At 45.0% G+C, this 288,358-nt stretch overlaps 1 protein-coding gene and 1 pseudogene across 1 annotated transcript; one reads left to right on the forward strand and one right to left on the reverse strand.

Moving 5' to 3' along the window:
• Nucleotides 1-4,330: 4,330 nt before the first annotated feature.
• TNKS (tankyrase) lies at nucleotides 4,331-220,970 on the reverse strand. The gene is made up of 30 exons (XM_043972387.1): nucleotides 220,959-220,970; nucleotides 220,391-220,872; nucleotides 219,743-220,281; nucleotides 177,357-177,581; nucleotides 136,505-136,600; nucleotides 91,661-91,697; nucleotides 90,796-90,871; nucleotides 57,906-58,000; nucleotides 57,261-57,327; nucleotides 56,482-56,668; nucleotides 55,687-55,808; nucleotides 54,275-54,366; nucleotides 54,094-54,172; nucleotides 49,949-50,120; nucleotides 48,132-48,211; nucleotides 43,226-43,371; nucleotides 39,681-39,846; nucleotides 37,861-38,080; nucleotides 35,142-35,251; nucleotides 31,898-32,086; nucleotides 29,894-30,131; nucleotides 29,189-29,271; nucleotides 23,514-23,634; nucleotides 21,762-21,956; nucleotides 20,869-20,966; nucleotides 17,415-17,489; nucleotides 16,141-16,246; nucleotides 11,585-11,771; nucleotides 10,656-10,812; nucleotides 4,331-7,806 (listed from the first exon to the last, which is right to left on the reverse strand). Exons 1-30 carry the CDS (start codon nucleotides 220,968-220,970, stop codon nucleotides 7,720-7,722), a joined length of 4,539 nt encoding a protein of 1,512 aa, XP_043828322.1. The 3' UTR covers nucleotides 4,331-7,719.
• A 65,536-nt stretch (nucleotides 220,971-286,506) lies between these two features.
• LOC122732320 overlaps nucleotides 286,507-288,358 on the forward strand; it is an 11,437-nt pseudogene continuing 9,585 nt past the window's right edge.

Here is a 288,358-nt window from a genome sequence, read left to right on the forward strand (position 1 = left end):
GACATTTTAAGATGCTATACCTAGGATTGAGAACTGGGAGGCCCCTTTGAAGCCCACGGAAGCCAAGCCCTTATTTTATAAAGAAGGGGAAGTACTTCCTCCAGCGGACGCAGCTGACAGAGCTGGCTCCTGGATACCGGCCTCTGACCCTAAACCCAGCTTGCTAAAGGTCACGTCCTTCTAGGGCGTCTTACCCCCCAGAGTGTCCGTGCTAAAGGCCGGGCCTTTTTCTATGTCCTGGAAAGTGAGTCCTGTAAAGGAGAGGAAAGAGCCCCGGGACTCTGAGGCTCTGACCAATTCTCAGATCACTACAAAGTCGGACCAACTCATGGGGCTAAGTTCGTAATCGCATCCATAGGCTGAGGAGAAAACCGTTTGCTCTGTATGGTGTGGGGCTTCTGCCTCATGAGGAATGTGGTCACAAGCCACCCCTCTGCCCCCAACCTGACCCCCATAGCTCATGCTTGGTGGCCACCATTCGAGCCCTTGGGGAAGCCCTTTGCCATCTTTGGCATCCACTCTAAAACTAAACAGACCTTTCTAGCCTTGACACTCTTTGGTCTGAGAGCCCTCCTAGCCCCGAAGTTTGGATTCTTAGGAAATGACAGAACCCTCGGGCAATCCTGTCCCCAGATCCTACAAAGGCAGCCCAGAAGCACACAGCAATCCCTGCTTCACACTTCATATTTCATTTGTGTGTTACACTCCCATGGGCAGCCCTGCCATCTGCAAATCTTTTTTTGGTGAGGCAATTGGGGTAAAGTGACTTGCCCAGGGTCACACAGCTAGTAAGTGTTAAGTGAGGCCGGATTTGAACTCAGGTACTCCTGACTCCAGGGCTGGTTGGTGCTCTATCCACTGTACCACCCAGCTGTCCTGAAGCAAATCTTTTTAAGGGGATAATAGCACCTACCTCACTTAATGAATGCCTGTTTCCTTCCTTCCCTGTGCCTCTTGTGAGAATTGGCTAACCATGAAGAAGCCCCTTTTTACCAAAGCCCCAAATTTGCTCCTCTTTTACTGGGATTTCAATAAAGGCCAGGCAGCCAGGAGGACTATGTCTGTCCAACAGTGGTATTGCCTGGTGGCCTGTGGGGTTCCCTGTATTGGCTCTGACCTGAGCTTGGGTGTCTCAGCTCCCAGAACCCTATAGGGACTAGCTGTCTTCACAAATACCTGGGCACTCTGCCAGCCTCACCACAAGCACTCATCTCTTCCCCTTCATAGGGCTGATTCGCGCCCCCCGCCCCCCAAGCAGGCTGTTATTTTGTGATTCTTGAAGGAAATAAGCCAGTTCCGGTAGGTGAGAATGGCCTTTTCAAAGCCCCTGCCCAAGAACGCTGTGGATTCAGGCTCTGAAAACAACGCTGTTAAAGGTGGCTAGTGGCCCCTGTACCGTCACCCCTGGATTCAATGGTGTACAAAGAGAAGCGGGCTTGCAGGCAGGATAGCTGGATGCAAAGCCTCATGGTGCTGCTGGCCATCAGCCCACATGACCTCTGGCAAAGGATTCATTCACCTCCCTGGGTCTCCTCTCATCTGTCAAAATAAGACTTGGCTGACCCACAAGGGCTTTCTGGCTTGTAGAATATGGTTGTGAAATTTTCTAAAGAATTTAAATAAAAAAAACACACACAGACACACACACAGACACACACACACACAGACACACAGAATTCAATCGATATATAGAAATCGGATCCAGTTCAAATAACATCTAAAAAGATTTACTTGGGCACTGTGACGAGTTTAAAAAATGACAGCTCTTGCCCTCAGGGTCCTTATGGCCTACCAGGGGTGGGTACAACTCGGACAGAAACCAATACTCAAACGAAAGTGTGTAAGACACCAAGAAGAGACCCAGTCAAAGGGTGCGAGGGAAGAGGGAGGTGGGAAGGAAGGGAACGCAAGAGAAGGGAGCATGGAGGAAAAGCGGTTACCGATGTGAATTGTCCAGAGAGAGCCGCATCGCAGGCACAAGGCACATTCCTTCTCAAGGATTTGGGGGGCTTAGTGTGTGTGAGAGAGCCAGGTGCGACAAGGCTAGGAAAACGGAAGAGAGCCATGCTGCAGAGGGCCAGGATTCAGCTAAGTCTCAGTGCTAGCACCCCAGGGCATGAGGGCACGCCTGGGCTCTTCCTGCGGGCCACAGGCCACAAAGGCAGGTACACCTTAGCCTAAAGAACTTTCCTAGAGGGGAGCCCCTCTGTCCTTCATCCTTGGTTCAGCACATCACCCAAGACAAAGATGAACCATCAGCTGCTGTGAAAAGCACGTCCGATACATGCCTCCGCCCCACCATCTCAGCTATGTTTTCCTGCACCTTAGTTCACTGGGTCATCACTGGCCAGGGGAAGAAGGCCCAGCAGGGTCCAGTGAAAATGGGGAGTGAGCCCCCTGAACTTCTGTGGGTGTCTGCTTTGCACCCCCACCCACGAGTGCCCCAAGCAACCAGCATTGACTGCACGCACCGAAGAGCTGCTTCCAAAATGTCTTTATTGGTTATTAACTGATAACAAGTACCGCAGGTTAGACATAAAGCCAAAGCAGTTACAAGTGAAAATCAACACGACCATGTCTAAAATAGAAACCTGCCAGGCAGGAGGTTGCCTTGGTAGAGGCCCTCTTTTAGCAAGAGGGAAGGGGTTGGAGAGGAAAAAAAGGTGGTTGTTGCAGCAGCAGCTCCAAGTGACAAAAGACTCTGCATGCCTGTGAAGTATTCCTCCATGGCACCAGTGGACGAGGGAGTCACAGTCACGCACAGGCTGAATACGGACAACAGAAAACCCCGGGCCATGAGCCGGGGCACACCTAGACACACACACACACCACCACTGGAGAACACAACTCAGATCAACACTCCAGCCACAGCGGCTGCCGATCTCCGTCCAAGCGCCGTCTTCTTTCTAAGAGCACACCATTTAGCTACAAGGTAAACAAGTATAAATATGGCCACCCGGAAGAGAGGAAAAGAGAAGGAGACGCAAACAGAAGAGATGAACGCATTCAGGCAATCACTGCCGACACCCGGCTTCTGACATTGAGTCTCCCGAGCTGTTTCATGGCTGTGAATCACTCGCCACCACGGTCTTGGAAGAATCCAAATGACAAGTAACCCAACGTCAGGATGGGTGGCAGGCAGCCTGCAGCATTTTACCAAGGACGACTGGTGCATGAGTGAGAAATGGCATGAAAGACATGACAGAGGACAGGCATGGGGGAAGGTGGGCCGGTCACAGGGCAAGCATTTGTGACAACAGGGGTGGGCCTCATGGAAAGATGTGGACAAGAGCCACTCCTGGTGGCATGGGGGGGCTATCACTTGTGTCCATCCACACTGATGCGAGCATGGGCCCGGTCATGTAGCAGAGTAGAGAGATTCAGTGTGTATGCATCAAGTTAGCTTCCAGAGACTGGCCACCAAAACAGGAGAGAGGGGTCTTTGCTGCAGGTTGGCCCTAAGCAATGGTGCCATCTCACTGTCTGGGGGCATGAGGGGAGACCCTTGCCCTTGTTGGCTCCTGGCACGACTGTTGGTCTTGGTGTAATGACCCCCAAACCCAAACTATGTGGAGCCCAACCAAAGTATGTTTTGTGAATGTTTCCTGAATGCATCCTGCCTTCTAAATGCTTTCCACTCTGGCCCCAGCACATCTAGATTCTGTTGAGCTGTCTTCTGACTTTCACTTAGACTTCACTCTGGTACCTATTTCAAGTCAGGAAACATGGTCCCGTGTAAGACTCCCATCCTATTGGGCTTTCTTCTGGGGTCGTCTTTTGTGCCCTACAGGAGACTGTACAGGAAGTTTGGGTCATTTCCCTAGCATTTTCTCAAACCCTTAAATCTGGTGCCTGGGAGACTTTAGGGTATGGCCAGACTGAGAGGTCTATGAAAAGTAGGCTGCCCCCATGCCCCACCCCTCAGCCCCAGAAGGAAACGTGCTCCCACAAAATACCCAACTGACTGGCATCTATCAGAAATCATCTCACTGGAATTAGAATCTTTAATCTGGATAAGACCAGAGAGGTCGCTTGGTTCAACCCCCTGTCCAAGGGATGAATCCTTTCCATTGCACTCCCAAGTTATCCCTCAACATGATAAGGAAACGCTTCTAAGGCTGGGCTGAAAATGACCTCCCTGGAAGACCCACCAACTGGTACCAATTCTTCTTTTTTTAAAGGCAATTGGGGTTAAGTGACTTGCCCAGGGTCACACAGCCAGTAAGCGTTAAGTGTCTGAGGCCGGATTTGAACTCAGGTCCTCCCGACTCCAGGGCTGGTGCTCTATGCACTGCGCCACCGAGCTGCTCCACCCACCCCCCCTCCCCGCCCCAATTCTTCTTACTAGAGGATACAGCATTAGGTGATGGGTATCGGCAGAGGGAATACTCCTGTGGATGGACTTTCATCTCAATGGAGCAGAGTGACTAAGTTCTTGTCATAATTAGAGCTTTCTACGTCTTTCAGAAATGAGCAAGAAACTTAAGACTCCTTCATTTGATGGTTCTCTTTTGAGAGACCGATTATTTGAAAAGGCTGGGGACACCACATATTCATTTTGCCCAAAATATTGTTCCCTTTCCCTATACTGGTACCATTGTGACATATGAAAACTACAATTTCAGAAAGCAAATTGGAGGTGAAATCCAGTGTCAAGCTCAGACAACACAGGTGGCTCAGAAGGCCAAAAAGATTCTATGTTTACCCAGTCTCTTCAGCCTAACAGAGCAAAGAAGGCAGGCATTATAGCTGGATGGAGAGGACAGGGATCCGGCTAGACTAGAACAAATGCTTAGGAGAAGTCACTCTTGCTTTCACGGTCAGTTCACAGGAATCCTGACACTGGGGACTGTGGAGATTTCACAGTGTGCCCACAGTCTTCATAGGAGTGGGGAGATGAAATGGAATAGAAGACAATGTTCAATACACTTTTCTACAGCAATGTAGCGGTGATGACAGAGCCTCAGCATTTGCTTTTTCCCTCTTTTAGGCACTTTCTTCTATGTTCCAATGCACACAGCCATTCTGATGGGGACATCCTGAGGTCAGAGTTGCAGATACTATGCCATTTATTTGTGGCTCCCACACAAGCTCTCTAGATCCAAGAAAACGCCCTTCTAGGGCCGCTTATTCCATTCTGCTTGCTGGAAAGGGGAAATATCTGGGAATGTTTAATTTGAAGTAAGGGAAGGTGAAGAGCTGGGATCGGCTTGCTGTGACGTCTGTTGATCCTTGGGCTAAGATGGCAGTTGCCCAATTCTGGCTACAGGGTGTCGAGGGTGGAGCAATGAGAGCAACGCCCTCTCACTGGGCCCAGGGGAAGGAGAGTAGGAAGGTGAAGCACAAGGAGGGGTTGGGGGGAAGGAGAAGTTTCCATGCCAGGAAGGCCCTGTCTCTCAGATCCAATGGTGCCAGGCCAAATAGCACAACATTTTTGCATTTTCTGTCCATCTTTTCTACTTGGCTTAGGAGACAAATTGATGTCAGTTTTAGAAAGATCATAGCAATGACCTCCAGATGATTCGTTTTTCTTCAAAGAAGAGAAGGGAAATTCACCCTTATGTAAGTGTATATTCCAAATGCATTAGACCTTTCTTAACCATTGAGTACAATGGTGAACATGACTTTAGATCTGAACCCAAGGGGGATCTACTGCAGAAAAATCCCAGGGATCCTGGAGGCTTTGGCTAACTTGGCCCAACAGAGGAGGCCTGTCTACTCCATCTCCCAAAGGTGCTTTCTCAGACTCTACCCACCACCACACAAGAGCTAGTCCAAGGGTCTTCCTTGCACACTCCTCCACTCTTCTCACCACTTCGGACGCTAAGGTGCTAGTCTGAACCCAGCATCCTCAATCATTCCATTAGCACAGGGGTATAGCACCAACACTAACAGACTCAGAGGCTGGCTCCCTTCTGAACCCTTTCGTATCGATACTGCTAATGAACCATCTCTTCACTGAGCTCTATGGCTGTTTATCATGGAGAACTACACCTACACAGGGAACGTAGGTGATGGGCACTTCTCACAGGAAGGGAAATCAACTATGAAAGAGAGCAAGTCCCTCTCATTTCATATCACAAAGTGGAAAACGAAGGTCAAACTTGTACTTAGGTGGCCACTGGGACTTTCAAGCTATAGGCCCAGAGTATCCAAGATCTGACCACTGACTCTTCAGCGGAAGCTGTCCAGGGGCTCCCTCGTGATGCCACACCTGGAGGCCCCAAATGCCCAGGCTGGCTGGCAGTGGGCTCCAACCAAGAGTCTGAACAAGAAATGCAGGGATATTGTCTCCGACCTTCTGGACAGGACTGCGAGATACCTTAACTGTAGGCTGCCTCAGGTGACAATGGGGGAAATCAGCTAGCAGGGTCTTTTAAAGAATGTTCCAAGTTGGCTTTAGACAGCTTTGCTAGACTTCTCATCCAAGGCTGGCCACTCCTGCTTCAAGGTCGATGACCTTCAAGGTCACAGACCCCAAGGTATAATAAGTCACGGGCAAACACAAGACAAGGAAGGGACAACTTACTCTAGAGCAGGTGAAGGCGAAGGGTCTCCTGTCTTCTCACCTCAAGACCCTGACCCATGGACCGAAAAGCTGAGCTGAGCCATCTCCACCGAGTGTACCTCTGACACACATCAGCAAGGGTTGGGGTGTCCACACTTGATTAGGAAGAGGTTGGGCACATTCTGAACCAACCCAACAAATGAATTGAGACAAAGCTCAAACTTTAGAGCGAGAAATGGGGAGGGAAACCTGCCTTGCCTCATGTGCTCACACTCACCTGGTCTTCCTAAAAAGGACCTTTCACAACAGAGAGGCTTGTCCTCCACTTGCCATTTCATCGCTTTTCTGTCCCTCAGTCACACCCTCAGCACCCACTAGTGCAGGTGACCGCTTTCACGGACTGAGTTTGGGCAAGGAGGGCTCTGCCTCTCAGAACCCTGGTACATCATGGACCCTGTCACCTCAGGAGCATTTCCATCTATTGACAGAAAGCTCCCGCCTGGATCAAACTCAGTGGAGACACCCCGGCACTTTGACCATGGGGGGCAGTCACCTGCTCTGCGCCCCCCACCCTTTGGGTGGCTGTAAACTCATGTCAGGCTCACGAAGCCCTTCCCTTGGAAAACAGGCCAGATTGAAAAGAAAACGCTCATTCTGTTCTGTACAGCAAAGCATTCTATGCTGAGCGCAAACATAAAAACAACAACCAGAGAAGAATTGGACCCAAACCCTTCTTGGTGAGGATGCAAGTTTGCCTTGCATCGCTGAGGATTTTAGTTGGTTGGACTGTGCAAAATATTCTCAAGAAGGTCCTGGCTCATTTTCAAATATTGTTCCCCCCACACACCCCAAAAAAAATATAAATAGCTGATTACGCATCTCTAAAAATGTGTGGTCCATGGGCATGGGCTTTGTGTAGTTTGTATGTAAATGAACCAGCCCGAGCACGCTGAGAACACCACTGCTCACAGCGTCCCCCAGTCTAGACCCAAGCAATCTTGTTCTCGATCGACCCGGCTACATGAGCCATGGGCAAAGGCAACAGGAGCAGCAGAGCATGGACCAGAGTCATCACTAGAGCAATGCTTTAGAAAAGACAAACGGCTGGTTTCTAGGCTGTCAGGATTTTTATAGGGCGTCTTGGTTTGGGAAACAATCACATGTAATCCAGTCTCAGGTCTAAGTCCCATCTGGCTGCAGCCCAGGCTATCCTAGGTCTTCTGTTCCGCTGTTGTTGCTGTCTGGGCGGGGGCGTCGGGCTTCATGATCTGGTACGTGATGAGATATTCCGGGTATGCCTGAGGAGAAGCACACATGCATCAAGGTTGTGGTGGCTCCTCAGTGAGTGCTGCACTCTCAGAGGAGCCACGCTCACGTTCCCTCTGGGGTTTTCTGAGGGTCACACGTCTTGTGGACACGTTTGTACAAACCGGTACAGATAGGGCAATGCACGCTCAGCCAGGCTTTCTACTGTGATCATCATGATTCTTACTCCTCACCCTCCCCTGGTGAGTTTGTACTCACCTGTTAGCACTAGCCGGAGGAGCTGGAGGAGGCTCTGAGGTTTCCCCAGAACAAACCGCCCAAGGATGATGGTTCGCTCTAAATCACGGGGCATTTTTGCTGTCTCCTCTAGGAAGAGGGCCACTCACATTTTTGTTTCCTTCCCCAACAGCCTTCCTATAAGCCTTTCAAGCACAGAGGCTTTTAAAATCTTTTCTGCTCCAGTTCCAAATTCTCTCCCTCCCCCACCCAATAAGGCAAAACCCCCAAACCTATTACAAACATGAACAGTCATAGAAAACAAATCTCCTCCTAAGTCAAAAAAAAAAAAAAAGAGAGAGAGAGAGCAATGCTTCAATCTGCACTCAGAGTCCTTCAATTCTGTCTAGAGGTGAAGAGCATTTTCCATCACGGAGTCCTCTGAAATTGTCATGGATTTGGGGCAGCTAGTGAATAAAGCAGAAGGACCTGAGTTCAAATCTGGCCTCAGACACTTGACACTTACTAGCTGTGTGACCCTGGGCAAGTCATTTCACCCTCATTGCCCCATTTAAAAAAAAAGAAAAAAATTGTCACGGATCATTGTATTGATCAAAGTAGCCCAAGTCTTTCACAGTTGATCCTCATTAGAATCTTGCTGTTGCTATGCACAACAACCTTCTGGTTCTGCTCACTTCACTTTGTTTCAGTTCACGTAAGTCTTTCCAGGCTTTTCTGAAACTACACCCTGCATGGTTTCTTATAGCATAACAGTACTCCATCACATTCGTATGTCACAACTTGGCGCCATTCCCTGGTTGATGGCATCCTCTCAGTTTCCAGTTCTTTGGCACCACCGAAAGAGCTGCCTTCAATGTCTTTGTATGTGCGGTCCCTTTCCTCTTTCTCTGTCCTCAACCTTCTTTGGTCCCTGCTTTCCCCACTGCCGATGACCTCTTCATAGCTAACTCGTACAGGCTTTCATCCTATCCTCATCTTCTGAGGCTTCCTAGACCCTACCCACGGTGGACATTTTCCAAAAACAGGTTCTCTCTTTGTCTTCCTTGGAACGGGTTTGGTGTAGCCGTGCCGGCCTGAGCTTTCCACTGGGGTGAGTTGTGTAGGTCCTCTGGGAGGCTGAAGCTCTCTCATGGCTCTTCCCTTGTTCTCCCAAGATACCACCCGTGCCTCGGTCACTGCTCACCCTGTGACAGGCTGTCACTCGTCCCTCAAAGTCTAACCTTATTCATTCCTCTGGAAGCAATCTTTCCTTTAGCCACACTGCCCTTGCAGCCTTCTTGATACTTCTTCAGCACTCATCGCCTTCACAGGCCAATTGATGCCATTTTCAGAGGGACATACTTTTTTGGGGGTAGTAAGCTCGCAGAGGGCAGGGCCTTTGCCATTTTTCTTTTTGCCCCCCTCCTGGTGCCCACCAGAGCATCCTGAAGCAGGAGGGTTAAGGTAGGTGCACTTCATGAATCTTTCAAGACCAGAGGACATACACAACTCGCCCCAGTGAAAAGCTCAGGCTGGCACGGCTACACCAAACCCGTTTCAAGGAAGACAAAGAGAGAACCTGTTTTTGGAAAACGTCCACCAGAAGAAATTTTGTCACCCTTATCCCTTCAGTGGGCTCTTGAAGCTCCCCCAACTCCTATGTGTTGCAGCCAGGCTCAGTGCCCCAGTTCACCCTCAGCAGACGCTTCTTGAAGAAGAACTTGTCCGAACCTGCTGACTAGCCTCGTGTAGACCTTCACCCTGTGCTCTCGCCTGCTCTTCACCTGCTCAAGACTGCCGCCTGGTCTCTGGCCAGAATTCTGCAAGATCCAGTCTCTGTAGGGGCCCGGGACTGGTGCCCAGTGGATCAGCGTCTTCCTTCTCTCCTCTCTCCCCTTGGGAAACTTGGATCAGAAGCTTTGTGTACTGTGGGTTTTTGTTCTTCCAGACACACACAAGCTACAGTCAGACCCACTTTGCCTTCCCAACAGAGCCGGACGGATGGATGTTTGGCAAATCTCAGCTTCCGCTCCGGCCCATCCTTACAGCCCTGCCCCAGCCTCCTGGGAGAGCAGAAGCTTCCACTCCTCGACTCCAGCAGAGGTCGCTTGGCCTCCCTTTGGCTCACAAGCCAATACCCCAACGCTCTAGTGATCTACAAGTGCCCTTCAGCAGTCTTCTCCCCAAGGCTCTGTGACAGACAGCCTTGGGGAGTGGGAGTAAGTCCTGAGTTCCAGTGCTCCTCTGTGACCCTGGGCTGTCAACATGCCACCTTTTTCCAGGGAACTGACCGTTACTATGTCCTGGACCCCTTTCAGCAGTATGTGAAGCCCGGGAGCCCCTCCTCTGAAGAAGGCTTCTGAGTCCATAAAACTAAACAATGGGGGGCAGCTAGGTGGCGCAGTGGATAGAGCACCGGCCCTGGAGTCAGGAGAACCTGAGTTCAAATCCAGCCTCAGACACTTGACACTTACTAGCCGTGTGACCCGGGGCAAGTCACTTGGCCCCAATTGCCTCGATAAAAACAAAAAACCCAAAAAAACCAAAACTGAACAATGGGATTACACGGAAACCAAGGCCACAAATATGCCACCAGGGAGCTAGTTCCCCTCACCAATGCCTTCCTCAGACCAGGCAATCTGGGTCTACCCTGTGCCCAACATACCTGTTCCCCTCTGTAGATGACGTATTCTGCATACGCGAGACCATTGACACTAGGCCTGCCAATAACAGAGTGATGGCCAGGGGGCGCGTGGGCCATCTTCATGGTGCTGAACTGGAGAAAGGACTTCCCAAGGGTCACGCGGCAGAAAAGCATTTGCCTGTAAAGAAAAGGAAGCACATGGTTTTGGCGCAGAGGCGGATGGTGGCACAGTGGCTGGAATGCTGGCTTGGAGTCAGCAAGACCTAGTGCAAGTCTGGCACCGGGTGAGTCCCTTAAGCCTCTGCCTGCCTCAGTTTGCTCAAATGCCCGATGGGGATGACAACAGCACCGACCTCAACCGACTGTCGTGAGGACCCAACGAGATCCCGACTCTGAAGCACGCTCTCTGGCTGTCCTCCATGCCTACAAGTCTCTGCCCCCTTCCCTCTACACCTCCTGGTCTCTCTGGCTTCCTTCAAGTCTGAAGGAAGCCTTTCCTGGCCCTTACATGCTAGCGCCTTCCCCCTCTTGCTTATCTCCAACTGATCCTGTCTCTCTCTTGTCTGCACGCTGTCTCCTCCACTGGACTGGGAGCTCCTTTAGGGCCGGCCCGTCTTCTGCTTCTCTTGGCATCTTCAGTATCAGGTGCTTAATAACTGTTGGCTGAATGATTTTTATAGGCATCGTCTCATTTGTGTTTCAACAGCCCTATGAGGCGGGTACTAGAGGGATGAGGAAACGGAGGTTCCAGGACGTCGGCTGAGTCACCCGGGGTCACACGGTGTGAGAACTGGGATACGGCCTCCAGTGTCTGCTGACTCTCAGTCCCGTACTTTCCCCCACAGGCCACGACATCTTCTCTGAAGACCACCTCCCCACTTCCCCTTCCTCGTTCAGGACCTGTCTGGGTGGCTGCAGACTGTTAGGAAGCAACAAAAGCAGACACTCACCTGTGACAGATGTAACAGGACCTGTCTTTGTGTGTGGGGCAGCCAGTGCCACCTCCGATTCCATAAACATACTGGTTACTTTTAGAAGAATTCTCTGCAAAATAAATGCCAGCACCAAACATGCCCCCTATGTAGGCATGTCTCTCATCAAATCCTTTGTGAATAATGGCATTAATGAAAGGAGAGCCTAGGAGAGAAGGAGACCAAAAAAGCTTTTGTGAGCCTCGCTGCTCGGTGTTTGAGCTGTGCCATCTGGAAATGACAGGCCTCAGGGAGGCCTTACCTGGTGGAAGGTTCTATTCGGGGAGATTGTAATCATGAGAAAAGCCTATTCCCCATCCAGGACTTTTTGGGGCTCGACAAAGGTGGCCATCATAGAGACTGTGCAAAGCCTACCTTGGCATGATACAAATACTTTGACTGTTGATCCTACTTGGAGTCAAGTACAAGGCATCTCCCTAGAGTGATTTTCCTTTTCCCTAGCCTGATTTGTAACTGAAAGGTTGCAAAGCATCAGACTGATTGGATGCGGTCAAACATAATTCATCCTCCTCTCTCCCTTCTTCATCCAGAACCGCAGGGTGTCAGCATGCCTACCACCCTCCCAGTGCAGATACAGCCTGTCCTGGCTGGGTCTGGAAGGTTTTGCCTAATTCTCTGCAGACTATCTCTCATCAGCCATGGAAGGAAATGACTGTCATGGTGGCCTTTTTGGTTGGACTCCCAGAGGTGTACCATGGATGGAGCTGCCTCAACCAGCTCTTTCATTGACTTCCCAGAAATGCAGCTTCCTTCCAAGATACAACCACTGACAAAATTCTGCTTCACTATTAGTTGTTTAGTGATAGAAAGTCAGGTATACAAGGAGGAGACCTGAATTTGAGAAAGGTGTTTGCCATTCTCATGCAAGATGCCCTGTGCAGACTCTGCTTAAGAAGAAATACAGAGGGGCAGCAAGATGGCGCAGTGGATAGAGCACCGGCCCTGGATTCAGGAGTACCTGAGTTCAAATCCGGCCTCAGACACTTGACACTTACTAGCTGTGTGACCCTGGGCAAGTCACTTAACCCCCATTGCCCCACCAAAAACAAAAAACAAACAAACAAAAAAAAGAAGTAAGAAGAAATACAGAAAGCTCCCCTGACAAAACACCTTCAAACAGACCTAGAAAATATACCAGACCAAATCTTGATTGGGAAATCCAAGAAAAAAGAACCACAGTGAACCACTGTTCCAGTCCAGGTTAGAAAAGGAAGACAGACAGGGAGGTCTGTGGACGCTGGGGCCAAGTCCTAACCACAATGTGCCGTGCACACGACTCTACCACAGAAGATCCAAACTGGTACAAATATCAACTCCAACGGGCAACTCCCTTTGTCATTACCCAACTCCAAATCCTAGATCCAAAGGAGATGGAGGAGGGGCTCTTTTTGGCCTTAGGCTGTGTCCTGAGCAAGCCCAGAATGAAGAGCAGCTGACTGGCCCCAGGAATACGCAGGGATGCAGTTCCAACTTCTAGCCCAGTCTGAGCCTCCAGTTGAAATTGGAACCTGCAATTTTGTCACTCTGGCTGACAGAGCAAGTCCATGAACCTTTTGTGTAGACCCAAACCCAGCTTGGAAACTTGCTAAGCTCAAGACCACTGGAATAGTGATCAGATTATGCCTTGGATCCCGGAGTACTGAAAGCTCACAGGTGCCCAGTCTGAGTTGTCCTGAAAATCCTGGAACAACACAGCAGCCACAGGACTAGCCCAGCCATTCCCCCTCACAAGTATGTGGACCTAAGCCCTGATGTAAAGTCTGATGTCAGGAGGCAGGCTAGAAGAATGAGCACCAAAGAACAAGCAAAACAAAACACCACAAAAAGCTCTTATGGTGACAAGGACTCAAGCGCAGAGGAAAAGAATGACCTCAAAACAGCTATAAGAAGAGCCTTATTAAAAATACAGCTTGGGTACAATTTCAACTATATTTCCTAAAAGAGATGAAGTACGGACGCTGTTGTTTTTAAAGAGACAGAAATGTTTGTATAGAGGAAAAAAATGCTAAAGAAATGAGAATTAAGGAAGAAAGAATTAGAAAAGGCTGTAAAAGATGACACGACTTACAAGACCTTGCTCAAAAAATAAATTCCCTGAAAATTAGAATAGGCCAAACAGAAGCTAACGACTTTAAAAGAAAAGGTAAGGTATCTGACATAGCAAAAAACGACTGACGTGGAAAAGATTGACTAGAAATAATTTAAATGTCAATCCATCAATCAATATTTATTGAGTGACAACGATGGGCCAGGCCCTGTGCTAAGTGCTAGGGATACAAAAAGAGACAAAGATGGTCCCTGACCTTAAGGACTACCCAAAAGCCACGAGTGACACGTTGGTATACTACTGACGTCAGCAACAGACCACTCAACCAACCAGCTTGAAGGACCGCCCCTTTGGGGGAGGGAGGGAGGAACTAGAAGGTGGACGCTTGCTCATAGAAGAACTCTCTTTTTGGTGAGGAGAAAGCAGCATGGCAGGAGATGGACAAGGGAGGTTGGGGGGCGGGGGCGGCCGAGGGCCCTCTTAGTCATTCAGACACCGGCTTGGTGGTGAGAGATTTCACGTGGGCTGCTGGGAAAGGAAATGGTTTTCTTTCTCTCTGGCTATACTGAATTAGATCTGAGCTAGGATTTCCATGCTATAAGGAATCTGTTCTCAATCTCTCTCTCTCTCTCTCTTCACTAACTTATAATATATATTTTAATAAATCTTTTAGCCAGCTTCCCTCCAAGACTGGGGGGGGGGGCGGTGCAGATTAGAACCTATAATTTAGATTTTAAACACCACAAAAAATTAAGGTTGAGTTACATCATATTTCAAGAAATGATCAAAGAAAACTGCTTAGATTTCTTAGACCCAGAAAGAAAAAAGCAGAAACAGAAAGAATCCACTGGTTACCTGATGCAAGAATCCCTAAAATGAAAACTCCCAGGAATATTATAGCCTAAATCTAGAGTTTTCAGATCAAAGAAAAAATGCACCCAAAAAGAATTCAGATACTGAGAAGCCATAGTCAGGATCCAAATCAAGTAGCCGTTGTCTTTAAAGAGCGGAGAGCCTGGAATTTAATATCCCAGAAAGCAAGGGATCTAGGCTTGTGGCCAAGAATAATTTAACCAGCAAAACTGAGTAAGTCCCACAGGGAAAAAATATATGCTTAATGAAATAAATAACACTTCTAAGCATTCTTGATGAAAAGACCAGCGTTGCAAAGAAACTGTGTAGTGCACACACAGTTGGTCACAAGAAACATAAAAAAGTAAACAAGAGTGAATAAAAGATTTAACAAGGATAAACTGTTTACATTTTAATATGGGTAGAAGATACATGTGTCATCTCTAAACCCTGTCACCATCAAGGGGATAGAGGGAATGTAATCAGAAAGCCCAGGAGTGGTTTGGTTGTGTTGATGATCTTAAAGGAAAGGAAAGGGAGCAGAAAAGGAATATACTGAGGAGGGGTGGAAGGAGAAGTAAAGTGTTACAGAGGAAAGGTTGGGAAGAGAAGCTGGCCCTTGAACTTCACTCTCATGTAAACTGGTCAAAGGAGAGAAGAATGTAGAACAGGTTGTGTACAGAAACACATTTATTCAACACAGACATAGGAGGGAAAGGAGAGAAGGGAGACGTGGGAGGACAGATCAGAGGAGGATCCTAAGTAAAACAAACTAATTATGGACAAAAATATTTATGGCTCTTTTTACGGTGGCAAAGAATTGTATACATGCACGCAGACATGCATTTGTGACAGAATACTACTCCCAGTCACACTACAGTAGGGAAGAGTCTGAAAGGCCATGGGGCGGCACTAAGGTAGGTAGGAAAAGATCCTACAGAGAGAGACACTGTAGGAGCAGAGAAGTTGGCTGATGTTGTCACATCACGCATGATGACAGTGGCATACTCGGACCTGGGGGAAGGCCTGCAGTATGCTGACCAGGCTCTCTGTGGATTTTCAGAATCAGGCTGCAGGAGACAAGGATGATGAAGGAGGCGCTATCTATAGTGGTGGCCACAGGGCCTTGGTCTGAGGCCAGTGGGCTCAGGGGAAGTCACGACACTCAGACACTTACTAGCAAGGGGACCTTGGCAAATCACTCCATCTCTTAGCCTCAGTTTCCTCCTCAGCAAACAGATGGGAGTGGACTCAGGATCCTATCTGTGGGGCTCAGGAAGTCTCTATAAAGATGCCAAAGTCAAACCCCTCAAACAAACCACAAGAGAGTTTCTTCTGTGCAGAAGATGAATAGAGCTACAAGGTAAAAGGTCTGTTTGTTTAGCTCAGGGGTTCTTGGCCTGGGGTCTCTGAGCTTGTTCCCTAACCACAGATCTGCACTTTTTCTCTTTGGCCTTCTCCAGACAGCAAGCCCCAGGATCCCTGCGGCTCACAGAGGTGACGAGCCCCTGCCTTGTGCGGGTGGCACCGAGGTCTGGTTCCAGCCCCGCTTCCCATGCCCAACCTCTTGACCCTGGGGCTCTGTCTGGCAACACAGGATGGAGAGCATCCTCACCGTGGAATAGCATGCGCTCATTGTGATGGTTGTGGTTCTCTTCGGACACCTCCTTCTGTCTGTGACAGAATCGTTCTCGTAATTTCTTGTTCACGACCTTCTGAATCTGCAGCGGTGAGACAACATCAGGCATGCACAGTTGGTCAAATATGTTTGCAAACTGATATTGTGAGACTGAGAAGGAGAAAGCATCTGCCTGACATTTTACTACTTAGCGCAATCATTTTTGTTCCAATAAAGACATCTTTATGTCAATATGTAACACTGATTTTTGTTAGGAAGTGTGACCAGACGAGTCTTGGGTTCAAATCCTACCACAGACACTTATTAGTTGTATGACCAGTGGCAAGTCACCACTGCCCACTATGCCTCAAGGAACTCCCATGAAGCCTCGGCTTTGCAGGTGATGTGAGCCGGTGGAGGGAATGCCCACGCCTGGTCCTGCTCGTGGCAGCTGATCCATGCCCAGATCCCTCCCCAGGTCCTGCCCTCTGGCCCTCCCATGGGGCTTCTACAGCTCCAGGGAGGAGGGGGGAACCTGTCCAACGCCCTGCGGTCAGCAGTCCCTTGCTCTCTCACACCGCTGGGCCAGAAAGCTTTTCCTCCCTCTGCCTCTGCTGGGTCGTGGTCACAGCACACCCTCCTTGCTTCAAAGACCTGCTCAGACCGTTACTGTAAGCGGCAGCAGACAGACGCAGACAGACACAGACAGACAGACAGACAAGAGAGGTCCTCCCCATCCCAGCCCCCACCCCCTGCGGCAGCCAAGCTGACCGAGGCCACTGTCAGCAGACACCTCGGGCTTCTTGCCAGGCTCGCCCCGAAAGCCTTCCTGCTTGGAAGGACCCACCAGAAGCACAGCCACCCCCTCCACCCTCCCAGGCAGCTGAAGAGGGGCAGGAGGAGCTTTACAACAGTAAACGGGAGGAACCTGTTTTGTACCGTTCTTATTCTATCAGGTCATCCCTCTAGGAACAGAGGAAGAAACGTGGTCTCATCTCTAGGTGAGAGGAAGCCACAAGAGATGACCCTATATTGAGAGTCAGAATTCACCTGGGAGCCGTCCCTGCTAGAGTGCCTCAATCGGTCATACTCTTGGTACGAACCCAGGGGTGTGTCGGTGGGTGACCCCGTGCACCCCTACTGCTATCAGCCTGTGGGGGGCACGGGAGGAGGGGAGGAAGCCCTGTCTACTGTTAAATGGGGGTGCTTGGCTCTAGGTGGTCTCAGCCCACATGGAGCACAACATCGAGTGTGGATCTCACCAAACTCACCCTGATGACGTTGTATCGGTTGAAGATACCTCCGGCATTACCTCCATCCCTGTGTTCTCTGATTGTACTCTGCATCTGTATGGAAGAAGAAAACAGCCCAAGTGACGGCATCGCCCAAAGGCCCAAGAACTCTGGGAGGCATCACGTTGGGGTCATGGAGCCAGCCCAAGCTCCAAGTGTGAAGGTGTCTTCCTGGACCCCTTGGTCTCCTCTCATCCCTTCCAACATCTCACCTCCTTTCCCCTGGGTGTTAAACATGCCAAATCACATGAAGGCGCTTGGATCCATATGCTATTACAGATCCACAAACACTCCTCTGAGTCCAGGGGTGGGGAAGCGAGCAGGGAGCAAGCGGTCATGGCAAGATGCCGGGATTTTAAATCCTGCTACCCTTCTGCCGGTCCACGTTCGTAAAGGCTCTGAAGAGAACGGCCAAGCAGAGGAGTAAGAACCGTCATACCACAAGACTCTCCATGCCTGGAGAGAGGGGCTACTTTGTGCTGGGTTCTTATTTCAGAAAACACTTCCCTGGAAATCGGCATTCTCTATTGGTCTGCTGTCCCTCGTCTAAAAGTGAGTGCCAGAAATGCCAATCCTGTGGTCACTGCGTCCATCTTTGGCTAGGTCCCCTAGGTTTACTGCCTACCACCACCTGAGGGACAGATTATGGCCCGTCAGTCAGGTGACCCATTGTCTGTCCAGGGTCTCTACCTGTGAAAGACCAGCTGCAAGGCACCATTCCATCCCTCTGCGGAATTCCGCTTTTGTAGAATTTGTGTGGCCCCACAGAGTGACCGGACACCTGTTAATGGGCAAATAAGCCAATGGGCTGGGGGGAGGTGTTTGCCATTGATCGTGCGAGGGGGTGCCTGATTTTCAAAAACAGTTGAGAGCAGTTCGGGGCAGCGATGCTCTTGCTGGGCTCCTGTGTGAGGGCTGCTTCCACAAACAGTCTGAATCGGGGTTTGCATCTGGTGTCCCCGCTCTCAGGAGTGCTACCATATGGCACAATCACTGTGGGGACGACGCCCTCTTACTTCCCCCCTGAGTCACACGCTGCTATTTTGGAGTCTGTAAATACGCTGCCCGTGGGAAGGACTCAGTACAATTCATTCTGAACTTGCCAGACTGAACACATGGGGAGAAGCTGGCACAGGACACCGTCCACAATTCTTAAGAGGGCGGCTCCACTGACGCACTCAGTGTTGATCTGTCAGAGGGAAGCAAGGGGGCGGCACGTCCCCCCTGTTCCCAGGATGCATCTGGTTCAGAGATCTGGAGACTCAAGAGCTAAAACCTTCTACAACCCACCTCCCTCCACGGGTCTGGAGAGCTTCAGACATAGCTGTTGTTTCCTGGGGCCACGGAAGGTGTTCCTGGTGTCATAAATGGATGCCAGAAAGCACTGTGCAGTGCAAAGGGGGCTGCACCTGAGGTCAGAGCCCTGGGTTCAAATCCCAGTTCTATCCTTTACCAGCTGGTGTGGCCTTGGGCAAATCACTTATGTTCCTTGGGCCTCAGCTCCTTTCTCTATAAAGCGAGGAGTTTCAATGACCACTTAGGTCCCTGCCCAAGAGCTTCACGTTCTGCCGGCCTTCTCTGTTTCCATCAGTGCTCTAGTCTTCCTGTTCCGGCTGCTCCCTTCTCTCCTGCGGCTCTCCCCCCACCGCGTTCTTCTGGCCGTCCCCGGTGCGGGCAATGCCCTTTCACAAAACGATGCTGCCGGCAGCTGAGGTGCTCCTAGTTTCCCTCGTTGTTAACCAAAGCTAAGCCAGTGGGATTCGAGTGTACATGGCATTTCTCCGTGAGGGTCCTTTCGACTTTTTCTTTGCTCCAGTCTCAGCTTCTTTTCTGATGAGAGGCGGTGGGTCCGAGCGCCACTGCCAACAACAACCTGGCTGCTCCTCGCCTACAGATCCCCCAAAGGAAGGAAGAGGAGGTGCAGATCCTGGTCCTCAGCACCACAATGAGGCAGTCCCTTTGAAACCACTCGGTCTTGAGGGCCACCCGAGACTCACTCCGTCCGTCCATCCGTCACCTACGACCTCAAGGTCATTCTCTCTTCTTTATCCTAACCTGGCTCACAGAGTTCCTCTTCATCCCCAGCCTGCCCTAAGAGTCACGGTGTGCGTGTGCGTGTGCGTGTGCGTGTGCGTGTATGCGTGTGTGCCTCCCCCAGGGCCCCAGTCTTCCCAAGTTCCAAGAGCACTGACTCCCTTAATTCCTAGGGCCAGAGATCTCCACTGCCCGCCTTCTGCTGCCCCCTTCCTCTGAGCCCAGCTCCAGCCCTACTCTCCTCTTCCTTCACAGGCCAGCGTGAATTCTCTCTCTGTTCTCCTGCCCCCAGCCTGCTGCTTGGGCCCGACTCTCCTCTCTTCCCTAGGCCATCCTGACAGAGCCTGCCCCAGGGCAGCATCAGGAAACACAACATGTCTTGTTCCTGTCCCAGGTCACGACCGCTCTGAAATCTATGCAGAGATTCTGGGTCAAACCCTGGCCTTATAGGTTACACGGCCTCTCTGAAAGGGCCACCGTGCAGAAAAAGGCATGGACGTAGTTTGCTAGGCCCCAGAGAGGCAGATTTTGGCTCAACCTGAGGGGGACTGTGTAAAACTGGACTCCATGGCCTCAGAAAGTCCGGTCCTTGTCCTGGAGGTGTTCCAGAGGCTGCTGGAGAGAGGATCCTCAGGGTAGATGGAGGCGGAAGCAGAGGCTCTCTGGGGCCTGGCCACACACTCTACACCAAACCCACCTGTCCCTGCCAGGCCTTGCTCCATCTCCATTACATCTGCATTCAAGCCTCTTGGTGTTCGTGAGGACTCCCCGGATTGGCAGAACTCTAAGTGATATGCACTGGGCCACGGGAATTAGCACTGGGGGCAGCTAGGTGGTGCAGTGGATAAAACACTGGCCCTGGATTCAGGAGGACCTGAATTCAAATCCGGCCTCAGATACTTGACAACTACTAGCTGTGTGACCCTAGGCAAGTCACTTAACCCTCATTGTCCTGCCCCCCCCCAAAAAAAAAACAAAATAAGAATTAGCTCTAAGTAGGGATGCTTCCAAGGGTCCGTCCCCTCATCGATGTGGACAATCCACTAGGGCCTTGGCCTGCTTGTGGGGTCGCCCATCAGCTGGGAGCCGCTCCAGGGCACTGTAGGCACCCAATTTGCTGTCCTTTGGGTCAGCCACAATGAGGGTTTCTCATAAAAAACAGCAGCCGCCCAGAGTCAAAGCTAACTTCCCGACTCTAGTCCAACCCATTCCCTTCCTTCTCTTCCCTCTGGGGTCCATCGGCAGCACCTACAAAACATACCTAAACCAAGCCCCAACGCACAGCGGTTTAATCCACCAGAACCCAAGCCCCTTGCTGCAAGCTTGGCACTGTCCTGGTGCGGCACAGAAATGCTTGCTGATTGACTGACTGATTAGCACATTCTTGGAAATACATCACCTCTTCTTCTACTGACTGATACTCCTTGTCGTCCGGAGCAAGGTCTAACAGGATCGTTCCCTGATTAACACAGTGAAAAGTCAAGTAAGGATTGGTGCCTACAAAGGGAAAAGAAACAGAGCCCGTCACCCTTCTGACACCCCTGGAACTTGGGTTTTACAGGCGACACCCAACATATCAAGTAAACCCCTCCAAGTCCCCCAACCACAGAGAAAACGCTCAGGACCAGGCGCTCAGGCTAGGAATGGCCTGATGTGTGTGCCGGCAATGACCTAAGGCAAAGCAAGGGCCTTCCACTGCGGCTGGGGTAGGGGCCGATTTACTCATCTTGTCTGGTTTTAAAAAGGGGAGCCCGGAAATGAGACTGTCCCCACTGATCGCCAGTCTGTGGCACAGTCCCTGTGGTCCCCTGGCCCACCCAGTGCAGGATCTGACCCGACCTGCTGCTCTCTCCAGTGTGGCTCTCAGGGGATGTGGCCCCGGCTCTGCCAGCGCTCTCCGGAGCTCTGGGTGTGGGTCACTGCCCGTGGTCAGGTTTGTCGCATACCAGGGTGCCAGCTTTTGGCTATCCTAGTCCCCCTGGTGGAGTCTCTGGCCCAAGGGCACGCCTCTCTGCTCTTCTCCAGAACCCTGAAGCAGCAGGGAATGAGCATGCCCCATCTCCTAACTTTCTCCATCCCTGCTCACTGCAGGGCCGCTGTCTGCGGCAGCACTCTCCTGACTGTCGGGGATTCTGAGCCACGGCTCAGGCGGGCAGGGGTGGCTAGCGCTAGGATTTTACAGTCTGCTCATATCCTGGGACCGCCTGGCTAGCACAGGGACCAGGCTGGGCCGGTCATCCCTCCGGTATCGGATCGTGCTCTTAATTTCCTCTCCGTGTGGAGTGTACTCACTGAAAACGCTGCCAACTGTGCTGCTTCCTCCTTCGCTAGCTAGCTGGTTGGTACACTCACTCCTCTGATCAGGATGAGGTAATGGGAAGAGGGCTAGATTTGAAGTCAAAGGACCTGGGTGCGAATCCCAGCTCTGCCACTTCTTGGTAGACCTTGGGTAAGTCACTTTCACCCTCTGGGCCTCAGTTTCCTCATCTGTAAAATGAAGAGGCCTCTGAGGTCCCTTCTAGCTCCAGCTCGTGGAGGACACGGCCCTACGCTTACAACGAGACTCCGGAGAAGCCGGAGGAGGCAGACCCAGGGGCTGCGTGTGCCGATACGCGGCCCCCAGAGCGGGGCCCGCTCCTGCTTTGTTCAGGCTGGTGCCGTGTCAGCGGGAGAATCACAGGATTTTGCTTACGAGTCCTCTCAGAGGCCGGGGAGGGAGGCTGCTGAGGGGAGGGGCTGGTGTGCACAGGGAGTCACAGGGAACCCGTGGCTGAGCCAGAGTCCACACCGGGACCCTCTCCTGCCCCGCTGGGATTCCTTCCACTTGGACCCACCCTCTTTTTTCTACGACACCACGGGGTATCTCAGGGGTCTAGAGAACACCAGCTGGGACTAGAGAGGCAGCGTCTCAGAGGTCATGCAATCTGGTCCTTCCGTTTAGAGGTGAGGGGACTCGGGCCCGGAGCGGAGAAGGGATTTGCCCGAGGTCATACAAGTTGCAGATGGCAGAACCGGAACTCGGAGCCTGGCCCTCAGACTCCAAACCCAGGGGTCCTTTCGGTGCACCACACTGAGGTTAGTTTATGCATCGGAAAAGAGCCAAGTTTCCCCAGTGACTTATGGAGAAGAGGTTTTAGAGTCCTGCAAGGGGCCAATCGCCTCCGTTTCCAAAGCGGGAGGCAGCTGCTCAAGGCCACACGGGGAAGACGCAGAAAAAACCCAGCATTTGCACCCCTGGCCTGGTACCACCTGATCCCCAATGGCTACACAGAGGAGATGCTGGCAAAAAATGGAAGAAACCAGTGGGCTGGCCCCTAGAAATGAATGGTAACTCCCAACAGCAGCTGAGGGGTGCAGGGGACAGACCGTGAGCCTCAAGTCAGGGAGGAAGACTCGATGGACCCTGGCTAGCTGGGTGACCCTGTGAAAGTCACTGCTCCCCAAAGGGCTGTAAGGTCAGAACAGCATCGTCCACATGCTGAATCACAGCATTGTTCTCATAACAGAGCCCTGGTCGGCAGGGGCTACTGTTATCCACACTTTACAGATGAACAAAATGAGGCAGAGAGGTAAAGTGACACGGCCAGGGTCACACAGATAGTCTGTGTCTGAGGCAGGAGTGAAGCTCAGGTCTGCCTGACCCTAAATCCAACACTAAGTACAGGAGACTCAAACAGGAAAAATAACTTTCTTGTTTGCTCCCCCACCTCTACCCCCTTCTGTCTCCTCCTCTGGGAACCCTCATCAAAATCAGCCACTTCTTCCACAAAGAGGCAGTCAAGTCTCTCCTACGACTCCACCATCTCCGGGATTTCCCTGAACAAAACAGTCACTCGGGGCCAGCCGTCGGAACCCGAGGTCCTGGAGGGGAGGGGCTGCCTGGCTGGTGCATTTGCGTCCCCACGGTTCTGTGGCCTCCGTGGCCTCCGTAGCCCCGGGGCTGGGCACGCAGGAGGAGTTTCAGGAATGATTCCCAGTAACACAAACAGTCCGGGTGCCGGGGGGGGGGGGGGGGTTGGCATCCATCCGTCATTAATATCTTACCTTGCTGCCCTCCTAAAAGTCTTTCCACCCCCTTGATTAATTTGTGACGATGACCATATGCATTGATGCCTATTTCTTTCAGCTCTTCATGACCCATATCTGCCAATACATCTAGGGTTATCTGGGAAAATGAAACAAAAATTGGTATTACTCAGGATACACCGGAACGTCACTGTCTGTGTGTCTGGCAACTGTTCCCACAGTGTTCCCACTGTCCTCTATTGACCTTTTGGTTCTTCCATAGGAAGCACAGAGAACTCTTATTGAAAATTCGTGCCTCTTAAAAATGCACTGAATGATATCAAAGTTGTGTAATGATTTTAGTTTTCTTCAGCTGTTCCTGACTTCAGAAATGTATGTGCCCAGGTAGAGGCCAGAAAGCCAAGCTCATTTTGGGAGAAGGGTGGCAGAGGAGATCCGAAGCCAACACACCTTTGGTACACGTCACAGCAGACAAATCGACTGCCGAGACTTTAGGGTGCCTCTACAGAAGGAGCGTCCCAACAAGGGGGACAAGAGCCCCCAGGTTACCCTTCAGCAGACCACATCTAGGACGGGACACCAGCAAAGCCAGCAGAGAAGACAACCAGCAAGGCCCTTTATGCTCTGACCTCAAAGGAGGGGGTGCTGAAAGATGCCCCCTACCCAAAGTGGGGTGGGGTAGACCAGAGCCAGAGCATGCAAGCTGTTTTTGTGCTCAGGAGCTGGGCTGCCATGGGAGGGAAGTGAGTGACTGTTGGTCGCCTCAGAGGGAGCTGGGTCTGGAGCCAGAGGGTGAGGGGCTGCTGGATAAGGTGAAGAATGATCTATTTAAATTAATGTCTAAAAAAAGGGGGATGCCATGCAAAGGGTAAACTTCAAGTGCCCTCTGTCTCCAGGCAGGGCTGTGCTCTCACTCAAGAAGAGACCACCAGAGTCTCCAGCGCTGAAGGGCCAAGGCCAACTGAGGCCTGGCCTTGGGATGGACAGACATTTAGTGAGCGAGCGGGGCTCAGGGTAGGACCAGAATCCCCCTGCCGGCTGACGAACTCCCTCCACCACTGCCCTGGGATGAGGATCCTAAGAAGACTAGGGCGGAGTCTGAGAGACAAGAGGAAATCCACACAGACTAATGCAGACTGAAGAACGTCACAGCAGACACAGCGTGTCCCCGATGATCACAGTCATGTGAATGAGACAATGCCCAAAGACACGTGACCTCAGCTGGCAGCTGCCCCAGGAGAAGAGGTGGGAGGGGCGCTGTGGAAGCTGCGCGGTCAGTGGACTGACAGACGTGGGGCCTGGGGAGGAAACCTCTAGGAAACGAGCATTGCTCCAAGAACAGAAGTCGCCGGTAGGAGGGGATCATCTTCCTAAGGAACAGGTCTGATCGATGTGTTGGGATCCTGCTCCCAAGCCTTCTCTGCTGCCTTGGAGAGAGACCTTCTGTGATCTTCCCCGCTTTACTCCCCCTCCCTCTGTCCTTCCAGGGGGCTCTCACCTCAAACAGACTTTGTGGCTGCTAGCTGAACTCGCACCCGTGGGCTCCGGTATGCACCGGCCCCCACACCCAGAATGCATGGTGCTCTCCTAGGGGCCGTCCCCCAACATCTCTCATTGTCAGTGCTCATTCTTCTCTCAAATGCTCCCCCAGGATTCAGTCTGGTTTTTCCCCTGGATCCTTAGTTGCACCTCTCATCATACTCACAGGCCAGAGAATAATTCCTGGAGGGCTAGGACTGTTTTATTTCTGTCATTCTCCCCCACCCCAATAGACACTTAATGAGTCTTTGTTGAATTGAACCGACTGTGGACCCCCAAATTACCCACAACATCCTAGCTAGTCTTCTACAAACAATATATTGGACAGAAAAAAAGCAGCTTTCTCCAAGCTCTGTGGGGTGGGGGAGCGGTAGGAAGGGGCCAGAGGCCCTTTCTCCCACTAGGATCCCCAATGTCCCAGGAGGCTGGTGGCCTGGAGCACAGGAGCCAGGGAGGGGCAGTGTATACTTGGCAGCTCTACCTGCATGTCAGGGCCCAAACTGGAGGGCAGAGAGCTGTAAGCTAAGCACTGCCTAACCCGGCTTCATCCAGCTCTCTCGTGCCTCCAGGAGTCAGGTGTGCTTCCTGTGTGCTAGGCTCGGCAGGAAACAATGCTGAGAAATGCCAGGACGCGCCTTCCTGTCACTTACACTCTAGCTGATCACACCGTCTAACTGGTGTGACATCTAGTTGTTGGTGATGGGGAGGGCACACACTGAGAAGTGGCTACTCCAACAGGAACGAGATAGACGTGCTGAAAGCTATGCTTTGATGGCTAGGCAAGGACAGCCCGATATGATTCAATACAAAGAAAAGTATAACCATCTGCAATAGGCAAGATTATTAAATGCAATACTCTACTTATGGATCAGGAAAAGGAAATAGAAAAGAATCAGTGAGACTTGTAACTTCATATACCAGATGAAACAGGACAAAGATGGTGCCAGGACTCAGTGTCAAAACACCCTCAGAGGCCAAAAGGAACTCCACCTATGGACAACCAGATAGCTGTGCACTAGGAAGTAAATCATGGAGATGGAGAAGATCTGACATAGGGCCCGGAGAGTGGAAAAAGAAGCCATTTAGCCCAACAGCTTATGGGTGTGAGAGGAAGGGGGGATCGCCAACTCACTAAATCTTGAACAATAATGTAGAGATGCAGCCTCTGAGAAAAAAGCGAGATGGTTGATCTGAAAGTTATACAACGTGACACATTACTGTTGCAGCTAAAGGAGAAGCTAGGCACACTGTCCTAAGAATGGCTAGTAAATTACTTAGCATGGCATCTTTAACAATTATTATTATTAATTTTTTTTTTTTTTTTAGTGAGGCAATTGGGGTTAAGTGACTTGCCCAGGGTCACACAGCTAGTAAGTGTGTGTTAAGTGTCTGAGGCCGGATTTGAACTCAGGTACTCCTGAATCCAGGGCCGGTGCTCTATCCACTGCGCCACCTAGCTGCCCCTTTAACACAATTATTGACAGTATACATTTACTTGGACTGAGACACTTCTAGTCGATCAAATAAAAATGTGCCTGAATCTGAATGTGGCATGTGCTGATGGTGACTTCCCCAAAGGGGATCCACCCGTGGAATGTTTAGCCACAGATGATCACACCTTATTTAAAGGGATCAGACTGCTGGATGTATTCTTTTTTTTTTTTTTTTGGTAGGGCAATGAGGGTTAAGTGACTTGCCCAGGGTCACATAGCTAGCAAGTGTCAAGTGTCTGAGCCCGAATTTGAACTCGGGTCCTCCTGAATCCAGGGCCAGTGCTTTATCTACTTTACCACCTAGCTGCCCCGGATGTATTCTTTCATCACCATTTAGTCTGAAGTGCCTCATGCATCCAAGGGGTAAGAGAGTAACAGCACATCTTAAAGTCACACTTTTGTATGGGAAATGCGTTAAGCGGAAGGGAGAAGCATGGTGGCAGCATGCCTCTCAGAAAGAAAAGCCTTGGAAGAAGGAGTGAAAAGAAACAGGCCAGGAACAGGTTTCCTGCTGAGGTGGGTGCGGAAGCTCCCGCCTCCGACAGCCCCAGACATAGAGAAGCAGCTTTAACACAGATGAGGGAAGTGGCGCAGAGGCCTGCTGGAGGGGCAGCCTTGACAAGGCCTCTGCTAAAAAGCAAACAAAGAAAACTACTGATTTTTCTGTTAATTCTCTCTCTTAGAAATAAAGAAGGTGGGGGGAGGAAAGGGAGGGAGAAAAATTTGGAACTCTAAATCTTATGAAAATGAATGTTGAAAACTATCCTTACATGTAACTGGAAAATAAAATAAATGTTTGTTGCTAGGAAAAAAAAAATTAAAGAAGGCAACAAGGGGAATGGTCACTTTGAAGTTAAAGTCTGACTAGAAAGGGAAAGAAAAATCCTCAACGAAATGAGAGCAACAGGAAACTCAAGAGAAAGTGACTACCCTGTCCTCCCTTTTAATAAAAGAAGGAAATCCTGGGCACAGGCAGTCAGAAGTACAGGTGATAGAGGGATGGATGTGAAGTCAGAAAGACCCAGGTTCAAATCCTGCTTTGGACACTCAATAGCTGTGTGACCCTGGGCAAGTCACTGAACTTCTCTGGGCCTCAGTTTCCTCTCTCTATAAAGTGGGAGTCATAACAGCATTGACCTCCCAGGGTGGAGGTGAGAATCCAAAGAGAAAATGCATATGAATTCTTTTGTAAACTTTACAAGGATATCATGATGCTGGTTATTATAAATGTCAGCCATAGGAGACATGTACTTTTGAGTTTAAGAAAACAGATTTTTTAAAAGTCCAAATGAAAGACAAGTATGAGCCTGTAGCCAAGCACTAAAATGAAAGATTGCTTGAGAGTCATAGGGTGCTCTCCAACTGAAATTTTTTTGGGGGGGTGGGGGGGGGAGGGCAATGAGGGTTAAGTGACTTGCCAAGGGTCACACAGCTAGTATGTGCCAAGTGTCTGAGGCCGGATTTGAACTCAGGCCCTCCTGAATCCAGGGCTGGTGCTTTATCCACTGCGCCACCTAGCTGCCCCCCTCTCCAACTGAAATCTGACAATACAATCACAAATAACACTGCTAAAGATTAGCTGGCGTGGTCATGCAGGGAGCTGAGGACAAGTCGGAGACAGGGACAGAAGCAGAAGAGCACAGCCAGTAACAGCTGAGAAAGGAGTGATGGAGGCTCGGAGAATTTAGGAGCTGTGTGCTGACTGGGCCATGGTTTTCATCAGAACACTCACTGACTTTAGTCTTTGAGACTATGTGGAGGACTAAAATCCAGAGGACAATTTTCTGGACACAAGGAGAGAGCGCTTTACTCTCTCAGTAGCAAGATGCTTGGAGGGAGGAATGGAGAAACATCACCAGGTGAGGGGAAAGAAATCAGAATGATTTCATTCTCATTTCTAAGGCCTAACAAAACAGGAAAATGAATCCCCCAAGGGCACACTGGTTCCTTTAAGCATGTCTTTCCTAAGGTGTTGAAATCACTTGCAGATGTCATCATGAAAGCCCTCTCATCAACCTTGGATAAAGCACAAAGAGGAGACATGCAAAAAGGCCAGAGAAAGGCAACTCCCTTGATGTCCAAAAAAGGAAGGAAAGCTAAGCATCAAAGAGTCAGATGCCCGACACCCAGCAAAAATGCAGGAGCTGCTCTAAGAAGGGTTGATGTGTGACTGTGGCCTGGTAGGCCATGTGAGAGCTCCAAGACAATGCGAGGCAGCAAACAAGTCATTCAGTACATCCTTGTGGACAAGATGCCCACTAGGGTACAGTTAGAGGGACAGACGGCTGGTTAATTAGCGCCCTTACACCAGAGCTCGACTCCAGGCCTCCATCATGGCTGGGAGGTTACCCACAAGCTGGCATTCAGGTTCAGGGTCAGATGATAGCCAGCCTGTGCTGTGCTCAGTTCAGAAAGCCTCATGCCAGGAGCCATAGCAAGTGACACACCGCCACCCCCCTCCCCCTCGTCCTCCTGATCTGCCTGTCTGGTAACCATGGAGATGAGTTTAGAAAGGAAGCTGCCTGAGGCCCATGAACTTGCACTGACATTTGTGCTGGCTTGCTTGGGGAGAAGGACTGAGTGGAACCCCAAAAGGAAGGAAGAGCGCCCGGCAGTCCTGTAGCACGTCTCCCTGGTGTCGCTGAACAACACCCTTCTTACCTGTTCGGTCTCAAAGATATCCCGCAGGTGTTCAAGGCCCAGGCTTTTGAGGAACTGGCTGATATTCATGTCAAGCCCTGTCACTGCAACAACACAAACGAGGGAGGGTCTCTTAGCGAGGCCTCTGGCCATCCCACGGAGATGCCGCAGCTTCCTTCTAAGCTGGGGAGCTGGGCCCTCAGGGCTGTCACCCGCTTGGCCTGGCCAAGAAGCTGCCCGTGGATTCCAGCAGGACCCAAGGAACGAAACACAAACAAGGGTTTCCATGGAAACCTCATCTGGGGCCAATGGGGGGTGCACCTTCACCTTTACCTGTAACTGCGGGCTTTTACCTACACCACGCAGCCAGACCACGACAAACACACAATTTCTAACTGGCTTCGGCTCACGCTTTCCCTCGTCTGAACCCCCCTGCCCCCCAACATTGCAATCCACTCTGAGCTCAGCAGGTCAGTGACCCATCAGATAGATCTACTAAGAAGAGGGGAGGCCCCAGAGATTTGGCAAAGATGCTCATGAAGCAGATCATTATTATTTTCATTAGGTCAGTACCACATGCAGTTACTTCTCCATGGACAGGCCACCTTCAGGGGACATTTCCGCAATTTCCAATTTCCATCAGGAAAGGAGGGGCCTCTGGGGTGCTCCTATTATTTTTCACACTGTTTCCACAAGTGCCCCGCCCCCCCCCCCCAGTCAGCTTACCTTCCCCTTCTTTCCTCTGTGCCCCCGCTGCTCCATCCCCAGCATTGGAAGTCCCTCCTACTGCTAATTCTGCCAGAGGGCCGGCGAGGTTGTCGAGGCTGCTCGCAGCAGAAAGACAGGATGGGGTGGAGGCTGGAGAGATGAGGGAGGCACTCACAACAGTAGCCTGAGGCTTGAAACACGTGGGCAAAGCCTCTGGAGGCATGGCATCGATCAGCAAAGCTCGGATGTCATCGGCCTACAAAAGAACAGACACGGGGGCTTCAGAAACCTCTTCCTCTCCTCAGCAAGGTGCTCCTCCTGCGGGTCTTGGCCAGAGGCCACCCCCACCTGCCTCCCTTCTCTTTCTGTTTCTGGCTTTCGCCATCTCTTTTCCTTTAACAGCGTGTTTCAGGGGAAGAGCTGCCTCTGTGAAGCTCCCCAAGTGGTCATGATGACGGCCTCTATTTCAGATTTCAAGGAGAGTACCGTCACTTTTTTCACTGTTCAGTAAGACCATCTCTAACTGTCAAGTTGTGTTTGTTTTTTTCAACGGGTGCAACAATTTTGGAGTTTCAATTTCATTTTAGTAATGAAATGCACCATTAAGACCAGATTTTATAACTGGCCAGTTTCTTTGTTAAACTGAAGAGGACATATGGTTTCAAAGACCATTAGTTATTCTGACTCAGTCATTCAGGTCAACACCCATGAGCTTCTCCAAGGAGTGCAGGGGGAAATGGTCACTCAGAATGCATGGGGCACAGTATTCTTTGGATCAAGCCAGGATTCAGCAGGGAACTTTTAAAAATGGCTTGCTTGAAATGATGCTTTAATCCCTCAGTGAGCTTTCCTGCCTTCATAACAGGGCAGGTTAACTAATCTTGCCTTTTTTGGATGACTGCAGATTTTGGCAGCGGTCAACAACAGTGCTGTGACCATCCCAAATCGCCAAGGTAACACTGTGAACACAGCCTTGTAAGAAACGACCCTGAACGTTGTGGCAATTGTGTGAGCCAAATTGACTCCATCTGGACATATGGGTTTCATTTTCTGCTCCCCTTTCCAACTGGGGGAATTGAGCGACATCCTGTTTCACACCTGGGAAGGTCCCAAAACTTGCTCTCTCTTCCAAACTCAGAAAGTCCCATAATCTTTCCTAAAATAAGAAGCCAGATGACCTAATCTTATGTCCTGCCTTACCTCCTGTTTAATGTTTTCATACAACATGAAGCTTTTTGCTGGGGGAGGTTGACCTGTTTGTTGTGCAACCGCACACCCTGCCAATAAATTGATAAGCTCAGAAGCTCAAACTTTTGTTTCCTCCATTGTTGCAGATTTACTCTCCACAATGTGTACTGAACACACATTGTAGGCTATAAATTGGTGTTTTGAAGGGCAAATAACTGTTACTAGTCTCTTTTTATGATTTGCCCTATTTGTTACAGTTAAGTCCTATTATTCTAGTTAACTAAGGGTTCTAAATATGATTAATTAATCATAGGTTTGCCATTCTTTTTCTTTTTTTTGGGTGAGGAGTTGGGGTTAAGTGACTTGCCCAGGGTCACACAGCTAGTGTCAAGTGGCTGAGGCCAGATTTGAACTTGGGTCCTCCTGAATCCAGTGAATCCTATCCACTGCGCCACCTAGCTGCCCCAGGTTTGCCATTCTTACTGACAAATTTTAATGTTAACAAAAAAGATATGATCAAGGAAAGCTGGTCTCTGCTCTAAATCGCCACGGTTACAAAAGACACCCCCAATGTAATGATCCACAATGCTTGAACTGTGGACTTCCAGAAGCCCTGAAATGAAGAGTGATCATTTGAGGCTCCGAGGTGGGTAGAGCCCTGCATTTGGAATCCGTTTTAGGCACGGCTTTCAGCTGCGGCTGTGTGACTCTGGACAAGTCACTCTGCCTCTTGTGGGCCTCAGCTTTCTCCTCGGTAAGACAGAGGGACTTGGACATTGATCTCTGAGGCCCCTTCCAACTCTAACTCGATGACCCAGTAAAACACGAACTTGCCGTTGCAAGGTCCAAAGGCGTCTGCCCTTCTTGGTTCTTCATGGTTGGATCTGCCCCGTGGGCTAACAGCAGGGCACACAACTGTGTTCTTCCTTTCTGGGCCGCTTCATGTAAAGGAGTGAAGGCCCATTTATCGGTAGCATTCACACACGTGTTGTACTTGATCAGCAATGCTGCAATGTCCACGTGCTGCAGAGACAAAAGCAACAAAACCAGTGATGATCGAGGACACCGGCCTTGATCAGAGCCTTCACGTCTGTCATCTTCCCCTCCTGACTCCTCTTCTGGGCTCTAGCCCTCTCTCAGCACCCTCCTCTTTCTCCAGTGGCCTCTCGTCCTTCTGCTTTCTAACACACTCAGGCCTCCCTCCTCTTTACTCGCTTCCCCCCACCTGCCCTACAGACAGTGCCAGAACACTTTGAAGATCCTGCCTGTCACTGTGACTCACAAAATCATAGCATTTGGAAGTTGGAAGAACCTCAGGGGCCAGGAGTCTAACCCATCCACGAAAAGCATTTCTACTCTAGCACACGAGCAATTGGCTGCAGATCTCCAAGGAGGACTGACTCCCGCCTTCGGACGCGAGGAGTGAGGTGGGTTTTCCCGAGGTCCAGCTTCCACTGGCAAACTGACCACTTCACCCACCGCTCCCGGCTCTGCTCTCTGGGGTCAAACAGAACAAAGGGAACCTCCCTTCAAAGACTTGAAATGAGCCATGCTGGCTTCTTCTCCTGGGTCTTTCCTTCTCTGGCTTCAACCCTCCCCGAGTTTCTTCTCTACACTCCAGCCCCTGGAATGCCCCCCCAGAACAAGAAGCTCCCTCCCCTGACTACAGAGAATCTGCACGCAGCCCACCACACTTCTGGAGAACTGTTTGGCTCTTTGCCCTCCCATCGTCATCGGACTCTCAGGGGAGCAGGAGAAGGGAGGCTATAAATGTCTCACTGCCATTTTGCCCCCCGTCTGCCAGGCATGGCTTTTCTCCCTGAAGCTGACCAGGCCTGTGACTCTACAGAGTCTATGCCTGTCAGCTGTGGCCACGCCCCAGGCTGCCGCTTTTCCTGAAGATGAAAAGCCGCCTTTCAGGTCCAGAGAGTTCCTAACACTTCGGCCTTCCACGTTACTGATTTCCTCACATCACACGGCCATCGGGCTCAGGGTCACAGAACCTCAGTCCACAGTGGAGAGACTGGAACTCCACCCCATCATCTGTAACCACGGCACCTCGAGGATCCTGCTCAAAGGTCACCAGTAAGGAGGAACAACTCTCTATGCCCAGGAAACCTTTCTGGTTTTTGGGGGGGTGGTGGTGGACGGGGCTTTCTTCCTCAACTCAAGCCCAGATCTGCCTCCCTGCACTTCTGCCCCTGGAGCCAGTGAGCCCTAATCAGGTACCCTTTCCGTGCCAGGACAAAAGAGAGGAACTACAGCCAAAATGAAGCTGCTTCAGCTTTCTCCCCATCAATCTTCTTAAGTCCCTTTTCCACGCTGGTTTCTGTCCTTTCAACACCTATCATTCCTAACTCAATGCTTCAGCCAGGTTTGACCCAGAAGAATCACAAATGGAAGTGCCAAGTCGTTAACCCTGGCTACCATGCCCCTCTCCATGAGCTGGCCCGACAACCATGTCCTCGAATGCCAACGCCGTGTTTAGATGCCTCAGGTAACCACTCTTGGGAGCCCGGCCATCCCAAGGCACAAATCCACCTACACCATCACCAAGCTCCCATCTCTCCATCTTGTCGACAAGAAGAACGTGCCAGAGACTCGTCACAGGATGGTGACGTCATGTGCTGGGCACATGTGGTGTTCTGGCATGAGCTTTGCAGTGTCTCAGTGGTGTTTGAATGGAGGCTGCGAAGTTCACGTGTCTTGTTTTCCATGTGAACTTTGCAGCCTCCATTCAAACACCACTGAGACACTGCAAAGCTCATGATATCCTGCCCGGATGAGAGCCTGGCCTTGTCTCTGATTCTCTGGGCTTTGGCATCCTGTCCTGTGTCCTTCCCGGAGGCCCAGCCCCTGGGGCCTCCTTGTTTGTGAACAGTCCTGCTCATGGCAAGGGTCTGAGCCGGCCTGCCTTCATTCCTCTGTTGGCCTTGTCCAGCTGCTGGGGAGGGTTCTTTTTCCCTCCAAAGGCCAGCCGCTGGGAGAGTTGTGAGGGAAGACTCATTAGGAGGTGTGTACCTGTGCACCAGCTCCAGTCTCACGGAGCTGTCTGGGGCTCTGAGCTGAATGGCCCGTATGTATGTGGGAGCAAGGGGGGGGGGGCTTAGGCCGTGGTCTTCTTGCCAAGGTTGGGGCCAAGGGGGGGAAGTGCTGGCAATCAGCAGGGAGGCTGAGTACATGTCTTGCAGACATGGCCATGACTGGGAAGTTCCTGACTTACAAAAGGGACACAAACTTTGGGCTTTCACAGGATAATGTTAGCTGGGTCAGCCCTGCTGACTACAGGGGGGCGAGGTCACTGTGCATGTGAAAAGTACAGGGGAAAGCTGATGTCCTGATGCCTTCTGTGACCCACCTGAATTGATAAAAGGCATGAAGCAACCTCCCGATGGAGAGAAGATCAAATTGATTTTAGGCATGATCACTCTTTCAATCAAACCTTTCAACAGTTATTTGGTGAACATTTAAATCCATTCATTCCACACACATGCATGAGGTGCAGAAGACTTCCCCCCAGGGAAGGCATGGAGCCCTGCAACAGGCAAACTTGGGGTCCCTGCCCCTGATCAGGTCACAGCCTGAGGAGAAAGGGCTTACACAAAACCCTTCTTTGAACCTCCGGGGCTCAGAAAAGTTACTGGTACACAGAAAGCAAAGACGGACTGAACATTTTGTGTGAGTGATTAAATGCTGCCACATTCTAAATGGGAAAAAAACAGTCATGGAACATCCGAGCTGTAGGGGACTGCTTTCTGCCAAACAACTTCCGTGGCCACCACAGCCAGTCAGCCTGCGCCGGGAACCACAGCCATCTGGACAGGGAACGCCCTGCAATTCCCTCACGGCTCCACTTAACATCTTAGCGCTTTCTAACCAAAGCACTCCTCTCTCACACGGCATCTCCACCACCAAAATGCCAGCTCTGGAGGGAAGGGACCATCTTGCTTTTGTATGTGTAAGCCTAGTAGGTAGCCTGACCCCCAGCAAACCGGGACAAATGTCCGTCCATCCGTCCACCCACTCATGTACAGTAAAGACTCAAGTAATGAACAGCAGTGAGTGTTCACATGCTTACCCCATACGATGCGGCATTGTGTAAAGGAATAAGGCCTCCTTTGTCTTGAGCATTAACATCCGCTCCATGTTCCAAAAGATATTCGGCTACTTCCAGGTTATTGTAACCTGCTGTAGGGATAAAAAGGAAAAGACATCAGAAGGACACTGGGTGGGGGGGGGGGGATGGTCACAGTCTCCTCCCGCACCTTCTTTTTTTCGGGGAGTGACAATTTGCTGATGTCCCCTCGTTTCCACCATTCTCTCTTCTACACCAAAGTGTACATTGTCCTTCCTAGTGGTGTAGCTCAGGCCCCCATCTCCTCTCTTCTGGAGTCTGTCTACAAAAACTTACTTTCCAAGCACAGAACCCAGTGTGAGCCAGAGTGCTCAGGGCAGGAGATGACACGCACGAGACACACACGTGGTGGCTGGAGGGAAATCTTGGGGTCGAGGGGAGGCACAAGTAGCCGTGGGGGAAGAGAGAAAGGCCTCCAACAGAAGCTGGTGTTTTGGCCGAGGCTTGAAGGAAGCGGAGGAGGGCAGGAAGAGCATTCCGGGCATGGGGCATGGGGCACGGGCCGGGCACAGGCAGGGCACAGGCAAGGAGGTGGGAGAGGTAGGGTGTTCTGTGCAAGCAGCAACAAGAAGCCTGGAGCAGCTGGATTGCAGCGGGCAGGCAGCAGGGCCGAGTGCCGGATGTGCCAAAAGAAGAAAGGGCCGGGCTGCAAAGGTCTAAGTGCCAAACAGAGCTTTCTATCGATCCTAGAGGTCCGAGGAGACCTGAGCAGGGGAGGAGGGTGATGCAGGAAGACTCACAGACCTGTGCTTGAGCAAAATACCTTTGACAGCTCAGTGGGAGACCAATGTGGAGGCCACTGGGATTAGTCTGGGTCTGGCCAGATGGGGGCCTGAACTAGGGGGCTGGGACAGAGACGAGGGATGTGACAGGGGCAAAGATGACAAGACTCGGCAAAGGCCAAAGTATGTGGGATAAGTGTGAAGAGCTGAGCGTGATGCTGAAGTTGCCAGTCTGGGTGTCTGAGAGGACGAGGGCACCTTCAGAAGTAACCCAGAACCTCAAGAGGAGAGGATTTGAGGGAAGGACTTTGGTTTTCGATTGCTGATGGTGAGATAGGCGGTCAGCAGAGAGGTTAGGGCGGAATGTATATATCTAGGGACACCTGCACAGAGATATGCTAATCCAACCTCGGGCAGCTGACGAGATCACAGAATCAAACAGGAGAGAGGGAGAAGAGAAGAGGGCCTGGGACAGAGTCTAGGGAAACACTTGCAGTAGATGCGCACGACAAGCTGACTGAGAAGGAACAGTTACAGGGGTAAGAGGACAACAAGGAGAAGCCCCACAGAGGAAATGACGACCCAGGAGGAGAAGGGAGTCAGGAGTGCCACAGGCCGCAGAGGTCAGGAGGAATGAAGACAGAAAAAAGGTCCTTAGACGTGGCACCTAAACTTGGATAACTTTGCAGAGAGCCACTTCAGTGGGAGGGTGAGGCGGGACGCAGGGATGAGAAGGAGGAAGGAAGTGGGGACAAGTGGCAGAGGGGCTTGTGCACTGGGCTTAGGTAAGAAAGGGAGGATCGATCTAGGATAATAGCTGGGTGGGATCAAATGATTGTGTGTGTGGGGGGGGGGGGCAATGGGGGTTAAGTGACTAGCCCAGGGTCACACAGCTAGCAAGTGTCAAGGGTCTGAGGCCAGATTTGAACTCAGGTCCTCCTGACTCCAGGGCCCGTGCTCTATCTGCTGCACCACCCAGGTGCCCCTGAAATGATTTGTTTTTAAGAACTGGAGAAAGAAGAGGAACAAGAGGTCAAGGCTATGAAGGGAATCGATGGAAAAAGGTGGCATGCCAGATCTCGCGATCATCAAAGCAGCCTTGTACTGGCTAAGCAGTGGAATAGATTACGTACACAGTATACAGTGGTGTGACTGTGGTAACCTAGTGCTTGACCAATCCAGAGAGCCAAGCATGGGGGAAAGAACTCACTTTCTGACAAAAGCCGCTGGGAAAACTGGAAAGTATTCTAGCAGAAACTAGGCACAGACCGGCATCTCACCCCACACACCCAGATAAGCTCAAAGTGCACACGCAACTGAGACACAAAGGGTGATATAAGCAAATTAGGGGAGCATGAAAGCCACTATCTGTCAGATCTATGAATAGGGGAAGAGTTCTTAACCAAACAGAGGTAAAGAGAACCTCAGGAGGTAAAATAGATCATTTTGGTTACAAACAAAGTTTTAGCAAAAACAAAAGCAATGCCGCCAAAATTACAAGGAAAGCAAGAGACTAGGGGGAAAATTTGTACCAAGTTTCTCTGATAAAGGCATCATTTTTTCAAATAGACAGGGAACTGTGAACCAAATTCATAAAAATAAGGGCCATTTTCCACTTGATAAATGGTCAAAGGACAGGAACAGGTGGTTTTCAGAAGAAATCAGAGCTATCAATATTTATATAAAAATGCTCTAAATCACTGGTTGGGCAAGTCACTTGCCCTCACAAGACCCTCAGTGCTTCTCCAGGACCAGCCTGTCCTGGCACACAGTTTCCTCACAGGCCATTCTCTGTACCAACAACAAAACAAGGTAACTAGTAAGTCCACCCCAGGAAGTCTGGTCCAGGCAAGTCCACCATCTTTTGGTAGATCAGACTGGGCAAAGGCAGTTGGGTAAAGAGAAGGCACGGATGGGCTCAGTCCCCACAGGAGGCTCACCTGCCAGGTGCAGTGGGGTGGAGTTTCTGCCCTGCGTGTCTCTGCAGTTGATGTTCTCGGGTGTGCACAGCTTCTGCACTCGGGCCAGGCAGCCCTTTTTGGCAGCATCCAGCAAGGCAGCGTCTCCTCTGAGCAAGTCCTGGATGTCAGTGTCCCCTTCTTTCACCAAGTCTAATGGTGTGTTGCCGTCTCTGTTCTTCTTAGTTGGGTCTGCTCCGTGCTACCGAGGAAGAGAGGAACACAAACCACCAAATCTGGCCCCATCAAAGACTCAAATCCTTGTTGTTTTATTTGCTTTTGTCGCAAACTATAAAACCCCTTCCTCCCCCAAATCCATTCTGTTTGCATCTTACTGGGGAAATCACCCTTATGACCCCTGCTGCTTTCTCCGCATCTCCACACTGGACCACACTGGAAATGCCCTCAATATGACTGCTACTATCTTTGGCTCAAGCTTTAGGTCCAAACCTGTCTCTTAGCCCTTCCTTCCCAGCCGGATGACTGCCCATGGGCAAATCACTTCCCCGTTTTTCGGTTTTAGTTTTCTCATCTGTAGAATGGGGATCCTAACGGGACCTCCCAAGCCTGGTGTGAGGATCAAATGAGAGGACAGTGGCAATGCTTTGCCAGTTTTCCTGGAATGTGAATGGCAGCTATGAGGATTGTGGGCATCAGCCCAAAGAAGAGCTTCTTCCTCTGCTCCCAGGCACGGAGTACTGAGCTGGGACGTTTCCCTGAGGAGATGCTGCCCTATGGCTTTTGTCCTCCTAGGGACAGCTCTAACTGTTGAGCACAAGTGCTGAATGCCAAACGCTCAAGACGGTTCGTGACCTGATGTTAATGTGCCCTGGCCCAAGAGTTTCCTCAGTGGCCATTCCTTCCACTTGAGTTTATTACGTTTTGTTTTTGTTGAAATCCCTGTAACTGTGAAGGGAGTCGGGTACTCAGTGATAAGCAGGTACCTTAACTAATTCTTTTCCTCCTCCTCCCACCCATGGGGCTAAGGACTCAACAAAACCAAGATCATTGGTCACTATGAAAACAAGTGGCCCATCAGGAAGCTTTAGATGCACAAACAGTTCAGCAGCCGTTTCTTATGAGAGGCAAAATCCAAATGAATTTGTCCAGTAACAGCAAGAAAGGGCAGATGCTCCCTTGATGCCCACCCTGGTCTGGTTTAAGAATTGTAAACATTTCCCCGAAAACACAGAAGTAAGAGATATAGCACAGGAAAGTTTGCTTTAGATAACCACATGTAAAAAAGTCTGAAACAACAGGTAGGTTTCACACTCTTTATTTGAGAGGGGCCAGACTTTAAGAATAGTTTTACCTCAATTCAAGCTTCTCCGTAGATACCTGCCTATTATATCATTTATTCCTCGAGTAGCCCAGTTTTATCAAATTCTTGTTCTAAAACAAATTCATGTAAAATCCACAAGAATCTATGATTTGCAAATATCATGCTTCCTAATATGAAGCAATGAGAATAAACTCAATTAGAGTTTAGGCAACCAATAAAAAAAGCTAAATTTGATTTTGTTGGGCACTTTCTGGTTACTTTTTTCTTAATCTGTAAAAGTGATTTTCTGGTATTTCCATTAGAGAGACAGAAGATTATGGCTCTCTCTAACGTTTAGCCTAATGGGCTAAACATGTTCAAACTCTTCTTTGGAAAGACAACTCAGATATTACAAGTAGCCTGAAACCATGGGAAAATATTTACCTCTACAATTTTAAACGGAAGCACATTTTACAGAAAACACACTTCAAAAAGAGCCAAATGCACCCCATGTATCTGATTGACATCGGTGGCAGCATACCTTTAAGAGAAGCTTACAGATCTCGTACTTTCCTTTAGCGGCTGCTTCATGCAGAGGCGTAAACTTCCACAGGTCAGCGACATTGACAGATGCCCCGTGCCTCACTAGGAGCTCCGCCACTTCATAGTGACCATAGGAGCAGGCATTGTGGAGGGGCACCAAGCCACTGATCAGAAAAGAAAAAAAAAACACTTTTCAAATTCGCAGAACTAAAAGAAAGCTCCCAAAACACTACATACATACACATGTAATATACATACATGTTGATGAATCAGAAGGGATCTCAGCGATTATCACCATCATTTTACAGATGGGGAAACTGAGGCCCAGAAAGGTGAAGTGACCAAGGTCACACAGCTATTTCTAAAGTCCACAGGCAGGATTTGAATCCAGGTCCTTAGAATCTGCAGCCAAGGCTCCTTCCACTGTACTGGGTTACTTGTTTTTCCTGATCCTCTCTACTCCAAATAGCTACAAATGTAGAAATCCTTTTTGGTTCTCCCAGTTTTGAAGAAAAGGTTCTTACTCTTGCTAAAAACAATAAACTCCGTGATGGAACCCAAAGCGATCCATCTGCTAACCACCATAGCTGCTGTGAGACTGGCCAGCGTTGTCATGCCTGCCTTTTCTCCCCTTCACTTTGCAGCCTTCTTGGCTCTTCCTTCTGCCACTTCTCCTGGAGGACCCAATGGCCATTCTGACACCTGCTCCCACCCTCTGGGTGCCTCGTGACCTCTCGGCTCAGGTCAGCCACTGCTCACTTCTTTGGACTCGGGCACTTCTTGTCCTGGATCGCCAGATGAATAGGGCTGCCTGTTTTAATGAGAAACTTGAGGTTGGCTCTGAAATTTCCTACAGAGAAGCCAACCCACTCTCCTCTTTCCTGCTGGGTCTGGAGCAACAGGCGTGTAGACAGTCTGTCCCAGAGACACGCACTGATGGTTGAGCTCCAGACCTGCTTTTCCTGGTGGTTCTTCTCTGGCTCGGCCTCTGGCCCATTCCCCCTCTCCCAGTAAGTGTGAATTCTTATGAGTGTTTATGGACCACATCTAGAAGGATCAGAATGTGCCAGGACGGGATGCAATCAACACACTGTCTTATTAGCCACAATCAGGTGCGTGTGGAGGATTTCACAATTTACAGGGATTCTCTTTTTCATTTAGAATCTCCCTTAGAGCTACCACCAAATGAAAATGCTGCCTCAGGAGGAAGCAGCCCCATCCCTACAGGTCTTCAAGTGGAGGCTGAATGACTAGTCATCCAGTCAATTGTTAAACGTGAATCAGAAGACCTGAGTTCAAATCTGGCCTCCGACATGCACTAGCTGTGTGTATGCCTGTTTCCTCATGTATAAAATGGGAACGATAACAGCACCTACCTCCCAAGGTTGTTTTGAGGATCAAAGGAGATATTTGCAAAGTGTTTTGTACACCGCCTGGCACAATGTTAGCTGCGATCTATCTATCTCTCAATCTACTCACTTATTTATCTATTCATCTATTTATTCTGCTTCTTCCTGCTCCAATAAGCCAGGTACAGTGCCATGTACTAAATACAAGGAAAGGCAAAAGGATGGTTCCTGCCATCCAAAAGCTTGCATTCAGATGAAGGAAGCAACATGAGAGTAAGTGTGTACATACAAGCAATAAATATCTGATGACACGTTTCCGATGTGCCAGCTACTGCTAACCGCCAGGGATACAAGAGGCAAAAGACAGTCCCTGCCCTCAGAGTGCACAGGCCAATGGGGGAGACGCCACACATGTAAATAAACGCATACAAAGCCAGCTCTACGCAGGATAATTAAACAATAATGAACAGAGGGGGAGGCCCAGTGGAAGGAGAAGCCACCTCTGGCCGGCGGCGGTGGCCTCTAAGCATTCCCAGCACTTAGTAAATGTTGATAGCTCGCTGGCCGGGGCCTGGATCCGGTCAGAAAGACCCTGGACAAGTCACTTAAGCCATTTATGTCAGTTTCCTCAACTTCTCTTTTTCTCTCTCTCTCTGTGTCTTTCTCTGTTTCCCCCTTTCCCACAATCACTGAAGCACCATCAGGTTAACAGTCTCACATCGAACCATCGTAACCTCTTGGGCCAATGCAAAGTCAGAAGCCAAACGGAAGCAATCCAAGTGCCTGTGGTCAGAGGGCACAAAGTAGAGGTATGGCTAATATAATGAGCAGGGCGACCTCCTATCTGTATGCCCCGGGCTTCGTAGCCTGTACAATGGGGGTGTTCTCTCCCAGTTCTAAGAATCTCAGACCACTCTCTGTGGCCACATCCGTCGTCGCTGGAGATGGTTCTTTTTGGCACCAACTCCAACTCAACACTTTTCAGCAGTGGTGGAGAAAACAGGGAAGGGTTAAGCTTTGCACATTTATACAACAAAACTGTGTCAGTATCTCTGGAAGGTGTCCAAACTGAGCGAGTTAATAGCTTTTCATTAAGAGATGCTCACAAGCGGTAATCTTGTTTCCAAGTGAAGCTGACAAACTGGGCAGCTCCTATTCCAGGCACCAGCAAACAAAGGCTGTGTGCTCTCTATGGCTCAACAGCACCTGGGGCATCACACTGGCTAGGTGAAATAGGTTTGTTATACTTTAGTCTGAGGCAAGTGTGGGAAAAAAACCAAAATGGAAACCCCCACAAACCCTTTCCTCTCCTCCCTGTCCTCACAGGAGACAACTGGGGGACTGTGGGTAGGAAATAGTGTATCAAGATCTTGTCAGACCAAACCATGTACTCAAACATCTCCTTGGTAGTGGAGGTGAGGGTAATATTGGGAAGTTATTCTGATAAAGAAGACATTAATTAGAGAGAAAAAAGTGTCCGTTTATCTCAGAGTTAAAGAAATGAAAAGTCATTTCAGCTAAGATCACCCCCCAAATGTTCACTCAGGAAGGGAAGTTCTTTTCTGACTAGCTCAGAGACTTGTTCATGTTATAGGTGCTCAAATAGTTCTTCGTATTAACATTGGGGAAAAACTGAGAATACGTACCTAGGAAAGAGTCATATTGTGTCAATATGACTCCTAAGTTGAGAGGGAAGTCTCTGGGGCACAGGAAATAATATGCTCTTTGAACACCACCATGAAGAACACGAGTGCTTCTCACATGATAACAAATACAAGCACACAAGCTCCAGCTAAGACCCTCCCTTCCACCACAGCAGGTCCCTACCTAGGGAGCTCTGACATGTCAGAGACTTGGCCAGTCAGGAGGTGTCAGAGGCAGGGCAGGGCAGGGCAGGAACCCAGGTACCCCACGACACCAGAACACCCCAGTACTACTGCAGTCTAACAGAATCCATACAGACACTTTCCAACTTCCCTTCTATTACAAAGATGACAGTAATACTTGGGTCAATGAGGTTAAAAAAATGCATATACATTTTAAACTTTCTACCAGTGGCTGGTCTCTGGTAGATCAATTATGGGCATATGGTTTCTAAATAGAGGGAGAAATAGCACAATCAGGAAGTTGCTTGGGTGAGGCAGAGGGTGCAGAAGGAGTTGCTTGCTGGGCACATGTTGCACATGACACCTACCCCTTGTCTTTGGCGTGAACGTCTGCTCCGTGATGGAGGAGGAACTCAACCACAGACACCCGGTTGTAGCCGGCAGCAAAGTGAAGGGGGGTCGAGTGGCGGCCTTCTAAATCTCGGCAGTTCACATTCTGAGGGCTACAAAGTTGCTTGAGGAGAAAGAAAGGGAGATGGAGAAAGAGATGTGAAAAGAGGAGCACTGAAATTCAGTTTTAGATTTACCACTAGGACACTGCAGAGTTTTTGAATGGATTATATGATTTCCTAGGAAATGCTTCTCCCCACAAAAAAATGAGTTAATCAACTCATTAAAAATGGACCTCTCAAGGGGCAGCTAGGTGGCGCAGTGGACCTGAGTTCAAATCTGACCTCAGACAATTAACACTTACTAGCTGTGTGAACCTGGGCAAGTCACTTAACTCCAATTGCCTCACCAAAAAAAAAAAAAAAAAGGACCTCTCGAATCCCTTCCTATTTCCCTCCCTGGCCCATGTGCCCACCTCCAGCCCAGACACAACTGCCCACCCCATCACCCCAGCTCCTGGCTCTGACAGGCTAAGTTGACTCTAACTCTGTCCAAGGATGTATTTTTGTCGTGTATAATTTTGAGACATTAAGAAGTACATTTTGGGGGGGGGCAGCTAGGTGGTGCAGTGGATAAAGCACTGGCTTTGGATCTAGGAGGACCTGAGTTCAAATCCAGCCTCAGACACTTGACACTTAACTAGCTGTGTGACCCTGGGCAAGTCACTTAACCCTTACTGTCCTGGCCAAAAAACAAAAAAAAGAAGTACATTTTGTAACTTGGGCAAAGGGCTTAAGAAGCTAGGTATTGAGAGGAGTTTAGTTCTATTGGGGTCCTATAATTGACAAGAACAACAGGACCAAGCAAGATGACCTCCTCACCACCTAACACCATATTTGGTGCCTTCTTCAATTTTTGGGGAGATTTTCTGTACCTTCATTGGTCTTGATTGGTTTTACACATGACTCCCCTTTCCTCTCCTTCACATGTCCTCCAGTTCTATTCTGGATTTCTTTTCCTTCTTTTAACCTTTGTCAAATATAGGCCAAATGACCTTAATAAGAGCAGCAATACCTAAAGCCTATATGAACTCTAAAGTTTAAAATAAAATGCACATTGTTCAAAACCATGTCCATATAGTTAAAATGAAATGGTCTAAAGAACCCCTCTGGATCTCAAGTTATTTATTTACACACACGTATATATATATATATACGTATATATATATATATACACGTATATATATATATATCTATATCTAGAGAGAGAGAGAGAGAGAGAGAGAGAGAGCGCGCGAGCGTGCGTGGTGAGGGGAGGGAGGGAGAGAGGGAGGAGAGGTTCAAAAGTAGAGAGGTCAGTTAATGCAACAGATTAGATAAGGAACAATCAGAAATAACTGAATCCAATTAACTTGGTGATCAATAAACCTAAGGACATAAATTACTTGTGGAAAGAACTCTGCATCTGATGGGAATTACTGGGAAAACTAGAAATCAGCCTGGCAGAAATCAGAGGGAGACCAACCTCTTACAGCCTATGTCATAATAAATTCAAAATGGATACATGCCCTGAATATTAACAGTCATGCCACAGAAAATCATTGAGAAGAGAGTCTAAGCAGGGACCTTTAACCAAAGTGGACAGCAGGGGGCTTCTTAATCAAACAAGGGGCAGTGGCAATCACAAGTGATAAATGGCATGAGAGCTTTTTCCAGAACCAAATCAGTACAATGACAATAAAAATGGAAAACAATGTCTGCAGCCTATTTGCCTGATGGCCAAAGAAGACAGGGACAGCAGGTTAAGCTTCAAAAGAAGCATTTCAAACTAAGATGGCTCCAAAGCATTAATAAAAAGAGATGCAAATCGGAATGCCCCAAAGGTTTTACTTGAGACAAGCTGACACAAGGTGTGACGGCTGATGCCGAGTGGGCTGCACAAAGATAACCACACTGCAGGCTACACACCCTTTCACCCCAAGACCTGACTGCTGGGTGCGTATGTCAAAGAGGTCAAAGACGGAAAAGCTCCCAAATATGGAGAGCACAGAAAACCAAGCAGACATACATCAGCCAGGGAATGGATACACAAACAGCAGCACACGAATGGGGAAGCGTCATAGGAAATTCTAAGCACGAATCATTTGGAGAAGCATTAAAAGACCTATCAACTGATCAAAGAGGCCATAAGCCCAACCAAGAAAGTAATGGGTAAAAATATAAACACAAAGAACAAAGGGGGGAAAAGGAAACCTGAATGCCCATTCACTCTAGTGACTAAGCAGCATACTCTGTCATACACCAACATCCATCCATCCATCATTAGTTTGAATGAATCTTCCTTCCTTTTTATTCTTTGTTGTAAGGGACAACTCCCTGGGTAGAGGGAAGGGCCATACATACACCTGGAGACAACGACAACGTAGAAATAAAAGGTGTCCATACAAATGACAAAGTCCAAACAGGCCTCCTCAGTCTGCTGGCACAGATGCACGAGCCAGAACTAGGAAGGGACAGAGCACAGGCCAGGAAACTGGTGTTGGCTGGGGGAGAACAGGCATCATCACTTGCAACCACCCCATGTACCCTACTTACTAAACGGGGAAAGGGAGAGGACAAGTGAATGAAGAAAAGCTACACGACCACCTGTGTATTCAACTCCTCGAATACACATATACAAGGGAAGAGGAGAGAGAAGCAGCATTTCTTCAGTCCCTTCTACGTGCCAGGCTAAGTGCTGGACAATGTCACCTCTGTTGACCCAACAAGTACACACCAATGAAATACAAGTTACGTGGAGGAAGAGCACTGGCCTCTGAAGAATCCGTGACGCTTGGGCTGAGTGATGAAGGAAACTACAGTTTCCCCAAAGCGGTAGAGTGGAGTGCATTGCAGACAAGGGAGACAGGTGGCACAAAGGTACGGAGGTTGAGGTGGATAATTAATAATAACTGGGGAAACAATTCACGTTGTAGGGTTTATTAGCACAACAGGCACAATAAACGGGTCTTTGGATTTAGTTCAGATTCCATCCCCCACAGGGGAGGAACCGAGGAGACCGAATGACCTGTACTGACTCCACCTTGGGACTCCATTCTGGAGCTAGCTCAGCTCCTTTGCTATTCGGTTATGCGGTTAGTCCAACTTTGGTCCTGGAAGAAAGCTTGATTGCCTAGCGGGCTGCTTGGAGACCCTCAACTAAGGACCTCGGTCATGCTGAGCAGAAACTCAGGCAGACCCCAAGATCGATGGGAAGATGATGTATGTAACTCCTAAGAACGTTAGCATTATTAGGGCAGTGAGGAGGAGCGTGCACAGAGAACACAAGCGTTAGCTGATTATGTTGGGATGACCTCAAAAAAAAAAAAAAAAGAAAGGGGTATGAAAGAGGGACGCACTGGGAGAAATAGAAGGGAAAGAAACAGAAGAGGAAGGGGATAAGAGATATGGGCTAGAGGGGATGATAAAAGGAAAGCTGGATTAAGGGAATCAGCGGTCAGAAGCAAAACAGACTTTTGAGGAAAGAGAGGATAAAGAGAGAGAAGGATAAACAGAAGAAAATAGAATGGAGACAAAACATAGTAATTCTAAAACTAAGGGAATGGGGTGAACTCACCCATGAAATGGAAGGGGATAGGAGAATGAATCAGAAACCAGAATCCAACAATATACTGTTTATAAGAGACATCAAAAAGAAACATGTATGCATGATTTCACATGTATCATTAACATCGTTTTACTTGCCTTCAAAGTGGAGAGAGAATTTGGAACTCAAAATTTAAAAAGAAAAGCATATTAAAAGTAACTAACTTTTGGGGCAGCTAGGTGGCGCAGTGGATAGAGCACCGGCCCTGGATTCAGGAGGACCTGAGTTCAAATCCGGCCTCAGACACTTAACACTTACTAGCTGTATGACCCTGGGCAAGTCACTTAACCGCAATTGCCTCACCAAAAAAAAAAAAAAAGTGTAAGGAGAAGTGCTGGCCTTCACAAGGAGAAAGGCCATTTCTTCATCAGAGGCTGGCATAAACAAAGAGACTGGGGGAAGATGCCAGGGATCTGAGACCCAGAGAAGTGAAGAGGGGGAAGCTCACTGTAAATGATTTCTATTTTCTTAGTCAAGCAGGATGTGAGGTTGTCTGCTGAGAGGGCAGAAGAAAGTGGCAGCGTGGGAGGCTTCGGAAGAGGGTACAAGGTTTGGAGCAGTCACTGGGAATGATGATAACGAAGAATCACGGGAGAAGAGAAAGTATTCAGTAATGTCCAACTTGAAAGAAACATTTCAAAGAGGAATGATTTGTACAGAAGGATCCCCAACTCAGTTGTACAATGTAGCATTAACTATCTTTTAGAGGATTTTTATTACTTTTGTTAAATACTTCCCAATTACAGTTTAATCTAGTTCAGGGCACACTTGGGAGTGGTGCTGGCCATCTGTCCTTGATGGTGTAGCAGACAACAAATTTGTAGTGAACATCAGCCGAGTCTTATGACTTTCCAGAAATGAACAACAGGAAGACAAGGGGGTGAGGGATTCTGGACAATGGAACAGGGTGAAAACCTTGGAGAGTATGGGGGAGTGGAGGAGCTCGAGGCCCGAGCGGGATGACAGAGATGGTCAGCAGGACTGTGGGTGTGTGACTCCTCCTTCCCACCACCCCACAGAAACATCAAGTTCCCTGTGTTAAGAGCAGGGCTTGGAGTGAAGAGGACAGATACGAGCCCCGTAATGAACTCCTTGAAAAAGAAGAGACAACAACATGGGGGCTGGAAGCTCACAGTGCTGAGCAAGGTGAAATGACTGCAGAATGCTCTGTGGTACGGTATCACATCTCCAGCCCTGCAGGTAAAGATGGTGGGATAAGTGATCAGGGGCTCCCCTTACCTTCACAGTTTCCAAGTCTCCTGCTTTGGATGCTTCTAGGAGCCGGTAGTCAACATCTGAAGTGCGCACAGGTGTACTTTCTGCAAAAAGGATTGGGACAAGTTGGAGAATAAGAAAAAAGCCAAGGAGAACTGAGAGAAGGAAGGCCAGAGAGGGTACCAGAAACATCTCCATTCTAGCCCGGTATTTGAGAAGTGACAACAATATCTATGGTGACTCTGAGGGTGGTGCCCAAGGGCCTTCCCACCACATCCAACCATCAGCTACTAAGTCACATTTTTATATAAGCCCACAGACTGTGAAACACAAAAACCCTTGGTCCTTTCTCTACAATATCACCTCTGCTCTCAATTTTCTTGGCTGTGGCCTTGTGACTGTTCAAAATTATATATGTTCTGACTAATGTGTCCTCTAACCTTAAGGATGCCATTCACATTTCCTAATAACTCCTTACCCAGCTTTGCTGCTAATGAGAGCCAATGATGGGCCCAGCACATGTGTATGTGTGCATGTGTTTATATAAACCTGCTTAAAAATCTGGCATTCCCTAATAGTATGACTTGAAGGTTACACTGATCACACGGCTCTCATCTCTGAAGTGTGTGGTAGCTTTTGTATTGAGACACATTTAGCTGACAGCAAAGGCTATGTGTCTTATAAATCAAACAATTCTAGGTAGAACTAACAATGCTTCTGAAGCAGATGCCAAATCCTGATCCACTGGATTGAGAGGATGAACTTATAAAATGTTACTGATCAATCACTATAAAAAGCATGGGGCAATGGGTCAAGTCCAAAGACTGATGGATTCTGGAACAAACAAATCTGTTTTTAGTTACACCTAGGAAAAGGAAGAGACAGACTGATGGCTTAAAACGTCAACAGTGGGGACAGCTAGGTGACGCAGTGGATAAAGCACCGGCCTTGGATTCAGGAGGACCTGAGTTCAAATGCAGCCTCAGACACCTGACCCTTACTAGCTGTGTGACCCTGGGCAAGGTGCTTAACAACAACAAAAAAAGTCTACGGTTGCAAGATTGACTTTGCTCTGAGCCCATCTCAGGCAGAGAGGGGGCTACTCATGCACAAGCTCTCTGCCTGGTTCCAGTGGCAATACCGAGAGGGGAAAAGTACATGGATATCATGGTGCGTGTGCCTGTGTATCCATCAAACCAGATGCACAGCCCAGGTATGTTCCAAAGGCTCAGGAGTTTCTGGGTTTATGCAGGATCCTGGAGGCAGATTTCTTTAAGATGCACTGTATGTCAGCTCCACTGCCGGCCTCAAGGTCAGAAAGACCTCCACTACAGACGCACTTCTCTGGAATTCAGTACAGTCTTTGAGAGTTGTGGTGGCCCCCCCAATTAACTTGTTAGCTAAAAATCTGGTGATGAGCCTCCCTCCCCCCTCATAAAAGCTTTCTGCTAAGATTTCTACAGCTAGGATAAGTGGGAATGGGAAAGCAGACACTCCTGTTCTTGACTGGTTTTTCATGGGATACTTCAATTGTTTCTCCACTGCATATTAGCTTATGGTTGCAAATATATACTTTGTATGACATTGTAGGAAGATGCCACATTCCCATGTTAACTTCTTTTTATACCCAAAGTGGTCTTTTTATCCTTCGGCTTGCTGATGAGATCTATCATGCTGTTTGCTTCCCCGGTATTAAAGATCACAGTAAAGAGGAATGGAAAACCAAATGAAAGTCAGGAGACAGAGGGCACTCATCACCATCCCACTGCATGCATGTGGTGGACGTGCACAAATGGTACAAATGAGAGGGGGAAGAGTTAAAAATGTCTCCTGGGACTCACCACTTAGAATCTGCTGCACGGCTTCATTTCCCATCTGGGCAGCTGTAAAACCTTGTAGGGAGATGATGGAGGGATCAGAGCCACAACTCAGCAGGAGGCGGCAAGTCTGCAAGTGGCCTGCCAAGGCCGCTCTGTGCAAAGCTGTCTGACCAAGTGTGTCCAGTGCATTCATCTGAAAAAAGCACGAAAAGAAAGCATCTCTTATGTTCTCTCCTTTCTATTTTCTTTTCAAAGAGCCTTTTATTAAAAAGAAATAACGAAGCCTCTTTGAAAATCACCACAGAAATAATTTCACAAACAACTACAGTTCTAGTGTCCGGACCAAAGAAAATGGGATCAATTAATCTTTAACCACCTGGAAGCACTTGCTATTTCTAGGATGATTGTTCATTATGAGAGAGTCATAATGAACAATCACAATGCTTTCCAAAAGCCTTTGGAAAAAAATGAAAGTACAACCAAGTGAAGTGAAAATGACCAAGTATTCATGAGCTAGTTCATTATTCATTATCTGAACCATCCAGGAGAGAACGATTTAGCTGGTCTGAAGACAGTGCTGAGCGTGGGAGGCATTCTCATAATGACGTGCTCTGTGTAGAGCAGGCGCACAGGAGAGGCGGCCACTATCTCCACATTCGCCCTCCCGGACCCACAGCAGCCCTTCAGTTCTATTCCCAGAAGTCCCCATACAGCTTGGCCTGCCCGGTGCCACCAGATTCGTGGCTTTTCCCCACTCCCTTCCTCAATAAGACTCGTATTCTGAGGCGCCGGCTAAGACTCTCCTTCTCTCTCCTCCAGAAAGACTTCAGAGAAGCCGGGTGCCGACAGGAGATGCTTTGCCAATTGTAGTGGCCGGCACTGGACTATTCCTGTGCCAGTGAGTACAGCTGCTTTTCCTGCATCAATTCTGGAAGCTACTGAGGCGGTGGCTCACAGAAAGGGAAGCCGAGACCCCAGAAGTGGGGCGGGAAGGGCCGTGCTAGGCACCATTCTCATCACGATACGCCTGGGAAGGCTCCCGTGACAAAAGAACACCCCCTTCCAAGCGGCCCCACTGGTCAGGAAGCCTGTCCGGGCACTGTGGTGTCTGCACACTGGCCTCCCCTCCTGGGCCACACAAGCACTCAAACAGTAGGGGCTCTCTCTCTCTCTCTCTCCTCCAAGGACACAGCCACTTTAGGGGTTTCCCAGCCTGACTCAAGAAACTCCTGGAGCTGCCTGGTGCCTCCAGGATCCTGCAGAAACTCTTTCATCACCCAGCCTTTCTACCTTCCAGGGACATCATTCCCCATCACATGCTCTGTGGTCTTCTCCCTGAGCGTGTGTCTGTCTGTCTGTCTGTCTGTCTGTCTCTCTCACACACACACACACACACACACACACACACACACACACGTGTGTGTGTGTCTCAGTCTCTTTCTTTGCCTTTGTTACTAGCTGTCCCTGGTGCTTTGAGGGCCTTCCTTCTTTACTTGCACCTGAGAGAATATTTTCCCGCTTGAAAGACTCAGTCAGGGGCAGCTAGGTGGCGCAGTAGATAGAGCACCAGCCCTGGAGTCAGGAGTACCTGAGTTCAAATCCGGCCTCAGACACTTGACACTTACTAGCTGTGTGACCCTGGGCAAGTCACTTAACCCCAAATGCCTCACTAAAAAAAAAAAAAAAAAAAAAAGAGCTGACTCAGTCCAAGCAACAGCTACTATGGGAAGCCTTTCTGTATGCCAGTGGGCTTGCATTAATGTGCCAAATAGTCGGTGCCTAATCAATGCTTATCTCCCCTTGCCCTTCCCTCTATTTTATAGGACACCTCGTTAATGGAAGAGGGCAGGGAATCCAGGCAGGGGAAAGCCCACAATGTGATTCTACAGGGTGACGCTACCCACTAAGCTCCAAATAAACAGCCGCTGACTGACCTCTGAACCTCTTCTGACAGGGCTTAAACCACAGCTTTGGGACACTCAGCACTGGGTTTCCCACCATCCAATTTGCTGTGCTTTTCCCTGCGAGCTCTAACAGACCCAAGGTAGTGTTGCTTTGTCTTTTAAGCCAAGAAGGGATGCACGGGTTCCGGAGGTCTATACTCTGCCTGACTTAGCAGTTTCTGTGGTGGATGACTGACTACCTCAAGTCAGGAGACTCCAAAGGCCACCAAAGCACAGCAATTGACCTGTGCAATCCAACCACGGGGAGGAGCCACAGGGACTGGCCATGCCAATGTGACCCCTGGCATGTCCAGGGAAAGCCACCAACTTCGAGTCTCAGAGGGTTGTCTGGGGCGCTCCGAGGTCGAGTGCCTCTGCAGGTCGTACTGCCAGCACATGGCTGCGGTGGGACTTGAATGCAGGTCTTCCTAGCTTGCAGACCAGCTCACCAGTCACTCTGCCACACAGTTTCTCAAGAGAACCAAAGTTGAGATTAACCCTTCTGCCCAAGGAAAGCTAGCAAAAATGGCCTGGGAATATTAACTCAGTAAAAAGAAATTCATCGAAAAAGTTCTGGCCAGATCCCATGCGCTCTCATATGGGTACCATCATATGAGGACATGCACCCCGCCGCACACCGGAAGCACTTAATACATGTCTGACTGAGGACATCTGCCTCCCGGGTGCTCAGTAGACGTCCATCCTTGCTGACACGGATGGCTGTGGGAATTCATGAGGTGCCTGGCCCAGAAGCAGGGGGTGCTGGGCATGGGAGAACACAGACTGCCAAGAGTAGGGGCACATGGTTGCTGGTCAGGTGGATGGGTCACTGTCAGACTCTCCTGTGACTGCAAGACCCTGTTCCAGTATCTTATCCGGTGCCCCTAGTTTAGCCTGAACCCCATCTTAGCCCCAAAGAGACGGCAGGCACTGCTTGTGCCAAGCCACGGCAAGGTGAAGGGCAGCAGGTGCCCCATGGCCCAGCCTGGAAGCATCAGCTGGGGTGCAGCTGGCATTCCCTGGGCCTGGTGTGCATACTGGGCTCCCCCATTAGACTGCCTTCAGCTTCTTCCTGTGTCCTCAGTGCATAGCCCAGGGCTAGGCACACAGTAGGGACTCCCCCCCTCCCCATACACAGTAGGTACTTCAATCAGTGTTTAATGACTGCGTCCAAGCTCTCCAGTGTGGCTTCATGAAGCTCTTGCCTTGCACAGTGTTTCTGCCTCCTTATCATAGGGACTCCACTCGAGTCACTGAGTACTGGGCCCAGACTGAGAAGACGGGGAGACAGTCTGACTCTCTTTACAGGAAGGAGGGGTAGCCGTCATGACCTGGCTGGAGCTCAGGAAGGGCTTCTGCACACCTTACACCGGTCTCTCCTCTAGAGCCCTCGACGGCATCTGGGCGCAGTGAAGAAGCTACCTCCCCTCGGAGACAAGACCTCATTGTAAACCAACACCCCAAAGCGGGGTTGCTCACTAGGCTCCTAGATCCAGAGCCACAGAAGATGTCTGAGACCATCCACCCGACCCCGTCATTTTCTAAATGAGGGAGATGAAGCCCAGGGAGGGGAGGGGATCTGCCCTGGGTCACATGAGCTATAAAAACAGAGGCAGGATTGAACCCATAACTCTGTCAGGTCCCTGACACTCGGCCCCAGGAAAGAAGCAAGCAAGCGATGGCCACTGGTAATTTCAGGTCAGAAACCGTTGCCACAATGCCCCTCTGGAGGGCAGTGGACGCCATTCCCCTCCCCATCGTCCTTTGGCCCTGCCTGGATGACATCTCCTGCTAGCACCCCCAGTGCTTGGAGTACAAGCCTAGCGCCCGTCCACTATGGTGCTCCCTCTCTTGGATGGCCTCTTCAGGCCATTTTTATTTGTGGTTCTCACCCTTCACTTCTTTCTCCAAAGAACCTTGAGGGAACTCTGTCCCCCGCGTATGGTGGGAAGACAAATATCCCAGTCACTTAGCACGTGTTGGCAAGGACCATACTCCTGGATTCACAAGAGAACAGACCCATTGCAGATCACGCTCCAGCAGGTCCTACAAAGGACCCCGAGGGCAGGCCCAGAGGGAGAGGTGCCAGCAGGGTGCCTGCCTGGCAGGTCGGGCCTTTGCATGGGGATCTGCCAAGGGAATGGCCACCACCCAGATCATGCAAATGAAGCTTTCCCCGTGTCCGTTCTGAGCTCCTGACCATGTGCAGGTGGGGCACCTCACCTTGGCGCCGTGCTTGTGCAGAACTTCTATGACATCATTGTGAGCTCTTTCTGCTGCAACATGCAGGGGAGTCATGAAGCTGATGGGAAACGGAAGAGAGAAACGTCACCATAAGTAAAGGGGGGCCTGGCCCCTACAGATGTAAGAGCTCCAAGAACAGTTTGCAACGAAGAAAACGTACTCTTTATTCTTCTCATTTACACTTGCTCCTTTCCGCAGCAGGAGCTCTGTCACTTGCTTACGTTTGGGGTGCAGGGAGGCCACGGCGCAATGCTGGAAGACAAAAAACAAAGGGGGAATTGAGGCTAGCACCGATCTCTCCTCTGAATACTAGGACCTCGCCGTTCTCTGTCCTTAGCTATCCGTGGCCATATTCCAAATGTCACAGAAAGCATGTTACCTGAATGCCAACGGAGACCAATGAAATTTCAGGCTAATGTAAAACTGAGATAAAGAGATTTGGGGGCTCAAAGGGGATCTGGGCCAGTGGTGTAACTGGTAATCACAGGCTCAGAGGTTAATAGATTTAGAGCTGGGAGGAACGTAGGGGCTCCTATTCCAACCTGCTTGTTTTTCTTTATGAGGAAACTGATGAGCTGAGAGGCAGGAGCCCTTGGCCAAGGCCAGAGGGCAGTGGGTGTCAGTGGCGGCAGCAGAAATGAGAGCCAGACACACACTGTGATGCCAAGTCTACACATGATCTCCAGCATCTCATGCTGCCTCCTTCTTCCAGAGAAGCAATCCCGTGGACACTAAGGATGTGTTTATAGCAGGCCCAGCAATCCTTGGCTGTGAGAAAATAGCTGGCTAATGTCTATTCTGTCAAGGCCCTCTGGAGAGGCTGCAATCTTGCCTCTGCTCCCAAGCCAGAGAAAGCTAGAGCAAAAGGAATCCAGCAAGAAGCTTCTGTCACTCAAGCCCACAGGTGATGGGAATTCAAGTTTACCCAAGGTCTGGCTTTTTGGCCACCTTCTGGGTAGGTTTTGTCAAGAGCCTGCCTATTGGAAGGCTTCTGTCTATCAAGCTGTCTGTGCCATTGGGAACAAGAAGGCTGACTGGGGCTTGATATACCACATCAGCCTTTTCCTCCACGTATGGGACTGATATTAAAGGTATCACACGGGCTGCCGTGAAGCTCATGACGATGAGGTAAAAAACACATTCTGTGAGCGAATGGAAAGAAAACTACCATGAATAGTCACTTAAATTGCAATGGAACTAGTTTACATGGCTTAGCAGAAACAGCCTGACATCTAGTGTATAAGTAATCCAATTGGCTACTTCAAACATTCTGGTGGATCCTTTATACGGATCAAGTCTATTTTACATCTTCAGGAAAACACCTGATTATAAAACAAAGGCCAAAATGAGACTGGGTCCAGACCCAGGGGAAGTGTCGCAAAAGTAAAGCTTAACGACTGCTCTGTCCGTCACTCGTTTACTTCCTGGAAACAGGCCCAACAAAGTCAGTGGCTTTCAAACCCTTTTTCAAAGCTGCTGAGCGGAGCTCGAGGTGCTGAATGAGTGTGAACACTTCGGACTTAGCCCGCCTCGGTGACGCCTCGAAGGAACGCCGTGGCCAGACCCTCTTACCAGAGCTGTCTCGTGAGACTGGGGCTGCTTGAAATTGATGATCTCCAGAGCAAGCGTCTTTTTCACTTTGGCCAGGTCGGCTTCTCTGGCTGCTTGTAGTAAAGAGTGACCTTTAAATTCATCTGTTAACAAAATGGAGGTTTATATAAAGCAAGAGGAAAACGAAGAAAATAAGACTGCTGATCACTACGGAGTGGAAGAGGAGAAATTGAAACCCACCCACCTGCTTTGTGTCAGGCATCGTGCTGTGGGGGAAGGGGAAATGTGGGTGCAAAGAAGGGAACAGTCCTGATTCCTGAAAAGCTGCTCCCCTTCTAAGGGCGAATGGGATCAAGGTGTGGAAACAAAGGGGACAAGTGATGACTGTCGCTTCAATGGGAATAGCCTCATTTAAGAGGTATGGGGCAATCCTATAAAACTGATCATTTCCAGAGTAATTGGTGGGGTATTTATGTAGCAGAAGCAAAAACGATTGATTAGCTAACTGCTGCCTGTGAGGTGTCCCTGAAAAGTGGTCACCAGGCCTCAAGGGGACGCTTTCTGTCTCAGATTCGAATTCCTAGGAAGTTTCTCCTAAACCAGCCCCTTTAGGACTTGACAAAGTTTCACAGATTTGGCACTGGAGAGCTCATAAACAACAAGCAGGAATGGACTAAAAGCCCCTGATAAGAAGTACAAAACAGTGGGACAGGTGAGAATGGGGAGGACCTTGCAGCAGACAGATACCCAAGGAGAAGCGAGGTGGTGTGTGAGGGGAGGAGAGGCAGGACCGACTCAGAGGCCCGAGATACATACACGTCAGCCTCTCCCGCAGTTCTGGTGTGGGAGCCATGTCCACAGCGCTCTTGCCGTGGCAGTTGACTAAGGTGGGGTCAGCTCCGTGACTGAGCAGCAAAGAACAAACTTCTACACGGTTCTTGGAGGCAGCCTCGTGGAGAGGGGTGAACTGCCAGAGATCCATGGCGTTAACACAAGCTCCATGCTAGGAACAAGGGAGAAGCTACAGGTTAGTGAGCAGCTCAGGGACACATGTTCACTTCCCTGTCAATGAGAAGCCTGAAAATACAATTCCGGATGAGAACAGTTAATACAGGGAAGACAAACTGAAAGCTCTGATCAGTGCAATGATCAGGCACGCTTACAACAGTAAAGCATGCGACCGACCCTCCTGACAGAGGACAGGTTTTAGGTGTGGCCCATGTGGGAATGAATGCATGTTGCTGAATTCTGCAATCTGCTATGAGGATTTTGTTTTTCTTTTCCTTTTTTTTTTTTTGCCCCACAATGGAGGGGAAAATAAATAACTGAAAAAAAAAATGCTATCAAAAGGCTTGCGTCCCTTTACCCAGAGACCTAAAAAAGCACAAGAGAACTTGAGGCTCTGCTTTAAAATGGACCATGATGGTCAGAGCTTCAAAATGTCTAGTCAAAGTTTCCAGAGAAAATACATGGGCAGAGTATGTGCAATAGACTGTTGTTGTTTTTTTAAAAACAAAACTAAAAACACACCTTGTTCAGCTCTCAGTTAAAACTGCCCAGAACGAACGAGGAGCAATGTGTTCTCCTGCTCTTACCTTTAAAAGCAATTCAGTGACTTCATAATGTCCGTAGGAACACGCGTTATGAAGAGGCACCAGCCCACTGGGTGAAGAAAACAAATGATAAGGACAGTTAAGAGACCAGAAAGAATCAGTGGGAATCTAAAATCCAGAGAGGGACCAGACACAACCTGATTCCCGAACACCGAGAGCCAGTCCATGAAGGCAATGGCAGCTCACCTGAGGAGGCTCTCACGATTCTGTTCAGACCTGCTTGCCCAGTGAGGTGCCCTGACAAAAAAGGCCTTCCCTTTTGAAAACTCCTCTCTGTCTTTCTACTCTGATGCCCTGAGTACTCGGAGTGCTGCTCCACACAGTGCCAGGCACATGGTAAGAGCTTCCTCATGGCTCACTTGATGCTGGCCACAAGCCTGTGAATGACCACTCAATTCTTTGTTGGAGGGTGCTCCCTGTTCAGACATGTTAGGTGAAGCAGCCTTTGCAGTTATGCCAACCCACATGGGGGATGGGATAGGATAGAATGAGGAAGATCAGTCGGAGCCCAGTGAAGTAACATGGAGGTGGTGCCCAAACAAGGCAGTGTACCCCCGATTTCCAGGCCCCACAGAGCAAGCTGAGCCCACCCACAGCCTTCACGGTGTGAGCACTGGGTTCACATACCCTTTGTCTTTGGCGTGAACATCAGCGCCGTGCTGAAGGAGAAGCTGGACTATCCGGACACGATTGTAGCCTGCAGCCAGGTGTAAAGGGGTGGACTGGGGGAAGGAAACACAATCAGGGTCAGTTTCCCAGTAATTAAAGACTCAGGGCTCTCTCCTACAGCATCTACTTGCAGATCATCAAACAAACAACGAGCCTATTAACCTACTGAGACACAAGAGTGCTAAGCAAGGTACATAACAGGAAGATGCGAAGTCTTCAAAAAGCTTCCCAGGAGCTTTTCTTTGCCTTTTTTTCCCCCTTCTTCTTTTTCTTCTTTTTTTTTTGGTGAGGCAATTGGGGTTAAGTGACTTGCCTAGGGTCACACAGCTAGTAAGTGTTAAGTGTCTGAGGCTGGATTTGAACTCAGGTCCTCCTGACTCCAGGGCCAGTGCTCTATCCACTGCGCCACCTAGCTGCCCCTTCTTTGCTTTTTGATGGTGCTACCATCCCCTTCCCCAGCTGAGGCCATGTTTTGTTCATCCTCTTAAACAAATAGTCATATAGTCCACAGTGCTTGGTACACCATCCTAGGTCTAATGTTACATGATCCACAAAGCTGTCTCAAAAGCACAGCTCAGTTTTCTTTTGTGATTTAATATTTTATTCCCCCCCCCCATTACATGTAAAAACAATTTTTAGCATTCATTTTTAAAAAAATTGAGTTCCAGGGGGCAGCTAGGTGGTGCAGTAGATAAAACACCGGCCCTGGATTCAGAAGTACCTGAGTTCAAATCTGGCTTCAGACACTTTACACTTTCTAGCTGTGTGACCCTGGGCAAGTCATTTAATCTCCATTGCCGCTCGAAAAACAAACAAAGCAAAACAAAAATTGAGTTCCAAACTTTCTCCCTCACTCTGTCTTCATTGAGAAGGCAGGCAATTTGATACAGATTATACATGTGAAATATATTTCCATGTTGGTCATGCTGTGAGAGAAAACACAGATCCCCCCCCACACCCCGCCCAAAACAAAACCCTACAGAAAAAAAAGAAAAAGCACTTCATCAGTTCTTTAGAGGTGAATAGCATTTTCCATCATGAATCCTTTGGAATGGTCTTAGATCACTGTATTGCTAAGAAGAGCTAAGTCATTCACAGTTGATCATCACACAATGTTGCTGTTACTGTGTGCAGTCTTCTCCTGGTTCTGCTCTTTCACTTTGCATCAGTTCATTTAAGTCTTTCCAAGATTTTCTAAGGGTATCATGCTCATCATTTCTTACAGTACACTAGTATTCCCTCCTAATCATAAATAACAACTTGTTCAGCCATTCCCAAACGGATGGACATCCCCATAATTTTTAATTCTTTGCCACCACTAAAAGAACTCATAATACATTTGTCTCAGCTCTCTATATATCTGACAGTTGAGGTCTTTATCAGAGAAATGTGCACAGCTTTATTTCCAGTAATGTTCGACTGCTATGAAGAACATTTGGGGGCTTCATCTTCCAGGATTCAAACCCCACTTGATCCTAAAGACCTGTGAGCACAACACTTCGCCTCTTTGCCTCACTTTTGTCACCTATTAAATGAGGATGATCTGTGACCTATGGATTGTTTCACCTTAGAAACAAACTGGCCTACCACATCAGGTCTAAATTCCTCTCCTTGCCTTTCAAGATGAGGTGGCTAGGTGGAGCTGTGGATAGAGCACTGGGCCTGGAATCAGGAAGACCCGAGTTTGAATCTGGCCTAATACATTTAATGGCTGTGTGATCCTAGTTAAGTCACTTAACCTGTTTGCCTCAGTCTCCTCAATGTAAAATGGGGCTAACAATAGCACTCCCAGGGCTTTTGAGACATCAGATGAGGTATTTGTAAATTACTTTCTAAATCTTAAAGCTACTATCTTTTCATGACTCTTCTAGTTAGTAGGCTAGGCCTTCTTCCTGTTCCAAAAATACACTAAGTCTCTGAACATGTTTCCTCCTCACCTAAAAGCTCTTTTACCTCCAGCTGAAATTACATCCATTGCTCAATTCCCATTTCCTGCATGGAATCAAATTCTTTGACAACTGTATCCTAAAACCTCCACTCAACAAGAAAGTACAGAAAAGGTCACGCATAGTCTATAGCCACACCACCCTCAACATGACTGGGGAGTGCCTGGATAGGAACATCAGATGCTAAAAGACAGGGAAGGGGAAGGGGAAGGGGAGAGGGAGAGTAAGGTCCCTAAGAACTGTGTAGAATGACATCCAGTATTCACTCTGTCCAGGAGCTAATGGGCAAACCTTTCAAACCAATTCCCTATATGGTACAGAAATAGCTCACCATTATTCAGTGTACATGTATTTGTATGTCAACATATCCAACACCCATAAAACAGGAAAAGGGAGTTTCTCTCAAAGCTAATTTCTGCCCACAGTAAAATTGGAATGAGGTTATTAAAGGGTTCACTGTTTAAATTTAGCAAGATAATTAAAATGATCAAACCTCTCTTCAAGCCTTTTATAAAATCCATCAGAACATTTTTTTAATTAAAAAGCTTCTTTGCATCCACAGCAATCAGTCCACCTTGACTCATTTACTTACATAAAGTTTAATTACTATAATAGCACTTTATAGAAAGTCTATTTCTGCTCATTTCTCAAGGTTATTCCTTCCAGATTTCCCACCTCCCATTTTTGGGCCTTGATATGAGTATAAATTTTCAAATATATTTTCTTCAAACGTCCAAGGTCAAAACATAAAAAAAAAAAAAACCACCCTGCTACAACACTGTATGCAACAATTTAAAAAATAGCATTTCCTAGCCAGAATGTGAATCTCCTTTCCATTACTATAGTCTAAGTTTAAAACAATTTTGAACAGCTCATAACCACTAAACAGATAGCTTGGGGAGATAACTGAGTAGCAGCAAAATGGGAAATTTTGCATTTATTCCCAATCCTGTTAGTAACTTCCAGTGAAGCCTTATGAAATCTGCTTAATCTGGGACTCCATTTCTTCAAATGTAAAACAAAGATAAGGTCACCAACTCTGTCTACTTCCCAGGGAGGACTGTGAGGATAAAAGCACACTGAACATGTTAAAAGCATTCCATGCTAACAAGGTCTTACATGCTTTACCCCATGTATCCAACGAGTAATCTGCTGATCTCTGTGCTGAGTATGTATATTGGTCAAACTTATTCTCTTGGAGCATAAGCAGCAGCTAGATGCCCTTTGCACCCTGTGATACAGAGTGCTCCTCTTTTCAACTCTGAGCCAAATGGTAACAAGACCTGAGTTCAAATCCTATGTTGCTAACTTGCTGGCAAGTCATTTAATCCCTGTGTGTTTCTGTTTGGAGGGGCTGGCCGAAGGGACTCCAAGTCTGGAAAGCTCTGATCCAAATGCCTCCTCCACTCGCTAGCTCAGGAACTGATCGACTCATAGGGGGCTCTACAAAGCACCCAGAACCACTGCGGAGCCCCAAGTCAGTTATGTCATGAAGACGCCCGCCACTTCCCACCACAGGGAGAAAAGGGAATCAAGTTACTGCTTATCTTTTAAGAAAAGCAAGACAAATGCCCAAAGGGCTATGGGACCATGCATACCTTTTGACCCATTAATACCACTATTAGGTCTGTATCCTAAAGAGATCATAGGAAAGGGAAAAGGACCCACATGTACAAAAATACTTATAATAGTTCTCTTTGTGGTGGCAAAGAATTGGAAATCAAGGGAATGTCCATCAATTGGGGAATGGCTGAACAAGTTGTGGTATATGAATGGAATGGAATACTATTGTGCTGTAAGAAATGATAAGCAGATGGATTTCAGAAAAACCTTGACTTAAGTGGACTGATGCTGACTGAGAGGAGCAGAACCAGAAGAACACTGTACACAGTAACAGCAACATTGTGTGATGATTAACTGTGATAGACTTGCCTCTTCTCAGCAATGCAACGATCCAAGACAATTCCAAAGAACTCATGACAGAAAATGTTCTCCACATTCGGAAAAAAGAACTGTGGATTCTGAATGTAGATTGAACCATACTGTTTCTACTTTTTGGCTGTCTTTTTTTTCTTTATTGAGGCTTCCCCCTTGTGTTCTGATTCTTCTTTCACAACATGACTAAACACACAAATATGTTTAATGTGGTTGTATATACCTAACTACATCAGACTGCTTTCTGTCTGGGGCAGGGAAAAATTCGGAACTAAAAGTTTTATGGAAACAAATGTTGAAAACTATCTTTGCATGTAACTGGAAAATAAAATACTTTTACGATTAAAAAAAAAGAAAATCAAGACAAGGTACAACAACATGTGCACACTCAGCAACTCATTCAAAGGGAGGTACAGAATCATCTGTCAATGAGGAGACATTCATTTTCTGTTTCTTCTTTTACCCGATGCACTATGTTATTTAGGAAGAGGAACAGGTCATAATAAAATGAAGGGAAAACCAGGAGTTCTACACTGATTCTGTAAGCTTTCTAAGAAAGAACTCCTGGGGGCCTTCAGTTTTGGTGCCTTCCAACAGAAGGCACTGCTCATCTCTAGCCCTCCCACATTTGTCATCCTGGATTCCAATGACAAGCCCAGCAAGTCCCACGGTATCACATGACTACTAAGTCTCAGAGGAGGGAGATACTCAGGCTACAGGGAGCAGCACCAGGCTGAGAACCCAGGCAGAGACTCCCAGTTTGGAGCTTATTTCTCAGCCCAAGGAGCCTTCTTTTCATGAGAGTTTGGAGTGACTGCAGGCTCCCTGTGAAGAGCTATCTATACACATGGATCTTATTGATGAATGAAATCAACAGTCATAATTAAGTACTCTCTATGTGGCAAAGCACCATGTCATCCAGGGATGACAAGACAGGTGCACAATGGAAAGAATACAGAATTTGGAAGAAGATCAAGTTCAAATCCTGCCTGAGACACTACTTAGCTGTGTGACCCTGGGTATGTCACTCTCTCAGCCTCAATTTCCTTATCTGTAAGATGAGTATAATGATAGCACCTAAGGCTCAAATGAGATAACATATGTGTAGTGCTTTTTAAACCTCAAAGCACTATCTAAATGCTAGCTATTTTTAGTATTGTCCTGACTAGCATTTCTTTTCTTATTAGTGATCTTCATATGAGAACTGCCTATTTTTCTCCTTTATTTATCTCTTAAAGAATTGCTCTTCTTATATATTTGTATCCATTATATATTTTAGATATTAGACTTTTATTAGAGCAATTTGCTGTGAAGATCTTTTCAAATAATCTTTACTGGTTTTTTAAACCCTTCTAACTGCAGTTATTTTTCCTGTGCAGAAGTTTTTCAATTTTATGTCATTAACATTGTTAATTTTATGGTTTAATATCCTCTCAATCCTTTATTTGGGTAAGAATTTTCTCCCGAGCCACAGTTGTAAAAGCTATCTCTTTTCTCCCTTTGGCTTCTTGTATGATATAATTTTAATCTCTTAAGTCTTGAATAATGGATCTTTATCCCAGTGGATAATGAGCAACCCTTGAAGTCAGAATGATCTCAGTCCAGTTCTGGCTTCTGACACACATTGGGTGTGTAACCTTGAGAAAGTTAATTAACCTCTCAGTGCCCTATTCTAATGGCACTTTCTAAGGCTATAAATTGTAGAGAAGGTGCTGACCTGCATTGCTAAAGGGAGTTTAACCTCAATGGAGAATTTAACCCTATTATCAATGAAATCACAGATTCTGTGTCCCTTTCCCTATTGGAGAATATTGTGGCATGTGGCATAAGGTATTATTCCAAGCATAACTTTTTGCTAGGCTGTTTTCCCATTCTCCCAACAATTAAAAAAAACACAAAAGATTCCTTACCACAGGAGTTAGTGTCCTTATGTTTATCAAACATTATACTACTATATTCTACCACTTCTAGATCTTTTTTAATTGACCTGTTCCACTGATCAATCTTTTTTTAAGCAGTAGCAACTGCTTTGATGACTATTGGCTTGTAGTAGTTTGAGACCTTGCATAGCTAATCGCCCTTAATTTCTTCTCTTTCCCATTATTTCCTTTGAGATTCTTACCTTTTGTTTCTTCAGATAAACTGTGTTACTATTTTATATAGAGCTAGAAAATAACCTTTTGATAGTGGGATTAGCAAAGACCAAATCTGTGAATTTATTTAGGTGATATAACTATCTTTATTATATTGGAAAGGTCAACCATAAGCAACTACTTTATCTCCGATTACTGTTTTCCTTTATTTCTATAAAAGGTCTTTTACAGTTGCATTCATATATGTTGTATGTATTGGTAGGATCTCAGATATTTCATACATTCTATAATCAATCAATCAATCAATCAACATTCATTAACTCCCACTATATGCCAAGTATTATGCTAAGCATCAGGGTTATAAAAAGAAGCAGAAGACAGTCACTGCCCTCAAGGACTTTTCAATTTAATTAGATTACAACCATCATCATTCTCTCTCTCTCTCTCTCTCTCTCTCTCTCTCTCTCTCTCTCTCACACACACACACACACACACACACACACACACACACACACACACACACACTATCATTACATTGGATGAGATTTCTTTTTCTAGCTCTTCCTAATGGCTTTTGTTAAAAATATTCAGAAATACTAATGATTGATTGGATGAGATCATTTTATATTCTGATCCTTAAATGAAGTTATTATTTTAATTTAACTTTTAGTTTAGTCTTTGAGATTCTCAGGTAAACTACTGTAATCTGCAAATAGTAATAATTTGGTTTCTTTCCTGGCAATGTGTAGCCCTTGAAATTCTTTTTTGTAGTTTGTGCTAGAGTGAGCACAAAGAAAAGTATATTACATTTACTGAATAACAGGGGGCATTCTTAATTTCCTGCTGATCTGACTGGAAAGGCCTTTGGTCTTTCTTCATTACAGATCATTCTACTTGGTTTCTGATAGAAAAAGGTACACAAGTATTGAGGTGATTTTATTGTTGTTATTATTAATATGAACTATTATATTCAGTGTTATGAAAACTGAACCATTACCAATGTAATAATCTTTTGAATATGTTCCCATAGAACCAAATATTTTATTTAAAATTTTGAATTGATACTCATTGGAGTCATCAATGCATCGTTTTCTTCCTCTCTCCAGTTTAATTATTCAGATTGTACATAAGAATCTGATAGATTGGCTTTTCCATTGAATCTGTACAATATTAAAGTTAAGTATTCTCTAAATATTTGATAGAAGTTACTTATAAATCCATCTCTCAGTGTGGATTTTTTCAATGGGAGTTAATTTATGGCCTGTTCAGTTTCTTATTTTGAGACTGATGTTTCGTCAAGGAAACCGCGTGGCTTGCCCTCGGATGCCTTCTCCTCATGGCGGAGCTTTCCTACATTAACTTTCCAGCAGGTGGCGTCACTCCAATTGTTACACTGAGTTAATTTCTCTATTTCGAGAAATTTAAAGTTAGTGGTTTTGTTGGCATACATTGGGTTATAATAATTGTGAATAATTTATTGTTTCCTCTCCATTTCTTTTTAATTTTTTATCTGGTGATAGAGATTTCCTCTCTCCTTAAAAAATAAATTAGCTGGGGCAGCTAGGTGGTGCAGTGGATAGAGCACTGGCCCTGGTGTCAGGAGGACTGGAGTTCAAATACAGCTTTAGACACTTGACAGTTATTAGCTGTGTGACCCTGGGCAAGTCACTTAACCCCAACTGCCTCACAAAAAAAGGAAAGGAAAAAAAAAGACAGAGTATATAAGCTATGAGCCCTGCCACCATGATTATCTTTGGTCTGAGAGAGAGGGCCAACGATCATGCTTTTGGGGCAGCTAGGTGGCACAGTGGGTAGAGCACCGGCCCTGGAGTCAGGAGGACCTGAGTTCAAATCTGGCCTCAGACACTTGACACTTACTAGCTGTGTGACCCTGGGCAAGTCACTTCACTCTAATTGCTTCACCCTCCCCCCCCCCCCAAAGCTAATGTTTTCTCTTATTTTGTTGTTTTTCAAAAAATGAACTGAATAGTTTTATTTTTAAATTACAGTTTTTTGCTTTCAATTTGATCTTACTTTCAAAATTAATTATTTGGGACCTTTTGAATTATTGATTGCTTTGACAGCTGAAAGCACAGATCACTGATTTTTACTTTTCTCTTTTGCTGATGTGTGTAGAGATATAAATTTTCTTGTAAGCATTGCTTTATTTGAATCCTATTATGTTTAAGACGTTTGTCTCATTATAACATTCTCCGATAAAATTATTTGTCTGTTGTTTGTCCTTTTACCCATGTCTTAGAATTATAGTGCATAATCTCCATTTAAGTTGAAATCTATTACATTTACAATTCACATGATAGAGAATTATGACAGGAATGTGCAATAGACACAGTTCATCTGGATCTGAGCAAAGCTTCAGAGAGTATGTCCTACTGTTCATAAGAACAAAAGAGAAAGTGGAGAAATGCAGATTGGAGAATACAATCAGATGGCCATGATGACAGAATACGTCTTAATGTTTTGGTGTCAATGAGGCAAGGAGAGGTCTCCTGGAGAGTGTCCCTCTGGGATCTGTTCTTGGACCTGTATTGTGCAAGTGAAGACACGCTAAGCTCATCAAATGTGAAGATGATACAAATGTGATAAGGATAGAAAGCTAACACCTGATGAGAGAGTCTGGAGGCTAAAGAATCTTGACAGGTATGAGTCAGGGTTCTTTTTTTTTTTTTTTTAAAGTGAGGCAATTGGGGTTAAGTGACTTGCCTAGGGTCACACAGCTAGTAAGTGTTAAGTGTCTGAGGCCGGATTTGAACTCAGGTACTCCTGACTCCAGGGCCGGTGCTCTATCTCCTGTGCCACCTAGCTGCCCCTGAGTCAGGGTTCTTAACCTATTTATGTTTCATGGACCTCTTTGGCAGTGAGATGAAGCCTATAAAGGCCTCCACAGAAAAATGTTTTTGAAGAAGGCATGAGATAAAACACATAGAATCACAAAGGAAAACAAAAATATTGAAACAAAGTTATCAAAATGTAAAACAAATGAAAAACAAGTTCACAGCTCCCCAAGTCAAGAACCTCTGGGCTGGAATATGGAATTGAATCTGATAAGATGAAATTCAATAGAGTTAAGTGTAAAGTCTTAAACTTAAGCACAAAAGCTCCACTTTGCAAGTATAAAATGGGGAAGGAATAGTTGGACGGTAATCACTTAGAAAACCACTGGGGTTCTGAGGCTTGATGAAGTAGAAGCATGATGTCCCAGACAAAAAGCTATCAAATTCTGGGTTACAAATGACAAAAGAATCAAGAGGTGATAGCCCTCTGCCCTGGAATACCATATTACAAAATTTCCTTTCCTTCAAAGTACTTGCTGTTAAGTCTTATATGTTCCTGATTACTATTCCTTGATCCTTGATGTTTTTCTTTCTTCCTGGCTTCTTATATTTTGTCTTGACGTTTCTGAATGTGTTTAATTTCAGGCTTATGTCAGTAACACAGAGTGAATTCTTTTTACTTTCACTTTACAACTGGTTGGGGTAGCTAGGCCCAAGTCCTACCTACTTTTATAGTCCAGAGTGGGACACTGTTAAGCCAGGGCTATGTCTAGTGCACATACCCCCACCATAGTCTACAACTTGCTCCTCTGTGATGAGAGAAGGATGCCTTAGGGACAACTTCTTCTACAACCTTGGTTGACTATATGGTTTTTGTTGTTGTTGTTGTTGTTTTTCTTTAGCATCTGCTTTATTTTAGAGTCCCAAATTTTTCTCCTTCCCTCCCTTTCCTCCCCCTCCACAAGATTGTAATCAGGTTATATATGTACAATCCACAAGTGTTCTTTTTATCAGTTCTTTCTATGGGGGTGCATAGTAAGCTTCCTCATTAGTCCCTTGGGATTGTCTTGGATCATTGCACTGCTGAGAGTAGCTAAGTCATTCACAATTACTCATTGAACAATGCTGCTGTCACTACGCACAATGTCCTCTCGGCTCTGCTCACTTCACCATACATCGATGTTCATTAGTCTTTCCAGGTTTTTCAGGGATCATCCTGTTTGTCATTTCCTGTAGCACAAGACCATTCCACCACAATCATATAACACAGCTTTTCCCATCATTCCTCAATTGATGGACATTCCCTTGATTCTCAATTCTTAGCTTCCACCAAGAGTTGCTATATTTTTGTACAATTTTCCCCCCTTTCATGATTACTATTGTTAACTGTTTCCCTTCCATCCTAGTCCCTTCCCCATGATATTTATTCTATTATCCATCTTCTTTCATCCTATCACTCTTCAAAAGGGATTTGCTTCTGTCTGTCCCCTCCCCCACTCTTCCCTTCCTTCTTTTGCCCCTCTCTCTTTATCCCCTTCCCCTCCTATTTTCCTGCAGGGTTAGAGAGATTACTGTGTGTACATTATTCCCTCCTTGAGCCAATTCTGATGAGATTGAGGTCTTTGAGCCAATTCTGATGAGTGTTAGGCTCATTTACTGCCCAGATTAAATAGATTACTACACCCAGTTGGGGGGGTGTGTTAGTCCCTCCTTGAGGCAGCTCTGATGAGTTTAAGGTCTTTGAGCCTTTTCTGATGAGTGTAAAATTCATTTACTGCCCTGCTCCTCTCCCATCTCTTCCCCCACTCCATGAGCCTTTTCCTGTTTCTTTCATGTAGGATTTCACCTCTGCCCTTCCCTCTCCCCCCATGCATTCCCCATACCCCTCAATTTAACCCTAAAGATGTCATCATGGGGCAGCTACGTGACACAGTGGACAAAGCATCCATCCTGGACCTAGGAGGATCCCAGCCCAAACCCATCCTCCGACACGAGACAGTCACCCACTGTACAACCCCAGGTATGTCCCCCAACTCCAATTTTTTATGGTTCTCTAGGGTCTTGTATTTGAAAGTCAAATTTGCCATTCAGTTCAGGTCTTTTCATCACGAATACCTGAAAGTCCTCTTTTTCATTAAAGTCCCATTTTTTCCTCTGAAAGATTACGATCGGTTTTGCTGGGGACTATATAGTTATTTCTGGGAGTTAGGAGTTGAATCAGTTTTGCTGTCAAACTCCTCCCATTGCTATAATCTATAGCTTCCCTTAATGCTCTAGGTTTTCCAAAATGGATATTAGCTATAGCATATTCCTTATAACGTCGCCTTCTAGAAGATTTTGACTTCAAAGCTTAGAGCTGAGGGGGTGGCCGGACCACTGGCTTCATTTTGGTCTCTGGGGGTTTCTCCAGAGCCCCTCTGCTGTTGGTTGTTCTTGTTTCTTTCTACAGGCACCACCTGAAGGTCTATGGTTTCAAGCCTACTAGAACTGGCTCTTGCTTTATACTGATCTGGGATATCCCTGGATGCTGGGTACAATGGCATTGATCCAATTTCTTTGCCTTATCACCTGATGACAAAAGGTCTGGATCCCGGGGGCAGTCCTTGCTTCAGAGCTTATCTCCATGTGTCGTATCCTTTATGGGATGGAGGAGCTCAGTGTTGTTTCATTTTAATAATTCATTTGGAGCTTCTCTTAATTGTCCCTCAGGGGAGATGGGTTGACTTAGAACTCTTCACAGTGCTAACCTAATATTATTAGTTCTACTTTAAAAGAAATGTTTCTAATATTTTCATAATTATCAACAGATATTCACAAAAAAGAACTTGTTTTAATGATAAATGATGAGAATGTCATAGTTCAAAGCTTTCCCCCAAGGTTAAATATGAAAGAGAAGTTGTGAAGACAGAAAAGGCAAAAAATCTGGCAACTGATTAGCTATGTAGGGTGAATGAGAAAGAAGAGTCAAGGATACCATCAAGATTACAAAACTGGGTAGATCAGAAGGCTGGTGGTACCACAGGAGAAGGGCCAGTAAGAGATAAAGAAGAAGGCAGAAGGTATGGACAGCTCATGGGTTACAATGGTATCCCTGAAATACGAAGGAGTCAAATCAAAGTCTATAGACCTGTTTGCAGCTCAGCCTCTGAGTACCTCCCATAGCCATCATTCATTGTGGCAAAGGGGCCCACCTTCCTCATCACCACCAGCAATAACTGTTAACCAACTGTCACCAACAGACAGACAGACACCAGACCCCTGGGAGGGGAAGTACTGCCCAGCCCACCGGACCCCACTTCCAGCCATCATCTGGAGAGGCAACTTATGGGGAGAAGGGACTAGTCATCCTCACCAACTGCCACCCAGAGGGCAGACCACCCAGATACCCTGACCGGGGAGGCAGCACATACCAGGCAAGTCAGACCACAACCATGGCCACCATCTCCCCTCAGACCCACATGGAGATAGCCCAAGAGCCTTGGGAACAGCCAGGCATCTAGCCCAGTACTCTTAGGCCTCATCTTGGGAAACAGGGCCACACCTGTTAGAGCCACAGCTTCCAAAGACCGAGAAAAAGATGCTCTTACCACTAAGGTCCTTTGCCTTGTCATATAGTTCAGCAACAAAACCCAGTAACATTATAAAAGCAGGAATGGTGTGAAATGTGAGGCAAAATCAGCATTTGCTTTGCTGTTGTGCCCCAAGGACCAGGGGACCCCTCCCATCTGACATACAGCTGAAACTCTCCATCACTACTGTCCCTCCCCCATTAGAATGGGGGTTCCCAGGGCGCTTGGACTGACTTTTCAGTTTGTATCCCCTGTGATGAGCACACAATAAGCATTTAACAAATGCTTGCTTCATTCATTCACTCCATGCCTGACACAGTGAAAGGGTGCTGCTATGTACAATGCATCTATAATTTTTGAAGAAGCCAAAATAGTCTATAAATAGAAATGTCAACAGAAATTCTATTTATGCTGCAATTTAGACCCTGTATCGGGTTTCTGAGTTTCCCCGCCCCAATACCTCACTAAATTATAACTGTACACTCTAAGAAAACACTTCCCAGGCTTTCTGTTATGGACCTCAAATCCAAATAACTGCACGTTCTCAAAATCAAGCCAGCAATAGTAACTCAATTATGCTTCCATTTGAAATTGTTAGCCAATAAAAAATCCAATTTATAACACTATGTATCAAAGCAAATAATGGATAGAATTTTAGCTTTTCAGCGGGGAAAAAAACCGTGGACCTTTGGTTGAATCTGGGTTGTGCTTTTTACTGCCTGTATAACCTTAGGCAAGTCGCTGGGCTTGCTGGACTAGAAAATGTGTTAAGGCCCTGCCAGCTTTTCCTTTACGATCCTATCACAAGATAAGCAGTCAATGTAGTCAAAGAATGAATAAGTTACAACAATAATTCGATTAATTTAACTGGGATGCGGGCAGCTAGGTGGTGCAGTGGGTAGAGCACCGGTCCTGGATTCAGGAGGACCCGAGTTCAAATCCGGCCTCAGACACTTGACACTTACCAGCTGTGTGACCCTGGGCAAGTCACTTAACCCCCACTGCCTGCAAAACAAAATTAACTGGGATGAGAAAAGTTAATTTTGTTCTCAAATATTGGTTCAGTCAGGTCAGACTCTTCGTGACCCCATTTGGGGTTCCTGGTAAAGACACTGGAACAGTTTGCCATTTTCTTCTCCAGCTCATTTCACAGATGAGGAAAGTGAGGTCAACAGGTAGCTGGTAGATGTCTGAGGTCAGAATTGAATTCAGGAAGGTGAGTCTTCCTGATTCCAAGACCAGTGTTCTACCCACTGTGCCGCCTAGCTGCCTATTGGTTTAAGAGTAAAAGAAAATCCTTCTAAGGAGACTTGGTTCACCTCATAATGATGCCTGAAGCAATGTATTTCTTCCCATCTGACACTTAATTTATTTAACTGAAAATCAACTGACTTCAACTTAAAATAAAGCAGCAGAGAAAATAATGAAAGGGAGCAATGGTTTCCAATCTGTAAAACTTAAGAAGTACAGTACATCATCCTTCTCCAGTGGATTAAGGCAAACAGGGTTAAGTGACTTGTCCAGGGTCACACAGTTACTAAGTGTCTGAGGCCATATCTAAACTCAGGTCTTCGTGATTCTAGGACCAGAACTAGCCACTAAACCATCTAGCTGCCTCCAACGACAGACTACATAGCCAGCAGTATAGATGTGAGAGTGATTTGCATTGAGAACTTTTGGACCTGCTGAGCTCACCAAGAGAGACAGACCCAACTCAATAACAATGACAACAAGAACAACAAAGTCTCTCATTACCAAGTACCTACTGGACAAGTCAAACTAGATGTGCTATAAGCCACCTCAAATTCCAAATATTCAAAAGCAAACTCAGTCATTATCATTCCCCTCCACACATCCTTCCGGCTACCAAGATATGCAACCTCAGAGTCAGCCTCACTCTCCTTCATCAGCTGCCACGTCTTCTCAGTCCTGCCTGTACCACCATTCTCTCTGCTCACCAGACTACTTTAGGTTCTCATGATTTCTCTCCTGTATTGCTACCAGACTCTTCCCTAGTTTCTCTGCCTCAAGTGTCTCCCCTCTTCCAAGATATCTATCCTTCACTCCACTGCTGAAGTGAAAAGCACAATTCTGACCACAGGATCCCCAAATGGCTCCCTATTACCTCTATCAGCCCTTCCCAACACGTCTCCAGTCTCCTTTGTTCAACCAGGACACTACAGCTTCTTATGCATGTCAACGCCTCTCTCTTCTCTCTGCCTCTGCGTTCCCTCTTCACCTCTTCTTAGAGTCCCTACTTTTCTGCAAAGATCACCTTCTAAATGTACCCTTACTGTCTTTCTGCCTGTTACTGAATATAAATGTACTTAGGACGGACATGTTGCCTTCCTTGACAGAATGAAACTCCTTAAAGACAAAGCTTGTTTTTATGAAGGCAGTAACACTGGTACACAGTAGGCACTTAATAAATGCTGGTTGGTGGGGTGCCTGATCCCCTTGACCACAATGCCTATTAAAGAGTCTGTCAGGAAGCCTGCATCATTATGGTGAGTAAAGGGATAAAAAAAAGACACAAGGCAGTCCCACTAAGTCTCAAGGAGTTCCTGGTCTAATAGTGAAGCAAAAGGGGCAAACAACTGTGTACAAACAAGGACAAACTAGAGATAATGGAGAGAAGGCACCGGAGCTAGGAGGGACTTAATTAGAAGGAAGTCAGGACATGAGGAAGGGGACAGGCATAGACAGGGAAAGTGAAATGAAGAGAGTCTGATGGCAGCCACTAGGAGGCCAGTGTCCCTGAATGACAGTGTGTAGGGAAAAAGAAGGTGCAACAAGACTGGAAGGGGGAAGGCAGGTGACGAAGGAACAAAGTCATGTTCCATAAATGTATTTTGACTGAGTAAACAGTTTTCACTAGGGTGAACATGAATACATATACATATTACACCATACATATTTGTATTGACAATAAAACATCTCCATCCCTTCAACTGGGCCAATGAAATTTTCAAGTCACATGAATTATGAATTTCTCTCCTTTTGGGAGGGGGGGCTGGGGCAATGGGGGTTAAGTGACCTGCCCAGGGTCACCACAGTTAATAAGTGTTAAGTGTCTGAGGCTGGATTTGAACTCAGGTGCTCCTGAATCCAAGGCCGGTGCTTTATCCACTGAGCCACTTAGCTGCCCCCATGAATTATGAATTTCAACATCACTTTTCCAAGTCTTCCTACATCTGATTCAGTCTATTCCTGTGGCAACCTACAGTTAAGCTTTTAAAAAGCACTAACATTTTCCTTTTGTAGCTACAATAATATTTTAATCACTCACAAGTTCCCAAGGAAAATTCACATACAGAAAATAACTTACTAAATTCCTTTTAGGACTGGTCCAGTTTTTTTTTTTTAAGCACAAAGGAACGTTCCAATTTGTTAATTAATACAGTAGTCTTGTTTGTCAATTTAAGATACTTGTAGTTGAGTCTAGATGAATTAAAAAGAGAATCAATACTGGCCTTAGAGTTCATGGAAATAAATATGACTTGGCAAGAACCCTTGCTTTTAGACAATCTCCTGGGGCTATCTAAACTCTGAGCTATTATGAGAAAGTTAAAAAGAAAAAGGAAAGAAAGAAACTACTTAGAGAGCTATGATATAGTTAACATACACAAAGTAAATGCTACAAAAATGTTCCTTTAAGTATTTTATCCAGTTATCAGCCTAGGCCTTGGTCAATGATACAACTCTACAAAAGGCTTCCACTTGCTGCCAACACTCCAACTGCAATCACTGGCCGAGGCTTATCAGTCCCACTATAAAATAACTAGCTGATATGATCTGGAAGCTCTTGGAGAAAGAGATAAAAATATCTCCATCCTTTTCTCCCCCCTCAAATGCAGGTCCCCATTATCTCGTGTCTTAAGAGTTGTTTCCAGCTGGTCTTGTTTATGGTATTTTCTCTTCCCATCCTTTCTGCCCATAGATGCTAAAAGGCCAGCCACCTGCCTATGGGATAAAGTGCAAACTACTTAGCCTGGCAAGGAATGTCCTCCACTAGCCAGCTACCCTTTTCAGCCTTATGTCGCTCCCTCATGACTTTCCTTCCCATCTTGGACATTTCATCCCAAATGGACTGCTCCTAATTGCTGACCTCCTGCCCCATTCCTGGGATGCCCTTCATCTCCATCCTTACTTGGTAAAAACACTTCTCTTCCTTCAAAGCTTAGCTCAGGTGCAACCTGCTCTATTGAGCATCCCCTCAGTCCTCTTCATTTCCCCAGCTGAAAGTGACTTGCTTCCTTATCAAATTCTCTCTGAGCACTATGTGGGCTTTTGGTGAATACATAGTCACTTTCTATCTTGTAGCACACAAATTCATATAAATGCCTAATTCTCCAGGATGACCTTGTAAAAGTGCCTTGACTGGGGACGGGGTCATTTTTCTTTCTTTCTTTTTTTACACAAAGCAGCAAAGGACCTTGCAAAGAGGAATGTCTTCGTAAACGTCTCTCCAAGTGAACAACGTGGCAATGATAACAGTGACAGACAGGTGAGCAGAGGTTGAGATCTCTAAAATGAAGGTGAATACAGTAGTATGATGTCGAGAAGGCACCCTCAGTCTTTGGGCAGGACAGAGTTCAAGGCATTTGAAGAGGTGTGTGATTTATTCAGGCTCTTCCCAGGAAGCCTGATGGTGGCACCTTGTCCACACTGTCAAGGGGACAGCTTTATTGGGAGTGACTGGGCAGGAAGGGGAATACAAAGACAAAGAATGGGAGAGGAAGGTGATGAGAAGTCCACTGAACTGGGGGTTAAATTAACACGATCAATGCTGAAGCCCCAGCAATTCGCTCTGGCTAACCCCCAGACCAGCAGGATGGAAATGGAGATGGGGAAAACAGATTTCGATGCACCTCCCAAAGGACTAGTATGAGAAAGAAGAAGGCTCAGAATTTTCTACAGCTGCAGCATCACTTTTATATTTGTGAATGAGAAATTACCGAGTGCTTTTAGGGAGACTTCATTTCTGCAACTGAAGAAAACCCATCATTTCACCTTTCAGGAGAAAAGCTAGTGACTCCTATAGCCTAACTTCATGTGTGTCTCTTTCTCTAACTAGGATTCAGAATACCAAGACTTGTAGGCATGACTGTAAGAGCTTCATTGAAACATACAGACCCCTCACTCACAAGTAAATTAATAAATTTTAAGAACTGAGGCATTTACTCACTGTTTTTGAAGATGCTGATTTAATGTTTAAAAAGAGGCGGTCTGTATTACCTGGACCTCACATAGGGGTTTCTTAAACTCTATAAGCTGAGATCAGACACCGTTCCTTGCAGTGTGGTTCAAGGTGCAAGGTTCAAGAGCACTGAATGTGGGAGCCAATATACGCCCAGGTTCAAAACTATCTGTAACATTTTCCCCCAATGCATTACTATGGTATATCTATCACCTGGCTTCTCTCTTAGCCCTCAGTATGGCCAGCTAAAAAGTGGGGCTAACACTCTGCAATGAGCACTGCACTGTGGGCTGGAAGATGAAATGAAAACACTTTTAATGACTCAGAGCCCAACTGACACCTTCCTTCTGTAACAGTAATTCTTGGTCCCAAAGTGCAGGCTGACCCAGAGAAGAAGAGGAGAAAGGTATCCATCTCTATATTAGAGATTCTAACAAGACAGGGAAGAAAGGGGCACAAGTTGGGGAATAATATCCATTATTCTGGATCTGAAGTGTTATCAGTAACTACTTCTATAATAATCCAAATAATGTGTCCCTATATTACTCCTCTATCAAATTAAAGAAAGACCTTTTTAATTTTAGTAATTGGTTGCCAGAATAGGCCTATTTTTAAATAACCATGTGCTTTATTGGTGGTAAATTAATGCACTGCCTCTCATTCCAAGATTCATAGGAGTGCATACTCTACAATCAGCATCTTCAGCTGTCAGGTGACTGATTCACTGGGGTGCCACTGCCCCAGGTGCTAACCATGAGGATTCTAGTTATTTGAGCAATTTCTTCTTAAATTCCCAGTCAAAGTAGGGAAGCAGCATAGTAGTCAGTCAATAGACATTTATGAAGCACCTAATATGGGCCAGACACTAAGTGTTGGGGATACAAAGAGTCAAAAGACCGACCTTGTCTTCAAGAAGCTTACAATCTAGCAGGGTAGACAACCAACATGTACCAACAAGTTACAGAGAGGATAGATAGGATAACAGAAGGAAGGTATTGGAATTAAGGGGGGAATTCCTGTAGAAGGTGGGATTTTAGCTGGGACTTAAAGAAAACCAGAGAGATCAGTAGTCAGAGAGGAGGAAGAACATTCCAAGTAATGGGGGACAGCCAGAGAAAATACCCAAAGCCAGGAGATCGAATATCTTGTTGGTGGAACAGTTAGGAGGCCAGTGTCACTGGATTAAAGACTGTGTCAGGGAGTAAGGTGTAAGAAGCCTGAAAAGGGAGGAGGGGACAGGTTATGAAGGGCTTTGAAGATCAAACAGCATTTTGAATTTGCACATGGAGGTGACAGGGAAGCTGTGGAGGCGGCCTGACCCACCAGCAGCTATTGTAATCATCTAGGTAGGAGGTGACATCACCAGATGAGACAGAGGAATGTGGTGAGGGCAGTTGGAGGGCACTCAGAGGGAAGCAGATTCAGCCTGACCTCCTTGGACTCAACACGGCGCCCAGTTCAATGTCCAGCTAGAGTTTTGTTTTTGTTTTTAAGATATATGTGTGAGTATGTATATGAAGACATATTTATATAAATTCAATGAACTATTTGGCAACTGTACATCACAAGCAAGGTGATCTGCATTTTTTCACAAGTGTAGGTGGTTAAATGACGCCGGCCCCCCCCCCCAATCTTCCCCCTTTCTAGAGGGTGCCACCATTCTCCCCACCCATCAGGCCTGCAATCTAGGAGTCATCCTGGATTCCTCACTATCTCTCACCACCCCCACAGCCAAATGATGGCCAACGCCCATCCACTTGGCTTTAACAACATCTCTTGAATACACACCCTTCTCTCCTCTGACATGCCACCTACCCCCCACCCCCCTCCACCCCTCTTCACCTCATACCTGCACCACAGCAATAACTGTGGCTGGGTCTGTCTGCCTCAAGTCTCTTCCCACTACAACCCAACTTCTGCTCAGAGAGGGAAGGAGGAAGGAGGAAGGAGGAAGGAGGAAGGAGGGAGGAAGAACTTTCCAGAGCTTCAATCTACTCTTCTACATCACCTCAGCTACACACAGACGTAGTCATACCCTGCAATTAATCAGGAGAGTGTCACCTCCATGTTCATGGACACCAAACTTCCACCTTTCCCTGGGCCTTACAACCCTTAACCTTGTTCATCTTCACTTTGACCTTCAATCCCTTCACCCCTCACTTCCTTCTGAGGCTGACAAGCTTGACCTAGATGCATTCTTCTCCTTTACCTATTTCAGCCCTTTGGCAAATCAGTCCGTGCCATCTTCCTCTGGAGTCAAGAACTCCTCAACCCTTTCACTGATTACACCTGGCTAAGCCTTAAGTGTCCTACTCCCCCCTACTATATAACTTGGTGACCTTGTTAACTCCCATTGTTTCAATGACCTCTATGTAAGTGACTCTTAGATCTTGCTATCCAGCTTTAACCTCTCTCCTGACTACTGAATGCTTTGAGCTGGGTGACCTGCAGACAACTCAAATGGGACACACGCAAAACATTAACCTCCTTCCTCAAATCGCTCCTTTTCCCAAACTTCCTATCACTGTCCAGAGGATCACCACCCTCCCAGTCACCGAGGCTCGGAACCTAGGGATCGCCTGAATTTCTAATCTTACCATTTCTGCCCTTACAACACCTCTTGAGTATTTTCCCCTCACGGCCACCACACTCTAGTTTGGGCCCTGTTGACCTTACATCTGCACTTCTGCAATAGTTCAATGGGTATTTTGAATCAATCAACATTTATTAAGTACCTACTATATGCCAGGCACTGTGCTAAGTGCTAGGGACACAAAGCAAGTCCTTGCCATCAAGGAGCTTACAATCACGTTTCTTGAAAAGAACCACAAACCTGACCAATGTGGAAATGTTTTGCATGATTGCACAGGTATAACTCATGTTGAATTGCTTGAGTTCTTAAGGGGGATGGGGGGAGAGGGAGGAAGAGAATTTGGAACACAAAGTTTTAAAATCTGTTTATACCTGTAACTTGGGGAAAATTCTAAATAAATAAACAACTTCATCACTGAAAAGGACCACGACGTCAGGTGATGTCATGATGTGCAGTGAATCGGATTGAAGGGAGGGAGGGCTGTGCAAGGTCACCAGCCTCACTCTCTCCTCCACAGCCGTCTGGGCAAGATAGACACCAGAATAACTGGAGATGGCCCTGGATGCAGTGGGAGACTTTGGCCTTTTTTTTTTTTTTAAACTAAGTCCCTTCCCGGGTCTCAGTAATAAATAAATAAATAAATAAATAAATACGCAAATATATACAAAGTGACTTATATACAGGGGAAACAGTGAAATTAAGAGGATTAGGGAAGGCTTCCTGTAGAAGATGGGATTTTAGTTGGAACTTAAAGGAAGCTGGATGGGTAAGCAGTCACAGCCAAGGAGGGGTAAGCAGTCACAGTAGAGGAAGGAAGCATCTTCCAGGTGATGGGGGACAGCTAGAGTTAATACCCAGAGCCAAGAGATGGAACATTTTGTTGGTACAACAGCTAGGAAGCCGGTGTCACTGCATCGAAGAATACATGCTGGGGAGTAAGGTCCAAGAAGAATGAAATGCCACAGAGATCATTCTGTATTTGCACCTGGGGCTAAAATGGAGCCCCTGCAATTTACTGAGTAGAGGGGTAACATGATTGGAAATGAGCATTAGGAAAATCACTTTGGTGGATAAATGGAGGACAGAAAGGGGTAGGGAGAGACTGGAGGCACGATGATGACCAGCAACTATTCCAACAGTCCAGGAGTGAGGTGATAAGGGCAGTGTCAGGAGAGAAAGGGGCTATAGGAGAGATGCTGCAAAGGTAAAAATCAGCAGATCAGATCATGGCAACAGTTTGAATATAGGGAGAGTGAGGTTGCAAGCCTGAGGGACTGGCAGGATGGTCTTGTCCTCCAAAGTGATGTGTGATGTTTAAAATCTAAATGTGTGGTCGCCTTAAATTAGAAGCTTTAGCACCAGTCTTTGGGCATTAAGCATTTATTAAAGCATACCAGGTATTCACGTGGAGTTCAGAAAGTTAAGAAAAGGCCTCTATCTAGCCTAGAGTTCCAAACTGGTCTGGTTCTTCCTCCACTCTTCCGCCACAAACCTGCTTCAACCATGAACTCCCCCAAACTGAGTGTGGAAGCACTTTTTATAGGTCCAGAGCATAGGAGGTCCTTACACACTGCTTCAAGCTGATGGGTAGGGGCATCCAAATCCATTGGTTCACTGGACTTGAAGGTGGTCTCCAGTTAAGTTCAAAGTTTTTAGCTTCTGAGAACAATACCTCCTTAAGGGCTAGCTAGATGTGCTTACAATCTAGTTAACTTGAAGTAGGCTAATCAGCAGTCAGTCACTCTCAATTCAATCTGTTTAGATTAATCTCCAGGTGGGCCTTTGAGTATCTGCTAAATCCCCTTATCTACCATACTCCATTATCTTGACACACAAGGAAGACTGGGATTTTAGGGGAAAAGATAATGAGTTCTGTTGTGGACATACTGAATTGAAGAGGTCTGCTGGACAGCCAGTTCGAGATGCCTGATAGTTAGAGGTGTGAGACTGGAGCAGGACAGGTAGATCTGAGAGTCACCATCAGAAAAAAGGTCATTAAAGCCACGGAAGCTTATAAGATCACCAAGTAAATTAGTATAGAGAAGAGACCCAGGACAAACTCTGAAGGACATTTATAGCTAGAGGGCATGATCTGGATGAGAATCTAGCAAAGGAGATGCAATATTGGAATGATGCCACCTACTGGAGACTTACTATAGGAAAGCTCCACCATGAGGAGAAGGCCTTTGAGGGCCAGGCCAAGCGGCTTTTCCTTGGCATCAGGAAGTGATGTTTGCTCCTGGGTGCTGTCTATCAAGGCTACCAGCCAATCAACTTGAGGAGCCTCCCATTTCCGAGGGACACACGAAGTAGGAAGTGGGTGCTGGGGAAGGAGTTCTCTCTCTTTGGGTTCCTGACCTCACCGTGGTGGAGGGGAGAGACTCCAGAGGACTTCTCAGGAGAAATGAGGAAAGCCAGGATTGCCAGGTTGTAGGAATTCTGTTCTCAATCTTTCTCTTTCTTTTACTATCTTTCAATAAACCCTTAAAAACCTAAACTTGTTTTATCAGTGATTTTACTCAGTTTCCCCCCCAAATTGGGGGAACAGATTAGAACCTTCATTTAGAAATTTAAATTACACAGAGACAAAGGAGTGGTCAGGTAGGCTGGAGAACCAGGAGAGAGGGGTGTCCCGAAAACCTAGAGAAAGGAGACTATCAAGGGGAATCAAAAGTGTCACAGGCTGCAGAGAGACCAAGCAGAATGAGGGCTGAGAAAAGGTCATAGGATCTGGCAGCTAAGAGATTATTTGTAACTCTGGAGAGAGTACTTTCAGTGGACGGTACCCAGTCAGAATGATTGGGTAATTTAACTAAACATTAAGCAGGAAAAAAGAAAGGTGGCTAATGGGAACAAAGATGCCTGACTAGTAACAATCACAGCATCTGAGAGTTTGAAGCCAGACCACTGCAACATCCATGATAAGTCTTCATGAAGGGTTCGCTATGCTGTGGACCCCATGCTAAGAGCTTTCCAGATATGTTCTCATTGGATCACCCAGCCTCTGCTTGCAGACTTCCAAGGAGGGGAGCTCGAGAATCTCTAAGCGGGCCTATTCCTCCTGAGGACCCGTGACACCAAGCTTCAACGTCTCTTTGCACCTTCTCCCCACTACTCCTACTTATGCCTTCTGGGGCTAAACAGAACAAGTCAAACCTCTTCTCCATGCTTGAACAGGACCCACCATGTTTATCCTCTGTCTTCACTCTGTAGGAGAAACTTGTTCAATTTCTTCGTCTGAAGCTGTGTCCTTCCTCATCCCGGTCACGCTCCAGTCGATCAATGGCTTTCGTTAGAGTGGTGCCCAGAACTGAACACCGTATTTCAGATGGGGTCTGGCTAAGGGGAGAGTACGGTGGGATGATCAATGAAGGCATCACCCTTCCTAATGCAGCCAGCTGACTGCCATGGAGTTTGCAGGCCCCTGAAAGTCCCAGGTCGTTTTCAGAGCACTTGCTGACCATGCAGGCCTCCCCCATCTTATTGTTATGGGGTTACTATTTTGTCCCCAAGTCATCGCTAAAAAATACTTTATCATAAGAGATACAGTGCTTTAGCCTATGAAGACCCTTGGGAGACTGACTCATCCAGTATGTTAGCAATCCCCCTCAATCTGGGTCATCTGCAAATGTGATGAGCATAGTAAGTGACATTAAGTTAGCCAAGGAATTTCCTAGCCCATGGGACACTCCACTTAGTAGTGTCTCATGGAAAAGAACAGAGAGACTTCTGTTTGGTAGCAGCCCAACAGCACCATGGGCATCGCTTTGTACAAACAGCTTTTTCTTGTACCTAGACGTACAAAAAAACCCAAATTGCCAGTGACTGGGGGGAGGGGAGGGATCAGGGCAGGACGGGAACTCTAAGAAACAATCATACTCATTGTTTCTGTTTCTAACCCGGTGTTTCCTCTTCATTATAAGTAACTCACACATGCTCACAAAGGACATGTCTTTGGCTTTATCCCAATTACTCACTTCAAAATTTCTATGTGGTAGATTACTGAATTTGGAATCCACAGGACTTGAGTTCAAATGCCCACACAACCACTTTCTGCCTGTGTGACCACAGCCAAGTCATGTCCGCCCCCCCCTCCCTCTCCCACCCCTGGCTCTGGGTTTCCCCAAGTGTAAAACAAGAGGGTTGGACTAGAAGGCCTGCAACGTCCCCTCCAGCTCTCGATCAATAATCTGGGAGAAGAATGGAGAGAAGATATTCTTAGTTTCCTTTTGTCCCTAATAATTGAGCTTTAAAGGCTCTTTCCCTTTTTAAAACAGTCTGCCTATATATTTTCAGACCAAGATAGTTTGCCCAGACATAGGACATTAACTTATGGACCAGAAGCTAAGGGATAAGTAAAAAAAAAAAAAATCTAAGGACATAAGCAGGTTGCCAAGTCTCGGGTTTAGTTCCCACTTCATTATTTTCCTTCATTTTCTTTTCTTTTTTTTTTTGGGGGGGGGGAGGGTTGAGGGGCAGAGGATTAAGTGACTTGTTCAAGGTCACACAGCTAGAAAGTGTCAAGTGTCTGAGACCATATTTGAACTCAGGTCCTCCTGAATCCAGGGCTGGTGCTTTATCCACTGAGCCACCTAGCTGCCCCCTATTTTCCTTCATTTTCAATGACTATGTTAGTTCTTCCAAAATCACTTTTGCATTGTTTCAAGCACCATTTTAAAGGCTGTATACAAAAAGCACACCATACACAGGAGCAAATGAACATAGCAGCATGGTGCTCAATAAACCCAAAGACTCTATCTCCTATATTAAGGACTTTCAATTTGACGAAAACTGCTAGGGAAACTGGAGAGAAGTCTGGCAGCAATTAGGCACAGACCAAGATTTCACACCATACACCAAGATGAGGTTCAAATAGATTCAAGCTCAGATCTCAAAAGCCAGATCATTAACAAATTAAGAGCAGGGATGAAAAATACCTTTTGCAAATATCAATAAGGAAAGAGTTCATAATCAGACAAGGAACAGAGGATCAGAGAAGATAAAACGAACGACTCCGTTTATATAAACTGAAAAAGGATTTTTACAAACAAAACTGAAGCAGTTAAAATTAGAAGGCAAACAGTTAAGTGGGAAATTCTCTGCAGAAAGCTTCTTTGATAAAAGTCTGAAACCTATGAGATAATGACACAAACATACATAAATAAGAGACATTCCTTGGTGGGTAAACAGTCAAAGGATGTAAACAGGCAATTCTCAGAGGAAGAATCTTAGCTATCAACAACCAAAGCAGAAAAAGACCCCCCACCCCCCGCCATATCACCATTGATAAATACAAATTAAAACACTATTACGCAGGGCAGCCAGGTGGTGCAGTGGATAGAGCACTGATCCTGGATTCAGGAGGACCTGAGTTCAAATCCGGCCTCAGACACTTGACACTTACTAGCTGTGTGACCCTGGGCAAGTCACTTAACCCCCATTGCCCTGTAAAACAAAAACCAAAAAAAACACTATCACATCCATCAGATTGGCAAAGACGACACAAAAAAGAGAAAGCACCTGGAGGAGGGACTGTAGGAAGGCAGGTGTGCCAGAGCACTGTGGGAGCTTTGAATTGGTTGTCATTATGGAAAGCAACCATAGCTAAAAAGTCACTCAACTTTACATACCTTTAGATACCCCAAAGAGATCAAAGAAAGAACAAGTCCCGTGTATATAGAAACATTTACTAAACATTTAATACAAACAGAAGAGCAGAGACAGTCCCTATTCTTAAGGAAGACAACACATGAGAGGTTTTAGTCTTCCTTTAGCCTTCATTTCCATTCATAAAACCAAACTAGTTTCTGATACTGAGCCCTTTCAGAATCCCCAGGACTCAGGTGATGAAAACATTCTTTGCTAGGTCTTCAGGAGCTGTGGCTGCAGAGGAGACCGGGGAGGCAGCAGCCATAGTGGCAGGCACCAGGAGACATCTGCACAAGGACTGCTTCCCTAGATGACAGCTTTGGGGGCTGGGCTGGAGGCAGGGCAGGTGGTCTGGGGAGCACAGCTATTCCCATGGCTATGGGAGATTCACATTTAAAATAACTTTTTCAAACATCTAAATATAAATCCTCAAATTTCTCTCTCTTCTCCCAGTCTGGGTGGGTGTTAGGTTTTCTTTGAGTAGTGCATACAAATAATAATTGCCCAAGCAGAAATATTTTGAAATCCAGTTTGATGTTGTAAAATGTCAATGTAAACACCTTCATTTTAGCACTGTTATCATAAAGATACATAGCAGCTCCATAACTGGACAGGCAGAATATGAGTAGTCACTAATAACATAGATGCCTGGAGAAAGATGGTGGGGGGGAGGGAAGAAGGGAGGGAGAGGGGGGGGAAGAGGGAGAGAGGGAGAGAAGGAGAGAGGGAGGGAGAGACAGAGACAGAGAGACAGAGAAACAGAGAGGAGTGGGAGAGAGAACCCAAGTACTAGGTCAGGAGCCCTGAAATAACAAGCCTCTAGGGCTTGGGGGGAGGGGGTGGTCCTTGAAGGAAGATTCATAGAAAGATGTGCACAGCAGGAGCCCATGAGAGAAGTAGCTCCTGGGATTTCCAACTCCTGGAGGGCAGGGAATTAGGCCTTTGATGGGGCTACAAAGAGCACAGTAACAGCACCCAGTTGTCAGATACAGGAGTGAATGAAAAGGGTAGAGAGAAGTCGTGCACATAAGCAGTTGGCCTGAGTCAGAACAGTGCCAGATCCCTCTGAGCACCAGACATCTTGGGGACTTGGTGACAAATGGTTGTGGCTGTGGATGGAAAGGTCACACAAAGAACTTGTTCCCATCTTCTTGATTAGCTCCATAGATAGTAACCAACCCTTAAGCAGCAGGAGGGGTTTTGTTTGTTTGTTTTAAAAAACTGGCCAGACATTTGGCAGGTAGGAGTCTGAGGAATCCCAAACATTCAAGTCTAAGCCCTGAAGATAAGCAAGCTCTTTGCCAGGCTCTTCCTAAGCAGGCATCGAGTGCATCCTCGTCAGAACAAATGAGACCTCAGAGAGGAGGGACAGTCCTGGGTGAAGAGCAGAGCTGCTTCCAAAGGGGGTTGTGGCTAACCCCAAATGCCATCACTGGGGATGTCTTAACTGCCTAAATTGGGTCCAAACTCCTCGAATGAAGTCCTGACTCATTCTCCCCCGAGGACCCAGCAGAGAGCCTGGGAATCAGTAGATCCTCAGACAGAGATGACACAGCTACCAACTTACAAGAGTAAATGCAAACCCTTGTCAGCAGACACTGACACTGACAAAGCATCGCTCTGGGGCACAGGGACCCAGCGGTGGTTGGCACTTAAATGTGTAAACGGTTCAACAGCCAGAGACTCATGGCCCAAGTCCACAGTTTTTAGCTTCTGTTGCTTCTTTACTTTAAGTCAGAGCTTTTCCAGTGGGTGGGTGTGGTGGGGAAGGGGGCAGAATGGAGGAGAAGGGGCTTGGGAATGTGAGCCAGCACAGAGGCCCAACCCTGCCAGTAAGTTCTGGATGACCTTAGGCACAACATCATTTACCTTTCTGGGCCTCGGTTTCCCCATCTCTAAAATGGCTAGAGGACCAGATGACTTCAAACAGGAAGTCCTGCCCTTTTCCGTGTCATGGACCCTCTGGCTGGCCTTCTCACAATCATGCTTTTAATGCATCCAGTACAATACATAAGATTAGAAAGGAAACCAATAAGAGTTAGCAGATTATTAAAACAAGAAGAATTTCATTGATCCCCAGTTAAGAATTCTTGATTTTAACAGGTCCTTCCAAGTTCAAACCACCTGTAATGCTGACATTCCTGAGGCTTTATAAGGACCAGAAATGTGAAATTTCAGATGAGCCAAATGTATTGAGTGCTTACTACATGCAAGGCTCTGGGCCAGAAGGATCCATTTAGCTCTTGCAATGTGCCAGGCACCATGCTAAATGATGGGGGTGCAGGTACAAGGACTGAACAATGGAGGAGACATACAATAGACCTTTTAATGTCTCTTCTATCTTCTCTCCATGACTGGGGGAACCCCAGAAATTCACCTCGCTCTTTCCCACCCAGCTGCTTTCTTGGACTTCACACCACATCCAGAAACTTCTCATTCCATAGCATGAAAACAACTGAGAAGCTCCCCTCTGAGCAGCACTCCTTGCCCTGAGGCCCCTCCCCTCTGGTTAGGGGCTCCTCACAGCCCTTCTGTTTATGGGGGGCTAAGGGGGACCCACACTGGGAATTTGTTTGATCCCTTTCAATCCAGTGACTCTCCTATCATTCTAGGAGATGAAATCGATTCTGGAGCGTTCACGTGCTCAGGTCATTTGCCACTCAGCCGCAGCACTTCAGGCCAGGTGACCTTCCTCACCCCAACTGCTCTTGACCTTCTTTTCCTGTGTTGTCTTCTCTCATTAGACTGTGAGCTCCACAAGGGCAAGGATTGGCATTTGCCTTTCTCCATAGGCCCAGCATTTAGTACAGGTCCTGGGACATAAATAAATGTTTATGGACTCACTCTGAGACTGGTGAGATGAATTTGGGTCCCCCAAGCCAAGGGACAGTAGGTCAGGAGAGAAGAGAGGGAAGGATACACATAGGGGTCATTTCTCTTCACTTGCTTAAAAGCCATGTCCACTAGCCTCAGGAAAAGCAAAAGACCCCAGAGCCCTAAAATTCGGGATCAAATGAATTCAGAGTTCAGAAAACAGCAGACTGAGCCCCTAGATCTGCTGACAAAAAGGCTGAAAAGCAGTCTGGAGGCCAGCACGCAGGGTTCAAGGATCACAGTCAATGAGGAGAAGCCACTGGAAGGCAGGAGGGGCCTCAGCCCACAGCAGGCACCCATTTAAAGAGAGGCATCCATTTTTATACCAAAAAGCCACAAAAAGGATTCTTTGCACTTGGCCTGAAGTGACTTAAAAGAAGAAAGAGCTGAGGAATGTGAAGAGAATGAGGTTCTGACTCTGCTCTGGATCAAGAGGACTTTCCATCAAGAATGAGTGTTCTAAATGGCTTAAAGGGAAAAGAATGAAGAGTTCTTAGTCATTATCTTTAGAACATTCAAGGTAAGATAAACAACTGTCTATGGGGGACAGAGAGTAGAATAGTTCATATTATCTAATGAGATAATCACCAAGTTGAAGAGACAGAATTAGAGACTGTTTAAAACTTAGCCTGTCACTATATAATCCTGCTTTATTACATAAAAAGGAATGTGAAAAACAAAAAAGCCCACACAATGCCACACAATTCCTTGCCTACCACTTCATGGAGAAGGTGCACTTTGGGTCTACACCACTGCAAAGCTGAAATTTATGCAGGTCTTGCTTATTTATCAAGCTTTGAGCCTGACAGCAGCCTAGTTTTTCCGGTAAAGAGAGCAAAAGGGCACTGCCTCAACAAAACAATAATCCCATCAGTTAGAAAAATCAACCCGTACAATGAAGTGGGTTCCATGTCACATCCTGAAAATAAAGAAGTCTAACATCTTTTCATTTCAATGCACAATCTGTATTCCTCATTTCATACAACCTAAATGGGGTTTGAAAAGGCTCTGTAACCAGACCCATGAAGACGACATTCGATTTAGCAACTAGAATTGCCTGTCCATATTTTAGTGGTATTTTCATGACACCGACAACAATGAAACAAAAGGGCATGATGTCCAAACAATGACAGATATTGCCCAAGTCTCTACCAGCATCCAGGACTGAGTAACTAGAGCAGCTCAGAAGACTAGACTGTAATACAGAAACTAGAGTAGCATCTAAATGTCAATATTATTCAATTGAAAGTGCAAAATGGTGGAGCAGCTAGGTGGCACAGTGGATAGAGCACTGGCCCTGGAGTCAGAAGAACCTGAGTTCAAATCTGGCCTCAGACACTTGACACTTACTAGCTGTGTGACCCTGGGCAAGTCACTTAACCCTCATTGCCCCACCAAAAAAAAGTATAAAATGGTGTCTGACCTTTGGATATAGAGGGATGTTTCTGAATGATTCTCCATGTCATATGAACGTCAATAAAGCTCAGTTAATGTCTGAATAGAACTTCTTTTCTTTCCTTTTAATTTTAGAGAAATGATCAGCATAGTGTACTTGTGGAGAATTCTAAAACACCCTGCGCACTCTTTAGTCTTGCGTTGATATTGGAGGCACGCTGTAAAGTCAGACTAAACACACCATTTTCCACCATGGTGTAAATGCCAAAAAGAGCTGAATGAATATAAAACATTCTCAATTACACACACCTCCCTAAATGGTCTAACTTAAAACAATTTTTAAACGGAGGTTCTTTTCTTATGTATTAACGATTCTTGTTTCTCCAGGAGGAAACTCATTCATTTGACACATTCTGAGTGCTTGAGATATGCAAGACACAAAAATAAATAAGATGCATTCCTGCCTAGAAGGAGTTTCCAGTCTACTGGGGGGAGAAAGGAAGTTACATAAGTAAATATGATACAAGGTAGAATGAGGTAAGTGCCATCCAGGGAGCTGTCTGGCAAAGGAGATGTAAATGGGAGAGCATCCCTCCGTCTGGGGTGATCAGGAAAGGGGGGGCGGGGTTTAAGAGAGAGTGTGACCATCAGGTCATCCTGGGGGCAAGGACATGGGGTTGGTGTGCTAGAATCCCTGCGTGTTATGGGTCTTCAGCTGCTTGGGAAGCCTTGGGGCCAATGGGAGCCTGAAAGCACCTGCCACTCAAACTTCTCATGGCATTTGGTCTTCATCTCATTTGGGGGGGGGGGGGCGGGGCGGGGCGCAGAAGAAGACTCTCTTTGAAAACAAAACCTTTACATAAATGCTTTTCCCTCTTGACATCTCAGTTGATTGTAAAGAGCCTCCTCACTCACTGCCCACCACGGACTGAACCTACTTGTCTTGTTTCATTCAGCTGCCTCTTGAATGTACTCTACAAGCCATGTGGGGAAGGACCATGCTTTACTGAATACTGTGCATTTCTCCCAGGCTCCAAAGAGTAGCATAGTGCTCTCCAAAAGCTGATACCTGGGAAATGTTCACCACCACCCTCAAAGACATGGCCCCTGAAGGTTTATAAACTTTGCCTACAGTCTCACAATAGCTCTGTGAACTAAGTGCTCTAGGCATTGGTATTATTAGTCCTATTTTATAGAGAAAGAAACTGAGGCTCCAAGAGAGGAGGGGACCTGCCCAGAGTCACAAATCTAGTCTGTGCCATCCAGACTCCAAGAGCAGCACTCTCTGGCTCCTTAAACCACTTGGCCTCTGAAATGGGATCGAGGACCTGAACATAGTGCTGCTTGCTACTGAGTCAGAAACAAGTGTGCTGAGAGGATCCAGAAGCCAGCCTGACTCTGCAAGTATCCACTGGAGAGCAACCAGAAGCTTCAAGGATGAAAATGAAAACATGGCAATGGGGCAGCAAGAAAAATGCTGGACCTGGCATCAGAGGAGCTGCATTCATTCAACTGGTTCTACCGCTCTGTCACCGTGAGGCTCTGGCAAGATTTCTCTGGGCCTCAGGGAGTTGAACCGAATGATTTTAAGCACCTTGCTAGTTCCAAACCTTCTGCCTCTGTTGCCACTCCCAGAAACAGGACCAACTCACACCCTGAGAAGGTGCTGAGACAACCCCTTCCCTCACTCATAGCTTATGTTGGGAGCAGCTCACAAAGACTGCTGGTGTGCCTGACACTGAGTAAGGACCCCAATATGCATCTGCACTTCAGAAGGCCTTCAGAAAGCTTCCTTCAGCTGAGACTCTCCCAAGGTCATATTTGCATAGGAAACTGTCTAAACCTAATCTATAAAATGCCAATATCAAAGGCACTGTTACAACCAAGAGGATTCTCTTCTTTAAATAACAGCATTTTTTCAGAAATTAAGTAATTTCCTAGGAGAGGCTCATGATGATTTTCCTCAACAGGAAAAAGGTGTTTCTTTTAAAATACAAAAAATTAACATTTATTTTAACCTTTGAGGCATGAGTAACAGTTACCTTTAAAATCCTGACATTCTGGGGCACCATGCTCTTGATGTCTACTATGTAAATCCTTAGCAAAACTTTACAGATGCAGTTCCCAACAACTATGACAGAATAAAACACCACAAAAGTACATGAAGGTGCTAAATTAGGCAGCAGCCAATCGTACATTGCCTATATTACCTTAAAATTATAACAAGCACCTTTAATGAACCTATTCCCCCTCTAATCTAGGGTGTTGGGGTTTTTTTTTTTTAATTTAACATATCAACACTAAATCTTAGTCAAAGAAAATAAGAATATGTAAAAGCAGGGAAAATGTGTGTCTCAAAAAATCTCAGAAACATGCCCTCAACTTGAGACAAAGTATTGACATCATAAAACAAACCCTACTCCCACTACAAATTAGTAGAGAGATGAATAAAACCTAACAATGGAGAAACAACAGTAAATAAGCATTTCTTTTCTAATTTCCATCAGCATATGTGGAAAAGAGCACTGTGCTAATATGAACTTCATTACTGACAAACCTCGAGGTTCTAAGTAAGAAAGAGTTCTCAATGCTTGACATTTCAAAGAAAAGATCTCCTTGAAATTCACTTTAACAGCTCCAAAAATCTGTCATAAATGCCAATAATATTTATACTACTCAATGCTGTGGTAGGTAAAAAGACCCAAATCTAGATTCAGATTTCATTATCTTTTTAAAAAATTAGCTGTTTTGTCAAAATTCCTTTTTAGTAAACAACACATTCTATTTTTACCAACTTACCTTCCGCCCATCACTTGCATGGCAATTCACATTTAGAGGCGTCAGTAAAGCCATCAGTTTCTCTTCATTACCACTCCTAGAAAAGGAAATTAACCAATCCATAAAAAAATCCGTTTTATACGGCCATGTACTGGTATTCTTCATCCTAGAAAAATGAATCCTCTGTTTGCTGTGATTTCTTTCACATGGATCTAGATTACTGGTATTTTCCGGTGTCATCAGTATTTTTCCAAATAATCCCTCACATCCCTTCTATTCCAGGATGTCCTAGAGCCCTGGGCTCCGGGCACCTCTGTCACAGAGCTGCACAAAGCCATTTTCTTGATGATCAAAATGAACTTCATACTGCTATCATGTGACCAATAGCATTAGAGCTGGAAAAATAAATAAAACGTTATGAAAAGAAAAAAAGCTAGTGGTTAAATCTTCAAAGCTCAAAGAACAAAAGAGGAATAAGATTTTTTCTGACTATGAATATTTGCCATCACTACTTAGGCTTTGCTTAGAACAATCTCAAAGAAAAAGATCTTGAAAATAAAGCTTTAAGACATAGGGATTGACAGAAACATTCTTAATATGCCATTTGGTTCTAAAAACCCAGGCAACTAGAGGGCTTCCTGGCACCTTAGAAGCCAATCTAATTAATAATGCTTAGAACCAACACCATATTGAAAGATAATTTCATTAACCATCCTTACCCATTATAACAAAGACCAAGTCTACAGAGCCGTATTGGCCAATCTAACCACATCATCTCATACGGTCAAAGCAAGACCGTGATAACACACAATTTAGACAGGTCCCCCCCACCCCCTTTTTCCTTTCTAATGCATTGTACTTACTTAAATTGAATGAAATCACTTACCTAGCAGCTTCTAGGAGTTCGTCCTTCTTGTATTCACCTAGATGATTGCAAAATATCATGCTGTTAGCATTTGGCAGAAGACAGATGAAGAAATGCAGCAGGCAGCAAATACAGAATTAAACAGAGGAAGAACGGGAGGAAAAAAAAAAAAAAGAGTCCACACCCCGCTGGGTGATGGAGCCGTGACGTGAGCCAGCTTGTGAAGCAGGCAGCATCACAGTGCCTTGGAGACCGGCAGCAAATTGACGCAGCTTCTTGTCCAATCCTCCGATGAAATGGCTTGCTTCAGACAACCAATGAATGTGCAATCTTGGATCCAGAAACACAGTCCCCTCTGCTAACAGCAGGCCAGCGGAAGACAATGTCCCCTCCCCCCTCTATTCAGGCTGTCACACTAGACTCGTGGAGCATAATCAATTCCCAGGCAAAAGCCAAACAGTGCGGCTCTTTAAAGGGACAAATTACAACCCTCTTGGAAACCCTCCCTTCCTTACCTCCTCCCAAAATACACTCTTGATTTATTGGGAAGGACAAAGAAAGTTTGTTTAATGTGGTTATTCTGTAACTGACCATGCTGGGGCTTCAGAACCTCTAAGTAAACTGCAAATAGCAGAAGCAGAGAAGTCTTTGCCTCCATCGAGAGGCTGGCTCTGTGGCAGAAAAATCCAGAGAAACATCCACAGAATGGGATGACCGTTTTACAAGGCAGAGCTCCCTTTCTCCCCCACCAGCAAACACAGAGAATGACTGGTATATAGCACCAAATGTCCTCCTTCCTTTCCAGGGTTCTAGCAGAGCACCTAGCACAATCTGGGGGTGGCTGTGGGCGAGCTTTTAACACACCCAACCCAATCCGAAGGAAAGCAGGGTGCTGTTACCTGGGCAGGCACCACAGCCTTCCAGCTGAGGGATTCTGGGCCAGTCGGGGTTTTTTCATTACAGAGAAAAATAGATTTGTGAATTCACCATAATAATTCTAGCACCTCCATAGCAAAACTGCTATTGGAATCAACCCACCAGGTTTCTTTTGTGATGTCAAGTGAAGGACAAAGGATTTAAAAAATGTATTCCTTGAGAAATGAGGAGGACTGGCCTGTGACTCAGCATTAATACACTGCCTCAGTTTGTTCCATCATGAAAACAAAAATGACCCCCCCCCCCAGAGTAAATATATGGCATTTTAAAAACTCACTTTATAAAAGAAAAACTCAGCAAAAGCAAAGGTCATTTTATTTTTTAAAAAAATCAATGTCAACAGAAGTGATTTTGTTCCAAAGACGTAACCACCAACTGACAGATTTGCTCCATTTTTTGCTCTAGGACTACAGCAAATGAGAGCCCCACCCATGTGGCCAAATCCCATCCATTGCTAGCCAGGCCTGTGTCTGCACCCAGCCTGGGGTTGCCACAGAACTGAGATCAGTTTAAGACTGTGGAACTCTTAACTAGAGGCTTGCATATTTTTTGCTGTTGTTGTTATTTTTGTTTTTGCAGGCAATGGGGGTTAAGTGACTTGCCCAGGGTCACACAGCTAGTAAGTGTCAAGTGTCTGAGGCCAAATTTGAACTCAGGTACTCCTGAATCCAGGGCCAGTGCTTTAACCACTCCGCCATCTAGCTGCCCCTGGCTTGCATATTTTTTAAAGATTAGTTCTTAAGTCACTTAAATAAACGTGTAGCCCAAACGGACAATCTGATGTGGTCCACCAAGACACATCCCTGTTCAACAATGACCATGGACCATGGATTCGGGAGATTTCATGAACAGACCAGCTGTTCTTTCCAATTCCTTCAACGTGGACCAAGGTTCAAGTCTAGCCACCAGGTGAAAGTCTAGCTTTAAGCTGAGTTCAGAATGCAGAGTGGTCTCCTCATTACAGGGATACAAATTCATGATTACATCATCTAAAGATGAATCAACTAGGTCAGGTATTGCTGACTTGGGTCTATAGGGGGATTTCAGGGGCTCCTTGAACTTGGAAGGGAATTTTTTTTTCTGTTTCAATATAAATTGGTTTCTTTTAGAACACTATGTGTTTTATTTTATTTTATTTTATGCATTTAAAACCAGTCTGAGAAGGGCTCCATATGCTTTAAACTGCAAAAGGGGTCCAACGCAAAAAAAAAAAGATTAAGAATGCTTGATTCAGCCCAATTTCATCATTCTATAGCTAAGGAGCTTGAGATCCCAACAGGGATATGGGCTGCTTAATTAAAGTACCACATGTGTTGAGATGTCAGAATTTGAACTCATTTGCTGATTGCTAAGCATAGTGCTTAAAAGGCCCTTCCTCAAAACCAGACACAACTTTAACGGACCCATCAGGCCTGATCTGAAACGTACAACCTAAATCTGTTTGAATAGACCTGAAGGTTTCAGGCGACATATGCTGGGGTACAACAATGCTAAGGTAAACTCAGCAAAATGGCAAATACTTTTATGTAACATACAACATAGTAGACACGCTTCCATGCTGTGGGCGCCTGTGTTTGTTTTCCAGTAGGAAGGAGATTGAAAAGCCCCTCTGAGCTTACCATATCTTGCGCTGTAAGTTAGTAATGACATTACTTGATATTAAATGGATCCCAAAGAGTGAATAGGAGGGAATCTTGGTGGATACTTAGAGATCCCAGCATCATCCAGGATACTGGATCCCCTAATTCGTACAATCTCATCTAGCTGTACATGTGCACATACAGCTGTTTTTTAATAAGCAAGCAAAAACCTCTCTAAGCTTTTACAGAGAAATCCACGACTATGTGCGTATGAGATTGAAACATGGGTGTAAAAATGATTCTTTGTTCACTGTCTTCTGAGCTCTGGTTTTTAATCGGTATCTCTGCAATACATTCCAACATCCACTGTCTGGTGCCCAAGGACCACCATCTATAAACAGCAAGAACTATTTTTCACATATCACATCTCAGGAACCAGAAGAATAATGAATTCAAAGCCTCTCACACACTGACAACAAATCTGAGCAACTTATTTTAATCATTCAACCTCCAGCTTTTTCCTGTTTGCTGAGGATCTGAAAATATTCTGGCTACAACTATGATGCTCTGTGGAGCATTTATATTCTGTAATAACACCCAGATAAAGACTCGCAATAGATCAGCCAGGGAGGAAACTAGGCAATTACAGTCAAGATAATAGCATCCAGGAACGGTGAAAATAAATGGCTTAAAATATTTTTATTTGATTAGAGGAAACTAAGTGGGATTAAAAAATGAGCAAGTAGCCAAAAAGGTGGGGGGGGGGTTGAGGGGGGAGGTTTTTGCAAATTCCTTTGCTAACTCTCCAAAAAGTTTGAACTGCTTTTATTGCTGAATTAAATGACAAGCTAGATGTGAAAGGAACTGTATGTTTCTTATTCACTTTACCAAGTGTTTCTAATGTGGGCTAGGACTGGGTACATACAGATCACACATCCTGCCTGCCCTCAAGGAGCCTCTGTTCAGTGTGAAGACATACACAGGTAAGTGTGCACACAATATATGCAGAAGGAATGAGTGCAAGGTAATGGAAGGGAGGGGAAAGCCCAAGGAAGGAATCGCAACAACTAAGGACATCAGAAAAAACCTTCTATGAGCCAGGGTCCCTGAGCTGGGCAGTGAATAAAGCCAGGTAGGAAAGCCCTCCAGGAACTAGAGGGGCTGGGGGTAGGGACACAGTGCAGAAGCCTGGAGGGTTGAGAAGAAACACAGAGAACAAGTGGACCTGTTCAACCAGAAGCCCCCCCACCCCCCAGCACATCCCTGTGTGCACACACACCTGTAAAGATGAAATGCCAGATTTTCTTTGACCCTACAGACATTTGGGAGCCACTGAAGCTTAAACAAGGGAGTGACATGGTCAGACTTATGATCTAAGACAGAATTTTGCAATGAGGTAGAGGTCAGCCTGGAAAACAGAGGCAGGAAGACCAATGAGGGCTAATGGTCTAGGCAAGAGGTGATCAGAGACTGAATGAGGGTGTTGGCCTTGTGAAGGAGAGAAAAGGAGGAATGCCTGAGACGCTGAGGAGGTGGGAACTCTCACTGCATTTGGGGGTCTGAGGAAGAGGGGATGACGGACTACAAGGTTCTGAACCTGAGCCAAGAGTGACCTGAATAATTAGGGAAATACAGTGGCACAGTGGACAGAGCTCTGGGCCTGAAGTTATAGAATTCCAATATACCCTCAGGCACTGACTAGCTGTGCACAGACCCTGGACAAGTTAATTAACCTCTGCCTGCCTCAATTACCACATCTGTAAAATAAAGATATTAGACCCTGCCTCAGTGTTGTTGGGAGGATCAAATGAGACGTTTGTAAAGTGTTTTACGAAACTTAAAGCTACACAGAAATGCTGGTTGCTGTTATGATTATCTTGGTACTCTCCAAGAGATAGGCTCACTAACATCCCTCACTCTCCTCCCTGTCCATCAAATCCTTAGGGATTATTTATGCTCTCTGTTTCTACTTTCTCTTCCTTAGATTGTGTACCACACAGTCCATTGCAATTTGGCTTCCAACTTTATTAAACTATATTCTCCAAAGTTACTGGTCATTTAATTGACAAATCTAATGGCTTCTTCTTTTTTTTTTTTTTTTTGCGGGGCAATGGGGGTTAAGTGACTTGCCCAGGGTCACACAGCTAGTAAGTGTCAAGTGTCTGAGGCCGGATTTGAACTCAGGAACTCCTGAATCCAGGGCCGGTGCTTTATCCACTGCACCACCTAGCCGCCCCTAATGACTTCTTCTTAATCCTCTTCCTTCTTGTAGCATCTGACACTACTGACCACCATTATGGCACAGTGAATAGAATTAGTCTCAGAAATAAGGAGACCTACCTTGGACACACAGATAGTGGCCTTGAGGTAAATCACTTCACTACTTCTTGTTCTAGGCAACTCTCTAGGACTATAAGCTGCAAAGTGCCAGCACTACATTGGTAGAAGGAAGTAGGTCCCTTTATTAATGAAATAACAAATCCAGTCCCTGTCCTATCTGGTGATGAGATGTGAACCCATAGGAGTTGATGAGATCACTAAAAGAAAAAAAAGAGGGCCTAGGAAAGAATCCCTATGTATGCTCACACAAAGAAGCGAGAGAGGGATAATGTTATAGAAAGAAACTGAAGAAGAGTCAAACAGACATAGGAAAACAGAAACCATGATGTCAATGCAGCCAATTTATCAGGATACAAATAAAACCCCCAAAACCATTCCCCTATGGATTAATGGTTAAGGATATGAACAAAGAGTTCTTAAAAGAATTACAAACAAGCAACAAACATATTGTCCCTGATTACTTAAAAGAAGAGAAATACAAGTCAAAACAACTTGAAGGCTTGACAGTATCTCACACTCAGAACACTGTCAAAGGTGGGGGGAAAAAAGGACAGCTCACTAGGCTGCAGGATTACACTTTTGAGAGGAGCCATGGAACTGGCCCAAACATTCTGGAAAGCAATTTAGAAATATGCTAAGAAACTAACTAAAATATCCATACTCTTTACCCCACAGATCCCATTGCCAGGCATGTAGCCCAAGGAAATTAAAGACAAAAAGAATAATCCCTAATACCCTCGAATACTTATATCAGCCTTTTTTTGTTATTATGAACAACTGGAAATAAAGTATCTGTCCATTCATTGGGGAATGGTGATACAAATTGTAATAAATAAATGCAACAGGATATTGTTGCATGGTAAGATAATATGAATATGAAGAATACAGAGAGGCAAGGGAAAATGTATGAAGAACTCAGGATGTGTAAAATGAGTAGCATCAGCAAAATAATAAGCATAATGACTACAATTTAAAGAATAAGAAAACAAATTGCACATTCAGAAATTACAGTGACTAACCTTGGCACCAAAGAGAAAAGAGAAAATGCAGAGAGGGGACATTATCCATGTGGGACTGTAAAATGTCTGCTCATGGGGAGGGGTACAGCGGTACAACAGATAAAGTGCTGATTTGGAGTCAAGAAGACTTGGGTTCAAAACCTGCCTCAAACATTTGCCAGCCACGTGATCCTTGGCAAGTGACAACCTTTCACTCTCAGTTTCCTAATTAGAAAAGTGGGGATAATAATAGCAGCTCCCTCACATGTTTGTTGTGAGAATTAAAAAAAAAAAAGTTAAGTAATGAGTTTCAAAAGCCTTGAGGTACTATATAAATTTTGTCTATTATTCCTTTTATTGGAATTTTTCCTTTCCTATCTCTTTTATTTATTTTATTTCATTAAAAGAGTCATCCCTTTTTGTATATAAGGAGGATATATTCAGAAATGGAAGTTGACAGAATAACAAAATATATCATTAAATCCTGGGCATAACTTTTAAAACTGTAATTTCTGAATTATGTCAAAAACAAAATATTACATTAAAATAACATGTAATGATTTTTAAAGACTCAAGCTAAAGAGACTGAATAAGCAATTAGATCAGCAAAGAGAAAATGAGCTATTGATCTCATTTTGAGAATTCCTTTGCCCCTTCTTAGAGCATCTTTCATTATTCTCCTGGTCAAAAAGAACAGCTGTGACTCCCTAATTTAGATAGCATGGAGTATGGCAAAAAAAGAGCACTGTCCCTTAAGAATCAGTAGATGGTGGGGCAAACACTGGCTCTAACTCAGGTGCATAAGCTCAGTCGGTTAGGCCAGGCCCCTAAATTCATTCTCTCATCCTGAGCACTCCACTATAAAAGTTAACCCTATCTCAGAGGATTCTTTGAGCTATGTGAGTTGTTTATTAATATCTAAAAAACCACAAGTGGTGTTTCAGTAGAATGGGTTTGGGAGTATTTTGGACTTAGAATTCCAAATTTGGAAAGGGCTAAACTAGAAGAATTCCTTCTTCCTCTTAAGGAAACCGAGGGCTAGAATGGTTAAATGACTTGTCTAGGGTTACCCAGACTAAACTATTTGCCTGGATGTTACGGATGTTTCATGAAAACAATCATTTTGAACTTCAGGAGAAAATGGTGTACTGGATGCACTGGGATAAAATGGCGCATCACTGGTGGGCTGAGCTAGAAGAGGCCTTTGAGATGATCTCCTTTAACCCTTCCCTAGTTTTACAGGCAAGGGAGAAGAGGCCAGCCAGAAAAGGTCAACAATTGCTCTAAAGTTATATTGGCTGACTTTCAAACACAGACATCCTGGCTCCAAGCTCAAGACCTCCCTTCAACACCATCTAGAGAACACTGAACTGATCACCAAAATGAGGCCAAAACTTGGGAGAGCCTGACTGGAACTAAACTCCACATATTATAGCCCACTTGCTCATTACCAACCATTCAGATACAAGCAAGAAAACACTATTTATGAGCAATGATGGCTATCAATCAATAAACATTTATTAAGTATATACTTAAGTATATTACTTTTTGCTCTCTGAATGTATATACATTTAAAGTTAGCAGTCAGCAAGACCTGAGTTCCAACCCTGCTTCAGACAGCTGAGTGACTCCAGGGAAGTCACTTACCTGCCCTCACTTATAAAAGACAGATGGTAATAACAGCACCATCTCCTGTGTTTGCTGCAAAGATCAAATGAGCTAATGGACATAAAGCACTCTGCAAACCCTAAAGAGCAGCTGTTATGATTGGCTGTTACTAAGTCAAAAATCTCCAGGGCTTCATCCCTTGCAGACTATCTTTCCTAGATAGGTTCCATGCTAACTTATGCATCCCTGCTTTCTGCTCAAAGTAAAAAATCTAGACTCCTAATACAAATAAGCGTCCTCAATGCTGCTTCAAGTTACGTAGCTTGTGTGTGACAAAATGCTCAACTGTGACTTCTCCATCTCAAGGAGGGATGGCCTGATGGTGCCGAGCCACTTTACTCTGGGCTAACCCAGTCTGATCCCCTCAGCAACAAACTAAGCAATGCTTTTCCTTCTCTCAAGCCCGAGAAGCACAGGCCGACTGCCCACCACATTAGAGAGCACAGCAGTGAGATACTATTGCAGACACCAATCCCGGGCGCCTCCATCTAGGCTTGTAAGAACTACCAGAGTCACAGAATTTCTCCCTCTTGTTTCTGAAGAGTCTCTTATACTAATGAAGAAAAGGCTCTTCAAAAGAATATGAATTAACGTTTGATACCTTGGTCTTAGCATCTTACATGAGACATGTTGAACACACTGATGGAACAACTACTACCTTGAATTCCAGTCGGCTGCTAGGTGGCACAGTGGGTACTTAGGAAGACTCCTCTCTTCCTGAGTTCAAATCTGGCCGCAGACACTGACTAGCTGTGTGACCCTGGGCACAGAGTCCTCATCTGTCACATGAGCTGGAAAAGGAAGTGGCTAAACTGCTCTAGGAACTGTAATGATTGGAGTGATGCCCCCTGCTGGAGAGTTACTGTAGGACAGCTCCGCCATGAGGAGAAGGCATCTGAGGGCAAGCCCTGCGGCTTTTCTTTGAAGTCCGGAAGTGATGTTTGTCGTGGGTACTGTCTATCAAAGCTACCATCAATGAGCTTGGAGGTGTGTGTGTGTGTGTGTGTGTGTGTGTGTGTGTGTGTGTGTACGGGATGTTCCCAGTTTCACAGGAGGTTTCTGGGAGGAAGAAGGAAGCGTTGGGTCCTTTTTTGTTCCTGACCTTGCCATGGCAGGTTGAATGACGGGGTCTCTTAGAAATAGTTAGATTTTTACCTTTCTCATCATCAGATCCTAATGCTCTTTAATAAATACTTAAATACTCTTGCTAAAGCGACCATTCATTAGATATTTTAGACAGTATAGTTAGAATTTTAGCCTCTTACAGGTCTTTGCTGAGAAAACCCCCATGAAGAGTCAGACATGACTTAACAGCAATAATTCAGCTACAGTGAACTTTGAATGTTTAAGGACATCCCAGTCTTCAAAGCTCTCTTACGTCCTCCTTTAGTTGTCGACCCTTTCTCCACCCCCCCCCAAATACTTGGTGCCTCCTTATATGAGCTCCGTTGATCCCCCCTTTCCCCCCTTCCCACAGAATGTCCACTCCCCAAAGACAAGCATGTCTTAGTTCCGCCTGTGTGACTGCAGTGCTCAGCTGGGCCCACAGCAGACACTTAAATGCTTACTGATTAACTTCCAAGGAGCACCTGGCTGTGAATCTGAACTATCTCAGTATTTACCCACAGACATCCAGAACATTCAGCAACCTTCCAGAAGCAGCATGGTCCAGTAGGAAAAGTAAAGACCACAAATATGGCCGACCTGGCCCCGGGCTATCCCAGATCACTACAATCCCATGAAGTAACCTTTAACTGAATATATCTGGAGAGAAAATGTCTGACGTTCAACAATTTATAGCAGGTCCTCACATAAACAACTCGTTCACCATCTATTTGCAAGTTTAAGCCTCTGAGCAGTGGGCTACTATGTAGCAAAGAACACTGGAATCAGAGGCAGATACACTGGTCTTGAACTCTGGTTCTGATTTCGTGGCTGAGTCACATTAGGACATCCCCATCTCTTCAATTCTATAAAGGCACTGCACTTGGGTCCTAGTCTAAGCTATGAATAGCATGCTTTGAGCAAACTCAGGCACTCACACTTCCCCCCAAACAGACCTTCCTTGCTGTTGCTCATTCTGTCCCCTCTTCCCGTATAGCACTACACACATCTCTGCTTGCTGCCCTGCCATCCTTATCCATCTATCAAGAACCATCTCTCTTTCAGGAGGCCTCCTCTAACCAGCCAGGGGGAGGACTAGGAGGATTGAATGTAGAATGTAATTTGGATATTAAGTAGCTACCCGACCTTGAGAAAGACACAATCTTTGTGGGCCCCAATTTCCTTCTCTGTAAAAGAGGAAACTAAGATCTCTAAGCCTCATTCCAGCTCAAATTCTATGGATCGAAGTCACAGACTTAAAGAATTGGAAGTTATCTCCCAGTCCACAGGGTCTGACTTGCCCCAAATATCTTCTCTACAATATTGCTGGCATCCAGCATTTGTCTGAAGAACTTCACCAAAAGAGGATCTAGGGCAACCCATTCCAGTGTGGGGAAGCTCTCATTCATTACTGGGAAGCTGAATTGGTCGTGCTGTTCTCCGCCCCCCTTCCCCCTTACATTTGCCCTCAATCTGACTCTTCCCAACTTGCTCCTAGGGTGGCCCACTCAAGCCAAGAATAATCATTGTATTTTGCCTTTCCATAACAGCTGTTCAAATACCTGAAGACAACTTCAATATCCCTTCTCCCAGCCTTCTCTTCTACAGACTAAACTCTTCTAGTCCCACCCATTTAGCTATTTGGATGAATGAAGGATAAAGCATTTATTAAGTGTTTACCACATACCAAGCATGTGGCATGATCTCGGGGTTTTTCATCATCTTGGATGAGCCTCCTCTGAACTCTCTCAAGGTAATCAGAGGCCTTGCTATCCTATAGCCTGGACTACTGTGATAACCCCCATCTCCATTCTCTCCCCTCTCTCTACACGGCTGCTAAAAGGATATTTCTGTTACTCATCTACTCAATAAGTTCTAATGGCTCCTTGTTGTCTTTAGAACCAAGGAGAAAATCCTCGGTGTCTTTTATAAACTTTTTTTTTTTTTTGCGGGGCAATGGGGGTTAAGTGACTTGCCCAGGGTCACACAGCTAGTAAGTGTCAAGTGTCTGAGGCCGGATTTGAACCCAGGTACTCCTGAATCCAGGGCCGGTGCTTTATCCACTGCGCCACCTAGCCACCCCCCTATAACCTTTTAAAAAATAAAAGACTTTTACAACCAGAATCCAACCTACCTGTGCACCCCTGTAACACTGCCAAGAAGGTACCATGGACAGCACTCCTGCTGTTCCTCACACAGGACATGCTATTTCCTGCCTCGCCTCACCTGTCCCGTGCCTGGAAGCTACCCTTTCTTTGGCTCTCTTAGCATTCCTCATTCCCTTTAAAGCTCTCAATTCAAGTGCCACCTTCTACATGAAGTCTTTCCTGCTGCTTCTCGCTGCTCCTGTGCCACCCTAGTCCTGGCCAACCCAACAATGAGAACAACAAAAGCCAAATCAGGAAACTTGACCCCGGAATCATTGTCTATACTTACATATGCATACATCTCCCTGGGGGAGAATGGGAGCGCTTAATACTTGTGGACTGATTGAGAACTGAATATAGTGCTTCAGATAGGGTCAAACCATGGCGCTGGGCCCCTTTGAGCACTGTGCTAGGAGCAGCTGCCTCTGAGCCTGAGAACCAGGCGGACTCCAGGGGAGCCCCGGCCTCCCCAAACACCACATGGCATTCTGCACCTGTCATCCTCTGTGTGGACTCATTTCCTGGGATGGACACATTCTTACCAGTTTAATTCTCCCCATCCCAGTGAGAGTGAATCCCTGGCTGCCTAAAGGAAATCCCAGCTCCCTCCCCAGCTCCCACTCCTCTCACCTCCAGCTACCTCAAGCTTACTCCCCCCATCCTTTCCCATCTCCTACTCCAGCTCTGCCCTTCAAACCAACTTCCCTTGACTTTAGAACCCTCCCATCCTTTGGCACTTGCTGACTGCATTCCACAAAAAATACTACATCCTTGGCCATTCTTTCTGATACTGGTTACATCTTACTTCATTAAAAACACACTGATCTTGGTTGAGGAGTAGACAAATTCCTTGGCCCCATGACCATATCCAGATCCTGCCTCTGCCACTCACATTTTAATATAACTAGCTTCCTTTGTGGTATCATGTATTTCATTTCAGGCATTTAAAAACATTCTTCTTAGAGAATGTTATGAAATGCAAGATGGAAAACTTTGATTACACTAAATTAAAAAGGTTTTATACAGGGCAGCTAGGTGGCGCAGTGGATAGAGCACCGGCCCTGGAGTCAGGAGTACCTGAGTTCAAATCCGGCCTCAGACACTTAACACTTACTAGCTGTGTGACCCTGGGCAAGTCACTTAACCCCAATTGCCTCACTAAAAAAAAAAAAAAGAAAAAAAAAAGGTTTTATACAAACAGAAGCAATGCAGCCAAAATTAGAAAGGAGGCAGAAAACTGGGAAACAATTTTTACAGCCAGCATTTCTGATAAAGGCCTCATTTCTAAAATATATAGGGAACTAAATCAAATTTATAAGAATCCAAGTCATTTCCCAATTGAGAAATGGTCAAAGGATATGAACAGGCAGTTTTCTGATGAAGAAATCAAAGCTATCTATTGCCATATGAAAAAATGCTCTAAATCACTATTGATTAGAGAAATGCAAATTAAAACAACTCTGAGGTACCACCTGATACCTATCAGATTGGCTAATATGACAAAAAAGGAAAATAATAAATGGTGGAAAAGCTGTGGAAAAATTGGAACACTAATGCATTGTTGGTGGAGCTGTGAACTGATTCAACCATTCTGGAGAGCAATTTGGAATTATGCCCAAAGGGCTATGGGACTGTTCATACCTTTTGACCCAGTGGTACCACTGCTAGGTCTGTATCCCAAAGAGACCATAGAAAAGGGAAAAGGACCCACATGTACAAAAATATTTATAGCAGTTCTCTTTGTGGTGGCAAAGAATTGGAAATTGAGGGAATGCCCATCAATAGGGGAATAGCTAAACAAATTATGGTATATGAATGTAATGGAATTCTGTTGTGCTGTAAGAAGCGATGAGCAGGAGGAGTTCAGAGAAACCTGGAAGGACTTACATGAACTGATGCTTACTGAGAGGAGCAGAACCAGGAGAACATCGTACACACTAACAGCAACATTGTGTGATGAACAATGGGGACAGACTTGGCTCTTCTCAGCAGTGCAATGATCCAAAACAGTTTCAAAGAACTCATGATAGAAAATATTTTCAACATCCAGAAAAAAGAACTGTGAATTATGAATGCAGATTGAACCACACTGTTTCTACTTTTGGACTGCGTTTTTTTTTTCTTCTTGTTTGAGGTTTTTCCTCTGTGCTCTGATTCTTCTTTCACAAGATGACTAATGTAGAAATATGTTTAATGTGATTGTACGTATACAACCTATATCAGACTGCTTTCCATCTTGGGGAGGAGGGAGGGAAGAGAAAAAAAAATTGGAACTAAAAATTCTGTGAAAACAAAAAGAAAAAAAAGAAAAATGACTAAACTGTTTTAAAAAAAAGTACTTTGGAAACTATAAAGCATTTTATGAATGTCAGCAAAAACAAAAACACACACAAAACCCAACAACATTCTTCTGAAGAGTCCAGAGGCTGCACTAAACTGACAAAGGGGCCTATGACACAAAAAAAATGTTAAGGGCCCCTGGTAGAGGCAACACACTTCTTTCTCTGGGTTTTCATGACACATGTCTCTATTGGCTCTTCTATCTACTTGTCTTGGCTGCTCTTTCTCAGTCTCTGTGACTGGTCCACCATCCATATCAAATCCTCTAACTGTGGGAGTCTCTTAGGACCTCTTTCCTTCCTCTATACATCAGCACCCATGGGTACAAGTACACCACTATGCAAATGACCCCCAAATCTACACAGCCAGTGCCTGTCCCTAAAGTCAAGCATCACCACTTAATGAATACAATAGCAAGTTAATTTGGGAACATTTTAAACAGGGTGCCCTGAAGGCACCTCAAACTCATTGTCTAAAACCTAATTCATCATCTTTTCCCCAAAGTCATGCTTCTCCCAAACTTACCTCTTATTTTTAAAAAATTATTTTATTTTATTTATTTTTCCAAACTTACCTCTTATTTTGAAGGCAGCCCATCTTTCCATTCACCCAGGTTCAAAACTCTTACCTTCCTCTCATCTCACATATACAATCAGTGGCAAACTTTTTTGAATTTAACTCCACAACTACTAAAAAGACCTTCAGCTAGCAAGCTAATGAGCTGTAGAGCCCCACCCTTAATTCTCCTTGGATCTAATCTGTCTTTTGGACATTCCAATTGATCAATATTTAACATTTATTCTTCATCCATGCCCTTTTTTCCACTCACCCAGTCACCATCCCAATTCATCTTCTGATTCGACTACTAAAACAGTCTCATAATCAGATTCCCTGGCTCCAGGCCTTCCCCTTTTCCAACCCAATCTCCAAACAGCTACCAAAACCACATCTGATAGGACAGGCCTGGCTATACTGTTCCCCTGCTCAATAAACTCCTGGGGCTCCCCATTTGTTACTTCCCAGATCCCATAAAAACTCCTCTGTTTAGTACAAAACACCATTCTGAGCTTGACTCCAATCTATCTTTCCAGATTTATTATTCACTACTTCCCCATACACACTTTATGGCTCATGCCCCTGGCCTAGGGGCTGTTATTACATGCAACACCCCCTATCCCCCATCTCTGTACAGGCTATTCTCCCAGTCTTAGAAGGCTCTCCCTCCTGATCTGCCCTCTCAGAAGCCCTAATTTCTTTCACAGCTCATGAGCTGCATGAGGCCTTTCTTGATCTTCTTTCATCCTCTTCACTGCAATTATCTGGCACTGTTTGTTCCTATTTTGCAGATGCTCAAAGGGACTATTTTATTCCTTCTTCTTGACTGATACAACAAAGGAAAGCAGGGACTAGCAGCCTCCCAGCTCTGGACAGGGATAATGCTCAGCCCAAATCCAATTAGCTCTTCAGGTTGCACATTGGCACTGTTGGCCCATACTGAACTTACAACTTGGTCTCAGTCTGCTTTGCATCTGCCTGGGAGAATGTGGAAACTCATCCACAATGCAAAGCAGCACCTTCATTGTAACCCAGTCTTTTGAGAGTTCTCGAGGGCACTGAGTCACCCCAGGCTTGCTGGAGTGCTCACCACCAGAGGTATCAAACTGCTGACCCATACCTGACACCATGTAACTGTGAATGTTCAACAAACTAAATAATGATACAACAGACCATAAATAAAGTGGTGGTTTTCTAAGTCAATATGCAGTCAATAAGGGATCATTTTCTGTCTGAATTGGACACTGCACTACTTCTTCTTCTTTATTTTTTTAGTGAGGCAATTGGGGTTAAGTGACTTGCCTAAGGTCACACAGCTAGTAAGTGTAAAGTGTCTGAGGCTGGATTTGAACTCAGGTCCTCCTAATTCCAGGGCCGGTGCTCTATCCACTGCGCCACCTAGCTGCCCCCGAACTACTTCTTATTGCGCTTCCTAGTCTACTAGGACTAATAATACCCATTAAGATTTATCTTGCACCTATTATGTATGTCAGGTACTGTGCTCATCCTCACAGCCCTTTTGGAAGGTTAAGGAAACTGAAGCAAAGAGGTGAAGTCAAAGTCAGTCAATAAACACTGAAGTACCTACTATGGGACAGGCATTATGCTAAGTACCAGAGATACAAAAAGAAGCAACACACAGTCCCTGGCCTCAAGGAGCTTCCAATCTAATGATAGAGCCAACAAGCAAACAAATGTGTACAAAAAAACTTACATACAGGTAAACAGTAATATGAAGACACTAGAATTAAGAGAGGTTGGGAAAAGTTTCTTCAAGATGGGATTTTAATTGGGACTTAAAGGAAGCCAGAGAGGCAGCTAGGTGGCACCAGCCCTGGATTCAGGAGGACCTGAGTTCAAATCCAGCTTCAAACACTTGACACTTACTAGCTCTGTGACCCTGGGCAAGTCACTTAACCCTCATTGCCCCACAAAACTTTTTTTTTTTTAAATGGGGAGCTCAGAGAACACAAGCTGCTGCCTAAGCATGGGCCCTGCCCTCTCTCATACTTTTAAAAAGGCTTGGGACCCAAGCATACAAAGGGGTCTTTGCTGCTACTACACTGCACCTTTTTATCTGGCCCATTCACTGTTCTGCCCCACTTTTTGCACCCTGACACCATCAGCTGGGGTGTTACTCTCTCAGCTCCAGCTGTGCATAATAAACATCAATACCTACCTCGAGTTCCTGGCAAAAATGTTAACTGCCACGGGGCCAAAGACCAATCCCTGGAACGTTCCATTACAACCCTCCCCCAAGATCTCCTGACTCCCTTCAAAGGCACTTCCCTCCTTTAAAGCATCAGAGCATTCTGTTTCTATCCTTCTCATGATACCTAGTGTGTATTTATTTTTATTAAAACTGTGTGTAGGCATCCTCTCTCATACTAGACTGTAACCTCCTGGAGGGAAGGGCAGCAACCATATTCATCTTTGTATCTTCCAAAGCACCTTGAACCAAGCGGGTTCTCAATGAGTTGAATGAATAGTCAATCCTATGGTGACTGACTTAGGCAGCTCGAGAAGAGCTCTGGTAATAATGGCCAGGATTAGAAATACTGCTCATGACCAACTGATTGGAGCCCCTGAAATGTCCCAGCCAGACCAGAGCCAGAGTTCAGGGCTGTGTAAGCGCCTAATTTAAATGGAAAAAAAGCAAATCTCTCTCAGGGAGCAAATCACTAAAGAATAAGAAGGCCCGGGGCATGGAGGTCATGTGGCCAGAAGGCATTCCATCTTTGGAGAACATTCTATAGACCCAAAGCAACGGACAGAAGAGACAGCAGAGAATCACCACAATCCTAACAGCAGCAGAAAGTCCTTATGAAGCCGTCCAAAATACAGCCACAGCTCTAGTCCCACAGGAGCCTCATAAGCTGAGGACTGTGCAGGCTCCATTAGACGCTCGGCAGTCTACAAACAGGGGCTGCACCCATCGACGGGCCTCAGTGGGCTGACTCATGGAGGGGCTGCAAGCACAGCAGCCAAGCCATGTTCTCTGTACAGATAAGGGGACAGCAGCCATAAATCAGTATGTGAATCATTTCTATACATGCCTAGACTGAAAACTGGTGTGCAAAATGGCGATTTTGCGGAGTTCAAATGGGTTGAATAGTTTTTAAATTAAAAAAAGATCAAAGATGTGCTAGCAATCTGTGGGTGGTGCTAACATTCAAAAGTCATTGTTCTAAGCTTCTATTAAAAATTCATGTGCATCCCCTACTCCACCTGAAAATCAGAGTAGAGGGGGCAGCAAATAAAGTACCAGCCCTGGATTCAGGAGGACCTGAGTTCAAATGTGACCTCAGATACTTGACACTTAGAGCTGTGTGACCCTGGGCAAGTCACTTAACCCTCACTCCCCCCCCCCCCAAAAAAAAAGAAAGTCCGAGTAGAAACCTCTGGGAAGAAGGGGAAGACCTTTCCCTTTCCCTTTTCTCACTGTTCTACACTGCCTTTCCCATCTGAGCAGGCAGTTGTTGCTGCATCCCCAGTGCCGAAGGCAGAGACACAGGAAGATGCAGACATTTAATAAATGTTTATGGAACTAGTCAGAAAGAAATGTTTGTAGACTCAGTATGTCACAATGGGACTGTTGGATGCCGCTTCATTTGAATAAACTAAAATCTCAGGGAAATAAGAGGCAGCCTGAGGTCACAAGGCTAGCAGCTTTCAGCAGTCACTGGAGTCTGAAACCAAGACTTTGCTGGGGGGGGGGGGGGGGCACTCCTTCTGGTGATCTTTTTTTTAAAGTGAAAAAGCTTTTTATTAAGATCCATATGTTATCTATCGATCAGTAGGGGTACAAAAAATATTCTTGCCCTTAAGAAGCTTACATTTTAAGAGAGGAAGACACACACACACACACACACACACTCAGAATCTGATGACATTTAAAACAATCAACAGGTAATGACTGTAAACTCTTTCATTTGAATTAAAAATCACACAAGCAAATTAGGAAGTCAACTTTAAATTCTGAGGATAAGACAAATGCTGCTTAAATGATAATGTGTGATATGATTATGAGATCCATTTTTGCCTATGATTTGGTAGAAATCAGTCCTGTGATTTTAGAGCAAGATGACATTCATTGGCCTTAACTTTTCCTGAGGCTGCCCTTCAAGCTGCTCAAGTGGAAGACTGAGGAATAACACAAAGAGGAAGTGGTTTGTCTGTCCCTCCCTCTTCCCCCCAGTTCTTCCTCAGTGGCTTCTTCCAAGATTACAGGCCCTCTCTATAAGGAAGCATGGGCCATTATTACTTAGGGGCATAGCCCAGAAAATCAATACAAAGCACTTCCCAGTGAAACTGAAGAACACTTAAGACAAGCCATCAGAAAGATGCATCACCTGAAATGGGATGGGAGGCTTTCTATTTTTTTATCTTCTTAAAAACTAAAAACCAGAATCTGTATCAAGCAATAGTTATTGGCCTATTTTTGGGTAGCAGAGCCTTTTCTAATGAATTACATTTTTTAAAAGTTTCTCCATGTTTTAAAGTCATCCTACCTCCATTTGAAAATATCTTACTTTCTCAGTACCCCTGGCATTAGAAAAAAAAAAGGGGGGGGGTGGAACCAACCAACCTTTTCAATGAAATGTTTTCCTTATGAAAAACCATACAGTGACCCAGATCTTCAGCTAACTCGATCACAGATGAGAGTATAAATCCTGTCAGAGTCAATTAATCAACATAAGCTCACTATATTATTAGCAAAGAGATGCAAAACAAGAGTTCTCGTTCTGGTTCTTCCTTTAAATCGGTATGACCTTTGTAGGAAAGTCTGTGCCTCAGTTTCTTCATATACAAAACGGGAATAACAACTACCAAATCTATGATACCAAGATAAAGTAGGAATGTCTACAAAAATCCTTTGATAAAAATAATACACATTATTTAATAAGTCAACTCCAATCCGCAGTGGCATAATCTGTGAAACCGCAATTGGGAGAGCTATAGCAGTTAGCTAGGAGGGCATGGAGAAAAGCCACTGCCAATAGTCCTGACTAGTTTCCCAACTGCTCCCCAATTCCAAGCCTGCTTACAAGCAAGGAATGATACCAACGAGAGGCAGCCTCTTGGGGACGGTGCTTGTGATGGGCATCACAGACTACGTGAAGTAAAAAGGAACTTAGAGACACTTGGTACAACCCAAAACTGGCCCCTCCCAACAATGGGTCACACTCAAATAGAGACAGATCAGTCCTAAAATCTTTGCAGGTGGTAACAGCAGCATGTTCCTTTAAATCTTCTCTCCTAGTTAACAAAGATGTATTGGCTTTAACAGATATTTGTATTATTCCCTATTACTATTCCTCTACCTGAATCATGTTTGGTTCCTTCAACTATTTCTCCTAAAGCTCCTTTCCATTCTGGGGTCCTCCTCTCAAGCCTCTCCAGGTGATTAAAGTCCTTCCTAAAATGGGGTGCTCAGAACTACAAACAACAGTCCAGATGTTGTGAGAACAAGGAAAGAAAAGAAGACTCTTCACACCTCCTTCCAGTTCACCACTAAGGCCTCTCCTAGTAAAGCCTCAGGCGTCCCTCCTTTTCTCAGCTGCCAAACCCAAATGGTGAGTGACCCACAGTCAGCTTTCTTTCAGTCTACAGAAAACCCAACATCTGCTGCATGGCTACTGCTCTCTAGCCATGTTTTCCTCATCGTTTACTTCCTGAGGCCAACTGCTTATACTTAAGTGTAAGGACTTTAGCTCCATCGAGTAAGAAGCATTTATTAAGGACCTCCTCTGAGCCAGGCACTGTGCTAAGTACTGGGGATAATGTCATATCCAATGTTCTAGCCTACCAAAATAATCTTTTTTCCCCAGAAATCTCATGGGGGGGGGGGCACAAATAATGAACAAACTCTCATTCTTGCCAGTTTTGTGTCTCCTGAACTTCTAATGAGTGTTCCATCTACTTATTCCTTTATTGCAGTTACTAATAAAAGGGTGAAACAGCCCAAGGCCAAGAACAAGTCCACTGGGAAGACATTTCCTTTCCTTCCAAGATGGAGCCAAATGACTGATTACTGCTCTTAGGCCTAGACTTCCAAGTATAGTTATCCCTTCTATAATGCATTGGTCAGGGGTGCAGCATCCCCCACAATCTGGAAAATCCATGTAAGAACTTTGGTCCCTCTTTCATACCAGAGAAGTCGGAATTTTTCCTGTTTTCTTTTTTTTCCCCCTCCAAACAGGACCTTATTGTAAAAACTGGATTAAGTATCTGGTCAGAGACTCTGTGTTGTCTCCTGGTTTTTGCACACTGTCTGCAGCTTCCACAAAACTCCCCAAACATTTCCATTTGATCTCTTATGCTGACCCATGATATATGGAAACCGTGATAGGCAAAGTCCTGATGGGAAAGGGGTAACTTTATTCCCAAATTTCCTAACTATAACAAAGTTTAGCCCACATCTCTCCATAGGTTCTATGAGAAAAGCATGAGAGTGTTTGTCAAATGTGTCCTAAAGATGTCAGTTCACTTGGATGTGCAGCAGGAACTTGGTCCTGAGTTTAAGTAATCTGGTCAGCAAAAGAAATAAGGCAAGCCTAGCACCACCAGAATCTTGAATGAAGAAAGGGACAGGAGAATCTGGTAAGACTAGTGGATTCAGCATAAGCAATGGAGCTGAAATTACATGGCCCAAATTCAAAATCCCAGCTCTACTGCCCATATGACTTGTATTAAGTCACAATCTTTAGGCCTCAGTTTCACAACCTATAAAATGAAGACACTGGTCTAAATGACCTATAAAGAAACCTCCGACTCAAAACTGGATTTTGCTTTCTAATTCATTTTTCTACTCTCTTCAGTTTTATAGGAGAATTCACAATTGCTAGTCAGCTGTGTATTTCCCTCCAACCTTCCTACTCTCTTGTGCTTTTTCCAAACCCTCTTTAAGAGGAGCATACTTAACACAAGTGACTGATAACTGAAGAGATCTGTTTCTGCTTCATGGCCCATTTCTCTTTGCCTCTGTTCTCCCCCAATTACACGTTTTCCTTTCAATACCTCCTTCATAAACCAACCTTGGATAGTATGATTTATTTATAACTTATTTTTCACTAACCCTATTCTCCCTCTTAAAAACCCTCTCCCTATCCATACTCATTTCTCCGTTGGATTTAATGTATTTTTAAACAAAACTTTATACGTATGGGTGAGTTCAACCCTTTTTTGTGTGGTTTAGATGAACGTAAGGATCATAGGATCCCCACTCTCCCAACCCTAACTCCATGTTTCTTCATTCATTGTCTTAAATACCTCATCTTATATATTTTAAAGATGGTCTTCTCCTTCCTCTTCCTTTCTTTCTTGCTAGTCTTTTTTCTTTTTACTCTTAAGACCATCAAAAGAAAACAAAATCATTCAGTTCCTTTGTTAACCTTACTTAACTTCTTTAACCTTTTATAACATAACATGAGAGTTCTGGAAGAACACTTGTTTATTCTCTCCCATTGGAATGGAAGCACCAAATCAAGTATAAGCCCCTTCCCAAACACAATCATACACACATGTACTTTTTTTTGGTTTTGTTTTCTCTTGACTGCTTTGCTTCCACTTCAAAGCTTTCTGCTTTTGGACTCTTCATCAAGAATGCCTCAAAGTCGACTTTACTATATTAATTTACTAAATTATTTACTATATCCATTCCTCCCAGCACCCGTTTGGAATATTTCCTTTTCTTGATTGTGGTAAATGCCAAGTCTTGAGCAATCCTAACTCTGGTTCCTTAATAATTCAACTCTTTCTTCTTTAATTTTGACTTACATTTTCTTTCTTTCTTTCTTTTTGGAGGGCTAATGAGGGTTAAGTGACTTGCCCAGGGTCACACAGCTAGTAAGTGTCAAGTGTCTGAGGCCAGATTTGAACTCAGGTCCTCCTGAATCCTGAGCTGGTGCTTTATCTACTGCACCACCTAGCTGTCCCCACTGCAACTCTTTCTTTCTGGCTGTCTATAGTGATTTTTCTTCCATCTGGAATTGGTTCAGATGTTTTTAGGGGTTTCCAGGAGATGACCAATAAGTTCTCACACACACACACACACACACACACACACACACACCCCTGCCCCAGGGCAACGAGGGTTAAGTGACTTGCCCAGGGTCACACAGCTAGTGTCAAGTGTCTGCAGCCGAATTTGAACTCGGTCCTCCTGTATCCAGGACCGGTGCTTTATCCACTGCACCACCTAGCTGCCCCCGACTAATAAGTTCTTGATATTTTTACTTTGACCTCTGATTCCATCAATTTCATTTAGGCTTTCTTGGACTGTATCTCCTTGACTTGTTTGTCAAGTTACTTTTCATGGGGTAAAGAATTAATTGTTATTTGAGGTTTTTATGACCCCATCTTTTGGTTAGAATTTAAAAAGCCCCGGCACACACTGGCCTGGGGCTCAGGCACAACAGCACGGGAGCACCGACTGGTTGCAGCCGTCGCCATGGCGCTGGCACCTCACGCCATCACCACTCACCATGCCTACATGGGCCTGAAAAAATTATAATGACTGGAAGCTCAGTGAGGGCAGTCATGTGACTGTCAGTCAGGGCTGCCAGCCAATTGGCTTGGGGCTGTGTGTGGCCAGCCTGGGGTCTGCTGGGAAGAAGAAGGGAGGAGTTTTGCCATTTTAGCTCGAAGCTGGAAGGTGAGAGGACACAGCCGTGTGTTCTCAGCTGATTCCTGGGTGGTGGTGTTATTCAGGTTGTATTGTTTCCCTTCCCCCATTTTATTTCCTTTCCCTTAATTCTACTGTTCTTGCTTGTGTTTTTAAATTCATTCTTGTTAATAAATCCTGTTCTGTTTTTGAGGGAGGCTGTCTCCTTCCTTCCCCCAATATTGTGGCAAGCCACCTAGCTAACACTCCCCAATTAAAAATTGGTCCCTACAATGGCATGCATACCTACATTTTCTTCTCTTTAAAAAATCTTTTTGTTTTAATATTTCGGTAGTCTCAGAATTATTACTTTCTTTTTGGAACACTCTTATTTTGGATTTACCACCCTCGGCTTTAAGTTCTTAATTCTCCTTCATATAATTTTTCCCCTCCCTAACTCTCAGTTCCTTTAACATTACATTTCTGCTTATTCTCATCTCCAAGGATCGACCTGGACTTGCTGAGGACTTACTTTGCATTTTTAAAAACTATTTCTTAATTGTGTTGATCATTTTCTTCCATTGATTCCTATCCCCAGCCTCAGTGTTTGACTGAAAGCTTGATGTCAGACTCCACTCGCTACTTTTGTATGGTCTAGTCAGGCACTGCTTGGTGGCACTTGGAGCTGGGTGTGTTGGCTAAGACCAGGCCCTGCCTTTTACTGGAAGATATGGGTTGGGGCTGAGTCTCCTGGTGGGTGACTTTCTTTGTTATCACCAGTGCTTAGCATGGTACCTGGCACATAATAGGTATCTAACAAACGCTTGTTGACTGACTGACTCGATTTGTGTTTTGGCTTCTTTTCTTCTGTCTCTTCTAGTCCCAAACCCAGGAGGCAGCTCCATCCCTTGCTATGGCCCTGACATGCTCGAACCGGTGTTGCTGATTATTCTGGCAGCAGGCCTCCTATAAAAGCCTAGGTGCTCTGCTCTCCAGCCCCCACCCCCCACCCCGGCCCGTTGCTCTGGCCTGGCTCTTTCTCCTGAGGAGGAAGAGAGGAAGGGGGTTCAGGCTTGCACACTGCCTGTCTGTCCTGGCTGGTCTCAGTCTGAGGCCTCTGCACGTGGCTGGCAGTATTGTTGGGCAGGCCTGGACCAAAGAGAGGACTTGAAAGCGGTTTCTTTTTTATTTTATCGTGGTTCCATGAGGGATATTACTATTTAATAAACATCTGAGGAGTGAACAAAATGCCATCTCAGCTGAAAATCGAAATGTAATATACTTTGTAAAAAGCCATGTAACAGAAACAGATGGTCCTAATCTCCTTTTTTCTTGTTCTTCATATGTTAAAATGATTATGTTTGTAGATAATCATTCAAAATAATGATTTAAATTTTTTTAACTGACTAGGAAGTTCCCCTTCTTCATACCTTGTACATCAAAGTGACAGTTCAAAAGAAGGCAGGTTAAGGATAGGGTGCCCTCATATAGCTTACAGCACTAAGATAACTACAATAAACATATCTAGATATCACTATCTAGATAGAGAAAGAGATAGGTCTCATAATGCAAATGTGCACTGACCCTTCAAAAGAGGGAGAGATTACATCTAGAGGAAGGGAAGCCAAGAAAGACTTCATTTCCACTGGCTTTTCAATTGTTTGAGCTTTCTAATTAGGTGGTTTTTCGTAACAATTCCCACTCTTTCTTGAGCAGTAACCCTAGAGGTTATTTTTAACCTCTTGTATCTTCACTCATCTTTTCCTTCTTCACTCCAATCCCTGGAGGACAGAAGGCCCTTCTCCCTACCAATATTCAATTAGTCAACATGATTTTGAGCAGAAATAATAATGGATTTGGAATAAGAGGCACAGGGTTTGACTTCTGGCTGAACCACTCCTACCTAAGTACTTCCAGGAAGTCTTGTGATGTCTCTGGGTCTGTATTCTGAGTCTGTAAGATGATACTGGCCAAGGTAGCCTCTGGCCAAGCTCTGTCCGTGGCAGCTCCACAACTTCTCTGCCCTCTGTCTCCCTCGAGCAGCTCATTCATTCCTGGTTCAGGTTCTTAGCTTTTCACCTGAAGGATGACAGTACCTAATTTCCTGTCCTGCTTCCAAGATCCAGTCTGATACCATGTCAGCTCTCCAACTAAAACACTTTCAGGAAGTTATGTGAAATCCTTTTACAGCAGTAATCACTTAAAGAAGTCCTCCCACAAGCAAAAGGAAAACGTCTTCCAAAGAAAATTGTCTACTTCATAACCGTTACACTAATACCATGAGCTCTTTCTGATGCATCTTTGTACAGAAAAACACCAAAACTTTTCAAGTGCTCTTTAGGCCAAGAACACGGTTGGAAAGGAAGAAATAAAAATGTTCTGCCTTTCTATAAGATAAGTGTCCTCAAAAGGAAGGATTTTCAAAGAAAAGGAACTTTTTTAGTGAATAACCTAAACACACACATGTATGTTTTGTAAAAAACAAGTACTCCTCGATTTCCTGTTGTCGTTCAGTCATGTTTCAGTTGTGTCTGACTTTTCATGACCCCATTTGGGGTTTTCTTGGCAGACACTGGAGTGGTTTGCCATTTCCTTCTCTAGCTCATTTTGCAGCTGAGGAAACTGAGGCCAACAGGGTGAAGTGACTTGCCCAGGGTCACACACCTAGTAAGTGTCTAAGGCTGGATTTGAACTCAGGAAGATGAGTTTTCCTGACTCTAGGCCCAGCACTCTATCCACTGCACCACCTGCTGCTTGATTCCATAAACTAGCACAATACTAAAGATTAAAAGTATTCATTTCCTGCCTGAATAACATTCTACTAAGCAGCTAACAGTTTTGATGGGACTCTTTTTCTAACATATATGAAGTGAGAAGACCTGAGACCCAATCCCGAATGCCAGTCACTAAAGCCTGACTCTCGGTGCATCCTTTCTTTGTCTTTGAAATGGGCTGGAGGCTAAATTCTACTTTACTGCCAAAATACCGTAACTTCAAGCAACTGAACATTTATTAGTCATTTACTGAGTTCTACCTACACACACACTCAAAGCTGCTACATAAGCCTGTAGGTACACTTTGTTACCAGTAGGTGGCTCTTACACATCAGGAAGAGTAACAGTGGCCTGTCTGACTGTTTTTGCATCTCTTGAAAACTGGAAAATAGTTTAAGGAACCAAGGAATAGGTAGCGGTTTTTGCTTGTTTTGTTCATTCTGTCGTTTGAAGGCAGAGTCGATGACAAGGACAACAAAACGCAAAGCAGCCAATATTGGTTCAAATCATATTGCTTCCCTGGGAACCTGAGAAATCCTCTAAGCACCCAGTGCCTGTGCCACTCCTTTGCTATTGATAACTAGCTTTTACAAGGTACTTGAAGGTTTTGAGTCTCACATGACAACCCTATGACACATCATCACTCCCATTTTACAGATAAAGAAACTGATGATCAAATTACAGTGACACAAACTACCAGTACATCTAGGTCTTACAGTAGACATACTGTTGGTCCTGGAGTCAGGAAAATCAGAATTCAAATCCTGCCTCAGACACTTACAAGCTATGTGACCTTGGCAAGTCACTTGTCTGCCTTAGTTTCCTCAACTGTAAAGTGGCACCTGTCTCACAGGGTTATTTTTACAAGTGCTTGGACACAGTGCCTGGTACATGGTTGGGACTAAAGTAAGCCGCAGGATTTAGGTTCAGGCGCACCTTGCTCCAAGGCCAGCACTGTATCTGCTAAGCTGTGCGGCCCATCATATGTAGCTTTGTGGTATCTTTGAGAGTGGTTGCTCATAGACTCTCAAGAGTGGGAAGGGATCTTGGAAGGCCCTCTAGTTCAACAGGTACCTGAAGACCCACCCCCAACACCTGGCCATTCACCTCTCCAGCATACTCAGAAATAGTGATGACTGTCAAATCCGGAACAACCTCAGTATCTTAAGACATTACTTGTTTACAAGTAGGTTAAAAACTACAAATAATATAATTAAAGGAAGTAGAAGGGAGTATTACAAAGGATACTGGATCAGGGGTTAGACGGAGAGAGGGACCTTCTCAAATAAATTGTATCTTTCTATTTTATTTCTTTATTTATTTGTGGGGCGGCAAGGGTTAAGTGACTTGCCCAGGGTCACAGAACTAGTAAGTGTGAAGTGTCTGAGGCTGGATTTGAACTCAGGTCCCCCTGAATCCAGGGCTGGTGCTTTATCCACTGCCCCACCTACCTGTCCCTCCAATAGCTTTTAAAAAACAGCTGTTTCTATGACCTACCATGGTGTATTTTTTGCTTTCAGGAAGCAGAGTAATAGAATTACAGAGTAACAACCTATGAAAGGGTTAGGTCATTAAAGAAAAAAGGATCTTTCTTTATTTACCTGAGGCACTATATTTCAGATGAGGTTTATTTGGCTAAAATCATAAAGAATAACATTTTTCCCCTACCCAATAAAAATAGAAGCTAACCTTTTTTTTTGGGGGGGGGGGCAATGGGGGTTAAGTGACTTGCCCAGGGTCACACAGCTAGTAAGTGTCAAGTGTCTGAGGCCGGATTTGAACTCAGGTACTCCTGAATCCAGGGCCGGTGCTTTATCTACTGCACCATCTAGCCGCCCCAGAAGCTAACTTTTCTATAGCGCTTCAAGATTTTGCCAAGATTATCTTCTTATAATTTATTATATCATTTGATCCATACAACCACCCTGTGAAGTAGGTGGTAGTATCATTCACATTCTATAGTGGGACAAACTGAGGTTGAACATAGTTAAATGGCTTGCCCACAGCCACACAGTCGTATATATCTGAGACGGGATTAGAACAAATCCAGGCTTCTGTCTACTGTGCCAGCCAGCTAAAGAAAAAGAAGGTGACTGAAACAAGTTGACAGGGTGGGAAGACAGGTATAAACAGACAGTCTTTCCTCCTGGTCAAGCTGATTACAATATCTGGCCATCACTGGCTGCTGAACACACATACACACTCTCTACACTACACTACACTCATTAGGCAGCCAGACCTGTAAATACACGGGCTTTTTAAAAGGTCAATGGCACGCTGCATTCCAAATTACTTTTAGTGACTCACAGAATTAGTTTCCTGTCCATTCCAGGCTACATACGATGTTAGGCACTTGTCTTTGTAAAATGGCAACAGTTGAAGGGGAAGGTAAATGAGAGGGATAAAGGAAAAGAAAACACATAACATATCAAGAAAAATCAGACAATATGGAATATGAACAAGCTCTTGAAATTGTTGCTACATGCTACTATGTCACATAAATTTCTCTTCCACATGCAGACTGCCCCCCACAACCAACCTCATATTTGATTTGTATTTATTTACTCATCATATACTTAGATATGTACATGTGGTCTCAGCCCACAAGGTGTCAGGTGCTTCAAAGCATCTTGTTTCCTTTTTTTTTTTCTTTACCTTCAGCATCTAACACAGTATTACACAAAGCAGGTAGTTACTAAAAGCTTTTTGACTGAACAGTCTCTTAGTACGTAATGAAAGCAGTAAAGAAGCAAAGAATTAAAAAAACAAATAAACAACCCCACAAAGAAAAGAATACACACAGTTTGAGCCATGATCACACCCTCAAGAGTATCTTTCCATCAATTACTTGTTAATTAAGCATATTCTGAAGTGTCTTCAACTCTCAGGTTGTGAATTTCTTATTCCTGAAATAAAGCTTGGTATAATTTTTATTTGATAATACTCTTTGCCCTACCTTTCCTTGAAGAGGTGGGGGCCCAGGTTTATGAAACACTGCATTTAATGTTGGATTTGGTCAATGAGTTATACTAAACTACTTCCTAATCTCCTTTTTAGTCTTTGTTAAAAGAGATATTTCTCTGGGAGGGGGATGGGTTAGGGATATGTATTGGGAAATGGAAGGAGCTTAAAATAAAAACCAAAAGTATCGACAAAAAGAAAAGCTACAAAATTGTGCTAATATTACATACAACATTTACACACACACAATATATATAAAGTTAAAACTAACTTAAAATTAGTCAAGAGGACTTACCCTACCTGCTTTAATGGAAAGATAGACAACTGTTTTTTGAGATGTCAATAACCATATTCACTAGAAATACAACCTGAAAAGCAAAAAGCTGGGAAACAATTTTTTTTTAAATTTTAGTGAGGCAATTGGGGTTAAGTGACTTGCCCAGGGTCACACAGCTAGTAAGTGTTAAGTGTCTGAGGTCAGATTTGAACTCAGGTCCTCCTGACTCCAGGGCCGGTGCTCTATCCACTGCGCCACCTAGCTGCCCCAGGAAACAATTTTTAACAGACAGTGTTTCTGATAAAGGTCTCATATCTAAAATATATAGAGAACTGAATCAAATATATATGAATACAAGTCATTCCCCAATAGAGAAATGGTCAAAGGATATGAACAGGCAGTTTTCAGATGATGAAATTAAAACTATCGACAGCCATATGAAAACAATCACTACTGATTAGAGAAATGCAAATTAAAACTATTCTGGAAAAAACAAAAATATTCTGAGGTACCACCTCACACCTATCCAATTGGCTAATATGACAAAAAGGAAAATGATAAATGTTGGAGAAGATGTGGGAAAATTGGAAGACTAATGCATTGTTGGTGGAGCTGTGAACTGATCTAACCATTCTGGAAAGCAATTTGGAACCATGTCCAAAAGGCTTTAAAACTGTGCATGTTACCCTTTCACCCAGAAATACCACTACTAGGTCTATATGCCAAAGAGATCATGGAAAAGGGAAAAGGACCCACATGTACAAAAATATTTATAGCTGCTCTTTTTGTGGTAGCAAAGAATTGGAAATTGAGAGGATGCCCATCAATTGGGGAATGGCTGGACAAGTTGTGGTATATGAATGTAATGCAATACTATTGTGCTGCAAGAAATGATGAGCAGGCAGATTTCAGAAAAACCTGGAAAGACTTACATGAACTGATGCTGAGTGAAATGAGCAGAACCAAGAGAACATTGTACACAACATTTTGTGATGATCAACTGTGATGAACTTGGTTCTTCTCAGCAATGCAATGATCCAAGACAATGCCAAAAGACTAATGGTGGAAAATGCTCTCCACATTCAGAAAAAGAACTATGGAGTCTGAATGCAGACCAAAGCATATTATTTTCACTTTTGTTGATGCTTTTTTGTTACTGTTCTTGTGTATTTTTTCTTGTCTTTTTTTCCTTTTGCTCTGATTAATGTGGAGATATGTTTAACATGACTGTAATGTATAACCTATATAAATTGCTTACTGGCTTCAAGAGGGGGGGAGCGAAGGGAGAGTGAGAGAAAAATTTGGACCTCAGAAAATATCTTTACATGCAACTGAGAAAAATTAAAATAAATATTTTTTTTCAAAAAATGAAACCTGAACAGGGAAGAGAAAGTTGAAAGATTTCCTGCCTCCAAGAGCTAACAACATTCAAGAGGCCACCAGAGCTAGAAGAGTTCAGAGCTCTGTACCATCAAACCACAGGATTCCAGAGTTGGAATGAGCCTCAGAAAGCAAATAAGAGCATTGAGTAGGGCCACTGTCAAGTTCAGAATCATAGTTATTAGGGCAGATCAGCAATATCCAACCACCCAGCTAAAGTCTAGTGAGTCACAAATAATTTCTCATAGTGAAAATTTCATAAAACTTCATTCATCAATGAAATTCAATTTTCCAAAAGACCATTAACAACTGCAAACCAAATAACTTATGAAGTTGTTTGTGGATAGGAATTGGGGGAGGGGGAAGAAGACCAGTAATTCTACATTCATGCAAACTTCTCTTTGTTGGCAAATAAAAAAAATGCTCTGCTCCCCAGTTCTCACATCCTAAGTGTACTCAAGGGAACACACGGCAACAAAAACTCTCCCTTCTAGAGGGGAAGCTGATACTTTTTTTTAATTTTGGCGCTTTTTTTTTTTTTTTGCATCTTTCCACATCGGCCTTAAAAAAAGATGAACCAGGGGCAGCTAGGTGGAACAGTGGATAGAACACTGGCCCTGGATTCAGGAGGACCTGAGTTCAAATCTGACCCCAGATACTTGACACGTACTAGCTGTGTGACCCTGGGCAAGTCACTTAACCCCAATTACCTCACTCAAAAAAAAAAAAAATGAATGGGGGAAGGAGGGATAATTACAGAGGAAATTCCCCTTGTATCTTAGCCCATATGGGCAAAGTAAGGCTCTTCCATAATCATAACCAAAAAATTATTTTTATTTGTTTATTTTATTCATTTATTCATTCATTCATTTTGTGGGGCAATGAGGGTTAAGTGACTTGCCAAGGGTCACATAGCTAGTAAGTGTCAAGAATCTTGAGGCGGGATTTGAACTCAGGTCCTCCTGAATCCAGGATTAGTGCTTTAGCCATTGTGCCACCTAGCTGCCCCAACTCTTTAGTCTCAAGAGAAGTTCTAAGAAGGTCCTGGAGATGGGAGGTCCATGGTTCCAAATACTTGTTTGGTAGTAGAGGCATTAAGACAATAGATAAGGTAGAACTTCAGCAAAGGTGCCTGTTCCCTAACGTTTCATAGCTGCTCTCTCTAACCATACAATCTGCACTTTAAAGAGGCAACTTCATCCAACGCCCATCTGAACCAGGATTCCCACCTAGCCTCTGTTTGACATTCATCACTGAGGCCAAGCCTACTCATGTATCATCATGACTACTTGATTCCCTTAGCAATTGGGGAAGTTATGACCCCCGAGGATGTGAACAGCGGCCAGGCCTGGTATGGAAACACTTTTCCTTCTGGTTGATGGAATGAAAATTCAATCTGCACGCTTCAGCCACTAAAACCCTGACTGCTCAACTGTGAGAAGAGGGAGAGCCAAATAAATACTGAGGGCTGACTCAACTGCCTATCCAAAAACCTAAAAGAGCACTAGCCCTCTGCCCTCTGGGTCAATCCTTTTAAAAGCACTTCACTCCAGTCCCCACAGACTCATCAGGGTTTTCCAAATGATTCTCTTCTCCCTGAATCTTCTTCAGAGATGGTCAGCTCACCAGGGGTAGGGCTGTGCTACAGGACTGTGCCCAGAGAGGCATCTGCCAGAAACCTTTATAAAACACCTACTGTGTACGTAGCAGGCACTCTGTTAAACACTGGGGAAAGAGACCAAAAGACTGTCCTTGCCCTCACAGACCTCCTAGAACCCTCAGGAGATGACAACACATGTGCGTGCGCGCATGCGCGCGCGCACACACACACACACACACACACACGCGCGCGCGCGCGCACATGTGTATCCATGCACACAAAAGGCCTGAGGTAACTCTGGGGAGAGAGGAGGGAAAGGCTGTATGTAATGGTTAGAAGGAATACGAGAGGCCTCATGCAGAAGGGGGAGCTAAAGCCCCATCTTCTTAAGGGAAACCAAGGCTTCCTTCTGCTAGAGATGAGAAGGGATGGCATTCAAGGCCTGGGGACAGCCAGTACAAAGGCAGAGATGGGAGAGGGAAAAGCATGACTGAGGAACAGCCAAGAGGATAGTCTGGCTGGAACAGAGTCAAGGAGAATAAAAGCCAGAAGTGCCAAGAATTTAGAGTCTTCCTATAAAGCTACATGCCCAGCACGTCCGATGTTAGGGGGCATGGCCAGGTAAATATTTCATTATCTCACTCCATGAGCTCAGGAAGGAAGACAACCCCAATACACCTATAGAAATAAAACCTCTCAAACAGTCACATGTATTTTGCCAACCACTGGTCCAGTTCCTCAACAGCAAAAAAGTCAGTATGTGCCAAGGATGTCCAGAATGGTGATGAGTCTAAGATTCAAAAGATCACATCATACTCGTCCTTAAACTTTGCCTTTGTTTACTTCCACTTTTGGTTCTTTGACAGAAGCACTGACTTCTGTGATGTTCTGGACTGAGGAGCAGTAAAGAATAAGGCTACTATAGGCTCCAAGCACAAGTCACATCCATTTAACTTATAGCACACAATCCCACACTGAGGTCAATCACCCTCTGTCGACTACTTGCTGGTGAAGGGCTTAGCTCCTTCCCATGGGCTCCTGTAGCCTCGTTAGAGCCACATGCCATTATAGTTCTCTAACCACCAACTCACAACGGTGGTCCTCACTGCTGTCTCTTGGCCACAGGAAGGAAATCATAAGTAGCTCCACAGTGTGGACTGGGAGGAAGAAAACCTGTGCCCAAGGTTGTCCTTGTGTCAGGAGTGTTTCCCAACAGTTTTATTCATGCTATGGAAAATTAAGCCCTAACAGCCAAATGAATAGGGATCCACACCACCCAGGGATAATTCCAAGATCAATTTAAACTTAAACTTCCAAAGGTAGGTTCTCAAGAATCTACCTTTGAAAACTGGAGGCATGGGGCAGCTAGATGGCGCAGTGGATAGAGCACCGGCCCTGGAGTCAGGAGTACCTGAGTTCAAATCCGGCCTCAGACACTTAATATTTAACTAGCTGTGTGACCCTGGGCAAGTCACTTAACCCCAATTGCCTCACTAAAAAAAAAAAATAATAATGTAATAAAACTGGAGGCATGATGCTCAGAGCTACGCATGAACCATATAATTTAACAGTTTACTTTCATTAGCAAACATTTAAAAATGCCATTTTCTGATACAAATGGGAGTTGCTAAATTTAATTTGCAGTGAACTGTCAAAACAAAACAAAACAACAACAAACCTTTTCAGCTCAATATATAAACTCTGTCATTGTCCTCCAAAATGCACAGGGCATAATTATAACCTTTAGAGTTTATTGTTGTTAAGCTTTTCAAGGTTATATATGTGTGTGTGTGTGTGTATATATATATATATATAATTATAGCAAATAAAAGTGCCACTAAGATCTGTCCCAAATGTAACTCAATAATTTTAATTTGATTGAATCTATAACCAACAGTCAAACTACTTTTTCTTTTTAAATAAATAAGGGAACATTAAAGATAGTTCATCCATTCCGCATTTTGATTCATACTGAATCTTCTTAATAATATATTGCCTCGTTTTAAACAAAGAATCGGCCAATTAGTTATATTGGGCTGTTTTACCATATCTTGGAAAGGGCTTTGATGAAAGTTTTAGGATTAAAATGCCAAAGAAAGGGAAAATATGGTAAAGCAGAATAATACAAAGAGGGTCACACATTAAAATACTTTGTGTTATTAAGATTATATTAGGGGGCAGCTAGGTGGCGCAGTGGATAGAGCACCGGCCCTGGAGTCAGGAGTACCTGAGTTCAAATCCGGCCTCAGACACTTAACACACACTTACTAGCTGTGTGACCCTGGGCAAGTCACTTAACCCCAATTGCCTCACTAAAAAAAAAAAAAAAAAAAAAAAGATTATATAAGAAATCATTCATAATGGAAAAACAAAGTGAATGAAAAAATATGTTTGCCCAGTCTAGGACATGTAGCTCTGATAATAACAGTCAAGGCCAACGTCTTCTATCTTTAGCTACTCATCTTGCTAACATTAGAAACATCCCTTGAAGAGAGGGAGATTACCAACCAATACAATATATGTGAACGTGTGTATGTGTGCACATGCAAGGATTGTCATGCAAACAGTCTGGAACAAATTGACTTGCTTGGGAATCAATTTATTTAAATATATTCCGCAATGATTTGGAAAAGGGATGGGAAGATAATGATGAATGAGGACCATTAACAGAGCTGTTGCTGCTTGTCCTTTGTTCTCAAAGAGGACGATGACATTGGGGTGATGTCAAAACTTGTAGTGGATTGGATTTAAGTGAGGGAGGGCTATGAAAAGTTACCAGTCTCACTCTTTTCTCCAGAACCATCTGGGTGCAGTGGCAAGATGTATATCAGGACCACAGGAGAAGGCCCTGGATGTTTAAGGCAATTGGGGTTAAGTGACTTGCCCAGGGTCACACAGCTATTAAGTGCCTGTGGTCAGATGACTGACAGAGGAATATGAGATTAATATGATGTTTAAAGTAATCAAAGCACTTTCCATTCATGATCTCTTCGAAACCTCTTAAGAATCCTTTAAAGTAGGTACTACGAGCATTATTGTTCCCATTTTATATAGGAGTAAGATAAGGCTCAGAAGTCAGATGCTTACACTGTCCTAAGATTATGTATTTAGCCCTAGAATAGCCTCTAGAGGCTGTCAAATCCAACTTAATCTTTTAAGCACAGTGAGTTGCCCAAAGAAACGCAGCTAATAAGTGGCTGAAACAAGATTTGAACTCAAGTCTTCTAGACTAGAAGCTCTAACAGCAGCAACCCAGAGCTGCCATGATTTTTGGAAATGGCACTAGCAGCACTAAGGTGAATAAAATGAACAATTTGGAAGAAAATAATTCAAAATAATTTCCACTTCTGTACCATTAGTTGTTAAAGATGAAATTGTAGATAAATTCCATGAATAACTTAATAAGCCTCTACAAATGAAATTCACATATACTCTGATACATGTTAACTTTAATGAAAATGAGGAAAAAGGTGAGAATGGACAGAAATATCTAAGAAAATCTGGTTTAGGAGAAAGAAATGGGAGAGGCATAAGACTCGGAGAAACACAGAAGCTTCAACACCTCTCTATCATGAATACCTTCATGGCAAGCCCCAAATAACATACCCGAACATGGTCCATGTAACTGACCACTTTTTAAGAGAAAACAAAAGATTTCATGGAAATTATGGGCCTGGAAACTTTTTCCAAATCAGCTATCTAGTCTATCAAACTATTAGAGCTAAGATGAGAATTGACAAAGAGATGGTAATGAGAAAAAGATATGGCACACAACTAAGAGTTAACCCTAAATCACAGAAAGAAGTTATTAAGAGTAAAAAATGGGAAATGGACAAGAGGAATAAATGACTTTTTAAAGTGTCTGTGCACACTAAATATTTATAGCAGCACTTTTTGTAGCTGCAAAAGGCTGGAAATAAAGGAGAGGCACAGCAATTAAGGAACAGACACATTTTGATCCATGAATGCAATGGATTATTGATGTACTATAAGAAATGTCAACTACGATAAATGCAGAGGAGCACGGATAGATTTACAGGAACTGATGCAGAGTGAAGTCAGCAGAGCCAGGAAAAGAACATACATAATGACTGTGACAATGGAAAGGGAAAGAACCACCAAGAAAGGCAGAGAGAAGGAAACACCAGAGGCTCATCCAACAGTCTGTATACCTGGGAAAGGCTGGACATCTAGATGGCTAATGAGTTAGGCCGGAGGAAAAGGAGAGGAGGCTGCACTGGTTTGGGGAAACTGAAAAGCTCCTGTATTCACCGATCCCAAGCTTCCCAGAAAAGCACAAGTCCATCTGTTCAATACAAATATTTTCCTGGTGTTTCTACATCACAGCAAGCGCAGGGAGCACCCCTTCTAGCCCCCCACCTTTGAAGGATTAAGATGAGAACAAAAAGGGAGATGAGGAAGTGCTCAGTGGACACAGGCAGCTGCCATATACAAGGAGACATCCCAAAGAAGTACAAAAGCAAAGGCTGCAAGTCATTGAGGGACTATGCGACAGAGGGGTGAAGGGCTGGTCCTGAGTCCAGAGCTCCATGCAATGTTTTTGAAAATCAAGACAATAAGCCCAACAGGGTCTTATTTTCTCTACATCTTTCAATCAGTTAAAATAATTACCAGCATTTTATATAGCACTTTAAGGTGTATGTATTATAACATTGTAATTAGGATGAATTATTCATTTAAAAATATTTACAACAACACAATAGTCAAAACAATAAAAATTAATATTTAAATACTGTAAAGTTTAAATACTAAAACTAAATAAATTTTATATTTCTTTTTAAATAAACTACATTTAAAATGAAATAAAATATCTGAATTTTAAAAATTAATATCTGAATCAATATAACATAGTCAAACCAATACATTAGTCATATCGATAAATATTATAGTTAAGTTTTTTCTATAGCACTTACTATGTGCCAAGAATTATGCTAAGCATTTTAAAATTATAATCTCATTTGATCCTCACAACAATCCTGGGAGGTAGGTACTATTATTATCCCCATTTCACAATTGAGGAAACTGAGGCAGAGTTTAAGGGACTTGTCTAAGGTCATACAACTAATGAGCATCTGAGGTTGAATTTGAACTCTACTGGGCCCAGAATCTTCTTGACTTGGGTCTGGTGCTCCTGACACCCCCTAACTGCTTCCTAAAAAGTAAGGAAGGCCTCCAGGACACTAGGTCGACTCCTTATAGCAAGTTTCCCTTAAAGCATGAACTAAAGTAGACAAGCAGGATAGGAGTGGATGGTTTGTTACTGCACTGCAGGCAGGAATTCCCAAACCAATGAGATAAATGAGATTCCTTTGAGCATTTGGGAATTCAAAGTACCTGTAAGGAGCTTATTCGGGGCAGAGCCAAGATGGTGGAGGAAAGGCAGTGAGCTCTCAAACTCATGACACAATCACTCCAAAAAACATCCAAATAACGCCATAGGAAAATGCCCGGAACAGCAAAACTCACAGAAGAATGTGCTGAAATCATCTTCTAACCAAGAAGGGCTTGGAAGGTCAGAAGGAGGGAGCTGCTGTGCTGATACAGGAGTGGGGCCCAACCCCACAGTCACCCTGACACAGATCCAGTCCCAGGAAGGCCTCACCAGAGAAGGAGACCCCCAGAGCCTCTGAATCAGCTGAAGCACCAGTGTTGTCTGGAACTAAGCTCACAGTCTGGTGAGTGGGCTGAGCCCTGGGCAGGGGAGGAGCACAGGCTTATCAGAGCTAACAACCACAACACACAAAGCTGGTTGATTAGCAAGTTGGTCTGGGGTCATCTAGGACCAGGAAACAGGCCAGGCGAGGGAAGAACCTGATTCTCCTTAAATCAAAGTGCCTGTAAGAAATTAAAGAGCCTTGACAAATGTTAAAGAAGGAAATGGCTTCACCTGGACCCCAAAGCCAACCGCACAGATACAAGATGGGGAAAGTCCTGTGGAAAGAGAGACAGGCCAATGTAGCCAGAGGTCTTCTCAGCCACGAATAAGTAGAACTTGAGCACTACTGTGCAAGCTCTTTAAGAACAAGGCTTAAAAACAAACACCCCCCCCCAAAAAAACCCCCCCAAGACTGAAGCCCAATTCGTGGCTTTACTAAAACCTACATAGCACAGTGCATGGCACTGCATGGAAGGGGTCCCAATGTACCAACTCCTGCCACAGATGCACCCCTGCATTGTCCTATAACTGAAGTACAAGAGAAGTACCTGGAGCACTGGCTGGTTACAAATAATTATCAAAGGCAAGACCTAACCCTGTCTTCCTGACTCCAAGGCCAGGCCTCTAGCTTCTACACACATACCGCATAAAGTAGGTGCTTAATAAATGTTTGAATAAATAAGTGACGTAATATAGCAATAGGAGCGTGCCATGAAATTCCAGATGTAAGCAGTCTTTATTGGGCCCTAGGCCCCATGGGAATCCCTACATTTTAAGACATAGGAAAAACCTTAAAGAGCTCTTGGGGCAGCTAGGTGGCGCAGTGGATAGAGCACTGGCCCTGGATTCAAGAGGACCTGAGTTCAAATCCAGCCTCAGACACTTGACACTTACTAGCTGTGTGACCCTGGGCAAGTCACTTAACCCCAACTGCCTCACCAAAAAAAAAAAAAAAAAAGTTCTTGAAAACAAGTGAAATGATTAGAGAAATAGATATTAAATTTATCTTGGGACTGTCCTTTCAGCTAAAAGTATAAGAAACTGACATTTTCTTGGAGAAGTTTTCTGGATAGCATGAAGCTACTTCCTTTTGTAATTTCAGTATAATTGACAATTACGGTTTTTCTTTTTTTTCCAACTGTCTTTTTCTCTCAGCTGTGTGCTTCACAGAAAGTTCTTTCATGGAATCACTAGGATTTCTTTACCATGACGCAAGCATGCATAGTTGAGGTGAAAAGAAATGTCCTGTCTGAAGACTCACAAAATAGGTATCGTTGGGATTATTTGCACACTGCTAAGAACTGACTGGCAAATTTGCCGGCATGGTTTGTTTTTGCAGCTCTTCTAAAAGGACAGTTAAAGCAAGATAGGGTGCAATTCCTAGTTCAGGCTGTTTTGTAAATCCCAGCTAATATTTAGAAAGTCGTGTTTAGAGTTTGATACGGCCGCATATGATTGGAATTTAAACATGACAAAAGGCTTGGACGGCTTCATCTTTAACTTCATTCTGAGTAGCATTTCCAACCGTTACTACTTATTTTGTCCCTTTTAAATGGGAGAGTGACTGTATTCAAGTGTCTTTCTATATCAATATTTGTACACAGGCAGCATGCACATTTTGTTGTTTAATTGTTTCAGTCATGTCCGATTCTTCGTGACCCCATGTGTGGTTTTCTTGGCAGAGATACTGGAGGGGTTTGCCATTTCCTTCTCCAGCTTATTCTGTGTATGAGGAAACTGAGGCAAACAAGTTAAGTGACTTGTGCCCGGTCACAAGCTAGTGTCTGAGGCCAGATTTGACCCAGAAAGACAAGTTTTTGGCTCAGAGCCTAGAGGCCTAGCACTCTATTTATTGCACCAGCTACCTGCCCCAACATAAAGATGCTGAGATACAAAGGCCTTCGAATCCCTTCTATGATTCTGTCACTGTATCTTCTTTCACCACCCTTTTTCCAGCCCTTATCCTATGCATGAATGCATCTACACCATGCTGATCACTATTTGCTCCACCATTCTCTTATATCTATCTCTTTTGAACTTACCCTGCCATTGTTTTATTTCAGACATGTGTCCTTTCTTATCGAGTTTCAATAATACCCTTTAAGATTAGTCCCGCAGTTAGAAATTCTCAGTTAATTTGTCTATTAGTCACGTTCTAGGAATAGTTTGTGGCTATCTGAGGGCATAAGAATGTTTCCTGATTTTGTTCCCTACTGTTTTCTCCAAATAATTATCAAGAACCTTCCACAACTAAGGTTCATCTTTCCATAGCAACACCCATGATGCCCCAGAGTCCAGAGCTTCAAGCATTTATCTGTGCCCTTTTTAGTTCTCCCTCCCAACAAGCTTCTCTTTGCAACACAAAACCATTAAAATGTATGTAAGTGTGTGTATATATCATATATAATATACATGCGTGTATGTATGCACGCATGCACGCGCGCGCACACACACACACACACACACACACACACACACACACACACACACACACACACACACACGGCTTCTGATGATTCCATGTGGTCATGAACCGTGCACCACAGTCTCCAAACAATCAAAGTTGCAGGTACTCTGAACTGGCCAGGCAGGTCTTGGGCTAGTCCTTTGATAGTTTATATTCAGTATTGAAATGAAATAAGAAACTCCTTGTTAAGTTTGAAAAAAGGAATTTACTCAGCCATGGCACAAAAAAAGACCATTCAATAAGGATATGCAAGGGTAGGCATCGCCAACGCCCCAAGTTAACTCTCCTGAGCTTCTGAGTTGCCCATAGGGGTCCACCAGCCAAACACCAGAAAGTCTCTAGAGCTCACAAGTCTATTTTGTAATCAGCAGGCCAGGAAGTGATGCCATAAACCTAAGCTACTGAGCCAATTAGGTTTTTTTTTTTTTTGGTTGTTTTTGGTGAGGCAACTGGGGTTAAGTGACTTGCCCAGGGTCACACAGCTAGTAAGTTGTCAAGTGTCTGAGGCTAGATTTGAATTCAGGTCTTTCTGACTCCAGGGCTGGTGCTTTATCCACTGCGCTGCCTAGCTGCCCCCACCAATTAAGTCTTAAGTATGGTCTCAATACCCTTAAAGGAAAAAGTAGCCTAATCTAGATGGAGGCAAAGAGGGTAATACATTGCTGCTACTAAAGTAGGTGCCCAAATGGCAATGATAACCCCAACAATGGTTGTTTCCTAGAATGACAGCTGGAAACAAAAAGAACTAGGCTGGTGGCCTTGAGGGTCCTGCTCTTCCCTGGGCACCTGGCTTATCTTCCTGACCATGGGTGGTGGTGATGACGATGACAGGTCCTTTCTCCTGAGGGGCTGCCTTCCTCCCTGATGGCTATGAGCCACTGGTCTGGGGCTCCTGCTATTCCCATGGGTCCATCGGGTGGTGGTAATTTGACTCTCCTGGCCTGTGTAGCCTCCTGTTTCTCCCTCAGGACTCCTTGCTGCTTCTGTCAGGCTGGTGTGCTTGCCCGACAGACGGCACTTGGCACATCCTCCCATCGCCTTCTGTGTGTGTGACCCACAGTTCTGACTCCTCAAAGGCTGCAGCATTCCGTAATGCACAGTTATGTACTATCACCAGAAGAATGAGGCTATTTTTAAAAATGGCTTTTGGGGAGAAGCCTGGCATCATTCAAAGTGTGCATCTGGGAGATGGGGCCAATCTTGGCCACTCACTTCCTCCTACGAAATTTTGGAACCTGTCCGTTTTCAACTGGAAGTGTGTTTCCTAGAGACATAGAGAGATGGACCAGCTAGTTCTAAGGGCCATCCATTCAAAGGCCTATCCTAGTCTGGACTCCATGGAGACTTTTTTCATCTGCCAAGTTTGTCTGTGACCATTCAGTTCGATTCCAAGAAACACCTACAAGGGACCAACTTCATGCCAAGTATAAGAGTACCAAGCGTGGGGGCAGCTAGGTGGCGCAGTGGATCGAGCACCAGCCCTGGAGTCAGGAGGACCTGAGTTCAAACCCGGCCTCAGACACTTAACACTTACTAGCTGTGTGACCCTGGGCAAGTCACTTAACCCCAATGGCCTCCCTAAAAAAAACAAAAAAACTTATTAAAAAAAAAACAGCACCAAGCGTGCCATAAAATGATAGCTCATCAATTCCTTTATTTGCATCTGCCTTCTAGTTAATTGGGACCCCCTTATTTCCTAGGATAAGGGTTTCCCATCACGAGGAACAACAGTTAGATGGACAGTTTTAAAACAGAGTCTTCACAAGCACCAGCCTCTTTTCTACCATTCTAAAAAACATCTCAACACAGAAGCACAAAAGGACGACGCACAACTGCCCATCTGGCACGTCTTTGTCCCATGGGCTGCCAGGGACAAAAATTTATCACCAAGTGATGAGCCTTTGGGTCCTAAGCGAGGCTGGCTGTCATGGAGCACAGTCTTTCACTGCCTTTATGTCATGCCAGCAAGATAGGATCTCTCAAAGCTTATGCTCTATTGGCAAAAGCTTCAAGAACCAGGTCACTTCCACATGTGGATGGGTATTCACAAAAGTCCCATTTAAATATTAGTTTTTAAGACCTACGCGAGGATGTTAGAGCAACACTGCAATACCTTTGTTTGGCAGACCCCATAAATGTGCTACTCGGACGCCTTCTATGCAATTACACAATTGATTATTCTATTTCCAGTCTATCCTCCACTCAGCTGTCAAGATGATCAGCCACACTCTTCAATAAACTCCAATGGCTCCCTAGTTTCTCTCTGATCAAATATACAATCCTTTTTTGACTGGTAAAGGCCTTCCTGACCGTACTCTCTCCTGCCTCTCCAGTCTACTCGTGCCTTACTCTTTTCCATGTACTCTATGCTGTTCCTCGTGTAATACAACGATCCATTTTCTGACTCTGGGCATGTTTACTGGCTCTCTCCTCTTCACCAGGCTCTGTTAAACTTCCACCTTCTGCAAGAAGCTTTTCCTGATTCCCTTTAATGCTTAGGCTTTCCCAAGATTACCTAATTTACTGTATATATCTAGCTTGTAAATAGTTGTTTGAACACTGTAGTCCCCCATTAGCCTGTGAGCTCCTTAAGAACAAGAACTTTTCTGCCTTTCTACATATGCCCAGGGCTTAGCACAAAGCCTGGTACATAGCAGGCACTTAACAATTAATTGCCAGCTGACCATGAAAGAAGATTCTCCCTTGTGAACCACCTTTAATGAGAACATACCTATTATCATACATTGCAGTGGCAGACATGGCAAAATATCATTAGAAATCAAGGAGGGAAGGAAATAAGCATTTATTAAGTTCTTACTATGGTCCAGGCACTTTAAGCACCGTGTAACTTACAAATCTCTCTTCTGGTCCTCACAACAACACTCAGAGGTAGGTGACATTATCATCCCCATTTCATAGGTGAGGAAACTGAGGCAAACAGAAGGCAAAGGACCTGTGCAAGGTTATACAGCTAATAAGTGTCTGAGGCTGAATTTGAACTCAGGTCTTCCCTGCTCCAGGGCCAGAGCTCTATCCACTGGGCCAACTAGTTGCCTTAATTGAAGCATTAAAATATTTGAGTAAGGTTCCGACAGGGAAAACTAAGACTAAAATGTAAATTGGCACCATAAATCAGAAGTACCAGAACTGCGATTTACATCAAAGAAGATTATGAAACTTGAAAGGCAATAATCTGATGTAAACCTAAACCAAGGCATGCTAGCCATCGGATGGAAAATTCATACCTATCTACATGGATATTTCTGGTTTAATATTAGCAATGGTACTTGTGGAATGATCCAGAATAAGAGAAAAGAATGCTATTCTAGATGGCAAAAGATCGGCTGATGAGAAAAATCACATATAGTCCAAAAATATTCTGGACTCATTTATACACAAGGGACTAAGTTCATTACTGGTATGCTTTCCATTAAACAACAAACTCTCTCATCCTATAACCTGTATTTTGAAGTACCTTGCATGGGCCTTAAAAACACAACCAAACAGACTGCCAACGTACAAAAACTTTCACAAAATAGGCAATCCAGACTAAGCATCAACATTATCCTCAAAAAGCAATCCTAGCCACGGTGGTACCAAACCCTGAATAATGCATCCATGAGGACCCCTATGGGCCACATACTGACTTAGTTTAAAATGGCACGTTATCTATTTTGATCACATTTTGATTTACTTTGTTAAATGTTTCCCAATCACATTATAATCTGGCTTGCCATGTACCGGAGGATGTTGTGGGCCGTGTCTGCATGTCTGACACCTCTGAACACCAGTTTCACAGACATGACTTCTGCCTTTGATATGCTTCCCCTCTCCGGGAGAGACATTCCTGCCAGAGTACATTCTAGATTTATCACCAAAAAGCCTCCTCTCTCCTTAAAAATGACCTGAGGAGGAGTCAGAAAGGAAGAAACAAAGTTCAGTCAAAACAAGCCTATGTCCTAAGAACTGGCATAAAGCAGAATCATTTAATTTCATGTGGTAGGAGAAGAGGGAGATGAAGGAGGGCAGGAAGTAGAAGGGAAGGAGGGAGAGGCAGACCTAGGAAACAGTCAGAATGTTTGAGTACTTACTTGATTCTAAGAAAGCATAAAGCTTCTTAGAGCTTCTATAGCTGTGGAAGATTATTCTCCTTTTGCAAAACAATCAAAGCCTGATTTCTTTAAGGCCAGTACCTAACATAGGACAGAGGTGATGGGTTTTTAAATTTCACTACTTAAAAATTTTCACTTTTCTTTAAATCGCTTCTACCTTAGTATAATTAAGCAGCCTTATTTATCAAGTGTGCATAAAATGGATTCAGCATCTCTAGCATGCAACCTTTTATTTGTTGAGAAAAATGACACTGCTCTGATTTAGCAAGGATTATATTATCCCAGTAGGAAGCTAGGTTTTGATGCAAGGCATCAGACTCATGCATTTTCAGAGCTTTGTACATAGATCTGTGCTAGTCAGCTGAGAACTTCTGTTAAGGACACACACAGCACATGCTCAACTTTTCAAAAACGAACAAAGATTTATTTTCTTCCAAAGGGATAAATTTGAAAGGCAATTTAAGTTGCTTAATTTCATGCTATCTAAATAAAACAACACTGCCGGCACCGCATTGGCACAAGAGATAAAGTAAAAGGTTTACCACAAGTGAAAGAGGGCAAAGGCAGGAGAAGACTGAAGCTAAGAATAAAAACAAAAACAGAGCCAATGCAGCATTTTGGGAAGGAAAACAACTGCTCAGGTTCAAAATGTCTCCCAGCCTCCTTTTCTGACTTATAATTGACTATCACTTCAACTGAAGCCATATTTTCTTCTCTAGTTAACCATTTCTCTTAATAAAACTGCTATTTAAACCATTATTTTAATTAACTCAGAGAATATAAAGAGACTCGCCTGCCTATTTAGAGACAATGATGAACAATCCAGAATACACAGGGATAAATGAATAGAGGGGGAAGGAAGGCATCCCTGAGGGACAAGTAGCAACATTTTTTTTACTTTATCACGCTGGGTAGAAAGGCAGCAGGTTGTTTTCTCATCAAAACTACTTTTCTGTTAATACAAATGTCCTTGCTTGCCCAACAGTGAAGGTCTTAAAAAGAATCAAGGAGGAAGAGGAGCAGAAAGATGGAAATCCAAACCATAGAAGAAAACGCAGTGAATAATGACCGACATCGTTGCCTGATGCCATAATGCTCAGAAATAAGTGGAAGAAGCAATTTGTGCCTGCAACACCCCAGCAGTAAATGACTAGTATCCCTTCAAAATTATAAGAAAAAACCAGACGATAGCTTCAGATCCATCTTGGTATGGCTTCATCAGTAAAAGGAAATGAAACCCAACCCCCAAAATGTGGGACCCTGCCCAGCAGTCTCCCTCCCAGGAGCCCCTCTGGAAGGCAGATCTGAGGAGGCAAGCAGGCAAGCAGTCCTAAATCCTCTTACCTGTGAGGACAGCTTTTGCCGAAGGGTCTGCCAGGTCCAGGGCCGATTTCCCATCAGTGTTGCGAATGTTTGGATCGGCTCCGTGCTGCAGCAGAACTGTGCAGGGAAAGCAGAAACAGTCTCTTACCTCGGGGACACACACATTATGGACCATGAAGTGTCTCCTCGGCATGGTGTAGGCAAGCACATACATTGCACAGTCTTTTTCTCTCTGTTTTACAGAAAGCACTGCAGCAGAGATTCCTCTCTAGAGTAAAGCGAAGTTGGCAGCTTATGGTACAGGGAGCTCATGTGACTCGCCATGGCAAACACCGAGGCCGACCGGAGATGGTGCTCTGCCCTCCTCGGGCCTCTCACCTCCATGAGCTGGCCGGGCTGCACTGTACACCGTGACTCATGCTGGAAAACGGGCTCTCGGGAGCCTGCTCTACCTTTTTTACTACCTCTGTTGAAGCTGCTGCTTCTTTAGTGCTCAATTTCCAAATGCTTCCTCCCTCCCCCCCACCCCCACCCCCAACAGCTGTAACGCGGAACAAGCTTTTTAGCGGTTCACGACTTACACATGGAACTTGACATAACACTCTGGCCTGTAGCCAAGAAGTTTAACAGAGAACTAGATGCTACTCAAGCCCCTGCAGCCTAGCTCAAAAGGGTGGTCACCTTCTCAAATATTCTTTCCTTCAAAAATGTTTACGTACAGAAATCAATTACTATAAGGAATGCTAAACAAGAGCCTGACAATTACACACGCCATGGCAAGCAACTATGGAAATGGTTAGACATGGAGGTTCCCCAAAAACAAGTCAAGGAAGATCTAGATATAACCTTTTATTCCTCAACAAGCAACAGTTCTTGCAGTCTGAAAAGAAGTTATCATAGGCCACACAGTTCAATTACGAAGAAGAGAAATAAAGATAAGATATTCCTGCTCATTGTAGGAGTAAGAATAACTCACTTCAAGAGTAGTTAGGCACTTCACCTTCGCACACATTCATTGGATCTTCACAACAGCCCAGGCGCTGTTAGATAACTGTCCCCCTAATTTCATAGATGAAGAATTTAAGGCTCGGAATGCATTCTCTTTCCTGGGGTCACACCATCAGCAAGTATCTAGGATCAAGTCCAATCCCCAGTCCTGCTGACTCCAAATTTCTTACTGTGTCATTCTACATTGCCTCACTTCTTGGTCAGGTAAAATAAGATGATCATGGATGTCTTTTGGATGAGAAACATTTCCACTGTAATTCCAAGCATTAAATTCAAACAAAGCAGAAAGTTTAATACCTACTGACAAATTCAACCGATAAAAAGAGGACAAAATTTTGGTCCACTCCCAACATTCCAAGAGTCCAAGGTTTTTTTTCATCAACACCGCCATTCCAAAACACCACCTTCCCTCTTAAGGGCATGCAGAGAATAAGCTTCAAGGATTATCAAAAGTGAAGGATTTAGGCACTGGTGAAAAACGGCTCATTTCCTTAAACAGTATGAGGCTCAACACATGTACACAGTCAGAGCTGAGCATAGCAAGGGTTTCCTAAGTACTGTTAAGTCTTTGAATACATGAATGCTCATCTCAAGAACATCTGTTCTGGTATCTAAATGAAGAGGGATGTTGAGCTAGGACAGTGGGCCCATCCGGATGTGATGTGAACTCCTGGTGTAACTTTGGCTGGCATCACCCACAAGAGAGCAATGGCCAATACACGCATGAGGAGAGAACATACCACCCCACTTCTTGCCAAAGCACAGAAGTATCCTTTTATAGCAGTATTCTCCAGACAGGAAATAGAAGCAAACCCAACACACAATAAAAAACTTGAGATTATTCTACTAAGCCTATACCACAAGGAGAGCAAAAAAAAAAATGAAAAGGATCCATACGCACAAAGATATTAATAGCAGCCAGTTCTTTTCATGGTGGCAAAGAACTGAAAATTGAAAGGGCCCATCTAGTGGGGAATGGCTGAACAAGTTGTGGCATATAATAATGATGAAATTCTATTGTACTGGAAGAAATGACAAGAAGGATGTTCTCAGAAAAACCTGGGAAGACCTCTATGAACTGATGCAATGTGAAGTGGGCACAACTAGGAGAAAAATGAATACAGTAACAACAATAGGGTAATGATAATCAACTGTGAAAGACTTACTAGTAACTGATCAACACAATGATCCACCATGACTCCAAAGGACCTCCTGATAAAGAATGCTACTGTCCATTTCCAGATTAAGAACTGACAAACTCAGATTGTACACTGAGATATATTTTTTTCCTTATTTTTCTTCTTCCCCTCCCCCAAACATGGCTAACGCAGAAATGTTTTGCATGACTTCATACATATAATGAGTACCACATTTCTTGACTTCTCAGTGGGTGGAGGAAGGGTGGGAAAAGGGAGAGAACTTGTAACTGAAAATAAATTATTTTTTTAAAAGAAAAACTTTAGAAAAGTTCTTTCAATTACTTAGCTGAATCATATCAAATGCATGAATGATCATCTTTTTCCTTGTTACTAAGAATGCATATAACTAGGGTAAGCTTATACTGAAATGAATATTGTTAAGTTTTGCACTTGGGTTTCACAAAATCCACTCTACAGCTATAAGATGGAGAAGGCCCAGACAGACAGCAGCTATTCTGAAAAGGATCTGAGTGGAATGCAAGCACAATGGGTCAGCCATGCCATGGAGCGGCCAACAAAGCTCCTATAAACTAGGTCTGCATGGAGGAACACAGGTGCTGGAAACAGGAAGACCCTTGTTGGTTCTCAGCTGGAGGACTGGCTTCAGTTCTGGATACCTTGAACATTAGCTGGAGTGTCCAGGAGAGCAACCTTAAGTTTCTCCCATATTAGGACCAGTTGAAGGGATGGAGCATATTGAGCCTGTAGAAGAGAAGGCTGGGGCCAAAGGAGAGATCTGTATTCATGCAGGGACTTGTGGGGCTTGGGTATTTGAAGGACTGTCTAGGAAGAGGCACAGAACTTGTTCTATATGGATCAAAGGGCAGAATGAGAAGCACTGGACACAGACCACAGAAAGGCCAATATGGGCTCCATGTCAGCAATGACGCCCTGAGCAGGAGCATAGTCTCCATATGGCCCGGGCTGCCTTGGACAGTGGTGGGCTCCTCCTGCACACCGGGAGTGTCATGGGAGGCGGGGGAGGGGATTCCTCTGAGTACATATGGGTTGTATTGGATTTCTCGGAGGCCCACTCTAACTCTCCAATTCTGTCATTCTGTGATACAACTAAGGGCACAGGATCCAAAGGAATCTGCCAACACTTTCATTTCCTTATCAGTGAAATGAATGGGGGGACATCTAAGAACTCGCCATCTCTTAGTTCTGTCCATGCATCAGGAAGCGAACATCAAGGCAGAACAAGGCTTTCCAATTTCTACTTTTTCTCCTGAAAGAGCAGAAACCCCTTTCTTCTGTTTAGCAAATATTACTACCCAGTACATTAAACTCTGCCCCTAACCTACTCTGCTATTCTGAAGTGCCCTCCAGCTCCAGCTCCGTCCCTCGCACGTATTGCTACGTCCTGGAGGGCAGCTGTTGTCTAAAAATCACCACCTCAGAAAGGGGAAGACTCGTTAAAAACATCTGCTCCTAGGACACTCCTGGAAAGTCCCTGCAACTCCATTTAACAGACACAAAAACACACCATGCCTTGACCTTTTCCAACAGAATCAATGGGAAGCTGAAACCTGTTTCACTTTAGAGTCATGGGGAGCGGGGCAGGGCAGGGCAGAACACCTCAATGAGATCCCGTTAGTGGATCTCCTAAGAGGAGACACTTCAAGTGCCTCCCTCCTCCCTCTCTACCCCCCAGAAGCAGAGAAACAGCAGTTGTGCCCAAATCCTCCATCACGGCAGAAAGCCACAGGCTCCAAGACACCCACCTGCCAGGCACTGAGGATGGAAACGTGTACCTGCTTTTGAGAACAGACACTGATTCACCTCTGGAGCTTGGAGATGGCAACTGCTAACTATTCTGACTTCTCGTCACTGGTACCTAAAAATGTCCATCAGTGGCTTTCATCGGTTCACATTCTGAGTACCACAGACTGGCCACATGGCTTTGGAGATTTGTCACTTCGTCTCTGAGAGGCTCACTCATACTTCCCACTGCACCTCTAAGATCTTGTGAAACTATTGCTGTTTTGTGTGGTTTTTTTTTTTGTGGGGCAATGGGGGTTAAGTGACTTGCCCAGGGTCACACAGCTAGTAAGTGTCAAGTGTCTGAGGCCGGATTTGAACTCGGGTCCTCCTGAATCCAGGGCCAGTGCTTTATCCACTGCTCCACCTAGCTGCCCCCGAAACTACTGCTGTTTTAAGACACCAAAGAAGCTCAGAAGGTCAGATTTACAGGATTTAGAGACCAGCGCCTTACTGCTAGCAAGTCCATCACAATTTTTCAAAGTTGGAAGACCTTTTGAGGCAACCTAGTCTAACCCCCCACCTGGATAAACAGGAAACCCCAAGGACACAGCCCAAACCAAATGACCAACTAAGCTCTGCTAAAAGACCTCAATGTGAAGGGAAACCCTTAGCCTCCCTTTTCCTTCTGAGACAGCTCTAATTGTTAGGATTTTTTTCCTGACACCAAGATGAAACTGGTCTCTTAGCAATTTCTACCCATTTTTCTTTCCTCAAGAACACCATGATGGCTGTTTTAATACCAGAAGACAGCTATCAATACCCCCAAGGCTCAAAGCTGTTCTTTTCCTAACTATTTTCATTTCCTTAAACTGTTTCCCTTTTGGCATACATGCTGCACACAGACTGTAAGCAAAGTTGAGTGCTGTAGAATCGATGCTTTTGAATTGTGGTGCTAGAGAAAACTTTTGAGAGTCCCTTGGACAGCAAAAAGGTCAAATCAGTCAATACTTAAAAGAAATTAACTCTGACTACTCAATGGAAGGACAAATACTGAAGCTTAAATACTTTGGCCACATAATGAAAAGATGGGACTCACTGGAAAAGACTGATGGCAAAAGGAAAAGGGGACAGCAGAGGATGAGATGGATAAATAGTGTCACAGAAGGAAGGAGAACATAGAAGGACCTAGACTGAAATGGTCCATGGGATCACCAAGAGTCAGACGTGACTGAAGAAATGAACAGCAACTATAAATGAGCAAGAGCTTAGAATAAGAGCTTCTTATTCCAGAAGCCAAAGAATATAGGCTTACAACCAAAAATAACTTACCAACAAAACTGGGTATAATCAATCTTACAGGAGGAAAAATGTAATGAAAAGAAGTACTTCTAAACATTCCTCATGAAAAGCCTGGAGCTACATAGAAACTATGAAGTATAAACACAGAAGTCAATAGCAACATAAAAAAGGCAAATAGAAGTGAACTATCACAAAGGACCAAAAAAGAATGAACTATTTACATTCTAATATGGAGAGCTGATACATGTGCCCCTCCTTAGAGCCTTGTTAGCACTGGAGGTCAGAGAGGAAGTATAATTAGATTGAAGGCCTGGGGATGCTTCTTTTATGTCTGGATGATCTTAAAAGAAAAATGGAAAGGGAAGAGGAATACACTAGGTGAGATGTGGGAATGGGGGAAATAGCAAAGTTAAAGAAAATTATCTCATAATTAGAGTGTGCAAATAGAAACATAGAGAAACGGATGGGAGATAGACACTTGAACTTCATGCTCATCTGAACAGGAGAACCATTTATACAATAACAGCATCATTAAGTGAAACAGCTTTGAAAGGGTTAGGAACTCTGATCAGTGTAATGATCACGCGTGACACCAGGGGGCTCCTGATGAAACACGCCATCCAGAATCTCCTCACTGAGGGCTGATGGACTCAGAGTGCAGAAGGTGCCATTTTGCTTTAACAGCCAATGCAGGAATGTGTTTTGCTTGACTATGTGCATGTTTGTCGTGGGTTCTGGGTTTTTCCTCAAAGGGAGCTAAGCAGGTTCCAGGAGGAAGACAAGGTTGATTTTCATTGCCTGAAGCAATAATATTTAATTAAAAAAACAAGCCAGTGCTCCTATCTTCAGTCCATCTCATGCACAATCATCCTTTCCCTACATTAGGGATCAGTACCATCTGCAATGAAAAGCTTCCAGAAGGGGGCGCACTGGGTCACCACACAGCTGGCCTTCTTCTGGTAGCATGACATAAAGGAGCACCATGGATGCCCGGTCCATTGGGTAAAGTGGATCCTCCTGACAACATTCCAAGTAGAGCCAACCTTCCCCTCCAGATCACCCTGGAAATCTCAGAGTGAGGAGAAAAGCTCTCTCGGGATCAGTGGTATCCCCAGGCCTACACGCAGAATTCCAGGGGTACATCTGAGTGGTTGGCATTGCTTTACTTCATCTACACATGCACACACCCCCTCTGGTAGCTCCAAACCAAAACATCTACAAAGCAAACCGTATTCAGAATAAATAGGAAATAACTGAGAGAGAAGGCACTGGCATGAAAAAAGGTTAGGGAAGTCTTCCTGTAGAAGGTGGGCTTTTAGTAGGACACTCAAGGAAGCCGGGGAGGTCAGGAGTCAGAGAGGAGGAGGGAGAATATTCCAGGGAAGGGAGGCAGAGAGAATGGCCAGAGCCAAGAGATGGAGGGTCAAGTTCGTGGAACAGCCAGGAGGCCCGTGTCACTGGACTGAAGAGTATGTGTCAGAGGGGAGCAGAGAAGTTATGAAGGGTGTTTTGAAGAAGCATGCATGCATTTTGAACTTGATCCTGGTGTGGGGAGCCACTGGAGTTTACTGAGCAAGGGGATGATATGAGAATGGAGGATGGATCAGAATGGGGAGAGACTTGAGGTAGACAGACCCCCAGCAGCTACTGAAACAATGCCGGTGGGAGGTGATGAGGGTCTGCGTCAGAGGAGAGATGGGGCATATTTGTGAGGTGCTGCAAAGGCCACAATCCCCACAACACTGCAAAGCAGGTGCTAGCTCCTCTTATCCCCAATTTACAGATAAGCAAACTGAAGCAGACAGAGGCTAAGTGACTTGCCCAGAGTCGCAAAGCTACTAAGTATCTGAGATCACATCTGAATGCAGAGAAATAATAACAGCTTCTGTGTAGGCTGAGCCAATAGAAAATAAATGGCTGTAGTGTCTAAACTGAGTTACATGTTTTGTTCTGTAACAATCAAACTATCAATATAATATTTTCCTGAGATAGAAAAAAAATGAAGTTCATATGGAGGAATAAAAGGTAAAACATCTCCAGGGCAAACCCCCCCCCCCAAATAATGTCATAGAACAATTCCTGGAGCAGCAGAACCCACAAAAGAATGGGCTGAGGTCATTTTCCAGCCAGAGATGGCTTAGAAGGTCAGCAGGAGGGGGCCGCTGTGCTGGGGTGGGAGTGGAGCCCCACCCCGAGGTCACGCTGACACAGATCCATCCCAGGCAGGCCTCACCAGAGAAAGAGACCCCCAGAGGCTCAGAATCAGCTGCAGCACCAGTGCTGTCTGCCAGTGTCACCCTTTCACAGTCTGGTGGGAGAGCTGAGAGGTCAGGCGGGGGAGATCATAGGGGTCTCTGTTGGAGCTGAGGCAGAACTTGGGTGTTTCACCCCTGCTGGGAAGCAGGAGGTAGGCTTGAGTGGCTGTGGCCCAGGTGGGGAGGGTGTGTGCAGGCTCATCAGAGCTGACAACCACAGCACACAAAGTTTTGCTGTCTGGTTAATTAGCAAGTTGGCCTGGGGTTATCTACAGACCAGGGAACAGGCCAGGCAAGTGAAGAACCTGCCCCTCCTTAAATCGTACCATCAAAAAATCTCCAGGGCAATAAAGAAGAGAAATGGTTAGAGGTCCAGGAGTATCAATGTAGTCCGGGTGAAGAACCTGCCCCTCCTTAAATCGTACCATCAAAAAATCTCCAGGGCAATAAAGAAGAGAAATGGTTAGAGGTCCAGGAGTATCAATGTAGTCCTATAACAAAGTAATCCTTGAAACAATTTGGTACAAGTCTACTGGTTTAAAAAGACAGGTGGGGGAGAGGGGGAAGACAGGTTGATCAGGGAAACAGATTAAGTATACAACATATGTAAGAAAACAAAAGGAGTGCAACACTTAATAAAGCCAGAGGGAGGGAATGGAAAAGAGGTACACACATCCTCACACTCATATGTCTATACATCTTGGAGGAGACTTATTGGGCATTGGACAAATAATAATTCCAAATTAGCTTTTTCCCCCTTAATCTATCTGCACTGATTCGTTCATTTTTATTGTTCTTCAGTCATATCCAACTCTCTGTGACCCCAGTTGGGGTTTTCTTGGCAAAGATACTACGATGGGTTGCCATTTCTTTCTCCAACTTATTGTACAGATAAGGAAACTAAGGCAAACAGACTAAGTGACTGGCCCAAGGTGACACAGCTACTAAGTGTCTATAACTAGATCTGAACTCATGGAGTCCCGAATCCAAGCAGCAAAGTAGTGCAGTGGATATGGGTGAGGGCGAGGGAAGATGTTCTGTTTTGCCTTTTTTCCCCCTGCTTTTTCTAATTGAATAGTATTTATATTGGTGCACGCCAAACACTGCCAAGTTTGGATTTACAAAAGCAGATAAATTCAGGTTGGAGAGCGGGGGCTGATTGCGTTTTATAAAAGGATTTCTATCACATTCCACTAAATAGTGACCCTTCTGCCCAGAGTGACAAGGATTTATTTTTAGGAGCTCACCTATTCTATGAAATGAGACACCAAGAACCTGAAGAGGTTTCACAGAGAAAAAGGGCCCAAGGCAGCCTGAGGCACTCGCTCTACCTTTGGGTTTGATGGCTCTGTTTGAAAAGCTTTTCTTCATCCTCCCAACAACAGGTGGTCCTTCTGGCCAGGCTCTCCTTTCCGCCTTCATACCAGGGGGACGAGGCAATTCCAGTAAGTGGCGCTGTAATGACGCAGTTACAGCTGTGGCCCAGCTTATGGATGAGATCTTGTAAGAAAAACAGCTAGAGAGTGCTCTAGCCTGGAGAGATGCAATCAGCAAAAGGATCGCACCAATTCAATAATGAAGAAGTTCCTCAAGAGCCAGCTAATACAGGTGAGCGCGAGATGTAGCAAAGGTGAGCCAGCCAAAAGAATCATTACCAATGCAGGTTGGCGCCTTCTCTGAAACACAGTCCCCCAGGCACTGGAAGTCATAATGAAGTGATAACGTCCAGTCCATTACTAGTGAGAGGTGAGATTTGAACTTGGGCTTCAAGGACAGCTATTACTTCATACTCTCTCACCAAATGAATGTTACTTTGTCTAGTTCTTTAAGTAATCTGCCAACAGTCTGCTATAGAACAAAATCTGTCATTTAGGGAGTACCAGAGTATCTGGCACACAACAGACATTTAAAAACTGCTTATGATGAATATCATCCTTTTATAAGGTCTTTCCATGAATAATCATCTATCTTCAACTATGTCTTCTTTTATTTCTATAAGGAATATTTGCTAGTAGTATTTATATGTCCCAACTATGTTTTGGTAAGTTAATGCCTACATTTTCTTTGCATTTTGTAGTTATCTAGAATGGAATTTCTCATAATTTCTTCCTGGCAAGAGTCTAATTTTCAGCTCCTCCTTCTTACGATTTTTTTCCCATAAAGGAGGATGATTAACAAATGGAACATCAATTGAACTGCCAGGAGTCCCTGAAACATAGATCATTTTGGTTTCAGAGATATACCCAAGATCAATGATATCCTTTTTGTAAGGGGCAGGCTGAAAGAATTTGTGAAATCAGCAGGATCTGCTTACACTGACCACAATTTACACTTAAGGAGGAGTGCAGTGGAATGGCTATCTTTTCCTGTAGTAATTAATTATTTACACTTCCGAGTAAATATCCTTCCTGAGGACTAAACAGACAAGGTTTCATGGATTCCCAATATTTCGATCTCCTCTTTGCAAGGTGATTTGGCATTTCAGAAACGGAAACAATGAGCACTTGAGGGCTCCAGGTCAAATGTTCCAGAATTACCACCTCTTTCCCTTGGAGATTTTCTAATGTAGTTTGCTTTTCCTGGAAATCTGCCTGAGATCAGAAAAAGTGAAGAAAAATGTAGATGATAACTTCTGTGTCTGTCTGCTGAATCTGATCAAACCAGCCTGATGCTATTAATAATCTCATGTCATTCTGATTTTATTAAAAATATCCTGAAATCAGCTAAAAATATTTTAAAGCTAGACTTTTTACTTTTCAGTCGGTCAATAAACTTTTGTTAGGTGCCTGTTATGTCAGGTCTTGTTCAAAGCAATAGCATTTTTTTTCTAGTTTCTTTTCCAAGTGCAGTAAAAGAGATACATGTTCTCTGCAGAGACATGAGCATCATTCTCTATGGGGCTAAAAAACCCAAGACATGGAGCGGCTAGGTGGCGCAGTGGATAAAGCACCGGCCCTGGATTCAGGAGTTCCTGAGTTCAAATCCGGCCTCAGACGCTTGACACTTACTAGCCCTGTGACCTTGGGCAAGTCACTTAACCCCCACTGCCTGGCAAAAAAACCAAAACAAAACAAAAAACAAACAAACAAAAAAAAAAACCCCAAGACACCTCTCTTTTGTGCCCTTTTACTGGCTTCTGGGGTTTTTTGGTGTTTTTTTTGTTTTGTTTTGTTTTTGTTGTTCTTCAGGGCAATGAGGGTTAAGTGACTTGCCCAGGATCACACAGCTAGTAAGTGTCAAGTGTCTGAGGCCGGATTTGAACTCAGGTACTCCTGAATCCAGGGCCGGTGCTTTATCCACTGCGCCACCTAGCTGCCCCCTTAATAAATTTATCTTTTTTTTGTTTTGTTTTAGTGAGGCAATTGGGGTTAAGTGACTTGCCCAAGGTCACGCAGCTAGTAAGTGTTTAGTGTCTGAGGCCGGATTTGAACTCAGGTACTCCTGACTCCAGGGCCGGTGCTCTATCCACTGCGCCACCTAGCTGCCCCCTCCTTTTATTGGCTTCTAACAACAATTCCCCCCTTCCTGGATTGCTCCTTCACTGACAGGCTGCTGTGGTGGACAGGGCTCCTTCTCCCCATCTTTCTCCTGGATCCCTGAGAGTGACATACCAGGACCATCCTTCAATACCATTTATGTCCTTGAAAAACCTTATGTTTTCTAACTTTGTCTTTTCCTGTCCAATAGGCTGTCTATTCCTTAGCCCTGGCCCTCTTCCTGTCTCATCTCCCCTACTTTCCACCATGCCCTGTCTATGGAACCTCCATCTACAACTCCCACATGGAAACATCTGTACTGGAGACATTCCATGATACACTTCTAGGGTCCTTCCTCACTGCCTGGTAGCCACCCCTTGCCTAGACTTCAGGGGTGCTAAGACAATGGCAAGATGGTTTGCTCTGATCATGTTAGAGGGTCAGAGATTGGTCAGGACACCGGAGCCATTCCAGGAGCTACTTGAACTACCACTGAGCCTGGACACATAAGTCTGGATTCCACTTCCTCTTTTTGCTCTGATAATGCAAGAGGAGCAAGATGCATGTGGTCAGCACTTTACAAGCCTTAAAGCATGGAAATGGCAGCTTTTACTAATCTCCCAACCCCTGGACATTAGGCTGGGCTCTCCATAAGAGACTGAGGCCATATCCTTGAGGCTTGGGGAAAGGCACAGGCTGCCAACATCACTTTCTGGTTATCCTGAGCAACTCCGGGCTCTCTCTAATGCTGGACAGGGGGAAAACTGGGGGCAACTTGGGCAACTGTCTTCACTCAGTTGGATCAACTTGATTGGGTTGCAATGCTTCAGTTATGGCTTTGTAAATAAATGGTTCACTGCTGTTGATGAATAACCTACGAGTATCTCCTTTTGTTCTAAGAATAAACCTCAACTGGCAGGAGACTGGTGTGAGTCATGGCTAGTACTGACAACAGATGCAGGATTGGAAATTTAAGGCACTCCTTGAAGTGGAGAATGGAGAATGCTGAAAAAGGTGAGACTGGACTGGCCCTTGTGCTCTGCATGGTGGTTTGGCCACGACTCCAGAGAGTGGTCAATCATGTGGGGTGCGCCCCCACCCCCACCCCCTTCCTGGGAAAGGAGAGAGTAAAATGCCAGTGGCCATTCAGCAAGAAGCCATCAAGTTGAGTGTGAGTCACAGAGAACTGTTCTCCAGCATCCTTGGGCTGCCAGCCTAGTGAGCCAAACTTCTCCAAATCCTGCTCAGAATTCTCTGCAACACTCAGTTTACCTTCAAAGTAGCCTGAAGGGGCCTAATTTGGAGGATTAAGAGATTTCCCTTCACTGCGGTGCTCTGCTCAGCTAGGTATCATAGGAGATAGACAACTGGACTTGAAGTTATAATGTCCTGAGTTCTAATCCTACCTGATACTAGATCTACCTTGATGGATGCGTGGACCTGGGCAAGTCACTTAACCCCAAATACCTTTAAAAAAATCTGGGGCCACCTCCAGCCGTCATGACATATATCTTGCCACTGGACCCAGATGGCTCTGGAGGAGAAAGTGAGGCTGGTCCTCTGCACACTCCTCCCTCACTTAAACCCAATTTATTCCGTCACCCTGACGTCATGGTCCTCTTCAAGAACTAAGGCCCAGTAATAACAACTGTGAGGATCAAATGACTTAATGTATGTCAAGTGTCCTGTAAAACTTGGCTATAGAAATGCTAATTATCATTATTGGAACTGGGTGACTTTGTTTTCCTAATAGCAATTGGGGAAAGGGAACTGGCATTTATATAACATCTATGTGCCAGGCTTATGAGCTGTACAGGACCTTCAGGAAAGACTGGCACCTCTGGGGTGAAGGCTGCCCGAGCCCTTTGCAGGCCTGTTCATCTACCTTTGGTGTCCACCTTCACTTAACTCTCACCTGTGGCTCCAGGAAGCTGTAGCATGTGCTGTAGCCACACCCTGGTAAACCATCTTGGCAGATGAGCTAAACCAAGCTGAGGGTAGCTGACAGGCGTCAAACCCACTGGTGAGTTAAGGTGATGTCTCCCCCAAGCATGTGAGGACTTTCCCCAACAGAATGGGTAGATGAGAACAATCTGTTCCAATGGCCAATGTTTCTGGCAGGCACTGGGTGCTTAAAGCTTGGTCAGACAAAGATGCCACGGTCATACACTATATCCCACAGTTCTGCCACTGGAACTCAATGACAGAAGATAGAGGGAGGCTGACAACTTTGTGCAATTCTGCCTCACTTCAATCCAATCCAAGCACAAGTCAAAACATTGCCTGTGAGATCACTGTTCCTTTTCGAAAGCGATGGCTGAACAGCAACAATGGGCCAGGACCTATACTGAACACTGTACAAACATTATCCGTTTGATCCTCCCAATAACCCTATGAAGTACTATAATGATCACCATTTTACAGTTGAAGAAACTGAGGCAAACAGAGTTGAAGTGACTTGCCCGGGGTCACAAAGCTAGTGTCTGAGACTGGCTTTGAACTCTCATATTCCTAGACTCCAGGCCCAGAGCTCCATCAACTGAGTGGCTGTCTCAATAAGAATCACTATGCAACTGCCTTGGAGAAGGCTCACTGAAAAGAAGACCCTCCCAGGTTTAAGGGAATCCTATCTGGGTGTCAATAAGGAAGGAATTCTTGGGTTTGCAGTGGCTTTCTAGAAATGCCAAACCGCTGCACTAGCAAATCCTAAATTGTATGGAGATAACCAACGAGTGAAGGGTGGCATGCGGGACCTCAACAGTGAGTGAAAGCAACACAAGGTGGGTCCCTAGAATTTCAGAACAGCTGTGCTGAAGACAAGGAGTTTTGTTTATTTCTCTAGTTTGGAATTTGAGAGGCCCACTGCAATTATGCCACATGGGCGTTATTCTTTGTTGCAAACCATCGGGGGAGGCACTAGAATGGCCAAGGCCACATTCTCCCCACCAGCCCAGAGGCATTTCCACAATAGAGAGTATGGACCCATTTACTCAGTTAAGGACAGGCAGCTGAAAAAGGTTCTGTCCACTCTCACCCCTGAACTATGAACTGTAGCTCTCCAGAACGTCAGATAAAGGGCACCTGCAGAGCCCAGGGCATGGCCCAAGCAGCATCTCCCCAGTCCCAGCAGAAATGACTAATCCAGACACCTGGGTTGGCTTTCCTTCCTGCTGGCCATAGTACTTTGTGTCCCTCCCTCAATCTAGGAGAGCGGCCAGGACCCAGCAGTGACAGCACCCACATCATTGCTACCAATTACGGGAGTCAAATGCAGCAGCCTTGGGCACAGGTTGGGCCTCCTTTGGGAGGTGGATGGTGGAGTCAGGCCCTCGTGACAACGGCCCCACCGTGCTCAGGCCTATGGCAACGCTGCTCCAGAAGAGAACAGGAGAGTACAGGCCCTAGGAGCTGCAGCTGTCAGGCCCCGGCATGACCCCAGCAGAACAAGCAGTAAGCAGACTCAGGGTCCCAGCAGTATCAGACACGAGCAGGCAGCAGCTGGCACAAACACAGGGCTCAAGAGGGAAAAGCCAGCTCAACAGTTCCCAGGGACACAAGAGTGGGCAGTGCTACCAGTACAATATCCAATGTCACACAGAGAGGACTCAGAGGAACAGGGCAGGTAGCATTGTTGGGAGGGGGCGTGCTTTCTGGCAACAAGGGGTGGTGAAAAGATTTAACAACCCCCCACAGAAGGGGACAGTCCCTCAGACGCCTGTCATTGGGCAAAGATTTTCAATTGCTCTTGCTACCCTACACACTTAGTACTCTCAGGCAGAGGGAGGTGGTCAATAGTGAGCCAAGGGGAACCCTCCAAGCCTCCTGTGCCAGGGAGATGTCAGCTCTGGGCTGTAGCTTCTGCAGCACCACAGACTATGGGAGCTCATTGGGGCGACGCAGTCAGCTCCTGAGCTGTAGAAGATTTCTTCAGGAGACCCAAGAACAGGAAGAGGCAAGACCTATGCCTGGGCTTCAAACAGAGCTCAATGCCACGTCCCATCCAAAGCCTCCCCACCCCAAAAATCGACCCCAGGGCACCAGCCTGGAAGCTCTCTCATCTGCCAGTGTTGCAGCGGAGAAACAAAGAACAGAAGGACCCAGTCAGGACACAGCGTGTGTGTTGGGGGGGCTGAGGGGACGACCACAGAGCGTGCCACAAAGCCTAAGAGGAGAAGCACAACATCCACTTGGGGCCAGTTCTTGTTCCCCCCAAAATCACGTGGGGCAGAGGCCGAGGCTGGTGAGCCCCAAACTGCCCAGCTTGGGAGGAGCCCCGAAAGAAACCACCACCAGAGGGGATAGAAGCTCAGTGACTAGAGGTCTGGCCCTGGAGTCAGGAAGACCTGAGTGCAAATATGACCTCAAATATTTACTAGCTGTGTGACCTTGATCAAGTCACTTAATCCATTTGTTTAGGAGGCGCAGTGGATCCTGCCTCAGACACTCACTAGCTGTGTGACCCTGGGCAAGTCACACGCCTCAGTCACTAACCTCTGTTTGCCTTCATCCACTAGAGAAGGAAATGGCAAATCACCTCAGTATCTTTGCCAAGAAAACCCCATGGACAAATACAGTCTACAAGGTCACAAAGCGTCAGACACAACTGAATGACTAAACAAAAAGAAGGAGAAAAGATGGAACTCAAATTACCAAAGGTGTCAAGAAGAAAACTCAAAGACTGTGGACATAACCAGATAAGTCAACAGGGACAAGATGAACAGCAGAAAGAAATAAAGTCAACAGATCCAGTAAAAGAGCTCCAGCATCTTTAAATAAATACTGCAAAACAAAGAAAAACAATCCAGCACTTTATGAGAGAGACAAAGGAGCCTGTGGAATGTGAGGAGAACACAGAACTTTAACACCCCATTCCTGAGTAGTTTAAATGACAAGTATAAGAGCAGAATTTATAGCCTTGCACAGCAAAAACAACGGTAGGAAAAAACCAAACCACACAACTTACACCTGCCCATACACATACACATACATACACATGCACACGCATCCTGGAATTTGCAATGACAGGTCTTACCAAAGAAACAAAAGAAAGACCAATAGATGAGTGATAAAAAAATAAAAAAAGGGTGATGCAGAAATGAAGGACAATCTAGAAGAGGTGGAAAAAAAACAAGATTAAAAGAAAAAAACATTCGCTGTGCAAGCAAAACTCTTCTTCCTCTTTTTGAAGAGGACCATGAAGTCACGGGGGACATCTTGCCTTGCACATGAATTGTATTTAAGTGAGGAAGAGTTACACAAAGTCCTCAGCCTCACTCTCTCTTCCGGAGTCTTTGAAGTCCAGTGGTAAGACAAAAGTCAAGAAGACCGGTGATGGCCCCGGATGTCGTGGATGACTTTGGCATTTCCAGGTCTGACCAAGCTCTAAGATCTCCACTGAGCCCATTTCAGCCACTTTCATGGCCATCGGAACAAATTGTTCCCATCTGCTCATTCTACTAGGGAAAGTCTTCACATGTTTGGGGCAGAGACCCCCCACCTCCAACTCACCAATGGGTTTGAGGCCCATCAGTCACCCTCAACTTGGTTTAGCTCCCCTGCCAAGACAGTTTTACTGGGGTGTGGCCACTGTGCATGCTATAGCTTCTTGGAGCCACAGGTGAGAGTTGGGGGACAAAAGGACACCAAAAGTGGATGAGCAGCCCTGAAAAAGGATCAACAAGTCCTCACACCAGATGTGCTAGTCCTCCCTGAACACCCCATACACCCACAATCCACACTGACATAGACGGAAATTCAGTGCAGAAGAAAAGTTCCTAACAATGATAGTTGTTCTATAATGTTATGGGCTTTCTCAGGAGCTAGTGAGCTCTTCCTCCTGAAAAGTGTTCAACTGAAGATTAGATGGCCTCTTCTCAGGGGCAGGAGGGGGTACACTTTTTTTTTCCTTTCTCTTATTTTTTTAACATTTAATTTTTTTCCCGATTACATGTAAACAAAAATTTTTAACATTCGTTTTTTAAAATTTTGAGTTCCAAATTCTCTCTTTCCTTGAGGTAAGCAATTTTATACAGATTATACATGTGCTGTCATGCAAAACATTCCATATTAGTCATGTTGCAAAATAAAACAGATTGAAAGAGCCAAGAATAATAAAATTTTTAAAGTATGCCTCAGTCTGCTTTCAGACAACATACTAATTTAAAAGACAGGATGGGGAGAAACAACCAAAGGATCATATGTCTCCCAGAAGAATGTGAAAAAGCAAAAAATCCTAAGATAATGCAGGAAATAATACAAAGGAACAGCCCAGGACTTCTGAACATAAAGAATGAAACAGCAACTGAAAGAAAATATATATATATCACCTCCAGAAAAACCCAAGGCTGTAAACTCCAGGGCACATAATGGTTAAATTTAACAATTCACTTAAGAAACAACAAATTCTACAATCAGAAGAAAGATCTTCAAAATACAAAGGAAAGAAAATCTCAGTAATCCAAGACTATTCTGCACTCACAGAAAACATAGGAGCAAATGGAATATGTTATATAAGAGCAAAGGCACTCAAAATGCAGTTCAAGGTGACTTACCCTGCAAATCTGAGCTTAACCATAAATAAAAAGGATGGATGTTCAATAATAAAAGAGGCATTTAGGGGCAGCTAGGTGGTGCAGTGAATAAAGCACTGACCAAATCCAGCCACAGAGACGTGACACTAGCCGTGTGACCCTGGGCAAGTCACTTAACCCTCATTGCCCTGCCCCCCCTCCCAAAAAAAAAAAAAAGGCATTTGAGCCATTCTTAGTGTAACCATTGGAATGAAGCAACCTGCTGGGGAGTTACTGTAAGAAAGCTCTGCCATGAGGAGAAGGCATCTGAGGACAAGCCATGCGGGTCAGGTCCTTGGTGTCAGGAAGTGATGTTTGCTCGTGGGTGCTGTCTATCAAAGCTGCCAGCCAATGAGCTTTGAGCTGGGGGGGGGGGGGAGCGGGGATATGTTCCCAGCTTTACAGGAGGCGTTGGGTCCTTTTTGTTCCTGACCTCACCATGGTGGGTCAGATGATTGGGTCTCTTAGAAATAGTTAGAATTTTACCTTTCTCTCTGATCCTAATGCTCTTTAATAAATACTTAAACACTTAAACACTCTTGCTAAAGCTTATAATTTATTGGCGACCACTCATTAGATTTTAGATAGCATAGCTAGAATTTTAGCCCCCCTACATTAGAAAACCAGACCTGAAGGGATTATTTGCTTCTCAGATTCCCCCCACACCAGAAAGGGAAGAATGAATGAATCCATCAGCCAAGGACAGCAACAGCAACATTGTAACAGCAAAGAAACCAGTAAGAGAATCTTTTTCTAAACATACACATAGAGAAAGACGTGAAGGAAGGAGGTAGAGGTAACAGCAAAGAGGTGGGCCTGGGGCATTATGGACAGAACCTGGTGACACCCCGCCTACAAGCAAATCAATGTTGGTTTTTGGGTGATAAATGATCTGGAAGGAGGGAATGATGGAGTTAGAGGGGTATGTGAGATGTGTACTGGTCAAATTGAGGACTAACAATAAAGGGAACATTATTGTGGTGGTCTCAGAAAGAGAAGAAACTGCAGAGAAGTACAGTAAGAGATGGGGAGGGAATAGAGGGAGGCCTTGCTTTGGTAGTGGGAGGTGGTTCCACTAATGAAGGCTCCTGTGAAGGATTAGAGACTGAGAGAAAAGACCATATGTGGACTCTTCTCAGAGCCCTGGGGGCAGAGAGTGGGTTTAGTTTCAAATCTCTGACCTGAGTTTTGTTCCTTGAAGGTTATGTAAGGTACAGAGCGGTATAATACTGAAATATGATTAGCTGATATTTGTGCAACCTAATTGGCCATTTTGGTGTGATCTCATTGGTTTATACTGTATATAAATAGGAGATGAAATACTGAAATGTGACTGGCTAAGACTAGGTCGGGAGCATTGTAAAATGATTACTTGACCAATGAGGCTAGGAATGGCTATAAATGGAGGAGTCAGATTCCCATGCTAGAGTTCACAAAGACCCAAGTTCAAATCTCACCTCAGATATTTACTACCTGTGTGACTTCAGGCAAGTCATTTGGTCTCAACTAGGGGTGAGGGGGGAGGAGGTACAGAGGAAAATAATAAGGAAAATGACATCCTTCCTCCCAGGGCTGTTTTAAGGATCAAATGAGACAGCAGTAAAGTGCTTAACACAGGGCCTGGAACAAAGGAAGGGCTTAATGGTTGCCTGCAAAGAAATACGAATATGTGCAAAGTAGTTCAATACAAAGTAATGTGAGGAGGGGACTAGTAGGAAAGAAGTAGGGAAGACAGAGAGGTTGGGACAAGAGCACTTGCATTGCAGTTTGCTTAGATCTAAGAGATTTAAATGAGGAGTAATTAATGTCTAGCTAAACTAGAAAGATTAAATTGAGGACAGATTATTTACAGTTAAAAGCCAGTGTAGATGGTGGGGAATGGGGAGCAACTTGAGGCAAAGAAACCAACGAGAAGACTGATGCAATACTGGAGGTGCAAGGTGATGAGGACCTGAACTGAAGTGGTAGCTGTATGAATGATGGGGGAGACAAGATCTAGCAACTGACTGGCTATGTAAGGTGAGGAAGAATGGGGACTAAGGGAATTCTGGAGTTAAGGTTCGTGCTGAGATAAGCTTGGGAGACTGGAAAAACAATGATACCTCCAAGAGAAAAAATACTGTGAGAAGAAACTATAAACATTTTTTTGGCATTCAAAGATGTTCACAACCTGATCCCAACTTACCTTTCCATTTTGTGTTTTTTTGTTGTGTTGTTTTTGTTTTATTGGGGGGGTGGGGGTGGGGAGGGCAATGAGGGTTAAGTGACTTGCCCAAGGTCACACAGCTAGTAAGTGTCAAGTGTCTGAGGCCGGATTTGAACTCAGGTCCTCCTGAATCCAGGGCTGGTGCCTCATCCACTGCACCACCTAGGGGGCCCTACCTTTCCATTTTGAACAGGTATTCCAGCCATATTGTCCTTTTCACTGGACACTGCAATGTCCACTTCTGGAGGCTCCCTATTCTGCCTTTTAGAATCCTTCATTCCTTTGAGCTGCAGAGCAAGTGCAAATGTTGAACAAAGAGCTTCCTTTCCTGATCTCAGCTAAAATCATGCTCCAAAAAACAAAAAAATCACCTCACTGTTTAATTTTGTCTTTGTGTCCCAAAGGCCCGATATAGTGCCTGACACAAGAAGATACTTAATAAGTGCTTGTTAATCGATTCTCCCTCTACCAATGCTGGCCACAACTATTCTGTACCTCAGGAGACGGTCTTCACTCCCTGTTCAACAAGAAAGGAAATAATTCTAGGACTAACCAAGCACCGGCACTTAAAAAATAAAAGTGAAAGAGCAAATTTTCGTAAAGCAATCTTTATTAAGTACATCACCTTTTGAGTATCATAAACATGTGTACCAGAACACAGTCAAATTAGTGAGAGTCTTGATTATCTGTTTTATTGCTATGCACTAGCGGCTTTTTACAGAGAAATCCCCATGTCATGTTCAGTCTGTTTATTTCTTGCTTTGGATTTAACTGAGAATCCTGATTCATAGAAATAATGTGCTGTCAACAAAAGCAAAGTCCTGTGAAGAGTTTTAGCAAAAATGCACATGGGAGAGGGCAGAGCAGAGACGGCAGAGTGAGAAGCAGCCGTGCAGTAAACCTCTCACCACAAACTCCTCACAGAAAATGAACCACACTGAATCTTGATGGGGAAATCTAGCAAGTCAGTCAGACCTTTGCCCAGTCCCACTCAGTCTAGGGAGGCAGAGAGGTCTTCAGACACCGGGGCCAGGTCAGGAGCATGTTGTGCACCAGGGAAAGACTGGACACCAGGCAAGAGGAGGTCTCAGACTGATACGGGGGCATCTCCAGACCCACACGAGGGCACTGCAATAGGCACAGGGGTGAACTAGAAGTGGCATTACCTACTACCTAGTTCCAGATCCCAGCTGCGAGGAGGACTGAGAAAGGAACCTGGGCAGGTCCTAGTAGGGAGGCCTTGGGAAAGACATTCCCAGAAAAGCAGCAGCAGCACCAACATGGCTACAACTCTAGGCACAGAATAGGGTCTTCCTTCCAACATTTGCCTGAACCCACAGAGGAATAACCAGGGTGAGGACCAGAGGGGAGCCCACAATGTGGCCACTCTGACACAGCAGTTTTCCAGCTGACTGGTGGGGCAGAGTCCAGCAGCATCTACTCTTGCTCAGACCCAAACCCAGGTCAGGAACTTGAAGAGATCAGACCAGAGGCCAACGATCAGACTCTGCGGAACATCACAAACTTGAAGGTCCCCAGGCTGTCCTGAGAACCTGGAATGGTAACCCAACACTCAGCACCCCAAGAAAGCAGCAACAGGAGCAGCCCAGACCTTCCCTCCAGAAATGTCACAAAGGCCACCCCTCACACCAAGTCCCTACCATCTATAAGCAAAGCCTCAGAGAAAAACAGCATAGATTCTCAACTAGAGTTCTTGGAAAAGATGAAGCAAGCTAAAGTTTTTAAATGTTAAGAAAAGGAATGAGAGTTTGAGAAAAAAGGGGGAAAGAAACAAAAACTATAGAAGGAGGAATTGGAAGGGGAATGGACAGTTTAGCACAAGAGATACACAATCTGCCCGAGCAACAAAACTTCCTGAAAAGCAGAGCGGGCCAAACAGAAGCCAAGCCAATGACTTCCATGAAGCAGAAGGCATTTCATAGCAAACACAAATGAACTAAAAAACAGTTCAAGAAGAAGAAAATTAAGAGTCACTAAACCATATGAATACCATGACCACAAAAGAGTCTAGACATCCTATTTCAAGACATCTTCAAGGAAAAGTGTCCAAATCTCTTAGAACCAACTGCAAAGTAGAAAGAGAAAACGTCAATCACCTTATGAAAGAAAAACCAAGATGAAAACCCCCTGAAATATTACAGCCAAGATCTAAGGTTTCCAGATCAAAGAAAAGTGAAGAAAGAAAGAATTCAAGTACTGAGGAGCCACAGAGAAGAACACACAGGATTTAGCAACCAGAACTATGATGGAGCAGAGTGTTTAGAATACAATATTTCAGCAGGCGAAGAATGTGAATTTATAGCCAAGGATAACTTATCCAGAAAAACTGAGTATATAGTGGTACAAGGGGGGGGAGGGATGGAACTTTAGTGAAACAGAGGACTTCCAAGCATTTCTGATAGAATGAACAGAGCTGCAGAGAAACTCTGAAGTCCAAACACAGGAATGAAAAGCATAAAAAAGTGAACATGAATGAACAATGATAAAGGACTAAGTGAGGAAAAATTGCTTACATTCCAATATAGGGAGATGATATATGTGTTGCCTTCTGAATTCTATTCTCAACCAGGATGACACAGGAAGACCAAAAAGATAAGGCACAGAAGTGATTCTGTTATGTCTTGATAGAATTAAGAATGGAAAGGGAGGGAAGAGGAAAGGAAAGTTCGGGGAAATTATCTCACATAACAAGGTTGCACAAGTAGACATCTATACAAATATGGACTGATCAAAAGAAGGAAGTACATACATACACACAATTGGTTACAGAAATACAGTTACTCAATAGGGAAAGGGAAGAAGAAGAAAAGGAGAATTAGAAACCAAGTAGACTGAGGAAGGGATTAATCCTAAGCAAAACAAATTCTTTTTAAGGTGGCAAAGAGGGGATGGATGAACATGCTATGGGACATAAATGAGATGGATAACTAATATGCTGGACTCTTATCAGTCTGGTGATCAATCCGGATTCCAAAGAACTATTGATGAAGCACGCTCCCTACCTCCTGACAAAGTGTCTCAGAATGAATCAAATACTTTGTTGTTGTTCAGTCTTGTCTGATTCTTCGTGACCCCATGGACCACAGCATGCCAGGGCCTTCTTTCCTCCACTCTCTCTCTCAAAATCTACCCAAGCTCATCCATTGTTTCCATGACACTCTCCATCCATCTCATCCTCTCCCATCTCCTTCTCCTTTTGCCTTCGATCTTTCCCAACATCAGGGTCTTTTCCAATGAGTCCTATCTTCTCATTATGTGGCCAAAGTATTTTAAGTTTCAGCTTCAGTATTTGACCTTCCAGTGAATAGAGCCTGAGTTCATTTCTTTAACGACTGACTGATTTGATCCACTTGTGTCCAAGGGACTCTCAAGTCTTCTCCAGCGCCACAATTCAAAGGTGTTGATTCTGCCGCGCTCAGCTTTTCTTGTAGTCCAGCTCTCACAGTCATGGAAAAACCATAGCTTTGTCTATACAGACTTTGTCGGCAAGGTGACGTCTCTGCTTTTCAGCACACTGTCCAGATTTGCCATAGCTTTCCTTCCAAGGAGCAAGCATCTTTTCATTTCATGGCTGCACTCACCGTCTGCAGTGATCTTAGAGCCCCAGAACATAAAATCTTCCATTTCTTCTCTCTATATTTGCCAGGAAGTGACGGGACCAGTTGCCAAGATGTTAGTTTTTGTTTATGTTAAGCTTCAAGCAAGCTTTTACATTCTCCTCTTTCACCCTCATCAAGGGGTTTCTTAATTCCTCTTCCCTTTCTGCCATCAGAGTGGTAGCATCTGCATATCTGAGATTGTTGATATTTCTCCCAGCAGTCTTATTTCTGGCTTTTGAGTCATCCAGGCTGGCGTATCCCATGTTATACTCTGCATATTAGTTAAATAAATAAGGTCACAATATGCAGCGTCATCATATTCCTTTTCCAATCTTAAACCAATGAGTTGTTCCATGTTCTGTTCTAATTCTTGCTTCTTGGCTCATATGCAGGTTTCTCATGAGAAAGGTAAGATGATCTGGTCCTCAGGACTTGGCCCATTTTGTTGTGATCCACACAGTCACAGGCTTTAGTGGAGTCAATGAAGCAGAAGTGGATATTTTTCTAGAACTCCCTTGCTTTCTCCATAATCCGGTGAATGATGGCAATTTGGTCTCTAGTCCCGTCTCTCTGAAAACCAGCCTGTTCTTCTGGGAATTCTAGGTTCACATGTTGAAACCTAACTTTCAGGATCTTAAGCATAACCTTGCTGGTATGACCTGTTTGGTAATTTGAAATATTTTTTGGACACGGCCAAAGTGGAAATTTGTTTTGACAATGTGGAAATTTGAGTATACATATGAGTAATAATGGCTTTTATTTTTCTTGTGTTCTCCGTGGGGGAGAAGGGTTAGGGTTAGGGTGGGATGGTGAAAAGGAGGATGTTGGCTGATTAAAACAAAACACATTTTTAAAAAAGAAAACAAAACCAAAATGACCAACCACAATCCCTAAAGACTCATGATGAAACATGCTGCCCACTTCCTCACAGAAAAGTGATGGACTCAGATGGCAGATAGAGACATAATTTATTTTAAATACAGCCAATGAGAAATTCTGTTTTGCTTAACTGCACATATTTGTCACAGGTTTTGTTCTTCTTGCTTTCTCAAGAGGAAAGAAGTGAGAGAGAGAGAAAGCTGATCTTTTGTTTGAAAATAAAATTTAATTGGATTAAAAAAAAATTTCTATATTGAGGTGGAAAAAAATGTTTATGCTTCTCCAGGGAGACATCACCAATTTTGCAACTTCATTAATTTTAAATCAATGCCTGGTTTCTGGTGATTGAAGAAATCATTTAACCCATCCTTCATGGGGCTGTCATAGCTGTTTTTTTTCTAGCTCAGTATGAAAAGGGTTTTTAGCATTCAAACCTTATTCCTTTGGTGTTGGTCAGTAGGATTATATCTTCAACTGTTTTTTTTTTTTCAAATGTTTGCCCAATAAACCTCCCCACCCATTCCCCAACTCCTAACCATTCTCTCTCCAACACCTTTTTTCACTACCATTACTACCTTTGTAATATTTCAATAGGACAGCATAATTATTTGTGAAATATTCCCCATATGCACTTAACATAACAACACACCAGGCTGGAAAAACCTGTGTCCTGGGTCTTATTCACTAGCACTGACTTGGGTTTTAATCGAAGGTCACTCTAGTCAAATGGGAAGGTATTCCTACCACCCATTACTGCTTCTCCGAATTTAGAATGGTATGAAGTGATTCAGAGTGGCACACACAAATGGCTGAAGAAAATGGTTTATCTTCTTTTCTCTGATATCTGAGAGAAGGGAAAGAAGGAAGGGAACCAGGGAAGGGAAGAGGGAGGAGGGGAACAAGGAAGGAGGAAGTGGAAGCCATGGAAAAAAGTAGGGGAAAGAAACCGTGAAAGAGGGAGGAATGAAGGGAGGAAGGAAAGATCACTTAGTAAGCACTTGCTAGGTACAAAAAACTAGGCACTAGGGATGTACAAACAGAACTGCAAGACAATCCTCAGCTCTCAAAGACCTCACATTAAGATGGAGATTTTAACTACAATGCAGATTTGGAAAGGTCCCATGGTCCTTAGGGCTGAACACCAAGGCCGGCAGTAAGACATCTTCTCTAGTGCTACTGCCATTGACAAAACCCTATCTGTTTCTGGTGCTGAACCACGTGACAGCAGCAATGGCTCTGGTGGCCACAAGTGTCTTCTCTAGGACAGCTGGGCTTGGGCTGGGGAGCTATAGACTGTTGGTTTTCAAGTATGACTGGGAGTTATTTGACAAAGAAATCCTCACCTAGATGACACTCTAAGAGGGCAGGGAGCTGCAAGGCCATTGCTTTTCTCAGCACTCTTGGGCTTAGCTGTCCATCACTGGCAGTTGATGGTGGTAGCAGTGGAGATGCCCAGCCTCTTCTCCAAATGAATCGACTGTCCCCCTGAAAGATGGCTGCAGGGTAAGGGCAGAAGCAAGGCCAATGGTACAGGGGGTAGGTGCTATTCTGGGAGCTCTTGACCACCATGCCCTAGACTGTCTCCACATAAGTCTTAGGAGAGTTAAATAAATACTGTGTCCCTTTCCTGGTCCTCCTTCCCACCTTGGGTCCTATCTTCCTTTGTGGTTCACAGCAATGAGCCCTAGGATCACAGATTTCTTTATCTCATTGGAACCTCTTAATGACCCTGCAAGGAAGACGCTATTGATTGTCGCGCCTGTTTTATAGCTGAAGAAACTGAGGTAAACAAAGGTTAAGTGGCTTGCCCAAGGTCACATACTTAGTAGGTGTCTAAGACCACATTTTGAACTCAGGTCTTGCTGAGTCCAGGCCTAAAGCTCCATCCACTTCACTGCCTAGCTACCTAAATGCCTGAGACAATATCTGTAAAAGCACTTAGAATAGTGTGAAGCCAAGATGGCTGAGTAGCAAAAAAAACCCCAAACAACAAAAAATCTATACCAGAACTCCTCTGACCAGAACCAAGGAATGTTCCAGGCCAAGTTCTGCAAGGGAGAAACAAGGAAAATGTCACAGTGAGTCTATCTCCCAGCCCAGGATAGCAGTTTAGCGAAGGATAAGGATATCTGTGGACACTAGGGACAGAGTCTGGCCCAGAACAACCAGATAGAGTACTCTAACACAGGGAGAAACTGTTTATCAGGGCAAGGAGAAGGTCCCACATGCAAAACAGAGGGGCTTGACCTTGTACAGGGCACTGAAGCCCTGCTGCTCACCACACACTTCTGAGTCACAGATCCAGGGTGGACTGAGGAGGGACCTGCAGCAAAGAGCTGTGTTCCAGGGTAAAAAGCAGTCACAGGCTCTAAGCAATAAACTGAGCAAGGAGCAGATTTAGACACAAGCAGCGACTATGTAGTTGGCCCCAGGAGCAGAGCAGTGGTCTCAGTTCCAGCCTCCACATCAGTCTGCAGCCTAAAGGGGAATAACCAGGGCAGGAATACCAGACCAAAAGTGAGTCTGCAGTTCTGTCACCGAAACAACAGAGCTTTTCAACTGACTTAAAAGGATGGAGTCCAGCAACCATCTACTGTAACGCCAATCAAGGCAGGGCCACAGGTGTATTGTTCAGATTCAAATGCAAGTCAGGGACCCACAGGCAAGAAGGGTTGCAATGACACTATCCCTTGGATCAAGCCACTTTAAAAGCACATAAAACCTGCAGCTCCCCAGACTGAGCTCTCCCCAAGATTCTGAAATAATACCCCCAAGAGAGCAGCAGAAGTAAGCTCAGTGCATCCAGGGAATTCCCTTCATACATAAAGCAGAGCTTGGCCTTAACTTAAAGTCCAGAGTCAGGGTAGAGCGGAAGAACGAGGTGGGGGTGTCCCATCATAAAAAAACTATTATGGGGGGCAGCTAGGTGGCGCAGTGGATAAAGCACCGGCCCTGGATTCAGGAGTACCTGAGTTCAAATCCGGCCTCAGACACTTACTAGCTGTGTGACCCTGGGCAAGTCACTTAACCCCCGTTGCCCTGCAAAAATTAAAAAAAAAAAACTATTATGATGACAGACACACTCAAGATACAGTTTGGGCACATATTCAACTAGAATTCATGGAAGAGAGGAAAGCAATTGGTAAGAGTTACAGATGTTTGTATAAATGAAACGAGAATGCTTGAGAAAAAAATTGGAAAAGAAATGAGAGCTAGAGAAGAAAGAATGAGAAAGGGAATTAACAGCTTAACACAAAAGGTATAAAACCTTGCCCAAACAACTAACTCCCTGATTATTAGAATGTAACAAACAGAAAGCCAACGACTCCATGCTACGAGAAATACTGAAACAAAATTGAGAGACTATAATATAGCAAAAAAACAACTAACCAAGAAAACTAAGAATCACTGGACTACCTGAAAGCCATGACCCCCCCCCAAAATAGCCTAGAAATTATCAAAAAGTAAAAATTCCCAGGAACATTATGGCCAAAATCTAGAACTTCCAGATCAAAGAAAAAAAACACTACAAGCAATCAGAAAAAAAAAAATTTTAATACCAAGGAACCACAATCATAATTACACAAAATTAATTTAATTTAGCAGCCACCCCTATAAAGAAGTGGAAGGCATGGAATATAATGTTACAGGACTCAAAGATTATAGGCTTAAAACAAAAAATAATTTATCCACCAAAATAAAATATAATCCTACAAAGGGGGAAGGGAGCAGACCTGTAATGGAATGAGGATTTATAAATATTCTTAATGAAAAGATCAGACCTGTGAAGTGCAAACACGAGTCAAGAAAAGCATAAAAAGGTAAACGTGAGCAAAGGATCACAAGGGATTAAAAATGGATAAACTGTTGACATTCTACTATGGGGGAAATGATATATGCATCCCCTCAAAACTATTAGCACTGGGGGTCACAGAGGGAGCTTAATTAGACAGAAGGCCTAGGAATGGTTTTATGTCTTGAAGATTTTAAAAGAATGGAAAATGAGGAGAAAAAGGATACACTAAGAGAATTTCAGGAAAGCTAGGGAATATTTTGTGAGAACTGTATAAACAAGGAGGAAGGAAAGGAATAGTAGGGGTAGCCAATATTTCCACCTCTTTTTTTTTCTACTCCTCCCACAACAACTCTCTTGACTAGCCATGGAACCCTACTACAATTCTCCAATCACCAGCAACAGACAGGCCAGAAACCAATGTAGAAGACTCCAAGGATAGCATGGAACAGCCATTAAACACTGTGCCAACCACATGGTAAGTGCTTAAGAAATGTTCAATGACTCAAATAAGTTGTAAATTTGACTACAGAGCAGGAGACAAAAATCACTATGAATTCTTTGAATATTTTCAAGGTCTGTGGAAACCCACCTAACAATTCAAATACAGATTTGAATAAAATTGGTGGTGGCGTGTGAATTTTGAGTACCCTAACAAACCATAAAACTCAACTTTTCATTTAATGATATTTGAATGACATATTTGAAACACATTTGAAGGACAAGTCTAAATTTACTATTCTTCCACCCATTCGGGCTTACACTAAGGAAAACTGGAGGTAGATGAGGCTTGACATTTAAGAAAGTGATATAAAGGTGAAATATCAAAAACAAAACCCCAAACATCCCACACTATATAGCAATGTTTTTTTAAAGCCTAAAATATTTTTAAATTATTATCTTCAACAGCTTCTGCTTATGGAAGTTTTATTTAAAGTATACAGACTAATTATTAAGTGGAAATGGAAGTATTATCATTTGGGCCACTAGCTCCAAGCAATATTTTATACAACAGCCCCTGGAAATTAAATATTCACATTTTACATATGTGTAACGAACCAAACTCTGAGTGGAACTCAGGATGACCTTTTGTTTGAGAGCCTTTATCCTTTCTCTCGTGTCTTTTTAAGAAATGATGTCTTCCAATCCAAGCAAGCAGCTGCTTGTCTAGAACAGTCGCACCCTCCTCAGCCAGCAGCCAGGGACAGGAGCAACGAGGAGGCAGCTGCCTTAAAGCCTACTGGCTTTGGCCGCTTTGCCACCTTTGTGTTCCCAGCACTTACTTAGCAGAGTGCCTGGCAAAGGGGAAGGGCTTAATAAATGCTTGTTGATTAATTCAAACTGATTCAGGTGCCAGAGGCCCCAGTAAGATGAGGACAGAAACTTAAAATGACAGAATAGATTCAAAGGGACCTGACAGGTCGCCTTAGTGCAAGTTGTCACCTTGGAAACCAAGGCTCAAAAGAGACCCAGAACACAGACCTAGAACATCAAAGGAGAGAACAGGAGCTTATGTGTTTATATAATGTGTGTATGGCAAATTGAACAATCACAACTTAAGTTCAAGAACAGAATTATTTCTAGGGTCTGCACTCTTTCCCCCTTTCCCTCCTTTCTTCCTCTTCTATAGATATATACATCTAGGTGGCACAGTGGATAGACTGCTGGGCCTGGAGTCAGGAAGACTTATCTTCCTGAGTTCAAATCCAGCTTCAGACACTTACTAGCTGTGTGACCCTGGGCAAGTCCCTTCACCCTGCTGGTCTCAGTTTCCTCAGCTGCAAAATAAGCTGGAGGAGGAAACGACAAAGATACCGCAAGGGTTTGCCAGTATCTTTGCCAAGAAAAACCTCCATCTGGGATCACAAAGTCAGCCTCAACTACAAAACAACTTAACAGCTTTAGTTTCCAACCAAACAAAAATGCGTGCACAGTCTGTTAACATGTACAAATTGCTACACTGAGGTTAAAGATGATGTTTGGCATCCATTAAAATACATCTGTTTGAATAACTGAGAGGAAGCATTCACATCAATGGTCATCAATTAGGTCTACATACAGATGAACTAAATTTCTAAAGCTCAACAGATCTGTATTTGCTTCCATTATCCATACGAGTCATTATGGAGGTCCCAGAATTACGCGACACTTCCTTCTTGGACAGGAGCTTTACAGACCAAGCTTGCTCTGCTCAACAACGAGCAGAAAATGTTCCAGCAGGGAATGGTCACTACGCTTCTGCCAAGGCCACTCATTTATAAGACTTCATTCAGGGCGTTCTGCCAGCATAATTTATTGGTGCTGAAATGCTGAACTGAGAGCTCTTTAAAAGATCCCCTTTTGGTGTTTATAGGAGAAATGCTAAGGTAAAGAGGAAAGAGGGAGATGTTTTGGCAGGAATGGGAAATGAGGAAAGAGTGGAATTAAAATGCACATTATTAAATTTGAAAGGCTTGGCTGAATATGCAACTAATGTCTGCAAAGGAATGAAAGCAGGCCTTCTTGTCACTTTTCCTCACCTAGCTCATTCATAGAACAATCTATGACTGACGAAAATGACTGTCAGGATGGGCTGGTTTCTAAAGCAATTTCCTCCAGTACTCGGAGGTCCTGGTCAATCTACCTTAACTCTCATGACAGGAGCCTTTCTTCCACCTCAGTCCCACAGACATGAAAGAAGGGAGGGACAGATGGTCATGGAGGTTCTAACTCTGATGATCAGTATGCACAAGTGGTCCAGAGGCCAAACTTTATGGGGCTTGGGAAATACTTCCCATGTGGCTGACAACAAAGCATAGGCTGCACCTGAGCACATGCTTCAGTCACTGGATCTCTCCCCTTTGTTCTCAGACCTCTGGTCTCACTTTCTACCCATCAGAATTCTGGCCCAATTATTAACCCACTCGAATTTGCACTGTCCTCTGCCCCCTTTTATATCACCCACCTGATCACCAACTTAGCCCCATAACATCTGGACTGTTTACTCCCACATTCTCTGCCAACCTACACCCCCACCCCCTACCCCCGGGGCAGGAAGTCACACAACACAAATAATCTCTCCGTTGCTCCCTCTCAACAGATCCTGCACTACCATGCTGCAATCCTTGTTCTTTTTCCTAAAGGACCGTCTGGCTCTCAACACCATCTGTTACAAACATCACTTTCTCAAACACTGCGATTCTCCTCCTGAATTAAAATTAAAAACAAAAACAAAAACCACAGCCCAGGAATGCAGGATATCAGCAAGAGCCAGGCCAATAGAAGAAAACAGGTACAGAGTTGGGAGGTAGACCAGCTTGGCAGAGGGGCATTACATGGAAGGCCTGAGGGAGGCTTCCAAAAATCTGCCCATCTTTTGTTAGGCTCAACGCAGAACAACTCACAGTTTCTTGGCAGCATGCCTAAATCACTTCATCCCTTCAATGAATAAAATATGCTATAGACCTAATTCTCACCAACAAGGAAGAACTGGTTCCTTGGGTGGATTGATGGGAACCCTAGGGGGGACTGACCACTACAGGGAGAATTTGTGACACAGAAAAAGGAAGCTAAAAATTTGTTCAGGGTAGATTCCAAGAGACTAGAAGAAAGGAAAAGGAGGAATTTAAAAGGACTGAAATCTTACTTAGGAAGTCAGTCCAACTGGGAGAAAATTACTCTAAGAATGAAAAATTCTGAAGACAAAAATAAACAATTCCAATGAAGAGAAAAAGGAAATATTTTCTAAGGATTCACTAGAAATGAAAGTGGAATTCAGTAACAAGCTTAAATTCTTTTTAAAAATGTACAGATAAGGAGGGAGCTTCTGTGCTGATACAGGAGTCGGGCCCAACCCCACAGTCACCCTGACACAGATCCAGTCTCAGGAAGTCCTCACCAGAGAAGGAGACCCCCCAGAGCCTCTGAATCAGCTGAAGCACCAGTGTCATCTGGAACTAAGCTCACAGTCTGGTGAGTGGGCTGAGCCCTGGGCAGGGGGGAGACTACAGGGGTCTATGCTGGTGCTAAGGCAGAACTTGGATTTTACACCCCTGCTGAGAACCAGGAGGTAGGCTCAAGTAGCAGTGGCCCAGCTGGGGGAGGGGCACAGGCTGGTCTGAGCTAACAACCACAACACACAAAGCTGGTTGATTGGCAAGTTGGTCTGGGGTCATCTAGGACCAGGGAACAGGCCGGGTGAGGGAAGAATCTGATTCTCCTTAAATCATACCACCTGGGACTTCTGAAGCTTGGGATACTGCAGCCCAGAAACAGTGCCCCAATTTAAAGAGCTAAAAGTCTAGTAAAAGAAAGGCAAGATGAGCCGACAGAGAAAGGTGAAGACCATAGAAAGTTTCTTCAGTAACAAGGAAGACCGAGGTGCACCCTCAGAGGAAGATGTCGACATTAGGGTTCCTATATCTAAAGCTTCCAAGAAAAATATGAATTGGTCTCAGGCCATAGAGGTGCTCAAAAAGGACTTTGAAGATAAAGTTAGAGAGGTAGAGGAAAAAATGGAAAGAGAAATGAGGGTGATGCAGGAAAGACATGAGGAAAAAGTCAACAGCTTGAAAAGTCAAATGGAAAAGGAGGTACAAAAGCTCTCTGATAAAAATAATTGCCTAAGAATTAGGATTGAAAAAATGCAAGCCAGTGACTTTATGAGAAACCAAGACACAATAAAGCAAATCCAAATGAATAAAATAGAGGGCAATGTGAAATATCTTCTGGGAAAAACTGCTGACCTGGAAAATAGGTCCAGGAGAGATAATTTGAAAATTATTAGTCTACCTGAAAACCATGATCAAGGAAAGAGCTTAGACACCATCTTCCAAGATATTCTCAGGGAAAATTGCCCTGAAATTCTAGAAGCAGAAGCTAAAATAGAAATTGAAAGAATCCACCGATCACCTCCAGAAAGAGATCCCAAAAGGAAAACTCCTAGGCATATTATAGCCAAATTCCAGAGCTCTCAGGTCAAGGAGAAAATATTGCAAGCTGCCAAAAAGAAAGAATTCAAGTACTGTGGAGCCCCAGTCAGGCTAGCACAAGATCTAGCAGCTTCTACATTAAAGGACCAGAGGGCATGGAGTATGATATTCCAAAGGGCAAAGGAAATGGGATTACAACCAAGAATCCCCTACCCAGAAAAACTCAGCATTATCTTTCAGAGGAAAAAATGGAACTTTAATGAAAAAGAAGACTTTCAGATATTTGTGATGAAAAGACCTGAACTGAATGGCAAATTTGACTTTCAAATACAAGACCCTAGAGAACCATAAAAAAAAAAATTGGAGCTGGGGGGCATACTTGGGGTCGTACAATTGGCTGGGATCCCCCTGGGTCCAGGGGTGATGATTTGTCCACTGTGTCACTTAGCTAGATGATAACATCTTTAGGGTTAAATTGAGGGGTGAAGGGAATTCATTGGGGGAGGGGGAAGGGCAGAAGTGAAATCCTACAGGAAAGTAACAGGAAAAGGCTATTTATGGAGTGGGGGGAAGAGATGGGAGAGGAGCAGGGCAGTAAATGAATTTTACTGCTCATCAGAAAAGGCTCAAAGATCTTAAACTCATCAGAGCTGCCTCAAGGAGGGACTAATAGACACACCCAACTGGGTGGAGTAATCTATTGAATCTGGGCAGTAAATGAGCCTAACACTCATTAAAATTGGCTCAAAGACCTCAATCTCATTAGAATTGGCTCCAGGAGGGACTAATGTACACACTCAATTGGGCAGAGTAATCTCTATAACCCTGCAGGAAAATAGGAGGAGAAGGGGATAAAGAGAGAGGGTCAAAAGAAGGAAGTGCAGAGTGGGGGAGGGGACAGACAGAAGCAAATCCCTTTTGAAAAGAGATAGGATGAAAGAAGATGGATAATAGAATAAATATCATGGGGAAGGGACTAGGATGGAAGGGAAACAGTTAACAATAGTAATCATGAAAAAGAGAAAAGGGGGGGAAATTGTACAAAAAATATTTATAGCAACTCTTGGTGGAGGCTAAGAATTGAGAATCAAGGGAATGTCCATCAATTGATGAATGATGGAAAAAGCTGTGTTATATGATTGTAGTGGAATGGACTTGTGCTACAGGAAATGACAAACAGGATGATCCCTGAAAAACCTGGAAAGACTAATGAACATCGATGTATGGTGAAGTGAGCAGAGCTGAGAGGACATTGTGCATAGTGACAGCAGCATTGTTCAGTAATTGTGAATGACTTAGCTACTCTCAGCAGTGCAATGATCCAAGACAATCCCAAGGAACTAATGAGGAAGCTTACTATGCACCCCTATAGAAAGAAATGATAAAAAGAACACTTGTGGATTGTACATATATAACTTGGTTGTGATCTTGTGGAGGGGGGAGGAAAGAGGGGGAGGGAGGGAGAAAAATTTGGAACTCTAAATCTTATGAAAATGAATGTTGAAAACTACCCTTACATGTAAATGGAAAATAAAATAAATGTTTGTTGAGAAAAAAAATGTACAGATAAGGGGCAGCTAGGTGGCACAGTGGATAGAGCACCGGCCCTGGAGTCAGGAGTACCTGAGTTCAAATCCGGCCTCAGACACTTAACACTTACTAGCTGTGTGACCCTGGGCAAGTCACTTAACCCCAACTGCCTCACTAGGAAAAAAAAAAGTAAAGAGTAGTTTATGACGAATGAAATAAAATGCAGAGTATAGTCTTTTAAGAATACCATCAGGAATGCTAAAAATTCATAACAGAATATGCCAAAGCTGATGAGGAAGATAAGGCTAAAGACAGGTTTTTTGTTTTGTTTTTTTAAATCTATACCACAAGAAAGAAGATGAAAGATTGCCAAGAGGTTTGGTGAGGTCATTACAACATATGTTGGACAGAAGGTAGAACTCAAATATTATTTTGCATGTGTTATTTATGCCAAAGAGACTGACCTTTGGACTAGAAAAGGCAGAACAAATATGGTGAACAGAGTTGAAACTTGTGATAAATAGGGAGATATTAGGAGAGCACCTAAATGGCTTTGATGATTTCAAGTTACCAGGCCAGACAAACTATGTAATAAGGTACTGAACTGGTAGAAACTGGCAACAGCAGTTGGAGTAATCAAGAAAGGCTTCATGTTGAAGGTGCTGCTTGACCCTCTGAGGTTTGAAGAAAGCCAGCAGAAATGAGATGACACGTTCCAGATCTGGAGGACAGCCAGTGAAAAGGCAAGGAGACAAAGAAGGAAATGGAATGAATGAAAACACTTTTATTAAGCATTTGGGTCAGACAGGACAAAAAAATGACTAAAATGTGCCAAGCCATATGCCAAAGACGGGGACAGAAATACAAAAGGGAGACAGTCTCTGCCCTCAAAGAGTGATTATCCTAATGTGTGTGAGAACAGCAGAAGGCCAATTTGGCTGACCTATAGTGTACATGAAGGGCATTCAGGTATAATAAGGCTAGAGCGATGGGTTGGAAACAGGCTGCAAAGGGCCTGTTTACCCACATTTGAATACCAAACTAGGTCTGAAAAGCGAAAAGACACTAGTTAATATTGGAGATGGTCATCTTCTTTTGTTAAGTTATTTCAATCATGTCTGACTCTTCGTGACCCCATTTGGGGTTTTCTTGGCAAAGATACTGGAATGGTTTAGCCATTTCCTTCTCCAGCTCATTTGACAGAGGAGGAAACTGAAGCAAACAGGGTGAAGTAACTTACTTTCCCAGGGTCACACAGCTATTAAGTGTCTGAGGCAGGATTTGAACTCAGGTCTTCCTGACTCTAGGTCTAGCACTCTATCCCCGGAGCCACCTAGCTGTCCATGGTCTTCCTTACTTGATTGCAAACAGGCATTCCCAATGGAGATCAGTTTTTAGAATCCCAGATTTCAGCTGCAAGGTTCAGAGGTCCCTGATTCAGAGATGAAGAAACAGAGTTCCTTTGAGAGTGCCAGTGACCTGCCCTAGGCTGCACAGATAACAAGCAGCAATAGTGGGAATTCAAGCTAGGATCCTTGGACTCCAAATAGAATTCTCTTCTTCTCTGTCTGTTTAGCAGATCTAAGGCATAATGTGGGTGAAATGCCAGTTTTCTGCTAGTAGCCCAACTAATCCAAGCAACCCCACCACCCTTAGCCCTCATGTAAACATCCAGGACTCTTTAGTGCTTGCTACTAGAATAGAAGCACTGCTGTTTTTTGCTGAGACCCTTTGTGGTTCCATTCTCAAGAGTCGTACACAGGTCAAGGAATGGGAGCCAACAGAGAGGTGGGCTCACAATCATCTCTTACAGACCGTACAAGCTTAGGAGTATCATTCATTACGAAGGCCCTTAAAAGCTACTGCTACCCACCGCCCTTTGGGAAATCAGACAAACAGTGACATCCCCATGGTTCCAATGAGACTTTGTCTGAGTCATGGGGAACACTAAGGGAAAAGTGCCTTTCTACATCCTCACAGGTCAATTTCCCCTTGGCTACCTTTATTTGCAAATGGGCATTTATGCACTAAATTAAGCACAGGGGTGGATAGGATTTCATTTCTCATGACTTCATAGGGCACTTCTTTGTTTTAGGTTTTGTTTTTTGCAGGGCAATGGGGGTTAAGTGACTTGCCCAGGGTTACACAGCTTGTAAGCGCCAAGTGTCTGAGGCTGGATTTGAACTCAGGTCCTCCTGACTCCAGGGCCGGTGCTTTATCCACTGCGCCACCTAGCTGCCTCATAGGTTACCTCTTGGAAGCTGCTCTGCCACCACCATCAGGAAAGGAGCCCAAACGTAAGTCACCTGAAAACATTACTACTTACTTAATCAGCAGCACTGTCCATCTTTTTGGGGGAGAGATTCTAGACTGTTCTTACGGAGAACTTCTCTGGCTACGGCTCAATGAGGATTCCAGCAGAGGTTAAGCTGCATCTTCAGGAGCAAAAATCATATACCCCGTTCAAGTCCATGTCAATTACCAATGTTTGATGAGAAATGGATTAAGGAATCTTCACTCGGCTCTTGCAGCCAATGACTTTGGGCAGATACCCAGTTCCCCACTATCATCAGAGCAGCTGCTGACATTCCAAACCCAGAGATTAAGTGACAAGTTCCAAATGGAAATTCAGTTCAAGGTACAGTTCTAAATGCATATGCCTATGTCCATATGCACACGTCATTTTAAAAGGATGTTCCCTCCTTGTTCTTGGCAACTCAGACCCAAGATGGGGACCACGATCTGACCAGCCCTGGCAGAGAGAAGGATTCTCTTCACAGAGAGATCCCTACACCAATGACATGACAAGTCCAAAAATAGCCCCCCAAAAAGAAAAACTAAGATGTTACAAGAAGTTATCCTGCACTCTCGAAGGCCTTTAAAAAGCAGACTTTCCTTCTCAGGATTTAGATGATGGGCAGAGCTGAGAGCTCCCCCAATTCTCATGAGAAAAGTGGGGCCCTATGCTTGGGCCACCACCAGCAGCAGCAGCAGCAGTGTGTCCAGTGCTGATTCTCACCATCTCAGAAAGGACCCCTCAAGGCTGGCAAGCCTGAGGCTGTGCTGTCTGAGAGCCAGTGGACTGAACAGAGGTCGTGTTGAGAAGGCTATGAGAACTGTCTCCAAGTCCCTGAGAAGCTGTCGTGCTCCAGAAGAGTTAGGCCTCTGAGGTCTGGCCCCAGAAGGCAAAGGCCAGGAGTGATGGGGCAATGGGGTAAAGAAAGACACAGAGGGCAGGAGCAAAGAAGAAAGCCCCTCCTGAGAGCCTCCCTCAGGTCACGGTGGTCTGCAGAGACTGGGCTGTCTCTCATTCTAATCTTCTGTTCAGAGATAGCAAATGAGCACACCAGGACCAAACTCTAATCCAAAGGAAGGCTCTTCTATTTCCATCGGATTAACAGTTTAAAATGACAAAAAACTAAGTGTGAGTGTGTCAGACAGAAGCTGTTTTATGTGAAAAGTGATTTGCATGACTAACAAATTTATTTTAAATGAGATACAAAGAGATTACACCAGACCTCCAAAAAGCAAAGCAAAGCAAAGCTGCCAGTGCTTCCCTCGCTCTCCCACAGACACACAAAATCCAGTAAGTAAGGAACTAACTTTAAAGCAGTGTCTTGTATCTCTATTAAAATGCAAACACAGTCATGGATCCAGTTCAAAACCAATTCCAAGGGCCAGCTTTTTAAAGCCTCTGACCTCAAATGTGGTCCCAAACCCTAGCTGTTCCGTAAATTATCTCCTTAAAACTCAATCATGCTAACTTTTCCTCGGAAAAGTGGCTTAAGAAAGAAACCTTTAAGGGTGAATTTTAGAGGATGCCTTTTTTAAAAGGCTAAAACATATGAAGTTCCTATTTCCTAACAAGGACCAGGCTCATCTGGGGACAAGACATTCTAAAATCTTCTTGGCTTCAAATGTTCTCCAGGGGGACACGACAGGGAAACAAAATCAAACACGGTCCTCTGGGGAAGGAGAGAACGCTGACTAGCAGAGGCTTCCCAGAAACTCTAGGGAGGTTTAAAGGCCCATCAGGATTCTGAGAAGCCCTGAGGAGGAGGGGGAAGCAAGGAGGGCATCGTCCAACGAAGGTCATGTTCACAGCTGGGGGAAGGTAATGTACAGGAAGGGGTGGATAGGAGGCAAGGCTGAAAAGGAAGGTGGAGCCACATTGTAACCAAGGAGTCCAAGAGTGGGAGGGAATTCTTAAGCAAGGGTTCCTGGAGAGATTCCAGAAGGGCCTTGAACTGTATCTCACACTGTATTTCCGTCACTGTTTTCCTTTGCATCTCATTTTATTCATTTCCAAGTCTCATTCTGAGCAGGGGCTTCACCAGACAGCCCATCTCCCAAAGGGTCTGAGAAAGACCCAAACAATGGTAACAAACCCTGTCCTCAGAGCTACAGGGAGCTATGGAAGGTTCCTAGACAGGACTATGGCTCCAGCTCTTTCAAAGAAAGGTTGGTTTGAAGCTGCCCAAAAGTACAAGGAGAAAGGCTGCAGGCACTTCCTCCAATGACAATGAGGAACTCAATGGGTCTGGTGACCCGGGGAGCAGAGAGATAGGAGGGAGGGAGACAGCAGGCACAGGGGAGATCCAAGGCTTAAACCTTACACTTGTAAGGGGCTAAAATTCTAGCTAGTCTGTCAGATACTACTGCACTCTGCTCACATGAAACTCTTTGTTATTCAGTTTAAAATATTCACTGAGCACTCACGGCCAATGGAAAGTCTGGAAAATAGGGGTATAATGCCTAAACTATGTAGACTTCAGAGAGGTGAGGATCAAATGAGATCCCCCACGTGAAGAGGTGGGAAAGAGGCAGCAGGCTTCCTCCGATCCTAGCTGGAAGAAGGGAGGGGAGGGGAGGGGAGGGGAGGGGAGGGGAGGGGAGGGGAGGGGAGGGGAGGGGAGGGGAGGGGAGGGGAGGAGAGAGGGAAGGGGAGGAGAGAGGGAAGGGGAGGAGAGGGGAGGGGAGAGAAGAGAAGTAAAAGACAAAAGAGAAATTCAGAAATGGAAAAGAGGGAAGCTGTGGCAGCTTGTGCTGATGGGGTCTCAATCCACTCCTCAGCAGGTAAGATTGCCTGCTGAAAGGGAGGTGGGCACAGGAGCGGTCTGGAGTGGCCACCATAACGGAATGAGGTAACTCCCCTGAGCACTGGCCAATGCCCCACTGAAGGTGCAGCAGGGAGGGCACAAGCAACTGAAGGCCATGCTCAGAGTAAACACTACCAACAGTTTCATGACTGTGTCCGATGACGCTTGTTGGTCCATCCCAGCTTGAAGGAGTAAAACTTGGTCTAGATGATAAAGTCACCCTGGAGAATAAACAGAGTGCCGAGGAAGCCAGTGAGGAAGGGACTGAATGAAGGGAAAAGCAGGGCAGTTATTGACGAGTCACGAAGAGGAGCCATCCCTGCCTGCCCCCCCCAGAAGCTTACACTGAAAATCTTAAACTAAAGGCTTCTAAATAAGAAGGTAAAACAGAGAGAAGAGGAGAGAAAAAACCAGAGACGCACAGATTAAATGCCATGTAACAGCAGCCAGCTACACGTAAAACGACTGCAACGTTCCATTAGGTTTGGAATGGCTTTTTTTCTCTCGCCACAGCACAAACCTGCAGAGGCCCCAAGCTCCAGGTCACTTCCCAACTGTCTCCTCACCACGACCTAGGGCAGGCTCTAAGGCCCCGTCCTCTCCCTCTCCCCCTAGAAGTTCCCCTTTAAGTACCGTCCCTTCCCATTAGAATGCAGCCTCCTTGAGGGTAGGGCTCTTATCCATATCCCCAGAGCAAGGCACAGACCCTGGGCCAGAGTAAGGGCTTAATAAATGGGATAGTAGCTAGCTCAGGATCAGTAGCCATGCTGAAGACATAAAGCTACATTGGGCAACAACTCCAGTGGAACCATTATTCAAGGTGCTCCAAACACTAATAAAATGGAAAGACGATTCCAGTGGTGGCACACATGTTTAAAAACAAACAAAAACTGAATTTCAGTGCTCAGGCACCTTGTCTATCACCACCAGCATAAATACCAGCGGTATGTCTAACTATAGATTGGGTTTCATGGCGGCCAAGGTTGAAAATAGGATTATAAATGAGATTTGACAGCTGTAACCCATCCAAATGGAGCTGTGTGCCAGCTAGAATTTGGCTTGCATCTGGAGAGTTAATGCTGAGCTTGACTTCAGATTCCCAGCCTCCCACTTGCATTTTAACTGAAAAGAATGTTTTCTTAAACCAAAGAGGAAGACGAAATCAATGCCTCCTCCATGTACCCTAAAGAGCAATGGTTTCCACATCAGGAACAGGAGAAAATTCCACTCTTCTATATAAGCTGTGAGTGGCCAGCAAATGAGTGTAAGACAATGCCCAGCCTTGGAGGCCAGAGGCGGTTAGTGCGTGCCCTTGCTCACACTCACCAATGCACACATCTATCTTCCCCTTAATAGATGCTTCATGCAGAGGCGTGTAGTTCCAATTGTCCCGGGCATTTGGATCTGCCCCTTGGCACAGCAACAGGCTCACAACTTCGGCGTGGCCAAAGGAACAGGCGTTGTGGAGAGGAATCAGCCCACCGTCATCTCGGGCATGGACATTGGCACCCATCTGCAGTAAGTGTTCTACCACATCCTTCCTTCCAAAACCTGGAAACAAAGAAAAAGGAATCTTAGATGTTGACCTACATTTTGCTGTTTCAAATAAGAAAAGATTTAAGAAGCTATAAAATAAATAAATAAAAATGGCCAATGGAATGATTCTTCTCACATAAACAAATGAAACAGGATGAAAAAAATTTAATTTATAAGAATAAAATTCAGGATTCCATTCAAACACTTGCCATCCCACCTTACAAGATTTGAGAAGAAAGCTCTTCTCCTTTGGCTGCTAAGCAACATTGAAAGTGCAGCTTGCATGTTTTCCATCACTCACAAATACCTGAACAACTCATTTCCCAATCTTTAATGGGAAAAAACCCACCTCCTCCCCATAAGCTCCAAAAAACTGAAACTCAAACCACAGAGAAAAGAAAAGGAAAACAGGTAAATCTGAGAAGAGTGGTAAATAAAGAAACGACAGGATGTAGCAGTTGTACAATGATTTGGGGGATTAAGAAGAAAAAAAGTCAAGGATGCTGCCAAGTTTTCTCTCCCATCAGAAATCAGTAGTACTATTAAGAGAAATAAAAAGGATAGGAAGAACAGAAGCAATGCGTCCAAAATTAGAAGGGAGGCAGAAAGCTGGGAAACAATTTTTATGGGCAGTACTTCTGCTAAAGGCCTCATTTCTAAAATATATAGGGAACTAAATCAAATTTATAAGAATCCAAGTCATTCCCCAATTGAGAAATGGTCAAAGGATATGAACAGGCAGTTTTCTGATGAAGAAGTCAAAGCTATCTATTGCCATGTGAAAAAATGCTCTAAATCACTATTGATTAGAGAGATGCAAATTAAAACAACTCTGAGGCACCATCTGACACCTATCAGATTGGCTAATATGACAAGAAAGGAAAATAATAAATGTTGGAGAAGCTGTGGGGAAATTGGAACACTAATACATTATTAGTGGAGCTGTGAACTGATCCAACCATTCTGGAGAGCAATCTGGAACTATGCCCAAAGGGCGATAAAGCTGTGCATACCCTTTGACCCAGCAATACCATTTTTGGGTCTTTTCCCCATAGAGATTATAAAAAAGGGAAAGGACCCACATGTACCAAAATATTTATAGCTGCTCTTTTTGTGGTGGCAAGGAATTGGAAATTGAGGGGTTGCCCATCAATTGGGGAACAGCTGAACAAGTTGTGGTATATGAAGGTAATGGAATTCTATTGTGCTGTAAGAGCAATGAGCAGGAGGAGTTCAGAGAAACCTGGAAGGACTTGCATGAACTGATGATGAGTGAGATGAGCAGAACCAGAAGAACATTATACACAGTATCATCAACATTGTGTGTTGATCAACTGTGATAAACTAGATTCTTCTCACCAATACAATGGTACAAGAGAGATCCAAAGGACTCATGATGGAAAAGGCTCTCCAAATCCAGGGGAAAAAAAAAAAGAATAAACAAATGCTGAAAACTATCTCTACATGTAACTGGAAAAGAATAAAATACTTTTATTTAAAAAAACAAAAGGGGGGGATAGGAAGGAGGCCCATAGTTACAAGTGAGCCATCAAAGACTGCTAGATCACAAACTCTATTTTGAACTTAGTAAGAGTTTCAGGGGAGCCATATAAGGCACGGGGGGGGGGGGGGGGGGGGGGGGGGAGAGAGAGAGAGAGCGCGCGCAAGAGAGAACAAGCGCAAGCACAAGCATGAGTGTATGTGAGAAGTCAGAGCCTGAGTCATCAGTCTTGAGAATGAATCATGGGTAAGAGATGAAACCACAGTATGTAAGCCGAGTCAGGTAATGAAAGACTAGATTCATAGAAAGGGCCAAGGACGAACCTTTAGGGTAAAGCCAATAGATTAGAGGAAAGATGAAGGAAAATGAAAATTAAACAGTGGAGATAGCACAAGACTCAAAAAACTTGAGGGTCATAAAAGACAAAGAAGGACAATTTCACAAAATGCAGTAAAAAAAAAAAGGCAGATCTTATAGAGAATGACAACTTAAAGTCAATGAATTAAGCAGGTAACTTAAAAGGGAGTCATTTTAGAGATTAGGGAAAACAATTCAGACAATTCATTTCAAATGCTAATATTTTAAAATTGTAACTTAAAGATTACAGTTTTAAATTTTAAAATATCTTAAAATTTTTTTACTTCTAGCCTTTACTTTAAATTTTCCCAGTTTTATGGGCTTGTGTTCCTAGTTCCATGCTAAAAATTCCCTAAAAATTAAAATCAATGTTGAAAAACAGCATTTTAAATAAAAAAATTAAAAGGCAAGAAGTGATACTTCCATCCAAGGAATAGAATTACTACCTAAATTAAGTGCTAAAAGAAAGAAAGACAATGAACTATGAAAAAAATGATTCATAGCCAGCTTGCTTCTAAACCAGATAAAAGATAGCTCATTACAGATTTATTTTAGTACACTGGGTCATGCAAAACACATGCATTCTAATATGGTAGTTTACAAAGAATATTTCTGTCAAACAAGATATCTTTTCTCCCAGTCTTAACATTACAAAATTAGAACAGTGATCCTCTACTAAAGATTCCCAAGAGTGAGATAAAAATGGATAGTGATAAAATAGCCAAAGCAACCAGATCTCACAGCCTAGCTGGGCCTCTAGAACGTCAGCACGTACCTACCTATTCACTGTCTTTTGGAAAATGTGCATATGTTGCAACAGAGTTCTACTCAACTTTCCAAGATGTGTGTGGTCCTCATAAAGTGTGCTTACATAAAGCCCCAAGAACATTGAAAATTCTACAGATTAAAACTTTTCTTAGAACTTGGAAGATACCTGAACCATAAAACAGAGAATTAAACAGTCCACCCATAACATTATAAAGTTTCTTGATTGAAAAGCAGTAGTTTAGGGTTTTTTGTCTGTAAAGATTATCGTAGTAGGTGGGTTTATTTGGTCTGAAAATTCCAATTCAACAAGGACAAACCAGAGAGGCTGCTGTAACGATTGGAATAACGCCACCTGCTGGATACTAACTGTAGAAGAGTTCTGCCCATGAAGCGAAGGTCTTTGAGGGCAAGACCAGGAGTCTTTGGTATCAGGAAGTGACGCGGACTAGTGGGAGGAGGAAGGAGGAGACGGAGGCTCTCTGCCCTTTGGACTCTGGTGGAGAGCGGAGCTAGAAATGTGCTCTCCCTTTAATAGATAGGAATCTAGGCCTTTCTCTCTCTCTTTACCAAATTCTTCTTTTCCTTAATAAATGCTTAAAAGTCTAACTCTTGCTAAAGCTTATAATTTATTGGCGACCACTCATTAGATATTTTAGACAGTTTAGCTAGAATTTTAGCCCTTAACAGATGGCTGACCACGAAGAGGAAAGCTTAACTTCAGTCTTCTGATCTTCTGGTTGGGTAAGAAATTTCCCCTCCCTCTCCCTTTAACTGCTAAGTACTGGAGTACTGGCTGTGTTTTCCTTTAAATTTTTTCGAATTGTTGCTCTAATTTTGCATGCCTGGAGGCAATGACCCACCCTCTAGAAGTTTTTAATCCCCTAGCACCTGGAGGCAAAGTGGGGGAAGAGGAATCCAGGCCTGAGTTCAAAATCAAGTCTGATTCAAATTGTGCTGGTCCCTCCCCTCCTCTCCAGACCCCACCCTCTACTCCCCCCATGGCCAAGCCCTTTGCTTCCCCTGCCCGGGAAGTCCAAAGATCTAATGCGCATGCTCAACTTTCTCTAACTACATTTGCAGCTTCAGGCTCAGCCCTTCCCCAGCCTGGCTGTGCTTCTGAGACAACCTTAGAAAACCCTTTAAATTCCAGATATGCTCGTTTTGTTCATAATTTTGCTAACCTGCTTTTGTCTTTAATTAGTAATCTTATAAAGCATTTGTATGGTGAAAAGACTGACAGACAATATAGAGGGGTTAAAGAAGAAAAACTTAAGCTGAATAAGAATGACAATCATCACCATAGTTCAAGACTCCGCTTCTTTTGCCATGGAAGGGTATATATTTTACAGAAATGTAGAAGTAAGCAGCAAGGTATTGATATGAGTATTGGGGATTTTAGATATCGGAATCAAAAGTGTTCTAAATTCACTCAGATTATTAATAGTATCAGTTCAGAGGTTACATAGGATTTCTATACTATTACATATACATTTTGAAATTAATGGTATGGGTTTATTTTCATAGAGATTTTAATGCTTTTGAGATTGTGTCTTATACTTAGTTTCTAAAACAAGGAGAATATTTGTAAAAGCTTTTTATAGTCATGTGATCAAGTTTATATTTTATAATACTCTTATTGATATTAAGTTCATATTCATTTAGATTTCCTTAGTTTGAATTTCACTGTATTTTATTGTTCCATGTGTATTTTCTTCTATTCATTCATCTATCTAATTTTGAAACATCGCAAGATGGTTTTGATTTCATAATACAATGTTAATTCTAGGAGTATTGTGCTCCCATATTCTGAGTTGTTTGTTTTTGTTATTTTTTTTCTCAACTGATTATTTGATCAAACTCTTTAAAGCATTTCCCTGGCAAATTGTTTGCCATGGCAAGTGTAAATTGATTCTAGAAGTATTATTTTTGATAAGCATATTCCAAAAAAAAAAAAAGAGGGGAACATTTGTAAAAGTTGTCTTTGAGATTGTGTTGTGCTTTAACTTTTATTTAAATATGTTCAGATTTTTCAAAAAAGTAATTGTATACTAAGTAAAAAAAAGGGGTATTATTTGAAATTGTTGCATAATTATATATTGTGTTCTGAGTCAAGATGTATTCACATTTTTTGCAATCATTTATTATCCTCAATTTTTAAATCCATATGAGACTTGGATTATGGGAACTTATCATTTAAGACATTAATTGCCTTTATTCTGAGTTATCAGATGCCAGTTGGCCAAGATGCCATCCAATCACAAGAGGAATACATGCAAGAGCAGACACTGAATTGTCACATGAGGGGAGACATGCATGAAGTCAAGGTATGGCCGAGGGAACGGCTTTTGACTAATGTTGAGGTTGGATTCTCTTGGTTTAATATTTTATTTTATTTTTCCCCACAATATTGTACAGATGGCTGGAAGTATTCATCCCACCCATCTTATTCTACGCCTGGCTTCTATGCTCCCTCCTATATGCCTGATGCCATGGACATCTCAATCCCATGCATCTGATTAAGTCTGACTCAGTTTCCTCCAATATGTTCGGTGGCATGGACATATATTCCATCCACCTATTTTAAGCCTGGCATACTGTATGGGCAGTACATATTGCTCAAGTGTGGGAATGCTCATATCCCATCATTTCTCTGTTCTTTTATGGTAACCCCCATAATTATCTCAGGTGTCATGATAAATACAGTGTTGAATTTGGCCTTGACACCTGTTACCAATTATATTAGATTTTTTAAATTTCTCATAATGGCATGAGGATGATTAGGCAGATGATGCAAAAAGTGATGAAACAAAGATAAAAATTATTTTGAAAAATTAATATCACAGCAATTGTCTTCTCAATTACCCTCCATAAGGGGGGGACTATAGTAATATTATATAATATATAATAGTAATATTATAATTTTAAAGAATGTTTCAATTTTTGTTTTATTATATGTTTCATGTGTAACAACTAAGATTCTGAATTCCCTTAGACATGTTTTTGAGAACTTTCATTGTTTGATTTGATTATTGACAAAGCTATTTTAAAGTTGTGTTAAGCTCAATTTTGTAGGAAATTTCCTGGCTGATTACCAGTATCCACACATCAACCCCTGAAAAGACTTCCATTCCACGACTACACCTAGAGGACATCTGAGAAAAGACTTTCAGAGACTTTAAATGAACAGTTTTGTTTTGTTTTTTTCTCTTTTCTTTTTCGGTTATAATATACACCATCTGTAATATGTACTCTCTGCAGAGGCCCTCTCTTTGCAAGACCAATGTCAAAGCGTCGGTTCATGAGGACAAAAAAAAAAATCGCCCCTCTGGACAAAACTTTCCTCTCTTCCTTTTCTATATTGTTGTTCACATATTATTAGTTAGCAATAGTTATTATATTCTTTTTACTGTTCCGTCAAGGAAACATTTTGTTTCTTGAGGAACAACAGGGGGGACTGTAACGATTGGAATAACGCCACCTGCTGGATACTAACTGTAGAAGAGTTCTGCCCATGAAGCGAAGGTCTTTGAGGGCAAGACCAGGAGTCTTTGGTATCAGGAAGTGACGCGGACTAGTGGGAGGAGGAAGGAGGAGACGGAGGCTCTCTGCCCTTTGGACTCTGGTGGAGAGCGGAGCTAGAAATGTGCTCTCCCTTTAATAGATAGGAATCTAGGCCTTTCTCTCTCTCTTTACCAAATTCTTCTTTTCCTTAATAAATGCTTAAAAGTCTAACTCTTGCTAAAGCTTATAATTTATTGGCGACCACTCATTAGATATTTTAGACAGTTTAGCTAGAATTTTACCCCTTAACACTGCCAAGAAACCAAGGGCAAAAGAGCAGAGCAAACTAAACTATGCTCTCATTCTCCAGAGGACAGAAGGGGCAGAGAATCACAGCTGCTCATACACAGTATCTCCCCAATGGAATCTAAGTACCTTGAGTGCACAGACTGTTAGTCAACATAGAACAGCACACAGTAGGCACTTCATTTAAGTTTGCTGACTGGTTTTCTATCCAAATCAATCTGAACCTTCTGAAAAGCAACCATCATGATTCTGAAAAAGGAAACAAAGCACTGCTAGTCAGCTTTGAGACGAATTTGGCCTTAACTAAGTCAAAGACCACTTTGTATTTCCTACTAGAAGCCAGGATCACTAAGGGAAAAAACCCAAAGCTACAGAACCAAGGTGTCTTTACTCATTGAGAATCCAGATGTTAAAGCTTCTAGATCAGAAGGTGAGTGTGAGGAAAGGAGCAATGGTCTCCTCTCAGTAGGACATAGCCAGCACCATTCAAATTATATTCTTCTGGACCTGTTTGTGGATTCAGGTCTCAATCCCCCTTCCCTCCAGCAGACAGATCACTTGGTTCAAGTAGCCCTGAGCTGGTCTCAATAAGGTCCTCTTCTGAGCTGTGTCCATATAAGGAAAGGACTGTCCCTGTGTCACCTCCTATTAGCTGAGAACTCAAAGAATAGTTATGAAAATTAGGGTTAAGAATACTGCATTCCAATTAGCTATCTTAGATTGTAACCCATAAGTAATCAGTCAATGCTAAACAAGGGGAGGACTAGGGATTAAAACGGGGCCTGCAAGCTCCTATCCTCTGCAGTCACACCTGCCTGCTGCACACTGATTGTGGTGCCCATTCTCTCGAGCCTCTGACACATCTCTGCTGAGTTCCAGAGAATTACTGAGCAGGGGTTGTTTTCCTCTCAGTGAGGAAGCTATAAATGAACTTCTGACAAAAAACACAGGTTTGGCCACAAATCTTTGGATAAGCACACTCATTCTCCACAACCCTTGGGGGGTGGGGGTGGAAGAGACCTCAACTTCAAACAGGGTCTATTCCATGACTCATTGCCATACAATAGCTTCAAAAGAATGTAAGAATGTTGGGGGGGGGGAATTGTTTAAGCTGGATTTTTAAAAGAAATACCACAGGAAAATTGATGCAAAGTGTAAAAAAAAAAAAATATGGGGCAGTCACATTGAAGAGAGTGAAGAACAGCCAACCTATTTGCTCCAATGCTCCCCAAGGAATATTAAGAAACAGAGAGAAAGGGAAAGACTCCCAATGGAGAACTGGATGACAAAGGCAAGAAACACAAGTCAAGAAATCACCAAATCTGAAAGCTGGAAGGGAGCCCAGTAGCCATTAGGCCACTATAACATACCCAACAAGCGCCTGTCCATTCTGTTTCTGAAGGCCTTCCAGGAGGGAAGAATCTTACACCTCTTAAGGTAACCCATTCCACTTCTGGCCAGCTCTAATGGTTAGGAAGCTTTCTCCAGCATCAAGTGTTCATTTGCTTCTTCCCAATATCCACCCACTGCTCCTGGTTTTGTCTCCTGGAATGCAATTTTTTACTGACTTCAATTACAACCTCAATTCTAAAGCATATTTGTGAATCTGCAGGGGTCTGCAAATATCAAGATGAGGAAATAGTTTTCATTAAAAGCCAACCTGGCTTCAAGGAGTACAAGTACTGTCAAATTAACGTCATAGTCTTTTTTAATAAGTAACAAGACTGGTATGTGGGGGAAATACTAAAGACTATGCCTAGATTTCAATTCTTTTATGCTATCTCTTAGGACAAGGAAAGGTATTCATGAATAAGCACTTGAGCTCCAAGCTTAGGGATGCAAATTTGTGGCTTCCAAAGGGCAGAGGCAATGTCTGGTCCAGTTTCATTTGGAGCTGTCTGACTAAGCTTTTAAACCCAAATTACTCCCTGGCTTTCACTGAATGGCCAAGAATGGCCCTAACCCAAGCCTCCATTGGTTCATTTTTAGGTTTTGATGACTTATAATGTATATGAAAAGCAGCTGTTTTCTGGTCTGGCCAGAGACTTTAAGGATCTTCCCCTCCCAGAATGATATTTTTGCGATGGTAACTTAGGCCATCTTTTGCCTCAGTTCTAAACAAGCCCTTTGGTCACTGATTGGGCATTGCCTCAAACAAACTAAGGCCTGAGAAAGACTGCCACTGCCAGTCATCGGACTTTTGTCTTGCCACTGGACTTTGATGACTCTGGAGGCAAGAGTGATGATGACTTTGCCCAGTTCTGCCTCACTTAAAGCCAATTCACACCCAAGTCAAGATATCACCCTAATGATGTCACTGGTCCTCTTCCAGAACTGAGGATGAACAACAACAACAAAGGCAGAGCAGATGGAGGGGCTATAATGGCTCAGTATCAGGTTTATGAAAAGGAAGGCAAAGGCCTCCTTCACCAGGGCTTCACCTCCTGAAGGTATGGTGCCATCTTGGTTATTTCTGCTATCCTTTCCCAACTCTCCACAGCCCCCTGGCCAAGGGTGACGTCAGGGCTTTGTGAGTAGAGAGAAACAGACCGAGAGGATGACACACTGTGAAAAGAGGAATAAGACTTGGCTGCAGAATGGAGATGTGGGCTGAGAGCACAGGAGAAGCTGAGGATGAAAGAGGAGGTATAGTCAGGGTGACTCAGCAGATGGATGATGGTGTCCTCCAGAGTACAGGAAAGAGAAAGAGGGCGAGTCTGACTCAGAAACCATTTTCTATTCTGTGCTGATACTTGTCCTTAGCTAGCAACGTGCTCCACGCGATGTGGCAAACGTTTCCTAAGACAGGTTTTTAACTCTTCTGGTCTCCTCCCTCTGGCAATAGCTGCGATTTCTGCTGTCCAGTTTCACCTCCACCTGGATGGCACATAGGTACCTCAAGCTCAACACAAAAAACAAAGTTCACGATCTTCCCCTTAAATCTACCCTGCCTTTTAACTTCCCTATTTCTATCTAGGGTATCACCCACACTGACAACCCAGAGTTGGTCACTTACTATGTGCCAAACCTTGTGCCAAGCACTGGAGACCCAAAAAAGCAAAGACAGGCCCTGCCCTTAAGGAGCTCAGTCTAAGAAGGGATGCAACATGCAAACAACCACGCTGCCTTTAGGATATGATACAAACATCCTTGTTTGGCATTTTAAGCCCTTTCAAACCTTGCTCCAACTCACCTTTCCAGACGGATTAGACATAACTTAAGTCAACAAACATTTATTAAGCTCCTACTATGTGCCAGGGCTCAGACACGTCCTAGCTGTGTGACCCTGGGCAAGTCACTTAACCCTGTTGGCCTCAGTTTCCTCATCTGTAAAATGAGCTGGAGAAGACACCATCAAAAGAACTCAACAACAACATGTGCCAGGCACTGTGCTAAACTCTGGGAATAAAAAACACTCCCTCCTCTCAAGGAGCTCAATTCTAATGGAGGAGATAACATGCAAACAACTCTGTACAAACAAGATGGAGGGAGGATAAACTGGATAGAAGTTCAGAGGCGCAGTCACTGGCATTAAGGGAGACCCCACAAGGCCCTCTACCTCCTTAGGATACCCTACGTGCCATTCCTGTACATAATACTCCATCTCCCACCTTTGCAGAGGCTCTTCCCCAAGCCCAGAATGCTCTTCTCCCTCATTTCTCATCCTTAAAAGCCCTGGTCCCTTGAAGGCTCGGATCAAGTGCCACTTGCTTCAAGAGGTCTTTCCCAATTTGCCCAATTACCAGGGGCTCCCTCCAATCAGGGTATATTGGGGGATTTGCTACACAAAGACAAGGATTAACTCACTTTTATGCCCAACACCTGAGTACCTGACACCAAGGAGGATAATTATAATAAAAACTTAACTGACTGATTCAAATGTCAACATGGATTTAACTCACTTGCTCTAGTTGTGTATATACTCAATCTTTGGACAGTATCTCAGATGTTTGGACAGATTCAGAGATTTAGCCTAGAGGGGACACAAAGGGTCACTGAGTGTAACCCCATTGTAAGACGAGGAAACTGAGGACCAGAGTAGTGAAGCACCTGGCAGACAGTCACATAAGTAGCCAAGAGCAAAGCTAAGCCTTAAACCCAAGTCTTTGAACATCCATACCCAGTGCTCTTTCCATGCCAAGTTCCAGTTTCTAAATGGCCTAAAAATGGTGTGGTTCTGGATGTTCTTTGTACCCCGAGCCACAGGAAAAGCTGGAGGCCACAAGAGGCTGAAGGCCATTTGTCTTTTCCTCTGTTTAACATAATAACTACAATCAGGTAAATGAAAAGAGCATTTAACAGAAACCGAAATCTACATACTAAGATGGCCAATCTTGATGACAGGCAAATAAATGCACCCCTGCAAAGCCATTCAGTAGTGACGCAAGAGAATAAGGACACAGAATGTCACCACAGCTGGTGGACTCAATCACTGTGCTGAATGATTTTCAGTAGCAGTGGGCTTTTTTTTTAAATCATAAAAGTATTTTATTATTTTCCCGTTACATGGGGTTTTTTTCCAGTTACATGTAAAGATAGTTTTCAACATTTGTTTTCATAAGATTTTTTTGGGGGGGTGAGGGGGGGTTTTGCCCAGGGTCACATAGCTAGTAAATGTCAAGTGTCTGAGGCCAGATTTGAACTCAGGTCCTCCTGAATTCAGGGCTGGTGCTTTAGCTGCCCCCAAAAGATTTTTACTTCCAAATTTTTCTCCCTCCCCCCTCCCCAAGACAGAAAGCAATCTGATATAGGTTATATATGTACAATCACATTAAACCTATTTCTGCATTAGTCATATTGTGAAAGAAGAAGCAGAACACAAGGGAAAAACCTCAAAAAAGGTGGGGGGGAAACAGGCAAAAAGAAGAAACAGTATTGTTCAATCTGCATTCAGAATCCGCAGTTCTTTTTTTCTGGATGTGGAGAACATTTTCTATCATGAGTTCTTTGGGATTGTCTTGGATCATTGTACTGCTGAAAAGAGGCAAGTCTATCACAGCTGATCATCACACAGTGTTGCTGTTACTGTGTACAATGTTCTCCTGGTTCTGTTCACTTCACTCAGCATGAGTCCACTGAAGTCTTTCCAGGTTTTTCTGAAATCTGACTGCCCAGCATTTCTTACAGCACAATAGAATTCCATTCCATTCATATACCACAACTTGTTCAGCTGTTCCCCAGTTGATGGGCAACCCCTCAATTTCCAATTCCTTGCCACCACAAAAAGAGCAGCTATAAATATTTTGGCACATGTGGGTCCTTTCCCCTTTTTTATGATCTCTATGGGAAAAAGACCCAAAAGTGACCCAATTGCTGGGTCAAAGGGTATGCACAGCTTCACAGCCCTTTGAGCATAATTCCAAATTGCCCTCTAGAATGATTGGATCAGTTCACAGCTCCACCAACAATGAATTAGTGTTCCAATTTTTCCACAGCCTCTCCAACATTTATTATTTTCCTTTTTTATCATATTAGCCAATCTGATAGGTGTGAGGTGGTACCTCAAAGTTGTTTTAATTTGTATTTCTCTGATCTATAGTGATTTAGAGCATTTTTTCATACAGCAATAGACAGCTTTGACTTCTTCATCAGAAAACTGCCTTTTCATATCCTTTGACCATTTCTTAATTGGGGAATAACTTGGATTCTCATAAATTTTATTTATTCCCTACATATTTTAGGAACGAGGCCTTTACTTGTTGGAGCTAACAACCACGACACACAAAGTTTTGCTGTCTGGTTAATTAGCAAGTTGGCCTGGGGTTATCTACGGAACAGGCCAAGAGAGTGAAGAACCTGTCCTTCCTTAAATCCATACCACCTGGGACCCCCTGAAGCTTGGGACAGTACAGCCTGGAAACAGTGCCCTACTTTAAGGAGTTAAAAGTCAAGTAAAAGATAGGCAAGATGAGCAGACAGAGAAAGGTGAGGACCATAGAAAGTTTCTTCGGTAATAAGGAAGACCAAGGGGCTCCTACATCCAAAGCTTCTAAGAAAAAATATAAATTGGTCTCAGGCCTTAGAGTTGCTCAAAAAGGACTTTGTAGATAAAGTAAGAGAGGCAGAGGAAAAATGGAAAGAGAAATGGGAGTGATGCAGGAGGGTCATGAAAAAAAGTCAACAGCTTGAAAAGAAATGAGGCCTTTAGCAGAAATACTAGCTGTAAAAATTCTTTCCCAGCTTTCTGCCTCCCTTCTAATTTTGGCTGCATTGCTTCTGTTTGTACAAAACCTTTTTAATTTAATGTAATCAAAGTCATCCATCTTGCATTTCATAATATTCTTTATCTCTTGTTCGGACATAAACTGTTTTCCTCTCCATAGATCTGAGAAGTAAACTACTCCTTCCTCTCCTAATTTACTTATGGTATCACCTTTTATGTCTAAATCATGTACCCATTTTGATCTTATTTTGGTATACGGTGTAAGATGTTGGTCTATGCCTAGTTTCTGCCATATTATCTTTCCATTTTCCCAGCAGCTTTTGTCAAATATGGAGTTTCTATCCCAGAAGCTGGAGTCTTTGGATTTATCAAACAATAGATTACTACAGGCATTTACTACTGTGTCTCCTGTGCCTAACCTATTCCATTGATCCACCACTCTATTTCTTAGCCAGTACCAAATAGTTTTGATGACTACTGCTATAGCTTCAGATTTGGTATGGCTAGCCCACCTTTCTGTGCATTTTTTTTTCATTAGTTCCCTTGATATTCTTGACCTTTTTGTTCTTCCAGATTAATTTTGTTATTATTTTTTCTAGCTCTAGAAAATAACTTTTAGGTAGTCTGATTGGTATGGCACTGAATAAGCAAATTAATTTAGGCAGAACTGTCATTTTTATTATATTAGTTCAGCCTATCCATTAACAATTGATATTTTTCCAATTATTTAGATCTTATTTTATTTGTGTGAGAAGTATTTTATAATTGTGTTCATAGAGTTCCTGGGTTTGTCTTGGCAGGTAGTCTCCCAAGTATTTTCTATTGTTTACAGTTACTTTAAATGGAATTTCTCTTTCTATCTCTTGCTGTTGGACTTTGTTGGTCATGTATAGGAATGCTGATGACTTATGTGGGTTTATTTTATATCCTGCAACTCTGCTAAAGTTGTTAATTGCTTCAAGTAGTTTTTTAGTTGATTCTCTAAGTATACTATCATATGATCTGCAAAGAGTGATAGTTCTGTTTCCTCCTTGATTTACTTCCTTTAATTCTTTTCTTCTCTTATTGCTAAAGCTAACATTTCTAGTAGAATATTAAATAATAGAGGTGATAATGGACATCCCTGTTTCACCCCTGATCTTACTGGGAATGTCTCCAACTTATCCCCATTACATATAATGTTTGCTGATGGTTTTCGGTAGATACTGCTTATTATTTTAAGGAAAACTCCATCTATTCCTATGCTCTCTAGTGGGTTTTTTTTTTGGGGGGGGGTGGTGGAGCAATGAGGGTTAAGTGACTTGCCCAGGGTCATACAGCTAGTGTCAAGGGTCTGAGGCCAGATTTGAACTCAGGTCCTCCTGAACCCAGGGCTGGTGCTCTATCCATTGCACCATCTAGCTGATCCCTCTAGTGTTTTTTAATAGAAATGAGTGCTGTATTTTGTCAAAAGCTTTCTCTGCATCCATTGAGATAATCATATGATTTTGGTTAGTTTTATTATTGATGCGGTTGATTATGTTGATAGTTTTCCTAATATTGAATCAGCTCTGCATTCCTGGTATAAATCCCACCTGGTCATAGGGTATTATCCTGGTGATGAATTGATGTAATCTCCTTGCTAATATTTTATTTAAGATTTTTGCATCAACATTCATTAGGGAAATTGGTCTGTAATTTTCTTTCTCTGTTTTGGCTCTGCCTGGTTTAGGCATCAATACCATATTTATATCATAAAAGTAATCTGGTAGAACTCCTTCTTAACCTATTTTTCCAAATAATTTGTATAGTATTGGAATTAATTGTTCTCTAAATGTTTAGTAGAATTCACTTGTAAATTCATCTGGCCCTGGAGATTTTTTCCTTGGGGAGTTCAATGATGGCTTGTTCATTTTCTTTTTCTAAAATGAGCTCATGAAAGATGGCTTAGAAGTTCAGCAGGAGGGGTCTGCTGTACCAGGGTGGGAGTGGAGCCCAACCCCAGTCGCACTGACACAGATGCTGCCCAAGCAGGCCAGGCTAGAGAAATTTACTCCTGGAGCCTCCAAATCAGCTGCAGCGCTGGCATCTTCTGGAACTAAGCTCATGGTCTGGTGAGAGGGCTGAGCAGTTGGTGGGGGAGAGTGGGGAATACAGGGGTCTCTGCTAGAGCTGAGGCGGAATTTGGCTATTCTACCCCAAGCGGAGAACCAGGAAGAAATCTTGAATGGTGGGCTGAGGTGGGGGAGGGGGCACAGTCTCCTATTTCATTGAATGTCCCATCTTTTCTCCTGAAAGAATAGGCTTAGTTTTGCTGGGTAGTTGATTCTTGATTGTAATACAAGCTCCTTTGCCATCTGGAATATCATATTCCAAACCCTGCAATCCTTTAATGTTGAAGCGGCCAGGTCCTGTGCCATCCTGACTGTGGCTCCATGACATTTAAATTGTTTCTTTTCAGCTGCTTGCAATATTTTCTCCTTCACCTAATAATTCTGGAATGTGGCTATAATATTCCATGGAGTTTTCCTTTTGGGGTCTCTTTCAGGAGGTGATCGGTGGATTCTTTCAATGACTTTTATCCTCTGATTCTACAATAACAGGGCAGTTCTCCTTGATAATTCCCTGGAATATGTTGTCTAGACTTTTTCTTTTTCTTTTTTTTTTTGGTGAGGCAATTGGGGTTAAGTGACTTGCCCAGGGTCACACAGCCAGTAAGTGTTAAGTGTCTGATGACCGGATTTGAACTCAGGTCCTCTTGACGCCAGGGCCAGTGCTCTATCCACTGTGCCACCTAGCTTCCCCTAGACTCTTTTTTCTGATCATGGTGTTCCGGTAGTCTAATAATTCTCAAATTATCTCTCCTGGATCTATTTTCCAGGTCACTTGTCTTTCTGACAACATTTTCTTCTATTTTTTCATTCTTTTGATTCTGTTTTGATTGATTCCTCATGTCTCACGGTGTCATTAGCTAGCTTCCATCCACCCAATTCAAATTTTTAAGGCATTACTTTCTTCAGTAAACTTTTGAACCTCATTTTACATTTGACTAATTGTTTCCCCCATTTGACCAACTATTTTCCCAGTTTGGCCAATTTTTTTTTAAGGAATTGTTTTCTTCAATTTTTCTGCTTCCTTTTCCAAGCTGTTGATTCTTTTTTCATAATTTTCTTGTGCAACTTTCATTTCTCTCATTTCTTTTCCCATTTTTTCTTCTACCTCTCTCATTGGATTTTAAAAATCCTTTTTGAGCTCTTCCAAGAAGGCTTTTTGGTCTTGAGACCAATTCATTTTCCACCTTGAGGTTTCACATGTAGGCATTTTGAGGGTATTGTCCTCATCCGAATTTGTGTTTGGGTCTTCCCTGTTGACACAGAAGCTCTCAATGTTAAGGGCCCTTTTCTGTTTCTCACTCATATTGTGACTTATATTTTTTTACCTTTAAAGTTGAGGTCTGCTCCTGGGGCACAGGGACCACTGTTGCAAGCTTCTTGAGCTGGGGGATAGGAGCCAGGTCACTGGAGTTCTGCTCTGAGGCTTCTGTGGCTTGTGGATTCCTCAAAGTTCTAGACCTGCTCCCTGTGCTAGGATGGCCAGGCCTGGTCGAGCCTATACTGTGGGTGGTTTTCTAGCTGGCAGTTTGCCCTCTCAGCTGGTGCAGGTGGGTCTCACAACTAGCCTACTTCGCCACCAGCCTGCTAAGCCACGACCAAGTGGCCTCAGTTGCTGTTCAGCGGCCAAGAGCCTCCTGCTGACTTGCCAGACCCCTTCCACATAGTGCTGAGCTATGCTGTGCTCCCCCTCCCCCTTTTGTCCAAGTGAGACCAACCTTCCTTGAAATCTTCTAAATTATCTCAAGTTGGAAGATTGTGTCCTTCTCTCTTTTTGTAGGTTCTGTCGTTTCAGAATCCATTCAGAGGCTTGATTTAATGTTGTTTTTGAGGGAAACTTGGGGGAGCTCAGGCAACTTCCTGGCATCTCTCCGCCATCTTGGCTCCACCTCCAGGTAGAGTTAATTTAGAATAGAGGAATGACTCTATTACCCTCGCTTATATCAACCTCACTTATCGAGAACCTTTCAGAAACCAATAAGTAAAACAGGCTTCTGCACTTTATTCACAAGGGACCCTCTCAGGCCTAGACTCCCACCCTTTTAATTTTTAGTTTACACACAGTTATGACAGATTTACTATTGAGTTTCTCAGCCCACCATAACACTGAAGCAACAGATTAGAAGGGGAGCACTGAGCAGCGGGTTTTGTTACAAGGGAAATATATTTTTTTTAAATCATAGGGGCAGCTAGGTGGAGCAGTGGATAGAGCACTGGCCCTGGAGTCAGGAGGACCTGAGTTCAAGTCCAGCCTCAGACACTTGACACTTACTAGCTGTGTGACCCTGGGCAAGTCACTTAACCCCAATTGGCTCACCAAAAAAAATAAATTAATTAAATAAATAAAATCATAGGCAAGTTAAAGCATAAGGGATGGAAATAGAGGCTGGACCATTTGATAAGGCAATTCCTAGATATATAAAGTGGTGATAGAGGATAAGATGCTCTCCCTCCCCCTCTCCCCCTGCTGAATTCCTAGCTATTCCTCATAGCCCAGGTGAAATGCCTCTTCCTCCAAGAGGTGCTGTGAAACCCAATTAGGAATGGCATTTTCCCTTAAGCCTGCCAGAACACTTGTAACACTTAGCTAATATCTGGCATTCCAGTTGCCTGTCTTTGTGTCTCACACTTAATGTTCACTGAATGAATGAGTGAACATGATCTTAGTACAGGGTCACAGACACTGAGCTAAAAGGTACTTTAGAAAGGAGTAACTAGTCAAATCCTTTCATTTCATCAAGCAAAGTGAAATTAAGTGCCTTGCCCAAGGTCACACTGGGAGGAAGAATCTAAGAAGATCTGAACTCAGGTCCTCAGGGACTCATCCCACTATCACAACTACTTCTTTACCCCAAGTGTACAGTACCCAGAAGGGACTGGTACCTCTCTGCTACTCAACCACATATGGAGAACATTCAGTGCCAGGTCCCATATAAAGCGCTGGGGGAAGAACATTTGCTATGGAAGGTGCCAGCATGGCTTAGGAGGAAGAGGAGCCTCCAAATGGCTACAAAGTTGTCCAGGGGGCAAGTCACTAAATCTCTCTCCTTCTCTGTCTCCCCATAGAATAAATAAGGAGAATAACAATAACAGCATGTGAGTCAGCTGGTGGTTCTGGAGATCTAATCAAAGACTAAGCACCAGGCCCTGGGAACATCTCCAAGGGGGAAGCCATGGGATTACCGTTCATTATTCTTACTGTCACTAGATATCTGCATAGGTGGAATCCAGACCAAAGAAGCTCCACTCCCAATTTTGTTCCCATGCTAAGCATTCTTCCTTGCTTGCTTGCCCCAGGATAGCAAGGAAATAATGCCCCCCTCTCCTACCACCTTCTCTGCAGCTGCCTCTGCCTTGGCCTGGGAGCCGGAGACTCAGCCTCTCTCGAAGGGCTCCCTACTTCCCCTGTCCAGACACCAGTCAGGCTACCCTTACAAGTAAACATGTGGGTTAAGTGCTCTACAATTATTAGCTCATTTGACCCTGGTAACCACCCTGGCAGGTTGGTGCTATTCTCATCCTCCTTTTACAGATGAGGACACTGAGGCTGGCAGAGGTAAAGGGTCACAAACATCACTCCCTACTCTCTGATCATATTCTCCCCAGCCACAGTGCCCCTGAACATGCCAAACCCATTTGGCTCTCTCCCGTCCCTTCTAATTACGGAATGATAATCAAAGCAACAGGGCCATGTCAATCTGGCCCAAAGTGCTCTCCACAGACCACTAGTCTCCCAGGTTTACAATCTCCCTCTATAAGAACAGAAATACCTCAAAGCAGAGAAGGTCCTTGCTTCTGTATCAGAAGCCCCTACACTTAGCACATAGCAATCCCTTTCCAAAAGCTTTGTCACTCATTCATTCATTCATTCATTCATTCCTAAGAACTAAAAACTCAGGATTCATCTACTCAAAAGAAGATCTTGTATCTACTGATCAAAAGCTACTTCTGGACTTAACAACATGAACTGATGTCTAGACAGTTTTTATCCCAGAATTTCTTAATTTATTTTCCCAACAAGTTTTAGGTAATCCTTATGCATTAACTACACAACAGTCCTACTCCCTCTTCAATTATCACTTTTTCCCACATCAGGTCCAACTACTGTCCATTTATGTTCCCAGAAGGATTAGGTACCCAGGTTTCCTCAATCATCTGTATCTGACACTCAATCCAACATCACACCTTTCTTATCTTGTAAAATAATGCACTGATGTTGCCCAGTCCAACAGAAACACCATTTCAACCTAGACCCAGAGAGGAAAGATGAGTAAAAATGTAATTCTCTTCTCCCACAAAACAGTCCCAGGAGAGGGCTCTTTGTTCTCATTACTACTAACCTGAAGCTGAGCAGAGGGGACAGAAATGCAGTCAGTACTGCCCTGTACATGTATGACTTTAGAGCATATCTAACAAAAACCAGACATAAGTGACAAGAAATTCTATTCAAAGTCAGTAAGAAATGCATTACACAGTCTTTTTCCTCAGATAACTACCATGTTAGTTCAGGCCTATACCAACTCTCCTCTCAATTACTGTCAACACCCTGCTCCTTGCCAGCCCTGCCTAAAGTCTGTCTCCAAGCCCAGTTCATCCTCCACAGGCCCCCCGAAGAGCAGATCTGATGACATCACTCCCCTACTCAAACTCCAGGGGCTTCCTTTTCCTTCTAGGATTAAAAACAAAACAAAACACTCCTATTTAGGGTTTTTTTAGATCTTCCACAACCTGGCCCCAACCTTTTAGGCCTCTCTCTCCTCCACTGAGGGCAAGAAGGGTCCCAGGCCACCTATTGCTCATTCTCCAGCCAACTCCACACCTGGCCTCAAGTGCTTCCTACCACTGCTCCTACAGGTCCCCTCTCCCACTGGGGACCTTTTCAAGAACCTCCCTCTGGGGGGAGGGCACAAAGCAGCCATCCCTCATCCTTCAAACGTGGCACCATGTGCCCTGGCAGGAATGCCCCTTCCTACCCCTCCGGCCCTACCCCTGACCATCTTCAGTCATCTGTGGATAGTCTTCCCTCATAAGGATGCACACTCCTTGGGAGCAACCTAATCTAAAAGGTTACAACAAAGCAACAATGAAAGAGAGGAAGGAACTCGTTTTCACAACTATGGATGAAGAAAATTCATAACCAGGAGACAGAGAAGATCCCAACAGACAATTTGGATTACCTAAGTTTTAAAAGGCTTTTGTCCAAACAAAATCAACAGTGAGAACACTGAGAATACCAGAAACAGTCTAGAGAGAAAATTGTTGGCATCAAGTATCTGTGATAAGAGTCTGATTTCCAAGACACAAAGAACACCAATTCGAGCATATAACTTACCCTCCAACAGGCAAGAGGTAAAAAAATAGAAGTAGAAATGAGAAATGTGAACTATAAACAAAAATGAGAGATCATCTCAAATGACTGGGAGAAAAACTAATTAAAACCAATTTGAGGCATCACCTCACATCCTGCCTTAGAGGAGCTGCAGGAACAGAGGAACATCAGAACACAGATGAGAGAGCAGTCAATGAAGCCAACCACTCTGGAAAATAATTAGAAGCTATGAGAAAAAGTCAGCCCACATCTGGGCATCACACAAACCCAGGAGGCCCAAAGACAGACAGATCCCATACACAAATGTGGAGACAAAGTAAGCGTGCATCAATTGGGAAACAGCAGTCTAAACTGTGGTACATGAATATAATGGAATATTACTAGCCTGTAAGAAAAAAAAAACCATAAGTAATTCAGAGACAAATTAGAAGATCTGTACAATTGCTAGCATTTATATAGCACTTTAAGGTTTGCAAAGTGCTTTACAAATATCTCATTTGACTTTTACAACAAATCTGTTCTATTATTATCCCCATTTCACAGCTAAGGAAACTCAGAGGTTAAGTGACTTGCCAAGGGTCACATAGCTAATTAATTAATGAATGAGGCAGAATTTGAATTCTCTCATCCGAGCTAACTAGATGCTTTTGCTGATACAAACTGTAGCAAGCATCATCAGGCACAATATCCTCAAAGGTACAATAATGTAAATGTAAAGACCACTGTAAGGCAAGCTTCAATGGAGCTTGGGAAACTGACCCAGAACCCTAACTCCTCCCTAAGAACACAGTCAGAGCAGGTCACCATGTCAGGCAGTTTTGCTTAAATGGTTTTCTTTATTATGAGGAATGATTGGGGGCAGCTAGGTGGTACAGTGGATAAAGCACCAGCCCTGGATTCAGGAAGACCTGAATTCAAATCTGGCCTCAGACACCACTTACTAGCTGTGTGAACCTGGACAAGTCACTTAACCTTCATTGCCCCACCAAAAAACAAAAAGAAAGAAAGAAAGAAAGAAAGAAAGAAAGAAAGAAAGAAAGAAAGAAAGAAAGAAAGAAAGAAAGAAAGAAAGAAAGAAAGAGAGAGAGAAAAGAAAAAAAGATGATCAATGGAAGAGGGGAGTTTTGGGAAAAAATATCTGATCATAAAAACAAAAAGCAACAATGCAGCTTTAAAAAAAATACAACAATAAGTCAACCTGACAAGGAAATACAACTCCACTATTTGATATTTATCATGTACTAACTATGTGCTTTACTTGCAAAAGGCTATGAATTTGACCTTTCCATTTTTTGTTGTTGTTCAGTTGGTTTTCAGTCACATCTGACCTCATTGGGGTTTTCTTGGCAGAGATACTAGAGGGGTTGGCCATTTCCTTCTCCAGTTCATTTTACAGATGAGGAAACTGAGGCAGATAGGGTGAAGGGCCTTGCCCAGGGCTCATGCAGCTAGTAAGGGTCTGAGGCCAGATCTGACCTCAGGAAGATGAGTCCAGGGCACCCACCTGGCTGCCTTGACCTTTCAATTAATCCCTACTAAAAAGCTGTTTGTTCTATTTAAATCGTTCTGCAACTAAATGTTTGGTATCTTGTTCTTCCCTTTTCAGATGAGTTCCCCACTATTTTGCCCCAAACTGAGAATATTTTTAAGCCAAAACCAAAGTGCAGTTCAAGTTATTATACAAAGTGACAGAAATGTACTCATTTACTTTGCTCCCACTGCATTACACATCTGAACATCACACGCAGTAATATTCAAAAGGGATTTCATTCCCTTCCTCTAGAGCCCTCCCTCTACCTCCTCCTGTGGGGTCAAGGGCACCACCATTGCTCCAGTCTTCCAGGCTCTCAATACCTCAGCGGCAGACCCAGTCAGTCCCTCACTTCCTCATCTCCCATAAACCTTCGGCTGCCTCATATTGCCTTTTCTACCTTCACATCTCTCAGATTCCAACCCTTCCCAACTGACACAGCCAACACTTAACTTGGCTCCGTTTGGCTGTACCACAGAGTGCAGGAGGGAGAGGTCTGAAAGAGGAGGAGAAGACAGCCCCGCTGGGAAGGAATGTCTTTCCATTTAATACTAGAGGCCCCTAGAGTCTGAATAGGGGAGTGACACATAAGGAAAATCATTTTGGCAGCTGCGTGGACAGGGATCTGAGCGTGCAGCCGGAACAGCAGTCCTGAGGCAAGGCAGAAAGCGTGCACAAAGACTCCAGGTCCCACACTTTGGCCCAGTCAGTCTGAGGTTTGGTTTGTATTTAGTTAGATCTTCTCCCTTCTGCATCCATCCCCTGCCCACTTAAGAACCTCTGAGGAATCTTCCTTTCCTTCTCACACCCCCAACCTATGCCCTATGTACCATAGCTCCAAAATACAAGGAGGGCCAGATCTCTGGAGCCTCTGTGACAGACACCCTGGATCAAAAAGGACAAGAGATGAAACAACACTGAGATGAGGGCTACGTAGAGCAGTATCACAACGGACACGACCATGGATGGGGGTGGAAATCAGTCAGCATTTATGAAGCACTCACTATGTGCCAGGCGCTGTGCCAAGTGCCAACAGCAATGGAGAAAATGACCACCAGCTAACAATCAGAGTTGTGTGCAGCTAATGGTCCAAAGAGGAGCTATGAGGAGACAGCTCTTTCCCACTCCTTTGTAGAAGGGGGAGCCATGGATGCAGGACACCGCATATGTCACTCTCTTTAAGTATCGTTTAGTTCTATGCAACTTTTTTCCCCTCACTGTTATAAGGGATGGCTCACTGAGAGGGGGAGAGAGGAGGAATACAGAAGGAAATATAGGTGATAAAAAAATGTATTTTTAAAAAAGCACTTGTTCACAATCCTTGATTGTACTTGGAAACAATTCCATCCACTGCATGGATAATATAATTATGAGTGAAGAAGGAAAATGAACTAGATTCAGAAATATCTCCACGCAAATTTGATTGTGAAAAAACCCCAAATTTTTGCAAAAGAACACAATGAGTCTTCGTCAAAGTCTATAAAACCTCAGTTTTAAACACACAGCTTTTAAAACCCTGTTCAACCACAAAGTATTCTGCAGGGCTCCAGAGTCCAGGGCTGTGGGTGGCTCTCCAGACTCCTGATCCAATCTACTCACAAGCAAATGCTTGAAGGACAAGGATTTCCACAAGGAACTAAAGTTTTTTCCTAGCAGTGAGACTAAAGAAGACAGCCTTGGTCAGGAAAGGGGCAGGAGGATTGCTTCAGTGCCTTCAGTTTCCATCTCCGACACTATTTCTGTTCCAGTGTTAGGCAACTGAACTCCCGAAAAGGACCCCAAATACTTGATAATTAGCAAGGAGAGTTTAATTACAACTACATCTGTTTCAGTGTCTTCACCTGGAAGACCCACCATCAGCCTCCTAGATCTTAAACCTTCCAGAGGCCCTGGCATATTGGAAAGCGTCCTGGTGCTTCCTAGCAAACAAAGTGCCCCTGCCCTCCAATGGAGGGTACAGACGGGCCTCTGAGGGGAGAGGGAGGACTCTATCGGAATTGACCTTGCATGAACCTGAAGAGCACTGACTCCCAGCCTTCTGATCACATGCCCCTCCTTAGTCCAAACATGTACTCTCAACATAGGAAATTTTTTTTTTAAAGAATTGGTCACTCCTAGACAAGGTGAGCACCATGTAACTTTGCTGGAAGAGTCTACTTTGACAGGAAAGGATTTCCAACCCCCTACTCTCTCTCTACACACACACACACACACACACACACACACACACACACACACACACACCCCTACCTGGGTGTCCCAAAATTCTCTCAAACTCCACCTATAAAAGCTTTACCTTAGCTTTTCCCTCAAATCAATTCCTTTTTCAAGCATCATTATTTCTGTCTGTGGTACCACCATTCATCTGGTCTTCCATGTTCATAACCTTGGCATTAATCTTTGATTCTTCCTTCTTTATCACCTTTCCCAAGTCCTGTTCTCGGAGATGGAAGATGCCAAACTATTAGTTCAAACCATTGCTGAACAAGAAATTCCCTTTACTTGATGCCCATTGAGTAAGCCATTGGGCCTGTGTTTAAAGACTTCCAGGGATGAGTAAGCCGCTTCCTCTTCAGAGGGTTCCCATTTATTAGGCGGACTTTCCTCACTCCCAGCCTAAGTCTGCCAATCCCACCCGTTCCTCCTGGAATGCGTCCATGTATTCATGGAATGACACCCATTTCTTCCTCTTTCCCCAGTGCCCCCCAGCCTAACACAAGCACTCACAACCACCCACCCGGATCCCTGTCTTTGTGTCCTCAATTCCCTTCCCTGTATCCAAAACATCCTATCGGCAGGTCACAGAGTCACTTAACTTTAAAATGTGCTATTATCTGACTTTGCTTCGTTGTACTTTTTTTTGTTTGTGTGGTTGGGTTTTTTAATTTTGTTTTAGTGAGGCAGTTGGGGTTAAGTGACTTGCCCAGGGTCACACAGCTAGTAAGTGTTAAGCATCTGAGGCCAGATTTGAACTCAGGTATTCCTGACTTCAGGGCCGGTGCTCTATCCACTGCGCCACCTAGCTGCCCCTTCATTGTACTTTTTACTTATTTTGTCCAATATTTCCCAAATGTATTTTAATCTGCTTCGGGCTCACTCAGGCCTCAGGCAGCACTGTGACTGTGTGTTTGATGCCTCTACTGAAGACAGAGCAATGTGCCCTCTGCCCCCTGAATATGTACACCCTGGGCTCTCCAATCCTCAGGTTTATCCCCCATCCTGCTCACTATTCTGGGAATGTTGCTCAGCCTCCTCTCTTCCCCCACACGTTCTTACCTAATGTTTAAAGTCCCACACAAATGGATCCCCATGAGGGCCTTTATTCAAGTCAAGAAAAACTCATTAAGCACTTAATACATATGACATGGACCGGGCTATCAAGCAATTTACAATCTATGTGATACTCTCCATCAAACCCTTCATGGTAAAAATAAATGTATGCTAATACCATTGGTTTCCTTGAGTTTGCAAATCAAAATGCTTGAAACTTTTAAAAAGTCAATCAAGAGGGGCAGCTCGGTGGCGCAGTGCATAGAGCACCGGCCCTGGAGTCAGGAGGACCTAAGTTCAAATCCGGCCTCAGACACTTAACACTTACTAGCTATGTGACCCTGGGCAAGTCACTTAACCCCAATTGCCTCACCAAAAAAAAAAAAAGTCAATCAAGAGATCCTTCAGGAACAACAAAAAACCAGGCCGCAAACAGGCTGCCCAGATGTCATCTTAGAACCCAAACCAATGGCAGCTGCCTTCTTCCATTGGAAGGCTGTTTACTATCTGCATCTAATCAGGTAACGAATGTTATACCTGGTCTACCAAACCCATCCCCTAAGAAATGTTTGTTTTGTTTCGTTTTCTGAGGCAGCCACATCTGTGACCTCACTGGTGGAAGGAAATCCTCTCCCAAAGAAAGCACCAAGAGCCAAATGCCTGTATGAGCCAGCAGGTCAGTAGGTGTCTGAGACAGGACTTGGATCCAGGTCTTCCTGACTGTGAAACCCAGCTGCCATCCTGGGTCAGAAAATCGGGCTCACTCTACCAGAACCCTGCCGAAGAGAGAACTCAGATGGAAGGGCCTTGGATGCCTCTACAAGATCGAAGACACTGTGATAAACAGATGAAAAACAACAGTCCCTGACCTCAAGCTTACAGAGCCCTAAGGTGTAATATAAACTGTATACTGATTAGCACAACAGAAGATTTTGTTGTTCAGTTGTGTCTGACTCTTCACGACCCCATTTCGGGTTTTCGTGCTATTTCCTTCACCAGCTCATTTTCCAGATGAGAAAACTGAAGCAAACAGGGTAAAGTGACTTGCCCAGGGTCATACAGCTAGTAAATGTCTGAGACAGAATTTGAAGTCAGGAAAAGGAGGAAAGTTCTAGATAAAGGGGGCAAAAAAACTTGGGAAACCTTTCATTTGGAGTAAAGCAGAAAAGAGAACTCACAGAAGTAGCACCTGAGCTGAGAGGAAGAAAAATGGTTTGAATGGCTGGGGAATAGCTTAGAGGTCATTCATTGAAAAAGCCTTTTATTAAATACCTACTTTGCTCAGTGCCCGGTTACCCCAGGTACAGAGAAACATAGAGGAAAAAGGAACAATCCCTGCCAGCTTTGCAGGGCTTTCATTCCCTTGGGGGAAACAAGATACTCACAAAAGTAAACATCAAACCTCCAGAAAGAAATAGGGGGCCCAGAGTTAAGAGAATCACTTCAGGGGCAGGGAAGAGACAGTGAATAGAGCACAGAGGAGAGCAATGCACAACGACCCTGGCCAGGGATAGGGCTCCAGACTGTCCAGGGCTGTAGGAAAAGAAGAGGGAGCCACCTGGAGCTGTCTGGACAAGGAAACAGCAACATGTTCCAGCTTGTGCCTGAACTTTGGCAGCAGGATATGTAGGATGGACTAGAGAACAGAGACTGGAAGCAACAGCCCAGGCAAGACCTAAAACAAGATGGCAGCCGTGTGACTAGAAAGAGGGGATAAAGAGGAGAAAAGCCATGGAGGTGGACAGGGCTTGGGAACTAACTGGATGCAGAATGAAGGACAACTGACTATCACAGATTTGAGAGCTGGAAGGAATTCCAGTGGCCATCTGATTCAACTGTGAGAAATGGGTAGTTGTCTCCTCTCAATGTGGATATATCAGTCAGTCAAAGTCCCCCTGACCTGTTTGTAGGACAAAGGTCTCAGATCCCCTCCTCCCCCTCAGGTTAGCAAGGTCACATGGTTCAAGGAGTCCTGGTCTCAATTAGGTCCTCTCCAGAGTTGTGTCCATATAAGGAAGTCCATATAAGGTCCACTCCTGAGTTATGCCCATACAAGGAAGCAGGGTGGGAATACTGCGTTTCAATTAGCTAGTTTTTGTGTGTAGATTGTAACCCTGACCAGTGATGAAAAAGGGGAAGGTCCATTCAAGTTAGGGACTAGGGTATAAAACAGGGCCTGCCAGCCCCCTTTTTGGGCACCCACTAGCTGCACACTAGGGTGCCTCCTTCTCATGAGAAGAAAATAAAGCCTTTGTCACCTCGCTGCTGAGTTCCTGAGAATTACTGAGAAGAGGATGAATTTTTCCCTCACACACATATTATGGATTAACCTGCATTTGTGTAAGCCCATTTTATCTGCCCCTCTTCTGCCTCCAGAGGCTGGTCTGCCATTCATTCCCAAAGGTTTGGCATGTCTGCAAACTCTACAAAAAGGGGCAGACAAGCATCTTGCAAAGTGCTGAATAAACTGGCTCCATGAGATATATCCCAGATCAAATCCAAGTGCATCAGAATCAAAGCAGTCAGTGAGCTCCTGAACTCATGACACAATCACTCCAAAAAACATCCAAATAAGGTCATAGTTAAATGCCCAGAGCAGCAAAACTCACAGAAGAATGTGCTGAAATCATCTTCTAACCAAGAACGGCTTGGAAGGTCAGAAGGAGGGAGCTGCTGTGCTGATACAGGAGTCGGGCCCAACTCCACAGTCACCCTGACACAGATCCAGTCCCAGGAAGGCCTCACCAGAGAAGGAGACCCCCAGAGCCTCTGAATCAGCTGAAGCACCAGTGTCATCTGGAACTAAGCTCACAGTCTGGTGAGAGGGCTGAGCCCTGGGCAGGGGGGAGACTACAGGGGTCTATGCTGGTGCTAAGGCAGAACTTGGATTTTACACCCCTGCTGAGAACCAGGAGGTAGGCTCGAGTAGCAGTGGCCCAGCTGGGGGAGGGGCACAGGCTCATTGGAGCTAACAACCACAACAAACAAAGCTGGTTGATTGGCAAGTTGGTCTGGGGTCATCTAGGACCAGGAAACATGCCGGGCGAGGGAAGGGAAGAACCTGATTCTCCTTAAATCATACCACCTGGGACATCTGAAGCTTGGGATACTGCAGCCTGGAAACAGTGCCCCACTTTAAGGAGCTAAAAGTCTAGTAAAAGAAAGGCAAGATGAGCCGACAGAGAAAGGTGAGGACCATAGAAAGTTTCTTCAGTAACAAGGAAGACCAAGGGGCCCCCTCAGAGGAAGATGTCAATGTCAGGGCCCCTATATCTAAAGCTTCCAAGAAAAATACAAATTGGTCTCAGGCCATAGAGGTGCTCAAAAAGGACTTTGAAGATAAAGTTAGAGAGGTAGAGGAAAAAATGGAAAGAGAAATGAGGGTGATGCAGGAAAGACATGAGGAAAAAGTCAACAGCTTGAAAAGTCAAATGGAAAAGGAGGTACAAAAGCTCTCTGATAAAAATAATTGCCTAACAATTAGGATTGAAAAAATGCAAGCCAGTGACTTTATGAGAAACCAAGACACAATAAAGCAAATCCAAATGAATAAAAAAATAGAGGGCAATGTGAAATATCTTCTGGGAAAAACTGCTGACCTGGAAAATAGGTCCAGGAGAGATGATCTGAAAATTACTGGTCTACCTGAAAACCATGATCAAGGAAAGAGCTTAGACACCATCTTCCAAGATATTCTCAGGGAAAATTGCCCTGAAATTCTAGAAGCAGAAGCTAAAATAGAAATTGAAAGAATCCACCGATCACCTCCAGAAAGAGATCCCAAAAGGAAAACTCCTAGGAATATTACAGCCAAATTCCAGAGCTCTCAGGTCAAGGAGAAAATATTGCAAGCTGCCAAAAAGAAAGAATTCAAGTACTGTGGAGCCCCAGTCAGGCTAGCACAAGATCTAGCAGCTTCTACATTAAAGGACCAGAAGGCATGGAATATGATATTCCAAAGGGCAAAGGAAATGGGATTACAACCAAGAATCCCCTACCCAGAAAAACTCAGCATTATCTTTCAGAGGAAAAAATGGAACTTTAATGAAAAAGAAGACTTTCAGATATTTGTGATGAAAAGACCTGAACTGAATGGCAAATTTGACTTTCAAATACAAGACCCTAGAGAACCATAAAAAAAAAAATGGGAGCTGGGGGACATACCTGGGGTGGTACAGTGGGCAACTGTCTTGTGTCTGAGGCCAGGTTTTGGCTGGGATCCCCCTGGGTCCAGGGGTGATGATTTGTCCACTGTGTCACTTAGCTAGATGATAACATCTTTAGGGTTAAATTGAGGGGTGAAGGGAATTCATTGGGGGAGGGGGAAGGGCAGAAGTGAAATCCTACAGGAAAGTAACAGGAAAAGGCTATTTATGGAGTGGGGGAAGAGATGGGAGAGGAGCAGGGCAGTAAATGAATTTTACACTCATCAGAAAAGGCTCAAAGATCTTAAACTCATCAGAGCTGCCTCAAGGAGGGACTAATAGACACACCCAACTGGGTGGAGTAATTTATTGAATCTGGGCAGTAAATGAGCCTAACACTCATTAAAATTGGCTCAAAGCCCTCAATCTCATTAGAATTGGCTCAAGGAGGGGCAGCTAGGTGGCACAGGGGATAAAGCACCGGCCCTGGATTCAGGAAGACCTGAGTTCAAATCCGGCCTCATACACTTAACACTTACTAGCTGTGTGACCCTGGGCAAGTCACTTAACCCCAATTGCCCTGCAAAAAAAAAAAAAAAGAATTGGCTCAAGGAGGGACTAATGTACACACTCAATTGGGTGGAGTAATCTCTCTAACCCTGCAGGAAAATAGGAGGAGAAGGGGATAAAGAGAGAGGGTCAAAAGAAGGAAGTGCAGAGTGGGGGAGGGGACAGACAGAAGCAAATCCCTTTTGAAGAGTGATAGGATGAAAGAAGATGGATAATAGAATAAATATCATGGGGAAGGGACTAGGATGAAAGGGAAACAGGTAACAATAGTAATCATGAAAAAGAGAAAAGGGGGGGGAAATTGTACAAAAAATATTTATAGCAACTCTTGGTGGAGGCTAAGAATTGAGAATCAAGGGAATATCCATCAATTGAGGAATGATGGAAAAAGCTGTGTTATATGATTGTAGTGGAATGGACTTGTGCTACAGGAAATTACAAACAGGATGATCCCTGGAAAGACTAATGAACATCGATGTATGGTGAAGTGAGCAGAGCTGAGAGGACATTGTGCGCAGTGACAGCAGCATTGTTCAATGAGTAATTGTGAATGACTTAACTACTCTCAGCAGTACAATGATCCAAGACAATCCCAAGGAACTAATGAGGAAGCATACTATGCACCCCTATAGAAAGAAATGATAAAAAGAACACTTGTGGATTGTACATATATAACCTGAATGCGGTCTTGTGGAGGGGGGAGGAAAGAGAGGGAGGGAGGGAGAAAAATTTGGAACTCTAAATCTTATGAAAATGAATGTTGAAAACTACCCTTACATGTAAATGGAAAATAAAATAAATGTTTGTTGAGAAATCAAACAAACAAAAGAATCAAAGCAGTCGTAAAGCATAAAAACTGGGACAGGCCCCCAACCCGGGGAAGCTCAGTTACTTGCACATACATTGTGCTGGAGCCTGATGACAACACACCAGGGTCTTACTAAAAACACCAGCAAATATGGAAGGAGCTAAGGAATAGTTCTTTTGGCTGCCAGATTTCGGAACTTATCTTTGAAAGCTTCCCTTGTTTTGATCTTGTCTGTGAGGCTGCAGCATACAAGAAAAGGGTACATACAAGGTAAAAAGGTGGGCGAAGAAACTGGACTGGGAGGCAAAACAGGTTTCAGGAGAAACTGCAGGCCCTAAGTAGGACCTAAGAGTCCGGGCTACCCAGAGTATTTGCCTAATGGGTAATAAGCCTGAAAATCACAGTCAGTGAAAACCAAAGCTACCAGAGGTCCTGCTTGTCTATACACAATAGTCTAATTTCTCCCTGGGAAGACCGTGCTCAGTTATGAGCACCAGATTTTGTTGTCAAAAACATGGAGTATGTCTCAGGACTGGCAACTCGAGTGGAGCCATACAGATACTCATTGAAGGAGCTGGGATTTAGGGCTTATAGAAGGGAAAAAACAGGGATAGGTGGGGGGTGTGGAGACACACATTGTAACTAGCAATTATGTAGCCTTTAAAATGTGCAAAGCACATCTCACTGGAGCCTAACAAGCCGGTAAAGGAGACACTTCAATATTATCTCCATTTGACAGCAGAGGAAATGATTACATAGCAATTAGATATGACTTACTGGATTTGAAACCAGGCCTTGCTGGCAGATTCCAGCACTAAGTATAATTATTATTAGCATTATTTTAACAATAATACCTAGCACTTACATGGAACTTGAAGGCTTGCAAAGCACTATACAATTACATCATTTGGTCCTCACAACAACCCTATGAAACAGGTACTATTATTATCCCTCTTTTACAGATATGGAAACTGAGTCAGACAGTGGGTAAGTAACTTGGCCAAGGTCACACAGCTAGTAAGTGTCTAAGGTAGGATTTTAATTCAAACCTTCCCTCGTTTCTTAAATATAGAGTACTGAATCAAATTAATAAGAATATGAGTCATTCTCCAACTGATGGATTGGCAAAGGATATGAACCGGCAGTTTCCTGACAAAGTAATCAGCTATCTATAGTCATGTGAAAAAAATGTTTTAAATCAGTACTGATTAGAGAAATACAAATTAAAACAACTGTGAGGTATCACCTCACACTTATCAGGGAAAAGGAAAATGACAAATGCTGAAGGGGATGGGATGTGGAAAATTTGGGACACCAAAGCACTGTTGGTAGAGTTGTGAACTGATTCAACTCTTCTGGCTAACAATTTGGAACTATGCCCAATATAAAACTGCAGATCCTTTGACCCAGCAATACCACTACTAGATCAGTATCCCAAAGAAATTAAAATAAAGTTAATTTTTTTAAAATACAAAAGGACAGGGGCAGCTAGATGGCGCAGTGGTTAAAGCACCAGCCCTGAATTCAGGAGTACCTGAGTTCAAATCCGGCCTCAGACACTTGACACTTACTAGCTGTGTAACCCTGGGCAAATCACTTAACCCCCATTGCCTGCAAAAAAAAAAAAGAAAAAGAAAGAAAGAAAAAGACTTATATCCACCTCAAGAGAAAGAACTGATGGAGTCTGAATGCAGATTAAAACATACTTTCTTTTTCTTTCTTTTTTTTTTGTTCTGCTTTTTCTTTTGCCACATGACTAAATATGGATAGTATTTTACATGACTACACATGTATAATCCATATCAAATTGCTTGACTTAAAGAGGGAGGGGAGAAAGGGAATGTTTAGGGCTAAAATTCTAGCTAAACTGTCTAAAATATCCAATGAGTGGTCGCCAATAAATTATAAGCTTTAGCAAGAGTTAGACTTTTAAGCATTTATTAAGGAGAATAAGAATTTGGTAAAGAGAGAGAAAAAGGCCTAGATTCCTATCTATTAAAGGGAGAGCACATTTCTAGGTCCGCTCTCCACCAGAGTCCAAAGGGAAGAGCCCGAGACCGAGCGCCAGTCTCTTCCTTCCTCCTCCCACTAGCCCGCGTCACTTCCTTTTCCAAAGAAAAGACTCCTGGTCTTGCCCTCAAAGATCTTTGCTTCATGGGTGGAACTCTTCTACAGTAAGTCTCCAGCAGGTGGTGTCATTCCAATCATTACAGGAAGTGAAGAATTTGAAACCCCAAATTTTAAAATACAAACTTTTAAGATTTTTTACATGTAATTGAGAAAATAATTTTTTAAAGAAAATGCAATAATAATAATAATAATAATAGTATTTCAGGCCTTCCTGATATCAAGCTGTCCACAAGTAGGCTAGAGCACCTCAGGTTCACCAATCTCTCCTGGATGTTACAAATGACTTGTTGGGCTAGAAGCTGGACTATATGGCCTTTGCTGTTCCTTTCAACTCAGTCAACTAAAACCGAAGTTCAGGATTCATTGCTATTACCAAAAGGCCAACAAGATTATGGACATCTCCAAAACTATTGCTGAAAATATTCCTCTGCTCTAGTACTAAAGCATAAAGTCCCTATAAACTAGCAGGCTGGGTGCAGCTGTGAAATGGAGAGGGTTTAAAGGAAGGCAATGGAAATGAGTAATAAAAGTCCCTGCAATATGAGGCTATCACATACCCTTAGGTACGGTACAGTACAGTACAGTACAGACTGCAGCTTTCCATCTAAAGGCACCCATTCATTTCTATCCTTCCAGCCCTGTCTCTAATCTAATCACATGATTTATTCACTGACCTACCAACCAATGCTCCTATTAGGCCACTTTGTGCAATTCATAGTACTCATTGTTCAGTCTTTTTTCTGTCATGTCCGACTCTTTGTGACCTATTTGGGGTCACACAGCTAGTAAGTGTCTGAGGCCAGATATGAACTCCAGATGAGTCTTCCCGAACCCAGACCCAACACTCTATCCACTGCGCTACCTAGCTGTCCAGTTTGTAGTGGAAGAGACAATAAATCCAAGGATTCATTTCCTTGACCCAAAAGGGAAGGCATCACATTTAACTAAATACAGTCTGTCTTGCCCCTGGTAACCTACACAAATTAAGAGTCAGAAAGCCTCACCTATGTGCCTTGACTTATCTGACTTTTGGGTACATCGGAGTGCAGGGGCATCCTTCCAAAGATTAAAGGACACCTTTACCACAGAGCCCAGTGAGCCAGAAACTCAAGGTGACCTCAATTCGCACAAGTATGGAAAGCCTACCCACCCTGGAGAGTAGAGCAGGAAAAAAGGAGGCCTTCACCACAAAGCCACCACTGACATCTCTGGAAGTTGCTGTTGGAGGGTCTCTGAGCCCATGTCCACTAAAGCTTGAGCCTTGTGAGTTCAGGGGCCCTTGAAGAAAAACCAAGTATCGGGCACTCACTGCCCTAGAGTCATGCATGTGTCCCAACTGTACCATTCTGCTGAGCAATACGCAGAAGAGTTGTCCATACACCCCAATAACTACCCCGATCACAGAACTCAGAGTAATTCTCATCTCGTCACATATCAAATTACTGGCACCTTCCCCTGTGGTACTCCTACCTCATCTCCATGTTACAGAATCCCTCTCTTCAAGAAAACAGCTCAAGCACCACCTTCCCCACAAACCCATTTTGGAATTACCCCAACCCCAATGGTGAGTGCCCTCTGTTAGTGCCCCTCCCCAATTGCCTTAGATCTGTATTTTGTAGTTTGTATATATTTATTTTTTATATTTTAGGGGAAGGAAACCCTGATTTTAAACCTCCACTGCCTTGTGGCTATACCCATATATGGGAAAGGCTTCGGGAGTTAACCCCGAGGAAAAATCAGGAGTGGAGTCCCTTAGGCAGTTGGATGTTGGACATCACATCCCTCTGGCAACTCCTGCGGTGGTGGCACTGGTGCCAAACTGTATTGGCTCTGCCTCTCCTTTGGATCCACCAATGACGAGGAGAGGGAAAACCTGCTGCATGGGCAACAGCTTGTTTTCCATATTGATCCGCCCAGGCCAGCGCCCTGGAGAGGACACTCCAGCTACTCCTCATGGGGAAGATACAACACGGGATGGGGCAGTTACCAGTTATAAGTCACTCAGGAGCTGCGGCTCCCACATCGGGCTGCACAGCCACAATGTGGCCTGTGGCTCTTCAAGGCGCTGATCCACGGTCGTCCACAACTGGTGGAGGCCGCCGCCGCCGATGACGACGGCGTATTTATTCTAAGCATAATTACACGTGTGGATACACATCCCCCTCAATGGAACATTTGTACTTGTTGTCTAAGATATCAAGGGCATTTAATAAATGCTTTCTGATCAGGTGACTGGATGACTAGCAAACTGCCACTTCTTGCTCTTCTAATCATTATTGTTCAGTGATAGTCTATGGAGGCAAATGCCTTTTCTCTCCCCAGTTAACATTCTCAGGGTTTGGAAGGCTCCAAAGCAAAGTGTGGGAGAGAAGAGGTATTCATTAGACTGGTACCAAACTGAAGGTCTACAGAGCCTTTGTGCTGACCTCATTGTTGTCTGCCTGTGAAACCTGGACCGTGTAACCAGCGCCATGCTAGGAAACTGATTTGCGTCCATCTGAATTGTCTTAGGATCAGCTGGAAGATCAGGTACTGGACACTGAGGCCCCTTCTTGAGCTAAGCTGACTCTCCTGCAGAGGATATAACTCCAATGTGCTGGTCATGTGCAAATGCTAAAAGGTTATTTTACAGAGAATTCAGACAGGGCACACACTCACACAGAGGTTGGGACACTCTTAAGGTCTCTGAAGAACCTGGGAAACGACTGTGTGATGTGCATGGGAGACACTGGCAGAGGACCATCCAGCACAGCAGCTCACGTCAAAGAAGGCACTGTGTTCTATGAGGACACATGAGCGGCACAAATATAGAGACATCTCAGCTCCAAATGTTCACGTCAACTATTTGTGCCTAACCTGCGCTAGAGCCGTCCCAGCTCATGCAGGTCTCAAGTCACCGTACCTTGCCCCTAACATGGCAATAGCACATTGGTCCTCTTTAAAAACTAAGAAACAACCAACAAACTGGCCTCTCCCCTAAGTTCTGGCCCAGAAGAATCAACTACCTGATGGACATCTCCACCCACATGTTTTCTAGCTAATTCAAACCTGAAAAGTCCAAAACAGAACTCAAAATGAAAAAACAAAAACAAAAATCACCCCTCTTCTCAATTTCCCCATTTTGGTCAAGGGAATCCATCCTCTTTGAAGTGACCTAGGTTTACTACCTCAATCATCATCTACTCACTTTCCCTCACTTCACATAACCAATCATTTGCCAAGTCTCATCAGTTTTACCTTCACAGCATAACCCATTTCTCTGCACTCACAGAGCCAGCACTCATCACTCTTCTCATCCTTTTGTGAGAGCCTCCTGTCTCTCCCCTCCCCTATTCATCCTCCATATAGCGGCCAATCTAACCCTGTCAATAATCTCCAGTAGCTCCCTATTACCTCCAGAACCAGACAAAAGACTCAGCTTGGCATTTAAAGTCCTTCAAGCCCAGCTCCAAACAACTTTTCCAACCTCACTGTTCACTCCTCTCCATCACATATTCTATGACTCAGGAAAGCTGTCTGCCCTGGCTGGGTCCATGACAAGTTTATGTTACATAATCTCAACTAAACCTTCAAAGCAGGAAGGCAATCTTTCTATATCTCCCTAATTAATCCATTTATTATCCCACTCAGCAATATTTCCAAACATTTTCATCCCTTCTCAAATCTCCCAGGGCTTCCTGACCACTCCCCCACTGAGAATCTTGCCTTATATTTTCATGGAGAAAAAATGAGGCTCTTCAGAGAGCTCTCCCTTTTCTCCTCATCTTCCCTCCACAGCACTCAGGTGCCGTCTGCAGCTATCTCCTTCTTCATCCCTACTTCACATGAAGAGGTGATCCTTCTCTGCAGGCACAAGGGATCTCGTTCCATTTCATCTTATCCAGCCGACTGCCCCCCCCCATCACCCTCACACTCTCATTTTTCTTCAGTCTCTACCAGCTATTGCCCACAACAATGACTGTCTCCCTCATGCTCAAAAACCCCTCACTTAATCTGTCCATGCTTGCTAACTACTACCCTGTATCTCTCCTCCCTTCTGTAGCTAAACCCCTAAGGAAGTCATCTCCAATGGATGCCATCACTTACTTAATTTGCAATCTGTCTTCTTACTTCATCACCCAAGCAAACCCCCCTCTCCAGTTACTAATGATCCCAACTGCCAAACTGAATGGTCTTTCCTCCACCTCTCTGCAACCTCGAACACTTGTCTATCACCCTCTTCTCCGATACTCTCTTCTCTTTGGGTTTTTTTGATTAGTTTTTTAGTTGTTGTTTTTCTAATCTCCTGATTCTACTGACAACTCCCTCGGTCTCCTTTGCAGGCTCTTCATCCACATCAGAATGTCCTGGGGCATCTTTTCTTCCTCGATGATATCAGCTCCCATGAATTCATTTACCATCTCTATGCAGATGGCTCTCAGATCTATTTGTATAGTCCAGCCCTCTTCCCAACTTCTAGTCTCACATCTCCAACTGCCTATTAAACATCTTGAATGGCACCTATTAAAATATCTTTGATATTTTCTACTCAGTATGTACAAAACTGACTTCATTATCTCTCCCCACCTTCCAAATTTTTCTATTACTGGGGGGTGGTGTGCCACCACCATCCTCCCAGTCCCTCAGGCTCACAATCTATGTGTCATGCTTAATTCTCCCCTCTCTCTCTCCCCCCATATTCTACTCATTGCCAAGTCTTGTCATCTCTACTTTCAAAGTGTCTCCTGAATATACCACCCTTTCTCTCCTCTTACACCCCTACCACCCTGGCACAGGAAGTCAGTGCCTCCTGCTTGGACCATTGCAATAGCCTACTGGTGGCTCTCCCTGCCTGAAAGCCTCCCCCTGCTCCCGTTCAGCCTTGGCTCAGCTGTAAAATTCATCTTCCTAAAATGGTCTGACGATACCCAACCCTCCCCCACTGGTCTGTAACCTGCAATCTCTCCCTATGGCCTCCAGGATTAAACATAAAGACCTTCCTTCCTTAACAGTCTTCTTACATCTCACTCCCCGCAGCCCCTCCCCTTCCTTTGCAATCCAAGGACACCAGCCCCCTCAATGTTCCACCTCCTAACTCAGGCATTTTCTCTGCCGGTCCTCCACTCCCTCCTCAGCTCCTTCTGCTTCCCTGGACTCCCCTTCAAGGTCCAGCTGAAGTCCTACCTTCTCCTGGGAAGTCTTTCCTAGTGCCTTCCCTGAGACAACTGCCAACAGATCCATCCATATCCAGTAGCACAGATGTCTTCGTGTTCTCCCCCCACCCCACCCCCGACTGAGAGCTCCCTTAGGCTTGACCCCCTGTCTTTGGATCCCCAATGCTTGGTACAATAGGAACTTGAGAAATGCTCACTGCCCTCTGTGCTTTGTCCTAGTCTGATGCCAACTAGAGTGCTGTCTTCATGACATTTTAGTAAGGACACAGATGATGGGCGATAAAGGGACAGCCCGTGGTGACTGAACAGCATGCTTTGGGAGGATCGGTGGAAGGGACTCAGAATAATTAGCCTTAGCTCAGTGCCTGGCTCATGGGGGGTGCTTAATAAATGTTTGCTGACTTGATTTGCCTAAAAACGAAAAGACTTTATAGGCATGAACAAAGTCATCAAGTATTTGAAGATTTTCATGTGGAAAAGGGAAGAGAATCTAAGTAGCAAAGAGGCTGATTTTGGCTGGATGTTAGGAAAGAAAGATTGCCTAACGCTGAGAGCTGTCACAGAGTCAAGTGAGCTGCTGCCTCAGGAGGTGGTGGGCTCCTGTTTGCTGTAGGCCTTCAAGCAGAGTCTGAGTGGACTTTTAGCAGTGATGTCAGAGAGGATTCTTGGTCAAATATGGACTGAGTTAGATAGACAGCCTCTGAGTTTCTGTGAACTAGCTCCTCCAAGTTTCTCCCCAGTTCCTATCCACCTCTGACCTTCCACTCCATCCCCTGAAAACCCGATCCATCATCCTGATCACTTCTCACATCTTCCATTGTTTTGTGCTTATAGAAACCTAGCTCTCTTATTCCTGGCCACTTCAAGGTGTGCCTTTTTTCATGCTTCCCCCTCCCCTCACTTACTTGCTTTCCTTCCCACCAATTTAAACTCAAGAGGAAGAAGGGGCCTATATCCTGCTCCCTAGTGTCACTTCCAGATCCTCTCTTCTGCTGCCGTCACTCTGCAATCTCTCCTCCTCTGTCAAGGTTCATCTGTCTTTCTAGATTAGATGTATCAAACACACAGTCCACAAATGTACCCAAATAAAATTAAAATATAGTTGGGAAATACTTAACAAAATAAATAAAAGCACAACAAAACATAAATATTATATTTTAAAACTAAAATTAATATGGCCCATAGGGATCTTCATCCATTTGGATTTGAGGTTGACAACAGACCCAGATCACCTGGTCAGAAGCCCTCTCCTTTACAAAGGCCTCAACCTCGGCTTTCATACTAAAGGGCTTCACCTCCCTGAGTACTTCCAGCCTCCCAGTTCAATTTCAACTCCTATAACCTATACACTGCTTCACACTGATGGGGAAATCACCCACAGAGGTGGTCACACTACTCTCACCGTCACCCAAAACCACTTCTAGGATCTGGAAATCTGAAATTCCTCTCCTGATCATCATCAAACACTTGCTCTGCCTCACTTCTCCTAAACTTTGCCTTCATTCTCACCATAGTGTATCCCTCCCTTCCTCCCCTCTTCCCAATCTATAGTTAATCGACAGTCATCCACCAAAAGTCACGCCTTGCACCATCTCCACCATGAGCTTTCTGTTCTTACTCCTGGAGCCGCTGAACATAGCCTAAGGAAGTCAACAAGACCTGCCAAACACAATACAGATTCACGGTATCTTATCTTACCTTATCTCTACCTCACCATCCTCATATTCTTCCCTAATTGACTCCTCCACTTCCAAACGTTTTCCTAAAATTCCCAAGTCACTCCCATTGGTTTAGTTACCATTGCTACATATATGATACATACATAGACTCTGCTTATCTGTCTCCTGAACAAATTCCTGTGGGATATTTGCACAGGACTGTTCTGTCAGCGTCTGGAACTCGAATAACTTCTACCCTAAACCCCAACTTCACCACACTTCTCCCTTCCACTAAGGGCACCAACAGCCATACTTCCAGTCATTCCTGACTCTTCCCACCACCACACTGTCCATAATCAATGACTTGTCATACCTTGTTTATAAAAATCTCCTTCCTTCACTCAAATTTCCATTACCCTAGTTCAGACTCTAATCACTTCTGACTTGGGCTACTCTAGAATTCACCTAATTGGTTTAACTGCTTCTAGTACCTCCAATCCATCCTCCACAGAACTGCCAAAATTATCTTCCTCTAAAGGTACAGGTCTATCCATGAAACTACCATGCTTAAAAACAAACAAAAAAAACCCCCACCACATTGGTTCCCTACTTATTGCCTCTAGAATAAATTATGAATGCAGCCACAGGTTTGGTGCTCCTGGATTTGCCAAGATTGGAACATGAGTCAATCCTCATTTCAGCTCTCTAACCAGTCCCAGAGCCCCCAATATTCACTGTTTCACCCCCACAGTCTACCATGCTCAGGGCCTAGCCATATGGGCATCTTGCCATGTTCCCTGGTTCTAAGTGCCTATCCCCACTAGAAATGCTGACCCCAATACCTCTGCCACTCAAGTTTGGGGACTTTTGGACCTACTGATATTGTGTGCTGAATGGATGCTCAGCTCCCCATCTAGCTAACCCCCAAACCATACTTTATCCTATACAGCCAGCTGTCCTATTGCAGCCTCCCCCAAATACCTTCCCTGCCATTTCACCTTTCTCATGGAACAAGAATCAAATCAACCTTTCTAAGGCTCTTGCAAAGAGAGTAACAAGTCTACTTCCCAAAGGCTCTGCTCACAATCCCTGTCTCAACCTAAATCCAAACTCCCTTCTCCAAACACACTTTGTTTCCTTTCATATCCCCTCCTTGCAGACACCGTCTCACTTTTTTATTTGTATTCAGTCCCTGACACACAGAAGTTGCTAAACAAAATGCTTACTGATCAGCCTCCACTGTGTCACTTCTGTAAACTCCTCAAAATTCTTAATGTTCTCTCCCACCTCAAACTAACTACCTTTCACTTCTTTATCTCCCTAGCGGGGTGAGGGCTCCTTCATCACTTTCTTGTTTGGGGGAACCTTTGTATATGCTATGTATTTAATGTTTGTGGAATTGAGGGAAAAACGTGTAGACTGTGAAGATAAGTCCAAGACCACATCTCCAAAGGAATCTAAATAAACGTCCTACCTGAACAAACCCAAGAGGTGTCCTCTTTTCCACAATGCTATTAGTTGTATTTGTAAACTAAGGGGTCAAGACAAACAGCAGCGTATACAGTGTGGAATGCAAAAATAAATAATCCAGACTGATTCATCAAATCTGGTTTGGATATTTATTTCCAATCATGACTATATGTCAAGGCTTTTGTTGATAGAAAGCTGGCCTCAGCATCAGAAAGACCTAAGTTTAAGTCTGGTCTCTGACACATATAGGTTGTGAGACTCTCACAAATCAAATCACTTAACTTCTCAGTGTGAAGGAAACTCTTTAAGACTAGACTACAAAGGAGATGCTTCTTTTGGGGAGAGAGAACTTCCTCAATAGGAGTTCCCTGAACCAAAGGAAAGCAAAGGTCAAGATTTTTAAAAAGAAATCTTTCTTCACTGCATCAAGGCAATTCTTTCACAGCCTCCCAATAGATTCCCTACCACACTCCCCACAACAGCTGTTTCAAATCTTCTCTTCTCTCTCCAAGCCTCCCACACAGCTCTGCCTCCCCCTACCCTCTCACCAGAACATCTTCCCTCATCCTCTTCCCCTACTCTACATCTCAAAACTCATTTCAGAGCAGCGTCTTTGACACAGCCAACTGCCTTAAACTGGCATCCTTGATCCCATTTCCCCAACTGTGCTCTCGGACCTCCCATCTCTTATCTATGGGCTCTTCCTCTAGGCCTGCACACAAGAACAGGCCTTCCAGAACCCCCCCCCAAAGCCTCCCCTCATATGAGTCTAGTACCCCCCCCAAGCTATCACTCATCCTCACTCCTCTTCCACAAGCAGATATCCAGAGAAGGCCCCCTACACTCCTGGTCTCCACATAATGGTTTGAGTTTGTGAAGCAGGATAAGGGCTTCTCCCCCACACTGGGAGCCCCCCTTTATCCATGATAAGAACTTCTCACTTACACCGGGAGCCCCCCCTTTATCCATGATAAGAACTTCTCACTTACACTGGGAGCCCCCTTTATCCATGATAAGAACTTCTCACTTACACCGGGAGCCCCCCTTTATCCATGATAAGAACTTCTCCCGCACACCAGGAGCCCCCCTTTATCCATGATAAGAACTTCTCCCGCACACCGGGAGCCCCCCTTTATCCATGAGAACTTCTCCCGCACACCGGGAGCCCCCCTTTATCCATGATAAGGGCTTCTCCCGCACACCGGGAGCCCCCCTTTATGCACGGGGACACTGAGGCTCAGAGAGACCGTCTGGGGAGGAAGGTCAGTTCTGAGGCCAAGCTGCCAAGCCAAGGTTGGGGGGGGGGGGGCGCACAGACATCGCGCCTCGGCCCAGAGAGCCCCCGGGCGCCCGGGCCTCGGCCCGCACAATGGGGGCCCCGCCCCCGGCCCGCCCCGGCCCGCGCCCGCCCGGGGCCCCGCCTCACCGGCGGCGAAGTGCAGCGGGGAGGACTTGCGGCCGGCCAGGTCCTTGGCGTTCACATTGGCCGCGTCCACGAGCCTCCGCACCCGGGCCACGTCCCCGTTGCGGCAGGCCTCCAGCAGCTCGCGCAGGGCGCCGCTCACGGCCGGCCCCGGGCCCGGGCCCGGGCCCGCCTCCGGGGGGCTGTCCGAGGGGCTGGGCCCCAGCGAGCCGGGGGACGACGAGGCGGAGGAGGCCGAGGACGAGGAGGACGAGGTCGACGAGGAGGCCGAGGAGGAGCACGAGGACACCGGGGGCACCGAGGCGGCAGAGGCGGCGGCAGAGGCCGGGCAGGGCCCGGGGCAGGGGCAGGGCCCGGGCCCGGCGGGCGCCGCCGCGGGAGCCGGAGCCGGAGCGGCGCTGTCGGCGGGGTCTGGGGAGCGCGGCCGCTCAGGCCCGGGCCCGCCCCCGCCCCCGGGCCCGCCGCCTCCTCCCCCGTCCGCGTCCGGAGGCGCCGGGAGGCCGCCGTGGCGCGGGGAGGCCGCGGGGGACGCGGGCCCGGGGCTCAGCGAAGGCGGCGGCGGCGGGGCCGCTCCGGCGGCGCCCGGCGGCAGCAGCGGCAGCGGCGGCGGCAGCGGAGGCGGCGGCGGCGGCGGAGGTGGGTGGTGGACACCGTGGTGGTTGTGGTGGTGATGCTGAGAGCGACGCGACGCCGCCATCTCCCCACTCCCTCCGCTCGGTCACTGCGGCAACCGGGCCAGCGCCCGCCCCCACTTCCGCCCGAGCGGGGCCAATCAGCGTCCGCGGCCACGGAAGCGAGGACGCCGAGGGAAGCAACGGCCGTGACCGCAAGGGCTGATGGGAACGAGGGGGCGGGGCCCTCCGGGAAACGACGAATGGAGAGAGCCGTCTCTCCTCGGAGGCAAGCCTTGGGCCCGGAGGGGCGGGGAAGGAGTGAATGGCGAGCACCGCCTCCTCGAGGATGGGAGCGGTTAGGAGGCGGGGCTTAACCCAGAAAGACGAGCCGTCCGGGAAGGCGCCAATGGAGAGCGGCCTCCCGGAGGATGGGAGAAATTGGGGGCGGAGCTTAAGTCTGCGGGAGAAGTCGTCCCCAGAAGAGCCGAATGAGGAGAGCCGTCTCTCAGGGAGGCGGGACTTGGGCCAGGAGGGCGGAGCCACGGAAAAATGAGCAAAATGGGAGAACCGCCTCTCAGAGGATGGAGGCGGATCTTAATCCCGACGTGGGGAGCCATCCCCCAGAAGGGGCCAAGTGGAGAAGGCCTTCTCTCCGGGAAGGCGGATCTTAACTCCTGAGGGCGGGGCCACAGGGAAATGAGTGAATGGGAGGACCGCCTCTCAGAGGGTGGGGGCGGAGCTTAGCCCTGGGGGAGGAGCCGTCCAAGAAGGGCCGAATGGGGCTGTGGCTGCCTCCCGGAGGATGGGAGGGGCCAGGAGGCGGTGCTGAGCCGAGGGAGGATCCCGAGGGGCTGCGTCCCGGAGGTGGGGTCAAAGAGGAAGACTAGGCAGCGGCGGGGCCCCCCTCCCCGCCGCGTCTCCATTTCTAGAAGGCGCCCACTCTCCCCGGGGTGGTTGCCTCTTGCCGCCCGGACTCTCAGGTCTAGCTTACCTGGGCCGTCAGTCCCCAGGTCGGGCAGGGACCGGAATGGAAAGAGCCCCCCTCCCCGGGCCCCAAGCGTCCCGGTGACTCCCTGGCCTCGGGCTCCTTCTCTGTGCCAGGCTGGCCCAAGGTCCAGACCTTCCACCTCCGAGACTAGGACTGTCACTTCATGTCCCCGAACAAACGGCTTTTTGGTGTGCGGAGGGCTGGGCTCCGGGCACCCTTTAGATGAGACCCCTAAGAGTTCTAAGCAGGTGCGAGGAATGAGGCCCCTCCCTGAGCCAGAAAGTTTACTGGGAGGGGAGTCTTAGGAAGGTCCGAGATGGATGGAGGCTGGTCCAGGCTTCCTGGAGCACGGAGTGCGGGCAAGGGAAGCGAGGAGCCCGAGGTTAGTCCCCAGAGCCGGGCTGGCACCACACAAGTCACGAGGTCACTGACTTGTGTCCGCCGGGCCAGGAGCAAGGACAAGTCCCTGACGACTTCTCCCTCTGCAGCCCACCGGCAGCCCTCCATGCCCACCTAGCCTCACTCCCCATCAGCCCTCGAGCGCACTGTTGTCTGCACCCAACTCTCCCTTCCGTCTTTGAGAAGATGTGGCGGAATGGAAGAGGGCTTGAAGCTATTCCTGCCCCGCACTACATCCTGAGCAGGTGGCCTGACCTTGGATTGAGAGATTTAGAGCCGGAGGGGCAGTCGTAGCAGCGCCGGCTCCCGCGGAGCCCCGCCCCCCCCCATCGCCCCCCCACACACATACCCTAGAGAGTAAGGTCCTGGAGGACAGGGTCCGTATTTGGGGATGGGATTTGTAAAGCACTTCGCACGGCGTCTGATGCATAGTAGGTGTCACATAAATGCCAGCCATTATTATTAATATCTTAACTCTGTCTTGTTCCCCAACTTCCAGCCCTCAACGTCTCCTCTATAGTGATGGCCAGAGAAATGGTTTGCCCTTATTCGAGTGAAAGGGCGTTTCCCCCACATCTTAGGGATAAGAATATAGCTTTCTATTAACTGCTTTTTGTCCCCATGAGGCAACTAAGTGACAGAGAAGACCCGAGTTCAAATCCTGCCTCAGATACTTCCTAGCCATGGGGAAGGTCATATTAACCTCTGCTTCAGTTTCCTCAATTATAAATTGGGAACAATGACAACATCTCCCTGGCAGGGTTGTTGTGGGGCTCAAATGAGATTGTATTTGTAAAGCATTGGGCCACCGTGCCTGGCACACAGGTGTACTTAATAATGCTTGCATTCGTCCTGCTTCCCCTAAGCTAGTCCTTTATAGTCCTACAAACCAATTCTAAGCAAGGACACCTCAGAATTCGACCAACTGCCAGTCCCTCCCAGGACCTGGGATCACAAACTTAGAGTTCATGTCAGCTGTAAAAGCTGCCAGGTCCAAATCCTTTTCAGAGAAGCAAACCTAAAAAGCACCTTATGTCCAGGATTTGAACCCAGGTCCTCCTCTTCCTCTGTCAACCCCATGCTGGTCTGAGGCCACGTTCAGGTGAGGGAAAACATCTGGCTGAAGAAGCAGTGTGGTGTCTACTGCCTGGCCACAGCAGGAGTGGCCGGGCAGTAGACACAGAGTGTGTAGCTTTCCTTGGAACTCCTCTCTCCCTGGGAGGAGAAGGCAGCAAATGGCTCCCAAGCCCAAGGCTTCTCCGAGATCTGAAACAGCCAATGGTCCCCTCCCCCCTTCCTCCTTTCTTGGCCTCAACACTTGCACATACATGATCTTATTCGATCCTCCCAACAAGACAGGCAAACAGGTTGTATTATCATGCCCATATTACAGATGAGGAAACAGAGACAAAGGTTAAGTGGGGACGGGGACATGGGTTGATAAACGGATTAGCCAGGAGCTGTCCTTTACAAGTATCTCATTTAGTGACTTGCCCAGGGTCACACAGCTAGGAGGTGTCCTGAGTCCAGACCCAACACTCCTCTCCAACACTCCACCGGGCTCCTTGTAAGACACAAGAAGAAAGACGCTGCGATTCTAGTTCGTTTTTGCCTTTGAGGCCACGCCTTGGATTGGAAAGTGCGTTGTCTGGCCTCATGGAGAGTGCTGAAGAAATGTTCTCTTTCCATTTGTCCACCTTTCTCTGTACCTCTACCACCCCCCCCACCCCTTCCCTCCCCTGTCTTCCTCTGTCTCTCTCTCATTCATTCTTCTCTTTTTTTGGTGAGGGAATTGGGGTTGACTTGCCCAGGGTCACACAACTAATAAGTGTCTGATGCCGGATTTGAACTCAGGTCCTCCTGAATCCAGGGCCAGTGCTTTATCCACTGCACCACCTAGCTGCCCCCCCCTTTCATTCCTAAATCCCAGCTTAAATAAATCTGTCTACCATCTCTTCCCTTCTCCCCTTTTGCCCCCTCTTTACATGGGTGGAGTGGTTTTCCCCTTTCCCCCTCCCCTTCTTCCAGATCTCAGACAGAGCTGAGCATGCATCCATACCATGATCACAAGCTGAACACTCATCCTGGGTGAAACAGGATTGGATGTTAGATTGTGAGCTCACCCCATACGTGAGGGGACCCCCCCCTCAAAACTTCCATAAAGACCCAAGTCATAAGCTCATTAGGGCGTTCCTCATCTCTTATACGGGGTCGCCCATTCTCATGAGAATGAAATAAATCTGCTTGACTTGGTGGTCTCCTCTAATTATTTGGGTAAACAGAGGCAAATTGTCGCAAACAGATGTAACTGAGCATCCAAAGAAAGAGTAGCATAGGTTACTACAGAATGAGCTGCTAGCGCACACCACCAGGGCCAACGGCCAAGGGATCCAGTGAGGCCATGACCCTGAGAATGTCCTTCCTAAGTCAGCCCAGGAGGGTTGAGTGCTGTGTCCCACCAAGAGGCGAGCACAGCTGAGCCAGCGAGTCGGGCTCATTCACTATGAGTGCCACTGCCTGAAGCTGCCTTGGTGGAGATTCCTCAAGGGAGAAAAGGCGTCTCAGAGCCAGCTAGCCCATTGTCACAGATGCCTCCCTGTCTATGTGTGTTGCCTCTGAGCCTTTTTTCCCCAGGGACAAAGTAAACACAGAGGGAGAGTGCATTCCCAGTTGAGGAGGAAGGTCTTCCTAACTTCTGTCCTTGCTCTATCTTCTCAATAAATGTCCTTTTGTAAAATCGAATTGAGAGTCTGAGTGATAGTCCTTGAAACACCTTAGAGAATTCTGAGCTGATGCCCCTCTGCAGGATATTCAAGACGCTGTCCTTGCTTGCCAAAGAGTAGAGGCTGCTGGGTCAGAAAGCACGTCTCTCAATGGGCCACCCCCTAGGGCTTTGGCCAGCCAGTTCAGTTCCTTGAGCTGATCTCTGGGCTATTTTTAAAAGCCTTCAGTCCTCCTCCTCCTCCCATTTACATCCCAAGCAAAATGTTTACTCTAAATGAAATGTAATTCATTACAATTGGCAAAAAGGACAAATTCATCACATATGACTCCCTTTGTTTCACTCAATACAATGAAGAGTCTGTCTTGCTTTCAGCCCCTGCCTGACTGTCCTGTAGGCAGGGGCACACCAGGCCAGACTGTCTTTGCCTTCAGGGTGTGGGCAAATGGGAATGAACCTGCTCTTTTAGGCACCTTTGGGTAAAGAGCCTGAGATCGATGCTTCTCTGCCTGCTGCTCATGCCCCTGTCAATGACCAAGAAGAATTATCAACCAGTACAGAAAGATTCAGGAAGACAAATGTGGTGTATGAAGAGAACTGGATGCCTAGCATTGGCCCCAGAAGCCGATGGTGCATTTCCCAAACCTTTCTTCCCTCTACATGCTGCCAAAGGTGATAGATCGAGCTCCTGCCTCCACTTCTTCTTTTTTTTAAATTTATTTTAAAAATTTTTTTCCCATTACATGTGAAGATAGTTCTCAACTTTTGTTTATACAAGCTTTCCAATTTCAGATTTTTCTCCCTCCCTCCACTCCTTCCCCCCTCCCCTAGACAGCAGGTAATCTGATATAAGTTATATAAATATAAATATATATACACATAATAACATTAATCCTATTTCTGCATTAGTCATGTTATAAGAGAAAAATCAGAGCAATGATGAAAAACCTCAAAATAGAAAAAACAACAGCACCAAAAACAAAAGAAATAGTATGGCTCATTCAGCATCTACACTCCACAGTTTTTTTTTTTCCTTGGATTTGGAGATCCTCTTCTATCACGAGTTCCCTGGAACTCTTCTGTACCATTGCACTGGTGAGAAGAATATAGTCCATCACAGTAGATCAACACTCAATGTTGATGATACTGTGTACAATGTTCTTCTGGTTCTGCTCATCTCACTCATCATCAGCTCACGTAAGACCCTCCAGGTTTCTCTGAACTCCTCCTGCTCATCGTTTCTTACAGCACAATAGTATTCCATTGTATTCATATACCACAACTTGTCCAGCCATTCCCCAATGGATGGGCATCCCCTCATCTTCCAATTCCTTGCCACCACATAAGAAGCAGCTATAAATATTTTTGTACATGTGGGTCCCTTTCTCCTTTCCATGATTTCTTTGGGAAAAAGACCCAAAAGTCTGCCTCCACTTCTAAGCACCCCTCAAGGAAGAGCCCCTGTCCTTAAATTCTACGGAGGAGAGACTGAGGTCATATTTAAGTATATACAGAATAAATACAATGGAGTTTGGGGAGAGAGGGCACTAGTCAATGGGGGATCAGGAAAGGCGACACGTAGAAGGCAATGCTTGGACTGAGTCTTGAATTAATGAAGGATTTCTATGAAGCAGAGAAGGGTTGGGGAGGGAAATTATTCCTGGCATGGAGGACAGTCAGTGCCAAAGCACAGACATGGGAGGTGAGTGAATAAATTAGGCTGATACTATGTGCAAAGTGCTGTGCTAAGCGATGGGAACACAAATAGAGAAGCAGAGTATTACTTGCTGGGGATAGTGAGAAAGCTGTTTTGGGCAGTGGGAAGCCACTGAATCTTTTTGGGCAGGGAAGGAAGAGTCAGAATTCTCTCTTTAGAAGACAACTTAGCAGCCCTGGTGAGAAGTGATGAGGAGACACAGCTCCTGCAGAAGGAAGGACCAGGCTGTGTTTAAAAATTGTGAAGTCACTTGAGCCCCTGGGCTGGTATCTCCATGTCTAGTAGTCTGTGCTCTGGGCTGGCTTGCTCGCCAAACCCATACTCATGGCAGCAGTTCTAGGGTTCCCAGAGCAGGGTACACCACATTGATACAACCCCAAACTTTCTCAGAGTCCAGAGATAATCCTGGTGTGTATGTTGGGTGGGAACGGGGCTATTCTTATTAGTTGCCACAGTAGGAACTGAGTCCACACCAGTGTGCCTCCCATTTTTACCAGACCATTCACCATGACACCACCAAACCTGAAACCTAAAGCATTTACTAAACAATAAGGGAAAAATAATCATATGATTTATTCAATAGAATGCAAGAGGAGGAATGACTACAATATGACAGTCTCCCACCCATGTACACAGGTCCATGGGGAGTGGGGAGAGGGCTTATATCCAGCAGGGAGGCACATGCCCTGGGGCAACCCCCAAGTCTGGACTGCAGGCTCTTATCTATTTAGGTCTTTGGTCCAACCAGGAACAATCTGAATTGGTGGATCCATTTCTCTGTTAGCTGCTTCCCTTCTGCTCCTGCATGCTCTCTTGCTAAACAGAACTGCTCCTCTTCTGTTCTCAAGCAAATGAAGCACTCTCAGTTGAGCAGTGTTGCCTTGTAGTGACAAGCCCACTGTGAACTTCCATGTTCAGGGGTTCTGCTTCATCTCCAAACCTCTTCTCACAGCAAAACCCAGCTCACCATGAGATGCAAAATTCATCCCTCTGCCTCTATTTCTTATTCTCCACTGGGAGGGAAATGAAGCTAACCAGGCTCTTCTGAGAGGTTTCTCCTCTCTCTACCTTGAGATGGCGCTGCAGAGCAACAAGCCCAAACAGCTCTGGACCAGTTGCTCCAGGCTTTCCTGATAGAGACCATCAGAAAAGCAAGCCTCTTTTCCAATTCACAAGATCCCAACACAGACTTTGAAGACTGAGAAATCAGAGAGATCAAGAAGGATGAGGACTGTGCAATAACGAGGTCACTAATCATGAATGCTTTAGCCTCAATCAAAAATAAACCTCCAAGTCTTTTAGGTGCTAAATGAGCTTTGGGATTAGATTAAGAAAACTGGGGACAGCTAGGTGACTCAGTGGATAAAGCACGGGCCCTGGATTCAGGAGGGCCTGAGTTCTAATCTGCACTAAGACTAGCTGCGTGACCTGGGCAAGTCACTTAACCCTCATTGCCCTGCTTTAAAAACAAAAACAAGGGGGCAGCTAGATGGCGCAGTGGATGGAGCACCGGCCCTGGAGTCAGGAGTACCTGAGTTCAAATCCGGGCTCAGACACTTAACACTTACCAGCTGTGTGACCCTGGGCAAGTCACTTAACCCCAATTGCCTCACTAAAAAAAAATTTTTTTTTAAATAAAAATAAATAAAAACAAAACCAAATTGGGTTGAGAGTTAAAGAGAGTTTTAAAAAAAGAAAACATAGACATACAGCTAGAGACCTTCCCTTACCCAGACTGGAGCTAAATGAACTTGTCTTCCTTGGATATGCACACCCTTCCTTCTCTTAGTTAAAGTTAGTAAATTGAACCGCTGCTACATCCCATGATTTTCAACATTTATGGTGAAGAACCCTGGGTTCTGTCTTCAACATGTTGTGTTTGAACTGCTTGTGAGATGTTCAGGCAGGGATGTTCAACAGGCAGCTGGAAATGTGGGCTGGGGTTCAGGAGAGAGATGGGAGCTGACTATACAGATCTGGCTGTCATCTGCATAGAGAAGAATTAATGAGATCTCTGAGGAAGAATTCTTATGTAGCAAGACGAGAAAAGATCCTGGACAGAATTGTTGGGGACACTACACAGACCAGAGCAGAGCAGAACAGAACAAAATAGGACAGGGATGATGATCTTGCAAAGGAGCCTGAGGAGCCGTGCTCAGACAATGTTAGAGAGCATGATTTTCAAAGTTGCTTCTGGAACTCTGCAATTCTGTGATTCCTTACCCAGGGTGTCATGTTTCCCTGTTGCTATGCCCTCTGAATTGGACCTCCAGAGACCTTGCCCAGCAGGAACCAAGACTCTGGGTTTGGAGTTCTCCCAATTAGGAGAGCCAGCTCTATCCGACACCCCCACACCCCCCAGACAAGGCTTCTCTTTGGCATCCTGTTAGCCACTTTGTAGTCATCCTCTGGGCACAAAAATCAAATCAACACTTCCAACCCCTCTGGAAAGAGCTTGTTAATCAGTTCTGCTTTGGCTCCACTCATCATTCTTGGGACTTCCCAGACCAAAGTCTCCCCCTCCACTCCTACCCCATTCCCCCCCTTTTTTTTAGTGAGGCAATTGGGGTTAAGTGACTTGCCCAGGGTCACACAGCTAGTAAGTGTCAAGTGTCTGAGACCGGATTTGAACTCAGGTCCTCCTGAATCCAGGGCCGGTGCTCTATCCATTGTGCCACCTCGCTGTCCCCAATATAAGCTTTTAAAGCAGGCACTGCTTTATTATTATTATTATTTTTTTTGCTCTGACTTTGCATCCTCTGAGCTTACCTTACTACCTGGCATATAAATGCTGAATTGATGTGTATTCATTAATTCATTTCTCATTCATTCATTCACTCACTATAATTTTTCTCTGCTCTCATCTTTTCAAAGCATCCTTTTTCCTGAGCTCCTCCAATGCATCCTTCTCCTCCTTCCCCACCCCCGACTCCCACTATTTTTCCAGGCCAAGATGTTCTAATGCAAGATAACTAGTCATCCGGCCTTGAAAGGCTGCCACGTTCTGTACCCACTGTAGAGGGAATAAAAGGACGGTCTGCCCTGCTTCCCTTGGACTACTCAGTGTGCTCTCAGACTCTCCATCCACTGCCTGGGCAGTCGCTCGTGCCCGCCAGGTCAGCCTCTCTCACTCCAGCCTTTTCAGTCAGTTTATCCACTTGGTTGTGGCAGCAGACCAAACCTCAGACGTCCAGATTGCCTTTGGCCCAAGTCTTTATTTAACCTTTCACTAGCAGGAGCATCCTGGAGCATTCTGCCTGGAGCCCCAGTCTGGCAGCCTGGGGGCTCAGACTCTCCTACTTGGCCTTGTGACCTTGGGGAAAATACTGACTTTCTCTGCACCTTCCTCCATCCTTCCTCTGGAAAAAGGGAAATTTGAAATTCTCTGGTTCCAGTCCAGAGGTGTCTTCCCACTTTTCCTTCTCCTGTTCAATGTAAACAAGGACCACCTTCCTCCCACCAGAGAGCTGAGCTGAAATGGTAAAACCTGTTTCCCCCTCTTGGCAGAGACACCTTGATCAGAGATGCCAAAGACAGGCTCTGACAGACAAAACCAATGTGAGCACTGGTTCCTCTTGTCTCTGGGCATTAGTTCCAGGTAAAAGCCTCTATTTGGGGTGGGTTAGCTTAGGGAGAAGTTGTTGCATAATGATGATGACGGATTTATGAAGTTCGCAATAGGTGCTGGGCACATATGCTCTATAAATATTATCCCATTTGATTCATACACTAACCCTGGCTACCCCTTTTTACAGATGAGGAAACTGAGACACGGGTAAGCGATTAGCCCAGGGTCATACAGCTAGAAATTGTCTGAGGCTGGATTATAATTCAGTTCCCCCCACTCCAGGCCCAATGCTTTATCCACTGAGCAACCCAGCCTCTTTCCACCTGCTGGAAGAAAAGAGAATCAATGCAGCCTTTCACAAAATACACTGAAGAGAGCAGAAGGACATTTTTGTACCGTCCTGCTCAATTTGATATGTATTGAAGGACACATGAGAGACGTTCACAGTTTCATATGCAATCCTCTTTGTTGGTTTTTATGTCTTTATTAAAATCTTCAGGTTTGTTAAATTTATTTGGTTTTGTTTTTTTGTTTTTGTGAGGCAATGGGGGTTAAGTGACTTGCCCAGGGTCACACAGCTAGTAAGTGTTAAGTGTCTGAGGCTGGATTTGAACTCAGGTCCTCCTGACTCCAGGGCCGGTGCTCTATCCACTGCGCCACCTAGCTGCCCCAGGTTTGTTAAATTTATAAGAAAAAAAAAAAAAGAAAGTGAAAGCTCCCTTGCCGTGGGCCACCCCCAGAGACCAGCAAAAGCTGTTAGGCGGCCCTGGCCCAGGTTTCTGAGTGACTTGGCAGCAAAGTTAATCACATAGCATTTATTACTGGAACATGTTTTCTATTAATTAGCCTCCATAACTTGGAAGGCAATAGCTGAAATGCCACATGGAACATTAATTCCCCTAATGAGTTTGAGGCCAAGACTTTCCTTGGCTTCCGATTATAAACTGAGACGGGCATTTCTGGAATGGCCTCGACACTCGGGTCAATTCATCAGCAGGTCATTAATCTGCTAAGGAGCTGCATGCCACACACTCACCATCACCTCATTTTATTGTCTTGCAGTTAAAGCAAACTGCCCATAGAGACAACTGGGAACGCTGTTCAGAAATTTGAGTAACACAAGGTCCTCGTGTTGGCCTGATGCTGCTATTCCTATGGTTCAATTCTGTGGCTCTTCAGAAAACAAGAGTAGCCCATGTTGCCTCTGGGGGTGCCTCTCTTCATTCCCACTGGTACTGGCAAGTCAGATCTGCAGCATGCAGCTGTAAACATCTCCTTTGGGGTCTAGGGGTACCCCTGAGAGGCAGTAGTGTTCTTGTTATTCCGTCAGCTCAAGCCCCCGGTCTGCGTGCGTCCCTCCCTATCAACGGCCAGTTCCACACAATGTCTTCCCTGTATCACTGATTAAGCCAGCGATGAGATCCTTCCATCAATTCTACCAGTTATAAATTGGAGACTTTTATCAAGAAGGTCTAGCAAGGACAGAGGTACAAACGCATCTCCCCCAAACCAGGGATACTTTCCCCTCCGTCACCTCGGGTCCCTGGGAAGAGTTGTCTTTGAGCATTTGCCCTTTCAAATTCACTTCCAAATGAGGCATGTGCTAGAGGCCTTGCACTCCTGCTGCAGAGGGCCCCTCCTTGGTGGGCGATCCACAGCCGGGCTGAATCCCACAGGCTTTGCCTTGGGGCTGTGCTCCTCCTTGAGGCTCAGCCTCCAGCATCTTCTAGGACAGACTCCAGTGCCTGGCCTCCAGGGGTCCTCTGACCTTTGAAGCTCTCAGGGTTGTGGCCTGGTCCATTCCATCGCTGGTACTCTTTCCCCCGCAGGCAGGAAGGAGTGAGACAGCCAGATAGCCGTGCCCCACGCTAGTGGCTTTCTGTTGGCCTGGGCCCCAAGAAGAGCCCCGAGGGTGGGCTCCCCCCACCTGGAACCTTCTAGACATTATTCCCTTGCATCCTCGCCCCCCTCTAGAGATTTTCCAGAGGATCCAGAGCCTTCTTAAGTGGCCGTGCCCAGAACTGAAAGCCGTACTCTAGAGGCAGAGCTAGGCCGAGGGCCGGCCTCCCTCTCATCCACAGCCGTAGAAGCCCAGCGGCAGGACAGAAGTCAGGATGACGGGATGGCCCGGGACACAGAGGATGACCGCGGTCCACCTGGGCTCTGAGCTCCACGGCACCTGCTGCAGCGGCCTGCGTGGCCCTGGGAACAGATTGTTCTCATCCGCCCCTTCTGCGGGAGGAAGTCTTCACGTGCTTTGGCGTCCACCTGTCCTGGAAGTCATTCCCCGCTTAACGCAGTCAGTTAGGCAGTGCCTGACTGGGCCTAGACTCCGGAGGTTGTTGTTCAGTTGTGGGCTCTTTGTGACCCCATCTGGGGTTTTCTTGGCAGAGATATTGGAAGGCTTTGCCATTTCCTTCTTCAGCTCATTTGACAAATGAGGAAACTGAGGCAAACAGGGTGAAGTGACTTAGCCAGGGTCACACAGCTAACAAGTGTCTGAGGTCAGAACTCAGGAGGATGAGTCTTTCTGGCTCTCTAGGCACTATGGTGCCACCTAGTTAGACTCAGGAAGAGCTGAATTCAAATCCAGCTTTGAGCATTTACTTGCTGTTGGACCCTGGACAAGCCACTTAACCTCTATCAGTTTTAATTTCCCAAACCCCAGAATAAGGATCCTAGCATGATCTTGCTCCCAGGATTGTTGTGAGAAGCAAATGAAATAATATTTGTAAAGGACTTTGCCTAGTGCCTGGCACACAATAGGCGCCTAATAAATGCCTGTTCCCTTCCCCAGATCCCATTAGCTTTGCTGGCAGCCATGTCACATAGCTGCCTCTTCTTGAGCTTTTAGTCCTCTCAGATCCCAAGGTCATTTTCAGAACAATGGCTGTGGTTCTCAGCCTCACCCACCCCATCTTATACTTCTAAAGCTGATTTTTTTTTTACCCAAGCACAAGTCACTTGATTGAGGATTTGAACTCAGGTCCTTCCACTTCCAATCCTAGTACTCTATCCACTCTCACTGAGTGACTATGGGGTTACTATTAGTTGCTATTATTATTATTATCTGTGTGACACTAACATTCCTTAGCTCTTCGGGTCACCTGGTGTGGGAGCTGTGCTCTGTGGACTCCCCAAGCTTCCCTCCGGCTTTTCTGGGAAGTGTAGCAGAAGAAACAATCCTGGCAGAGGGATGTCTTGGACTATGCAAGACTAGACATTTGCATTCCACAAAAATTCATCTCCCGATCACTTAGAAAATGAGTGTCTCTAATCTGGATCTCCCTTCGGGCCTCCAGACCCCAGACCAATCTACCTGGATGTCCCCCAGGCAGCTCAAACACACTGTGTCCATAACAGAACCCCCTCCTCACAAACTTCTCTATTGCTGTCGAAGGGACCACCATCCATCCTTCCCAGTCACCTGGGCTCACGGCCTTGAGTCGCTCAAGCCTCACCCTCATTCCCCACCCCCACCTCCCCCCATAGGATCAGCGGCCAAGTCCTGGGCATCTTGATGTCTCTAAAATCCATCTCCCCCTTTCAGCCAGCCACCCTCGCTCAACTTCAGGGTCCCTCGAAGGGAAGGTGCCTCCTCTAGGTAACCTTGGCTCCCTGTCTCCGGGACGTCCTCCCCATGGTTCAACCGGCACCCACGGCTCCCGGAAGCCCAGCCCTGACGTGCCGCTCCCCTGATAACACCGTTCAGCAGCTCCAAGTTACCTGTAGAGGCCAAACACCTGGGTCTAAAGATCCACCTTCCCTTTGCTTCTGCTTTTTCCTCTAGGGAGCAGCTCTAAATCTTCCCTGATCATCCCAGATGGAGGAGAGATCGCTGCCCCTGTCTTTGGATCACTCTGTGCCCCGCCCCCCAAGGCTCTTCTGATTTTGTGTCATCATTATGATAATGTCCAGGCCCTGCCCGAATGCCCTTGTAGCAGATATGATCTGGCTCACCCTCCCAGAGCCAGGTTGGCTCCATGCCCTCCTTAGAGTTCTAGGGATACCCCAAGGGGCCGTGGCTGTCTCTTCTCTATTGGTTCAAGCACCCATTGGTTGTGTTAGTCAGTAGTGACTGACTGGGGCCTCAGTTTCATTTCACCGCTTAATATCAATTAGATTTCAATATGGAAAACGTTTTGCATAATTTCATATGTCTAATGGGCATTGCACTTTCCTTCTCGGTGGGTGGGGGAGTGGTTGGAGGGAGAGAGAAAATTTGAATCTGAAAATAAAAATTCAATTCAAGTTTTAAAAACCCAATGAGCTTTCAGAAAGAGATATTCACTTTGAAGAGCTAGCAAGAACAAACACATAAGCATTTCCCCCCAGCCGCTTGGGCGCACCCCGTCCCCCATCCCCTTCAACTCTGGTGAGGACGAGCTTGGTTGTAACGCAGTTTCTACATAGCACTGGTCCTGCCAAGTTCACATCTGACTGTACTGTCACTTCCAGTGGAGTCCAACAGTCAGCCACCACCAGACTGGATCCCAGGGATCGCCTCTGCAGCAAGTTCACTCCTTGTTCCTCGGGGCATCGAGGTGGGGCAGGTAGCAACACCCACCCAGGTCTCTGAGCCCCAGACTCCTGCACTGCTAGATTATTGGACTCCGGAAGACTCACTCTCCTGACCTTCCAGAAATCACAAGGCGAGAGCCACCAGCTCAGCCTTGTTCACCTAAACAAGAGGATGAGTGCCAAGCCAGACAAAGGCTCAAGGCCCTGTTAGGGGCTCACATGTCAGCCTTGTAGGCAGGGGCCCAGGCTTCTCCCTTAGAGCTGTCTGTGAAGGGGCGCAGACAAGAGCAGAGATGCGCAGGAGGAAACCAAGGCCAGCTAAGGCCTTTGAGAGCAGCCCCAGTCATGTCTCTACAACAGATGTCAAAGAAAAGGCTGCTCTTCACCACACGGCCAGCGGACTGAACTCAGGCATAGACCATCCACACATGCTCTGCCATCTCTCCAAAGTGCTTCCATAGTCTTCATGACTCTCCCAGTACCCTCTTGACCTCTTCCCAATGGGCAACAACATCACTAATGTTCTGCAGATGTAGGGGCCAGTCCCTGTCACACCCTCCTGTGCATCAACCAATCAGCCAGTTAGTGCGCACTTATTAAATATCTGTTGGGTGCTAGGTACTGTGCTGAACAGAAGTGAAACAGTCCTTCCCTGGGGATCATGCATTCAGATGCGTGTGCACACGTATCCATGAAACACAGTCAATTGAGAGACAAAGTGACCTTGGCAAGGAAGAAGCTGCAGGGGATGGAGGAGGAAGGTTTGACCTGGTGCCGAGTCCTAAAGAAAACCAGATTCCAAGGGCAAAGGTGAGGAGTGGGGCCTGAGATCCAGGTCTGAGGAACAGTCAGTGCAAGGGCATGCGGACGGGGTCAGAGTGTCGTGTGGGGAACAGTAAGGAGACCTGTTTGGCTGGGGTGACCTGCTGTAAGACTGAAACGTTAGGCCTGGAGGGGCCAAGGAGAGAGCCGCCCAGAGGTCAGATCTGATCCCAGAGGTCTGGGAGAGTTACCAGTGGGGAGGGAAGGTAGAGATGCACTCAAGGAATGAACTGCAAAGTCTAGGTGCCCTGAAACATGCCGTTTATAAATGGGAATAATAAAAAGCAGGCCTGAAGAGGGTTAATAGTAAAAGCAAGCTCACAAGCCCAGGCTGGGAAGACTGGTGGTTAGATACTGCTTCATGTGATGCAGGGCCTCCCTAGTTTGATACTACTTACAGATGCAGGGCCTCCCTGTTCCAGGGGACAGAAAACAAAGGTGCCAATTGATGAAGGTCCTGAGGGCTAGAATCTAGCCCAGGAGCCTCAGTAGACACCCTCAAAATGCTCAGAGGTCTCCCCACTGCTCTCTGGCAGGTCCCTCTCCCTCAGCAAGCCCTGGGAAGCAAGCAGAAGGGAAATGAATGCCCTGAACGGAAGTGCTAAGGGAGGAGGAAGAGAGGAAGAGTCCCTTAATTAAAACAGTTTAATTATTGCCATAAACTTAGGGAAACCTGTACATGCTCACAGCAGTGATTTGGGAGTACTGTGAGGTTTGGAGCCTTACAGGAGAACAATTAATTTGGAGAGCTGTGGAGTGGGGGATGAGATTAAATACAGAAGCATGCCGATAAATGGGCTGAGGAGAAAAGCATATTTAAAAAAGTGGAAATGGGTCCAAGCGGTGAGAGCCTTGAGGAAAAGGAAGGACACCCTGGTGGTATGAACGGTTGAGGCTGACCGCCTCTAAAACAGGAAAGGCGGCCTCCCGTGCACTCTGATCACTGGCCCACTGCCGAGGGCTGGGGCCCAGGATGCACAAGCCAGGCCTGGCAGGCCTTGGTCTTCCTAAAAAGGGGTCTTATTGATTCCTTTGGCCTTTACATTAAAGTCACCTCTGGGTGTCAGCAAAGTGATGTGGCCATCCTGCTCAAAATGTCTTAATAATCCCTATAAGGATGGATACTTGTTGGAGATTTCTACAACTGAATTATGTCCCTCCCAACCCTTCTCGGATAAAGAGTGTCAGCTAAGCAAACCCTGGGAGCTCACCTAGAAACCTGTGGACTGTTCTGGGCCCATCAGACCAGGTTCTTGGCCTTGCTCAGGAGATTTGTCTCGGCCTCCGCTGCCACAGCCCCACATCAGGCCTGGTTGTCTGGCAGCTCAGAGTCTGGCTCCCTTTGAAGGATCATCCGTCTCATCTATTGGAGCTCCTCTCTCACTTGAGAGCCTGTGCAGGCAGAGGAGGCCCAGAACCGCCGGCACCACCTTCACCAGGGTAGATAGACAAACTGTGACCAGAGCCCAGGGGATGTCTGATCACCCAGCAAGAATCCAGGCTGGAGTAAAGATGCCCTTCTCCTTCCCCTCTTCCTTTCTGTGCCAGAGGACACACCTCTACTCTTGAGTTTTCTGTTCCTTAAAGTCATTTATCTGCTCCTTTAAGTAGTAGTTTTTTGTTTTTTTTGTTTTTGGCAGGGCAATGGGGATTAAGTGACTTGCGCAAGGTCACACAGCTAGTAAGTGTCAAGTGTCTGAGGCCAGATTTGAACTCAGGTACTCCTGAATCCAGGGCCGGTGCTTATCCACTGCACCACCTAGCCGCCGCTAGGTAGTTTTAAAAGCCAACTCACTACAGATCAGGTTGTTCTTGACCTGGGATCAATTATTTTGATGACTGTATTTCTTATTTATTTTTATTAACAATTTAAAAAATTTTTTGTGGGGCAATGGGGGTTAAGTGACTTGCCCAGGGTCACACAGCTAGTAAGTGTCAAGCGTCTGAGGCTGGATTTGAATTCAGGTCCTCCTGAATCCAGGGCCAGTGCATTATCCACTATACCACCTAGCTGCCCCCTGGGTAAACTTTCCAAAAAGCAGAACCTAGATGTTTCCAGGAATTTCCTTCTGACTCTGAGGATTCAATGGTCAGAGTGACATTCTGCAGCCTGGGAGGAGGCTTGGCTGTCAGGTCACACAGCTTCACTCCCACCATCATCTATCTCCATCCCCTGAGTATGGGCAGAGGCTTGGGAATAAAGTTGGAGCCCCAAAGCAGGGATGGAGTATGGGGCTGCCTACCAGTGGTGGTGTGCCCTAGTCTGACCAGCTGACTATTTGTGAAAGTCCCTGGGTGGTTTGTGAGAGGGTGGCAGGTGAATGCCAAATACACTCCAAGAACCTTGCACAGGGTGGGCTGGGGGTTGCTTTCCTTCCTGCCTCTGTCAGCTTTTGGATGTATGTCCCTGGCTGTTGTCCCCTTAGATGGACCGTCAAGAGCTAACAGGCTGTGTCAGGGCCCCACCCAGCGAGGGAGCTCGTGTGTGAACCTTGTCTAAATGTGGAGCAGGAATGACACATGTCCTGTCTTTTCAGCTGGAGAGCTGCTTCGCTAACCTTCCCCAGCTGAGCCTAGCTCTTCCTCCCAGAGAAAGGCTGCTCAGCTGGGGACACCTTGGTGGCACCAGGATTTCATGTTTTTCTGGGAATTTCATTTTTCTGCAGTTAAAAGGAAGCACAACTTGAGACTAAAATCTTCATGAGAGGTTGCTAAGGCACCTTGACAACCAGTCAGCCAATGAAATGGAGATTTGGGTCTGAAATTGTGTTTCCATTTGTCCACAGAAGATGATCACTCCTCAGCCTCTGTGCTAACTGCTGATTTCTTCAACTGAAATGTCACCTCATAAGCTCTGCATTTCTTTAAAAACTGAGGGAGTTAGATGAGGGGATCTCTAAGGTCTCTTCCCATTCTGATATTCTCTGGTTTTGTTGTCTTAAAATTGGGGACTTCTGTTTTATTTTAATAAAAATTGTCTTTTTTATTGTGAGCCTAACAATCATAAAAAAACCCCTTCATTATACAGAGAACATGAAAGAAGCTCATAGTCAAAGACGCTGAGAACTTCTGTTCTATAGTCTGTGTGTTAAGAACTATATCTGGATAGGATATTATGCAAGAGAGTAACAAGAATGCTCTATCTGGGGGGTGTGGTTTTGTTTTCTTCTTTGCATTCAAAAATATTTTATTGATGCTTTGTGCAGGATATTTCCCTCACCACCCACTGACCTAACACACATCTCTGTAAGGAAGCCCCCTCCCACATAATAAATGTATGAGCTCCAATGAAACAAGTCAGCACCATGGGGTCTTCTTTTGGGTGTGTCCAGGGACAGATGTTGATTTTACAGTCAGTGATCTGAGGAGGGTCTGATTTCTCGTCCCACCAAAGCCCTGTTCGTATTCAGTTGGGCAGGTTTTCCAGGGCTAGGACACAAAAGAACTCAATGATAGACAGGTAAGAATGGCGGCATTGTTGTTTGACCTTTGTTTTCAAAGAGGGCCAATGATGTCCTGGTGATGTCCTGACAGGCACATGAGGGCGATCGAGCTGAGTCTGAGCTGCACAAAGTCCTCAGCCTCCCTCTTTCTTCCAGTCATTGAGTCCAGCGGTAGGACGAAAGTCAGGGCCGCCAGCGATGGCTCAGGATGCGGTGGATGATCTGGGCATTCTCCATGTCTGCCCAAGCTCTGAGAGCTCCCCATCTCCTGCTTCAGCCGCCCTCCTGGCCATTGCTCTCATTTGCCCATCCAACCTGGGGGAGTCTTCACATGCTTGGAATATACACCCCCAACTCGTCCGTCAGGTACCCTCAACTTGGCTTAGCCCCTCTGCCGAGACAGTTGTGCTGGGGTGTGGTTGCTGCCCATGCTCCGGCTGCTTGGAGCCACAGGTGAGAGCTGGGTGAAGGCAGACGCCAAAGGTGGAGGAGCAGGCCTGACAAGGGTTCGGCAGCCTCACCCCAGAAGGACTCATCCTCCCTCAATGCCCCAGGTAAGAAAGTTAACAGATGCTAAATATTGGAGCCCAGACACTACGGCTGCTGGACCTTCCCAGACTACTAGGGCAGCCATAGGGTGTATTAAGAAGAATACCAGTGCGGGAAGCTAGGTGGCGCAGTGGATAGAGCACCGGCCTTGGAGTCAGGAGGACCTGAGTTCAAATCCAGCCTCAGACACTTGACACTTACTAGCTGTGTGACCCTGGGCAAGTCACTTAACCCCAATTGCCTCACCAAAAAAGAAGAAGAAGAAGAAGACCGGCTAGAGTCAGAGCACCAGGGTGCAGATAGCGGCTCGGCTCTCTCTGACCAATATGGCCTTGGACAAGTCTCTGGGCCTCAATTGCCTCTTCTGTAAAAGGATAGAATTGGTCCAGATGATCTCTGTTCCCTCCCATCTCCAAATCTGCCATCTATAAATCAAGGACTGCCGAATGGCTACTATGCACTTGGCCCTGTGCTGGGTATGCTGGTAAATGTTTAACAACCATCTCTCTAGAACAAAAGTACCAGCAATATGTGTTTAAGTTTATCTTTGATCATTTTTAACATTTGCTACACACGCACATACATGCAGACACACAAGAAGATCATCACCTCCTTAGAGTCATTCAAAGACTAGGAACAGAACGTCCTGTCACATTGAGCCATAAACCCTGAACTCTGGTTTCTAAAAAGAAAACCAACAAAGGGAGAGGGGACTTGGTGGAAGATGTAAAGGGTCTGGGGGCTTGTTATTCCCATAAAAATGGCTTTAGGAGGCCTTCCCCCATTGGACTGAAGGAGGGAAGAAGCTGTGATCTCTATTTAGAAAACCACCTTTGGTTATAACCCTACCTTCATTTATAGACATATTCTTTTCTCTCCCCTGCCCTGTGAGTCTGTGAGCTTCCATCACCTGTGAGGGACAAAGAATGAAAAAGAAAGAGGCAAAAAGGTTTCAGCAGAACGAAGCAGTACATCAACCTAGTCTGGCAGGACATGCCACATTCCATACCCATAGGCCCCCCCTTTCCCCCCTCCCTGGTAGAGAAGGGTGGGAGGCTCATGTCTCTCCTCTCCTCTTCTGGGAGTGTGGATCATTATGGCAACACAGGCTTCAGTTTTGTTTCTGTTGTGGAGCTCTTCCCACTCACAGAGTTGTCACTGGACTCGGTTTTTCCTAGTTGGGCTTGGTTGTGCACCCATTCTGTGAGTTTTTCCTGTGCTCTCTGCATGCTTCATTTCCAGCTTCTTACCGACTGTGCAATAACACACTCATGTTCCAGAGTTTGTTCATTTCACAATCAACAGGAGTCGACTTTATGTCCAGTTCTTGCTACCCCATTGATACCCATGGGCGATATTCCTGGCAGTGACTTCTCTTGGTCAAAGTGAGGACATTTTAATGCCCTTTTTAGCATATTCCAGGAAGAAGGATTTCATCTCCACTTGTGAGAAGAATTAGCCTCCACAGGAAGTAGCCTCCAGTCACAGGTATTAAAGTGTAAGAGTTGGTAGTTGGGCACTTCAGGCTCTGTAAAAATCCTCCTCTACTTGTAAGCTGCTAGAAGGATAACTGTATGGAGTGAACGATGTGTATACCCACTCATAGGGACAGTTAGGCAGATAGAGCACTGGGCTTGGAATCAGGAAGGCAGACTCATCTTCCTGAGTTCAAATTCAGCCTCAGACACTTACTAGCTGTGACCCTGGGCAAGTCACTTCACTCTGTTTGCCTTGGTTTCCCCATCTGTCAAATGAGCTGGAGAAGGAAATGGCAAACCACTCTGGTATCTCTTCCAAGAAAACCCCAAGTAGGGTCACAAAGAGTTGGACACGACTGAACAAAAACAATAATACCCACTCCTAAATGGGAAGTCAAGTCGGGGCCCATTTGGGGAAGTTTTCTTTCCCCGTTCCAGGGCTGACTCACAAATTATCTATCATGTCTAGGAATTTGTCGTTCACAGTTGGGTTACTAATCTCTCTCTGCTCACAACAACAACAACAACAGCAGCAGCAGCTTGTGTTTATATATCCCTTCAGGGTGTGGTGTCTTTTCTCCCGTTCCTCAGATCCTCACCAAACTCCCTGGGAGCTGGCTCATCCTCTCCTATAAATTGCCCTTAGGCTGACTAAAGAAACCTGGGAGAAGGATGCCCACTTATATCTTGTGGCTCCCCAGGGACCTCGACTGGTCCCATTGGGCTCATTCCTTCCCAGTCTCATCACTACCAGAATCAAATACACAAGGGCCAATGGCTACTGCTCTTCTCTTTATTTAAAAAAATTTTTTGTTGTTGTTTGTGAGCAATTATATTCTTTTTTTTCATTTTGTTTTTGTTTGTTTTTTGCAGGGCAATGAAGGTTAAGTGACTTGGTCAGGGTCACACAGCTAGTAAGTATCAAGTGTTTGAGACTGGATTTGAACTCAGGTATTCCTGAATCCAGGGCCGGTGCTTTATCCACTGTGCCACCTAGCTGCCCCTTGCTCTTCTCTTTAGATAACAGGGAAAATAGATATCCTTTGAAGGAAGAGTGGACACAAGAGGAAGGGCACAGTCTGGCAGCAAATGCCACTGCTGAGGGCTGCCACCTGCAGCAGAAACAGGGGTTTTCATGCTTTAGCTCCTTCCCCTCTTTGGAGAACAGTCAGGCAAAGTCTGGATGAGGGCACAGTTGGGGTGGCTGCCAACTCAGTCATCAGAGAAGGAGATTGTTTCTGAGCAGGGCAGCCGGCTCATCTCCCCAAACCTGGGTCTGTTAGAGTTCCAGATTACCTCATTGCCGGCAGCAGTAAAAGTTGGTAATACCTTTCAGTGTTTATCTGAGGTGCTAGAGGACACCACAGTTCACAGAGCACTGGGCCTGGGGTCAGGGAGACCTGTGTTCAAATTCAGTCTCAGACACTTACTAAGCTGGATGACCCTGGGCAAGTCACTTCATCTCTGTTTTCCTCAGTTTCCTCAACTGTAAAATAATTATAGCACTGACTTACCAGGGTTGTTGGGAGGATCAAATGAGATCATACCTGTAAACCTCATGGCATGTAGAGGGTATATAAATGCTTGTTCCCTCCCCCTTTCCACTTCCCTCCTCCTCCTTATAGGGAAGAGCAGAAGAGAACAAATCCAGAGGCCTGGCTAAGGCATCTGCTTTGGAGAGGCCACATGGTGCCGAGGTGGAGGATGAACTCTGATGTTTCACCTCTCCCTCCAGCTTCTTCTTCAGAAACCTCCACAAAGAAGTCCCAGGAGCCTTCACACAGCCCTTCCCAGGCATCTCAGTACTAAAACATCTCTACCTGGTAGATTGGGAATGGGGGCAGGGGGTGTGAACAGTCTGCCTGGAGGTACAGGTGGGAACAGTCTGCCCAGTGGCGCAATGGGAACAGTCTGCACGGTGGTGCAGGTGGGAACAGTCTATGCAGCAATGCAGGACTATTCCAATTTGCTTTCCTGACAGTCCCATGAGCAATGCATGAGTGTTCCCCTCTTTCCAAGCCCCTCCAATATGTAAAAGCTGGACCCTCCAGCACTTTGGACAGTGCCTGGTGTATAGAGTAGTTGCTTAATAAATGTTTGTTGACTTGACTTGGCCATCCTTCAAAGTCCAACTCCAGGGACATCTCCTCTATGGAGCCTTCCCTCATGTGCCCCATAAACAGTCGTCTTGCCTGATTAGAACTCATGCTTTCCCCTCCTTGGGGCATTTAAACTCCATGGCATAGAACCTATCTTGCCATGCTAGATTATATATAGGCCCCTTGAGGGCAGGGACCTCTCCTTTGCATGTTTAGATTTCCCTAGGGCTAGACACACATCAGTCCTGCAGCATCCGGATATTCCCTTCTCCAGTGCACATTGCAGGGTGCTCTCCATCCGTTGTCACTCCATCTTGCAACATTCATCATTGGTTCCTCTCCTTTTTCCCTTGTTCATCTCCCTTACGATGTCTTGCATGTGATTCTTCAGTGCTCAGAAGCTGCAGCTCAATTAACCCTGCCTTATATCTCTCTATCCCTGGTGAAAACTGGCAGCTTCTGTAAGATCTCGTTCCTGCTCTGGGGAGCTCATGTCTAGCAGGGAAAGCTGATGCCTAGGTACAGCCGGCCCTGATGAGGGGGGCACAAACAGGCCCTTTGGAGGCTTCCTGGCATTGTGTCAGCCTCTCTGTCCTCACCCAGCACTTGGTGTTCTTCTCATTTACCAGTGCTGTCTCCATGTCCTCCTGGGCACACTGCTGATACTCGGAGCTCACTCATTCCCAACACCAAGCTCCTTGTGTGCCACGTAGCACAGGTGCCCAATGGTCCTTCCTGGGGAGTCATTGTTCCACGAGAACTGTGTGGATTCAGTGTTAGCCTTGGGGGGGGGCTGCCCCTGGGGCTCTGGGCAGCCAGCACAGAAGACCCCCATGGCTGGCTATGGGTCTCTGAGGGCTAGGGCTCATCTGCTTATAGCCCTCCCTTTCCCCATCTGGAAAGTGCTGCTGAATGAGACAATGTCAAGGAGGTAGATGAGAGTGGGCAAATCCTAGTCTCCCTTTGCAAACAGGCAAAAGAAAATATAGTGCTGTGTAAAGGGCAGCTAGGTGGCGCCATGATGCACAAAGTGCTGGGCCTGGAGTCAGGAAGATCACTCTGCCTCAGATACTGACTGGCTGTGTGACCTTGGGTAAGTCACTTAATCGTTTGCCTCAGTTTTCTTAACTGTAAAGTGAGCTGGAGAAGGAAATGGCAAATCACTCCAGTGTCTTTGCCAAGAAAACCCCAAAATGGGGTCACAGAGAGCCAGAACTAAACAACAAGGATGAGTGCTATATTTGGAAGGAGAAGACCAGGGATCAAATCCTGGCTCAGCTTTTTAATCCCCATCTGGCCTTGAGGAAGTAACTTCAACTCCTTGGCCCTCAGTGACCTCCTCTGTAAAACAATGGGCTGGGCTGGACGCCTCAGACGTCCCTGCCAGCTATGACTCTAGTGTCCTGAGGTCCAAGGGAAAGGGAGGGACCCTGGGGAGCTGGAGAGGAGGAGGGAGGGCCTGGGGAGGAGGGGTCCTTGTGGGAAAGGAGAAGTGCTCAGATCTTTCCTATAGCTTTTGAAATGAAACCCATGGCATCCCCCAGCAGCAGAAACCTGGGTGCACAGGGATCATTTATTTATTTATTTATTTATTTTAGTGAGGCAATTGGGGTTAAGTGACTTGCCCAGGGTCACACAGCTAGTAAGTGTTAAGCGTCTCAGGCCGGATTTGAACTCAGGTTCTCCTGACTCCAGGGCCGCTGCTCTATCCACTGCACCACCTAGCTGCCCCCATCATTTATTTTTAAATCCAAAAAAGCCAGGGCTGGTCTGATGAACAGTAGGTGGGCCCTGACTAAGACATGGGAGGAAGGAAAGAAGGCAAGAAGGATTTATTTTTTTTTATTTTTAAAAAATCATGAAAGTATTTTATTATTTTCCAGTTACTTGTAAAGATACTTTTCAACATTTGTTCTCATAAGATTTTTACTTCCAAATTTTTCTCCCTCCCTCCCTTTCCTCCCCCCTCCCCAAGACAGAAAGCAATCTGATATTTTATATATGTAAAATCACATTAAACATATTTCTGCATTAGTCATGTGTGAAAGAAGAATCAGAACGCAAGGGAAAAACCTCAAAAAAAGAAAGAAAAAACAGCCAAAAAGTAGAAGCAGTATGGTTCAATCTGCATTCAGAATCCACAGTTCTTTTTTCTGCATGTGGAGAACATTTTCCATCATGAGTTGTCTTGGATCATTGCACTGATGAGAAGAGGCAAGTCTATAACAATTGATAATCACAGAACATTGCTGTCACTGTGTACAATGTTCTCCTGGTTCTGTTCACTTCCCTCAGCATCAGTCCACTGAAGTCTCTCCAGGTTTTTCTGAGATCTGCCTGCTCATCATTGCAAGGACTTCTTTTTTTTTTTTTTTTTTTTTTTTTTTTTTTTAGTGAGGCAATTGGGGTTAAGTGACTTGCCCAGGGTCACACAGCTAGTAAGTGTTAAGTGTCTGAGGTCAGATTTGAACTCAGGTACTCCTGACTCCAGGGCCGGTGCTCTATCCACTGCGCCACCTAGCTGCCCCTAAGAAGGACTTCTTAAGTGACTTCTGTGTGCCAAATACTGCACTAAGTGCTTGAGTAATAGTATTGGATCCTCCCAAGAACCCTGCCAGGTAGATGCTATTATCTCCATTTGCAATTGAGGGAACTGGGGCAAACAGAGGTTAAGTGACCTGTGCAGGGCTGCATAACTGGTAAGTGGCAGAGACTGGATTTGAACTCAGGTCTTCCTGACTCCAAGCCCAACGCTCTATCCACGGCATTACTTGCTTGCTAAGAGATCTATCTTCTGTTTTTTTGTTTATTTATAATTGTATTTTCCCCCAATTACATGTAAAAAAATTCTTCAACATCCATTTTAAAACTCTGTGTTCCAAATTCTCTTCCTGCCTCCCTCCCCACCCCCCTTTAGGAATGCAAGTGATTCCATATAAATTATACATGTCATGCCAAACATTCCATGTTAGTCAGATTGTGAAAGAGACCTGTCTTCTTTCTCATGCTTTATTGCTGGTTTTCTCTCCTAGGCTGTCATTTCCCAATAACCCCCTCACAACAGAACAGAAAGGCAGTTAAACCCAGCCAGCCAACTCACTGACCATGTCTGGCATGCCTCTCCACACACGAAGTCCACCACCTCTCTTCTGAGAGGAGGGGAATGGGCTTCCTCCTGGGCCCTCCAGAGTCAGGTTGTTTGAAGTTCTGAGATGTTTCAGGGCTGCCTCCTTGGACGTCATTGGCCACGGTGCCCATTGTTCTCCTAATTCTGCCCATTTTAGGCTGCGTCAGCCCACAAGCATGCTCCCTCCCAAGCTTCTCTGAATTCTAGAAAATCAGGTTCCATTCCATTCACCTTCCCATTGGTCCAGCCTCTCCCCCAATCCATGGGCACCCCCTTCATTGAGAGTTTTTAGTTTGTTTGGATTTGTTTTGCTGTCACACCAAGTGCTGCTAGAAATCTTTTAGGACTTGGATTCATAGAACTAGAGTAGAAGAAGACCCCCATGGACACCTGGTCCAAACCCTTTATTTTACATATAAAGAAACTGAGGCCCCTGCTATCTTGGGCCATCTTTCGGTACATCCCCAGGCATTGCTGCTCCCATGGTAGGAGAGTGGTCACTCTTTTAGTCTTTCTGCAAATTTAGATCCGTCTTCTCTATCATCACTAGTGATGGATGTCATCAGTCAAGACAATTTGGAAAAACTAATGCCTGTGACGGAAATGAATTTGGCAAGTAAGGAGCAATCCCCAAGGCATCAGAAGGCAACCTCGGGGTTGCTGCCTGCTGCTCACTGAGTGAAAGTCCCATCTAATAGCTTTGAGACTCAAGGGGTACAAGCATTCTCATGGGTTGTTCCCTATAACAGGAGGAAAAGGAAGCCCAGAGAGTGAGAGCTACTAGTCTATGGTCACACAGCATAGACCCATATGTCTCTCCTGACTCTATTTCTAGCACATATTCCATTATACTGCTCTGGCTCTCTCTTTATCTCACCTGGTTAGCAATGTAAAAGTGACTTCCATCTGAGTGTTGGGACCCTCCACCCACTCACCCATGGCTGTCCTTGGTCAAAGCAGGGAAGGAGGGGTGCCCAGCTTGACTGGAGTAGAGCAGGGTCATGCATGGTTAATGACAAGTGTCCAGGGCGCTCAAGCAGAGCCTTCCCTGTAAACCACTCTCACCAGGCAAGCTGCAGAGGCCGAGCTGCCTAATAGAGGAGTCCATAAGGCAGCCATGGGCTAGAGATGAACTCTCTCTGCCTCACATTCTATGCCAGCTCCCAAGGGAGCAGTCACTCCTTGGACAGGAAACTTGCTATGTCCACATTTTCTGAAAAGATTACGTGGATTTTATTTTAGCACCCATTGGCCAATGCAAGTATTCATGTCCCTGAATAGGGACAATTTCTCCATTGAAAACCATGCTGGCTTTTGCTTTTAAGACTATGCTTTTGATCATGCTAAAGAAGAGCCTAGGGTGCCTATACTTATTAGGGTTTTGGGACACATAGATCTTGATTTATTTAGTTGCTCCCCAATTCATGGTTCCAGTTCTTTGTGACAATAAAAAGAGCTTCTGTAAATATGTCTTGTAGTCACGAGTCTTTTCCTTCTGTCTTTGACCTCTTTGCTTTCATTGACATTACCCTTATTATCAGCATTTTGGAACTTTTTTCATTTGGTTGTTCATTGCTTACCTTTTTCCTTTTGAGAACTGCGTGTTCCTATTCTTTGACCATTTAGCTACTGAAGGATGATCCATCTTCTAGATATAGTCTCCTTGTGAGAATCTTATTTAACATTTTTGCATCAATATTAATTAGTAAGATGGGCCCATAGTACTTTTTTTCTCTCTTGTTTGGGTATCAGATCATATTTATCTCATAAAAGGAGTTTGGTAGAGTACTTTTTTTAGGCAATTGGGGTTAAGTGACGTGCCCAGGGGTCACACAGCTAGTAAGTATTAAGTGTCTGAGGTCGGATTTGAACTCAGGTCCTCCTGAATCCAGGACCGGTGCTCTATCCACTGCGCCACCTAGCTGCCCCACTTTGTTTTAATAATAATTACTGTATAATCATTATGAATTGCTCTTTAAAATTTGGAATTCAACTTTTTAAAAAAGAATGTTAAAATAAAGAAATAAAATGTTAAAAATATTTTAAAAGAATGTGACAAAAACGAGGAAAAAATGAATCAAATGTTTGATAAAAACAACTTACAAATCCATTTGTCTCAGGTTTTGGCCACCCACTCAAGGCTTGCTCAATTTCTTTTTCTGAGATTGCATTCTTTAAGTATGTTATTTCTTGGTTTGTTAGCTTGGGTATTCATATTTTTGTAGATAATCAATTTCCTTTGAAATCCCAGTTTTGCTGGCATAATACCTGTGTCTCATAATTTCTGATAATTAATTTTATTTGCTTTCTCGTCTAAATTCACCTCATTCATTTTCTTTTCTTGGCTAAATGGCTTATTGATTGTACTAGTATTTTCAAAAAGCTACCTCCCATTTTGCCATCTTTTTATTTCAAGTTTCTCTATTTCTTCTCTAATTTCCAAGATTTATTCTTTTGTACTTGTACCAAGCTTGCTAATTTGTTTATGTCTAGTCTTTTTAATTGCATGCTCAGTTCATTGATTTGTTTTTCTATTTCAAGAATATAAGTTTTCAGAGATGTAAATTTTCTTCTAAGGACCACTTTCATTGCATCCAAAATGTTTGGGTTTGTTGTTTCCTTGGGTTTCAAAAAATAAACTTCAGAAGTACATGCTGGGGGGGGGGGTAGGTGGCTCGGTGGATAAAGCACTGGCCCTGGATTCAGGAGTACCTGAGTTCAAATCCGACCTCAGACACTTGACACTTACTAGCTGTGTGACTCTGGGCAAGTCACTTAACCCCCATTGTCCCGCAAAAACAAACAAACAAACAAACAAAACAAGTACATGCTGGGGGAAACTTGGTTAGATTAGGTTTTCAGTGGTCCTGTAAATATAAAGTCTCATACCTGGGTATAAAAAAAAATCAGTGGGGGCAGCTAGGTGGCATGGTGGATAAAGCACTGGCCCTGGATTCAGGAGGTCCTGAGTTCAAATCCAGCCTCAGACACTTGACACTTACTAGCTGTGTGACCCTGGGCAAGTCACTTAACCCCAATTGCCTCATCAAAACCAAAAATATAAATTGAAAAAAAATCAGCTCTCCAAATAGGAGAGTCATAGGTGGATAGTAATTGATAGGAAAAATGATCTAGGGGTTTTAGCGAACTGTACATTCAATATGAGTCAACTGTATGGCATGGCGATCAAAAAGGTGATGCCATGTTGGATGGCATTAGGAAGAGCAGAACTTCTAGGAGCAGGGAGGGGATGAGCCCACTGCCCTCTGCCCTCATCATTCATCATCTGCAGGAGTGAGCCCAGTCCTCAGCACCATGTTTGAAAGACAGTGACAAGCTGGAGAGAGTCCAAAGGAGAGCAGTCAGGATGGAGAAGGTTCACATTACATGAGCATCAGTTCAAGGAACTGGTGTTGTTTGGTCTAGAAAAGAGGTTTGGGAGGCAGCTAGGGGGCATAGTGGATAAATCACTGGCCTTGGATTCAGGAGGTCCTGAGTTCAAATCCAGCCTCAGACACTTGATACTCACTAGCTGTGTGACCCTGGGTAAGTCACTTAAGCCTTATTGCCCTAAAAAAAAAGAGGTTTGGTTTTGACCTTTTTTGTCTCCAGTGCTTAACACCAAGCCTGGCACATAAGTCCTTCATCAATGCTTATTGACTTGACTTCACCATCGATTACCCCTCTCACCACCACCACCATAATATCTAAGTATCATCAAATACATCTGCTAGAAATATCAAATCACTTCGGTGGCTAACTTGAAGATGGACTGGAGTGGGAAGAGATTTGAGGTAGGCCAACCCACCAGAAGCTACCACAAAAGCCCAGGCAAGAGGGGATGAGAGCCCTCACTAGAGTGGGAGCAGCTCAAATCATGCCTTAGACACTTAATAGTTGTGTAAAACTTTGCTTTCCTCAGTTTCCTCATTTTTAAAATGGGAATGATAATAGCACCTACCTCCCAGGAGTTTTTGAGGATCAAATAAGATATATAAAGCTCTTTGTAAACCTTAAAGTGTTATATAAATGTGAGACATGAGCCTCATTTTTCAGATGAGATAACCAAGGTTCAGAGAGAGAAAGTGATTTGCCCAAGGTAGGGCAGGACTTGAACCCACGTCTACTGCCATCGAGACCAAAGCATCATGATGTCTGATGGAAAATATTTCTGCCCAGTTTATGGACAAGGCTACTTTTCAGGGGCTTTCCTCCAAGCTGAATGGGGGAAGGGTGCCCCAAGTCCCTTTCTACTTCCAGATCTATGAGTCACAGATTGTCTACTTTGAGATTTTGTTCTTCCGAAGGATTGGAACATGAACGTCTGTCACTGCTGGAGAACTGCCTGGAGCCCTGACCAGGCAGGGGCAGACACTTGGTGGGGTCTTGGAGCTGCTTTTGGTCTGGGCCACGTGTCAAGGGAGCCAGGGGCTCAGCGATGGCTAATTACAGTTGTCTCTGGATCCAATCATCTCTGACATTTGGAAAAACACTTTGTGGGAGGCTTCAGGCTGGCCATGAACCCACCAGACCTTTCTCTAGGCTAGAAAGTTTTCTAGGCATCAGCCTTCAAGCACCAAGCCTGTCCAAATACTTCAGCTCAATGCTTTTTGTCAGCAGAATAGAGAAAGAAGAGGGATTATAGATGAAGATCATAGGTCTGGAGCTGAAGGTGACCCTAGGAAAGTCACCCAGTCCATCCCCCTTATTGTACAGAGGAGGAAACTGAGGCTCAGAGAGAGGGTGACCTACCCAAGGTGGTTGGCAGCAGAGCTGGGATTCTGGTCCAAGATCCATGACTCCATTGGATCAAGCCACTTCTCACCTTATACTCTTCCCACCTTCCCACTTTTCAGGGTCTTGCCCACTCGGCAGAGGCCAAGTTTTGAGAAGGGCTAGAACCAGGGCCAGAAATTTTCCTCAGAGTCAGGTAGATGCTTCTTTATGAGGTGCATCTAGCCAGGAGGCCTCTCTAGGAACAACGTAGGGATAAGGGTGAGGGCAGACACCCTGTTCTCTCTCTTGACAGGTTGGCCTCCTTGTGCCAGCAGGTGTGCCCGTGCAATCAGATAAGCCACATGCTCAGAACCAAGTCCAGTTTCCTGTCTTCTATGAGGGAAGCATGTGCCCCTCTTTTGTGAGCCCACAGAATGCTGCTGGGCAGCCGACCCTGCACAGCCTGCTTTCCCATCTGTGCCAAGGGAAGGTGGAGGGAGGAGGCCCCCAGCTCTCATAAGCCTGCTGTGCCTGCTTGCCCAGCCAGATGAACAAAGATTTGAAAATGACCCTGCAGTGGAGTTGATTGTTCAGGGCTGGAGACATGTCCTGTAAATCAGGTGATGCTAATTTTATTCTTTTATGAAGCAGAGCCAGTGAGAGGGAAAAGCTATGGAGAGAATTGATTTCTCCCCAATTGCCTCCAAAATATTAATTCTATTGAAAAATGATTCAGCAGATAATAGAGCCGATGCCCATTATAGCCCCTCTAAAGGTTAATCCCTTCAGTACCAGAGGCAGATAATGAAGTTAGATCCATTTGTTCCTAAACCTTATTCCCCAGAAACTGAGCAGGGCAGGTGGCGGGGACCTTGTGCCAGTGTGACCTTGTATGTGCTTGCAAGAAAAAGTACCAAGGAACAAATTTTGAAACTCCAAGAACAAAAGCTCCCCATGATGATTGAGGGAGCCACCGAATGAGTCGTGGGCATTTTTAGCTATCTCCCTCCACATGCCCACAGAAGGCTTCCCCCACTTGCTAGACAAGGTACACTGGAAAGAGCCCTGGATCTGGTGTCAAATACCGCAATTAGAACCCTGACTCTGCTCCTTACTGCTAATGAGACAACAAACACGTTGTTTGACTGTTGGTGGAGTGCTCAGAGCACTGAGCCTGGAGACAGGAAGACCTGAGTGCAAATCTGGCTTCCAACATTTACTAGCTGTGTGACCTTGGGCAGGTCACTTAACCTCAGTTTCTTCATCTGTAAAATGGGGATAATACTAGCACTTATCCTTCCAGAGTTGTGAGGATAAAATGAGTTTATACAAGCACATACACTCACACTCACACACACTCACTCACACACACACACACACACACACACACACACACACACACACACACACACCACTATAGTTTGGAAAAGCAAGCCAGAAACATCTGCCAAGAAGAGGGGAATTTTGACCTGTATCAGGAGATGGGAAGGGGAAGGATGTCAGACTGAGGAGAAAAGGAAGACAGAACCTTTGAATCCTAGGAAGCCAATATGAGGCTCCTCCCCAGAGGATGAGGGGATGGATCCAGGGACAAAGCAGCCACCTGTCATCACAGGAATGCTGGTGCACCTCCTCAGGTGCAGTCTGGTGAATGTTCACTCCTTCAAGGTCAGAAGAAGAAGAGGTAAGGAGTGGTAGCAGTGGTGGTGGGGGGGTGGGAATTGATGGTTAAGTCAAGTCAATAAGCATCAAGGACCTATGTTCCAGGCTCTGTGTTAAGCACTAGAGATATAAAAAAGGTCAAAACCAAAACCAAAGTGAGTCCCTGCCCTCAAGGAGCTCACAGTCTAATGGGGGAGACAGCAGGCACATAACTATATACATACAAGACAGGGTCAATGGGTGCTCACCTTAGCAGAGAGGTTGGTTACCTTCCTGATGGATGCATGTACCCTAAAGAGGACAGAGCACCTCCCAAGACTACTCAAACCGGATGGCCATGATCTTCTGCTAACTCACACGGGTCCAAGGGATATTGCCAGAAGGAACAAATGGGTGAACAAATCCTGGATGAGAAACTGAAGATGGTGGGAAATGGAAGTGCCCATCAAAGGCAAGGATTTCAGGTGAAACAAAAAGGCTGATTAAGAAGATGGCGTCTCCATAGAAAGAACTGATAAAAAGAACACTCGTGGATTGTACACATATAACCTGGTTTCGATCTTGTGGAGGGGGGAGGAAAGGGAGGGAGGGAGAAAAATTTGGAATTCTACATCTTATGAAAATGAATGTTGAAAACTACCCTTACATGTAACTGGAAAAAATAAAATAAATGTTTGTTGCTTAAAAAAAGAAGAAGAAGATAGCATCTCCTAGTGGGCATCCGATTTCTGGACTGCAATTTAAAATAGGAGTGGGGAGCCCATCAGCTTGGATGGGGACAAAAATCTATCAGGCCCTTCAACTTTGCATGTTTTTAAAAACAACATGATTCTGAGAAGAGATCCCTAGGTTTCAATATTGACCATCAAAGAGGTCCCTGGCACACACCAAAATGAAGGTTCTTTGATTTAGAAGATAGGACCCACCAGCTCCTGGGCAGGGATAGAATGCCCTGTAGCCATCTAGAGATAGAGCTTGGCCTCAGTGCACAGAGCTAGCCTTGGTGCAAGGAGGACCTCATTCAAATGCTGCCTCTGACCCACACTGCTTCCATAATCCTGGGCAGTTTACCTCAAAGACTATATGCTTCAGGGAAGGCGATGGCTGCACTGGTAGAGGGAGCACCCTCCCCTGGGAGTTCCCTTTTGTCTCTGGTACTGTTATTATCCCCATTTTACAGAAGAGGAAATGGAAGCAGGTTAAGTGACTTGCCCAGGGTCATACAGCTAGTAAATGACTGAGGCCAGATTTGAACTCAGGTCTTCGTGATTCCAGGAGTGCACCATGCCACCACCCAGAAGCGTTATTCTCACAGAGGATAAACTGGAGGGGCAGCTGGGGCCTGGTGACCTGCACATCACAGGTCCAGTCCCCATTTATATCAGTAAAAATCTAATAAAATGGGTTGTAAACTGAAAAGGAAAGAGGAGAATAATGTGACTGTCAAGATGGTATAGTAAGGACTGTCAGCAATCTAGAAACCTTGAAAAAGGGATAATGAATCTGATGGAGAGTAACTGAAATGGAACTCACAAAATAACAAGATAGGGGCAACTATATAAGCTAAGAACCTCCTGCAATAAGATCAGGAACTCTCAATTCTTAGAGCTCCCCCCTCAGCAGTCTCTCCGCACCCCCCCCCCCGACGTACTGTGTGCTGGGCAAAGTGAGCACCAGAAAACCCTAGGCTTATGATGTGTTGGGGGTATCTCTGCCCACTCCCCACTCCCTAGCAGTGACTTAGGCTGAAGCCCCTTGCCCCTCACTCCACGAGAAAAAAGACCACAAAGGAACTTCCAAAGGGTAGAGGCCTCCTGGTCTATACAGATTTGTTTATTTTTATACAGATTTATAGGTAAACTTTACCAAAAGCTTAAAGATTAAAAAAATACCTATGGTGCACAAAATATACTTGCCCAAAATTGGAAAAATTTCTACCCTATTGAACTTCTTTTATGAGATAAACATAGTCTTAATACCCATACAAAGATACCAAATGTAAGGGGAAAAACCTTAGATCTTATTAACAATGAAAAAAAAAGAATGAGGGGAAATCAAGAGCCAGTAACCTTTATGGCTGATTTCATGTTTATGTAAAATCATTATAAGCGTCATCTGTCCATGGATCAAGGGCATCTTCAAGGAGGGGAGGAGTAGGAAATAAGCAACCTTTCCCAAGTGATATTCAACACTGGACCACATCTGTACCATCGTAAGATGACAATGGCAGCTAATATTTATATGATGCTTCAAAGTTTGCAAAGCTCTTTATAAATATTATCTCATTTTGTCTTCGACACAACCCTGGGAAGTAGGTGCCCCATTTTTACAGATGAGGAAACTGAGGCCAACTTGCCCATGGGGTATGCTGGAGATCGTTCAAAGGGCCTCCCAGTTTGCTCTCCAGGAGAAGACTGTTAAATATTTCAGTGGGAGCATTTACATCTCAGAAATTAGCAAATGCTACAAATCAAAGCTTGATTTATTGTTTTGTTGATTTTCTAGACTTAAGAAAGTATTGATAATGAAGATTCATTTTAAAATTGTGTCATGTACACATTGCCCAGCTTCCACAACTAGTATTTAAAGCTGGATTTGAATTCAAGTCTTTCTGACCCTAGCTCTAGTGTTCTATGCACTCTGGTGCTCCTTTGCTGTATAGATGCCACTGTGCTTATCAATTATTGATTATAAAAAAGTATTTGACTTGTACAAAAATCTCTTTTATAGGTTCTTTCACAAGGTATCTCTTGTCCATGCAAAAAAATCAATCCTTGAAAGATGACACCAGAAACCACCCTATTCAATTATCCTCTGCCTATAAAGCCCAGGCAAGGCATAAAACAGGAAGATGGATGTTCACTCCAGGTATTTGTTGAGATGGAGGAGATCCATCCCAGAGTCCAAAGGGAAGAAAGATTGGGGATGTTAGCATCCTCCAAATATCTCTGCTGGTGGATGGCATTGTGCTGGTGGCATCAAGCCTTGTGTGGCAATTAAAAAGGTTCAAGAGACATAGTTTTTGGGTAACTTAATAATTTTATTAATCAGGCCAACACATTATTAATAAAAGAATGGTCATTTGGCCATCTCTCTTAGACCAAAGACAATCATAGGAGCAGGCTCAGAGCTTATGTGGTTTTGGGGTTTTTTTTGGAAGAAGAGTGGCAATCAACTCTGGTTAACACAACAGGAAGTAAGCTATATTAAAATGAGGGGCTGAGAATGACATCATGTCACCCTTGGACAGAGAAACTAACTATCTCTGTTCAGACCACCCCCAGCTTTGGGCTATTTAGACAAAAGGATCTGTTTCCACCTAAGCTTAATTGAATGCAATTCACCTGAGACTAAAGATTTCTTGTAGTGTTGCGTTGGGTCAGACAGAGAAGTTTAGAGGAGAAGAGACTGAAATCTTGAAAATAGAAAAGAAAGGGGGAACTCAATCTCCCCAAATCATTAGTTGTTAATAATCATTTCTCTCACTTGGAACATTGAAGAGCCTCTTGGGAAAAATCCACAATCACTCAAGGAGTTTAGGGTGACCATCCACATAGGATGGATCAAGTGGATGAAGAATGTCTAGTCTCCAGATTCAATATGTACTTGAATGGAAACATATAGAGTGTGTCCATAGGTATGTCTACCTGGGACAAACAGGACAGATGGACACTGGGTTGGGTCCAGAACAGGAGGAGGAGAGTGGGTTGGATCACCTTCAGAAAATGGCAAAGCTGACCCCTGGCTTCCTGTGAATGCCAACTTTCTACCTATATTGCTATATGGCAGTGACATATGTCATGCAAATCTTGGAAGAGTTCAAGATAAATATCAACCAGAGGGCAATGGAGAAATACATTGTGGTCATGAAGAGGCTGCAACATTGAATTGATGAAAGAGGACCTCTTTGAAGAAAGACAAGAGATGCCCTCGATGAATTATGTGTTAGGAAGAGGTGGGCTGTGGTCAGCATGAGGGATGACAGGGGACAGTCACAGGGTACTCTGGGACCTTCTTGATGTCAGCAGAAATCCAGGAAGGCTTCCAGTGCCCTGAGTGAACTCTCCATGGTGAACTCAGGGGAGGGCTTATACAAGAGTGGCACAAAATGGACAAGCATGAATGGTTGTAATGTACATCATTGGAGGTGTCCGAGAAGAAAACATGAATACTTGTACAGTGTTCTGCATTTTTAAGCTCAACTGTATTTATCATTAATCTCCATCCAAAATGTTTCCCATGCCCTCTCATAGGAGCACAGAAAGATATGTTAAAATTATAGTCTGGTTTAATATTCAAGAATATCTGACCAGGTCACCTGGACCCTTTCTGGGGTAAACAAAGAGGAAGGGACTTGCCCAAGGTCATATCTACATAGAACCGCAGAATGTAGGAGTTGGAGGGGGTCTTGAAGGGAAGCTTATTGGCCAGGGCTAGGTCAGACTCAGGCTGGTCTGGGAGTTCAGGCTCAAGATTGAATGAAATAAGAAACTTTAAAAAAATATTTATTTTTGCAGGGCAATGGGGGTTAAGTGACTTACCCAGGGTCATACAACTAGTAAGTATCAAGTGTCTGAATCTAGATTCAGGTCCTCCTGAATCCAGGGCCAGTGCTTTATCCATTGTTCCACCTAGCTGCCCCCAAAATAAGAAACTTATAGACTATCTAATGTTTAACCAAAACACTTTACTTAACAATAGCATAGAAAGGATGTTCAGCAAGGATACATCATTAGTTCAAGTGGACACATCGCTCCCATTGTCCACCTTTGCTCCAGAGGCCCACCTGTTCATTTAGACTATAGGCTGGAATCTGTCTCGTCTGAGAATGCTTTCTCCCACTCCCATTCTGTTCCTTTAGAGTCCCAATCTGAATTGGGTCTGAGATCATATTCCTGCCCTGGCCCATTAATCTCTGCCACCATCAGGACTTAACTCTTCACTTGTGCTGTTACTAAGTCCATGGGGTGGCCCTCAGTTTCCAGGCATGGCCCCTGGTTTGTGTGTGTTTACTGACTACTGCCTTTATTTTATTATTGTATTGGGCATCTTTTTAAAAAAAATTTATCTTAATGTTAGAGATGTGGGAAAATTGGAACACTAATTCATTGTTGGTGGAATTGTGAACTGATCTAAGCATTTTGGAGAGCAATTTGGAACCATGCCCAAAGGGCTACCACTACTAGGTCTATATCCCAAAGAGGTCATAAAAAAGGGGAAAAAGGGAAAAAGGACCCACATGTACAAAAATATTTCTAGCAGCTCTCTTTGTGGTGGCAAAGAATTGGAAATTGAGGAGATGCCCATCAATTGAGGAATGGCTGAACAAGTTGTGGTATATGAATGTAATGGAATACTATTGTGCTGTAAGAAATGATGAGCAGACAGATTTCTAAAAAACTGGAAAGACTTACATGAATGGATGTTTAGTGAACTGAGCAGAACCAAGAGAACATTGTACATGGTTAACAGCAACATTGTGTGATGATCAACTGTGATAGACTTAGTTCTTCTCAGCAATACAATGATCCAAGACAATTTCAAAAGATTTATGATGGAAAATGCTCTCCACATCCAGGAAAAAAACCAAACCCCAAATCAAAAACAATTATGGCATCTGAATAGAAATTGAAGCATACTATTTTCACTTTATTTTTTCTCATGATTTTTCTCTTTTGTTCTGATTCTTCTTTCACAACATGACTAATGTGGAAATATGTTTAAAGTGAGTGTACATATATAACCTATACCATATTGTTTTCTATCTTGGGGAGGAGAGAGGGAAGGAGAAAACTTTGGAACTCAAAATCTTAAAAAAAATGAATGTTGAAAACTATCTTTACATGTAACTGGAGAAAAACGCTATTAAGAAAAAAATAAATAATTATAAAATTTATCTTCTTTTTCCTTTTAAAAATTCTGAATTAAAAAAATAAAAATGAAAACATCTGAATTTAATAAATAAATCATTTCCATAACAAAGTAAAATAGAAAAAAAAGATTGTACATGAAGCTGAAAATCTGTTATGTACAATTTTCTTTTTTTTTTTTTTTTTTAGTGAGGCAATTGGGGTTAAGTGACTTGCCCAGGGTCACACAGCTAGTAAGTGTTAAGTGTCAGAGGCCGGATTTGAACTCAGGTACTCCTGACTCCAGGGCCGGTGCTGTATCCACTGCGCCACCTAGCCTCCCCAAATTTTCTTTTTTTATTTCTTTTTTGTGTGTGTGTGAGGCATTCAAGGTTAAGTGACTTGCCCAGGGTCACACAGCTAGTAAGTATCAAGTATCTGGGGCTAGGTTTGAACTCAGGTCCTAGTGACTCCAGGGCTGGTGCTCTATCTACCATGCCACCTACCTGCCCCACAGTTTTCTTTTCCTTTTAAATATATAATACAGTTATCATGTAACTTTCTTTTTTCCCCCTTTCTCCCCACCAAGATGGCTATAATTAAATGCAAATGTGTATGTATGTGTATGTATATGCATAGTATGGTTTTACATACACATGTATGTATCTATACATACATACACACAAACCCACACACATATATGTGTGTATGCATGTATAAGTGTGTAATACACATGTGTGTGTAAAACCATACTACGCATACTTCCACTTATCAGTTCTTTCTCTGGAGTATTTATAATAGTCAGAATGACTTGGTTGTACCAGTAAGCAGGCTGGCCATCTGATAACTAATTCTTTGAGGGAAAAATTAATTATATATTGCAGGGCAATGAAGGTTAAGTGACTTGCCCAAGGTCACACAGCTAGTAAGTGTCAAGTGTCTGAAGCCAGATTTGAACTCAGGTCCTCCTGAATCCAGGGCCAGTGCTTTATCCATTGAGCCACCTAGATGCCTCCAGAACAATTCATCTTGAATTTTGAATCCTTTCATGATAGGTTCACCTAGACTACTTTTGATTATGACAGCTGAAGAAAGTAAGTGACTACCTGTTATAAGTTATCACCAGGTGGTGGTATCTGTCATTTTCCAGAGAGTCCTGCTTTGTGGTGTGTTAGAAATGCACCACTCTGGGTCTATGGTAACACCTTATAGAATTAATCATGGAAAGCTTTAGTCCTCCATCTCTTTCCTCACATTTCTTTGTATAAACTCTTCACATTTTTCTCTGGTCCTTAGAGGATTCGCCAGCTCAGCCAGCCTGAAGGTGATGCTCAGGTGCTCAGGCTGTTAACTGGCTCTATGAGGGACTTATCACTGAGTCAGTCTGGGGATTTTTTTTTTCAGTTTTCAACACCAATTACTGGCAGACATCTGCCCTTTTTAAAAAAAAAATGATGCCAGGATAGCAAATATTTTAAATGTGATATAGGGTGATTTTAACAGATATTCTTCTTGGAAATTGATTTTTATTCTGAAAGCTTTCCCATCATATGAAGGGTCAACAAGAATGATTAGCCCTTGCCAAGCCAATAAATTAGTTTCATCAACTTGGATATTATGGGAGTTTTTCATTCTATATTTGTGCATTTCTTTTAACTCCTTCACCAGTTACCTTCTGCCTGCCGTGTCTGGTACTGTCCCAAAATGCATCCTGGTCTTCTGGTGGCATTGAGGGACAGTTTTTTTGAAAGTGGGTATACTGCTAGAGGAACTGGATTGTGTCAATCATGACATTCTCATCATAATAAAACCAGAAGAAGGAAAATTTAGCTAAATGCAAGGGTGGCTCATATGTTCTTCTTGAAAAGACGAGTAAAGGAATTAATGGAGTTTTTTTTACTGGGTGCTCTAACAACAACAAAAACCATTGTTTCATGGGATTTTTGGTCATCTTGCAATGCTGAGTGCTTGTTATATCAAAATCTTCATTGTAGAAGATGAAGAGAGAGAGAAATTCAACAAATGACTCGGTAATAAGACTGTCCATCAGCATATACCTTAATGCTCAGTGACTTTGATGCAAGGGTTCCAGAAATAGGCAAGGATGGCAAAAAAGACGCTGGAAAATATGCATCAGGGGTAAGCCAAGGGAAATCTGAGTGAAGGCTCCAGAAGCCTCTCCTCTCCCCAACAGGAGATGCTCAGCCCTAGGTGCCAATTCATACAGAATACAAAGTTGAGTCTTCCTAGCTAATCCCTCTAAAGTCTTAGTCTTTTCCTTGGACTCCTTTGGCTTTATTGGTCCTGGAACTTTGGTCCCTCTTTCAGAGACAGAGGCTTGTGGTGAGTACTCTCAATGACCAATCTCTGAAAGTTAGACTGTAATCCAGGCAATGGTCATTTGTCCAATAACTACAAAACAGCTCTAGGGTTTACTCTTCCCCAATTTTGATCCCTAAGTTTCTTCCATTCTTCTGTATAATTGTGTGGGTAGAGAATACCGCTGAGAAAAACAACCCAGAGAGCAAGGTCATGGTCTCTTCTATCACAACTACATTTCAGGTCTTTTGATATGCAGAAGATGCTTTAGCTTAGTGCATATTTAATGATGTGCCCTCTACACATAGAGCAGACAGCTAGGTCATGCAGTGGATAGAATGCCAGGCCTGGAGTCAGGAAGAGCTAAATTCAAAACTGGCCTCAGACACTAGTTGTATGACCTTGGGCAAGTCACATAACCCGGTTTTCCTCAGTCTCTGCATCTTTAAAATACATTAGAGAAGGAAATGGTAAACCACTACAGTATCTCTGCCAAGAAATCCCAAACGGGGCCATGAACAACTGGACAAAACTGAAATGAATGAACGATACTTTAGCGTGCAATCCCCAAACAAGTTACCCCGTGACCAGTGGGGGACAGGACACTTATAGAGAATACAGAGAAGACCCACAATGGGGTACACATGTAGAGGCCAGAGCAAAAGTGCACCAGAGGGCTCTTGAGCCTCCCAGTCTCCCCAGCTGATGTCTTCAGGAGAGCTGCCTTCTCAGGGGTGTGCTGGACAGCTCCGCTGGGTTGCTGTCTGCTGCCATCTACTGGCCTTCGGTTGGCCCATCTCTCCAAGTTATGTAATATTCTCAATTTGCACTTGCTAGGCAACTTCTCCCCAGAGGGAGAGCTCAGGCTATTTGCCAGTTCAATTAGCATTTCTTAAGTACCTACTATGTGTCAGAAACTAAGACTCTGTGGTAGGACAAAGACAAAACCAAATCTGATCTGTTCTCACTTCGATGCTTTGGTGCAGGGACATTAACAGCGTATGCATCAGGTACAAAAGCCAGTGGAAGTTTACCAAATAAGATTGTCCTTGTAACCATTTTTCTTCTGTCTTGTTTTAGGCTCCCTCATCTACCTGCCTTGGACTGCATGCCCTGGTTATTGGTCTGTATCCCTCCAAAGTAGCCCAGAGATCCCACTTATCAACACTATGGGACTGGGTCGTCTGGATTCTTTTCAGCTGCTCCAAAGTTCTTGGTCTCTGGGTAAATCAAACTGGGGTATTACGGGAAGGATGAGGGGGTGCTTCTCTTAGTTTCTTCATTTTTTTCTACTTTCCGCCTTCATCTTGCATTCTCGATAGCAACAAAATGTCTAGTCTCCATATACTATGTCTATCTGTTGTTCGGTAAATCAGTCATGTCTGACTCTTGTGACCTCATGGGCATATATGCCCTATATGCCAGTCCCTTCTATCCTCCACTATTGCCTGAAGTCTGTCCAAGGTCATGCCCATTGTTTCCAGGACACTCTCTATCCATCTCATCTTCTGCCAGCCCTCTTCCTTCTGGCTTCACTCTGATGTTTTTCTTTTTCTTTTTGCGCGTGGGGCAATGGGGGTTAAGTGACTTGCCCAGGATCACACAGCTAGTTAAGTGTCAAGTGTCTGAGGCTGAATTTGCACTCAGGTACTCCTGAATCCAGGGCCAGTGCTTTATCCACTGTGCCACCTAGCCGCCCCCATCACTTTGATGTTTTTCAACATCAGGGTTCCATGAGTCCCACTTTCTCATTATGTGGCCACAGTATTTAAAGTTTCAGCTTTAGTATTTGACGTTCCAATGAATAGTCTGAATTAATTTAAGTATTGACTGATTTCATCTCCTTGTTGTCCAAGGGACTCTCAAAAGTCTTCTCCAATTCTACAATATGAAATCATTGGTTCTATGGTGCCCAGTTTTCCTTATAGTCCAACTCTCATAGCCATACATTGCTACTGGAAAAACCATACCTTCGACTATATGGACCTTTTTCTGCAAGGTGATGTCTCTGCTTTTTAGAATGTTGTCCAGATTGTTACAGCTTTCCTTTCTTTTTTTTCTTTCTTTCTTTCTTTCTTTTTTTTTTTTTTGGTGAGGCAATTGGGGTTAAGTGACTTGCCCAGGGTCACACAGCTAGTAAGTGTTAAGTGTCTAAGGCTGGATTTGAACTCAGGTCCTCCTGACTCCAGGGCCAGTGCTCTATCCACTGTGCCACCTAGCTGCCCCTACAGCTTTCCCTTCAAGGAGCAAGCATCTCTTAATTTCATGGTTGCAGTCACTGTCTGCAGTGATCTTAGAGCCCAAGAATATAAAATCTGACACTTCTTCCATTTCTTCTCCCTCTATTTGCCAGGGAGTGATGACACCACTTGTCAAGATCTTAATTTTTTGGATGTTAAGCTTTTACACTCGCCACTTTCACCCTCATCAAGAGGCTTCTTAATTCCTCTTCCCTTTCTGCATTCGGAGTGGTATTGTCTACACATCTGAGATTGTTGATCTTTCTCCTAGCAACCCTAATTCTGGTTTTCGATTCATCCAGCCTGGCATTTCACATGAGGTACTCTACATAGAAGTTAAGTAAATAAAATGACAGTATACAGCCTTATCATATTCCTTTTCCAACCTTAAACTAATCAGTTGTTCCATGTTTGGTTTCAGTTGTTGCTTCTTGACCCATAGGCAGGTTCCCCAGAAAACCAGGAATATGATCTGGTCTTCCCATCTCTTTGAGGACTTGCCACATTTTGTCGTGATCCACACAAAGGCTTTACAATAGTATATAATATATATTATATACATATACAATTATATATGATATAACATTATAGACATATTATGTCTCTACCTCCTCCCTTTCTCCCTATATTTAGTGGAATACTCTACCTTATGTTGTTGTTGTTGTTCAATCACTCTTTGTGGCCCCATTTGAGTTTTCTTGCAAAGATATTTCAGTGGTTTGCCATTTCCTTCTCCAGCTCATTTTATGGATGAGATAACTGAGACAAACTGGGTTAAGTGACTTGCTCAGGGTCACCCAGTTAGCAAGTGTCTGACGCTGGATTTGAACTCGGGAATATGAGTCTTCCTGACTCCAGGCCCCACCACTGTATTGGTACTGTGCCACCTACTTGCCCCTACCTTAAGTGTAGGGGCTATTTCATTGAGTCAACAAGTATTTATTAAGTGCTTACCATGTGCCAGGCACTGTGATAAGAACTGGGACTGTAACTGTTTTTGTTTGTCCTTCATTCTCAAAGAAGACCATGTCATCAGGGTGATGTCATGACTTGCAATGAATTGGATTTAAGTGAGGGAGGGCTGTGCAAGGTCACTTCCTCCTCCAGAGCTATCTGGGTCCAATGGCAAGACATATATCGGGATGACTGGAGGTGGCCCTGGATGTCTTTAAGGCAATTGGGGTTAAGTGACTTGCTCAGGGTCACTTAGTATCTGAGGTGAGATTTGAACTCAGCTCCCAACTATGCACTATGCCACCTAGCTGCCTCTGGGAATATAACTACCAAAAAAAGAAAGACAATCCCTGCCCTTAAGGAGTTTACATTCTAATGGGTGAAATGAAGGGAGGAGATATCCTGTTTGGGTGGAGTGGAGGATGGAGGAGTCCAACCTGGTAGGAAGGGAAGAGATGACTGACTTGGATGACCCCTTAAATGGAGATATATTGTACATTTAACCTACTGGGTCTATACCCTTGGAGATCTAGAGAGCTTTCCAAGCCATAGATGTGCGGGGAAGCTGGCCCCAATTTTTGTTGCTGTTGAAGAGTTGAACACAACTAACATGGGTCAACAACAACAACAACAACAATAGCAAGAAAGCACCAGTCCCTATCCCTAGGAAATGGCTTCCTTTTTGTTCTCCTCACCCCCTCCACTAACCTGACATAATGGACTCCCAAAAGAATGCACACCTGTCTTCCACTATCTTCCTGCTCTCCAGTGAGTGCTTTGGAGGTGGTGAGGAGAAGCTCTGGCTTGTTGGAGTCACACCTCCAGGGATCAGCCCCTGAAAGACCTGAAAACTGGGGAGAAGTTGGGGTGTTCTGTCAAGTTTGTAGACATGGACTACAGGGCAGGTGGGAAATACACAGCCCAGTGCTTGAAGGAGAGATGATACGGAACTTTGGAAGCACCGTGCAACCTTCCATTGATGATGGGGACCGGCTTGGAGAGGAGGGGGGCAGGTGCATCCAGGACTCCTGCATGAACCTCTATAAGGCCAGAGGTTGGAGGGAAGAGGGAACTCCAGAGCAGAGACATCCCGCGTCTGGCACCATGTTTGATAGTCTCATCAGAAGAAACAGGGTCTCCTGTCCAGGCAGGGAAGCTGAAAGTTCTGAAGTGAGCCCTTTGCTCGGGTCTGGAAAGGCTCTTCTCTCACCCAGAGGGCTGGTGATGCTGCCTGGTGAGAGATGCAGAGCACAGTCAGGAAGGAGGAGGGAAACCCCTCCTCGGGGAGCTGTGGAGGAGCCGTAGTGGGGCGGTGATGGCTGCTGCCATCTGCTGGGAGCTATGGAGAACGGCAAGTGGAGCTCCTGGGCAGAAACCAGGAGAGGCTGGATACCTTGGGGAGTGACTGGTGCCGTCTGGGTCTCAGGAACAAGGCTTCACTGGGCCAGTGTTGGGATGAAGTATAGCTCCCCAGGAGCACAGCACCTCAGAGGGTTGGAAAAGACTTCCAAGGTCCTGTGGCAAGGATCCCTTCTACAACATAAGCACAAGGGGTCGTCCAGTCTTTGCTGGAGGCCCCTGTGAAGGGCAGGCCACCAGCTCCCGAGGCAGTTCACTCCATTTTGGGCTGGCTCCAATTGTTACCTAGTTGTTCTTGACATTGAGTCTCAACAACTTCCTGTACTCCTCCTTCAGACCAAACAGATCAAGTCTGATGGCTCTTCCATACGGAGCCCTTCAAAGCTTGCACACAACTACCATGTGGCCCCTGACCTTTATCTTCTCCAGGCGGAACATGTCCAAGGTTTCAAACAGGTTTCATATGTCACGGATTCTAGACCCTTCCCCATCCTGCTTGCCCTCCAATTGACACTCCTTCTTGAGTTGGGGCTCCCAGAACTGGCCCCAGTATATAAGAGGAAGTCTAAAAAAGGCAGAGTATGGTGGGATTGCCCCTGGGTGCCCCCCCCCCCTCCTGGAGGCCACACCCTCTGAATGAGGCCCCAGGTAGCATTAGTTTTCAGAGAGTAGGTGGGAACCAAACTGGGCTGGGATCCAAGTGCTAGAGTGAGGGATTTCTGTTTTATTCTAGAATAGGTCAGGGGGACACATTTGAAATTAGGCTCTTAGAGAGTGTGCTTTGAGAATGTGCCTTGGGCATCTCTGAGGTTGCCCATTGTGGGTTGGTGAGGGAAGAGACCTGTGTCATTTGAAATTATATGGGAGTACCTATCTCTGTCTCAAGTTTTAGGGAACTTAGCTGGGGTTTCTAATATATTGTTACTTAGAAATGAGAGTCTTTTGGATCAGTTTGGGGCATTAAGCATTTATTTAAAGCCTATTAAGTGTTAGTCAGGAAGAGAGCACACGGCTTTGAAAGTTCAGAAGCCTTGTATACCTAGGATAGAGAGAGAAGAGAGTGCCAGAGAGAGAGCCCCCTCTCCAAGGGTTTTTATCCTCTCACAGGTAGAGGTGGGGCACTGCACATTAGTCCAAGCTAATTGGCCAGTAACATTCAAGTCCATTGATTGGCATGACTCGAGGGTGGTCTAGGTGAGTTATCTTGCTTTAGGTAGTCAGGAAGGTCAATCTACATTTCCTTTGCAGTTCTGCTGACTCTGGGCTGGCCTTAGGAAAGGTCAGGCAAGGCTCCCTGGTTAAGCCCTCGAGTTCGGGAGGTCTCTGGGACCCCCCAAACCCATTATTTTCTCACAGACCCAAGGCAGGGATTCTAAATAGGGGTCCATCGCAAGAGTCCAGGCGTGACATGATAGGGGCCTGAAGTAAGGGGGTGGGGGTCCTGGCTGTGTGAATGGAGTGGAGAGGATGGATTTGGGAGATAGAAATGATGAGACTTGACAACTGAGTGGAACATACCAGGTGATCCACAGTGAATGAGGAAGAAGGGTGGAGGAGGTCTCAGAGGTTGTGAGACTGGGATGATGGTGCCCTCCTGGCAGGGCCTACAGTGTGAGGTCACTTCGGGAGTCAGTCAGTCAGTCAGTCAATAATCATTGATTAAGAGCCTACTATGTTCCAAAGGGTGGAAGAGATTCCTCATCAGCAGAGTGTTCCAATCCTTGTCTCAGGTTTGAAACCCTAAACAGCCCCTTCTCAGTGCCCCTGTGACTTGGCCTCTTCTGCCCTGGGCTCATTCCTTCTCTCTTCCTCCTCTCTCAGGCTGATTTCTGGAGGAATGAAGTCCTCACTCCATTACTCCATTACTTGTTTCTTTCTGGTTAAAAGTCCTCAATCTATGGCTTCCCCCTCACGGCAGGGCTGAGTAACAACTGCCTTGAACTTGCCTCAGGGCCCTCCCCCTCCTCCACAAAGGTCATTCTGCTCTTCTCAGTTTTGCCCCTGGTTGGCCCTCTCCAACTAGGGTGATGCAGGGAGCCTTTCATTTCCCTGGCCTAAGCATCACATGCATTTCCACTCCTCTTTGGGGAGCCACAGCACACAGCTGAGGACCCACAGAGAACACCTCCTTTCCCTTCAGTTTTGTTTAATATGAGCTTGAGCCACATCCACAACCCGACCATTTCAACACACAAAGAAGAGCAAAGAGGATCAGGCATGAACTCTGGGGTCCCCTGTTCTGTTCTGGGCAGTTTGTTTTTCAAAGCATATATTAAAGTTACCAGGGTGCTTCCTTCCCACACTGTTCTGCTTGTCCAGGTCCCCTTTTGACCTCCACTCTGGGCATCTTCTCAGGTTTCTTTGCTGCTTCCTTATTTTCTTCTTGTCTTTCATCACTCCCTCCCTACCTCCCCTTCCTCTTGGCAGAAGTCCTCCCTTGTGAAAAGACCTGGCTGAGTGGGTATCTGTGTCTATCCCCTTCTCTTCCCTGCCAAAGGCTGGGGAGCATGCTTCCCCTGCAGTCTTCTCAAGTCTTGATTGGCTGCTGCCTTCATCAGGGGTCTGGCATCTTTCAAAGTGGTTTTCCTAATGTCACTGACTTCAACATTTGTGAAGCTTCATACTCCACGTTGACAGGTTGACATAAAAACCTCTGACTCTGTGTGTGTGTGTGTGTGTGTGTGTGTGTGTTGCCATGTCTAGAGTGTTGCTCCTGAGCTTTCCATCACCTCTGGGGGAGATTTTTTCAAATGTCATAGTGTGTAAGGATTTTTTTTACATCACTGTCACCCCATGAGCCTCCCTGCCCCAACCCTATTAAAACAAAGAACAGTAACTCTACCCATTCCCTGTGATGGTTGGCACAAGCACCAGTTCTCAGCAGAGTTCCCTACCCCTATGACTGAGTGGAGGGACATGATTATTACCTTCCCTCTGAAAGAGGGTTCTCCTGGTATGTGTTACAATCTTTTGGGAGAAAATAATGGGGTTCTAGAGGACCCAGAGAGCCTTGCCTGACCTTTCTTAAGGCCAGCCCAGAGCCAGGAGAATTTCAAAGGAAATGTAGTTGGACCTTGGACTGTGAATAGAGGCAATACAGATGAAAACCACACCGACCTGAAAGGGTCTGTACTCTGACCTCATGGACCACCCTCAAGCCCAATAAACCAATAGAGTTGAATGATGCTAGCCAATTAGCTTTGAGCAGGGTGGAAGGGCCGCCTCTCCTCTAAACCCATAGGTAGCTTATGCTCTTGCTTGATCTCTTGGCCTGAGAATACTGGAGGGAGCAGCCACACTTTTTCTCTCTCCCCTCTGAACCTTTGTGGTGCGGCTCTCTACTATTTAATATGCTTTAATAAATGCTTAATGTCCCAAATGGTGCTACAGCCTCTAATTTCTAAGTAACAATATATTAGAAACCCCAGCTAAATTCCCTAAAACTTGGGACAGAGATAGGGCACCCAAATCTAATTTAAAATGACACACTTTTAATGTTGACTTCAGCCATGTTATTGTCATCCTCAGGTCCAAAGTTTTGCTTAAGGTATCCTCTGTGCTTGGGATAATCTCCTCTCCACTATCACTTTTTTCCCCCTTGGGGCAATGAAGGTTAAGTGACTTGCCCAGGGTCACATCCACTATCACTTTCATCTCTTTCAGTTAGACCCCTCCCTGCCTACATGGTTCCTCTCAGATATGAGCTTCTCCTTACCCCATACTGCCCTCTCCTCTGCTTCCAGTTCTGCCTAGGGCACAGCTTGGCTTTCCTTTGCCTCAATAATCCTCTCCAAGCTTCCATGCTTATTTCACCACTTACTTGGTCCCTGTCTTCCAGTCTCCATTTGAGGGTCAATTGCTTGGTGGCAAACACTGTCATTCTCCAGCTTTGTGCTCCCTGCACCAAGCACAAGACCTTGGATGCTGTAGATGCTGAACGATTGTTGAATTGGACTGAACTGGATTAAACTTATCCATAGTTATGTTTGGTAGCTACTCCTATCCCCACCCCCAATATTCATCAGATCACTGGGTCAGAGGATCAAGAACTGGAAGGGGACCTTTATTTTTATTTTGAGAAGGGGTCCAAAGGCTTTGCCAGACAAACAAAGGGGGTGCAGCAGCTCATGACACACAAGAAGGTTAGGATTTCCTGATCTCTAGTCCAGTACAGGACAGTGAAAAGACCAGAAAGCTGGGGATGGAGTGGGGAGGGGGGGAAGGGAACAACTAGAGACAAAGGCAATGAATGGGACACAAGTTCCTCTCATTAATCACTCTACAACCCCAGCTATCTAAGCTGTTTTTCTTTGAATAGATGGGAAGGTGTCAGCAGATGGAGACAAGAATGGACCAGTTCCACAAGGCAAGAAAGGATGGGCAGATTCCCAGAGTGGGAGGCCTCTGGGAAGATTCTAAAAGTAATAAATCTGGGAGTGGTGGGACACAGCTGTTCTCTCTGCCAACCCTAAGGGCTGGGCTTAGCAAGGATGATTCTTGGCTATGGTACAACACTAGATGTAGAAGGACCTGCTTAGGCCAGGTTACAATTCTCCTAATTACCAATGGTTGGCAACCACTAGGCGAATAACTAATATTTATTGCCTGCTCTGAGTTGCAGACAAGGCACGTCCACATAGCTAGGCAGCTAACCTTAATTGAATGATTGGATATTAGAGGAAAAGGGCTATTGAGTTCACCCCTCTCATTATGCAGAGGGGAACATTGAAGTTCAGTGTAACCAAGTGACATACTCAGTCTCATGAGGGCTAATGGCCGTCAGGACAGGGTGTAGTCCACTCGGACTTGCAATTTCACTTATATAAGGAAATCTGACATAACTAACAAGATGGAGGACCAGACACTTCCTGTGAGCCTCACAACCTCTCAGACCTTTCCAAAATGGGAATTATGCACAACGATTTTAGTTGTCTCTATGGTCTGACACTGAGAACCCTAATGAGGTAAAACCCCAGTGAATTAAGAGCAAAGAGGATCAATCTCTGGCCCCATTGCATTCACTCAGCACTCCTTCCTTTACCAGGTGCCACATTCTAGCAAGAGGGCTGCACACACTGATCCACAAGCTTGTTATGGAGCTCAGTTCCTCCATCCATATCCCCCTTCCTCTCTGGGTAGTGGAAAACCAAAAGGCAGAAGCTCATTCTGACTGGGACTGAAGAATGGTAGAATGCTGCTACAGTGCTTGCCCAGAGAACTGAGGAGAAGAGAGAACTGGGTGGGATACCTGTGAGAGTTGCCCTTTGCTAGGCCCAGGAGGAGGGGCACTGGAATCTGGCTGAGGACAGTTTTGTCTTCCCGGCAGCCACTTGGGGCGGAGGCCATAGGTGAAATGTGAACTTTCTAGTCTGGAAGGAGGGTTAGCTCTAGGAAAATGCCATCAAAGGGAAAGGAGTCAGAAATTGAATATGACACAGATAAGAAAGGGAAAAAATGACTGAAATGATCAGAGATCGGGGCAGCTAGAGGGCTCGGTGGATAAAGCACTGGCCCTGGATTCAGGAGGACCTGAGTTCAAATACAGCCTCAGACACCTGACACTTACTGGTTGTGTGACCCTGGACAAGTCACTTAATCCTCAGTGCCCCACAAAAAAGAAAGAAAGAAAGAAAAGAAAAGAAAAAATTGTCAGAGATCTCAGTTGAAGGAGAGTCAAAGACCTTAAACACAAGCAGAAAAAGCAACTGGGGAGATATTAATAACAGAAGGTATAAAAGAGTCCCAGGTGAGGAAACTCTTTTTACCAATTTAATCAGCACCTTCTCTGAAATTTATAGAGATGTTCTACAATGGAGGAACTGGAATAAGTCGAGGTTTTCTGCCCCTCAGCCTAGGCATCCATGGGACTGTACTGAATATCTTCACATTTCTCATTCTTAGTAACATTTTTGGTCTTGAGGGTGGGACATTTGGCCGGGTCTCTCAAGATGTCTTTGTAGAAGAGATGGGTCACATGAAGTAGACTGGGGACTGATTGAATAAATGGACCGAAGGAGTCGTCGCTTGTAGGTTTTGATGTTAACCTGGAGGAAAGTTTCTGGTGCTGTGTGTCCTAAGGACCTCTGTTCTACCCTGTCATTGTCAATGTTTTCATGACTTTTCTTCTTCTTATACCTTCCCTCCACAGGCTCTGTGATTCAGTAACACCACCTTCCTTGCTCTTCCTAGAATACTCATCTCCTGACTTTCTATCTTCATACTGACTACCCCTCATGCCTAGAATGTTCTTCTTCCCTTCTGCCTTCATGACTCAGCTCAGAGCCCACTTTCTGCAGGAGGCTTTTCCTGGACATCTCCAGCCCTCTGAGATTACCACCACCCCCCCCCATTTGTACTATACATATCATATATGTATGTACATGTTTATATGTTGTCTCTCCCATTAGAATGGGAACTCTGAGGGTAGAGACCATTTTGACCTTTCTTGGCATCACCAGTGCTTAGCCAAGTACCTAGCACATAGTAGCTCTTAATAAAAGCCTATTTCTTGATTGATTGGTTGTATGGAGACAGAGATGGCAGATTTATCAACACTAAGCAAGGTAACTTGCTAGATGATAGCATCAGGATGCAAGAGGATCTCAACAGGCTAGAACAATGGGCTGACAAAGGAGATGAAGTTGTGTTGGAATACCTATAAAATTATATGCTGGAGGTGACCAGATCACCTGCACATTCCCAGGATAAGAGAGCATGAATGAGGTGAGAGAAGAGGATGAGGTGAAGCTGTTGTTCCTGCAAGTCTCACCTCTTCCCCCATCCACCCTAGCTCCTTGAAATCTTGCAGGTGAGATGGTCTAGTCAAAATGGAAGCTAAGGGCCCATAGAGAGGCTGCAGAAGGAAGCTACTCATGTACACATCGGGCTATGTTTAAAAAATAAGTGAGCTAAACATAGCAGAGTCCCTAGGAGCCTTGGTCTAGCAGTCCCATGAAAGCTAACTGTTTCCATGGGAGTCTATCACCCTAGTCATAGCTATAAATATGAGCCCTGATTGAGAGATGAGATGCGACTACCCTGTTGTCTTGACAGACACCCAGGCTCTCCCTGGAATGGCTCCTGGGGAGTGCCCTGGGGCTGGGCCTGTCATTGCTCCAAACATTTCTAGAACTCCTCTTTTGGTGTTGCCTTCAGGCCTGCCAGTTGACAGACCCATGATTAGCTATCTCATCACTTCAGAGTCAGCTCTTAGCAGTCTTCACAAGGCTGGCTTCTACATCTTTCTCCAGGCGTAATGAGGCAATGGGATGCAGTGGAAAGAACACTGAATCTGGAGTCCCAGGACCTGGGTTCAAATCCTAACTCTGGCTGTGTAACCTTGGATCCATCATTTCAATTTCTTCTTACCTCATAGAGAGGAGAGGAAAAACTCAATGGTCTCTAAGGTCCCTCTTAGCTTCATGTCTTTGGTGTTCCAGACAAACTGTTGGGCTACATGAAGGCAGAGACATAGAACTCAAGCCAATGGGGCATATGCTTTAAGTCTGGCACTAACATGGTGTGGGGGGGCACAGAGAATGCTCCAGCCTGACTAAGGAGAGGAACATGTCATAGGTCAATAGAGCAACCAAGCCAAAGCCTCCATGGGTGCATGGGATAAGGTGGGATGAGACGCTTGAGCAGCCTTGTGCTTCCAGGTTAGTCGAGATATGGGAGACGCAGTGCCAGTGATGAATAATATGGATTGTAAGAGCTGAGAGGGACCTTCAAACAGAGATCAAGAAATTTTGGAGACAGGAGGAGCCCCACCAAGGATTTCCCCCACTCTTAAATTTACAAGTGAAGGCGGAGCTGGAGAAGTTGGAGGCTGCTGGGAGTCTATTTGGGATGCAGCAATGGATCCCCAATCTGCCCTATACCTAGCAAGCACTGGGCTGGGACGCTAGGCTCATGACTCTTTAGTCATGGAAGTTGAGAGCTAGTAGGATCTTAGAGGCATTTAGGGCTACTTTCTCCTTTTACAAGTGAGGAAGCCAAATGCCAGAGAGATTAGGTGGTCAAGTTTCCATAATTACCTCCTGGTACACCTAGGGGACTTCACTGACTCTAGCCTACTTCCCTGCTTTCTCCTCTATACAATGCTGTCTCTTGGCAAAGAAGGTCTTCAACCTCCCTCTTTCCCTTTGTTCTCTGTAGTGGAGAGAGAGCTGAATTTGGAGCAAGAAGTTTGAATCCCATTTGAGATGCTGATTGTGTGATCCCAGGCAAGTCCCTTAACCACTTGGAGCCTCATTTACCTTATATGTTAAAGAAGGAATTGTTCTCAATGATCTTTAAGGTCCCTGTTAGCTCTAAATCCATAGATCTCATCATTTCCCCCTGCTTTTCCTCCTTCTTCACTGTCCTCCCTTCAATGCCAAGCCAACCATTGCCTTTAAAGACTCTAGAACCAGTTTTGTTTACACAATAAAGGGTACATAAAGGACTTACATCAGAAATCATAGAGTCCCCCTCCACTGAGCTGCCTTTTCCTCTCCCACTTCCCAGGGACCTCTATATATCTTGAATGCTTATATTATTATTCTGTATGGGACTCAAGAAAGGGAGAAGGCAATTGGTGAATTGGTGAACGGGCAATTCTCAAGGGAAAAAAATCCAGGTTATCTATAGCTACTTGAAAAAAATGCTCCAAGTCACCACTAATTGGAGAAGTGCCAACTAATGCATTTCTGAAGTCCCACCCAAACCCATCAGATTAGCAAGGATGACAAAAAAGGAAAGAACAAATTCGGGAGGAGCTGTGGGAAAACAGGCACACTGGTGGAGCCGTGAATGTGTACAACCATTCTGGAAAGTGATTTGGAAGAGTTACTGAGCACTATGGACTGTTGGACCCAGCTGTGCCCTTCAAGGACGTGCCCAAGAGAGATCAAAGAAAAAGGAAAATGTCCTATGGGTACAAAAATATGGTGGCTCTTTCTGTGGTGGAAAAAAGAAGATGGAAACTAAGGGGAGAACAACAATTCCCAACAGTTGGAGAAAGCTAAACCAATTGTGGCACACGAATGGAATGGAATACTATTGTGCTGAAAGAAAGGAGGGAATAGATGATTTTAAGGTGTAGTGGTAGTCTAGTAGGCCTGAGTCCAATTAGGGCTACTCTGATCCTGAGGGGGACACCGACTATGGAGAAATTACCTAGAGATTACTCTTTGCTTGGAGAAGCAAAGTAGTTAATTAACCAGATAGTGGTCAGTCAAACAGATAACAAAGCAGACCTGTCATAGACACCCAGAAATCTGGGCATGTTGGAATTTATGGCATGAGCTTAGTTGGGAGCCAGTCGTGTTTGCCATATGATTAGGACCAGGTAGTGACAATAATCTCAAGTCAGAAATGAGGAATTTTCATTATTCATGTAGCCCACTCTCCATTTTCCGAACTGCTGTAACTTTCCAGTCCAAAGTCTCTCCCTCCACTCCCCTTCTCTCCTCTATAAAACTACCACCTTCTCCTTCATTCGGGGAGTTGAAGTTTAGACTTCTTCTCCCTCTGTGCCAAACGATAAAAACTTTTACTTAAATTTTGATTGGATCGTGTGGGCGAGTAATTCTTTGAAAGGGGAGTATTTTCAGATTCAGTAGCAAAGGAAACATGGAAAGACTTGTATAAAGGGAGGCAGGGAGAAGTGAGCAGAACTAGGAGACCACTTATACTATAGTGTCAACTTTATAAAAACGAACGGTTCTGAAGACTTTTATAAACTGATGAAGGTCGAAATGGGTAAAACTGGGAGAAACATGGAAACAAAAACAACACTGTAAAGACAAATCATTTAGACAACTGTAAGAACTCTGATTAATGCAGTGACCCTCCAGGATTCCAGACAACTGATGATGAAGCATGATTTTTATGTCCCAGTAGTGAGGTGAGGGACTCAGATGGCAGAAGGAAACTTTTTTTGAAAGGCAATGCAGGAATTTGTTTTGCTTCAGTATTCACATTTGTTAAGAGGAATTTGCTTTTATTTTCTTTTTATGGGGTGGGCAGGGGGAGAGGGAGAGAAATGCATTTATAGTCATTAATCATAAAGCTTCAAGAAAATATAAAGGATAATTCTCTTGGAGGGGGAGCAGAAGGGATCCAGGGACAAATTTAAGTGAGGTAAAACCAAAAGATGGTCATTTAAAAAACTGTTTTAAAGAGGCAAGGATTCCCTCTTCTACATTGGCACTCTGTGCCTCATCATTCTGGCACAGGCAAATCTCCTCTAGTTAATGTGCCACTAATCTGCTGCTTCTCTCTGTCCCTCACAGGGGCCAAGAGTCCTTGATGTCCCATTCTCAGCCCTACTTCACTGCTGCCTGCCATTCATCTGTCTGCCAGCAGGTCCACCTTTCTGGTCCACCATCGGACTAGGCTGGATAGCTTTTGCCCTTCCCAGACCCATATGTGGCTGGTGTGTGGGAGAGAACTCTATGGAAGCCCCAGGAGTCTGGGTCAGGAGGCCAGAGGTGGCTCACAGGGGCCGATCCTGCCCATCCAACCAGAGTTCCCGCTGAAAAGGTTCATATCCTGCTTAGCAACAGACGCTCACAGCACCAGGCATCCATGCCTATGGCTGAGTCTCGGACCAGGTCTCCCTCCCCTTTGCTTCTCCATTTGATTTATCCTTCTGTGGTCAGTCCTGCCTCAGCCCTTGGCCAAACACTTAAGGCAGAGGGGTCAAGTGGCCTAGGGGTGTGGGTGAGAAACTTGGCCGAGAGCCGGGACTGGAGCTTTGGCCCCACTGCTGAGTCCTTAGCAAGCCCTCTTTCTTCGGGATGCCTTCTTGTCTGCCAGTGGGGCTAAAAATACTTGGCCAGATTCCTGCGGGGGCCCAGCCCAGCCCAGCCTAGTCCGGCCCAGCTTTGGGGCCAGCTTTGGGATGAAAGGACCTTACACTCCAGGGCCTCACACCACATGATGACCTCACCAGACCACTCAGGAGAGCAGGAGACAAGAGCTATTGATGCTGCCCCAAGGCTCACCTCAGTCCCCAGCTTCCTGCAGTGGCTAAGGCAGACCTTTCTCTTTGGCAGGCCTCCTCACCTCTCCTCTCCTCCTCCTGTCTCCATCTTCCTCATCCTCATTTCTCACCTTCGTACAGCCCGCCAGCACTTACAGGGTGATTGGTCCTCATAGCAGCACCATCAGGAGGTCACACATGGGGTGCGTTCAGAGGTTGAGGGACTTCTCCAAGGTGATACAGCCAGTAAGCACCTAGCTGGGATCCAACCCAGGTGTCCCACCTTTTACCTTGAACGTTTATTAGGCACCAGCTGTGTGCGGAGGTCTGTGGGTGGAGATGCAAACTTTGGACAGTTATAACAGCTAGTGTTTATATTAAGGTTCACAAAACGCTTTCCATATGCTGGCTCCTGTGATCCTCACAACAACCCTGGGAAGTGGCTGCTGCTATTAGCTGCACTTTATAGATACCAGGAACTTCACCAACCTGCCCAGACAGGGACTTGTTCATGCCCCGGCTTCCACCTTCAACAGGAACCCAAGGTCTCCTTGCTCACGTTCTCCCCTCCTTGTGACCTGGGCTCTGATGGGTAAGCCGGCCACTTATTTGACTGTGCCTCAGGTCACCACGCTGCCACCACACTCTCCAGGCCACATCCAGCACCACCATCCTATACCCCTTCCCAGTCTTGCAGTCAGCATGCCCATTCCTGGTAGGGCCGTCTCCAGAGGCTACCCAACTCCTCTGACTTCTCTCTCTGGCCACTGCTCCCCTAGAGACACTGTCTTCTCCTGTTAGAATCTAAGCTCCTCTTTTTTTTTGGTAATTTTGTAATTTTTTAAGGTGCTCGAGCAGGGTATGGGATTCAGAAGGCTAACAGAGGAGAGAGGCCGTCCCAGGCAGAGGAACAAGGGTGAGCAGAGGAGAGGGGGAGAGAGAGCACCAGGCAGGTCTATGGAGCAGAGAGGTTTGGCCGGAAAGGTGCTATGACACACTGTGGAGCCTGAACACCAGGGGTCGATGGAGGGGGGCTCAATCCTCCTGGCTCTCCCAGCTGCCAATCAGTCCTTCAGGGTGAGCCTGCTTGCAGAAGGGCCCTCTCCCTCCCAGGCATTCTCTGACTCTCTCCTATGGGCTAACTCCATGATGGTGAAACGCCTTTGGATTCCCTCCCGAGCTGCATACAAGAGGTCTGAGGAAATGAACTTTCTCTCCTCTCTGGTGACCAGCTGGATGAGAATGGTTCTAGGCCTCAGAAGTTGCAGTGGCCAGCTGCCTCATCTTCCCGCCTGGCCACCATGTGGCCGTGGCCACACGGCACCAATACTTTCTTTTGCCACGATGTTTATTCTGCTAGGTGAATGAGGCTTGGAGAGAGAATGAATATGTCACTGATAGGCAGCCTGAATAGTCTTGGGAGAGAACTCCTATTGGTAAGAGAATGGCTTAGAGGACGGAGGTCTGGAAGGGACCTCATGAACTACCCAGTCCCATCCCTCATTTTGCAGATGAGGACGGGACCAGAGAGGGATCTTGTCCAAGGTCATACAGCTATTAGTGGCTAAACTGAGGACTTGACTGCAGGTCCCCTGCCACCCAGTGCAGATGCCTTCCTACTCTATCACCTCTTCTGAAAGGCTTAAACCCATCAAAGCACCTAGAATTTAGACTTTTATTCAAAAAGGGTAGGGGCAAATGGCATTAATTAGCTTCTCCTCCCCATTCTGTATGATGGCAGTTTTCCCTTATTTCTTCTCTCGTGGTTTTCTTCCTTTTACAAAGAGAAAGAGACCTTGGTGGGGAGAAAGGCAGGGGCCCAGGCCTGAAGTCCCAGGGAGCTGTCCCAGTCTGGGAATGCTGGGAAGGATGGGTGCCTTTCACACAGAATGTGAAAGAAAGCAGAGCAGACACAGCCAGATCCCTGCCTGCAGAAGAGAACATGCAAAGCCAGCAACATTTAAATGAGAGAAGAGATCAGGAGCCCAGGAAGGTTGCTGCAGCGTCCAGAAGAGCAGCCCCAGACAGGACTGCTCACCATGAATAATTCCCATTTCTGCTTCTCTGAGAGAGAGAGAGAGTTACTAGAGGGGAAAAGGGCCAAGGACATAGTCTTGGAGAATGCCTATATTTAGGGGGAACAATGTGGATGATAAATCATTAAATGAGCCTGGGAGTGAGTGGTTAGACACATAGGAGGAAAACCAGGAGAGAAAAGGGTAATGAACACCTAGAAAAGAGAAAGAATTCAGGAAGCGCACACAGTCGGCCACATCAGAGAGGTGAAGAAGAACGAAATTTGAGAAGAGGCTGATGAAGACATCACTGCTAACTCTGGAGTGAGCATGTTTAGTTGAGTGATAAGCTGGAAAGCCAAGTTGTAGAGGGTTGGGGTCACTCTCAAGAGGAGAATGAAAGCAGAGGACCTGGAGGAAGAAAGTATAGACAGCTTTCCCTAAATTTCTATACCCAACTGAGTGCGTGTATGTGTTTATATAGGTATGTGTGTATATATATGCATACATGTATGTATGTATGTATGTATGTATGTATGTATGTATGTATGTATGTATGTATTCTTCCCTCTTTGAAGTGATTCTGATGAGACTGGGGTTCAAGCATTGCCCACCACCCCCCTCTCAAATGTTTCTCTCCACTATAAAAGCTCTTCCTTATGCATGTCTTTCATTGAAAATAATTTACCCCATTTTACCTCTCCCTTCCCCCTCCTCCCAGTGCATCCCCCTTTTTATTTGTTTTTTGGGGTGAGGGAGATCATCCCAACTTAATCAACTCAACTCATGCCCTCTGTCTATGTACACTCCTTCTAACTGCCCTAATAATGATAAAGCTCTTTGGAGTTACGTGTATCATCTTCTCATAAAGGATTGTAAACAGTTTAAATTTATTGAGTCCCTTATAATTTCTCTATAATCTTTACCTTTTTATGCTTCTCTTGAGTCCTGTGTTTGAACTTTTCTATTCAGCTCTGGTCTTTTCATCAGGAATACATGAAAGTCCTCTATTTCATTAAATATCCATTTCCCCTCTGAAGGATTATATTCAGTTTTTCTGGGTAGGTGATTCTTGGTTGTAATCCCATTTCCTTTGCCCTCTGGAATATCCTGTTCCAAGCCCTCTGCTTCTTTAAAGTGTAAGTTGCTAAATCTTGTGTGATCTTGACTGTGCCCTCATGTTATTTGAATTGTTTGCTTCAAGCTGTTTGCAATATTTTCTTCTTGACATGGTGCTCTAGAAATTGGTTATTATACTCCAGGAAATTTTCATTTTGGCATCTCTTTCAGGAGGTGATCAGTAGATTCTTTCAATTTCTATTTTACCCCATGATTCTAGGTTAACAGAACAGTTTTCCTTGATTATGTCTTTAATATGATGTCTAGACTATCTTTCCCCCCCTCAATAGTACTTTAATTTTTTCCAGTTACATTTAAAGATAGTTTTCAACATGCATTTTTATAAGATTTTGAGTTCCAAATCTTTCTCCCTCCCTCCCTAGCCTCACCCCTTCCCTAGACAGTAAGCCTTCTGATAGAGTAAATATGATGTGTAGACTCTCCTTTTGAGCAATGCTTCTAGGCAGTCCAATAATAGTTAAATTGTTTATCCTTGATCTATTTTCCAGGTCAATTGTTTTTCCAATGAGATTTCACATTTTTTTCATTCTTTTGGCTTTATTTTATTGTTCCTTCCACTTGCCCAATCTAATTTTTTTCTTTTTTTTTTTCAGGGCAATAGGGGTTAAGTGACTTGCCCAGGGTCACACAGCTAATAAGTGTCAAGTGTCTGAGGCCGGATTTGAACTCAGGTACTCCTGAATCCAGGGCCAGTGCTTTATCCACTGCGTCACCTAGTCACCCCCAGTCTAATTTTTAAGGAATTATTTTATACAGTGAGCTTTTGTATCTCCTTTTCCATTTGGCCTATTCTGCTTTTTAAGGAGTTCTTGTCTTCAATAATTTTTTGTGCCTCTTTTACCATTAGGTCAATTCTATTTTTTAAGGTGTTACTTTCTTCAGTATTTTTTGTAACTATTTTACCAAGCTGTCACTCTCATTTCCCCCACCCAATTTTTCCTCTACTACTCATCTCTTTATTTAATTATTCTAGGAATTTTTGTTGGGCTTGTGTCAAATCAGCATTTTTGGAGGGAGCTTTGGTTGTAGCTGTTTTCACATTATTGTCTTCTTCTAAGTTTATGTCTTGGTCTTCCCTGCCACCATAGTACCTTTTTATGGTCAGATTCATTTTTTGTTGTTTGCTCATTTTCCCAGCCTATTTCTTGACTTTGCATTTTACATTAAAGTTGGACTCTGCTCACCTGGGGATGGGGAGGCATTGCCCTAAGCTTCAGGCTTTATTATGCTACTGTTTTCAGAGCTAGTTTGGTGGCAGTGGGGGGGTTGTCTACAAGTTTTTAGTGCCTCCAAGGTGGTATGATCCAAGGAGAGATGCAGTCACTGCTCTCCTAGTGTGCACTCTGGCCTTTACCCTAGAAGAGTCTCTGGTCCCTGCAGCCACAAACACTATCACTCCTACTGGCCCCAGAACTGTGACCAGGTCCCCTGCTCCCTTGTGACTGAGCCCAGTGCTCCTTCCCACCCTGGAACTGTGACCTAGAGCTGTCTGTGTATGAGCAATAGAGTTACCAATCAGCACCAGTTGCCCCTAGTGCCAGCAAAGGATCCCTGTAATCTCTGGTCAGTTGTCCAACCCCTTTCCCATCTCTGGGCTGAGAACTCTCGAAGCTGCTGCTGCTATCCTAATAGCCGCCAAGGCCCGCCACCGGTGATGCTGCCACACGGGCTCCCACCCTGGTGTCACAGACCTCTCCTGTTGACCTCTGAAATTGTCTTGGGCTGGAAAAAGTCTCCTCCTGACCTTTTGTTGGCTCTGCTGCTCCAGAACTGTATTTGAGGTATTCTTTGGAAGTTGTCTGCAGGGAAATGTTGGGATAGTTTGGTCCGATGGCTGCCTGACCTGCCGCCTCTGCCCTGCTTTGGATGATTTCATATGCATAATTTATATCACATCTTGACTTTTTAATGGGCGGGGGAGGAATGAGAGGGGGGAGAGTGAGAATTGAGAACCCCAAAACATTTTACATGAATGCTAATATCTATATGTAAGTAATAACTGTGAAAAACAAAATAAACATACTATAAAAAAGGTCACACTCTGCCTCAGGATAGCACTACAGCCCTTGGGGGAATATGTAGACAGACAACTTCTGGAGAGCTGGTCTGTTATTGTACTAAGGGCTGGAAGAGCAGGACCAGGATTTTGCTACACAGCAATAAAAATAGTAACAATTAAGTGCTTAATAGGAGTGCAGAGAAGTGCTCTGTGAGGTTTTCATCCCTCTTAGTGACTAATGACACATGGAAGCCACAGCTGGGCCTGGCAAGGGCTCTGTCCTCCCCCTTCTCTCATCTGGATGGCCCTCAGGCTCCCTTTGGCCTTGACCCCAGCACACATATTGTATGAGATAGTTAACGTTTGAAAGTGAGCCTGGCAGATGTGTGTTACCCAACAGACAAATAGACCCTCCTTCTTCTGTTCCCTTCTAAGCCAACAGGAAGCAGCCTGAAGAGGGTCACTTCATAGCCAGTCAATGATTCGAGCCTCTTTCTGGCCGCAACTTCTCTACCACAATGCTTAGGGCCTTAACTCCCGCCCCCTCCCCAAAAGAAGAAAACAAAACAGGTAAAGAAAGTCCTCCCCGTAGGGGCCCTGACTGGGGAGATGCTGGGAAAGAGCCCTACCCTCTCCTTCAGACACACCATCCTTTGCCTTTAACCAGAGTTAAACCAGACTTTGGAGCAATTAGACTAAGGTACAGTAGCAACACAACTTGGAGGCTAAAGAACCAGCCTCTGAGCGGGAAGAGCTAGGTTCAAATCCTAATGCTGACTCATTCTTACTGTGTGAGCAAGTCACTCAGCTCCTGGTGTCCCGAGAATCTCTGTCAAACTACGTGCTTCAGGGATGGTGCCAAATTGCATTGGTAGAGGGAGTGTCTTTATCCAGGAGGTCGATAAAGTCACAAGTCCAGTTAAAAAAACGTTTTGTTTTGCTTTTTTAAAAAGCCATGTTCGGGGCGGCTAGGTGGTTCAGTGGATAAAGCACTGACCCTGAATTCAGGAGTACCTGAGTTCAAATCCGGCCTCAGACACTTGACACTTACTAGCTGTGTGACCCTGGGCAAGTCACTTAACCCCCATTGCCCTGCAAAAAAAACAAAAAACAAACAAACAAACAAAAAAGCCATGTTGGAGCAGCTAGGTGGTGCAGTGGATAAAGCACCAGCCCTGGAGTCAGGAGGACCTGAGTTCAAATCCGGCCTCAGACACTTTGACACTTACTAGCTGTGTGACCCTGGGCAAGTCACTTAACCCCCATTGCTCTGCCCCTCCCCAAAGTCATGTTGACAACTTGTTCCTTTCACTTTAAAGCAACTGAGAAAAGATGGGCTGCTGTAGGTGGTGTGAATACTGATAGAAGTTGTGCTCTCTTTGCCTCCATTGAGACCCTGAGGAGGAGGAATGAGCAGGCACTAGATAAGTGATGGAGGAGTCTTACTGTGTTCCCATGGGTCCTGAGACTAGCATTTCTCTCTTCTCCTCCTCGACCACTCTGCAGCCTTGGAGGCTGGTGATCGGTCTCTCCTCCTTGATTCTCTCTTCTCTCTAGGTTTTCAGGACCCCTCCCTCTCTCCAGGTTCAATCCCTTCTCTGTCTCCTTTGCTGGAGCCTTTCCCCATAGGTGTCGCTCGGGTTTCTGTCTTGGGCCCTCTTCTCTTCTCCCTCTATACTGCTTCACTTGGTGATCTCATCAGTTCCCATGGATTTAGTGATCATCTCCATGGTGATGACTCTCAAATTGATCTTTCCTGGCACTGCTTCTTTGCTTACTTCCAATTTCACATCTCCAGCTGCCTTTCAGGCATCTCCAACTGAATGTCATCTTAAACTTAACATGTTCAAAACAGAACTCCTTATCTTTCCCTTAAATCCTCCCCATCTCCTGCCTTTCCTAGTGTAGGGGAGGGCAACACCATGCTCCCAGTACCTCTTGTGGTGTTGCAGAGCAAATAGGTCATCCCTAAGCATTTTCTTTCTGTGGGCAGTCTCTCTAGTTATCCCTCATGCCTAGAATTCTCTCCCTCTATCTCTATACCTTCCAGGCTTCCCTTAAGTCCCAACTAAAATCTCATCTTCCTTCCCCAACCCCACTTAATTCCAGTGCCTTCCTTTTGCTAATTATTTCCTATTTATCCTGTATGTAGGTTGTTTTACATATATTTGTTTGCATGTTGTCTTCCCCATCAGATTGTAAGTTCCTTGGGGGTAAGAACTTTTAATTACCCTTTTTAAAAAAAAATCCCTTACACTTAGTATAGTGCCTGGCACTTAATAAATGTTGATTGTCTGATTGGTGCAATTTCAGGTAATTCCTATAATTTCTTGGTAAAGGAGTTATTGTAGGAGAATGAGAGAGGTGGCAGATGGGATGTATTGAAAGCAAGGGACTGTAGGAGTGGGTCTTACCTAGAATGAGTGTAGGGGTTCCACTAAAGAGCACTCCCATCTATCGTGGAGGACATCTGTGTAATGAAAGATTGGAATCTTGTGGTGGGTTTAGTCTAGGAGAGTTTGGGCAATGAAGGTGAACCTTGTCAGAGAGAATGCTATGCCTTCAAATGAAGCACCTCACCCTAGAAGAAGAGAGCTATGAGCTCCCAGGGCAAGTGGCACTGAGAATTATGGGCATGGGGTTCATGTAGGGAAGCATAGAGTCAGAGATATGATGATTCTGGCTCTTTTCCCATTGTGTATAGATAGCTCTTTACAACCCCACCCCAAAGCACTGGAGAAAGTTACAACTTGGGTTTGGTCTATTTGGTTTCCCCAAAAGAGGGTAGAAAGGGTCTCTTCTAGAAAGGTACTCACTGTACAATGTAGGATATGCAGATATAGGACAGTTATTTATTTCCTTCACACAAAAGAAATGCTTAAAACACAAAATCACATGTTGATAGAGATTTAAACAAAATACAGTATCTTGTAACTTCTGTTATATTCTCCCAGGTCCAAAGGTTTGTCATGCCGGGGTGGGAGTGGGGATAAGCTCCCACTCTCTATAAAATGCTCCAATAGCGTGTGTCTCAAATAGCCTCTGACAACTGAAGCCCAACTCCTGGCCTTCTCATGGTAGAACAGTTTCCACTAATAGGAGAAGGGGCAAAGGTGAGTCACTGGCGCCTTAAAACCAGACTCTTCGGGCAGGTGGGGCTCATTAGCCTTGGCAGGCAACCCGCCTAGGGGAAGGAAACCCTGATTTTAAACCGCTGCCTTGCGGCTATACCCATATATGGGAAAGGCTTCGGGAGTTAACCTCGAGGAAAAATCAGGAGTCAGAGCCCCTTAGGCAGTTGGATGTTGGACATCACATCCCTCTGGCAACTCCTGCGGCGGTGGCACTGGTGCCAAACTGTATTGGCTCTGCCTCTCCTTTGGATCCACCAATGTCACAGAGAGGGAAAACCTGCTGCATGGGCAACAGCTTGTTTTCCATATTGATCCGCCCAGGCCAGAGCCCTGGAGAGGACACTCCAGCTACTCCTCATGGGGTAGATACAACACGAGATGGGGCAGTTACCAGTTATAAGTCACTCAGGAGCTGTGGCTCCCACATCAGACTGCACAGCCACACTGTGGCCTGTGGCTCTTCAAGGTGCTGATCCATGGTCATCCGAGACTGGTGGAGGCCTACTACTACTATCCCAGGGAATTAATACTTTAAACTTCCATTAAAACATGAAAGATTTATTGGGACTATTGAATAGTCATTCTAGCTTAACCTAGGGTCTATAAATGTCCAAAACCCACCACAAAATCCATGCCTTTTGGGAAGTCAGCCAGCACTTGGGCTTATCTTCTGTAGTGGTCATCTCTTCCAGGAAGCATGGCAAGAGCTTCAGGGAGTACCTTCCAGAATTATGAAACACTGATTGAAGAACTTCTTAGACTCCAGAACAAGAAAGCCCCTATGTGAAGAGATAGTATGGGTGAGATACACAATTAAGTGATGGATGAAAATTCACCTATAAAGATAAAATAGGTTACCCATTGGATGCAAAGACCCAATAATCAATTGCCTAAAAGTGATATATCCTATACAGAAAGACATTTACAACTTAAAATTACAAGTTAGGGAAAAAAACCCATGTTATATATCATTTGTAGAAAATCAAGATAGTGTCTGTAGAAAATCAAGAGTTGCAGTCATGATTTATTGAAGTATGCATTAGCTAATTCCAGAAAAATCAAGAATCACAGTCATGACTTTGGGTAAATCTAATTTCAAGTTAGAATACATTAAGACAAGGTAAAAAAAAAAGACAAGGTAAATGTTTCATGATTCAAGGAAATATTAATAGCAAGAATATAACAGCATTGAATATGCAGTATAGACACAAAACTGATTTCATAGTAGTTAGATTTTTTAAAAATTGGCTTTAAAAGTGCATTTATTTATTTTTTAAAAAACATTTGTTGTCTTTTCCATTGTCCTTCCTCCATTGAATGAACAATAACAAATAAGAAAAAGAAAACCTTTATAACAAATAAACCTAATCCAGCAGAACCAATTTCCACAATGGTCATTAATGAAATGGATGTCTCATTCAGCATTTTAAATCCATCATCTCTCTGGCAGCCTCTGGACATATAGTTTATCATTGCATTCATCAGAGCTGTAAAGTTTTTCAAATTTTTTTAATAATGCTGTCATTGCATAAATTATTATACTTCTACTTACTTCACTCTCCCAATATCCTCTAAAACTATACATTTTGTTATTTTATATGATAAAATAATATTCCATTACAATCATATGCCATAATTTGTTCAGCCATTCCCAATAGGTGAGGACTCCCTTAGTTTCCAGTTTAGGGCTACTACAAAAATAACTGCTATAAGTATTTTTGTACATATGGGTCCTTTCCCTGTTTCTTTTATCTCTTTGGTATATAGGTTTACATTTTTAAGGCAAAGTTAATAGGAATGCAAAATAATTTAGGTAGAAGGTATTAATATGGAAAATTTCAACCTTCCGCTTTCAGAATGTGATAAGTCAAACACAAATATAAATAAGAGATTAGAAATTTGAAAGTTGAAAAATGAGATTTAATGCTTATATATAGGGAACTGTGTGGGCTTCTTAGAGAATTTAATTTTTAAACTTAAATTTTTAAATGCACAAAACATTTATAAAAACACACGTTAGGGCATAAGGAATAAATAAATAATGAGTAATAGAATAATATATAACATAATATGAATAATATAATAATACAGATAAATAAATAAATATAGGAAAATAGATCTTTTAAATACTAATTTTACAAACCATAAGAACATTAGAATAATAATAAATAAAGGCTACATGATTGAGAAATATAGACCTAAATACAGTTTTAAAGGGGTTTCCCCCCAAAAAAAACCACAGTAGGCAAAGTTGGCTCAGTGTAAGTGGGGTAGAGGGATCTCTGGTGACTTATAGCCTATAGTCTGAGCAGCTCCAGTGCCCCATAGCCACCCACTACCATCCCAGAGAGAAATGGCAGGACCATGTCAAACATGCAAAAACACCTATTTAACCTGAAATTAGCTGCCAAAAAATGTGATAAAGGGGGAAAATGCCCCAAAGACCGAGATTAAAAGGGCCATTCAGAAGAGCAATACAGAAGCTGCACAAACACATGCTGAAAATGCAATCTGCCAGAAAAATCAAGCAATTAATTTCTTGAGAATGAGTGCTTGGCTCAATAATGCAGCAGCTAGTTTGGACCGCTGTGACAATGGGCAAGGTAACTAAATCAATGGCAGGTGTAGTTAAGTGTATGGATGCCACATTGAGAGCATGAGCCACGCATGAGAAGATATCTGCCTTCATGGACAAAATTGAACACCAGGTTGAAACATTAGATGTTCAGACAAAACAAATGGAAGACACCATGAGCAGCCCTATAACACTAACAATTCCAGAAAACCAAGTAGTTGTATATGCTCCTCCAAGAAATGGCAGATGCCCCAGGCCTTGATCTCAGGATGGAGCTCCCATGGGGTCAGACTGGTTGTGTTGGCACAAGTGCTGCTTCAACAGAACAGGTAAATAAATATTGGCTTGTAGCTTGATTGAATTCAGCTTGAATTCTACCTAAGGCCTTTAGGAAATGTAGAAATGCATGGACTTCATTTTCATGCTGTCCTGGGATAGTGAAGCAAAGCAGTCCTTTGTCTCCTTCCCAAGTACATTTGAAATCAAGATTGAGTTTATTCCTAGTGGTCTAGCTGCATCTGGCCTGTTAATAAATTCTCTATCCCATATAAGAGTTCTCTTCGCCTTTTTTACATCACGGTTCTCTTGGGCAGACTGGTGAAGCCTGTGGACCTCTTCTCAGAATGATGTTTTTTGTTTTGTTTTGTTTTGTTTTTAGTGAGGCAATTGGGGTTAAGTGACTTGCCCAGGGTCACACAGTTAGTAAGTGTTAAGTCTGAGGTCGGATTTGAACTCAGGTACTCCTGACTCCAGGGCCGGTGCTCTATCCACTGCGCCACCTAGCTGCCCTAGAATGATGTTTTAATAAAACCAAATATATATGATTGCAAAGGAAACCAATTATATTAAAATAAAGGTGTAATTTGTTTTTCATATATATATATATATATATATATAAAACATTTACTTAAGTAAGATGGGTCAAAGATCAAATTATAGAAATAATAAAAATTGTTTTAAAGATAAAGATGATAATTAACATTAAATATATAGGACAACTCAAGCAGTTCTTTAAATGTATTTGCCTGTTTAGCAATAAAAAGATAAAATCAACACATTAATATGCACAAATTAAAAGCAAATAACAAAATTATGAAAATAGAAAATTAGCAGAAAAATCAAAACAAAAAATTAAAATCAATAAAGATCTGATTCTTTAAAAAGACCAATAAAATTGATAAACCATTAGCTGACAATGGCAAAATTTAAAACAGAACATAATCTCATACCATATATCATAATGAATTTTGAATGGATCAATGATCTAAATATGTATATCTATTTTATTTTATATATGTAATATTCACATATAAACTACAAATACTCTCTAGAGTGAATTCATCTCCTTTTGTTAGTGAAGACCTCAAGGTTCTGCTGCTACTACTCATGACTCCTATGACCTCAATATAAGTCTATCTGAAGAAAAAACTAGTTCAGGTCCTATTTGAACAAAGGAAAAAAGTATTTCTTTTTAACTTCACCTTGGAAAGATCATCAGGCAGCTAGGTGGTACCATGGTAGACAGATCACTGAGCCTGCAGTCAGGAAGACCTGAGTTCAATTTTGACCTCAGATACTTACTGGCTGTGCTTCTCTCTGCCTCAGTTTCCTTAACTGCAAAATAAGCATAATAAAACCAGA

The sequence above is a fragment of the Dromiciops gliroides genome, chromosome 6, assembly GCF_019393635.1.
Source record: "Dromiciops gliroides isolate mDroGli1 chromosome 6, mDroGli1.pri, whole genome shotgun sequence".
In the NCBI taxonomy this organism is placed as follows: Eukaryota; Metazoa; Chordata; class Mammalia; order Microbiotheria; family Microbiotheriidae; genus Dromiciops; species Dromiciops gliroides.

Bases quoted from the DNA above. Each gene is read 5' to 3' on its own strand.
- TNKS (XM_043972387.1), bottom strand. The intron at 57,328-57,905 runs GTATGTGAACCC...TTCTTCACCCAG, and splicing joins GTTCACGCCAAAGACAAAGG to TGGGCTGGTGCCTCTTCATA. The intron at 10,813-11,584 runs GTGAGTGTCTGC...TTTTCTTTACAG, and splicing joins TCCTGTTACATCTGTCACAG to GCAAATGCTTTTCTGCCGCG.